This window comes from Rhipicephalus microplus, chromosome 2 (genome assembly GCF_043290135.1).
Source record: "Rhipicephalus microplus isolate Deutch F79 chromosome 2, USDA_Rmic, whole genome shotgun sequence".
Classification (NCBI taxonomy): domain Eukaryota; kingdom Metazoa; phylum Arthropoda; class Arachnida; order Ixodida; family Ixodidae; genus Rhipicephalus; species Rhipicephalus microplus.
In genome coordinates, this window is record NC_134701.1 from 91,194,800 (window position 1) to 91,483,157 (window position 288,358).

At 44.9% G+C, this 288,358-nt stretch overlaps 8 protein-coding genes and 2 long non-coding RNA genes across 18 annotated transcripts in view; 5 read left to right on the top strand and 5 right to left on the bottom strand.

Annotated features, from left to right (window-relative positions):
• Positions 1-18,136: 18,136 nt before the first annotated feature.
• LOC119170810 (transcription factor E2F2) lies at positions 18,137-59,365 on the bottom strand. 3 transcript variants are annotated; one of them, XM_037422068.2, is made up of 7 exons: positions 58,853-59,365; positions 57,256-57,361; positions 56,776-56,858; positions 38,226-38,503; positions 36,873-36,987; positions 25,355-25,538; positions 18,137-21,839 (listed from the first exon to the last, which is right to left on the bottom strand). In XM_037422068.2, exons 1-7 carry the CDS (start codon positions 59,069-59,071, stop codon positions 21,610-21,612), a joined length of 1,215 nt encoding a protein of 404 aa, XP_037277965.2. In that variant the 5' UTR covers positions 59,072-59,365; the 3' UTR covers positions 18,137-21,609. The 3 variants fall into 3 exon arrangements, with proteins under 3 accessions (XP_037277965.2, XP_075742749.1, XP_075742750.1); XM_075886634.1 differs by lacking the exon at positions 58,853-59,365 and adding an exon at positions 57,899-58,411; XM_075886635.1 differs by lacking the exon at positions 58,853-59,365 and adding an exon at positions 57,590-57,880.
• Positions 59,366-59,910: 545 nt separating this feature from the next.
• LOC119170806 (sialin) lies at positions 59,911-142,518 on the top strand. Of its 3 annotated transcripts, none has more exons than XM_037422065.2 (10): positions 59,911-60,174; positions 104,885-105,087; positions 105,716-105,952; positions 112,137-112,314; positions 115,646-115,779; positions 119,944-120,093; positions 123,262-123,394; positions 125,122-125,277; positions 127,044-127,129; positions 140,435-142,518. In XM_037422065.2, the coding sequence occupies exons 1-10, from the start codon at positions 60,057-60,059 to the stop codon at positions 140,651-140,653; spliced, it is 1,614 nt and encodes a 537-aa protein (XP_037277962.2). In that variant the 5' UTR covers positions 59,911-60,056; the 3' UTR covers positions 140,654-142,518. The 3 variants fall into 3 exon arrangements, with proteins under 3 accessions (XP_037277962.2, XP_075742748.1, XP_075742746.1); XM_075886633.1 differs by lacking the exon at positions 59,911-60,174 and adding an exon at positions 65,077-65,202; XM_075886631.1 differs by lacking the exon at positions 59,911-60,174 and adding an exon at positions 82,231-82,370.
• On the bottom strand, positions 62,641-82,110 carry LOC119170808 (uncharacterized). The gene is made up of 3 exons (XR_005109745.2): positions 82,040-82,110; positions 64,373-64,487; positions 62,641-62,788 (listed from the first exon to the last, which is right to left on the bottom strand). It is a non-coding gene; the product is annotated as an uncharacterized LOC119170808 (long non-coding RNA).
• An 8,063-nt stretch (positions 142,519-150,581) lies between the features above and the next one.
• On the bottom strand, positions 150,582-154,290 carry rb (adaptor related protein complex 3 subunit ruby). Its single transcript, XM_037422062.2, has one exon. The coding sequence runs from the start codon at positions 154,288-154,290 to the stop codon at positions 151,114-151,116; it is 3,177 nt and encodes a 1,058-aa protein (XP_037277959.2). The 3' UTR covers positions 150,582-151,113.
• Positions 154,291-154,428: 138 nt separating this feature from the next.
• On the top strand, positions 154,429-183,953 carry LOC119170805 (uncharacterized). 5 transcript variants are annotated; one of them, XM_075886636.1, is made up of 5 exons: positions 154,550-155,373; positions 156,690-156,800; positions 173,053-173,219; positions 175,659-176,018; positions 182,147-183,953. In XM_075886636.1, the coding sequence occupies exons 3-5, from the start codon at positions 173,053-173,055 to the stop codon at positions 182,433-182,435; spliced, it is 816 nt and encodes a 271-aa protein (XP_075742751.1). In that variant the 5' UTR covers positions 154,550-155,373; positions 156,690-156,800; the 3' UTR covers positions 182,436-183,953. The 5 variants fall into 5 exon arrangements, with proteins under 5 accessions (XP_075742754.1, XP_075742751.1, XP_075742752.1 ...); XM_075886637.1 differs by lacking the exon at positions 156,690-156,800 and adding an exon at positions 165,111-165,233; XM_075886639.1 differs by lacking the exons at positions 154,550-155,373; positions 156,690-156,800 and adding an exon at positions 154,429-154,539.
• A 43,143-nt stretch (positions 183,954-227,096) lies between these two features.
• LOC119170803 (uncharacterized) lies at positions 227,097-239,782 on the top strand. The gene is made up of 4 exons (XM_037422061.2): positions 227,097-227,679; positions 236,038-236,145; positions 237,008-237,315; positions 239,253-239,782. Exons 1-4 carry the CDS (start codon positions 227,628-227,630, stop codon positions 239,622-239,624), a joined length of 840 nt encoding a protein of 279 aa, XP_037277958.1. The 5' UTR covers positions 227,097-227,627; the 3' UTR covers positions 239,625-239,782.
• Positions 239,783-255,109: 15,327 nt separating this feature from the next.
• On the bottom strand, positions 255,110-255,709 carry LOC119169814 (sugar transporter SWEET1). Its single transcript, XM_037420829.2, has one exon. It carries the CDS (start codon positions 255,707-255,709, stop codon positions 255,110-255,112), a length of 600 nt encoding a protein of 199 aa, XP_037276726.2.
• Positions 255,710-269,425: 13,716 nt separating this feature from the next.
• On the top strand, positions 269,426-270,479 carry LOC142785209 (uncharacterized). The gene has a single exon (XM_075883660.1). It carries the CDS (start codon positions 269,478-269,480, stop codon positions 270,093-270,095), a length of 618 nt encoding a protein of 205 aa, XP_075739775.1. The 5' UTR covers positions 269,426-269,477; the 3' UTR covers positions 270,096-270,479.
• Positions 270,480-279,264: 8,785 nt separating this feature from the next.
• The window catches only part of LOC119170801 (transient receptor potential cation channel subfamily M member-like 2), a 257,355-nt gene continuing 248,261 nt past the window's right edge, over positions 279,265-288,358 (top strand). The window contains exon 1 of the mRNA XM_075886642.1: positions 279,265-279,684. Within this exon, the coding sequence (XP_075742757.1) occupies positions 279,595-279,684 (90 nt within the window). The 5' untranslated portion in view covers positions 279,265-279,594. The remainder of the gene's footprint in view (positions 279,685-288,358) is intronic.
• LOC142796317 (uncharacterized) overlaps positions 279,567-288,358 on the bottom strand; it is a 17,059-nt gene continuing 8,267 nt past the window's right edge. The window contains exon 2 of the long non-coding RNA XR_012893740.1: positions 279,567-280,036. This is a non-coding gene — a long non-coding RNA (uncharacterized LOC142796317). The remainder of the gene's footprint in view (positions 280,037-288,358) is intronic.

A 288,358-nucleotide genomic window follows, 5' to 3' on the forward strand; every position in this document is an offset into this window, starting at 1 on the left:
GAAGGTTGCCCAATGAAACGAACTGAAAGCCCTATCATACAGGAAGCTCGCATGACAGATTGCCTGTTACGTCCAGCGTATTAAAGACGCCGTTGCGATGGTAAAAAATAATATGGCTCTTGAAGAGGGAACGACACGAGCCAAACAAGCCAGCTCGCGATTGGATTGGATTCGATAAACTTTTATTTGGTCCTCCAAAACACAGATCACTGTGTTGCGGGCAGCTGCCTCGTGGGGACTGAGCTGCCGAACTCCTCAGCCGCCTCGCGGGCTTGGTGGACAGCCCAGAGCTGATCTGCCAAAGACGGAGCTGCGGATGGCTGCCTCCGATCTGGCAGAGGTGATGTTCGATAAATGAGCGGATTTGGTACACTGCCACAGCATATGTTCTAATGAAGCTATTTCCCCACAATTTGGGCAAAGATTACTTGGGTATAGGTCCGGGTGCATGATGTGTAACATTTTCAAAGTAGGTGCGATGATGTTTTAGGGCGATCACATTCAGCCATTGGCACCTGCCAATACCCACAACGCAGATCCAAAGATGTAAAGTACTCGGCGCCTTGTAAACAGTCAAGAGCATCGTCTATTCGTGGTAGCGGGTAGACATCTTTTTTCGTAATATTGTTTAAGCGGCGATAGTCCACGCAAAATCGTACGGTGCCATCTTTTTTCTTGACCAGAACCACAGGTGATGACCAAGCGCTTTGAGAAGGCTGTATGACTCCACGTTTAAGCATGTCATCTACTTGCTCCGTAATGACGCGGCGCTCTTCGGCGGAAACGCGGTAAGGACGCTGTCGCAGAGGCGAATGTGAGCCGGTGTCAATAGTATGAGCGATAGTCGTGGTGCGGCCCAAAGCAGGTTCTTGAAAGTCGAAAAAAGAACGAAACTTGTTAAGGAGAGCAACAAGTTGGCGGCGATGCGAGAGGGGAAGGTCTGCGTCAATAGCATTGTCGAAGGCTGACGAACTTGATGGCTCAGACGCATGAGTGATTGCAGCAATGTCACATGGCGTTTCGTCGGGAAGAATAATATCATTGATATGGTCGACAGGTTGCACATATCCTAACGTTTCACCACGAAGTAAGCCAATGGGGTAGTTGCAGTGGTTGGTGACCAGCATTACGGTTAAACCAGACGCAATTGTAAGAACAGCAAATGGGAGAACGATGCCTTTGCGTTCAGTAAAAACCGGAGATGGCGTAAACACCACCGTGCCGTCAAGTTGCGCCAGACATGAAAGGCTAATAGGGACCGAAGCTTCAGGAGGCAAGGTGATGTCGTCATCAGCGATGACTTTGCAGAGCAGAGGAGAGCGGTCGGGTGGTGGAAATTCACATGTTGGCACAAGGGACACTTCGGCACGGGAACAATCGATGATAGCTTCATGACGTGATAAGAAATCCCAACCCAGGATAAGGTCATGAGAGCAAGATGGTAGAACAAAAAACTGTACGACGTACAAAACGTCTCGGATGACGACGCGCGCCGTACACACAGCCGAGGGATGAATGCGTTGCGCGCTAGCCGTGGACAGCACCAAGCCACTGAGAGATGTTGTCACTTTCTTCAGTTTCCTACAAAAGTTTGCGTTCATCACAGAAACGGCGGCCCCGGTATCAATTAACGCTAATGTGGCGACTCCCTCAACATCGACATCAACAACATTTTGCGGCGAAAATGGAGGCCTTGGGAATTGCGCACAAGTTGCAGTTCTTGCCTCCGGAACTGCACTGATTAGTTTCCCTCCTCGAGAGGTGGTCGACGACGCATAGGCGATGGCGATCGGCGACGAGGTGATGGGAAACGAGCAGTCGATGGGTGGCGATCCGAGTCGGAGTGCCTCTGTTCATATGCAGACGTGGTGGTCTGCTGCGGTGCGTAGGTAGGAGCTCCGAAGTATGCGTGCGTAGGCGTGGGACGGCGGCGGCAGAAGCGTGCAATGTGGCCAGCGATGCCACACGCGAAGCAGATGGGACGATTGTCTCGGGTGCGCCACTCATTAGATGGACGGAAAAGGCGAGGTGGGGGCCTGTAGACTGGAGGCGAGGCCGGAGGAGGTGGAGCCGATAAGGCGACTGGATGAGGTGGGGGCCGCGCGACCACAGCTGCGTAGCTGAGAGGTGAAGGCGGCGCAGTTGGTGCGTAGCCAGCAGTTGAGAGATCAGATGGCACCGAAGTGCACGGGTAAGAGGCCGGAACTGTAGGGAGTGCATTGCAAATTTCAGTGCGTATGGCCTGCTGCATATTCGAAGGGAGGCTTGTCGTGGGCGCGTCACTATGCGGCAGCAGGGAAAGCTGTCGGGCGACTTCCTCCCTGATGAAGTCTTTAATCTGGTTCGACAGAGTTCCTTGGTGAACGTTGCCATTGGCGAGTGCGACGGCCGAGATCGAATCTGGTGATGGAACACTCTGTCGGGCGATGGAACGCTGACGACGCAATTCATCGAAGCTCTGGCACAGGCTTACGAGGTCTGCCACCGTGGTCGGGCTCTTCGCCAGCAACATCTGGAATGCGCCATCCTCGATGCCTTTGAGAATATGTCGAATTTTCTCTTCTTCAGGCATGGATGAGTTAACACGCCTGCAGAGGTCGAGCACATCCTCAATATAGCTAGTAAAGGTCTCACCAGGTTGCTGGGCTCGGTGGCGCAGACGCTGGTCAGCGCGGAGCTTGCGGACCTCTGGTCGGCCGAACGCTTCGGTCACGAGGGTCTTGAAGGTGGACCAGCTGGCGATGGCGGTTTCGCGGTTGGTGAACCATAGCTTGGCGACGTCAGCCAAGTAAAAGATGACATAGGCAAGCTTGGAGTCGTTGTCCCATTTGTTGCTGGCACTCACGCGTTCGTACAAGGAGAGCCAGTCTTCGACGTCTTGCTCACCACTGCCGCTGAAGATTGGTGGGTCCCGCTGACGGGTAGCACCGGGGCAGGTCGACGGGGCAGCCGATGGTGCTGGCTGTGCTGGGATGGGCTGGTTGGCGACTGCGTCAGTCATGTTGTACGGTAGTCTTTCGGCCAACTTGCGAGAGCGGAGCTCCAGGTCTGCTTGGGGATCTCAGCAGCCTCCACCAAATGCGATGATGTTTATTAGAACAGAGGAGTCGCAACGAGGTCGCGACGGAAAATGGGCGAACAGCAAGTCTGGCAAAGGCGGCACAGGTTCTCGCGCAATCAGAGCACGGGCTTCTCGTTGTCTTCCGAAGGCGCATACGCGTTGGTGCGTATGCTCCACAACATAGGGTACATCCTCGTTTACATGCAGACGGTTTCAATGTTATCCATCTTGAGTGCTAAGGCGATGGCCACCTGTTCCGCAATGACTGGGTCTTTCGTCCTGACCTTCGCTGAGTTGACGACACGGCAAGCCCCATCGACCACCACTGCCACAGAAGCTTTCCCATTGGCGTAGGAAGCCGCGTCAACAAATACGACCCCTCGTTCCTCACTTGAGACTTGACGAAGTATAGTCCTGGCCCTTGCTACTCTTCCCCGATGTCGTGTTCTCATTGCATGTTATGTGAGGACCATTGCACATCAGACAGCACGCTCGACACTCATGGTTAGCAAGGTCGACATCTGTCTTTCCACGTGTTGGGCAGCGGCTGGATCGATGGTGTCGTCGGATGGGGGCATACATCGGTACGGTGACCGACCTTGCCACAGTTGAAGCAGGTTGGGACTGTCTTGCGGTAGCGCTGTACGGGGTTGTTTTCACCAAATACGAGCACACTTCTTGGAATGTCAGCATGTTCGAACGTCAGCACGACTATACGTTGGTGGTTCCAAGACATCGAGTACGCCGAGTGCCTATCACTTTGTTCCTCGGCGAGACTGTGCGTTGGACTGTATATACAATTTCACTCAAGGCTCATTGGGCACCGTGACCTCCCCAAAAATGCACTGCCGAGGCTGTGAAGTCGGCTTTTGTACTCTCGTGCAACCACCCAGAAAAGAGGAAATTCCCCTCTACGTAAAAAAGGTCCATAGTTTCTATAAATGTGGTTGGCAAGTCAAATTACACCTCGGCCCATTTGGTCAGTTGTTTGAGGTAGCTATGCACTGGTAGAGTTCTTCCAGGGAATCGCAGCGCTGATATGTTGAGCAAGCGTTGGATCAATGCCTCGTTCGGAGTGTTGATCACGGTGATGCTTTGCTTCCAAACAAGATACAAGCCATATTGCCTAAAATCAATTAAGAAGTCTGGTGTGTTTCCTGCTGCCTGTAAGAGGGCTGTATGTATTGCTTCCACGATGACGCATTGTCCCTTATACGCAGCTAAGTTGCATGTAACTCTGGGTTTGACGACAGCAACATAGCCGCCTGGGTTGAGTCGAGGGGCGTAGCGAGGGTGCTACAAGTCCCCCGTCAGTTTCAGAGTGGTTCGATGCTTGGATATCGAAGTGACTGTGGTCCAATGTTAACAAGAGATGTCTTCTGTGTCAAACGGCAAGAGTGCAGTGGGCCCAGCGGTGGCCTGATGTTTGGTGATATCTCCGAGTACCCACTCTGTATATGGCATGAAAGTTCCCGGCGTGGGCGCGGGGTCGCTGGCTTGTTGAACTTACATGTAGTCAGGGTCGTGTCCTTTCCCGGGAGAGCTAGAAGCCGACGCCGCCATAACCGGCGGTGAGCTAGGTAACGCCTACCTACGTGGTACTCTGAGTTTTGTTCCACATACGACCTCATATTTCTTGCGAAGAAGATGGCGTCAGAGTGGCCTATTAGGTGAAGATGATGCAACCATGGATCGCACTCGTGGTGAGGAATTGTCTGATACCAGTTGCGTTGGTCTAGGAGCAGTGGCTTTAGCTAAAGAACTTCACGAACAGGGAACGAGCTTAACAGGAATCCTGTTGTTGTTGTTGTTGTTCTCCTATCGTTAGTGGCGCATACCCACTGTGGGGGATTGGCCAAGAATCGAGTGGCCTTAAAATTTACTGTTCAGATTTAGAATGATGGAGGTATAACAGAAAGATTACCGATAGCCTATAGGCAAGTGTGGTGCTTAATGTAATGCATAGAAATATTTACATAAACAAATTTATTCTTAGAATAGAGCAATAGTCTGATTTTATACGTATATAATTAGGTGAACATGTTAAGATAATGAAACTGGTTAATTAGTCAACCTATTAGTTTCATCAATATAGTCCCGGACGGCCGCGCATACTGTGCCATTACAGAAACCAGAAATGGAAGCTCCAAAAGACAAAATGACAGGCAGAGATAAGTCCATACCAATGCCACGCAAAGGTATTTCTAATAGGGTTTTTCGTAATGTGTTAAACCGCCTGCAGGTCAAAAAGAAATGGTCTATTGTTTCCAGTTCATCACAGAATGCACACAGTGGCGAAGGTGCCTGAGCAGACCTGTGTTTATAGAAATTTAGATTTGGTACCCGGCAGCGCAGCCTTGTGATAGCTACTTCTTGTTTTCGAGTGCGGCAAAAGTCTCTTCGCCAGGGATATAATAAATGGCGATATTCTGTAGAGTTTGTTAGTGCTGAACCTTTAAAGACTTGCATAAGCGTACGTCTGCGGAATCGAGCAGCAGTCACATAAGCGGATGATGGACAGAGCGGTAGAATTGGTTCGCTGATTGACGACTTAGCTAAGGAATCTGCTATTTCATTAAGAAACAAACCTTTATGTCCAGGCACCCAAACTAATCGCACTTTTCTTAAATGCGCAGGTACTAATGCACGGAACGCCTTTGTTACGTGATTATCAGCACCAACAGAAAGTGCCGCACAAAGAGAAAGGGAATCTGTTATTATGACAGCTGATGTAATTGCTGTATCTAACTTGCGTAAGGCGAGCACTACTGCCAGAAACTCAGCCACAAAAACGGGTATGAAATCGGGTAGTCGAAGGGAATAAATCCAATTTAAAATAGGGCTGAAAATACCAACCCCTGACTTTTCGTCGTATTGCGATGCGTCTGTAGCAATAATAACGTTCGTTGTAATACGGCGCAGGTGATCTTGGAGTAAACCATCCAAAATATTATGGGGAAGTAATTTGGCATTATTAGGAAAAATGTCGTCGAATTGAATTTCTACCGGGGCTGAATTATAACGACTCGGCATGATGTCGCATATACGTACGTTTAGAGGCTCCAGTAAATTTTGCACAAATATAATTTGTGGCGTGTGAAATCGCGGCCATCTGGCAGCAAAAAATGATTCCGGGGTGGAAATAAAGGCTGTTTCTGAATGTCGTAATGGTGATTCATAAATTCTTAAGAATGTCTGAACAGTCAGAAGGCGAATTCGACAAGAAAGCGGAGGGACCCTCGATTCGAGATATAACACATTGTTGGCGACTGTTTTGGGAAGGCCAAGGCATAAGCGTAAAGCTTCTCTTTCCAGAAGAATTAGAGGCCACAACTTGTAAGCTGGAACTCCAGAGAAAAGCACACAACCAAATTCCAAAATGGGACGAACATACATGCGATATATCATTAATAATGTGTCTCTTCTCATACCTATGCGGTAGTTACTTAGCCTACGTAATATGCCAATGGCCCGCACACCTTTTCCGGCGATATATTCGATATGAGATCGCCAGTTGAGCGATGTGTGATAAATTACTCCAAGGTATTTAACAGATTCCACCTGTGGTATATCCTCATGATGGTAAGACAGAGAGATGTTCACAGGGTATTGCAGCGGGAAAACAAGGAGGGCACATTTACTTGGATTAAGTAAAAAGCTGTTGCCATCGAGCCAGCTCTCCAATATATTAAGGTAAGTCAGCAGCCGTTCATATAAGGTCTGAATGTTATCTGCCATTGCAAAAAATGCGATATCGTCTGCATAAACATAAGTTGTTATATCCTGTTTACGTGGGATGGTGCTCATTAGTAAATTAAATAGCACCGGGGAAAGCACCGAGCCTTGCGGTACTCCCCTCGTTTGGGTATGAGTAGATGATGAAAACCCATCTTTAAAACAATAAAATTTCCTGTCTGCGAGAAAATTGTGAACCCACGCTACTATGTATGATGGAAAATCAAGGTATTCTAATCGATCTATCAAAATACAGTGCTCCACGGTATCATATGCTTTAGCGATGTCTAAGGTAACTAAAGCAGCATATTTTTTATGTAGCCGAGCTAATTGAAGCCTACTTTCTAAGTCAACGTGGGCATCCCAAATTGAACAACCAGCCCTGAACCCAATTTGACAAGGACTTAGAATAGACCTCGTGGTAATAAGTTCATTAATTCGTATATTGATGATTCTCTCAACCAATTTCACTAAGTTTGATGTCAGTGCGATCGGCCTTATGTTATCCAACGTGTATGCATCATTTTCATTTTTTAGCAACAATACAATTTTGGCAAGTTTCCATTCTGGAGGTATCCATGCATTCCCCAAAGAGTAATTCACTAGTTCTAGCAAAAGATTAGGCGATTCCTGGAGTAAACATTTCAACATAGAGTTCGTAATCCCATCTGGTCCGGGAGCCGTCCTCGGTAAGCATAATACTGTCTGATTCAATTCAGCTAAAGAAACTGTTCTTGTTGACTTTCACTTGTGGCTAAAACCCACTGTGGAGGATTGGCCAATAATTCAGTGGTCTTATAAAATATTATTCGATTTTAGAGTAAAGGAACTTAAAAAATAAAAAAAATCTGTTTCCTTCTGCATTTTCGTCGTGCTCTAGTAATAAAATACTAAACTTGCTGACAAAAAAAGATGATTTTGGCGCCATCTTTCAATTAACATCAAAGTATACTTGCCGGGCTTCGTCTTAGAGGCGATAGACGGCAAAACCATTCAATGTAGTTTTAATGTTGTTGCAGATTCTTGTTTATATTGTTGCATAATGTTGTTTCCTCCTCCTTTCCACAAGTGCTTGATGGCATAGAGTGTCTCAAAATTAACTAGAGGGCACTCTGGCACTGCAATCATTCAGCGACCATGGGAATGATGAGTAGTACACACATTTGCCTAGTCTTCGTACTTGCGGGTGGCGAATCGTACTTGCGGCTTCGGTATTGCTGTGTTTTGATTTTGTTTAAAATAAAAAGATTCAACCCTTTTGAACTTCGTGACCCAATTTGGAAAGGTAATTTTAAAAAATAGGGTGGTGAAGCGCAATCGCTGAACATTTGCTGATTTTTGTTTTGTGAGAAAACAGCTTCAAGCCACACGAACACACACGGAGAGGCCAGAAGTACGAAGTTTAGACAAATGTGTGTACTACCCATCATCCCTATGCTCACTGAAGCGCCGTGCGTTGAAGCTCCCATACATTAGCGCCAGAGCTCCCTCTAGTGTATATTAAGGAACTATATGCTTGATGGGAATTGTACCGCAGATGACGCCGAGAAGCACCCGCTTGAGAGCACTAGAGAGGCGCATGGAGTTGGGAGGCGTGAGAAATTGTTTTCCCGCGCCAAATTGGTCGCTGTCTTGAAGGAATTCCCAGCATTTATTTGGTGACTGCATTCAGTTTACGCTGCTGTCTCTTTTATTTTCGCGGTTTTCTGTTTATGTACTCACGCGCAGTATTACACATTTTCGTAAAAATCACACAGTAAATGCAAATAGCACATAGCGCAGCTGCCACATCACCGCCATGGCCTAGTGGTAGAGTGTCCGCTTCGACGGCGGGAGGTCACTGGCTCAAATCCCGCTACCACCGGTAAAATTGGGCACAAGCGATCTTCAGGCCTGGCACTCTGGTCTTCCTTTTCAGGGGCTAAATCGCTTGAAAAAAGAGCCTGCGCCAAAAAGCCCGTCAAAATACTCGTGAGCGTACACAACGTACGTGACTTCCCCTGGAGGGATCACGTGGTTCAATATTCGTCGTGGCGTCCTCATTCAGGCCATGCAGACGACGTAACTTGGCCGCTGTTGCAGACAGTAGTGCAACTTGGCAGGCGGGAGCAGCATGGCGCGGGACTTGCTCCCGATGCTGCGACGCCTGGCTCCTCTGGCTACAATATAAATATGCGTAGTGTGCCCAGTTGAGCACACCTTGGGGCTCCTTTTTTCGTTTTCTTGCACTTTGTCTTTGTTTTAATTGTTCTTTCGTTACCTGCGAGTCTCACGTTCATAGCAAAAGTTCCTTTAGTTAGGTGGGGAAAGGGCATATTTTTGCATGTTGCGTGCACATATGAAAACGCACGTATGGGTACAGTGTACTAGAAGGGGGCTGTGGAGTGAACGAGGCAGCCGCGCCACTTCTCGGCTGATTCTCCGGCGGGTGACAGTAGCGGCGGCGCTGTTGTCCTATGGTACTGAAGATCTCAGGAGCGTCTGCAATGGAAGCGTGCGCGCCGTGGCCTGCGAAAGCGTGCAATTGCACGTTTTTTAGCGCGTTTAATGCGTTTCTGAGCCTTAATAGGTGGACTAACCTGCTACGCGCCATGGTGCACGAGTGAATATGCAGGCACGCCGAAGTTTCGTCGATAAATTCACCTTTTTAAAGAGCCTGCCGACTCGCACACAAAAAAAGAAAATATAAATCGGAATTTGCACGCATCCTTCTAGCTTCCCACTCAAGCAGTGCTTTGAGCTGCGTTACATCATAAGTGGTACTGGCGAACTACAAGGAGAGGGGAAGTTCCAATACTGCTATTTAATGATACGCTCGTTTTGCCGGCAGTCTCTACAATATGCAGAGCACAGTATTCCTTATATGAGCCTACGTGCACTCGATCGTTTCTCAAGAAACCCGTGTAAAAGTAACGCTGTTACGATATTTATATCGGTGCGAATCAATTGTATCATGCCAGTTTTGCGGAAGATAATAAGTTTTGCTTTCTTAAAGGCTAATTCCATATTGAACATATTAAAAGTCACACCAACATATTAAAAAGTGCCAATTGTATTTATAGCCTGTCTGCAAATCTGCGTAAATTCATTGTAACCAGTTCTCATTTTGTATCGACAGCTTAAATTGTGCTGCTTTCCAAATATTCTATTGGCGTAACGCCATTGCAAGGCAGCAAATTTATGATGATGTTTTGTATTATAATTATAGTTTAATTATTAAGTGTCAAAAGTGTAGGCAGGTCGTCGTGCATCTTGTTTTCAGAAATTTAACTTGTATAGGTACACCGTAAACAAACAAACGCACACACACACACGTGTGTGTGTGTGTGTGTGTGTGTGTGTGTGTGTGTGTGTGTGTGTGTGTGTGTGTGTGTGTGTGTGTGTGTGTGTGTGTGTGTGTGTGTGTGTGTGTGTGTGTGTGTGTCCACAAATACACGCATTTAAGTCACATGTCACCACCCCATTAGCAATATCCACGCAATGCTCCTTAGCACAGCTGCTATTTGTAGGCGGTGCATTTCTCGTCCGCCTACGTTAGACTTCAACTAGTTTTAGAATGTCATACTGTCGAAAAGGTAAACTTTACAGTGCGCATTTGTACAGATACACGCTATATTCAGCTTCACCAACTGTAAACCTTCAGCGCAAAGCTAGCACCCAGAATTTTGTTGAAGGGGGGGGGGGGGTGCAGCAGAACCACTAACTTTGGCGATCGGTGGTCGCTGTGAATGCGTGTAAATATTTCAGTATACTATAAAACGTTAAATTACGAAACAGTTTTATGGTTTAGGGGGTGCAGGTTCCCTCCTTCTCCCCTCTCTACTTGCTGCATCCTGGTTCTGCGTGCGTTTGAAACAGTACTTCTTTTAAATCTCACAGCTTTCTGAGCGCAGCTAACTTCCAATGTATCGGCTCAGTTATTCTGTATATTGTAGACGCCTAACCAACGAAGAAATGGTTAAAACAGAAGAAATCGTTATAAGACAGCCTCTTTTTGAGTTATTTTCGATCTATACAAGGGCTCCTATGCAGCTCAAGCTCAGTAGAATGGCCTGTCATACTTCAAGGGCTATGGCATTATGTGCTAGATATGAATGATTGGCAGGTACGAAGAAATCTGAATCTAGAAAGCGCGAGGGAGGAGCCGAAACGAATAGCAGTTCCTGCACGCGGCGGGCGGCTCTTTCAGTACTATTCGACTGCAGCGCCGCTGCTACGGGCAACGCAGAAGGGACCAGGCGGGGAGGCACGGTCACGCCAATCAACACTTCTACTCCCTTAATCTTTTCTCTTCTTTCCACTTTTCTCTCTTTTCCCTTCCCCGCAGGCACTGCGCCGTGCTCCCGACCGGGTTGCAGAAATTAGGTACCTTTTCTCATCTTCTAACCACTACCACCACGACCACTTATAGTACACTCTAGTATGGGTTGCACGTATGCCACATCCGGGAACGAGAGGGTGGAGAACTGCCATTTTTGTCAACATAAACAGCTGCCTGGAAACATAGTCATTAGCCTTGAAGTGGCAAAATCTGGTCTTCGGTCGCGCTACGGGCTTCACTATGACTATTTGTGCTGTTTTTTGGATGCAGAATAGTACCCGCCACGGTGGTCTAGTGGCTGAGGCACTCGCTGACCGCAAGTCCCGGAATCGAATCTCGGCTGTGGCGGCTCCATTTTCGGGGGAGGTGAAAATGCTTGGACCCACGTGCTTAGATTTAGGTGCACGTTAAATAACCCTAGATGGTCGATATTTCCGGAACCCTTAACCAGGGTGTCCCCTATAATCATAGAGTGGTTTTGGGACTTTAAACCACAATCCGTGACAGCAGTCACCACTTCATCACAGGTAGGGGTATTTTCGAGTTATGTCCAACTATGCCACGCTTACTTACGTGATCGCGTCGCTTCCTCGGGAATGCCACCTAGATTCACAGCGATGTACATCCGACATTGTCCACTTGAATAGCCGCGTCTCGGGTTTTTAAGTGAGGTTAACAGAGCAGCATACGTGAACGTGTGTTCTTTTAACCCGCAAATTTAATGGACGACGTGAACCGCTGCTGAGCCCCGAACCTACTAGTTGCTGTGCTACGGCCGTTATGACCAGACTACTGCCACAGCATCAGCGTGATATCGCCGCTATAAAAAGCGACAGACGAACACGCTGGATGCACTCGCATCGGGCACGCTGCCACGGAGTCGAGAACATCGCTCGAACTGGCTGCCGAAGACGCAGAACCAGAGCGTGATGAACCATCAACAGTAGGTCCTGAGAGGAAAATAAACCAAGCATTGCAACATTACTGAAGCGAGCACAACTGTGGTGACGTACGTCTGAACATGGGCATAGGCAGGAGCGTGCAAAAGGGGCCTCCCAAATAGCATTAAAATTTTCCCCACTACGATGCACCACGGGTTAGCACTCCTCACTACCAAATCCCGTCCAAGTCCATGTTTTTGCTTCAACCGGAGAAAGAACTGTCCTCGATTACAACCGTCGGCACGCTGTGATGGAAGCTGCTTTGCTGTTCACCTATCCGCTGCATAATGGTCGTCCAGCGACTTGCAGGCCTTCATTTGCGTGGCGTGACTTGTCAAAAGTACTTCACGATTTCGCCGTGTGTCACGCAAGGCAGCAGATCGGTGAAGCACCCTTACCGATGCGCAGTTCGTGCGGGTTGATATGCCATCGCACATTTAAATTTTCGCTCGGTAACGTACACAAGTTGGTCCAACAAGCATGTCGAAGTATGACGGGCAGAGCGTGTGCACGTTTCCTTTCGCCATATCACACGAATGACGCCTAGAAGCTCCCGACCAGCGGTAAGCTGCACGCGCAGCTTGACTAGCCTGACTCAACTGTGTTGACAAACGTGGCAGTCGCTCACTTTGCCCGTCGGAAATGGCGCCACACGTTATGACACAGAAATTCGGTATACCCCACGGACCCTTAGGAATAGACGTGTCTTTCGTGTCCTTCTTGTCTCTGTGTCGTCGCTTTGTTCTCGCGCTATAAATATCGTCATGCCATACCAACTAGCCCAAGCTGCCACACTTCTTAGGAATAGATGTTATGTGAAGCATGCAGAGGGAAGGACGACGTGAACCACCGCCAATTTCAGCGCGTGGCACCTAACTGCAGTTCATTTTAACCCGACGTGACGGGTGTATAATAGTAGTACATATGTAATGTTTATAAAATTGAGTAGCCAGCACTGCAACCACAATTGACGATTCACGAACAATAAAAAGTAGTTCCGAAACTTGGCGTGGCTCATTGGTAGAATACTTGATTGCCAGCCAAATCGCGGAGATACGATTCCTGCTGGGATCCTCACATTTATTATTTGCATTCGTCGGGTCAACGCTGCCGATGTCAGCTTTTAACGCTCTCGCTTTAATATTATACAAATGTTTAGCCTTATAGTTTAGTGGTATAGCCCACGTATTTGAGGGTGAATAAGTTAAAAAACAGTGAAAAGGAAAAGAAAACGAGAATGTTTGCCTGTGTCGCCGCGCAAAGCAATGTTACAAGTTTTTTTTTTTTTTGTTAGGAATAACAAAAATTAATAAATATGAACCTTGCACCAAACGCGAAAACATTTATGTTGCCGATTTGTTTGCATTCGACTTCAAGTTCGCCTGGAGACGTTCGAAATGGGAAGCTATCTCGAAAACTACGCTAACTTATCCGTAATACACCGTCACCGAAGCTAACTGAAGGCAAGTGAAGCCATTCTCAACAGTCGCTTGCTGAAAACTACAATGCACTAGACTGTACTGCGAACGTTTCATGTCGCTTAGCGTACTGTCCCCGCCTCCCGAGCTAACACTGACCTTCCACTGCAATGCTCTAGGCGATGAGCACTTGATAAACGAAGACCAAAGGCAATTAGGTGCCGATTGCGTTGGTCCACCTACAAACAAAACAGTACCGAACAGTTTGTCTGCCTTAGACTGAATAACACGTATGGGCTGTGACATCACCGCCGCATTTGCCCATCAATGGATGAGAATGGCCGTGTTCACACTTATCAAAAAAAGCCTGCAACGCATGAGCATTGTCCTTCGGCGATCACGGGCTTCGTAAAAACACTTCGCAGCCGCACCGAGGTTTTATGAGCGTCCCAACATTCACACGTGATCTGTGCAAAAACAAGTATTTCATTGTCGACCTTGCCCTTGGCCACAAGCAAAATGAGGTACTCGGTAGCAAGGACACTTTCACCTTCGACAACGCCACGTTTCCACATTGCACTATAGAAAATGCAGTACATCCAACAGCAATAATTAACCCACACTTCATAATGAGAAACTTTATGGCGCACACACCCAGATGAAGCTGCGGCGCAGTGGACGGCCGCGCTTCATCTCCTGCGCAGCTCCAACCTCCTGGATCAAATCAGCGCCATCCAGCAAGCCCATTGGGCAGCGAGGAGACAGGGTCTCTGGTTTACCTCGGGGGCGGCCTAGGCCCAGGCCATGAATTTGCCTGAGTTTCCAATGAAATTGTGACCACCACCACACATCGCAGCTACCATCTTTGCCACTGTTAGCTTTCGCAGCCACAGTAGGGTTTCCCGATGCGTGCGCTTCCTTGCAGGGTGAAGTCACTCCTTGAAGGGGCGAGTGCCTCCTTCCAATCGGCGGCCGCCATTCGGCTCCCCCTGTCTCGTCGCGGCTGGTTGAGTGAAACAGGTGCGTGGCGTTTTCTCGGGCAAGATACCCGGTTGTTGCGTGCCACAGCGCACAAACCGCTTGCGAAATCGCTATAGGATGTTAAGATTTCCGAACGACCCTAAAAGGCGACTCTTGTGGCTGGTAAAGATCAAGCGCGACGAATGGCAACCCACGGACCGTGCGTGTTTGTGCAGCTTAAGTTATGCCATTTCACCATTTCGAGAGTTATAACTGAAATCGCTGTCACACGGGCACTTTTGATCGCGATCGAGCCTGCTGTGATTGACTCTCTTACTCTAGCTGCAGAGGGAAGCCAATCACTGTTTATAAACGTGATCCCCATCGGGCTCAACCGAAATCACCAGTGCATGGGTGTAATACACGTTTATTTGAATGCTGTATACATTTGTATTTAACACGTACTCGTTAATTTTGAAGAGCACAACATCCGTTGTTCCTAATCGCTTCTCGCACATAAGCTGCAGTTGCGCGAAGATGTGCGCCTACGTTGTGAAATTGTTGCTACCAGCGCCTTCAGATGTTTATTTGTTCAAGATGTAACATCACACTGAAAGCACGCATCCCGTGAGTTCATTTTCTCAATGTCTTTTTTTTTTTAAGAAACCGACTATTGATAGATTGATACGTGGAGTTTAACGTCCCAAAGCCACCATATGATTACGAGAGACGCCGTAGTGGAGGGCTCCGGAAATTTTGACCACCTGGGGTTATTAAACGAGCACCCGATTCTGAGCACACGGGCCAACATTTCCGCCTCCATCGGAAATGCAGCCGCGATTCGATCCCGCGACCTGCGGGTCAGCAGCCGAGTACCTTAGCTACTAGACTACCACGGCGGGGTTAAGAAACCAACGATATTTCACTTATTTCTTTTTAGCCCATCGGCTTCGCCTGCAGCAACCCACCAGTCTGGTTGGCGAGGCCAAACACACTGACTCGCGAATCGCCGGCTGCCTAGAGAAGATATGCGCTGCAGTTAACTTGCAGTGAGTTGTAGCGCTTGTTTATGAAGTATATTAAATCGTCCAAATAATGCTTTGACAACTGAACTTGCCGTATATTGAACGCAATTTGCTTACTCATTATCTTAAAGCCGAATTCATTTTAACGATATTGATGAACCTTTTATAACAATTACTAATTCACAATATATTCCTGAGGAAAACACGCTAAACCTGCCTTAATAGTCTGATAGATATGTGGGGTTTAACGTCCCAAAACCACTATACGATTATGAGAGACGCCGTAGTGGAGGGCTCCGGAAATTTAGACCACCTGGCGTTCTTTACCGTGCACCTAAATCTGAGCACACTGGCCTACAACATCTGCCTTAATAGTCACAATGTCTGCATGCGAGTCATGATTTAATGTAATAAAAGCCAAATAGTGTGATACGTATTCAACAATTTTTTTGCCAATCTGCTGTTCGGAGTAATGTAAAAGAGATGACAGTAAATTCAAAGAACTGTGCATTGCAAGGTACGGTCTGTGAATGAGGTAGCTGATGAATCATTTGAAAACAAGACATGAAAATATGGTACGCAATCAGTTTTTCTCTTTTCAACAACAGCACGTTGTTTCTATTCTTCTTTTTTTTTTAGCCGGCTGGCAAACTTTTTTTACACTTTCGTGGAAGGCATACAACTTACAGATAAAATGAAAGGTCATGGTACTTGGGTGCGTGTATTTCACATCTTTAACCTATACAAAGAGCTACCGACTAGCCCAAGAAGATGCCAGTTGAAGGTGCACGTTAACGCGGCTCGCGTCTACCCGATAGAGGGGGCTACTCTCGAGACATTCTCGGAACACGTTGTGACGTCATTTCGAGCTCCCGAATGGCTTTAAAGGGGACCAATCAGCAGGCTTCGACTTTTTTTTAGGCCCTCCAAACAAGCTCGCGCATCTTTCGTATGCCTGTCCAACCTCTTTCCTCGTGCAGTAACGACAACTCGGCGATCGGTGACGTTGACTTCATTACTCTTTGCTGAAACCTGCTTTATACCAATCGACTAGCTCCGTGCTGCGTCACGTCACCGAGTTGACGTCACTGCGCATGTAAGGAGATTGGTCACGCATAGAAAAGATACGCGAGTTTGTTTGGGGGTGTGTGAAAAAAGTAGGAGCCTGTTGTCTATGCCTTAAAAGGAGAGCCGATGAGGGGAGTGGTGGTCCGCTGCACGGGTTGAATGTGTCCTGGCTTGCTCCCTGGCCTTTCCTCTCGCGTCTACAGGCCGGTACGAGTCGGAAACAGTGTCTTAGACTGTTGGTGTTTTATTGATCCCCTGGCGAGCTTCACATTTCACAAAACCGGAATATACTGGCGACGCCATAACGTTACACAATCAACTTTCATGAGGTAAGGATCGAGGCAACCACTATGCAATTTTGCGCAAAAGCGTGGTACCCGTTACACATTTCAGGCATAAGTGCATTTTGTACTATGGCCATTAACAATGGAGAGCTATTTCTAAGCTCATTGTATTGGGTTGGAAGCATTCTACAACCCACTCAAGCAATTCACATTGTGTTATGCCTGGTTGTTAGTTTACCCTTTTTGGGATCACAATGCATACATTACCATGATTCCTTGACTGGCACGACAACTCTCTTTGCAAGGCAGTTCCATGAAACAGTGTGGCTCTGGAGTAGAATACCTAACTGTCACGCCGAGGGCCTGGGTTCAAATGTCATCCTTGAGATATTAAGGGCAACGCTCCTTAAGGCGTGGGTCGGTCATTACCTGTATGTATGCATGTATGGGGTAACCATCTCACAGCATATCTACGGAGTGAATGATGAGTGGGGCGAAGCTTCGGGGGGTTCTACCGGCAAACCGTAAATCATCCGCTAGCAGGGTCTATCCGTCGTCAATGTGTTTGATGCACGCACGGACGAACGAACGCAGGGACGGATGCACAAATAGAAGCACAGGCGGACGGACGGAAGTGCGAACAGACGCTTCTCCCCACTCATTATTCACTCCGTAGATATGCTGCGATTTTTTTTCTCAATTCCTTCTTACTGACTTCGTATGATATCAGTTACAGACACCAGCTGTAGCAACGGCATATCAATATGGTGGTGAAACCTGCTGTCGTGATCTTACTTAAAAAGAAACTGCCTGCAGAAGTCCTCTAATATCAATATTATTTGCTGGGGTTTAACGTCTCAAAACAACGATATGATCATGAGAGATTCCGTAGTGGAGTGCCCTGAAAATTTTGACCACCTGGGGTTTTCAACGTGCACCTGAACCTAAGCACACAAGTCTAAAGCAGTTTCTCCTCAATCGACAATGCAGCCTGGATTCGATCCCGCAACATGTGGGTCAACAGCAGAGTGCCTTAGCCACTATACTATCGTGGCAGGTCTGCAGAGCTTCTCCAGCGGTCCACTTCTATATAAAGCTGTGGTCCTAAGCTTAGCTTCATGTCTCGTGCCAAGAAGGAGTACAACCAACATGCTACAGCGATGAATGAAGGAAAGGAATTTTGAGGGTTTGTTTGAAACCAGTTAATTAAGAGCAGCACATAAAGCTGGTTTTCATTAAAGTATTACAATTACCTTATTGAGCAAACTTTCACATGCACACTGAAAGTGTAGATGAAGCTTATCAGACACGAAAGTACAATGATCCGTGGTATATAAAACGAAATTTTTATTTGGCAACAGCAACAAGCTAGCCCATATAGCTGCTTGTGTAGTGTCACACGACCCAAATTCAACCTTCTAAAAAAAAAAGAACCTGTCAACATTTCATTAGCAAACACATACACAAAATACCTACAAAAAGTGAAAAATATATGTTACACACTATGTACAATGAACACCAGTTCTTGTTGCAAAATATAATACCTTGCTTCATAATGGCAGTTCGTATCGCACACCAGAACAAGTGCGCTGGAGGTATCGTCCAAAGGACAACTGACCTCCCATAAAAATAGGCAAGCCTTTTTCCCATATCCGCAGTTTCTCATATACGACAGTGTTGACTGAAAGTTCGACACACACGTCACATGGGTAGGAAGGCAGGCACGAGGAATACTTTTTCAAACCACGCGGTCTAAAAGGAACGCTTCGTAAGGTGCCACCATTCCTGAATACAAACAGGAAACAAGTACCCCCTAGCACACCCGCAAACACCTTATGTTCCACACAGGCCCATTGCCACACTGTAGTTGCGGCAGAGGCACGCAGAGCAGCCGACAAGGCTTCCACGAGAATGTCATTTTCATGTAGCCATTTCAATTCATTCATAACCGAGGAATGTTGGACGCTGTCACAACCTCCAGCTATGCCACTGCCGATTCCTCCTGCACTCTGCATGCACAAAATGAAAGGGCTTTCATGTGACCAGCTGTCTCTTCAACCACTGAAGTGAAACCGTCAGTGCCGACAGCCCTCTAAATGCAAAAACAGGGAAGCAACTAAGGCAGATTTCAAGGGCATGATGGCACACTGAATGGACTCGGACAAAAGGACACTTGTTGAAGGACAGCGCACAAAAACACCGTCCCCATTCCTTCAGCATGTTGCAGGCACTGAGCACTTAGGTTTGCCCCGCGAAGCAAGCAAGGTTTTAGGTGCACTAGTGTATTCTCCCATAATGTTTCCTTTTGCTTTTCCCTGGATTCATGGTACAGTATTCCTCACACCCTACTATGTGACCAACAGTTATGGTATGTGCCCGGTGCATGTGCAGCAAAGTGATATAAAAAAAAACAAATGTAGAAATCTCTTTACTTAACCAATTAATGAAACTAGTATTAGTTTTGAAGCGCAGAAGCCCAGGTGTTGTTTAAGAGAGCCCTAAAATGAGTACTGACACTAAAGTTTTGTAGTTTGCTTTTAGATTAAATGCTAAATAATGGCAAAACTGTCATGGCTGGATAGCTACAGTGCACAATGGCCTCTTGTTTGGTGAAATATTTATATTGCCAACTCAGAATTTCAGCTTCAGGGAGCACTGCAAAAAGGTGGGTCAGGACGGCTGACATGCAGGTACAGCAAACCGTGTGACCAACACAGAACTATCACATGCATGTCATGTGCAGTAAAATGTGCACATAAGCACCACGTTGACAGCTTTGTTTGTGTACGCTTCTTAGAATGTCTCCACCATTGTTCTCATCCCGAAACTTTGAGCTTTGTGGTGTGGGTAGGTCCAGCCAAGCTGATGATGTCATGATGCACAGCATGCGCCTAGAATTTTATTTAAAATATGCTCTAGGCTATATTTGTTTATATTTATTAAAAGTGTGTGTTTCCACGAGACGATCTTGCAGGTAATCTTGCTTTAAATATTTTGAGTCAGAACGCTTTTAGGACGATCTTAAGCATAACTTCCACCTTGCACCTGCTTCTGTAGTTAATTAACTTTCGTTTCAGCGACCGTCACATGTGGTCACCATGGCACACAACGCCTGACTTAGAATTGGACTCTTTGCATGCAAACATAACGTAACTGAACTGAAAAATAAGGACCTCAAGTGAAGTTTTGAAGCTTATTAATTTCACAGCATAAATGTCAAGAATCTGCCTCAAGAACCAGCCACAGGGAGCCTTAAGGCCTACTTGACCTTTTTAGCAACAAACTGCAACCAGTACCATTTATGAAATGGTAACGAGCCTATCAGCAAGCAAAGGGCGGACAACTCCCCTAGACAGCGTTTTTCTTTTTCTCTACGAAGAAGCTACAAATGGTAATTTACGCTTCCGAGCACCATACAATCAATGCCTAGGAGCCCTTTTTATAGTCTGACTCGCTCTTTCACTGCTGTCATCTCAAACTGAGCCCTTCAAAAGGTACTGACAGTGCGAACTGTCAAAGATTACTGTGCCTTAGGGATCAAACATAGTAAACTCTGTTTCTTTTTCAACAGTGGGCTGATGGCACTGATAGAGCTATAAGAGATAAGTTATTGCTGCTTCTTAAAAAGGACACTGCTAACACAAAAAAGCTTCAGACCTTTCAACGTACAGGCAGCACTGTCATCTATCCACCCAAAAGTGATAAATAAGACTTTATACAATTGAAGCAGTGATAACCAGAAGTTTACGTTGCCTAAACAGATGCCCATGCCATAAAAAATGATCTGAAATCCCTGTCAGCAGTACACTGTCTTGCTCAGCTGACTACACTGTCAAATGAGCACCCTGAATGGAAAACAATACACCCAAACAGCACGACCTGCACATCTCAAAACTCCCCTGCTTCGATGCCATGCTAATGGCACAAAATATAAGACTAAAATGACTGAGTCAACCCGGCTCTGCAACCGTCACCAGAGAGCAGATGGCAACCTCCTTCATAATGCCCCTAATGTGGCCAGAGAAAGCTAAATAAAAGCACAAATAGCGCAAAATTGCACACACATGCCACTATAATAATGTTCATGCTTTCTGCTGCCGCTCGGCTAGTTTAAAACTAAGTGCATGGGCTGCGTGAGCTCGTGCGCTTTCAAAGGCAACAACGGTAAGACTTCAAAGCAAACACACACAGATGGAGGCTTCCACCAAACTGCAACAATTGGTGCTGCAGTGCTACATCAACAGCGAACAGATTCCTCAGATGCGACTAAAATGCACTTTGTAAAAACCTCGTTCCTGTGGCAGCACCAGCGAGCAGACAAATAATGTGGATCTTTGTCTCTGTGCGCACCACCGCAACAGCCCCTCGGAGTCTGTCCTCAAGCAAGAGAGGACACGGTCTAAAAAGCCATCCCGGTCAAAAGCATAAATACAAAACAGCAAACGAACAAAACAAACAGACAATGGAAGGGCTCAACACAGACAGACATGCACAACACATTCAAAGAAGGGACAAGGTCTTAGACGTGTGGTGCAGAATCACATAGATATGCTAACATAGGCTCAACATGTTTGATTTCCCACGGCCAGTACTGTACAGCTATGTTGTCCACCTGACATCGTGCACGAGCAGGAAACTGTGCACACACAAGCGTGCTGCGGCAGTGCTACGTGAAGGGGGAAGGGGAAGGGCGTCACCGGGGGAAGAGCCGGCAACGGCACGGCGCCTGTTTTTTTGTACTTGTCGGCACAGACAGACAGTGAGAGAGACTGAATTGGAAATCGAGCGAGCGGACATCACTTGGACGGGGGGCAGAGGTCGGAGAAGTCGTAGTCGTCGAACAGGTCGGCAATGCCCTCGGCCTGGTCAAGAGTGAAGGCATAGTCCTCTTCAGAGAGCGGGGGCTCCAGCTGCACAAAGCTGTCCACCAGCAGCTGGTCCTCCGTCTGTACCAGCAACTGCCGGCCGCCCATCGGTCCGAGGTCATCCTCTTCGGAGATGAGGGCTCGCTTTAGCACGACCTCCTCTGCATTGAGAAAAGAATCGGTTTGGTTACTCCATGTGGTAGAAGAACCAGAGTGAGCACCAACATTTTTATAAAAGGCTTTGCACAGTTTCGCTCATCTTGCTAACACAAAAACGTTGCCAAGATAAAATGAAACGCATAATAAAGTATCTCCAAAAGTATTTTGTTTTCCTTGTTTAGCTCTGTGCATCACAGTAGAATGATAGTTCGCAGCCCATAAAGAAAAAAAAAAGCACTACTCTGTACTCTGGAGCATCTAGTGTGAATCGGTACCGTATTTTTTTGCATATAACCCGCACCCCCAACTATGAACTCCCCGAAAAACAAAAACGAAAAATCCTCGCATATAACTCGCATGCCTAGCTTAAAGTCACAACTGCGCAGTACATCCCAATCTCGTTGACAAAAAAACTTAATTTCAAAGCGATCGCCGCAACGTTGACGGCGCCGATTCCCGTTCCTTCAACCATTGTTCGACTCGCTGCTTTCAACCGAGGCTTCATTGCCACTCTCGCCGCCACGTCGAAAATCCGTGCCAGGCCATAAATCGCTGGAGCCATCCACAGCTCGCACGAAACTCGTGCGAGATGTTCATCTTGCAGGCCAACCTGAGCGCTTCCATTCGCGCTAACTCCGTTGACACAGCGTGGCCGCGACTCCCCCACTTCTCAATAAATTTGACAAGCTGCATCTCAACAAAGTGGTACACACCAGTCTTTGGGCCATGAAATGCTCGCTTCTCCTTGTGTGCACTTTTGAGAGAGGCTTTTTTTTTTCCGCGAGTCGCGAATGCAAGACTCGTCGGCGTCTTGCCTCCTCGCAGCAGTTCTTGCAGATTTCTTCCGCAGCAGCTACAATCTTGAGTTCTTCTTTCGCGGTGAAAGATTGCCGCCAAGACCCACCCATCGTGCCTCACCAGACAAGGCTGACCAACGGTGCAAACTGGCCACAACTGACTCGGAGAAAGATGCTGTCAAATCGCAGTTGTGACGCTGTTGACCAAACCGAACAAAGCACGCAAAAAGTGAATAAACACGCTACGGAGGGGATCTGTCTATGGCATAAGTTGGCTTTTATTTGCTTTGCACCAGTCGATGCTGATGGGGATGCGGACTGCACGGGAGGCCATGCATTGCCGTGAAGCCGACCTCTGCTTCTGGATTATTTGCAGACAACCTGCAACCCCACTTTTCAGGCGATTTTTTCAATTTTCAGTGCAGGGTATACGAGAGAAAATACGGTAAATTTTTTGACACTGGACTGCACGGGAAGCACTGCTGCATGCTGAGATTCACTGGCACTTCAGTGTTGTGGATGGCAAGAGCTAAGACGCTGACGAAGACGCACGAAACACAGCAGTTTTCACCGCAGTTCACTGGCACATGCCAGAGGCTGTACTGCTCAGACTACTACCGCGATGCGTCCAGTTGATTAACAGTGGAAAGCATGTTGTGTTTGACTGAATGCAACCAATAGCTACTACTCGAAGACACCTCAAATATCTGCAAGTATTCCTCAATTAAGGAGGAAGGCTATCCAGGAAACCAAACTTATTTATTTTTAAGACATCTTGATGAAACTTTCAGGGCATGTTCACTACAATAAAACTAGAGAAACTGCAATGTTTCATGAAATTGTGTTACTGTTACTACAGTTACTGAGGTCTAACTGGGTGGTCCACTTTTATGCCTGAAGAAGAGCCGGAAGAAATCCCAGGGCATACGAGACGGCTGAAATGATTTGTGGTCATCCCTGGATATATATCCTAGGGCATTAACGAGCCATTTTTTCAATTTCCCCTCCAAAATTTTTTTTTTGCCAGGACACCTCCCACGGGCGTACCAGAAATGACAGGTGAGTGAAGCCGCCTGCTACAGCGAACGTCGCTTGATTGCACTGGGAGATGTTGTAGATGCTGCCATCTAGGACAAGCCAGGCGAACCCGGTGCGCGTGTGCTCGAGGTGCGCGTGGCACATGGCTGGGCTCCTAGGCTAGAACGCGGTTTTGGTGTGCCCACGTAACCCAGCCTCCTGCCTTCTCGCTCTTCCCCGACGACTTCAAAACTTATTGAAAATACAGTGCAAGGCAAAACGAGTCTCGTGAGCAGACCTATGTCGAGACAGATGAAGGAGAGAACAACAGCGAGACGAGCGCGCCAAACCTACCATTGCCGGGAGGGACCGCCCCCACTTCCAGCCAATGGCGGGCGCGCTTTCGCCCGCGAGATATGAATGAGCTACTCTAGCCGATCAGCACTCCGAATCGCATCCCAAGGAAATGCCGATAGCATCTCAACCGTGCCGTTGGCACTATTGTGAAAAGCAGCAAACGAGAGAGAAAGAACTGCCGGTCAAAACAAGACCAAGATGGCTCGGGATGGCCGCATGGTCTCAGAATGGCGCGCGCGCGAAATTTGCTTTGATTTTGTCTTTTGCACGTGTTTTGGCCGCTGCGACGGCTTCGACAATAGCATTCTTTTTGCACTTTGAGGTTGAATGAGGCGCTGCTATTTACAGAATACGCAGTTTATGTGACACAACCCAACAATATGGTTTTCCAAAAACCGACTCTTTCACAATTTTTTTTTGGTTTTCAAGGTCGGCATCCCCCCCCCCCCCCCCCTAAAAAGAAGATCTGAATCAGATGTCGCACTATTCCTTAAGACACGATACGTGGAATGTCACGTTTGCTTGTCTGTGGAGAAGAGTAAACAAAAAGGGTAAACTAGCCAATGCTGATGACAACTGTGAGGCAAATGTTTCTTTCTTTTTGTCTGAATTCATGGGGCATCGACAAGGACACCACTTAAATTCCAATGAATCCTAGCGGCACAGTGGAAAGGAATGCGGCTGGTAATCAGAAGGTGGCAAGCTCGAAACTTGAAAACAGAAGCATTTTTTGTTTTTTGTTTCCTTTCTTCTTAGACAGCTTTTCTTTTTTTTTATTTGCGCTAATGCCATCTACATGATTTTCTTCTTATATTCAAGAATATCAGGTAAGCAATGTGCAGTATTCTCTCTGAAACTCTTTTGCACTCCGCTACAGAGTCCCCCTCCAGCGTGCTATGTCATAAAAATTTCAGCTCTAAATACTCAAAATTGAAAAAAAAAAATTTAAGACCAGTGTCTTCCCTAAACTTGATGCCAGGTGTGCTTTGCTCTCACTCCGTTCAAATAGTCTGAATAGTCGCTCAGTTCATTGCGCTACAGTCTCGGAGCCTATACTTTTCATGCAGTGCAAAGTAACTGCAGACATAAGACAACAAAAATGTGCTGACAGGAGTGACACATCAGCTCATTACATTAAATCTGAGTTGGAACATTAACCGCACTGCTAATTAGAAATTTGAACGTTCAAGAGTGCAACATTAGTAGATGACGTAAGCCAGCAGGTGCTAGAAACCCATGAGTAATGAACTGTTGCAGGTACCATAGATCATTGGGAGCTGAACGTACGAACACCTGTGTTGAACAACATCACAGGGAATGTTTATAGAAAGGCCAGTGCTGCTCACCCGTGGAGGGTCCTGCCACAGCAGTAGATTGTGCTGCCTCTTCGTAGTCCCCTAAGGAAGACGACGAAGGCTGGCTGCTCACAGGGACCTCTGTATCGCAGTTGACATGTCCCACGGGGTCTTCGGGATTGGACAGGTACACTTCAATCTCCCCTTTATCACTCTTGAGCCAGATCTGCAGGCCCTGTTCAAGGAGGCACATGAAAGAGCTTTTAGCCTTACATACATAATGCACATCATGTTGTGACATGAATGAAAAAGAAAATACGAAAAGAACAAACAAGAAACCACATGACCAACACAAGCATGGGCTTGCAATTCAAGGTTTTGTAAATATAATGAAAAAAAAAAAAGGTTTAAAAATCACATTATACAGCAATCTACAAGTACAATAACCAGCATGAGATGTTATGAACACACAGGTAACTTAAACAGCCTGGAAAGTCATTGGCGAAGCTAGAATATTTTAAGAAATGATGCCACTTTCTCTGGATAAGGCAATACTAGACGTGCAGCTAACTCATTTATTCTACAGTGTGTTTGGAAATTTTTCTGTAGGCTCCCTTCAGAGTTTAGCTGCATATCCAGGTCTGAATCAAGTTCTCCTGAGCTGGCAGTAGAAATAGAAGAAAAAGAACTGCACTTTTTTGCTTGCGAAACAAAAGGCACTTCAGAAAAAAAAAAGAGAGACAAAAGCTGAACTGTTGATTCAAAGAAGTTTTAGCTTCATTTACGAAGCAGTTTGATAGCGATTTCTTTCAAACGAAATTCTATCCACCAAGATATGAGCATAACAAAACAGAAGTACATTGCTGTGACAGAACATACAAGCAACAATCGCAGTGGCCAATACACGCTTTTTGGTATACAGTATAAATCCGGCAATAAACAAAACTTAAGAACATCCTTACATAAATTGGAATCTAATTAAAACATTGCAAAACCAGAGAGACATTACATGGCACTGCCAACTTGGGTCAATTTCCAGGTAGCTGAAACATGCTTTGCTTGCAGTAATGCAGGAAGTAACAAATCACTTGGTCCCCAAGTGATGTACAAATGAATGGGATTTCCCATGGTTCACATGATCTACTAGCTTAATTGGTGCAAGTGATGGCAATGAAAAATCTCGAGTGACTAAGCATCGTGCTTGGGCCGAGTTATACGACTGTGATAACCTATTGAATGATGCCGCCGAAGCTCTCAAGTGCCCGCATGTGCAATCTTATCCCACTTCCCTCTCCCCTTTAGTTTCCTATATATTCACGAGTGTAAACAAAACCACTGGCTTTTTGTTGGCATGATCCGACTGCCTTGTTTACTGCAGGAGTGACGTTGCGGTCTCCCATGCAACAAAGACCCAGTCCTTTTCTTTAAAGTAATGTAAAGGGCTGGGTCATTGTTGCACAAAAAGCTCTTTCTTTACAGTAATGTAAAGGAAGGGCTTTATCTTGATATGTTCTACATCCCCACAATGTGTTGAAGGGTGCTTCAAGCAGACCTTCATAGCTTGCATATTATAGGCCACATACATACCTACCTGCAAACCTGGCAACAGAGAAATTCGTAAAACCCTCCTGCGGGGAAGGGGGGCGGTTACAGACTTTTTTTTTTATTTGTACCTATCATGAATTTGCCTTTAGCAAAAAGCATAATCATGATTTGTCGCCATAAGTCAAATAGGCACGCTGAATTATTTTTCCCTATTTTAAAAACAATCACTAAAAACAAGAGAGGAGGGAAAGGGTCCCAAACGCAAGTCAGTGCGAACATTGGCGTTGTGGTCTTGTGATGGCTTGGAGTGGCTAAACACACGAGGGTACGGCTTCCCAGTAAGGTGAGAGTCTCAAAGGGGGAGCACTAATTTCACATCATGAAAACAAGAAGAAAAAAAAATAAAACGATTTTTGTCAGAACTAGCGTATGTCTTCACAGGTGAACAGACGGAATTGCACAGCTGGCTGCCGCAAAAATGCGCAAAGCTTTGGCTTTGCTCGCTACTAGATTCTTTGGACAGGAACACCAAAACGCTTCTAGCCTTTTTTTTTTGTTACATAATAACCGCCTTTAAAGGGAGATGCGGGTCGAAAAATGCGAGTTTTTTCAAAATTACCGATTTTTCGTTTTTGCCTTTTTTGATAAGATTAGTACTTCTGCTGTTATCAAAAAATAATACAGGTCGAGACCTAACTGGAAATTCTTTTAAATTGCATCTAAAGAGCACAAGGTGTCTAATAAAGGTCGAAAGTGTGCAGTCTTCGAGCACCTTGCTGGCGATAATGCGCCGCCGCTCGCCATTGTTGATCGCATGAGTCGAAGATTCGAGCCTCACTCTTCAAATACCAACAGATTCTCTTGCTGATGCAGCGCAAGAAATAATAAAAAGAAGCACTCTTCTGCATGTTTTTTGAGCGCCGCGACTGACTTATCACAAGGTACGAATCGGGGACTGCCAATGGCCGCTGCGCGCCTGTATGTGCTGTGAAACCTATTTGCGGAATCCATGTCTTGTCGAGCAGTGCAGCTGAACAATGCTTTTCTCGTGTAATTATCTCCGTTATGAATGAAAAAAAAAAAAAAGCATCGCTTGCAAGTGAAAGCCGTTGTGCGGCGCGCCCTGTAGGTATAGGCTACGAGCAGCTGGTTTGATTTGCGGCAGTTGTTGGCTTGCAAAAACCAATGCATCAAAAGTCATTCACCAGAAGTTAGTCAGCCAGAAAGTTCTTGATGCGGCAATGGATGACGTCAGCGCCAATCTTGAGAGGTCGAAAGAGCTCGCAGTGAGAGAACTTAGCAGGTACGACATTTCCATTATGTACGACGGTATGTGGCACAAGCATGGCTGCAAAATGGCATGACACTCGACTTAGTATGTATTTCGCAGTCCTGTCGAACTTCTTCCTAGCTTGCAGTTGGCACAAGGCTGTGCCAGATGGAGCGGAAGTTTGGCAAGCGTTTCATGGCCCTGTCTGTGAGCGAAATGTCTGTTGAGTTGGCTGGAAAAAGCCGAGAGGGACAAACTCATAGTGCTGGCGTATTTTAGTCTCAGTGGCCACTACAAGAAGCATTGTTCTTTTTGGTGTGCAAATTTCATCTTATTTAATGATATATTTCATAAATAAAAACTCAATTTTAACTTTAAAACTCGTTTTTCTCAAAACACAAATTTTGCCATTTTTTCCAATGTGCCCTTTCTTTTTCGGGCACTTCTAGTGCTCGGATCTGCTTGAAATTTTGCACCAAGTTTTTTTCCAAAGCATGACAAATGCAATTATCTAGTTTAAATTTCAATATTTTATTGTATAATGAAAAAAGTTGTATGTATACCTTTACTAGGGTAGGTGAAATATGGACTTTTTACGTCTGTTATTTATCACGCATTTTACATATTTTGTATGTGCTTCCTAATTAGTTATTTGCATTCTACACTATATTTTAAACGTTATGAACTATGAATGGTAAAAAATTACGGAAGTTCAGAGACGAAAAGAGGGGGGGCAAAAGGATTAAGGTTTTCACTTTCATTAAGGTTTAGCTCATTTTGCAGAGCTAAAAGCAAGCAACTTGCAAGAAAATAATCATATATTTGAAATCAGCATAAAAAGTTCCATAAACAGCTCATGTTTCATTGCTCTAGGGTGAATATTAAAAAAAGTTTATTCGACTAGTATCTCCCTTAAGGGGGGGACATGGGTTCTAAATTTTTTTTAAATTTTTTGCTCAATCTTAACCAAACTACACTACCTAGGCTAGTTTTTCATGCTGATTTCAAATCTCCAATTTGTTTCTTAATATTTCAAGTGGTTTAGAAAATATGAAGGTCTGAATCTTTATTGATTGCATACTTCTTACGGGACTTCTTGGCAATTTATTCTTGCTAAATCCAAAAAGTGAATGCATAATCCCAATGCTGGAGACTTGCTGTAGGGGGTGATGCTATTTTTATCCATTCGAAGGCATTTTATAAGCAAGAAAACGGACGAACACTTATGGTCACTATATTAAAATAAATTTCTCTCACTAAAATCTTCAATGGTAATTTTTGAGGTGATGCTAGAAAAATAGAAATAGCATCACCCCCTAGATCATGTCAAGATGAATAAAATGATACCAACTTTGTCGCATTCACTCAAGTTTAACATAGGAAAAAACCCCCGTAAGGTCGAGTGCACTGTGCAAAAACATCGAACTGAGAAAAACGCGTTTGAAGTTTCTAGCAACTTTAACTTTTGCTAAAGTGAAGCTACAGCGATATTAATGACATCATTCTTTAGCTCTATGTTATAGGATAAATGGCCATGCTAAATTTCACTGTACCCACCCAGAATACTGCTCACAGCTTGTTCTAGAACTATAAAATAGTCATTGATTCAGCATTAGAATTATTATTTTTTTTACTTTGTGGTCGTTCCATGCCTTGCAAGTGAAAGGAACACACACAAAAAAAATCATGGAATAATGTTGTCCTTGGATAGACAATAGATTTACACAATGTTTAGGCCTAAAACTATGAATTTTATTTTTGCAAAAATTCTCACTATTTGCCATCATGACTGTTTACAGCAGACCAGGGCTGTAAGCAGAGTCCCCTGCTGGCTTGTGATGCTTTGAAAGTCTTTCCTTTATTGAACTGCTGTCGAGATTCTCTCTTCGCAATTTTTGCAGCCTGCCCTTGTCCTTCTCAAGGCTGCGACGCACCAAGTTATTGCCAGCGCTGTAGCCCAGCTTCTCGGCAATTTCCACGTTGCTCTTGATTGTGCCTTGGTTGAAACGGCTGACGGCTTTGGCAACTGCCCTTTCAATGCTCCGCAAGGATGCATGCTGAGTTTTGGAGGCCTGCTGCCAAATCATAGCGTGCAGGCTCTCACTTGGGTTCTGGGTGATCCCATCGCTGCACCTTTCCAAGAGGGCATTGTCGCTCAGCCGCCTAAACACAGGCTCCAATGCCTCAGTTAAGAAATCAGGCAGGCTGTCCTTGTGTGGTGGCGGCTTCTCATTTTTCGCAAGAGCTCTCTGAAATTTGCACCAGGATTCAGGGCCTTCAGGGCAAAGGTCATGCTTTGGTGCCTCGTCAGTTGAAGACATGTGGTTCAATGTTGCTAGAACAGCCTTTTGTATACCTGGAACATCGTTCCTGTCGCTTCTCAATGCGTAGCCATAGTATGAGGTGATCTTTATCTTTTGTTGCGTAAGTCTGCCCTTTCCACCAAGTGAGCCACCTTGAGCTTTTTTTTTCTCTACAAGGGTACGTAAGGCAGCTCCCATACGCTTGTGTACATGATTTATGCAGTCCTTTTTGGCCACCTTTATGAAGCCGTACACCTCTTTTTCTGTGAGTGCGTGGAATGTCCTGCTGTCGCCGTCCGACAGCATAGTGGTATAACGAAGCTTGTGCTTTTCAAGTGACCGCTCAAACAAGCGTAAAGCTGCCTCCACTTCCATCTGGCCAGCATTACAATCAACATTCTTCTGGCACAGAGGGGCATGCTGAATAAGCCAAGCAGAATGTCCTGCTTCTCCTTCCTTGGGTCCTGTGGTGCAAGCCAGGCAAAAGTTCGATAGCACGATATGGTCAACCACGAGGCCACTATACATCTCAACAATGCAGCCAACACATATATGCGAGCTATGTCCACGCGTAAGCCAGGTGCCGTCATAAATGACGTCGACATTTCCGGGCGCGTTGCCGAACTCCGCATAGAGCTCCTTGACGCGAGCAACGCTCGCCGCTTCGCATTCGGCAGCAGTCGCACAGCAGGCTTCTTTCATTACATTCATGTGGCTTTGGTAACTCTTGTGGTGAAGCCCTCGATGCGAAATATTCATCCCGGCAAAGAAGTCCGACAGAGCCGTTGCCCCCTTGCCGTTTCTGTTGATGGCCTTCATGGCACGCATGTTAACTTCAAACGGCCTTATTTTGGCGTCGGTCTCGTCGGCTATACGTGGGGGCGAAAAACGCTCTTCGCGAAAGTCACAACTGCCGCACGTGACTATGAGCTTCGAACACAGCCCGTACTCTTTCTTGGCCTTTCAAATAGTGACGCTTCTTTCACCGCATTCTGGGCACGCGACAAGTCCAAATAACGAGTGTATCGCCGCCAGATCAAGAATAACAGTCTGTCCCGTTTTCTTTGCCACCATCCTCCAGAGCTTGCATTCCGTCGCGCACTGCGATGCGAGTGATGCCTTAAGCCCACTGCATTTCTCGCGCACTAAGCAAACTCGTCCGTCGAATAAAACGCCGTGTCAATGCGGTCTAGGATGCTGCTGGAAGTGCAAGATGATGATCCGACGATGACACAATCCGATGAGGTGCTGCTGCAAGGCACAGGAGAGTGCACTGCTTCAGACACAAGCGGGCGTGGCTGCGCGCCGTCGTCGGAATGCGCCGCTTCGGCGGCATCGGGCGAAATTGGCTGCACGTTGTCGGCTGCTTTCTTCTGGAGGGCGTTTCACGGGCGACTCCGTTTCTTGCCGTACGCTTAGCGTGTATTCTTCTTTAGACGAGCGTCTCCAATCATGCCGGCAAAAGACGGAAAGTCGATGCGTCGGTAGCGTAGCACAAGCAGGCACGTGCGTGAAGCAGACGAACAACGTGCGCGAACGGGAACCGGCGGCCGACGAACAATATACAAAAAAAAGCGCGGGCAACTTTGGCCGCATCAGCCAATGGGAAGCCAGGAACAGGGGGCTCGCCTGGTGAGCGCGCTCTCCGGCCAATCAGCGGCCCGGAAGGGGGTTGCACCCGTTCTGTTTAAGCGATGCCATTTTGAAGGGTGCCAAAATGCGCACAAAGAAATCAGCTTCAAAACAAGCCAAAGATGGCTGTGACCAGCCGACTGCCTCGCCGGCGGCGCGCGCGGGAAGTTTGAACGAATTTGACCTGCCGTGGGTTGTTTTGCAGCAACAGTGGTGACTTCATAATCAATTTTAATCCATTTACTGATCGAATTCAGCGTTCACAATTTGAGGACACGTGCTTATAGATCTAAACATTTCAAATATCGCATTTTCTCAAAATCAACTTTTTGGCCATTTTCCACCATTCTAAGAACCGTGTCCCCCCCATTAATCTACAGCTGCATCAGCCACGTGCCCTCAGAGCTTGTAGATCGCTATTGTCGCGACCGCGGTTTTGTGCGTGGTGGTTACCGCAACCGGTAGTTTTGTTTCCAATCCATGTGCCTTCAAAACTAAGTCATTTTATGCTATCCAGGATCGCAACTGCCACAGTTTTTTCCACAGTTCGTGGAAGGCAGCGTTGCTTTGACTGGTTGAGCTTTGGCTGCACACATTCTTTTGGAGTTCTGTCAGTAACGTTGCCACCATACATGATCGCGTCGAACGACCATGGTTTCGTCCACAGCGGTTGTGGCAACGACACGCACTGTAAAAGACAGTATGTGCACTGGTCGCACATGTACTTCCAAAGCTTCAAGCACACTGCTCTCGATCGGTCTTCATTCGACGGTTTCAGTACTAAAGTTGAAATCACATATAGTGAATTAGGATATACTATATCACACGCCGTGATTAGGAAAAATGTTCAAAACATTCGAATTTTGGCCCAATGGACACATAAATTTGGCAGGGAAATTTTACAAATTCGTACCTGCCGCGGTTTTGCATCACTGGGGCTCTACAGCACGTTTAGATGAACACCTCTCAAATTCGCTTATAATAAAATGTGGTGGGCTCGCAAAAAGCCTGGAATGGACTGACCTGCATTTTTGTCAATGCAGCCAGATTTCCCACACAAATTTCGATTTCCGGGAGATTTTTCATGCCAACCGTACAAACGAAAGAAATGGTCGAAATCCAGGAGTCTCCTGGATAATGCAAGAGACTTGGCAGGTATGTGATTATGATAACACCAATACATCTTGTTCTATCCTGGTGGCGAAATAGAGCACAACGCTGTTTTTGTGGCCTTTGCAACTAGCTACAGCAATTCACCGTTGCCAATCGCCGAGGCCACGCTATTTTACTTAATTTATATTTTTTATCACAAATGAAATATTTTTCGTAAAACTTCAGGCAAGATTTGTAATATCGTAAGCCCGGTCGAAATTCGTACATTGTAAGAAAAAATTGGAACAGTTGAAAGGTATGCACATATATCTCATTGTAAAAAGTCTTTAGGTTTGTAGAACGGCTTTCTGTTTGTAATTGCCTCCAGGCAACACATTTGTCTCTGTCAAGCTATATGCGAGACAGTCATTATATTTGCCTATTTTGATAGAACTTGTACATATCTCTAATCCCGTCAAACCACCTTTGTTTCTTTAGATCTCCAACTGATGGAAGTCACTCCTTGCTCAGCTCGGCATGCAAGGCCGCAAGATTCATGGTACACATCTTTGTTGGAGTTGAGAGCAGGAATGCGTAGAGTTGTATGCACTGGGAACCACAGCAACTGCATGTTCTCTGAATTGGTTAATTTTCATTTGCTGACCACATGCCACGCCTTGTGAAGGATCCTGCCCTACCCTTTGCATACTTCTAATGACTGCCTAAGAACTGCTAATGATGCATTGAGCACTTGTGGAGACCAGTGCAAGTGCGATGGCTACGTCCTCTATTGTTTCGGAACGTTCGAAACTGACATTCTTGTAAGGAGTTTTAAGGTGTGACATCGAACTACTGTCATGCAGTTATTTCTATTTGGGTAATCGGCCGCATCTGCGAGAGTGGCTCATTTGCCTCATCCACAGCTGTGCGCAACTTTCTTAGCTCTATTCATGCATCTAACCTTGTCCTATCCTAAATGCACGTTCTTGGGTAGACTTGCTACTAAAACAGTCCCAAATTTTTCACATTATCAACTCTTTTCCATATTGACTGCGGTAAGTCATTCCTAGCTTGCCTTGTACGTGCTGTTTAGTTTTGATTTCGGTTCACTGTTCTACCAAAAATATTTGTTCTGCTTCTAAGACTTCATCCAGCGGGTTGTAGAGTCAATTTTTGACATATCTATGCTGATACCAATAGGAATCTCTGGTACTCCTTTGTATACTTTTTATCAGGTTCCTAAATTTAGTGCTTTCAGCCGCATACCAAATGTGGATGGCTGTCATGCATATAGCCCGACTTCTTGTGAACAACTGCATCAGTTGTATGGCACTTTCATTCTTTATACCCATTTCCAAATATACCCGTCGCATCTTTGAGCAAATAAGATTTCCAGCCGTGAAAATGGAGCTTTTAGCAAGTTATCATTACAGAAAAAACAAAATTAGGAATTACTGTGTTTACTTCTTAATGACACTGTCAACGACCCAAAAGAAATTTTTTGAGTCTTGTAAGAATGAGACCGTTCGTCACATTGGCGGCAATGAGCATGCTTTTGTCAAAAAAAAAAAAATATTTTTAACTTGGCTCTGAAAGCTGGGAAAGCACGACTGCTAGTGTCACCCAATAGTGATATGGTTGCTATTAGCAAAAGCAAAAACTCTTGCAGGTAAAGTTACCTTGCTTGAAAAAAAAAAAATGTATAACTTATAATTGTATTTTATGCACTTTTGCCAACTTTGCTTAGCATCAGAGTGTAAATTTTCCTTTTTTTCACACGCACCCAAAGAGGCACTCAGCAGCGCTGCTGGCGAAATATTTGCCTGCTGCATAACGAAGAAACGCGAACCACCCAAGTTTGGCGTCCGGCACTGCTGATAACTAATAAAGCTTTCGGCAAACTGCTGTGTGACTGACTTCAGAGAAGTCTCTATTCATGCTCACGAGTCCTCTTAAGCAAATGGACCTACTAGTATTCACTGATGCGGAATTCATGTCACGAACCATGCGACTTCTATATTGAACATTCTGCCTTCAGGTTCAGCTTTGCCACAAGGCGTCAGTGTTGACCGTCATGTCGCATATGCAACACATTATGGCCCTTCCTCATGTGCTACTAAAGAGAAATCCAAGTTGTGGCCGAAGCATCTTCACAAGGGCAGTGCAGGATATTAACAGCTATAATCAAATGATGACCCAAATTTCATATGCAAGAACCCCAATGATAATGAGGCGTGCCATAACGGGGACTTCTGATTAAAGGGACCCTCAACTGGCCTCAATGGGTAATCAGATTCAGGTGTAAAATAAAAGAGCATGAATTATAGCGACAGGTGACAGCATACTTTTTGCGATCTGAGTAGGATTTATATATTTATATCGCGTTCAAAAGTAACCAAGAACGGCATGTCGCGCCCCAAGCGTCAGAGCCATAAAACACAATTATGACGTCCTAATAACTTTGTTGTGATTATTTAGAGCGCACTGGAATAAGGGCTTACATTTCGAATATGTAGTTATTGTTCATTTTCGTTTGTTTCTATGTGGCTTACAAGGTAAAAGAAATACAGCATGAAAAGTGGCGCTGCTTTCATGGCCTCTGCAGGGAAACGGGTGCACCTAGAGTGCCTCAATGCTCGTTCACGCACATCGAGCCACCCTAGGTCCAGCTGTGCATGCGCGCGGCGTTTCCACAGTAGTTGAATTCCCGTCGCGTCGGGCGCGTTCAAGAAGCAAGCCAGCTTTTGTATGCAATCGTTGCGGCACGCGAAATGCCGTCAGCGTACTGCTCTGTGGGGAATCGCTTCATGCGTGCGGCTGGTGGTGGCGATGGTGGCGGCCCGTCAGATTCGTGGCTACCGCTATCGTCTATCGAAAAATGTCGCTCTGGCGCTACTTGATAGGGGTCCTAATTTCGTGCTAGCATGCAAACCAAAATTCGTTCCTCTAACTCCTTCGAGTTGTCAAGCGATGGCATCGAAGCCGACAAACTACGGCCGAACGTGAACTACTATGCGTGAATTGTCGATAGAGTGTAAACATGCAGTTTCGTTTTCGAAGACTTGTCTTGGCTCGACTTGGCTAAAGTAAAAAAAACTACTTGTGCACGGCCAGATGTACTTGCATAAGAAGCCCCGGGAAAGTGCCATAACTTTTGTAATGTAATTTAGCCGCTAGAAAACAGTGGTTGCGGGACTGCAGGCTTGACAAACACAACCTTACGTGTTTGTACTTGGAGCTTCACTTTTCCTCACAGCTGGCGTTATACACTGGCATATAATCGCTATCGCGATCACATCCACTGTTTGCAGCATGTCTTTTTAAGACTGCAGAATTGCTGCGAATTGAAAAAATCAGATTATGAATGTTCTATGGTGTTTTCCACGTTACCATTCCATGATTACAAGCTCTGACAGCTAAGCTTTCCGTTGCACTCAAGAAAACAGGTACCATAAATATCAGTTGTGGGTCCCTTTAACTTTGACCACCCGAGACTGACTGTTGTGCACCTATACCAAAATACAGAGACTTTTTTTATTTACTTCAATTTCATCAAAACTCGAAAGTCATGGCTGAAAATAGAACCTGATGCTTCAAGCTTAATGCAGCAAAACTTCACCAGCTGAGCCACCCCAGTTCCCTGATTTTTCTTCTAGTGGACGACAGAAAGAACACTCAGCTAAAGATTTGACACATGAACTTTTGAGCCGAGCTCCAGGAGGCTTACCTTGTGGGGATCAGGCACTTCTAGCCGTGTCTCAGGAGGCGCCTTGACTGCTATCACCGTCTGGTCAGCCAGGCTGCTGATGCTTCGCAGGTCACGATACGTAACATAAGCATACGTGCACTTACGTGTTAAGGCCTAATCAACGCACTGCTTTCACAAAGTGACATGTGATACAAGAACTCTCTCTACCATCAGTTTTTCTTGCTACTGCCCACTTCTTTAATATTCACACAGATCTAAAGGAATAACTCAAGCCTGAAGGTTGTCAAACAATTACTGCAGCAGCATTCTTTTCACTGGCTTTTCCACTTTATGCTAAAAGCTTTTATGAGGCCAAGCAATGGTAACCAGACATATCCCAGCAGTAGACATTAAGCTTGTGCGAATATTCCAAACGTATGTTACTGTATACAAATTTAAATTGAAAATTCTGTAGCCTATTCTGAAAATGCCCACATCACACTTCCACAAAATTCTTTACAGGTCATTGCAGTTAATAAACTAAATTGAGCAACACAGGATGCTACACGCCGTACAAGAGAAATTTATCTTGCAGCACAAGATAAGCAAAATGGTCAGAGAGAAGGAGAGACAACATGCACTCCCAATTAATGCGATAAATGTGGAACAGAGTTTGGGATGAGATAAGGAGAGGCCAAGGAGCATTTTTATTAAAGCATTTTATGCTCTCCCTGTGTGCAAACACCAAGCATTATATCGCTATCAGCCTGTATTATGCCCAGTGAAGAACAAAGGCCTTACATTAGCCTCACCCTGCATAGCCCGGCAGTTTACTATGCCAGATAGCACAAGCGTCCACAAAGTAGAGCCCCAGCCCACTAACCTGGTCTCCTAAACCATGCTTTGCTTCCAGCTGCACCTACTCAAACAGCGCACTTGTTTTTCAACAGCTTGTTTAATAAAACTGCAACTGATGGATTTGTGACCCATCTTCAGCATACTCAAACAGAGCACTTGTTTTTCAACAGCTTGTTTAATAAAACTGCAACTGATGGATTCGTGACCCATCTTCAGCAAATTTGTGGGGCAAACAGGCCAACTGACCTGTATGCTCTGACAGGCACACAAGAGGGCCGACATGTACAAACAAAGAACAGCTTTGTGGCAAGCCTCCACTTAGCTATTTAAACACAAATCAGTGTTCAGGTGGAGCATCATTGCGAATAGAAATGTGAGAAGCTGAAAATGTGACACAGTTTCAACATACAAACACAGCACTTACGTGCTGCCATAGCAGCTGCCACCAAAAAACTGTTTGCACAATTTTCATGTTTTGAACGGCCACCAAAGAACTGAGCAACAGCTGACATGATCAACAGCAGGAAAGGATATCTTCGATCAACATTTTCAGCGATGCCTCGCAAGTCAGACACTGCGCTATCTAGCAGCGCGTCCAGCTCGCGTTCCACTTTGATGTACTCATCGACTTCCTGCTGCAGCATGCGCTGCCGGCTTCCATTGAGGGTGGCCGCCCCTCGTCCCTCCCTCCACCGAATGTTGTTTTTGGACTTTTTCTCGATGAGGCCCACTCCCTCGAGAACGTTTGTGATGTCGTAGATGCGCCGCTTCTGTACACCTAGCTGCTCCGACGCTTTATTCAAGTCCACCACCTGCACAGAGGAAAAATAACAGTGCACTGCCACCATCAGCATTGCACTGCAATGTTATCAGAGGACTGCCACGCAAGTTACTATAAAAACATGCTTGAATGGCATTTCCTTGTTTTTTCAGCTCCTTCCCTTACAAGCAACTAGTGCAGCTACACTTATGAGAACACAATGTAGCAAGACAGCAAAATATGGACAATGCCCATGAAGACACTTTCTCACGTGCCCTCCTCTATTCACCTTAGCATCACTCATCTACCTTTAACAGTCGTATTTCCCGCATTACCAGTGCAAAATAAGAGATGCCAGTTGGCCACTGGCACACAACTACAAAGGAAAAAAAAGGGGGGGGGGGAGAGAGAGGCATAATCACTAAAATTATGGCACCTGAGTACGCAGGTGCCAAGCTCACATGACAGAAAGGTCTGTCTCTCTTTTCTGTTGTGATGTCATCGTATGTGTAGATTTAAAGTATTTCTTGGAAAGCATTGCAGACATCTTGTTAATGTTTGACCATTTTGATGTGCACGCAGAAGAGTGATAGTGCTTTTGCGTGACGTGCCAGTAGGGAAAAAGAGATGACTGCGGTGCACATACAAAAATGCATGAGCGCAGCAAGAGTTGGACAAGAGAGTAGCAAAAACGAACAGTCGCGCGTATGAGGGAGGAGAAGGAAAGAGATGAAGTTTGTGTCTGATGTAGTCAAGTGACCATCAAGTGTCAATCTGCGCAATGTGGTCCACAAGTTCAAGCTAAGAGCTTCATGTGGTCATTGGCACTCGGCACCACTAACACCTTGCAGCAAGGCTTCAGTCTCCTTAAAGCCTTCGAAAGCTAGTGTCAACTTAACTCTTTGGAAGCCACATCACATCACTTGTCACAATGCCTCATCACTCCAGCTAGCTGAAGTTTCTCAACTGTCCAGTAGGTGGTCTTGTTTTTGCCCGAAGTATGACACTTTTCTACTATGAGGTCAGCTCATTACATAGATGTTGCCTTTTCTGTCTTATTTTTTTACTCAATTGCTTATGTTAATGTGTATGTTTAATGAGTGCACAAAGCTACATTGGTTACTTACAAAACAACATTGTCAGTTTGGTAACACTGTATGCATTCCCAAGCAGAACATCTAGAGAAACACGTTTTATATCACACCAACGTGACTTAGTGTAGCTATATCAACACATTCCTCATTTTGCAAGAGCCGTACCAGACTTCTGTGTCTCAGAATGACTACACAGTCCAAAATCATGCATGTTTTATTCCTTATATATGCTTTGCTTTGCATACAAAAGACAAAACTACAAAAATGCCAGACTTTGACGCTAGCACATGCAGCAAAAGCCTAGTGCTGTCTATAGAAAAAAAAAAAAAGAAGAGCTATGGATACAAAAGATGTAATTTAATGCAACACTTAGGATTTCACCATCTATGCTGCAAATATTACAGTTGTTAGATGGGAGATGTTCCGTATCATAGTGTTTACCAGCTAACACGTGAAGTGACACTGCTGTGATCAGCAATACTTGCACACAAAACAAAAACGGCTCAGTGCATATTGGGACCTTTACTGAGCGCAAATAATATGCCATTTAACTCTTTGAGGTCCAAAACTTTTACCCACTTTCGTCTGTACCAGTCCGAAACTATTGACAGTTTTTGGTGCCGCACAGAAAACACAAACAATGGTAGAAAAACTAGCAGAATATTTATTTTCGCTCCTGCATTCAGCAGGCAATACCTTTAAAAATATTTGGGCAGCCTGTAATACCCTCAAAGCATTCTCCTGTGTGCAGGCCAGGGTTGTTACTGCAGGTCTTACAGAAAAACAAAGTTTTCCTGCTGCCTTCTTGTGTTTGCTTATAGCTACAAACATCACAGTCCTTGCTGCGTCGGCCTGGGAACCTTGTAGATGAAATGGCTCTTTCCATCGAGCCTTTTTTCGCACTGCTGTGCAGACACATCCCGGTTTCGGACTTGAGCCCTTACGTCACCCACAAGCTGTTGGATGGGGTTGCGGCGGTGCTGCAGGTGTCGTTCGTTCTGCCCATAATTCTGCAGCTGCGTGCACCTTAAAACGCAACTGTTGCAAATATAAACTTCCAGAAGCCACAGAAAAAGTTTGCAGTGCCATTTCATCATCTTACTACAAAATGCATACCTCGTGTCAACAGAAATGCCGTTTCTTGTTTTTGTCGAACCACTGTCATCACTATCTGACGGTGGCAAGTAATTCTCTTCTTTATTAGTCATCGCTTTCACTAAAAGCCCCACCACAAATCACACATGATATTAACAGAGACACGTTTATCAGCGAACCGCACACGAGTGGGTGCGCTCTAGGCTCCAGTAGCCCTGCTGAACATAGTGCCGCATCCTAGTGTAACACAAAAGTAAACCTCAACAAGCAAAGCTCACTTATTCCTCAAGAAATGGCACTTGATGTATACAAAAAATGTGTGCAACTCACAGTGAGAGAACCACGCAACTTAAACCACAAACCACGGCCCAACAATGGACCGCAAAGAGCCAGTAAACAACCCCGAGGTCCAAACATTCTTATGAAGTGAAACATGTGCACATTTTATATGCGAACATGCTGCTTTAAATATTTTGCGAATGCTTGGCTAAAATAAGGAAGTTCAGGGATTAGAACATCCGTTTCAGCTGGTTTCAAATCATTGCACGGCCTCGCCACCCTGCTCTGCCATAGGGAGGGGAAAGGTATAGCCCGTTGTCATGGCTACGCCCACTTTGGCAAAGTGACAAGACGTCAGCGATACGTCATCAGCATGCAGCCAACAATAGAGCAGGGCGTTTCGGACGTGTCGTAGCAGGAGCAGCCCTCCCCTAGTAGTCAAGCAGCGAGGTGCCTCTTCATCTCGAAAGCTTTCGTTCCCGTACCGCTTCTCCCGGTAGTCTGGGGTTCTACAATTTGGCAGAGGGCAGCACAGGAAAATGAAAATGTGGACTGCGCGGCCGAAACAGCATCACCACAGGGCGAAGGCCCTGTTTCGTAGGGAAAAGAACCAATTGACGGGCTCAGTAGTATGTAAAGTTGCCCGTGGTTAAGTTTCATAACTGTGGGTATGAGGAGGATTGCTCAGGCGAAGGAAACGGGTGTGGGATGGTTTTTCGAAATGGAAAGTTTGCGTGACACTGTAATATTAGGAAAATGTGATTAACATGATTTACCGTACAAGTTAGCAAGCTTGCTTGTGGCATGTGAAAAAAAAAAAGCCAAAGCCTGTTTACTGGCCCTTTGAAGGCATACTGAACACAAGTTGAATAATTGATTGATATGTAGGGTTTAACGTCCCAAAACCACCATGTAAGTGTGAGAGATGCCATTGTGGGTAGCTCTGAAAATTTCGAGCATGTAAGATTTTTTAATGTGCGCCCAAATCTGAGCACACGGGCCTACAGCATTTTCGCATCTATCAAAAATGTAGCCGCCTAAGCTGTGATTCGATCCCACGTACCTTAGCCCTTTAGACCACTGCGGCGGGACTACTGAACAGAAGTTGGAAAAACTCACAAAACCTTCATAATTCTACTCTAAAGATGTGACTGTTCCAATAAACAGCTAATTTCTCGTATTTTTGAACAGTTGGCTTTATTTCTGACAGATCGCTATCACCCGACAATTGCACACGAGCACGAGTCGTGACATCACAACTGCCGAAAGGCATGCAGGGGTGCACGTGTTCCTGTCCTCTTCCCTACCTCTCTTTCCATCCCACTCTCCCCCCATTCACAAAAGCGCTGCTGCTTCACCCCAGCCAGGAGCACTGTTCAATACCGGTATTGTTCAAAATGGTTCTGCGAACCGTAGGAAAACTGAGTAGGTCAAGAGACGAGTGTGACAGCTGGCATTCTTGGCTTGCTCATTACGTGCATAACATCAACAACAATAACTTTCTCCAGTTCACAGTGTGGCCGTTAGATGCGACAGTTTGTCAAAAACGCACTAACTTCACTATTTTCCTGTAGTTTCTGCGCGAAATAAAGGTTGTGGCTATCAATATCAGGACCAAATCTCTAGATTTAGCGGAAAATCTTAGCGGCACAAATTTTGCTCAGCATCCCTTTAAGGTGGCCTTACATGTACAAGTTACTGATGAAATAGTTATTGAGCATGAAATAGTAATTCATAGAAAGTGTTACAGATGAAGATCAACTGCACAAAGAATTGAGCAGAGTCAGACCTCCATGACTGTGCTACTGGCGTGGCTTGCGATGCTCCACCCACAGTACAATTAAATATAAACATTTAATTATTGGTGTGGCTTGCAATGCATCAACCACAGTACAATTAAATATAAACATTTAATTATTGCACACTGCCAACTTGCTTTACAGCCATAGGCAGGAGTGTATTGTACAAAAGAAAATGTTGAACAATCAACACAGGAAACAAAATCTAGAAAGACACAATACTGCAGGTGAAAATAGCGGCAAGAAAGTACGGAGATCACAAAAAGAGGTATCGACATTTTACGGATGTAATGTAGTCAGTAAACTTGCCAACTCCCTTTTTTATATTGAAACTTTCCTACACACAAAATTCTACATTTTATGCAAAGCAAATATAGTTTCAAACAGATCCTTGTTTACATGAAAAGCGCTGAATAAATTACAGGGCAGTATGCAAATAAACTAGCTTAAAAAACATTCAAAATTAATTTTGTTGAACCTAAGATCCTGCGATTGTAAAGTCATTTTCAATAGTGGCCATACATAATGCGTAAAGCCATAAAAAATGCAGGCCCGATGCACCACAATATCTGGAGAAGCTATCAGACCTATTCAGCCATCACGACTTTAACCAAAACCTGAGGTGTTGCCAAAAGTGGCCGCACACACATCCGAATCGAGGCATGTGTTCTTCCCCCAGCCTAACAAATGTGAGACATCAGAAACAATGGCATGCAACTAAAACAACACGAAAATCGTAAGAAAGCAAGATGGCAACCAGAATTACAACACCTTTGTTAATGACAGCCACACTTTCTGTACTATATCATAGCAATCATGCAACACGTCTGAAAAATCAAGCAGGACCATCTCTTAATCATGAGCCTATATTCATGTCCAATGCAGGACAAAGGCCTCTCTCAATGACTTCCAGTTCACCGTGTGCCGAGCAGGCAGGAATCGTTTTAAGCCACCAAATTTCTTAAATTTCACTGGCCCGTATAAGTTCCTTATATAGCCAATATTCTATCCTTTGGTATCCATTCTGTTACTACAACTGACCATCCGCTATTTGTGCTCTGCATTACATGCCCAGGACCGCTTTTTCTCTCTCTCAGTGCCAACTACAACGTCGGTTACCTGTTCGTTTTCTAATCCACTCTGCTCTTTTCTTATATTTTCATACTGCACGTATCAAATACCATTCCAATGCATGATGTAAGGTACTTGACCGCTTATTTAATCTGCTTAAGTTGTGGACAAGAAGGGTAGCTGTGAAATTTTTGTGGATGTTGTCTAGGATATTTATTCATGTTTCCTTGGCAATGTAATGCCTCTAAAACTGCTGCTATTTATACTGCTCATTTAAACTACTCTGTCAGAGTCCTGTACCGGGATTTGTTGTATTTTGCTAATTGCTTTCTCAGTTGATTACCTTATCAATCGTATGTTACGTAACATTTCAAACACTACTGGTAATATGTTGATTCATCTATAGTCTCCCCTTTGTTGTGTTTTAGTAAAATGTTACCATTTTTTCAACTTGTTGTGTTGATTCATCTATAGTCTCCCCTTTTTTGTGTTTTAGTAGAATGTTACCATTTTTTCAACTTGTTGTTGCAGGCGAAAACGCAAGGCACTGACCGTAGAGTCTTGTGAGCTTCTCTAAATCATCTAATTTGCATTTTTTAATCAAATAGACTGTTTTGCCATCATCATCAGTCACTTTCCCAGAAAAAATGCTCTCTAGGGCTTTCATAGCCTCGTTGGTATTTGCGCTTAAGTGTACCATTCAAATTAGCTTTCACAACAGGTAGGTCAGCTTGTCTGTACACTGTGCAGTACAGTTGCAAGCAGAAATCTGCCATGTTCACTATGCCATTGAAATCGCTAACGAGATTTTTATTCTTATCTTCTTCTATATCCATTTATGTTCACCCCACACAGTTCATTTTTAACTGCTCTAATAATGCTGCCTTTCTTTCTTTTTTTTTTTTACAGTACCTATATCTGTTTTGCAACATATGTTGATCTGTACTGAATGTTGCAGCATTTTTTCTCATTGATCATATTTGACAACTCAGCAAACTCTTTTTTGTCTCTTGCAGTAGTTACTAACACCTGTAGTTACTTTTTAAATTAAATGTAGTGGTTTAAAAAGCTTACTTACATCTTGCCCACATGCTTTGCCTCCAACTGTCTCCTTTAAAAATCAGTCTAGCTACGGTTTTGTATATTTCCTAGAGGTCGTCATTTTCTTTTCTTTTTCTAAAGCTCTCCATTTTTCTCAAGGAAAACCTTAAATATTCCAGTTGTCTCAGAAAAGAAAAAAAAATGCCCAGCACACACTGGAAAGAGACGACACTAGCACTATGTTCTTATCGGAACTGAACCTAAGCTGGCCTGTTCCTCAGTGATTTACCGCATGCTGTATCTCTTCAGTATAATGTGATTTTTTTTTTTAACTTCACTCACCTGTAATTGCTATATTTTAGATTACTATTTCTTTCTTTTACTACACCTGGGTGCTTGCACACAATTAAATTTATTTTATTTCACTCCTCCACCACCACTACTTTTCGTCTCAGTCCACTTTCGGAGGAAGATCTTCACAGGGTCAGTTTCCTTATGCCCCGAGCATTTCATCTCGGTTATTCCAACAGTCAATGCTTCAGTTGTCAAGTACTTCTTCCCCTTTCCACTTTTACGTTGAAATATTGCACGAATACGGTGCACTGGGTTTGTACATTTTGCACTCATAGATGTACAGCTTCACAGAAGTGCTCTACAAGCTGGATAGCAAAACAGCATGTCATCTGCTAAGGCAATTTCGGTTCGAGCCATTGCTCTCTGCCTACTTCAAAAAGCAATGTGTTCAGCATAATTGGGGAGGAAACACGCTCACTTCCGCAACACAAGATGTTAAAGGCTGTCTTGTATATTTTGCAAATGAATGAAAAATACTTCAAATTTCACAGAGCAAAACGTAGTTGGGTGATAATTGTAAATTGAACACAGGGAACAGTGAAAAATAGTTTTCGAGTGCAGCAGCCAGTGCACATAAAGGTTGCACTATGAGAGATGCATCAATTTTGCCACGTTAACTTCACTTGGTATTTTTGAGATCCAACGGTGGCTGCCTCAAAATCTTTTACACGTGTGAGCACCTGGTACCAATTGTCAATGTACAATCTTAAGGGCTTCTGACAACAGTACAGGTACTCAAATTCAGTGAACTTCGATTGAGCTTACTGCATTGCCTGCATAAAAAATGTTGGGTTGAGAGCAGGCAAACGGAACAAAATGGGCACTCACTCTGTGATATAGAATGATCAACTTGGTCTTAGAAATGACGGGTGACAATGTTGTAAGGTCTCTGCTATTTCACTTATTTTTTAAGAGTGCACTGCCGAAACGTCCGAGTTGAACTTGAAAAGAAAACGTCCATTTTGCATGCAATGGTTCAATCACTGGCTTGAATTTTGACAGTCCGAGTGCCACGAAGAAATCGTGCAACTCTAGCATAAAGCAAGATTTAGAGGTATCAAATAAAAATTGGGGAACTATGAGGCTTGTTCACTTTTCTAACAAGACACGACTCACACCCCTTACGCACGGGCAGAAGTACCTTCTTTGTTTCTTTGAATAACGTTCTGCAGAAGTCGTGCCGATGACACACGCCATCACTAAGCTCTTTAGGAGCTTTGTGGCCATTGCAATTACCTCCAATTCCTCTGATGAACACTAAAAAAACAAAAGTGGCTGTGAAATCAGCAGGAGAAGCAACATTTTTAAAAAAACTGTGCTTGCTGTCAAATCTTTTGTTGACAGTGCCTATTGTGCACACTCCAAAGCACCACACTAAAGACAAAGCAAATGACACTGCCGGAATTCAACATGGCGGAGCTAGCGAAGTGATCTGGCTATACACTAGAACACAGAAAGCTCACTGCTTGCTGCCATATTGAAAACCGCGTGGCGCCGTCTGTTGCAAGCGAGGCGACTCAACACTCTCAACTGCCAGGCGAGCAGACGCTCTAGAAATCAAACGCGAAACTTCACAAGTCGAGTCCGGCTATAAGCATGTTTCGCACTGTTCCTGTGCTAAAATTTTAGGCTGATTTCGTGTGAAATGTCGAGGAGACGGTCCTCGACAGTACGAAATGTCTGCAGCTCGTGCATTGCAGACTACAGAAGCAGCTTCATCAGGTACGTATTATTGCGATTGAAAGAAACGCAAACAGCGGAAAGCGTTGCTTTCAACTCAATCGAACTGCGGCGTGCCTTGGCTGTGACAAGGCAGATTTTGTGCTGTAAGCCGGCGTCAACGTAGCGCTAAAATCTGGTTCCAACTCACGCTCATGCACCGCATGTTTATCAATTGCCAGTCTTGCCAGGCACTAGGAACACACAGGTGCTGCAAAAGTCCCAGCCAGAACAAGATTTTAAAATGCTACAGTGACGCCAGCTGAAAGCACGTGTAGATTCGCCCAGTGTCAATCAAGGCATGTCGCAGTTCGACCGAGTCGAAAGTCATGCTTTCCGCGCCGTTTACGCATCGCGATAGTAGGCCGTTGCAGTTGTACTAAGCATGCGCGGTGCGTGCATCCACGCGTGAGTCGTAATACGTATATCCTATTATTGACATGCGGCCTGCGAAAGACTACGGCAATAGTTTTGTGCTGCATACTACCGACATACGGCACGCAAATCGCTGCTGTAAAGTGAAACAGCTGGAGTCGCGCTTGAATAAACGCAATAAGCATACTTACTTGTACACTTCACAGGGCTCTTAGTCTTTCCTGCTGATTGCAAATATATCCTAAGGCAGCGGAGCTCAGCGTTTTTCGTTGTGGACGGAAGCCTGTGCAATCGCAATACACCGCACCGGCACGATTCCCGCGATGCGCTGTGAACTTCACAGGCAGTGCTCAGCAATATTTTCTTCTTGCGCTGGTTGTTATGGCATCAGATGACAGCGCAGTGGTACCCAGCTGACATTTTATAAACGGACGCAGCGTGAACAGGCGCTTTTTTGCATTTTAAGTTTCCAGAGCTGCTGCATTCCATGCTAGCGAGGGGCGCCTTCGCAGTTGTAAACAAATTATTCTCACTGGGAGCGAGGATATACTGCCGAAGGCGTCTGGGTGCGAGATGGGCGTGCTCTCGTCTATAGAAAGGGTGACAAAGTGTTTCTGGGCAGCCATTCGTGCTTACAACAGCCCCACTAAGGATTATGACAGCATTCGAGGCACCTTCATTAGAAAGGTGCATTGAAGAGTTGTGCACAATGTTGGTAAGAAATGTAGGCTATTTCGCATCACTCTTATGTTTGAAAAGTAAATGCCTGATCAGCCGCCTCCAAGATACCACGCAATCATTTGCGAGAAAAGTGCTGCAAGTGCAAGGGAAAACACAGAGAAAGCAATGGCAAAGGCAATAGCACCCGAGCAAGGGCATATCATCTCGAAATGGAAGTCGACGCAGACGGCGGCACAGTAACACTCTAGCGGGGTACTCGGTGAGCGTGTGTCTTGTGGGTCATTTCATAGTAGATAGAAATTTTGCCAGAACACGCACCGAGCATCACACCTAACTCAAACTTAAGCAGGTACATCATTTTGTTCTTTACCGTGTGCGGGGCCCCGATCCAGAAAGTGCACCTTCAACTTCACCAAAGCTTGTGTGTGTGTGTGTGTGGTCTAATGGCCCTTCCCCTGAGGTGAGGGCGTTTTGAAGTGACCATGCTACTGCACTGTGGCTGCAGAAAGTGATTGGACTGGAGGCCTTGTTGGCTCGAGTATGCAGTTTACCATTGTACAAAAAAAAAAAAAAGGGTACAGCCAGAAGTGCAGGTCGAAGATTCAACATTGCCCCCCCCCCCCCCCCAAAAATTTTGACTGGTATAAGTGTATTCATGCAGATACACACTAAAATATACAAATGCATACAAAAGTGAATGCCTTTTTCTCTACACAAAATTAAATTCCGTCTTATGCCTCTGTTCAAAAGTAGGCTTTCATGAATATTACTTATTTAGTTCAAAGCAAATCGTGATTATTATCAAATAATCTTCAAGTGAAGTCAAGTATTAGTAGAATTTTAATGGTAGTTGACAGAAGTTTTAAGTCATAAAGCTTGCAATGTTTTAAGTTTTTTCCATACTCAGTCCACATAAGCCCTCATAACACTTTCAAAAGTCGCCAAGATGCATATAATATATACACTTATGATTGAAATGTAACTTCATGGCGATGCATATTTCCCCTGAAAAGCAGCTTTCACGGCACTACATCCCCAAACCACAGTGAAGCCACATTTTAAAGCAATTAACATGTAGCAAAACAAATTTATTTGTTCCCTTCAAATACTTTGAGATTTCAGAAGTTTTCCATTAATCTCGAAGCAAATTTGACTGCTGTATTATCCATTCACACTTTAAGCACTGCTATAACGAAGGCTTATAGAAAAGACAACCAGTAAAATCTGACCAAGTAAAAGCATAGCAACGACAATCAAGAAAATTTTGCCATCTTAAAAGCTCTACTGACAGTGAAGGAGTTCAGTGATAACTGTATGAGACCTTATGTACACGATTGTTTTGCTACTTGTGCCACCTTGGGGCTAAGAAAGAAGAAGATATATTGAGCCTTTGGTGAAATGAATTTTGTACATAATAAATTTATCTTCATGTAGCTCCATTTTGCAGTGTACTGTTACGTATTATCACTTTGCTGAAGGCACTACAGTAGAATCTCGATGATACAAATTCGAAGGGAGCATGCAGAATATTCGTATCATCTGGAATTCATAGGAACCGAAAACAAGTTAAAATGAACAAGAGCTGAAAAAAAAAAACTGCACGATGATCTTTTGAGCTTTTCTGTAACATAAGCACCTTTTGTAATGAGTGGCCAGATTTAAACACAAAGTCGTTACGATAATCACATGTACCGATGCCAGATGGCAACTAGGTTTGTACCACTCATTATTAGTGCGATATTACATGTTGTATTGTCATGCCCTCATACAGGACATGTGTGTCTGTAAAGCATGAACATTATCTTTACTGCATTTCCAGCAAAGAAAGTTATTTTCACTGTATTTCTGATCATACGTGTGGCGTTATGATAGAACAGCTGCTTGTCATACAAACAGCCCAAGTTCGATCCTCACTCAGACCTAGAAACATTTATTATCAACATTATTTGCATCTTTCTCGATTTTTCGGCCACCCACAACATGATTTTTCACTCACAACAAATGACACTGACGTCTGAATTACTGCAAAATGAGCTCTTTAACACTATCACATTAAAACTATTGTAAAGCATGCCATAGTGGGTCGCCTCTGAATTAATGCGGACCATGTGGGGTGCACTGTATAATATTTAAAGAACGTAACAAGCATCTATGTATCAGTGATGCACTTGCTGTTTAAAAAATGCCAATGGCCACATTTTTTAAATACCACTCCCATTATCCTTTAAGGAAATTCATTACTGAATACCTAAATATTTAAATGCTAGGTATCAATAACTAATTTTTCTATTTGTATTCCAGTGTCAGATGTACATCGATATACAGTCATTTTTTTGTTTCATTTTGTTTCAGAGTGACACGACACTACATCTATTCTACCATAGCACAACTGGCTGCCCGCAGATTACATTATCCTATACTTTACCAAACCTGCCAAGGTGGCTGCTTGTCATAAACACAATCTTAACATTAGCTGGCAATACCTTAAATTATAAAGCATATGCACACAGCTTGCACCCCTGTCATAATTTTTAATGATGGTACATTAACCCACCATTTTAACGAACCATTGAATGCTTTTAGAATGCCACTGAAGATACTACAACATCGCGCATAAATTTTACTAATCAAGATGGCTAATCACACTGTCAGGAGCTTTCAGGACTGACTGTAGCATGCCCCTTATTTAAAGACAGTAAAAAATAAAGAAGCAGTGAACCTATTTTTCTAGGCTGGCGAATGTTGAGATCTAATGCCAGCATGCAAAGCCCATACGCAAATGATGATTCGGTTTGTATAGGGCATGAATAAAAAGCATGAAATATGAAGTCCCAGTGATTGAACTCCTGATGCATACTTTTAAAACAAGCTTGGGAAAAGTCCCTGCATACTACAGGGTGTGTCAATCACTCGAGGGATAGTCTTCACTTTGATACCATGAGCGCTGTCACGGACGGCTATTTTTGGCGACACCACGTCACGGCAATTAACGGGCGCCGTACTCCCCGACTGACCGTGAGAAACGGCGGCACATGAAAGGGAACCGATAAGTGCAAAATGGGGTGCTCTCCTTAGAACGTCGCCGCCGACAGTTAATCCTTTTGTAACTGTGGCGACGTCTGCAAGGTCGTAGAAGGCCGCGGTATACCCCGAAAAAGGATTAGACTACGAGACGCCCGGCTGAGAGCTAAATGGTTGACCGTTCCCACGGAGAAAAGCGTGGGAAACGCTCTGGTGGCCAAGCCGTATGACAACAACCCGACAGGTTGTCACTCTCGCTAGTTGCGGGCCCTCTCTCAATTAAAAAGGGCTGGGGTCAAAATATTTTTGGGGCGGAGTTTCCGTCAACTAAACGCACATGATTGGACCCATGCAGAGGTCTCTTGTCCCCAAGGAAGAGAGCGAGGAGACACGAGGGGGATTTAAGCGCAGGATTTTGCCCTGCTAGGCAGACTAGTCGCTGACCAAGATGGTGTAGAAACAGATCAACAAGCATCTCTTCTAGAAGTTTTTAGTGTGGCTCTGTATCGGCTGGCCACCTAAACTTAGCCGTTCGTCTAGTTGTGACGCGATATTAACGTCTGCAACGTAGACATCGGGACTTCGCCTCGAGTTAGCTCAACCTGCTCGAAGTCACCTGCAAGCACTAGCCTCCCGGAACCACCAGCGTTGCAACACCGCCAACATCGCAGTCGTGCCAGAACTCTCTTCGACTTCTCGCATCCGATCGTCGGGGACACAACGCTGCCGGTCATCACACGTATGCCTTCACCTGTTTATATCTTCGAACTTTCTCCTCCGTCGTTCTATTCGTGTTAGTGTGTGTAGTTTGTAATAGTTCTCTCTCGTAAGCTGATTTATTGTCTCTGTTATATATTTCTTTAGTTGTATCAAGTGTCGATGTATTTTGTTAGTTGTATTGAAGTGTTGTATTAGATCCCGTGTGCTGCACTATCACTAGAGTAAAGTTTGTTTTGTTTTCTCACATCTCTGATCTCTTTACTGTCTCTGCTTGCGTACGGAACGAACCAACCTGCTGTCATTCCCGTCGCCGACTTCGCGCTGGCGACGCTAGAGTGGCAGCTTGTAACAAGCGCATCAACAGGAGGAACGTCAAAGCTTTCCAAGGATACTCTCACGAACTGAATGGCAATTCGTTTGACTGTGCTGCAGCTACAAACCAGTAAGTCTCATGCATGAAAACCAGTGGGAAAGCCGCATGCAGATATGCTAGCTACTGTGGCAGAGCTGTTTACAATACCAATCCTCTGCTCAGTCTTGAAGAAAAAGGCTAACAAACAGACATTGAATTGAACATGCCCGCAAGTATGCAACTAAGAATAAAACACCGCCATGCTTTTCCAAGTAGAAGCACTCAATATTCCTACAACTATTTCACGGACTGGCTTGTTTTGTTTTTGCTCATCCACTCACAAAAGAATGAAAGGATTACACTGCCTTGAAGGTTTTCATTTGTTTGAGGACTGACAGAGATTACAATATGCTCGAAGGTTTCATAGCACATTATGTCCCTGAAATAAATGACCATGACAGTGATAATCACTCCAGGTACTAATGTGGATGCACACAATTGACCATGGCACATTTTTACTCATAGTGTAAATGTGCACCATATGAGAAAACGAACATATAAAAATTATTAAATATGTGAGCACCTCCTCTAATTGTCATATTTGTGGTTTATGCTTTTTTCTCTATCCCCGATGTCAACATATGTACATATATTCAAGTACTGCTTCAATAAATCATGCCAAAGACCTTATGCACTTCTAGTTACAATTACCTAGCCATTGTTTATTAATACTTGAATAAGACACTTTTGGTGCACTGTTGGAGTAAACAACAGATGTCATCTAGCATCCAGAGGTTGTGCAAGGATTGCCAAAAATTCGACATTTTTTTTAGAAACAAACAAAAGCAATTACTCGCAGCAGCTCCTTCTGGAATGCACCATCCCAATTCACGTCACTATACATTGCTTAAAAAAAAACAATAAACATACAAGAATGTATTCAAACGTTGTAGAAGATTCTACGATTTGAAATGTGCAATTTCACATTTATAACAATACTGTTAGGGCCTATAAATCGTAGTATCCACATTACTCTGTGGGAAACAAAGCTGTGTATTTTTGCTAGTTTGAAATGAAATCTGCGAGTATGCACGTAACGAAGAAACTTCACAGTGAATGCTGCGTTGCCTTGACAGAACCGCCCAACGGCCTTGTATCCACCAAACGACAATTCTACCTTGAGCTTCTTCAGCCGAAATGAACCATGAATCAAAACAAAATGTTGGCAAATTGATACATGACCGATTACATCTATGGGGCTCCCGCACTAAATTTCTATGGTTTGCATATTTACACACAAGGTAAATATCAATCATTATCAACTATTTCTAGGTTTCAGCAAACATTCAAACACTTTTAAATTTCGATGAAATATTACAGCATTCAAATTCGGTTTGATAAGAATTTAAAATATAATAAATTTCGTAGTATTGAAGATGAACAAATGAAAATATTTAAACTGCATGCAACCCCCTGTAAAGGTGGTTTTACTGCAGTAGAGGAGTGCCATACCGTGAAGACACCTTATCAGGGAACATTAAAACTGCGGCAAAGCTTTACTTCAAGTTTAATGTGTCACACTGGCACTTTTAATCACGATCAGGGCGATACGGACGAGTTCTCTTGATCGCGATCAACTTCATGATCGCTGCTACACGGTCCAAGCTAATCCGGTTTGAGGTTGGGTCAGATGAAATGCCCCAGGTGGCATTTGCGTGCCGTAAAACATGCCACTGACAAGACTCGACGTATGGTATATGTATAGATTCCTTTATCAGCAATGTTATCCGTGCAAGAACCACTTGAACGTCAAAAACTTTGCAGGCTGCTGCAATAGTAATTTCATAAATCCATCACTCGATGAAATTTTCCTAGCACTTACCTATGTTGCTGCAAGAGATCCTTAACCTACGCTTTTTTTTTTCTGATGGCCCACGCTCGTAGCCGTGTAGTCGAAGTGAAATGTCAATCTCATTGTATGCGCCAGTGGTTGCACTTGTGGCACCTCAAGTCAGTTCCAGGCGCTCATGCCAGCGGTTAATTACTGTAAAGATATCTTAATTCGACCACAAAGTGCGCATACGTTGCGACGTGATTGAAAGGCTTGCGAAACTCATAATAAGCTTGCTTCTAGGTGTTCCGACAGCTCTAACGGAGCGAAAGTTGAACTAAGCGCTGAAGGCAACGGTCGACTGCTTGTCGTCTGCTCTCCTGTAACTACATGTGGTCGATGCGAATCCTGAAATATGCAATACCTTAGATATTGTTGCAATTTAAACAGTTTAGAATTTGCATTTTTATATACATCTAGCTGTTTTAAAGCGTTTTTATCTAACTATGCTTGATTTTCTTGTTTATTGTGCTTTCAACAAGCTCAGCTAGGTGGTGCAGACGGCAGCAAAATCGCGATCTCTCAGGCAGATCGCGATTACACCTGATCGTAATTAAAAGTAACCATGTAGCAGCACCTAATCTGTATCGTGGTTAATACGGATCGACACTGACTGCGATTAAAAGTGCCGTGTGACACAGAAATAAATGAGCGTTTTGCCTTCAAACCATTCATCGTTACATTTATTATCTTGCTAACCGGCTTATATAAGTTAAGTAGAGTAAATCTTGAGATGTAACATTCTTTATAGCATATCAGTGGCATACTACCAAAAGCCAAATCCTCCTACTATTCAAAGTTGCTTCCACTTCTCTTTTGAATAAAAGATAACCGACAGTTGCTCACAGCTTCTTTTCAATTGAAAAAATTGCACAGGACCACTGGGTCATGGCAAGTATGATCATTTTTTCATATACTATGGGATATATGCTATCGAATTTTATTCAAAATTATTCGACCAAATCACTATTCACTCCGAACCTAAAATTTGCTATTGGCAGAAGGTTCGTCATTTCCAATTATTCATATTATTTGAGCTTCTTTGTTACTTTCAATGAGGAGCAGAATAAGGATAAAAAAAAGGTAGGGAGCTTAACCAAGGCTGTTTGTTTTCTGTGTTATTTCCGGCTTGACAATATTTACCATACCTCCAACCTTATTGCCTTCAATTACCCCACCAAGATACACAAACACCTGTTCCAAAATTTTGACAACTCATTGCCAGGCAACTGATTGTTGCTCAAATCTTTTCCTTAAAAACACATAGCCAGCTAAAATCCATCGTCGCATTTTCCCATGAGCCACAGCTCATCTTCAGACTCCCTGAACAGGATATCTGCTAATCACAGTTGTGCTTCCCCGGACTCTCCAGTGTGCCTTGAATAGACTCGATGACCGGCCATTCAATGAAGCAAAGATCTTAGGAGCCTGGTCGCGCAGCACATCAGCACAGAAAGCCACACGAGCCCTCCTGAGAAACTCGTCTTTGTGTGTGCTATGTGACATGTGTCTCTCTCTTTTACTCCCCTCTCCCCCTCCCCAAGTGTAGGGTAGCAAACTGGACGCATAGTCTAGTTAACCTCCCTACCTTTCCTACATTCCTTCTCTCTCTCTCACAGTTGTGCTCCCTCATACTCCTTTCAAGTACAAACTTTACAGAAGCACGAACTAAATATAGCCATGATAATGTACAACTCGGTGAGATAACAAAATTGAAAAATAAAGAAAGGGCCACTATGAGGGCACCTAACAAGTTATGAATTTAATGTGTCATAACAGCACAAGTGGTATGGATGAGTAGACCTCCCTTAAGGGCAATGACAAGGACTTCGCATCAAATAAAAGAAAACCTCATCTTTCACGCAAATGTGGAAAAGTCGACAAACACTGATACAAGACAAACAGTTAAAAAAGGCCATTCATAAGTGCCTGTAGCAGGCAAAGTGGGCGCGGCCCACAATTGCAACTCTTTAGTTCCTTAGGACCGAAATAACATAAAATTTGTTGACTGACTGTAGCAATCATAAGTGCACCCAATCTAGTATCACTTAGTCACTCTACAAATCCAGGTTTCAGCAATCCAGTCTCATTCGTTCATTGTAGCATTTTTCAACTGTTTCACCGTGCCATCCTTGCAGAGTACTAACACTCTAAAGGTTTGTCCTCTCAATGACCTTGACCTTTCCAAAATGTGTCGTTTGTGTCTTAACTGGTTGGCCGCAGTTCATAAATGTCTCTGAGCTTATGCTGTACTAATCATTACAACAGAAAAGTATTTGCATTAAAGTAGACTTATTCTTTCACGATTTCATTTTCATCTTGACCTAGCCTTGCACTACGACCTTTGACTTATTGGTACCACCTTATTTTTTCACTCAAAAACATCCATGCATAAAAATGTCTTTTTTTGGGGCCCTATAATTTTTAACATACAAAAGTAGGTTTTTTTCTTTTATTTTTTACGAATTGCCAGCCTTCAAGAAAACAAGTATGCTTCACCACACAGCACCTGTGCCAGTGTGGAGGCTGAGCCTACAGGAGGAAGAACAAGTCTGATGGCTAGTACAAGCACAATCATGAGGAGAAGAAAACTGATGCAGACAATCACTAATGGACCTTGCCAGCCCCGTCACGAAATTGTACAAAATGCGACTTCCAGCCGTTTTGCTTCTTTCAAATGCAATGGTTAAGCAAAGCTAAACAGTCATGGGACACACTAATGCTTCAAGCGGAAACTCTGAAGCCAAAGATACAGTACAAGTAGCATGCATGAACCGTGACTGTCGAGCATCTGTAAAAGACAAATTAGAAAAATCAAGACAGCCGTCTTACCCCGTCTGATGCACCCTTCAGCAGCTGGATGAACTTCTTTGTGAGCAGACCGAGGGATGTGTCATACCGATTGCGTTCCCCATCTACACAGCAAATAAACAAAAACAAGATGCGTTGTAAGACTACACACAGTTCTGCCTGCCAATGCTGAGTACCCTGATAGATGCTGAAGAATTGAAAGATTGCAAGGTGGTGTCTACTTTGTACTAGAAACTAGGATAAGCTATCACAAGCTAGTTATACTAGTTAAGCTAATGAAAAACAAAATGTGTTACAAAAAAATTTGCAGAACCAAACACTGCTGCTATTTTGCTAGAACGTAACATGTGCTACAGCTAGCTTTATGTATCCATTGACATGAAAATGTTCCAACGCTTCTTGCCACAGATAACATCAGCAACGCAGAACTTTCACGCTGCTTTTATTGACATATAGGAGTGAAAGCAGTTTCGGCAACACAAACTGTCAGTCTCAACGTACTTTTGCGAACTTGACCTCCGGTAGAGCTGGCCAGACGCCCCTTCTTCGTCGCTGGTGCCTTGAAATCAAATGACTCGGGGGACTCCATGTCTAGCCGGCGCTTGACCTGAAATCACCATAGCAGGAACCAGTGCTAAGACCGTGTGACACACGACTAATTGAGTTCTGATATGCTCCACCTAATGACGAGTGCCAGAAAGATTTAGAAACAACACCTTAACAATAGCGACACACGGATTAAACGCGCGAATGAGTGACAACTCCCGTCACAATACACGATGACGAAAGTGACGCATTCATCCCGCGGAACCGGCCAAGTTGGGACACGTCTTACCGGCAAATGACACAATCGCCATGATTTTAAAAGCCGCTTGGAGCGACCACGGTTTCAAAGCGCATAGCTAACCGAGCTGGCTCTAGTGGCCACGCGGGTACACATGTGCGCGCCATCGAGGTTCCGAAAAAAAAAAAAAAAGAATCGCGCCGGAGGGCGTGGGAAAAAAACGCAAGCAGCCGTCGGCGCCCGACCGTGTCGACAGCGGCCAAAGTAAATACAAATAAAGAAGCCGTTATAAGGAAGGACAACGCCGTGGCCGGTGTAATCGGCGTGAATAATCGGTCGAGACTGTCGAAAATCGCTAACCACAGCAGCTGACGAAGCCACGCAACCGCCAGCCGCACGAATCTGCGCAGTGTGCTCCCGAGAGTCCCCCCCGCCACGCATACACGTTGTCCGCTTCGCCCATTTAACAATGAAGTCGTTTCGCGGGACCAGCTGCATCAGCCACTGCTGCCACAGGGGCCGTGGGCTCGGATTCTTGAACGGGCAGGTTTCTGCCGGCCGATCGTCCGCACGGGCACGATGCGCACGAAAACGCGTGTGGCCGGACGCACACCTGCCCCTTTTTAGGGGTGACAAGCCGCACGCCACCGCGGTGCTGACACGACAACGGTTTCGATCGCGAGCCCGGGGCGTGCGTTCCCGCCGCCGTGGCGGTAATTAAGAAAGCTGGTCAGGCCAGGCAACACCGAGTAATGAGTGGCGCAGATGACCAGCTCGAAACCGCGGGAGGCGAAGCGCCCTGTGGGGGAGATGGCGAGGGGGCGACACGTAGTACACGGCGTTCTCGGATTGTTTTTCCGGGCAGCGCATTCCTCTCGATTCTCGGAAACGAAATCACGAGAAGCCAAAATAAACGAAATATAGAAAGAGGGATATTCCTTTCGGTCTTTGAAGCACACAACCGACACCGGACTTAACGGTCGCCCGGTGGTTTGAGGTAGCCGCAGCCCCACTCATAATCAAGGCAGGGCGATCAAAAATAAGGATAATTTTTTGCGACGTGCGCTGTTCGCACGGGTCTCCTTGGCATTCTGAATACATTAGCGGACAAGGGGTCACCGTAAACTTTAGTCCGAACCCCCCTGGGGGGTAGCCGGTGCCCCAGGTCCCCGGGCCCAATCGCGGAAGTCGTTTGTAAACAAAGGAAGCCAAAGGGCAGAGCATACGCAAAATGTCTTTCCGCAATCGCATCCGGTCAGTATTTAAGGGGCCCCGGGTCAAGCCCGAGGCCTCAGGGCAGTCGTAACGACCCACCTGGTTTCTCTCGGCAGGCGGCTTGGCCGGATTGCGGGCCAGGTAGAAGTGGTCAGGAGTCTGTCCGTACTCGTCCATCACAATGGCAGCCGCCGGCAGCTGGCCCGGCTTGACGAGCGAGTGCCGCGATCCTCCCGCTTCCTTGGCCGTAGGTGTCTTGAAGCTTCCGCTGGCCATCTCCGTGTGAACCAAGTCCACCTGATGCGTGGAGATCATCATCCCTCGACGTGATGCGGCCCGCACCGCCAGCAGCCGGCGCCCAGCACTAAGTAGGCTTCCGCTACGCGGACATAGTAGACCTCGAAAAATCCCCCTCGAAACGTATATTACGCAAACCTTCAATCAAAACTGTACCATGATTGCACAACTAGATGAATTAAAGAGTCTATCCAACGTAATCCGGGACTAATAAGATCGATTAAATGGACCGGATGACTTCGATTTAAATGTCTACCACAGAGGGTATAACGCTCGACCGTTTCGCGCAAAAAAAGCGCCGCGTACAAAGACGCGCGCTCTCGTCGTATTTCGCGCGAAAATATTCCCGCCAGAGGGTTGAGGCTGGTTGCGATGCACGGTTCGCCGCATCTTTTCCTGAAAACGGTCCAGAATATCCTATTTGTGTAGAATTTTCGAGGCATTTTAAAGAGCATTGACTAATTTGCTTCTCTCGCTACTACAGTGAAACTTCGATGCGACATATTTTGACTATTCCATCGAATAATCCAGACTACGGTGGTAACCGCGGAGCAGACCGCCGTTGTTGACCTTGTGAAAGCTCTTTCATTCCTCCAAATGAAGCCTGCTTGTAAAATTACGGAGTCTTTCTAAAACTGTGAGCTACGACAGGCCGTAATTCAAATAAATTCGCATGTTTATTAACATGGTAGCAGTAACAGTTTTCATTTCAGGCTCGACGACTCTGAAAAGCGTCGTCTGCTTCTCGTCGGCCCCGCCCACCAATTGCGTTTTGTCGCACGCCATTGGGGGGCTTGCAGCCAATGACAAAGCCAGGTTTTCAAATATGGCGGTGCTTGGTCCGCACGCATGCAATAGCGCGGTTTATCCGGAGTTCATGTAGCTGGCAGAGCTAGGCCAAGGCTAGCGAAAGCAGTTGGATTGTCACGTGATTGTACTTCGGTGACAGCTGTGCGCGTATGACAGCAGCTTTCGGGTGTCGCGGGACGGGCTATGCGGCCGTGCGATGACCGCTGCCTTGGCCTGCGATGTGTCGGAGAAGAAGAAAGCCGACAGCAAGCGTGTCCACTACGCCCCCTTGGCCGGTGGCCAGAACCCCACGGGACGAAAGAGGAGCACATGCCGTAAGCGCGCGCCGAACTTTTCAGTCTGTCTTGCGTGCGCTTGTTCGCCCGCGACGACGAAATCCCTTTACTGCAGTCGTTCCGTGTAGGACGTAGTGCGGTAGCTCGGGCAATGACCGTAGCAGTACACTCCCAGCGCGCATCATCTCGAGCGCATACAGCAGCTAACGACGCTTGCGCTAACTGACGCACATGCCACGTTCTGTGCAGCAAATGTTCACTCGAAAGTACCGATAACACACAGCTTCATGCTCGAAACCAATACGCCGAGTGCGATTGGCACTTACGTTTTCGTCCTGGGTACTGTGCATTGCGCAATACCGACAGGCCGCAACGACTTGGCACAGCCACCATATGTTCCGGGAATTCCGGCGTTGTGTGCGCATCGTAGGCGCGGGTGCCCACCTGCGCTTTTCCGGTACCGTCGCTTCATCTGCCAACAACCTGTTCGTCTGCGAGCTTGTGTATGTGTCGCTGTATTACAGATGAAAAACAAAAATGTAATTAATCAGGTGCTCGGCGTATTCCGGGTGACCGCTGCAGGGGTTGTCATTTCACAGTCGCATTATGCGAGTGATTCCTTGAGCATTTCCTGTAATAAGCTAAACTTGCGCAGCGTCTCGACAGTGCGCGTTTACTCCGCATAAACTGAAGTGGTCTTACACCGCTCCCTACTGAAGCCGCAGTTTTAGCTCGCATTCTGTACATCTACACTAGTGTTTTATAGCATTCTGCCCACCTTTGAATGTAGCAATGGCACACTTCGCAGTGTCTACTCGTAGTGATAAGTCATCAAACCAATCACCAGGTCGATTACGCTCGTTGCATGCAAATATCACTGTTCTCCCGCCCAAAAATTTTCAGATGCATGCCTATTGATGCATGTCAGCTATTTCACCATCACCTGCGTTTTTCTGTAGCATACACAGCGGACATACTACTGTAAACTGTCAATGTCTAGATCGATTTTTCTCAAGCCCCCCTCCCCCCTTCTTTTAACTAGAAATACACTTAGCTAAATGAAATGAAAAAGATTGGCAGAGGACATAAGCCCATGTGTATAAGACCATGTTTTGTTCAGCATGTACGTCAGTATAGCTTCAGGCAAAGATCGTGGAACTTCTTCAATCAGCAATAATAGCGAAAGTTGGGCTAGTTGGTGGTTCATACTTGGGAAGTAAAAACAGTGCAAAAATATAGACAAGGACAGAGGAAGAGACGACACCGCACTGATTTATATCAAGCATTTGATCCGGTCATGTGGATCCAGTCAGCGATGTCAGCGAGTTTTGATTTTTGCGCTGTTTTTACTTCCCAAGTTCTTCAATCAGTTAGCTTTCCAGGATTTTGTTAGAAGACATTTCACAAGTCACATCATCATCCTTCTCTTCGATTAGTTCACGGCAGGACGAAAGGCCTTTCTCAATCTGCCCTGCCTTGGGTGATTGCATCGCATCTCCAAAGACTTCATCACTCCGCCTAAAACACTGCTCTCTTCGGCTTATTTTTGCATTTCTTGGTCTCCGTTGCTCTACCTTACCACCAGTTATCTCTCCTGCACTTTACGTGGCCAGCTAAGGTCCACTTGTTTTACTAGTATGATCTACTGTAAAATACTGAGCATGCATGCCTTTTCAGATGATTTGAAATATGTGCCAATAACTAAGCAAGTACCCTCACTCCTTCCTCCATTTCTTTTGAACCTTTTCTCAGCTACAGAATTTCGCAGAAGTGATTCCCAGGAACCCAACTTCAAAAAGGCTTTAGATTTGTGCACAATTGACCATTTGCAGAAGCCCCGCCGCGGTGGTCTAGTGGCTAAGGTACTCAGCTGCTGACCTGCAGGTCGCGGGATCGAATCCCGGCCGTGGCGTCTGCATTTCCGATGGAAGCGGAAATGCTGTAGGCCCGTGTGCTCAGATTTGGGTACACATTAAAGAACCCCAGGTGGTCGAAAATTCCGGAGCCCTTCACTACGGCGTCTCTCATAATCATATGGTGGTCTTGAGATGTTAAACCCTACATATCTATCAATGACCATCTGCAGAAATCTGTAAGGCGGCTTTCCTGCAAAGTTGTTTTCCAACCGAAAACTCTCGTGTACAGGCCCCATGTGTACATTTGTTCACTAACTTCGTTTTCGTTGATCAGCTTTCTTGGCTTGGCAAATCATATTTTCAATGTTTAATTATTTTTTTATTTGTTGTTTCTTCATTAAGTCTTTTACAGGTTTGAGAGAGAGCATTTATTTCATGCCTTATTGCTTTACAACTTCAATTGCTGCTTTATATTCCAGCCTGATTATGCTTTTGATCATTCCCATTGTGGCAGTACTTTCTCCTTGTTTTTAAAGCTATTTGTTTTTTAGAATGATTTCAAAGCTGTCTGTTTTCAATCTGACCACATCTAGGTTGACATGTTTATTAGTGTTTAATTTTGCTCTTTTTCTCGAGGCTATTTGTGCCCTTATCAGTTTGTCGTACCGACACTTTATTTAGCATATTACATCTGGTGTCCTGCACTAAGCTTGGATCTCTGCATAATATAAAATCAATTCTGTATTTTCGTATCTTCGTTCAGTCTTTTTCATGTCCAATTTCTGTTCTTGTGCATCCTGCGAAAGAAGTTCGGTGGTAGAAATTCCCAGAGCCCTCCACTACAACATCTACAAATTCTACAACACTACAAATTCGGCAACTCAGGAAATAATCACTCACAAAACAGCCCTGGCTTATTGTCCATGCATTACTGATTAAAAAGGACTCAAGACCAATTGTTTTACTTATTTGGAGTCGTAATAGCTTGATGTTCTTGCAGATGACATGTACCTTAAAGAAAAAAAGGTGGCCAGATGCAGCTGAACTGAAGGTGTTGCCAAACGGTAATAAAGAGAGGGAAATATGTTACATTTTTGTAGTTACTTGTATTTCTAACAGGACATGGAATAGTAGCTTTCAATGCAGGGAGCAAAGAGTATTCCTCAGTGAGACATTGTGGTAGTCTAGAAATCATCCACCAGCGAATGCTCTTTTTAAAGTAGCTATTTGCAAGATCACCACTGGAAACATACAGAGCTTTCAAGCAGGGAATCGACAAAAAACTTTTTTCGAAATCTGTGCTGGTTGAAGCCAAGACAGGAGTTTTTTTGGTATTGAAGAAATTCTCGAACGCGATATAAGTACTAGTTTAGCACTGGTTCTAGAATTCCTTGTGTAATCATCTTGTTAATAACTTCTTATTTACATGGAGGGCCACGAATGTAGGTTCATTTGACCAAAGCACCTTGCTTTTATCAATAAACTCTACTAGCTTTCTCTCCATAGTGATTGACGATAACCGGGAGGTCTTCCGATTGTGTCTGCATTATGTCAAAATTCAAATTAACTGAGGGTTACTCTACTGTAGCCGACTGCGCTAAACATTTTTTTTTTTATCAATTTCAGTTTGTATTGTCCAAGTTTGAGACACTCGCTAGTTATGTGGGTTTGCTCTACGCATAGAGCAGGTGCAGGTAATGATCAGATATGCGACAAAATCTTTTCACCTTGTGAAAAAAAAAGCTTAACTTGGGGGTGCTAACAGTGGCTTCATTAGATGAGAAAGCGTATGAACAGATAGGGAAGCACTGTACGTGCTGTATAGGTTTTTGAACAGCGACACATTAACGCATATCAGTGTTGAGCCCCCCCTTAAGCCCCACATTTTTTAATAGCACTACTGTGACAAAAAGTATGCATGATTAGATTATGATAGACGACAGTGGCACTAAGGGCACCAACTAGACTAGAGGATTTGTCTTTCATCAAGCCAACCAGAGTTTTCCCTTTAATCACTTACAATCCTTCAAGTTCTATTTACTGTGATGAGAAAGAGTCTGAGCAAGGGCGTTATGTGGTGTGAAGCATTTCTTTTGCCCTCATTATTGTGCTGCCCATTTCGGAATGCCCAATTTATTTGAACTAGCCCTAATGTCAATTCGTCTGCAGTATTAATGCAGTACTAAAATAATACAGGGTGAATGTGCAGCTATATTGAGACAAATACTCAAAGCATTGTGAGCACACAAAAGCATTAATCGTGCCCACTGTTCATTTGGATGTTGGTTATGCATGGTACCGCTGCAGCTCCCAGCTGGCAAGCCTCAAGTTGAGGGGTCTCGTATGACTCCATGACAGCACTCTGCTCAAGCAGTTCTCACCTGTCTTTCTCGAGAATGTCTTTGGCCTGTCGTTTGGTGTGGATGATCATCTGGACGCTGGAAAATGGTCGGAGGTTGCAGAAAGGCGTCTTGAAGAGCTGATTGGAGCATGTTACTGCATTAAGAACAGCGCGAATACGGGGCATTGACGAAGGAAGAAACAGCAACTGCGTTTGATTTGTGTAGTATTCATCGGTCCTCAAATGCAGAAAAACCAAGTCACGAACAAGAAAACACATTTATCGACTTGGCAACGGACAATTACATACACAGTGAATCCCTTAACAATACAAGTATCAATTAAGTCCTAACTCACACTCGAGAGGATGGGTGTGTCCTGACGTATAGGTCCGTCGAGTGTCACTTACAGTAACAGAGGTAGCAACGATTCCAGCACGAAGCGGAGTTGATGAAGTCGTGCGCAGATGCACAAGTAGACTAAGACCTGCTCGTCGTGGAACATACAGGCCCACGCTGGCGACGGCCCACTAGGACGTGACACCAGGGCCACGGTCTTAGCTCGCATTGTGCCGGGACCCTTGGGACGCGGCACCGAGGCCACGATCTCAACTCCAGAAGAGGGCCAGCTCGGCTTGTGTCGGAACCCTGGGACGCGGCACTGAGGCCTCGATCTCGACTCCGGACCGCACGCTCGAGCCCCACAGAAACACCTGCTGGACCGGCTCGTCACACTCGCTGGTTCCCCGAACACCAAGCTCATCTCGACTGGTCTAGTCGCACTAGCTTGATCCCTGTGGACTCTCGGACCGAACGTTCGGCGCTCTGGCTAGCTGGCCACGTTCTCCCAGCCCGGCGAAGTTCGCCTGCTCGTGAGTTTTGTGAAGTTTTCTCTCACGCACACCACCGTCTTTCTTTCCGATCGGCTCTCTTGGTTGTGGGAAATACTCTCTTACCGCACTCTCCCCCACTTCCAGTACGTTGTGCCGCGTATTGTGATAAACTAGGTGCTAAACATCGTAAAACAGTAATAAAAAAAGACAGGGCGCGAGCAAATGTCAAATAGTGGAAGCGTCCTGTCACTATATAACACTGTAGACCACATACGCTACGTACTTTGGTTCGAGACTTCAACACCAACACTCGTCACACGTTTTGGTCGGCGGTGCCACATATGGTCTCACACACTGGCATGCCGCCTATACGTCACAGTGAGGCGCGCACACACTGTCGGCTCTGGTAATTAAACATAAGCCCATACGCAACACACACGACGCACTGATAACACAGGTGCCTCGTCACTCAGTGTTTTGCGGAGTGACAACACCACACCATGTTCGAGGTAGTCGTCATCAGTTAGGGCTTCTTTAGGCACGTCAGTTGTACGTCCGTGTCCTGTGGCATAGAAAGTGACTCTGGAAATGTGGTGGTTGAAACGACGGCTGCGGCAACGATGGCACCTGATGCATCGGTACACCCACACTGTCCATGCCATAGCAGTGGAGCTTAAGAAGCCCCGCAGGAGATTAAATGAAACCGGCGGTATTGCGTCTCTCAAAGTAGTAGTTTTGCCTAGCTCGTCGACACGGTGGTACTCTGGTCGTCGCGTCCGAAAGCAATCATGTGTCATCTTGAGAGATATGCGTACTGCTGGAAAGCGGCATATCTGGTTGTGAATTTGGCCATGGCGCTGTCAATAGCCCTGCAGGTTCAGAAGAATGTTTCGTTGTTTTCGCCCTCATCACGCATGCCTTCTGGATATCGTTGCCAGTTGCAGATGAACTGCTGTCACGGGGTTTCGGTTTATATATACGTGGTCGATTGACGACTTGACTGGCGCCGACCCGGTGTCGCTTACCACAATTAATAGTAGACGTCGATGACATCAGCTCCTCGATGGCCATTGTGCCAATCGGGTTCATGGACCGGTTTCCCATCACTGCTGTGGCATCGAGTGACATGACTCCTTTGATATTTTCCAAAACCACATCATAAAGTGAGTCTCGTAGGCAGTGAGCACGCACTTCTTTAAAAATTGGCATGTCTACGAAGATCACCGCTTCTGGTAGTTATCGTACCGTACGGTCGAGGAAGAATACCTGCCAATACTCTCCAGGCAACATTTCTTTTCGAACTAACGCCTCTTGCACAACAACTGTATCGCAGCCAGTGTCGCGGAGTACCCTAAGAGGGAGTTTATTCATGAACCCTTTCACAATGGGCATGTTGTCAATGCTGCCCAATGAAGAACTTTGGTTGACAATAGATATCTTTTTTCCATCTTTCAGATTAATGTACACTGCTTTTTCTACTGACTTCGCATCATTTCTTTTTTCCTGCTACAAAGCAAGATGCTTCGCATTTGTCCCCTCTATCGGCAGAATACTTGCCATTGTTATGATCATGCGCGGGGAAAGATGCTTTCGTTCGTGACCAGCATTCTGCCTCCCTGTGCCCTTTTTATCGCACAGAAAGCAAACATCTTTCGCCAGACGCATTTTCATTGCAAGTTCAGGCTGCCCTGTTTCCGTCCGAGCTCGTTCCGCATTCAAGTTCCAGAGCGCCTGCGCTTCCATAAAGGTGTCGGCGGCCTCACATATTGCGCTCAATATCTCGCATTTTCTTTCTTTAAGAAAAATTCTTAGTGGTGGGGAACAGCCTTTCATGAATTGTTCACATATGATTACTTCTCTTAAGCCAGAATAATTTTTTTCTGCGTTGCCCATTTGGAGCCAATAATCAAAATAACCGGACATTCTTGCTGCATACTGCAGGCCGGACTCATTATCTTCGCGTTTCGCCTTGCGAAATATCTTCGATAGGCTTCTGCAGTGTATCGAAACCGCTGCAGTATGCCACTTTTAACTTGTCATCATCCATGACGACGCCCATTTCTCACAGGGCCACCCTTGACACGTCTCGACCCGCTTAAACAGCTGCAGGTAGGCGTCGAGGTCGTCATGCATTTCGTCAAAGGGTGGTATCAGTTTATGGGGGGCTACACACTCCTGGTGCACGTGTAGTGCTCAAGGTAGGTCTCCCTGTTGCACCAGCTCTAGTAAACTCTCCTCCCATGCTCTCCTGAAGTCGCAGCTTCAGCTCCAATATCTTCAGTTCTTGTTCCTGAAGTAGGCGTTGTCGCTCAGAGCTTTCTTTTGTGAACTCGCGTTCTTTAGCACGTTCATCGCGGGCTATTGCACATTCTCTGTTCACCCATTCTTTAAGCTCATTCTTCTCAAGTCCTAGTTCACGGCCAAGTGCGAAAAATCTCTCCCTGTCCATGGCCTAGCCCTGCATCAGGGTAATGACTGTAACGTTAATGTGCCATCCTAGCAGAGGCTCGCCAAATGTGGTATTCGTTGGTTCTCAGATTAAGGAAAACCAAGTCAGGAACAAGAAAACACATTTATCGACTTGATATCGGACAATTGCATACACAGTGAATCTCTTAACAATACAATTATTCGTTGAGTTCTAACTCACACGCGAGAGGATGGGTGCGTCCCGACTTATAGGTTGGTCGAGCGTCACTCACTGTACTGCAGAGGTAGCAACAATTCCAGCATGAAGCGGAGTTGATGAAATCATGCGCAGATGCACGAGTAGCCTAAGACCTGCTCGTTGTGGAATGTACAGGCCCACGCTGGTGACGACCTCGGACGTGACACCATGGCCACGGTCTTGGCTCGCTTTGTGTCAGGACCCTTGGGACGCGGCACCGAGGCCACGATCTCGACTTCGGACAGCTCACTCGAGCCCCACAGGAACAGCCGCTAGGCTGGCCCGTAACGCTCGCTCGTTCCCGGGACACCAAGCTCATCCCGACTGGTCTGGTCGCACCAGCTCAATCCTTGTACACTCGGACCGAACGTCCAGCGCTCTGGCTGGCTGGCCACGTTCTCCCAGCTTGGCGACATTCGCCTGCTCGCAAGTTTTGCGAGCGTCTCTATCGTGCACACCGTCGTCTTCTTTTCCGATCGGCTATTTTAGTCGTGTGAAATACTCTCTTAGCACACTTAGCATTCATCCCGTATACACACTGCTTGCAGCGCAGTGACACCTGAAATTGTCTCTTGTAGAGGCTGTGCTCAGCACTAAAGCCAGTTCAAAGGCAAGGACTCCTTGCAAGGACAATGGCAAAAGTTCAGGTGGCAATGTCGGAGGTCGTTGCTGACTGATGGCCATACCCCCCATTTCGTGCATGTAATAACTAGGGAACAAGCCTGACTAGAAAAGCCACTACTGTCAGGAGCTACATGTAGGTGGCCCAGTGCATTAACACAGCATGCTGCGCTGGTTGTGTTTTTACAATGAAAGATGCTATGAGATCAGAACACGGGTCACGCGCGACGCGGTAGTTATCCACTGCCGCCGCCACCTGTCTGTAACCAGCATCGAAAGAAAAAAATGCAATAAATAAGCAACACCAATGACACAATGAGATTCAAACCCGGGTCTGCTGCTTGCCAGCCCAGCATTCTACCACTGAGCCTAGCCAGGGCTTGGAACACGTTTCTAAAGTTGCCTTAGGCAGGCTTTATGTTGGGAAAAAAATTGTGTTAATGTGAGTAATAAAGCGCTTTAGAACATCAAAGGAACAGCTAGGCATCACACAATGCGAATTGCGTAACACATGGGCCCTCCAATGCTCCAACCTATTAGAAAAGTTGTTCTTGATCAGCTATTATTTGTGACGCATACCCACTTCAGGCATAATTCTTCATCATCATCAGCCACTGCATAAAAAATTGCACAAACTTCCTAAAGAGTTTGCAGCAGATGCCATGCTTCTTCAAAGAGTGATGAAGGATAGCATAGGGAATATTGGCCTACTATAAAAAAATGATTATTTATGGCATAGTGGGTACCCAGCAGTGTGCTTATAGCAGTTACTTAAATTGTGTTTAGAAAAGGCTCTGAAAGGCCGCTCCTCTAGCTTTTGCTGTGACTGTGCTGTGCGTTTTGTTTGTTTATTCAATACTGCCAGCCACCCTTTGGCAGCCAGGGCAGGAGTGGTTCAGTGCACAAAGTTTACACGCGACCAGTAACACGGTCCGCGGTACACAGGGAAGCAATAATGCAGTAAGTAAGTAAAAAAAAAAAAAGAAAAAAAGCAGTGTACGTTGTGGCATGGTAGCAAGATAACACGTGAAATACGTTAATTCAATAGGACAGGGGAACAAGACCAGCACTTCCAATCATACACAATTTTGAATAGCCGTTGAAAAAGCATTTTGATTATTTAAGTTAGTAACGTCGCGTGGCAAAGTGTTCCATTCTGCTATCGTTCTCGGGAAAAAGGATAGACGGTGAGCGTTTGTTCTCGTGAAAGGCATTAGGATTGTTTTGTTGTGCTTGTTCCGGGTGGGGCGTGACATGTTGAATTCGAGATAAGTATTGAAGTTAAGCTTTGAATAACCATAGACTATACTGTGTAATGTTTTAAGTCGATGTAATTTACGGCGGGACTCTAGTGTTGGTAGGTCAGAACGCTTGCGCCGTTCTGTTTTGGATACTCGCCTGCTGTATGCGTTGTGAATAAATCGCAGCGCTTTCTTTTGTACCCGTTCGAGAATCGCTGAATCCGTCTTTGTGTGTGGGTCCCAAACAACGTCTGCATATTCGAGCAAGGGGCGGACCAGCGTAGTGTACGCAACGGTCTTCGTTCTGCTTGTACAGTGCTGAAGTCGGTGTCTTAGAAGCCAAAGTCTGCGCAGTGCTGATGATGTAATATTTTGTATGTGTTTGTTCCAGGTGAGGTTTGATGTCATGGTTACACCCAAATATTTGTACTCGTTAACAACCTCTAATTCAATATTGTTAATTTGATAAGCATATTGAAATGGAAACTTTTTGTGCGTTATTGTCATTTGGCGGCACTTTGTTGTGTTGAGGCTCATGTTCCAATCGGCACACCAATTACTAACAGCTGTTAAGTATTTGTTGAGAACTTTCTGGTCATTTACCGATTCAATAGGGAGATAAACAACGCAGTCATCGGCAAAGAAACGGAAACGCACCAGACAGTCGAACTGTAAATCGTTTAAATAGATAATGAAAAGCAACGGACCTAAGACGGAGCCCTGTGGGACTCCAGAAACAACTGATGACAAGTGAGAGGCAGAGTCACCTATCTGAACGTACTGATACCGGCTTGATAAGTAGGAGTCCAACCACTGAGTTATTTTCTCATTTTTGACCAAGTTTCGAATTTTTAACATCAGGTTGCTAAGGGGTACTCGATCGAAAGCTTTTTCGAAATCCAAGAATATAGCGTCAATTTGCCCCCCCTTATCTAAAACTTTTGAGATGTCGTTAGTCGTGTGTATTAGTTGTGTAACCGTGGAAAATCCACGCCGAAAACCATGTTGATTGCTCGTAAAAAACATGTTGCTCTCAAGATACGTTACTAGGTGTTTAAATATAAAGTGCTCCAAAACTTTACCGGCTGTACACAAAAGGGATATGGGGCGGTAGTTTTTTACAGAAAGTTTATCGCCGGATTTATGCACAGGAGTAACTTTTGCAGCTTTCCAATCGTCTGGAACCACACCGCTTAGTAGACTTTCGCTAAATATAATGTAAAGGTATTTCGAGCACCACTCCGCATACCGGTAAAGGAATGCATTTGGTATTCTGTCGGGACCTGCGGACTTTTTAGGGTCAAGGTTGAGCAAAGCCGAAAATATTCCCGGCTCAGTAATAGTTATATCGGGAATGTCAAAGCCAGGAATATTGAAATTAGTGCAGCACTGGGTTGCACGTACAAATACAGACGAGAAAAAAGCATTAAAAGCCCTTGCTATCGAGCAGGCATCGGACACTTCCCTGTCGTTTATTGTAATTTTGCCGACTGGGTCTTTCTTTTGGGTGATGTGAGTCCAGAACTTCTTAGGGTTGGTGACAAGAAAGTCGTGCATCTTAACATTAAAAAAGTGATACTTTGATTCTTTGATTTTTTTCCGTAGGTCAGCCTTTAGGGAAGGTAACACGTTAGGCGTTTTGGGCGCTCGGGAGAGACGCTTAACACGACGTTTTAAGTGAATTATGTCACGCGTAATCCACGGGCTTTGGCGGTTAATCCTTCTTTGTTTTTGTGGGACATATTTGTTAATACAAGTATGCACGGCCGTCTTGAAGTGCAACCATAATCCGTTTACGTCGAGATACCCGTAATTGTATTTGCTCTTAAAGGTGTCGAAATCTAGTTCGAGGAAGTCCAAAATACTTTCATCATCAGCACCGTTAAAATCTCTAAATGGCTTAATGATTGCCCGCAAAGTTGAGGGCAACATATGACTTTTAAACTGTACTATTTCGTGATCTGAAATCCCGGGAAGAACATTGACATCAAAACCGAGCCGTTGAACGGATTCAGAAAGAAAGACAAGGTCAAGTTTGTCGAAACACCTTGAGTTTGTCGAAACACGAGTAGGTTCATGCACAATTTGGCCTAATTTACAAGAAAAAACAACATCAAGCAGCAGTTCGGAATGATCGCAGGTAGGAACGGCACGCATCGAATCCCAGTCAATTCGGGGCAGATTAAAATCACCGCAGAGTACCATATGCGTGTAACGCTTGGCATACACGCCTACATGATCTGCAAATGCTTCAAGTACTGTAATGTTGGAATTTGGTGGTCTGTAAAATACACCGATAAAGATGTTGAGTTGCGGATGGTGAAGAACAATGCAAGCCATTTCAATGTTTTTGTGTTGGGGAAGGGGGGTATAGTCCAGGCCTTTTTTTATTATTAGTGCCACACCCCCACCTTTTGAAGCCCGGTCACAGCGATAGATTTCGTGGGAGCTCGGTATCGCTACCGAATCTGGAATTTCGTCACTTAGCCACGTTTCTGTTACAGCCGTGACGTCGGGATCGTATACGGTGAGAACGCTTTCCAGATCATCAGACTTGTTTAAAATACTTCGTGCATTTATATTCAAAACAGAAAAAGGTTTGGAATTCGTGAGCGAAGGCACATCAGAGTCACTCTTTCCTTTGCTATCAGCTCGGTCGTGGTTTGGTGGCAATTGTCACTGCGGAGCGAAAGGGACTCTCGCTCCAAGAGTGTCGTCCCACACAAAAAGCTTATCATCGACTTTGATCTTGTCGAACGACTGCGTCACTTTTATCCCCTTCTTTCTTAGTTCAGCAGTGCTATCCCAAAGTTTTTTCCGGACAGCCCGGACGCGAGACGAAAAGTCTTCTGATATGCAACATTCCGTGTCTTTCAAGTTTTTACAGTTTTTTAGTATCCTCGCCTTGTCTCTACCGTCCACCAGCTTGAAAATTACTGGTCTACATTTGTTTTCCTTTTTTCTACCTATCCTGTGAGTACATTCTATTCCGACGTTCTTCACTTTTAGTATTTCACCAAGAATGTCGTTCGATACTATCTGCTCTAGCAACTCCACCTTTTCATCCTTCATCTCTTTGATACCGTACACTATCAAATTACCCCTCCAACTGCGGTTTTCCAAGTCGTCGATTTTATAAACGAGGCTGTCCACTTGTTGTTGTAGTTTGTCTACTTTAGTGGTGTAACTTGTTACGGTGCCAGATAGTTCATCTAGCTTTCTCTCAATTGCTGAGAGCTTATCACAAGTTTCACTCAAGCGTTGTGTGGCGGTACCTGAACTTTCTTTGAGTAGACGAATTTCATCTAAAATCTTCTGAAACATAGCTTCTGTGGGGCCAGGGTTCGACCCAACGTCCCCACAATGAGGTAGCAGGTCTACAAAACAGTCATACACTGCAGAAAGAGCAAGTAGTAGCGACCGTAGGCTTGGTGGTTTATTATTATTATTTTTTCATCTATGTACACACAGCCTGCATTTACACCTTGATTTAAAAATCTGGAAACTGGTGTTACCGCAGTACACAATTGCACATGCCAAAGTGGACATCTAAAGCAAAGACGACGATAACAACAAGGCTACATGAAATTCACTGTGTGTATGTTTAAACACTTATGATTAGAGCTGTTTGGCAAGTTATTCCAAATTAGACAGAAGTTCAGGTGATGATGGAATCTTGAAGAGATTAAAAATTCATGAACGGCTTGGTGTCGCTGGAGCGAATGTTTTGACAAGTGGACTTGTCTTCAGTGACTCCAGCGACACCTCAGGTTCACAACTTTTTTATCTATTTAACAAATTTAAAATGTTTTAGCCAAACGAATTCAAAGTGGACACACTACAGTTCAAGTACCTCACAAAACTCACTGGAAAACTTGGCAGTGATGATCCATTTTGGAGCTAAACAAGTGTCACGATTTTGATAGATAGGTGTGGAAAAACTAGGTTTCTTATTAAAAAACTAACACCTATGAAAGGTGTAGCCCACTTTATATATATGTATATATATATTGTAGCAAGCATGTTCTTTGGAGGAGTTTCATCAAGAAACTTGCCAGGGCAAGTAAGACAGCTACAGCACAGAAAACAGGAGGTCGAGAGCGCGACACACGAACGTTGTCGTCTTTTCTCTCATCGGCATCTGCAGAGCTAGCGCCGATGTGCACTGGTACGATTTCCTCCCTGCACAAACAGAAGCCATCCTGGTGACGGGGACATAAGGAAAAGACGCTATAGGTGGGTCGTAGCAGGGTTTAAGTCGCCTGACGTGATTTGTTTTGCGGCCTCAGCAGCGATGATAGGGTGATGGGTCGATCGGCTCCACAACGTAGTTCACGGGAGATGTCTGCTTCAGTATGCAGAAAGAGCCGTGGTACCGTGACAAAAGCTTGGTGGAAAGTCCGTGAGTTGTGGACGGGACCAAAAGCCGAACCAGCTTTCCAGGGGAGTAATGGGCATCAGACGCAGAGGTGTCATGACGGAATTTTTTGGCGCGACTAATCTTGCGTGATGTACGAGTGTGCCAGTTTACGACATTCTTCAGCGTAAGCAGCATCTTGAGAGATGGTTTTGCCTTCAGAAACGTCCGGTTGTTAAGGCAGAATAGTGTCCATAGAACATTAAGATTCACATTCATACAGGAGAAAGAAGGGAGAGAAGCCAGTAGTAATTTGAGAATCAGAGTTGTAAGCGTAGGTGACGAAATGGAGTACGCGGTCCCAGTTTATGTGGTCTTCCGACATGTACATCGCCAGCATGTCGGCAAGGGTACGATTGAAGCGGTGCTATGTACAATGTGGCATTCTTTGAGCAGAACCTCGATGGCATTTGAGAGGAAGACCCGGCCCTGGTCACTAATTAATTCATGTGGGGCCTCATGGCGCAGAATGAGGTGATGAAGAAGGAACCGCGCGACGTCTTTCGCGGTGACAGCTGGCAGCACAGATGTTTCTGCGTACCGCGTGAGGTGGTTGATGGCGACTATTATCCAATGGTTGCCGTCAATAGTGGTCGGGAGTGGACCGAAGCGATAGACTCCGACGCGGTCTAATGGTCGGGCAGGTCAGAGCAATGGCTGTAGAGGACAAGCGGTGCTATGAGTAGGAACCTTGCGACATTGGCACGCAGGGCATGACAACATACCCGCGAACGTATCAATGCATGCCTCGCTAGTAGTACCTCAAGCGGAGACGCGAGTACGTCTTGAATGAGCCAGCGTGACCACACTGAGGGTGTCATAGAAGGCACTGCAAATGACCGCATGCAAATGACGGGGGATCACAAGGAGCCATCTGCGGCCGTCAGTCAGGTAATTGCGACAATACAGCAAGCTTTCACAAAGTGTGAAGTGTTGGACTTGACGACGTAAGGTGCGTGAGGTGGAGTTTGGGGCCCGTTGAGACAAAATATCAAGCAGGGAAGCGATCCAGGGATCTTTGTGCTGTTCTTCCAGCATCTCGGTTATGGTCAGAGATGATGAATAACAAGTGGAAGCTGGCGAGCCGGCAGAATCAGAAGGCAGTGGTGATCGAGATAGGGCGTGAGCGTCAGTGTTTTCGTCCAGAGCGATAAATCATGCGTATATCGTACTCCTGTAATCGTAAAGCCCAGCGAACCAGGCGTCCAGTCGGGTCTTTCAAGGACGACAGCCTGCATAGTGCGTGGTGGTCGGTAACAACATCAAACTGGCACCCATAGAGGTAGGTGCGAAATTTACCGATTGCCCAAACAATTGCCAAACACTTCTTTTCTTGCGACGGAGTAATTTGACTCCATCTTTGTGAGGGTACGACTGGCATATGCTACAACAAACTCGCCAAAGTCTGGTTTCCGCTGACCGAGTACCGTGCCAAGGCCGACCCTGCAAGCGTCCGTGTGTATTTCTGTTGGCGCGTTTGGATCATAGTGGCGCAGAATTAGAGGAGACGCGAGGAGGAGGCGAAGCGTAGTAAATGACTCATCTCAATCTGCATTCCAAGCTGAGAGGTCGTTGCTGCCGGCGAGAACCTGTGTCAAGAGTGATATAATCGAAGTGAAATTGCGGATGAAGCGTCGAAAATATGCACCCAGCCCAATAAAGCTTCGGAATTCTTATAGAGTGCTGGGGTTGGGATATTCGGCAACCGCTCGAAGTTTGGCAGGATCAGGCGAAATTCCTTCTTTGGAGACGATGTGGCCTGGTATGGTAAGCTGACGGGCGTCAAAATGACATTTCTTTAGGTTTAACTGCAAGCCAGTGTTAGAGAGGCATTCGAGAACTTGTTCAAGGGGAGCGATTTAAGATGAGAAATATGCAGAAAAAAACACTGTCATCTAAGTAGCATAAACAGGTCTGCCATTTGAGGCCTCTGAGAATGGTGTCCATCATCCTTTCGAAGGTAGCAGGCGCGTTGCAAAGGCCAAAAGGCATTACGTTAAATTCGTATAAACCGTCAAGGGTGACAAACGCTGTTTTTGGATGGGCGGCTTCAGCAATGGGCACTTGCCAGTACCCTGAGCGCAGATCCAGTGATGAGAAATATTCGGCTCCTTGAAGGCAGTCCAGGGCGTCGTCGATGTGCGGTAGGGGATAAACATCCTTCCCCGTCATCTTGTTTAGGCAGCGGTAGTCAACGCAAAATCTCATTGAACCGTCTTTTTTCTGCACCAACGTGACAGGAGAGGCCCAGGGACTGTTCAATTTCTGAATCACGCCACGTTTCAGCATGTCATCGACATTGTCGCTAATAAGACGGCGTTCGGCTTGTGATACTCGGAGCCCCGCCGCGGTGGTGTAGTGGCTGAGGTACTCGGCTGCTGACCCGCAGGTCGCGGGTTCGAATCCTGGCTGCGGCGACCGCATTTCCATTGGAGGCGGAAATGTTGTAAGCCCGTGTGCAAAGATTTGGGTGCACGTTAAAGAACCCCAGGTGGTCGAGATTTCCGGAGCCCTCCACTACGGCGTTTCTCATAATCATATGGTGGTTTTGGGACGTTAAACCCCACATATCAATCATCAATTATTGTGATACTTGGAAGGGACGGTGTCGCAGGGGAGCATGATGACCGGTGTCAATACACTGAACCACTGCAGACGTGCACCCCAATAATGGCTGGCCAACGTCGAAAGAGGCACGAAAGCGTTCAAGCAGTTGAACAACCTTTGTGCGCTGGACTGGCGTAAGCGCGCTATTGATGCTACGCAGGAGGATGTCTTGGAGAGGGACGGTGGTAGCCACGGCGGAAGTGACGGCATTTATTGTCCATGGTGTCTCATCGCACATTGCATCCAAAGGGAAGATGGCGTCAAAACTGTCTAAATGCCCAACACATTCGCCACGTAACAGAGTTGCCGAGCAAGGAAAGGGATTGCATGCGTAGACCACACCGGCACCATTCACAAGGGCAACGATGGCAAATGGGAGTATGAGGTTTCATCGACGTGCACAGTCTTCAGACGGTGTAAACAGGACTGTCAAATCACAAACAGTCAGAGGAAACGGACACCAGGGTGGCAGGGAGCGGAGAAATGATAGCCTCAGCAGTGACAACCAATTTAGGCGCCGGGCTCGGGACGTCGACAACCGTGGTACTGAAAGAGGACAAAGCGAGTCGAGCGCCAGCGCAGTCAACGTCCACATCATGTGTAGAAAGGAAGTCCCAACCGAGGATCACGTCATGGGACGCATGTGGTAGGACAACAAATTCCACAATGTAGAATGCGTCATTGATAAAAAGATGTGCTGTGCACGCCACCTCAGGCTTAACGTGCTGCGAGCTCGCCGTCTGTAATAAAAGATCAAAAACGGACATTGTCACTTCCTGCAGTTTGTGGCATAAAAGTTCACTTAAAACAGAAACAGCAGCTTCTGTATCGACAAGAGCATTCGTCGCGACACCATCAATAATAACCGCGATCTCATTCGGAGGTGAAAGATGAGGCTTTGAAATTTTCGACGAGGGTGCAGTTCGTGCCTCAGGAACTGCGGCTCTTAGTTTTCCTCTTGCGTGGGGTTGGTACGGTGGAGCATAGGAGAAATGGAGCGGCGCAAGAGAGAAAGAGATCGACGTGAGGGGGGAACCGGCACGGCGTGAATAAGCGCCCGATGAGTCGGCGGAAACAGGGTATGCTGGCTGCTGTGGCATGTTATCGAAGTTGGGGATGTAATCATTTGCACAAAGATTGCGCTGATGACGACTGTAACGCGCAACATAGCCAGGAATGTCGCAGGCGTAGCGGATTGGCCTGTTGTCTGGAGTGCGTAAATGGTTGTGAGGTGGTCCGGGAAGCGAGAGGGGTTGTGCGAGAGCAGGGCGTATTGGGTGAATAGGGCGTGGTGGGGAGTAGAAGTTGGTGGCTGGGGCGGATGGTGTTGGCTTCGGTCGAGCATAGGAATGGGTAACGTTGCATAGGTTGCATAGGCCTCAGCATAGGTGAAAGGTGCTGCAGGCTGTGTTGGTGGCACAGGAAAGGGAACTGCCTCAGCAATTTGAGCCTGAATGACAAGACGGAGCGAGTGATCTAGTGCCGTGGGACTCTCAGTGACAGACGTGACAATAGAGCTGACGAGCTACTCCCTCATAGATATATTGCTTAATTTGCAGCAGTAAGGTGGAATATTCAGCGGCAGTGCTCTTAGCTTCCAAAGATGAGAGTTCGCCGTGGGAATTCCGGCGCGACGGGTAGAAAGGCGCTCTTTGCGCAGCTTGTCAAAGCTTTGGCACAGTTCAATTGCTTGCGCTACTATCTGAGGGCGTTTCAGACAGTAGCGTCATCTATGCCTTTCAGTATGTGCCTTATTTTGTCAGACTCCGCCATAGATGCATTCATGCGCTTACACAGGTCGATGACGTTTTTAATATAACTCGTAAACCTCGCACTGTTCCTTTGGGCTCTGGCACCGAGGCGATGTTCGGCGCGAAGCTTGCGCAATCCAGGCCGGCCGAAGAATGAAGCGATGATTTGCTTGAATGCCGACCAGGTGGTGAACTCGGCTTCATGGCTGTAGTACCATAGCTTCACCACATCGGTCAGATAGAAGCTGACGTGCATCAACTTAGCAAGGTCATCTTATTTGTTGGGACCGCTAACACGCTCAAACTCTACCAGCCAGTCTCCGACGTTAAGTTCGTCGGTGCCGCTGAACATCGGAGGGTCATGTTGACGAAGCTTCCCAGCACACATGACCATAGGTGGTGCTTGGGAAGGAGCGGCGTCCTCGGCCATTGCGGGGGCAGATGGTAAAGTCCGGTTGCGGAGCTCCAAGACGAAAATGAGAACGACCCAGCAGCTCTCCACCAAGTGTAACAAGCATGTTCTTCGGAGGACTTCCAGCAAGAAACTCGCCAGGAGAAGCATGACAGCTGCAGCACAGAAAACAGGAGGCCGAGAGCGCGACACACAAACGTCGTTGTCTTTTCTCTCACTGGTGCTCAACTAGCGCCGATGTGCACCGGTACAATATCTATATATATATTGCTATGGTATGAGCTGGGCTGTAGTATGTGCCGGGTAGGTAGAAGAGAAATACGACGTTGGCTGGTGCGGCCTGAGGACTCCATCCACTCCCGAACTTCATCCTCACCCTGTAAATAAATCCACCTATCCTTTAATTCAACCGTAATAGTTTTGTGGTGGAGGTGCTGGGTACATCTTCGTTCAGGTCGTAATAGGTGTTGGCTGGCTGATGGAGGTAACTGAAGCGGTCTTCGAACCTCGGCAGCGGGTAGTTATTGCGCTGTGACCTCGGTGGTGAGGGTGGCCTGTAGTGGTCGTCATCGTTGCCTGCTGCGGCAAATGACACGGAAGGGCGAGAGGGAGGCAGTGCGGGTGTAGCTTCGTACGGCGTCGGGTGAGCGTGTCGAGTGAGCTCTTCTCGAACGATCTGGCGTATTGTCGACGCGAGATCAAGCGGCGTGTATTTGTCAACACTTGCCACAGGGGTTAGATTCGGTAGGCAACCGAACTTGGGGGTGATACGTCGCATCTTTAGGGTCTCGAATGTGCGACAGTGGCTTATGACGTCGGTTACCGTAGCAAGGCTGTCTTTGCTGATGAGGAACTGATACACGTCCTCGGCAATGCCCTTCAACAGGTGGCCAACTTTGTCTTCCTCTGACATAGAAGAGTTGACAATCTTGCAGAGCTTCAAGATTGCCTCGACATAGGTCGTGCACGTCTCTCCTGCGATCTGAGCTTTCTGCAGTAACGTTTGTTCCACCTGCTTTCTCTTAGCTACGGAGTCTCCGAAGCACGCTCTTATTTCGGAAACGAAGCGATCCCATGACGTGAGGGCATCTTCGTGGTTCTCGTACCACACGAATGCTGTGTCCGTTAAGAAAAATACTACATTGGTCAGCTGGGTCGCCGCGTCCCACTGGTAGTATTTGCTCACCCGTTTGTAGTGTGTGAGCCAGGCATCCACGTCCTCGCCAGATTCGCCACCGAATGTGCGAGGCACTATCAGATCCTGACGCAACCAGGGACCAGCCGCACGCGAACCTGGTACTAGCGGTGCTGCTGGGACTGGTAGAAGGTCTGCAGCTGCGGGGATCCGGTTTCCTTCTTCGCCGTGAGACATCTCAGCTGCCAGTGGTAACGAGGGCAGTCAAGCAAGGCGGCGCCTTCGTCGTAGATCAGGCGCTTGAAGCGTCGTGTTGCTTGGTTGATTACCCAGCGCCTCCACCACAAAATTGTTACGGTTGAATATATATATATATATATATATATATATATATATATATATAGTGGGAGTAATAATTCAATGGGCCAGTTAGCCTTCGTGAAGGTGTGGGATATGGCACAACGGGAGCGTTGTCAACAAGGATAAATATATTTATTTCCCAACAGTTTCGGGAGGGGTCCTCTCTTCATCAGGGAATGAGATTATATATATATATATATATATATGTATATATATATATTAGGAAGTAGAGGACGGGCAAAACAAAACCTTTTTATTTTTCCTACGTTTCATCCGGCGACCGGCTGAAACGTAGAAAACATAAAAAGGTATCTGAAAAGGTATCTTCGTATCTGAATCCAAAGACACCTTCTTTTTCATATATATATATATAGAGAGAGAAAGAGACAGACAGATGACGTCAGGTACGAAGGAGGGACCGTTGTATTGTCATATTCAGCAGTCGTATACCTTCATCATCCATTCATGTCATGTACGTAACATCGACTTCAATATATGTGAAGCTAGCAAAACCTCCGCGAGTGCACTGTGAACGTAACATGTAGTCATGTTTTACACGACACGCGTCATGATTATCATGTTTGGACGTATCACTTTCCTTCGTCGTCCGTTCACGTCACGTAATACCAAATTCGATACATGTGAAGCTAATGAACGGCCGTGAGCGCATTATGAGAGTGGTATGTAGTCATGTTCTTACATGACATGCATGTCATGATTATCATGTTTGCACTAGTCATATACTTTCGTCAACCATTCATGTCACATAATACCAAATGTGGTGTACGTGAAGCTAGCAAAACGGCCGTGAGTGCCCTGTAGGCATAGCATGTAGTCATGTTTTACATGACATGCACATCATGATTATCATGTTTGGACGTGTCATTTACCTTCATCGTCGATTCACGTGACATAATACCAAATTTGATATATGTGAAGCTAGTGAAACAGCCGCGAACGCATAATGAGCGTGGCGTGTAGTCATGTTCTTGCATGACATGCATGTCATGATTTTTATGTTTGGGCCATTCACTTACGTTTTCCATGCAGTCGTCACATACCGTACCAGTTTTGCAATATGTCATGTCAACAAAACCACCGCAAGTGCAGCAAGACCATAAAATGTACCCATGCAATAATTTTCATGTTATTACTAGTGAGCTATGCTCATCATACAGTCATGTTATGCCATATCAATTTTGGTACAGATCCCATTATCGAAACGGCTAGGAGAGCTAAATGTCGTTGGTGGCTAGACAGACAGACGGACAGACAGATGCATGTGGTCAAAGTCGTCAAAGATCTCTAAGAAATGCTTCACATTTAATATCTGGGGTTTAATGTCTCAAAGACAACGTACTGGAGGGCTCCGGAAATTTTGACATCCTAGGGTTATTTAACGTGCACCTAAATATAAGTACATGGGCCTTGAACATTATCTCCTCCATCGAAAATGTAGCTACCTCAGCCAGGATTTCATCCCACAACCTTCAGGTTTAGCAGTCATGCACCATAACCACTACACGGCCGTAACAAGGTGCTTGAGGTTGAAAAAAACGGAACAAGATTTATCTGAAAGAAAGCAATTTCCTTGACAGTAAGTGATAATTGCTCTTCAAAAGAGATTCATTCTATAGCATGCATGCACATCAAAGCTTGCCTACTGTCGCCCTTCTCTTGCATGCAGAGTTTCTTCTTTGAAAATATGTGTGAGTGCTGCTTGTTCTGAGTTTTCTTCGGTGGTTCTAGAGAAGTCCTTGCGTGGGCAAAGGATTATCTCTTTTCTTTTTTTCGCGATTCTCCGTCTTAGGTGCGTTATCTTTGCCGATCCTTGCACTTGAAAAACGATGTTGACAGATGCACTCCAGGACTTGCTGGGCTTTCCCTACAGGGTTTGCGGAAAGATCATATTCATTGTGCCATAGTATTTCAGGCTATCTCTTTCTATGTCTGTCATGGGATACATACATAAGTTGTTTGTTTGGGCGTCACGTGGTGAGTGAAATTTTTTATTTTACTCAAAATTTTAAGACTTCCTTTTTTGTATGACAGGATTACTTTATGATAACTGCGGTTCCTACAGTTATCACTTTATATCATTTTTTTGCTGAGTAGGTTTGGTGTGCCTTTGGCATTTTGTAGGTTCTTTCTTTTTGTTTACAAACAGCATTGACAGGTGTTCTTCTGTTGAATGTTGCAGGGAATTTAGGGATTCTCATGACAAAAAAGGAACTTGTATCATCAGGTTGGGAGACTTGTGCGTGAATGCATAAGTACCCTCTGCCATTATGCTGAATGTGCTGTTTGGCCAGTGTAGCTTAGGCCATTCAAGTTTGATGGTGCTCTGTTTTTGCCTACAGTTGCACCTACACGAAAAAAATCTTTTTTTAACCTCGAATTTCTTGAAAATAACTGTATAATATTGACAGAAAAACCTGCCTTCTATTTTAGATCAATCTTCATCTTGAAACTTGAAACTGCTGCATGAATGATGCTAAAGATGTGTTTTGGTGTTCGGTGAGGGTTCCCCTGCTGTTTTTATGCCTTATTCTTTAGGCCTTGTCCCCTCATTCATTCAGTTTCTACACCTGTTGATATACCCTGTCCCACTTTCTGAACTGTCCTCCTGATGCCTCGACCGTGTCTCCAGTTCTTACTGTGCTTATTTCTCTCCTATCTGTTTCTCTGCCATGTGAGCAGATCACAAGGTAAAGCCACTGATGTGCACTTGGTGGCTAGGAATGTAATCAGCAGATCAGTGAGCATCTGCAGTTCTCCTGCAGAGTAAAAAAAAAAGATGAGAAAAGAAAATGCTGCGTGTAAGCCAGATAGTTAATAAGTTCTTATGAAAACTGCTGTGGCTCTATGACTGGTTCTCATGCCCTGTTTTTATTGCTCTTTCTCTTTGTTAAGGAAAGGTCTTGCCTGTGTATGTACAGTGGATGTGCTTGCTTAGTAGAGTTCTGTGTATATTTGACTTCATATACGATCCAATTCATATAAGATCTAAACAAAAAAAAAAACGAAAGCTTGGTGGTTATAGTTGCCCAACCAGGTCACGCTTCCCTTTTGGTGGGCGGGTCACTTTCGCAGTCTTGCTCCCACCATGCAGGCATCTTATTCACTTGCCCCGAAGCAAGAGGTGCTTGTCCAAGTAGGAAAGAAAGCTCTGCAGAATGAACTTACACTCTGAAAATCAAATTCTGCATGAAATAAACAGGAAACAACTTTGGAACAGTGACAAGTTTAGACTCTCATGCTCTGTAACTTGCCAGCTATGTGGCACAAATCATGTTTGAATCTGGTCTTGACCAGATAGGTAGCAAAAGTCATGGCCTATCACATCGATCACACAAAGTAGTTTGCATTACCATTACTCTAGAGCACCAAAGCAATACTCACAAGGCTGGGATATCATGCATCGTTTAGCTTTATTTCTTTACCCAGGTTTTTTTGCACATGCTATACTCTTGTTGCTTTTGTTTAATACCGCAGACCTGCTTGGATTCATTTTGTGTGGGACCAATAGAAAAAAAGTGATGCTCTAGCCAGGAAACATGCAACACGAACGATAAAAAAACTGACACTTTTTACTGAGAAGAATTCATTCATTAATTTATGGTTCAAAGAAGCCCTTCATGCATGTCTGGCATGCCTCGCATACATCTGTCATAACTCGATCTTTTTCCAAGCACTCGTGCAGCAGTCCACATCCTAAAGTTTATTGACATACTTCTTCAACGCATTTAGCTCTGATACTTTGAAATGGTGTGAGGCACGAATGTCGTGTCAAAGAAATGTGAAATGAGCATTCTAATACACAAGTACCTGTAGATTTTTTGCTAGGCCAGAAACACTGTACAGGTGAAATATGTAAGTAAGGAACACATAGACAAGGTTATACTGCATGTAACATAGTATGACATGATAGATTTTCGCATGCAGATACAAACAGAGGTAAGATGATAGGCACAAGTGGACTATCATCTTACCTCTTTTTCTTGTTAGCCAGTAATATAATCTTTAAAACTAAAAACATTCGTGCTATGCCCACTACTGCCAAATTTTTCTGTCGGTCGACTCTTGCATTGGTGCTGGCCTTCACAGGCTGCATTCACTTGTATTGTTCGTGCACTGCTACTGACTTTTTTGCAATTTCAAATAATGCATTCCATATTGTCAAGTATCGTGATCACTTTTGTCTTCACAGTTCACTACAAGGCTCGATAGATGAAACTTTTCCCACACTTGACAAAGGACACTTGTCAAAGTTGCACTCGGCAAAACCAAATTGATTTCCAAGATTCGACGCAGTCAAGGTCGCACACTCCGCTGCCACAATCTCCCAGTGTTTTTTAAGTGGCTTCTAGATTAACTGAACTGAACTTTTCCATGCAAGCAAGCAATTTTTGTAAAACCGTTCGCCAGCTTACAATAGCTGCTCCGGAGAATAGCCATGCGTGCAATGCAAGCAAAGAATAGAATGAGGCCAAACAAGCAAGATGGCAATACACTTCTCGCCAATATTCCTGGGCCTAGTCCCCACTGATTTCATTACTACTTAATGTCCTTTGGTTAAAATGTGGTAACCTTTACATCTCAAGCTTCAACGAGTAAAAAAAAAAGGGAGAGGGGGGGGAGGCAGAATAGCACTAGTTTCCAGTAGTCTGTACAAGTGCTAGATTTTCAGCTCTAAAACAAGCTATTCGTGCTCTCTTAAAACACCGTTCGTTCGTTGAAGCGGCACTTCTGTGCAAAGGCCAGGCCAGATAGAAATAGGAACACGAAAGAAAAAAATGTACATCAAACAGGAAAGGCATTTCTTTATAAGAAAACCCCCTTACACACACAGATACAGAGCTCACAACACTTCAGTTTCGGTCAAAGGACGCAGACAGAGGAACAGCTACTGTTTCAAGAGTTTTTCCCATCCTTCCAGTCTTTTCATCTTCATTTGCTGTGCTAGCAAGGGCAGCCATGGGGGGGGGGGGGGGGGGGTATTATCAACGGAGCACATCTGACCAGAACATGACAAAATATGGAAGAAAAAAAATGGTTCAAGAAAAAAGCTTCCAGGCACTTGGTCAAGGGTTCGAATGCCTGCATTTGGCGAGCACAAACTCACTTCGTGAACTCCTCAGTGCTCTACTAAAGGTACGTCGACAAACGGTAATGGCGAGTGGCAGGCAAAAAGTTGCAACACCGAGCACGGTTAGCAGCGGTGTGTAAAAGTGCGGCAATGAGACACCGTTTTATATACTGCGCATGGCAGGCAGCATAAAATCAACACTCCCTGATCCAGGCATGATGAACGCGACTTCCGCGCCAAAAAAATTGAAGCAACTTTAACTACGAACGTGAATTGTTCTATTCAACTATGTCTTTGAATCTGAAATAATCGCCATTCATCATAACTTTTGTGTATTTTAATGGGTAAACATGATGCAATCAATTATAAAATTTTTGTAAATGTGCAAATAATGTTATCGCCACTGGCAAAGTAAAGGCATAGCCTGCGAGAACTTGCATTATGAGAACTCATCATTTCTTCCTTTATGTGTGCTTTAAAGAATAAAGCACCTTATTGTACTGTGTAATGCCAAATGCTTTTCTACATCATTTTCATCAGCATCGCGTTATGTTAATCGAGCAGCTGCTGAGTGGTAGTCAGCAGGCGAAATCTCTGCAAAATGTCAATGATGTCATCATTGCTAGCTGAAGCAGCTCAAAGCTAGGCTACAGTGGTGTGAGTGTCGAAGTTGGGGTGCCCTAAATAATGTCAGTGTTGTGACATACAGCATATAATACTGTAAACTTCATGTAAACTTCAAAATTAAGGGAAATTACCTTCGAAGTTATATTTGTTGTTGAGATTTGGTACACAACATACGCATGTTCGTGGTAATCAATCCCACAGTTCGCTTAGAAATATTGTGTGAGCACCCCTTTATGTTATATTGTTTCATGCATGGACGCAGTATAGAGCCTTTGTAAAATAAAACTAGGGCAGCAACTGGGGTGGCTAGATGTTTCAACGCTATGGCATTACTGCACATGCTTGGTGAAAAACCAATTCATTTAGTCATTACATTCTGGGAAAGCTTAATTGATTTCCTTTGATAACATGATAGGTTTGTTAATTTATGTTTTGACAATGTGGAATCCTATGAATAGTTGCTACAAAATGGAAATTTTTTATTTAGATTAAGAAATTTCTTAGCTTGGGTTTTGTAAGATTGCGTTTTTTTTTTTTTTTACTGCACTTCATTGCACAGTCATTATGGTCATACGCCAAAGTCTTTCTTGAACCCCTGCCAGGGAAAAAGTTGTGTCACAATGATAACTGCAGCAGTCTGCAGTTGTTAAACAGGTTGCATACTACACAAGCACAAAGGAAAGAAGCAGGAAAAGACAAGTAGTGCAGTTCGCTACCCAGTCAACGACACTTTGGACCAAATAGCATGCAAGAAAATATTATTGCATTACTAGTTTGTAAAGATAATCTCATAGTGGCCAAATAAAAGGAGCAACAGCACAGGAAGAATTAGAGACAGTAACTCACAAATCTGGTTTATGCTATAAGAATAGTGGCAGCATACACAACTACAAGTTAAACTCTTTTTGAGAGACACATGGTAGAGCAGTTCCTGTTTCTTATATGCTAGGTTTCTTACAAGCATGGTAGCATGTCCTCATTTTCTGATGAACCCTTCATTTTGACGTAGGCACACTGCGACTGAAAACAGAGCGAAAGAAGGCTCTCTGAAATATGTTCAATCATATTCTATTTGTTCTAGTGCCATGCCACTTGCTTTGTTTATCGTTGGAATACAGTCCATGTTTTTTCAGCACAGCTCTCTCACACTAACTGGCTTCTCTCATACTTTGTTGGGAATTGGCTTGATGACCTGTTCAAACCAGCCAAGGTGCAGCAGAATGCTCTGATTTGCCAGGCAGGTATGTTCTTATACGAAGCATGGTGCAAAAGATGGCATCTGCAACGCACTCTAGCTATACACCCGGGGTGTGAACACTACACGTGCAGTGTTTCTTGACACGCGGGTAGCACTAACAGGAGAGTACACTGCGTGCTTCTGGTTATTCTTGGCTTGACAGATACGCACAAATTCTGTGACACTTGTACCCCTGTGCAGGTTAAAGGGCTTCCTTACAATGTGTTCACATTGCAGAAAATTCTCTCTGTTTCATAGGTGACTTACCCACTCTGCATTTGCTAAAGTTATTGAGAAAAGCAAGTGCTCACATCTGTCTTTCACCTTTTTCACAATCAATGCAACTGTAGTTAGCAGCCAAATAGTGTTGACCCAAAGTGAAGAGTAACGTGTCCCTTACAACTGCTTTTCGTCTACATTCAGTCTCTGCTACAAAAGAGGTACAATTAAAGGGAGAAATAGATTGACCCAACCAATGGGGCTGAATGAGGTCTGTGGCACCCATTATGCTATATTAGTGCCACTTATTAATGGGTAGAACTGTACTCTCGTGCATAATGCTAGGTCAAGTAAGAAAAAAATTTTGATTACCAACACATATTCTAAAAGATGACAAAAAAAAACAGTTCTGGAACAATTGATATTTGTTGCCACACAGGGCATCCAACCTATTGTGTACTGTATATATTTAATTGCTGATTACTACTAGATTATTTTGTTTTCATTTTCATGCAGATTCTGGTAATGAAGAATGCTCGTTTAAACAACCTTTTGCATACTGCTGATACCAACACACCATATACAATGCCGAGCATAATTTCGTCGCTAATGCTACCATACCAACATCTCTTTTCTAAATGAAGCCGTTATGTAGTTGACCATAAACTAAGATATTTTTTGTCGTTCTAAATAGTAAGAGTTAAGTACCTGTTTGGTAACAACGGTAGTTATGATGAACAAAGTGGCATTTGGGCAGTGTTTCCTTCGTGCAAACAACAGAGTCTTCTATTTTGCTATTCAACTCAAGGTGGCGCTACACAGGCAAATGTCACGAGTTCAGCAGATTGGTTGGGTAAGTGTGCAAAGTATAGAGACAAAAGAGGAAATTAATGGGGCCGGCTCTATTTGTGAGCACGGTGCAGTGTTGTGATTGCCAGACACGTGTCAATGGGTCTAAATTTAACAAACTGTAGTCCATTCATTCAAGCACCATGTGCAGGCTCATAAATGGTGCATCACAATAAATGCAACTGTAGTTAGCAGCCAAATATTGTTGATCCAAAGTTAAGAATAACTTGTTCCTTATCATTGCTATTAATTTGCACCATATGGCCAGAAGGGATTCATCATTGCACTCATATTTTTTTATTCTTTACTTATTTATTTGATACTGTCAATGCCATGCTCGGGGTCGTAACAGGGAGGGTGTCACATAATACGTAATATTCATGCAATGAAGCAGTATTCAATAGCACATAGGAACAACAGATGAATGATCAGTGTCATGAAAAGAAGGGACAAACAGCAGTGACTATACCGATTAATATTGACATACAAGTTCTGGCACTAGAAGTTAGTGCTTATCAATGCAAAGAAAGCTGTCTAACACGTCTTTGAAATTGACTGATGCTTGTTGAACAACCAGATCAGGGAAGCTATGCCACATTTGTATTGCATCTGGAAAAAGGTAGTGGCGGAAAGCATTCATACGTGTGAAATAGGATTGAATAGCTCTGCTATTATTAAGATCATCATATCGTCCTCCAGGTGTCTGGAGATATAATGTTGCTGTGAAATAGATATTGATCAAATTATTTCTTTGTGACCGGTATTTGTTCTAGCTAATGTTGAAGTTGAAAATCACCATCCCAGCACTTTCAGAGGTGTTTAACCATGGAACTTGAAACGTGCGGCCGCGGTGCTTAGCAGTGGGTTTATCGCAACAGCTCTTTAAAAATCTTCCCCAATTATCCTTTATGCCAGACGTGAAATTTTAATTGGTTGCTGCCATCCAGAGGCTTAGCCAGGGCTTGGAACACCGGGCACGTGCCCCCCCAAAATGTTTTTTTTTTTTTTTGCCACGGTATAGAGAGTAAAAAATGGTCATTTTAAGATGGTGCTCCTCCCGAAATCAAAGTGGTGCCCCCTCCAACAAAAATTTCTGGCTACTTGCCTGCTGCCACCTGTGTGCTCCCTTCATTTTTAATGGACCAGGGGTGGGCAGTGTGTTTATTATTTTATTTGTTCACTTATCTCAGTACACAGAACTCTTTTAAATGGAATCACTACTTAAATGGAAGAAGCTTTCCTGGTATGATTGGTTTAGTACTTGTATTCTGCACCCCTGTTAATATTTCAGTAAACAGAACTCCTGCCTAGCGGAACATATTTTCCTGGTCCCTTCAGATTCCATTTAACGAGAGCCTACTGTACATAGTTTCACATATGTTTTTATGAACTTGTTTCTCAATTTATTTATTTTACTTTTTCTGCTTATTTTTAGTGGGCTGGCGGTGAGGGACTCTGCTGCTGCGATCTTTCAGCGACCATGGGAATGATGACTAATACACGAATTTGCCTAGTCCTCCTGCTTGCGGGCCTCGAATCACATTTGTGGCCTTGTTTACTGGTGTGTTTTGGTTTTGTTTCGAAGGAAAGAACAAAGCGTTGTGAACTTCGTGACCCGATTTGAAATGGTAAGCTTAAAAGAATTAAAAGAATAAGGTGGTGAAGCGCAACTGCTGAACATTTGCTGATGTTTGTTTCATAACAAAAGAGCTTCAAGCTACGTGAACTTTAACGGAGCCAGACGTACAAAGATAATACAAATCCATGTACTAGCCATCGTTCTCATGTTCGCTGAAGCGCCGTGCGTTGTAGCTCTCGTAGACACTTGCGCCAGAGTTCCCTCAAGTGTATGTATAGGAAACACTATGAGTACCCGGGCTTGCCTAATTGCTATTACACACACTTGTTAATGACGAGTTTTCTTTTTTCTTTTTTGCATACCTTGCACCACTAGGTTGTCCTTTCACATATACACATAAGGTTTTGCCTTAATACTGCAATGTTTGTATTGTGCTTGCATCATGTTCATGATGAATTCTCGCACAAGAGCTAGAAATGTTTGCCTGTTTGCAGTCTCTAAAACAAGCAAATATTTTTCCAGTGAAAGCTGTTACGAGATCAGAACACAGGTCACGTGCAGTGCCATAGTTGACCGCCGCCACCGCCGGTGTTAGTAACGAGTATCGCAAGAAATAAGAAAAGAAACTCGGTAAATAAGAAACCCCAAAGATGCAATGGGATTCGAACCCGGGCCTTGATGTCGCGAAAGGAATTATTATGAGTAATAAAGCATTTTAGAACATAAAAGGAACAGCCAGGCATCACACAATGCGAATTGCATATCGAGTGGGCCGTCCAGTGCTCCACCCCATTAAAAAACTTGTTCTTCATCACCTATTAACCGTGGCGCATATCCACATCAGGCATAATTCTTCATCGTCTTCAGCAACTGCATAAAAAGTTTTTAAAATTCCTAACAAGTGTGTAGCCGATACCACGCTTTTCCAAAGAATGACAAAGGATGGCATAGTGAATCCTGGCCTACTGCACAAAAATAATAATATTTGTGGCATAGTGGGTACCCAGCAAGTGTGTTTATAGCAGTTACCCAAAATGTGTTTACAAAAGGCTCTAAAAGACTGCTCGTCTAGCTTTCGCTGTGACTGTGGTGCGTGCTCCACGCAGGCCTGACATCTTTTTTTTTAAGTTAACAAACAACCAGAGGGCAAAGAGGAGCAAATGCAGAACCATTTTGACGCCTTTACATTGAGAGAAATCGCAGATTTTTGTGCCAGTTGCTGATTGCTTAGTATGAAAAAATTGGCGCACTCTGCGTATCATCATATTGACTTGTACACTTTTCTTGTACCTCAAGGGTGATCACGCCATACATTAATCTGGTCACACATATATAATTTTCATTAACTTGAAAACATTTTATGATGGTGTTTATGAAGAATCAACGTGTAATTTTCACCACCAAACTAACATCAGTAAAAGGGCATGCGGGTGGCACAGAAAGAAATTAAAAAAAAAAAATACTTTTATGAAGTTTCAAATGAAACTTTTTGCTGCTCCGAAAATTGCTACAAATTGGAAGACCTCGGTGGTGTCACTGAATTTTGGTTCGGCCGGCTTCCTGATTCATGGAGAGGCCGGGCTGTCCCAGAGAGGTCCCTCGTCATCCATTAAGAAATTCGAAACCTCCGAATTACTCCTGAAGTGGCGTTCATCGGACTTTCAGTCCAATCGTCACCGTGAGCCTTGTAGCTGAGGAATCAAATCTCCGATTCAATTTTTCACACAGCATCTGGCTGAGTGGTCCACCGTGCCACAAACCAAACATATTTTTCATTGTGAATATGTCATGTATGCTCCCCGCTCCGTCAGGGTCGGAACCACCGATAACGAGTGTTGAAGTGATGTAACTATGCCAAAACGGTGGAGGAACATCTCGACGTGACACAGACATCACCACATTGCACTCGCAAGACATGCACGAGCAGGAAACATCCTTTTGCGCATTTCAGGCGCACAGTATAAACTGTGCCTCTTGCATTGGTGCACGTAAACATGGCTCCACTTATAAGACTACAAAACCCCCGCAGGGGCGCCTGCGCAAGCAGGCGTATGGTGTGTAGCGACACCACGGACCCGAGCTAACGGGGGGGTTTCGGTTCCCTCCTACGCCTAGCCATGCGTGGCTTTGCCGTGTCCGGGGAAAAGGGGATCCTGGGGCTTGAGCCGACGCCGGGTGATTGGACATTTAAGGCCCCCCTGCGGAGGCAACACACCCCTTTGGCCCCGGCTTCACGTAGACGGCACCCCTGGGCTGACCCACCCAGGGGAAATCAACGGTCGCCTTTTCCTATCTCTCTCTTCCTACATTTTCGTCTTTCTTACTTTTTTAGCTTTCCTGTCTACTTCTCTCTTCTGCTTACTTCCAATTTTCTCGGCGGCAAGGGTTAACCCTGTGCAAATAGCCTACCTTGGCCTAGGCGCTTTATGTTATAGTAGAGTTGTGCGGCTGACGTCTGCAAGCTTTCAGCATCCGCAAACTTGCAGCGTCCCCTCGTTGGGCTCCGTGGTGGGTGGCCGCAAACGCTGCTGAACTAAAAAAAAAAAAAGGCGTGCATGGAGCATTCCCCCTACTGTCTGATCGTACCAGCTTAAAGCGGGTACGCACCGATGATATAAATTTTTTCAACCAGCCAAAAGAAACATTTCCCAACTTCCATGTCATTCAGTGCGAGAAAACTGGAAAACAAGCCAGGACCGTATCTCCATTCATATTTGCCAAGTGTCTTGCTGAAACTCTCGGGGCTGCATACAAAGTAACCAAAATGGCTAGCGGAGATCTTCTCCTCGAAATTCGGGACAAAGAACAATTTTTAAAGTTAGACAGCCTCTCAACATTTGGGGATGTACCGATAACCGTAACACCCCACAGATCTATGAACATAACTCGCAGAGTGGTATCTGACGCAGACTTCCTTCACCTGACCGAAACAGAACTTTTGGAGGGGTGGAAGAGCCAAAATGTCACTAATGTACAGAGAATTATCATCAGAAGAGATAATAAGGAAACACCGACAAAACACTTAATACTCACGTTTGCATCCAGTAAACTACAAGAATCTATTCAGACAGGGTACACAAAGACATCTATCAGGCCGTACATACCAAACCCTCGTCATTGCTTCCAATGCCAGAGGTATGGCCATGGCTCTAAAACCTGTCGTGGTCGCCAGACTTGTGCACAATGTGGAGTCCTAGGCTAGGTGTCTGAGAACTGCAAACAACTGCCACACTGTGTAAACTGCGAAGGAAACCATGCCACATATTCACGCCTCCGCACATACTGGAAAAAAGAAAAAGAAATAATTACGTTGAAGGTGAAGGAGAACATTTCATTTAAGGAAGCACAGCGAAGAGTAGCACCATTCTATGGACCTACATACGCTGATGCGGCGCGTCAGGGGGCACCGCCGCACCAGCCCTCGCCACTCCTTCGGCCCGCGCATACCGAGCCGGCGGTTGTGGCACCTGCCCCCAAGGCGGCTGTAGCCCAGGCTACACCGCCTACTCCCAAACAGAGACCGGAGACTCCAGAATCCTCGGGTCTCAAGGCCTCACCTCACCAGGCGAGGCCCAAAATTTGAACTAACAGCCCGCACGTGCGGGCATCCTGTGCCTCCGAGGAGGCAATGGATACATCGGTACCCTTGGTGCCGAAAGAGTGGCGTGGCTCCTTGGAGAGCGCCAAGAAAACAAAAAAGCAGATAACAGGGCCTAATGACGGCCCTGTTACGTGAACTCAAACTCCCTGTCTAAACAGCCATTCGCTTTTCGTACACACAGCACGATTTTACATTCATCATGAACACTCAAATTATACAATTGAACGTCAGGGGCCTTCTCAGAAACCTTGACGACATCCAAGAACTTTTACACGAACACTCACCAAAAGTGCTGTGTGTACAAGAAACACACCTTAATTCAAAACACACAAATTTTCTTCATAAGTACGTTATTTTCCGAAAGGACCGGGATGATGCCATGACATCATCCGGGGGTGTTGCTATCATAGTGAATCAAGGAATTGCATGCACACACTTCCAACTCCAAACATCCCTCGAGGCAGTGGCTGTTCGAGCGGTTCTGTTTGATAAACTGATTCCAATCTGCACTATTTACATTCCTCCTAGCTATCAGCTGTAAAAATGGGACTTACACTCTTTAATTGATGAACTTCCAGAGCCTTATGTTCTCCTTGGAGACTTGAATGCGCATAGCAGGTTATGGGGGGGGGGTGACTCGGTGCGACACGCCCCGCCGTGGTGGTCTAGTGGCTAAGGTACTCGGCTGCTGACCCGCAGCTCGCGGGTTCAATTCACGGCTGCGGCGGCTGCATTTCCGATGGAGGCGGAAATGTTGTAGGCCCGTGTACTCAGATTTGGGTGCACGTTAAAGAACCCCAGGTGGTCAAAATTTCCGGAGCCCTTCACTACGGCGTCTCTCATAATCAAATGGTGGTTTTGGGACGTTAAACCCCACAAATCAATCAATCAATCATCTCGGTGCGGCACGTGAGGTCGACTGATTGAACAGTTCCTTCTCTCGTTGAGTGCGTGTCTCCTAAATCGAAAAGAACCGACCTATTATAATCTCTCTAATAACACCTATTCCTCCATAGACCTAAGCATAGTATCTCCATCTCTTGTGCCTCTACTCCAGTGGAAAGTCGTCAGTAATCTGTATGGAAGGGACCACTTCCCCGTAGTTTTGAGCACAACTACAGCAAGTGAGTGTCCACCACGTGTTCCCAAATGGCTCATAAACAGAGCCGACTGGAAACAGTTTTATACCATTGCTCGTCTAGGTTGGAGTGACATATGTACTTTGAACATTGATGTTGCTGTCAACTACTTCACAGCGTTTTTTATTGATGCTGCAACAAAATGCATCCCACAAACAAATGGACACCCTGGAAAACGGCGTGTGCCATGGTGGAACTCTGAATGCCGAAACGCGCGCAAACAGCAAAACAGAGCATGGAGGTTGCTTCGGAACTTGCCGACAGCCGAAAATCTTCACACCTTCAAGAAAATAAAGTCTCAAGGCAGGAGAACGCGTCGGCAGGCCAGAAGAGAAAGCTGGCAGAAGTTTTTGTCAGGGATCAATTCATACACACAGGAGGCTAAAGTCTGGAACATGGTCGGTAGGATATCAGGAAAACAAGTATACACACTTCCACTCGTAAACACTCGGGGTGATACCTTGGAAGATCAGGCAAACTTCCTCGGTGCACACTTCTAATGGGTATCCAGCTTGTCCCACTATACTGACACTTTCCAAAGATACAGAACAAGAATAGAAAAGCAGAAACTCGAACACAAATGCACTAGATACGCGGCATATAACCAAGCTTTCAGTCTAGCAGAGCTCCGAACATCTCTAAACTCCTGCAGTACTTTTGCCCCAGGTTCTGACCGTGTGGTGTATGAAATGTTAATAAACCTACCAATCGAAACACGAAAAACCTTACTTTGTTTGTACAATGCAATCTGGTGTTCTGGCACTATTTCTACCTCCTGGAAAGAGGCTATTATTATTCCCATTTTGAGAGAGGGCAAGGACCCTTCTTTAGCTTCGAGTTATAGGCCTATTGCACTGACAAGCTTTTTGTGCAAAGTCTTCGAAAAAGTGATAAACTGCCAACTTGTACATTTCCTTTAAAGAAACAATTTGCTCGACCCATTTCAGTGCGGGTTTCGAGAGAGTAGACCCACCAGATACCACCTTGTTCGTATCGAGGCACAGATGAGAGACGCCTTCGTCTATAAACAATATTTTCTCTCTGTGTTCGTCGATATCGAAAAGGCTTGTGATACAACATGGCGTTTTGGAATTCTAAGAGACCTGTCTCACCTTGGCGTGCGGGGAAGAATGTTTGACATAATCGAAAGTTACCTATCAAACCGCACATTCCGTGTCCGAGTGGGCACGGTTCTTTCCCAAACATTTGTCCAAGAAACAGGAGGACCGCAAGGTGGTGTACTTAGTTGTACACTTTTTTTTATCAAAATGAATTCCTTGCACCTGTCCATCCCCCGCAACATATTCTAGTGTACATATGTCGATGACGTCCAGCTTGGCTTTAAGTCATCCAACCTGGCAATGTGTGAGTGGCAGGTTCGGTTAGGTTTAAACAAGGTCTTCAAATGGGCAGCGAAAAACGGATTCTGACTGAACCCACAAAAAAGCATGTGTGTCCTGTTCTCCCGAAAGAGAGGCATGTACTCGGAACCCGACATGGAACTGAACAGTCAATGTCTGTCTGTTAATGTGGAGTATAAATTCTTAGGCTTAATCTTAGACAACAAGTTGACCTTCGTACCGCACATCAAGTATTTAAAAACAAAATGTTTAAAAGCCATGAATGTTTTAAAAGTGTTGTCATGTACTACGTGGGGTAGTGACAGGCAATGTCTCATGAATCTGTATAGAAGCCTCATTAGCACCCGCTTAGATTATGGGGCCGTTGTTTATCAGTCAGCGACTCAACGTGCTTTGAAGATGCTGGACCCCGTGCACCATTTGGGCATCCGCCTTTCTACGGGTGCTTTTCGCACCAGCCTCGTAGAAAGCCTTCACGCTCAGTCAAATGAATGGTCACTTCATCTGCAGAGAACTTACATGTCCTTTGTATATTTCCTTAAGGTGAAAGTAGACAAAAAGCACCCCTCATACTCTACTATTAATGATTTGTCGAGCTCCATTCCATTTCAAAACAGGCCTTCGATGAGGCAGCCCTTCTCAGTTCGCCTGAAGGGTCTAGCTAAGGAAACTGGAGTGTCACTTGAACACAGTTTAATGGCTCCTGTAGCATACCCGCCACTGTGGCAGTGGCAGACTATAGACTGCGATGTGTCTTTTCTAGAAGTTACAATACACGTGCCCATTGCCCATATTTGAACATACTTCCTGGAACTTCAACACAAATACACACGTCCTGAGTTCTTTACAGTTGCCTCCAAGTCTAACTCCTCTGTGTCCTATGCTGCTGTCGGCCCATCCTTTTCGAATGCTGGCCCTCTACATCCAGGCACGAGTATCTTCACAGCGGAAGCATACGCGATACTTGTGGCGGCTAAACACATCAAGCAATTACAAATACAAAAAGCAGTAATTTATACGGACTCTCTCAGTGTGGTAACGGCTCTGCACACTCTTAAAAACAAAAAAAAACTTGGTCCTTGTCTCACTTTACTCTATTTTATGCACAATCTACACATTAAAATAACATGTTGTAGTGTGCTGGGTGCCAGGGCACCGTGAGATCCAAGGCAACGTGAGGGCGGATCAGCTCGCTGCATCCGTCCACAAAAGCACTGCCCTTACACCCATGTCAATCCCGGCCCTTGATCATAAGCCGTCTCTCAAACGAAACCTCAGGGACTACTGGCACAGCAAGTGGGATAGACACACTCAAAACAAACTACACATTACTAAGCCACACTTCGGTCATTGGCTGCCAGTATCAAAATCGCGTCATACAGAGGTAATACTAACGAGGCTCAGGATAGGACACACATACACGACACACACATATCTTTTGTCCGGTGGCAATCCACCATTGTGTGACAGATGTGATGAAGCATTAACAGTCCTTCACATGTTAATCCAGTGCAAACAGCTAGAAACTCTAAGAAAACAACATTTTCCATTACCCTACCGACAACATATTGTCGCAGTGCAACGCGAACAAAAGATGACAGCAGCTTACGGCAGCGAAAAGAGCGTATTCAGGATCAGCTCTACAGCAAGATGCCTGCTTCGTTGGCGTCCCGAAAAACCACCTGACCTGACCCACTAGCTGGAATCTACAAAACATTCCTATCATCGTTCTTTTTCATATAAACACGTGTCACTTGCCCCTCCTAATAAGAGCATCGCCCCGATGCTGATGCAGACGCACAGTATTTTTTTTTTTAACGTGCAGTCAGTCACTCACGTACGGCTTCATACGCACTACATGAACAAGTTCAGGCTGGTGCTGGCGACGCCTCGGCCATTGAGGACTGTCGGAGACAACCTCGTAGGTGACGTCACTTAACTGGCGCGATACTCGGTATGGCCCGAAATATCGCCTTAGCAGCTTCTCAGACAGTCCACGTTTTCGTACGGGTGTCCAGACCCACACTCTGTCACCGATTTTGTACATTACAGTTCTATGGCGAGCATTGTAGCGGCCTGCATCGTAGTCTTGTCGCTGGTGGATCCGTAAGCGGGCGAGCTGTCTAGCTTCTTCCGCGCGTTCAGTGAACACGTCAGCGCCTGTGTCGGTAGCGTCCCATTCATGTGGCAACATCGCATTCAGCATAGTCCGTACCTCCCGTTCGTGAACCAAGCTGAAAGGAGTCATGCGAGTCGTCTCTTGTTTAGCCGTATTGTATGCGAACGTGATATAGGGTAAAATCTCGTCCCAATTCTTATGTTGGACGTCCACGTACATCGACAGCATGTCTTCAATCGTCTTATTGAGGCGCTCCGTTAGTCCATTTGTTTGCGGGTGGTACGCAGTGGTCTTACGGTGAGTCGTTCCACTAAGCATCAGGACGTGGTCTAAAATAGCTGCCGTAAATGCTGTTTCGCGGTCCGTGATCGCGATAGTCGGAGCACCGTGGCGTAGCACAATATTTTCTATGAAAAATCTCGCCACTTCCACTGCGGTGCTCTTTTGAATAGCTTTTGTTTCGGCATACCTGGTTAGGTAGTCTGTTGCGACTATAACCCAGCGATTCCCTGCAGTAGAAGTAGGAAAGGGTCCCAAAATATCCATTCCTATCTGTTCAAACGGTGTACGTGGAACCTGTACTGGTTGCAGCTGACCGGTGGGTCTCTTTGGAGGTGACTTGCGGCGCTGGCAATCGATGCAAGTGTGAACGTGGTGCTTGACGGCTGTTGTGAGTCGTGGCCAGTAGTATCCTTGCTGTACTCTTGCCAATGTGCGAGTGTAGCCTAAATGGCCAGACGTCGGCTCATTGTGACATGCTTGGAGCACTTCAGTAAGAAGAAGTGCAGGAATAACAAGCAAATAGGGAGCTCCGATGGACGAAAAGTTTCTCTTGTAGAGGACGCCATTGCGTAAGCAAAACGACGATAATGTCCTTGCAAAGACTCTAGGTGCCCTCGAAGAACGTCCGTCCACATAATTAATCAAATCAAGCAATTCAGGGTCACTTCGTTGTTGTTGGGCAATCGTGGACGCGTCGAGAACACCAAGGAAGGCCATATCGTCGTCGTCAGAAAGAGAAGCTGACTGTACTGGTGATCGAGACAGGCAGTCGGCGTCCGTATGGCGCTTCCCAGACTTGTGTATGACCGTCATATCAAACTCTTGTACCTTCAGACTCCAGCGTGCTAATGCGCCGGTTGGATCTCTTAAATTAGTCAACCAACAGAGGGAATGATGGTCACTTATAACTTTGAAAGGGCGGCCATACAAGTACGGGCGAAATTTCATAACTGCCCAGACCACGGCGAGGCATTCTTTCTCAGTTGTTGAATAATTGGCCTCAGCGCGTGTTAGCGTCCTGCTTGCGTAGGCGATCACTCGTTCCGTGTCTTCTTGCCACTGCACAAGCACAGCTTCGAGGCCTACAATGCTTGCGTCAGTGTGAAGCATTGTTGGCGCTTGTTCGTCGAAGTGAGCGAGCACTGGGGGTGTTTGAAGACGTTGGCGGAGGTCATTAAACGCTGCTTGCTGTTCGTGATTCCACTCAAAGGTGGCGTCGTCTCTAGTGAGGCGAGTTAACGGCGACGCAATCCGTGCAAAGTCGGCGATGAACCGGCGATAGTAGGCGCATAGGCCCAGAAAGCGCCTGACAGCTTTCTTATCGGACGGTACTGGGAACTGTGCCACAGCCGCAAGTTTTTCGGGATCAGGCCAAACGCCGGTACAGCTGACGACATGACCAAGAAACAGCAGTTCTTCAAAACAAAAGTGGCATTTCTCTGGTTTCAATGTGAGGCCTGCGGAGCGTATGGCTCGTAAAACAACTTCTAGCCTCTTGAGATGCTCTTCAAAAGTTGGGGAAAACACTATGACATCGTCTAGATAAACTAAACAGGTCTTCCATTTTAACACTGAAAGTACAGTGTCCATGAGCCTTTGAAAAGTAGCGGGCGCTGAGCACAGACCGAAGGGTAGAACTTTAAATTCATATAAACCATCCGGCGTCACAAAAGCGTTTTTTTCCCGATCTCTTGGGTCTACCTCGATCTGCCAATATCCACTTCTGAGGTCCATTGAAGAAAAGTAGCGAGCGTTCCGAAGCCTATCGAGGGAGTCATCAATACGTGGAAGCGGATACACATCTTTCTTAGTCACTTGATTCAGCTTCCTGTAATCCACGCAAAAACGCAGGGTACCGTCCTTTTTCTTAACTAATACTACAGGCGATGCCCACGGGCTCTGTGATGGCTGAATCACATCATCTTCAAGCACTTTAGCGACTTGTTGCTGTATCACTTCCCGTTCCTTTGGAGCCACACGATAAGGATTCTGGTGTATAGGCCTTGCTGCGTCGTGGGTAATTATTCGATGCTTTGTTAGCGGCGTTCGACCGACCCGTGATGTCGATGAAAAGCAGTCCTGGAATTCAGCTAGCAGCTCAAGAAGTCTAGTTCGTTCGTCCCTTGACAACGTAGTACCAACGTCAAGATTAGGTAGTGATTCTTCTTGAGGTGCTTCGTCTAGGGCCGATAAACTGTCTTGGATTTCTGCAGTAGTGTCAAAGTAAGCGACGGCTGTACCCTTCGGGAGATGTCGGCGCTCAGTGCTGAAGTTAGTGAGCAGCAAGTTTGTGCGTCCAGCAGTGACAGTGACAAGACCTCGAGCAACTGAAATACCGTGGCTAAATATCAGTGAGCTTATTTAGTCAGCAATGCCATCGCCGTCAAACGGCTCATCCCCTGCCACCGAAACAAGCGTACACGATCGTGGCAGTACGACCACATCCTCATCCGTCAGACGCAAAGGCCCTGAACAAGACGTATGTCTCAGCTCTGAACAATCGACTAAAGTAGGGCTGTTGTTGCGAAATGTAATGACACTGTCAGGGATGTTGATCACGGCGCCATGTTCTCTCAAGAAATCCATTCCGATAATCAGGTCTTTACAGCATGAAGCGAGAACGACGAACGTCGCCACGAAAGTAGAGCCACCGATGTCGAGTCTTGCTGTGCACATTCCGACAGGCATCAGTAATTGGCCACCTGCCGTCCTTAAGTGAGGTCCCGCCACGCTGTCTTTACTTTCTTGAGGCGTACGGCAAGGTCATCACTGATAATAGAGAAGTCAGCCCCGGTGTCGACTAAAGCTTTGACTTGCTGTCCATCCACAAGAACGGTAAGGCCCGGGGGTCATGGTTTTGTCGGTATTACGTCTTGTCGGCTTTACAGCGTCCTGAGGTGGGAGTAATGGGGGCTTTTTTTCTTCGTCTTGACAGCCTGCAACCTTACCCCCTGAGGTCGCCGCCTTCAGTTTCCCCGGTGTGGGCTGGGTGACCTCGCTCCTCTGGTGTCGGCAAAAGTGCGGCGCTGCAACGAAGGTGACTGGGCAGGAGAAGGAGAGCGTGGTCGATGTCGGAAGACCGGCTCGTAATCAGTTGTAGCCTCGTCATCATTGTTACGGCGGCCGTCGAATGGGTGTCGAGGTACCGGAGCTGGGCCGTGACGCTGCCCTATGCTTCACAGTCCTAGTGGGAGCCGTTCATCCAGCCCGGACGTGCCTACTGCAACCCCTGTCCATCGATTCGGTCGTCGGCTACGAGGTATTCCTCCAGACTGCAACCCCTCGCAGAAAACCTCTACCAGACATCTAGAAATGGCTAACACCAGCCCCCAGCCTGTACTTCTCGGCACCAGTGCTCCCGCTCCATCCCAGGTAACGTTTTTTCAATTGCTGGAGCCTAAACGCTTTGGTGGTGGCGCACACGAAGATGTAGAAGACTGGTTAGACCACTATGACCGTGTTGCGAAGATTAACCACTGGTCTGCTCAGGAGAAGCTCGGCCGGGCCTACTTCTATCTCGATGACAGCGCTCGTACTTGGTACGAGAACAGAGAAGGCAACCTGTCCACATGGACCGACTTTCACCAGAAGATGGTTGAAATTTTTGCCAATGTCGACAGACGTGACCGCGCCCACCAACTACTAGAGCTAAGGGTCCAAAAACCCAATGAAACGGTCGCCATGTTCGCCGAAGACATGACACGTTTATTTCGGAGGGCTGACCCGCAGATGACTGAAGATAGGAAGTTGCGCTACCTCATGCGCGGCGTGAAAGAGCAGCTGTTCGCCGGACTTCTGCGCAACCCGCCAAGCACTGTCGAGAACTTCATCAAAGAAGTGTCGGCTATCGAGCGGGCCCTTCACCAACGCTGCCGACAATATGACCGCTTGTGCAGCAGCCCCCAAACTCAGGCCACCGCTGTGACGTTTGACAGTCATGGCTCCTTACGTGACATAATTAGAGAGATTGTTCGTGAAGAATTGCAAAGGCTGCGGACTCCGGTAGTGGATACACCCATGGCATCCGTCGCTCAAGTCGTCCGTGACGAAATCCGCCAAGCATTCTCGACAGCTGATCCTGCCCCCGAACAACGTCCCATGACGTACGCCGCCGCCCTTCGAAGCTCCCCACCCGCTCCGCCTTCATACTACCCAGCACCTCCACTAGTGTCGCAGTGCAACGCGAACAAAAGATGACAGCAGCTTACGGCAGCGAAAAGAGCGTATTCAGGATCAGCTCTACAGCAAGATGCCTGCTTCGTTGTCGTCCCGAAAAACCACCTGACCCACTAGCTGGAATCTACAACACATTCCTATCATCGTTCTTTTTCATATAAACACGTGTCAATATACCTTTACACCCTGCAATGTTGGTCGGTAGGGAACCGCTTTTTAGTCATAAATCATTGTTGGCATTTTTAAAAGAAATTCATAGTTTTCATATCGTATACCTTGGGCATTCCGTAGCAGGACCTCTCTAGAGAGGTTTTTGCTGCGGTGGCTACACAAGAAAGCACTTGCCTCACGGCCCTTGGACGCAAGGGTATGAACAAGTGAGGCACTTGTGCTAATGCCATACATGTCCACCATCGTTTTTTTATTATCACCAACTTTTGTCATCTATTCACACCACACACATCTTGCACGGCATGGTCATGATTTTATTACTTGTATGTTTTTACCCGCCTTAGCGCGAGGAATTTTATGGCCCTTATACCGCCGCTTATCACAATCATTGTCCATAATTTTAGTAAAATGAACTGGCGCTCTTTGGCCGTGCAATGGCCCTTGCGCCACAAAACATCAAACATCTTCAAGACTACAAAACACACTACAAAGTTGCACAATAAGGCCAAGATTAGGCATTTAGCATCAGCCATGTATCGTAAAATCCCGAGCACCCCCTCCTTTTTTAGTAGCAAAGCTCTCTAATGTCGAGGTTTGTCTGTTGACATTGTGCACTGTAGCTGACTGTGTTGATAACGCTCATGAAGATGAAAGATGAGCACGTTCTAGGTTACACAATCACTTTCTGCCATAATGGCACAGCACATGTAAGGTACCCACTATAGGTCATGACGACTGCACTGATGATGATGATCACAGACACCAACTGGCTTGTGTAGTAGATCATGTCTCACTATGCTGCACGATGCATTTCGTATGACTGGAAACAACAAACAACCACCAGAGGAATGTGCACAGACCTTGTCTTTGCCATCTTCAGGCTACAGCTGATACCACAAAGCAGTGATAAGGAAGGCAAAGCAAAATTCATAACTCAACATGACATATCATTTATGCCCAGTAAATGTTGTATATAATTGCACACTGCTTTGTGACTCACTTACATGCATGAGTGGTCAATGCCATGGGTGACTTACGATAACGTCGAATGGTTCCACTGCTTCGCCCCCTCATTCACTTCATAGATAGGCCTTTTTAAGGGAGATTCGCAATATGCACCATTGGCAGAACAAACATCCCCCACCCTCCCCTTTCCTTATTTTCACTGTTTCATTCATTATTTTGAAAACTGAATACATGCATTCTCAATAAAGCATTTTGTTAGCACCATGAGTGTGAATTTTTATTCTTAGTGGCTCTTCCTCCACAATCTTGAATATTGCTCTATGACCGATCAAGGCCCCCCTTTTCGATTCTTGTCAAATTAGCTTTCACTGAAAGGGGAGGGTGGGTGCTTGCTGAGACATTTACAGCACATCGAAAGCCATCACGCAGGAGCAATGTACAGCCCTGTCGCGGTGGTCTAGTGGCTAAGTTACTCGGCTGCTGACCCGCAGGTCACAGATCAAATCCTGGTTGCGGCGGCTGCATTTCTGATGGGGCGGAAATTTTGTAGGCCCTTGTGCGCAGATTTGGGTGCACGTTAAAGAACCCGAGGTGGTCAAAATTTCTGGAGCCCTCCACTACAGCGTCTCTCATAATCATATGGTGGTTTTGGGATGTTAAAACCCACATATCTATCTAGGAGCTATCTACACTGTGCTAATTATATTTCTCAATGCCCAACACAGCAACATCTACATCAATGTAGACATGTATTGCTTTCGCGTTACAAAAAATTCCTATAAACTTGGATTAGCCAGGATATTTTTGTCGAGTTAAATTCGGTAGTCAGTATGTCTGCGTGTTGCCTGTTATCTCTTATTCTGAACAGGTGCTTTCCTTCAATGCTTAACTGTTTTCTCCTTTACATATCAAAGCTTTGCTGCTGCTGTGTAGCTGAACACACCTGAACTACATGCAGAAGCATTGCAACCAGACCAGTTGATGTCTGGGCACATGGCTGCTATATGCAATGCTAAACCAACGAGACGCATGTGTGTTTAGTAGCTCGTCGCTTCATTTATTCTGTACAAAGATGTGGTGGTTTATCTGTGCAGGTCGATTCCCATCTCGATATGTGCTCAGCCTGCTACTGTTCTGGGGCTTCTTCCTTCTTTACGCTCTGCGTGTCAACCTAAGCGTGGCCATTGTGGCCATGGTCAATGGCACGGCCGTGCTTGCCGCGGGGACTACCTCCCACGGCGCTGACTGTCCCGCCCCCGATGGCTCTCTGTACAATGCCACTGCTGACCCAGAAACGGTGAGACGTGTCAGATCGTGTAATTGCATTATTTTTTACCATGCTAAATTGTTCAAGCTGTCTAGCCTATGCTACTTAAAGGAGTTGGTACTGCAGAACATAGAGTTTGTTTGTAGAAGTTCATCAGGGAAAAACAGAGTGTGCAAACACAAACGTGAGAAAAAGCAAAAACATATGACATGGTTTGCTGTTTTCCTTCCTCATTGTCTGTGTCTGTGTGCCTTACTTTCTTCTATTGCCAAATTGAAATTGCAGCCAATTTACTTAATGCAAAATTTTTCTGAAAACTTAGTTCCCAGTTTGTTAGGAAATATAGTCTTTAATTAACTGTACCAGCCCAGCCTGTAGTAGCTTTTTTGTCCTATACAGTTACCTTCTAGACTGGAGGCATCATTCATTAACTTAGCAGAAATCCACATTTGCAGCAAAGCCCACTTTTGCTTTTTAGTGGCGACAGCTGGTTAAACAGACTTGGTATTTGTCGGTAAATGTGCTGCAAACTTAGAAAAGTTTTTGACCAGTAATGCACAATTCAGAAAGCTTAAAGTACTGTACAATTAAAAGATTATATTGTTGCATGTGAGCAGTAGGTGAGCCGAGCCACGCCACAACTCCTCGCTGTGCGCAGGCTGGAGGAGAGTTCAACTGGGATGAACGAACGCAAGGTGTCGTTCTGGGTTCCTTCTTCTATGGCTATGTGCTGACCCAAATTCCCGGTGGTCGGCTGGCTGACCGCTTTGGGGCCAAAAGGCTACTTGGCGCAGGCATCCTGGTGACCTCGCTGCTCACCCTTCTCACACCGTTCGCTGCACACATCAGTCCAGTGACTCTGATGGTGCTGCGCTTTGGTGAGGGCATCTCTGAGGTGTGTTCGTCTCGCTGAACTTTCTTTGTTAAGGCCTATGCTTTAGCTCATTTTATACACTAAGCAGCATTTCTTTCTTAATTGCTCACTCTGCCAATTTCGCTTGAGTGATTCTTGCCATGAGATAGCATCTTTGATGTACATAATTTGTTGAAGCCCTTATTATTTCTAATTGGCTGCTTTTGGGAAAATAAAAAGTGAAAAAATCTTATTGAGCCAAAGCAACGTCCAAATCGAAGACAGCAAAACCCAAATTTTCGGCATCCTTCAGAAGTAGTTGAAGGTAGGATTTGCCACTACCTAATGCTCTAATGCCTTTTGCAGTCATGGAAGTTTGGTGACCATGTTGATGCTTAATACTGGCAAGTTCACCAGAGTGGAAAGTGAGGGGTGAGAAGCTTCTTCAATGAATGTTTGACAATGACTGTTTGTTGCATTACTGCTAAATAAAAACGCAGCATGTGCTCATAGTTATCTTAGCCATAATTCAATCAGTGTACTTAATGAAAAGAGAAAAAAAAAAAAGCAGCAGGAAACTGCTCACTAAGACGGCCAATAAACATAGTGTGGAACTGCTCCAGTACGGACAATAATGAAGTGTCTAAGAACTTGCAAGAAAAATATTAATCTTTCTGACAGTGGATGCAAGCCGCTATAGGAACCAACGGCCTTAAAGTTTTTAATGTCCATGCGACAACAGTTGCATGTGTATACAGTTACATGCTGATATGCTGTGACTGTGCGATCACTGAGTAGAACCATTATTCTGGCATGCCTAATTTATTTCTGCAGATGGACCATTGTAAAAGTGAATGTCTTATATTTTGCCCTGAGTGCTAAGCCAGTTTTGGAATACTCAGTCAGAGCCACCTCACAGAATGTGTGCTCTCTGAATGTATCCTGTAAGCAGGTGGCATCTGTTAAAAATTCTGTGCTGTTTGTCAAAGATTGTTGTTGTGACTGTAAATAGTTATCTCAATTCTTAAGTGCAGTAGACTCATTAGACAAAACCTGAAGGTCATGGTAAAATATGTTCTGTTTCAGAAGCTCCAATTACTGAGAGATTGATTGGGGTTGCAGAATTCAAATATTTATTTATTTTATTTTCAATACTGAAATGATTATTTTCAAATATGAAATTAATCGTACTAGAGGCAGTTGATCTATTTTGAGCAGCTATCCCATTTAAGAGATTTTCGTTTAATGAGAGTCCTCCGTATTGCAGAGATGCCTAGTAGTGGGTTCCTGCAGCAAGTTTTCATTGAACGCTGACAGCCAAACCAAACTTATGGGGAGCAGGCTGCTGTTATCCTTCTCAGAACGCGTACAAAGTGTGTCGATTAGAGAGTGACTCCATAGTTTCTCACTTCCATATCTGTTATATGTTGTTCTGTGCACGATCTGCCGCACTGACTCCACTTGGTACGATGCAGCTGTGCTACCTTGATACCAAAGGATGTGCCAAGTGGTACTGCTTTCGTGGCAAAACTATTGTGAGACTTCCTTGGTGCATGTACAACCTTAGTGTCAAATTAAATGCCACTGGTTGGAGCACGACTCAGCATTGGCTAAATAAAGTGAGCTTTTTATAAATGGTCTGTTGTCTCTGTGAATCTGCTTCTCATGACAAGGTTACGTGACAGACTGTATCATATCTTGCGCAGCATGTGCCTCGTGTCAAACCCGCCCCCTTTGATATGATAGTGCGGTGAAGGTACGCACCCTTTCTTGTCTCGCTCGGTATATAAGTACTGCTACAATAAAGATAGGGGCTTCTTCCCATCGCACCCCTTCGTCATGCCTTGCTCAATCGCGCTAACGATACGTGGTGTCAGAAGTGGCTAGTCAAACTCACGACTTCACTGGGGGACAGCAACGACGGGAACAGCCATGGACTTCAAGCCACCGGACCCGCTGCGCATGTCAGGAGACGCAGGCAAGAACTGGAAGCTGTTCATCCAAAGGTTTGAACTTTTCGTCACCGCATCAGACCCACCGGAAAAACCTCGATCGGCGAAGACGAAGGCAGCTTTACTCCTGAGTATCGCCGGTGAAGCAGCGCTCGAAGTTTTCAACACCTTCACGTTCGCCGACAGCGAGAGCAGAGAAGACTACGCAACGGTTGTGGCGAAGTTTGAGCAATACTGCGCCACCCAGTACAGCGAAGTACACGAGCGCTAAGTCTTTCGGAACATGAGTCAAGCTCCAGGTGAGCACCTGGAACACTTCCTGCGAGACTTGAAAAAACAGGCTCGTGAGTGCAACTTTGGCGCACTAACAGATTCCACGATCCGGGATCAGCTCGTTTTTAGAATAGGCGATTATAAAACCCGGGAAAAGCTGCTCAGTGACAACAGTTTGACCTTAGATAAGGCAGAGCAAGTTTGCAAGGCAGCAGAGGCAACAGCGGCGCACCGAGGCGTGTGGGACAGCCAGCAAAAGCAAGTAAATGCTGTGCGCAATTCGAAGCAGAGCCAAGGTGAAAATCGACAAGGCAACCGCAAATGCCCGAAGTGCGCACGCACGCACGCTGTAGGAAACTGCCCTGCATACGGACGGACATGCCGAAGATGCCAACGAAAAAACCACTTCGCCGTATGTTGCAGAAACGCATCGCAAGTTGACGAAGTGGGAAGGCATGAAGACGACTTTGAAGTGCTCGAGGTGTCTGTAAGAAGAGTGACAAGTCAATGTGATTGGGTCGTTCAGGCGCAAGTTCAAAGCATCAAAGTCACGCTGAAGATTGACACAGGATCACAGGCGAATTTACTGCCCTTCAGAGTGTTCCGCAGGATGCATCCGAGGCCAGCACTGAAGCCCAACTGTGGCGTGCTTCGCTCATACGGCGGCGGTGTAATCAAACATGCAGGGATGACGCGACTGGAAGTGACGCTGGATGACCACACCGCTGCACTCGACTTCTTCGTGGTACACAAGGGTCAGGCCATCTTAGGCTTGAGGGCGAGCGAGCAACTTGGATTGATCCCGCACGTACACGCCGTGTCTCGTACAAGCTCTGAAGAAATCGTCGAATAATTTCGCCACTTGTTCACCGGTACGGGCGATGTCAAACGCGTCTACAAGATGGTCCTCAACAAGGGAACGGTGCCAGTGGTCCAACCAACTCGGCGCGTACCCCTGACTCTCCAGAAGCCCCTCAAAGAATAACTCGAGCGCATAGAACGGGGCTACATCGTCACAAAAGTCGACGAACCAACGGACTGGGTGAGTCTACTTGTAATTGCCTGAAAAAAAGACGGGAAGCTGCGCATTTGCATAGATCCTAGAAAAATAAATCAGTGCCTGAAACGAGAACACTACGAGATGCCTAGACGAGAGGATATAGAAGCCGAGTTGTCTGGCGCGGCGCTGTTCTCTCGACTCGATACAAATTCAGGGTTCCATCAAATACCGCTCGATGAAGAAACTTCTAAAATTTGCACGTTCTCCACGCCCTTCGGCCGGTACCGTTTTTTGCGATTACCGTTTGGTATATCATCGGCATCTGAGGTTTTTCAGAAAACCTTAACAGAAATTTTGGATGGCCTTCCCGGTGTCAGGGTGTATGTTGATGATGTCCTTATCTGGGGCACAACTCGGCAAGAGCATGACGCGCGCCTGAGATCGGCACTACAAGCAGCCCAACAAGCTGGCTTAACGTTTAACCCGGCCAAATGCACAATCGGCGTACAGGAGATAGAGTATCTCGGTGACGTCATCGGCAAGGATGGCATCAGGCCGAGCCCCTCCTTGATAAAATGTATGCTCCAGACGCCTGCGCCGGAGGACAAATCGGCCGTCCAAAAAATGCTAGGAGTCGCCAATTATTTCGGCAAATACCTCCCATCACTAGCCGAAAGGACTAGCCTCTTGCGAAGCCTACTGAAGCGAGATACAATGTTTGAATGGAGCGCCAACCACGCGCTCGAGTGGGAGCAACTTTGCGCTGACCTCAGCAGGCAGCCCGTGCTTTCAGTGTTCGACACCACGAAAGCCACGAAAGTATCATGCGATGCATCGCAGAACGGTATCAGAGCGGCGCTACTTCAGTGCAACAATGACGTATGGAAGCCGGTCGCCTATGCCTCCCGCGTGCTAACTCAAGCAGAGCAGCGTTATTCGCAAATTGAGAAGGAAGCGATGGCTTGTGTTTACGGCTGCGAACTCTTTCGCCACTTCGTGTATGGCCGAAACGTTATCTTAGAGACCGACCATCACCCTTTGCTCGCTATCGCCCAAAAACCTATTGGTGATATGCCGCCCCGCCTGCAACGATTCTTCCTGCGATTGATGCGCTATGACACAGAAATGCGATTCGTTCCAGGAAAGCAGCTTCTACTGGCCGACATGCTGTCGCGGGCGCCCACCTCAAGTTATGCCAGTGATGTCGGGAGCGATGATGTGGAAATGCACGCCGTAAGTTTCGTTTCATCTCTTGTCAGTGATGACACGTGGAAACAACTAGCAGCAGAAACGAGTCGGGACTCGTATCTTAAAGCTGTGCTGCACAGTTTAGAACTTGGGTTACGCATAGAGGGACAGCTGAAGCCATTCTCTACAGAGCTGACGCAGGTGAAAGGTGTCCTCTTGAAAGGATGTAAAGTGGTGATTCCGAACAGTTTGAGGAAAGACACTTTAGAAAGAATTCACCAAGGACACATGGGCATCAACAAATGCAAGGAAAGGGCAAGGCGACTTGTATTTTGGCCCGGCATTAACGCCGACATTGGTGCATTCGTGCTGAAATGTGCAGTGTGCAATAAGTACGCGTATACTCAGCCGCAAGAACCTTTAATGATGCGCCCGGTGCCCGAGATGCCGTGGCAGAAAGTTGGCATTGATATCTTTGAGTACGGCGGACGGTCGTACCTCAGCGCATACGACGCGCTGTCAAATTTTCCGGAAGTGGAGCAGTTGCGTGACACATCGGCGAGCTCTGTCATTCAGGCAACTAGCGCCATATTTTCTAGGTACCGCATTCCACTGGAAGTTCTGACAGATAATAGCCCGCAATTTTTGTGTCACGAGTTCAGGTCTTTTTCGAGGGCATACGACTTCAGACACATCACATCCAGTCCAGGATATCCACAATCGAATGGTTTGGCTGAGAAAGGCGTCCAGGTCATCAAGAGAATCCTGAAAAAAACGCATGAAGCAAAGCAAGATTTCTGGCTGGGTCTTCTTACTTACAGGACAACGCCACTGGAGTGCGGCATGGCCCCAGCGGAGATATTGCAAGGCAGAAGACTGCGCAACACCCTGCCTGACATGGAGACCGGACCTGAACACTTCATCGTGAAGCGCTCCCACACCAACCGCCCTGGAAGACTGCTGGCGCCGCTCGAAACAGGGGCCACGGTTCGTCTGCGTTCCAAAGGAGCATGGGCAAAGAGAGCTAAAGTCCTAAGGCCTTCCGGGCATCCAAGGTCCTACGACGTCACGACAGAAGAAGGGCGGCAGCTGCGACGGAATCGTCGACATTTGCTGTTAACCAGTGAGGACTTCAGCCCAGACCTTCCCGACAGCGGTGAGGACGTAGCGCCATCTGCTACGGCGCATGAGGTTCCAGTCGCGTTGCCGGGGTACATGCCCGCGGCCCCGATCCCGGGCACAACAGCTACACAAGCTCCAAGAAGATCACAGCGACAACGCAAAGCGCCCAGACGGCTGGCTTACAACGAGAACTTTGTTCAAGTGCCGTGAATGAGTGCTTAACATTTTGTGAGCGTTCCAGTTGTGTTCACCTGTCAATTGTTTTATACACCAAGGAGGATGTGTCATATCTTGCGCAGCATGTGCCTCGTGTCAAACCCGCCCCCTTTGATACGATAGTGCGGTGAGGGTACGCACCCTTTCTTGTCTCGCTCGGTATATAAGTACTGCTACAATAAAGATAGGGGCTTCTTCCCATCGCACCCCTTCATCGTGCCTTGCTCAATCGCGCTAACGATACACAAACCAAATGGCAAGTATTTTCGTGAACTGATAGAAACCGTCAAGTGCTGTCAATATGTGCACATTTTCCTGACTTCTTGCCTACTTTTCTGTTGCAAGTGTGAAATAAGCAACGGGAAGAGTTTAGCCTCTGATGCACAACAGAGTGTACATTCATAATGTAGCAATCTTATAGACGGCAGGGTGCCCAACTAGTTCTACCCACACACGTGACCTTTTGTACATGCAGGGTGTGGTGTTTCCCTCATCCCTGGCATTGCTGTCGCACTGGTCACCGGCGCACGAGCGGAGTCGGCTGGTGAGCCTGAACACGGTCGGCACCGCAGTGGGAACCGTGATCACGCTGCCGCTCACCGCCCAGCTCTGTGCGAGTACCTGGGGCTGGCCCGGCATTTTCTACCTCCTTGGTGCGTCTATGAGCCCCCCTTGGACCTGTTTAGTTAATTCTAATGAAAACTTTCTTTTTTCGTGACACGAGTAAAATATGAAATGGAAATCAGCACACAGTTTGCAAAGGCACACAAAACAAACACAAGGCACAGGCTTTGTGCTATGGAAGAGTGGGCACTCTTTTTGCCTTATGATCAACCAACTCGCTCAAGATGTGTTGTACAACTAAAAAACGACACTAGTGATAGACTGTCATTATTGGCTTTGGAGGTTTCAGTCGACATGTCGCTGCTTCTGTAAAAGGTGCAGCCGCTTCATGCCTGCTTTATGAGCTTTTTAGGTTGCAAGCTTGTATATTCTCAAGGATAGTTTCAGGCTGTCATGGTCTGCAATGCATCTAAAAATGCCGTACCTAAATGCTGCAGTGGCCATCAGAGAGGACACGTCCAGAGCAGTTTGGGGTGACAGCAGGCAGCATTGACCCATATGTCTTTGCAGGCCTTTGACAAGAAAAAAAAAAAAAAAAAAACAGAGCACCCCAGCTGTGTTCAATTTCTTTTCAACAATGCACCGAAACCAGCACTTGTGAGAAATAGAGCATCTGCACTTGAGTGATGTGACATCTGGGCTGTTGGTGCTACAAGCTTAAAAGAATATGGATTCTATAAACTGTGAAACTGAGTGATGTTCACTTTACCATAACCTTTTAAATGCTAAGCATTTCTTTGAAAACTGCAAGCACTTTTGGTGTCTATCTGCGCATCTGTCTGTCTTTCTGTCTGTCTGTCTGTCTGTCTATCTATCTAATCTATCTATCTATCTAATCTATCTATCTATCTAATCTATCTATCTAATCTATCTATCTATCTAATCTATCTATCTTATTTATATATCTTATCTATCTATCTTATCTATCTACCTTGTCTATTTATCTATCTATCTATCTATCTATCTATCTATCTATCTATCTATCTATCTCTATCTGCTTACCTCTGGGTGCCCTTGTGATCACCCTCTTGGTTTAAACCAACATTAATATGGGAGGATAAGATGGTTTGACGAATATGACGCACTGGTATGCTTTGCTGGTGTGCAGGTATGTGCTACAGGTGATGGACACTTAGTCTCTTCGCAGGAATGATGAGAACACACATGGGCAACTTCCATGCATGAGCGTTAGGAAAAATTTCACAGTGCACAGTGCGCTCGCGGAGGTTTTGCTAGCTTCACATATATCGAAGTCGATGTTACGTACATGACATAAATGGATGGTGAAGGTATACGACTGCTGAATATGACAATACAACGGTCCCTCCTTCGTACCTGACATCATCTCTCTCTCTCTCTCTCTCTCTCTCTCTCTCTCTCTCTCTCTCTCTCTCTATATATATATATATATATATATATATATATATATATATATATATATATATATATGTATATATATATGTATATATATATATATATATATATATATATATATATATATATATATGAAAAAGAAGGTGTCTTTGGATCCAGATACGAAGAACAAGAGGATGGGCAAAACAAAAACGTTTTATGTTTTCTACGTTTCAGCCGGGGACCGGCTGAAACGTAGGAAAAATAAAAAGTTTTTGTTTTGCCCGTCCTCTACTTCCTGGTGTGTGTGTGTGTGTGTGTGTGTGTGTGTGTGTGTATATATATATATATATATATATATATATATATATATATATATATATACACACACACATATACATATAATCTCATTCCCTGATGAAGAGAGGACCCCTCCCGAAACTGTTGGGAAATAAATATATTTATCCTTGTTGACAACGCTCCCGTTGTGCCATATTCCATACCTTCAAGAAGACTAACTGGCCCATTGAATTATTATTCCCACTATATATATATATATATATATATATATATAGTCAAGTAGATCCTCCGTGAGCTGTCACAACGTGGTTTATTTCGACATTTCGGCCTAGAGTCTGCCCTTCATCGGGATAGAACTACCATTGATGAAGGCCAGACTCCCGATGAAGGCCAGACTCTAGGCCGAAACGTCGAAATAAACCACGTTGTGACCGCTCACGGAGGATCTACTTGACTATATGCAACGCTACGGCCACTCAATCACCATGCCTGCCTAAATATATGTATATATATATATATATACATATATATATATATATATATATATATATATATATATATATATTGATAGTATACATATACGGTGAATGACGGAGGCAAAAAAAAAATTCAGCCTAGACTGTCCATATAGTTGCTATCGCAATAATATAAAAAAAGCTGTACATCGTCGGGGCCTCATCATGCGCGCACAGTGAAACTATGCACGCGCGTGCGGCATCAAAAATGAAGAGCGAATGACGGGGACACAGGCACGTATACCACAGAAAGCTATTAGGTAAAATGCCCTCCATAGGCAATGCGGCCCCACATATGTGATGCTAACTAAAAGCAAGGCACTGCCAACATGCAAAAGTAGTTTTCTTTTCTTTTTTTAATTTTGGTTTGTAGTTGGGGGGAGGCACAACCGCGCATGCGCCTGCGGTGGCGAGAACAGCGGCAACGCCGGCTTGTGGGGTGCAGGCCCACCTGCTCGTTTCGCGCTCACCCGGGCACAATAATGAGCGCTCACCGTGGCGTCGTTGACGGCCGGGCAGCCGCGGAAGATGCACACATGTACCAAAAGGCCAAAATGCGGAGCAAGATTCCTAGGTTGTCTCTTGCTGTTACTTTGTTACATAGAGAATGAAAAAAACTTGTGCTGCAATGGAGCAATGGCGGAAAATAGAAAAACTTCGTTATATCCAGGAATTCGTTATATGGAGGTTCATTATAAGCAGATTTAACTGTAGTGCCTAATTGAATAATTGAACGGGATGAATATCTGAAATCTGAAAGGGCAAATGGTGCAACTGGGTTGAGCTGGGGTGGCTAAAACCGGCTAAAACTAATGCTAACATCGTTACAGTAGGCCTTTCAATAAAATCTTTACTGATATCCTAATACAAAAACGAGCGCATGCGTATTTAGATGGAAGTGCTTATTTCTGCACGTAAACAAAACACGCGAGATAACCGCCAAGTCCTTGACAACCTCACTTCTGAAGTTGTCGAGGGCTTTGACCGTAAGTGGGTTGCAAATGCCACAAGTACCGTAAAGCGTCCCCGCCTTGGGCCACGAAAACCTCTGCGATTGGCACACTTGTAAAAACTCATTCACACTGTGGAGTCGCCACAGCTGCATCGTGCCATTAAGTTCAGAGACTCCCACGGTTCCGGCGTGCAGTTAAAATGCTGCCGCCAACATCAGCCGTGTGTTTCATCTCTGCAGGTGTGCTTGGCTGTGTGTGGTTCATGCTGTGGATGTGCCTGGTGTATGAGTGGCCCGAGATGCACCCAGGCATCTCCAATCGTGAGCTGCAACATATACAACGCTACCGGGGCAGCTCCTGCGCAGCTCAGCAGGTAGGTTGGAAGGTTTCTCTATAGCCGTGTTTACTTGTTCTCAATTTTGTGAAACAGTTCAGTGCAGAAGATGGATGTGCTTGAACTGAGTATTGTGTCATGAGCTGCTGACAAGGTGTTAAATGGTTTACCTAGCTGGTTTGCCACATATGCGGGGCATACTCAATTCGATTCCTCGTACTGCAAGTGCTTATCAGTTTGTCCAAAGGGCATAAATTTATTTTGACCTGGTGCTCAGCTGCTTACAGGTTTTCAATCTCGAAAGGGAGCTATATCAAGAATTCTTCTGTAGCCCCTCTTGTCCAGTCGCACTCAGCTGACAAGTACTATGGCTATGGAAGACCAACTAGGCATCTTCAAAGCCAGCTTATGACCGGCCATTTCACATCCTTCTATGAACAAACAAGTTGGCCATGAAGAGATATTGTCCAAAATGAACCTTCTTTAAAATGCCTCCTTCATCTTTACATGTACATTGATGGCATGATTGCCAGCTCTCTATTTAGCATTGTCTCATTGCTGTGTTCATTTTGACATCATCTCTAGGTGGTTTCTGTCACATGCCTCTCCTGGGAGTGCACAGATAGCTTGCATAAAAGGATGCAAAAGAGCTTGCATGTTCGGTTTTCGACATACACAAAAGCTTGACCAGGCTTTCATTGAGGTTCTGGTAAACGTTCAGTGTAAACGTTTTGTACTGATCACCTGCAATTATGGAAATAAAATTATACTTGAACAGATTAAAGGGCACAGTCAACATATTCTTCTTGGGCCCTAGGTACTTTGTTTGTTTTATAGCATAATGTTAATATATTTTTACTGCACTACAAAAGCATGCATGTGTACAAACAGAATGTTCAGACAAGCTCTGGCTTGCCTTCACCAGTTCAGTCTGGTGGTTCAGCTTGATTTCTTCGTTCGCATATTCTAAGAGATTGTTTCTTATTTATTTTTTATTATAGTAACCTGAATGAAGGGGTGACATGGCTTGTAGACACCTAAAAATCGCAAAAAAAAACACGTTTTTTTCATCTACAGCTACTAGTGCACTTATACTGTAAATTTTATACCTATAATATCATTATTTTGGCCGCTAAGACCCTTTATACAGCACCTATTAGGTAAATCTGAGCCTAAATCGACGTTGAAATCGCACATTTCTTGCGACACACCCCGGACCTTCCATGTGTGCTAGTGCGACTATCTTGATCTGATTTGACAGCCGACTTTTGCCTTCGAATTTCGCCACAACGGACCCAATTCAGCTATTGGCAGCTTAAAAATGCCCGACGAAAAGAAGCATCAGGGCGCCCTCCTATTCGCTACTTTGCGCATGTGCTTTGAGCTTGCCTCCCTATTGATGAAGTCTCCTGGCTATCGTCTGCTCCACATGAAGCAGAGGCTGCTGTGGCAGAAACAGTGCTCAAGCTCAACGTAGGCATTCAAAGGGGATTGGAAGACACCATGAAAGAGCTGAGCCTAAACCCCAGCTGGCATAACTGCAGCCGCATGGCTGAAAAGGATCGAGGGCGCACGGCAGCATCAGCAAAGAAGCGACAAGCAACTGGAAACATGCACCACACAGGGAAAAAGCACCACACAGGGGCTATAAAATCTCTCGGATCAAAAGGACTATATGCCGGGTGTATACTGAGCTTTTTCAAGTGCAGTTATGTAAATAAAGGAGTTTTGTTTGTTTTTCTCAGTTTTCTCAAAACATGCTTTTTGGTCACATTACTAGTTTGTCAGGCTGATATCTTATGATCTAGAACAGCTAGAGTAATATTTTCTTTAACATAAAGCCGAATCTGTGTATTGTAGAGCGGAATTTTCATTGGCTGCCCATATAAATCTGAAATTTATTAAATTTCCTTGTATGTGATAGCCAAGACATAACTCCTGAACTTTCATCATCTGCAGAATCACTAGTTCTGCTTTGATTTGAAATCTGCTTGTGGCATTGCACTTATTGCTAATTGCACTGTCTAGCAATGTAATAATATTCACTTTTCGATAAGCACTTTCTTTCTTATTGCCTCCCAAAACAATAGAGTGGCAGCATTGTGTATCTTCTAAATAATTGACCTACAATAAAAATTTTGCATATTTGAAATCGGCGAAAAAATCTACATAAGCATGTATATTTTCATTATGTTTGGGCTAAAAATGTGGAAAATATCTCCGCACACCATGTCCCCCCTTATGTTTGGTAGAGCTTTGGTTATTAAAAACTGAAAGCCTTGTGCTTAAGTTTTGTGTACATAATTAGCACATTGGTTAGTTGCAGTGCCATCCTCTAGTGTAATTAAGAAAGTTATCGCGGTTCTTCTATTGTTTCGCTTTATGGATGGTACAGTTCATTATTTCTGCATACCATGTGCAAGATTGAAGCTGCGCTTGACACAATAATTCCTTCACTAGATCATAAATTGCATTTCCTTCTAGAAAAGACTATACCTGCGACATAAGCCACAAAAGCACTACTCTACCCTTACCGTTCTCCTCCTTTTCACCCGGTACAGTCGCTAGAGCCTCTCGGGACAACTCCTTGCAAGCTTCAGTGGCACTGTTAGTAATTCTTGCAGACGACACGACGTCCATTGGTGGAAATAATGCCAGCATTGTTGAAACCAATGGAAGAGTTGATCAAACTAGAGTGCGACGAACCACATCTTGAACGTGCTAGCAATGCGACGTCGTAATTGAGCTGAAAACGATGCTAGGAAAATAAAGAGGCATTGAGAGAAATAAACGCATAAAGAAAAAGCCATGTGTTCATCTTGCCTGAATGTTTAGTTTTGCTGCAGGCTGAAACACTCATCAAGCATAGGGAAAGGGAGTTGCAGGTACCTTCGAAGAGGAGTTTACACGACCAGTGACTCAAAGCGATTTCAAGAGATGATCATTCTCCAACAAGTAACGCTGTACTGTGCAGTAAGGAGTAACCAACAAGAACGCTGACACAAAGGTGCTTGAAAGGAAACTCCTGTCACTAGAAGCTCTTAAGCTCTAGTCGAACTTTCTGCATAGAAATGCCTGGTGTTTGTCGAACTGGCACTTCTCCAACGCGCTTCATGAACGCGCAACCAACCGCCCACACGAAGCAGTGCTGCGCCTCTCATTGACACATTGTTGCCGACATTGTCGCTCTTGCTGGCTCCTGTGGTACAGTTGCTAGGTTCACCACACAGTGCCTGCTCGAAACATGTGGCAACGTTCCTCTAATGGCAAAGCTGGCAACGTCCCAGGCATAGTATTTTTCTAAGAGGCATTGACAAAGTCACTCTGAACATAGACCGCCGCGGTGGTCTAGTGGCTAAGGTACTCGGCTGCTGACCTGCAGGTCGCGGGTTCAAATCACGGCTGCGGCGGCTGCATTTCCGACGGAGGCGGAAATGTTGTAGGCCCGTGTGCTCAGATTTGGGTGCACGTTAAAGAACCCCAGGTGGTCAAAATTTTCGGAGCCCTCCACTACGGCGTCTCTCATAATCATATGGTGGTTTTGGGACGTTAAACCCCACATATCAATCATCATCAATCATCAACTCTGAACATAGACGCTGATATTGTGAAAAAGTTCAAATCGTAGAGCAACTGACCTGGAAAAACTGTCCTGGGTTTAAATCCTGGATGGTATGAATTTCTGGTCAAATAAGAAACTTTCTTTTCAAAAAATTTGTATGGATTTTTCTGTAGCTTTGTGTTTTAAAATGATGGATAACAGCTTTTCTCTTTCGAAGGGCATATGATGTCATACTACAGCCAAAGTCTGAATGAAAGGGAATGTTCCTGCCTGGCATTCTTATGTGAGTGTCTGGCCAGTGCCACCAAGGGGCCAGGTTAGTAACCTATACCGTGCCAGGTGCTGTACTCGCCATCTTTCCAGGATCACTGCTGCCACAGCCGACAGCGACGTGCTGCTCTACCAATGACATCACATGGCATTTCTGCCCAGGTCATGTGACTCTCCTTCATGCAACAGCGACTGAGAGTTTTGCTGCTGGGCTTTTTAGAAAATGGAAACATGCTGCAGGCTTCTGCAGAACCGATTTGCCGACAGTTTGTTGCATGGACGAGTTTGTTTTTTGAGACTCACTTGAGCCTTGTCACTTGCGAATTGCCCAGGTTTGTCTTGAAGTTGCTGGTGTGCTTTCATTGTTGCAGCCGCATGGAGTGCCATGGGGCCGCCTTCTGCGGTCGCGGAGTGTCTGGGCCCTGGGTGTGACCATGTTCTGTGGCAACTGGGGCTTCTACCTGCTGCTCATAGATCTGCCAAACTACCTTCGGGGAGTCCTGCACAGGCCCATCGGAAGCGTGAGTAGCCAGAGTGGCTTTATTTAAATTCAGATTGCTTTGCAAGCCCAGACAGTTGTATTCCTGCATCGCTTGCCATGAGACACAGGCAAGAGATATTTGAATAAAAAATAGGGAGGCTATTGCTGACAACTCTGGGTTCGGAAGGCTCACTGTAAGGTGGCTACGTTTTGTTACAAGTCTGCCTTTCGCTTTCCTGGATCAATAGCCGACGGTCAAAAAAGTTAAACATCACGTCATACCATTCATTGCCTTGTGTTTTTTTTTTTTTCGAGGGGGGCAGGGGGGGATGTTGCATTGCCTGAAGGGCGCAGGCGCTAACGCTTCTATCTAGAGGCATAATGCGACAAGCTTGTAAACTTTCTGGGCTAGTAATCACTGCTTCAGCAAATAAAGTGATCATTGCCTGTTAGCCTTTTGAGTTACGCTCTTTTGAGTTACACAATATTGTGTACAAAAAACACAATTGGTTAGTTTCAGTTAAGCTCTTAGCAATAAATGTGATGCCAATAGTCTGTTTGCGTTGAGAGTACTTGATAGAAGGGTGTAACTGCCGTTTTTAATGCCTGCCACTATACCACGCACTCCAGCGATCACAACCAAAGTTTATAACAGCGACCCCCCCCCCCCCCCCATTTTTTCCTGCTTTTTAAAATGGGAAGTGGATTACTCTCTGCTTTAATAACAATCAATGTCAGGCCTGGCACACGGGTTGATGTTATCACATTTGCACTCCATGCTAAGGAGATAGGTCGGCTCTTCTTATTTATGCTTTAGCCGCATTCGTTGTCCTCACTCACGCGCTTTTACCCGCTTGTAAAACACACGATATGCAGGGGATGTTATCGATTGGGACATAACACAAAACATCAAAACATGACAACGACGGCCAGTGGCATAGTCGGAGGGTGGGGCACATTGAGAATGTGTGTACGTGTACCCCCCCCACCCCCCCCACCCCATCAAATTTTTCAGCCCATAATTGCTTTTTGCTTCCCCCCCTCAAATCAAGGTGCACTCTCCCACCGCCACCTCCCTCAAAAAAAAAAAAAAAAATTCTATCTACGCTCTTGATGATGGCAAAGACTGGTCGAGAATGTCTGTATAATTGCTATCGCAATAAAAACAAAATAGCTCTAGCCTTCGAGTCATCTTAGGCGGATGCATAAGGTACCCTGCGAGGTTTTTTTTCTTTAAGTACTGCTTTCTAGAGGACATTATTGTTTGTTTGTTTTTTTCAGTATAGACAGAATGCCCTGGCCACATTAAACATTGCTGCAAAAGGAAAACGAAGTTTGTTAAATCTGTTGTTTCAGCACATAGGTGCGAGTGTCGGAGGAGGTTGGCTTTATGAGCCTAGCTAAGTGACGTCATGTTACGCCCAGCATTATGATCAGTTTTAAAAAAAAGAACCTTTGTTTATTTTCAGAGTCATCTTTAAAAAATGAGGTTAGGACTCTGTGAGTCCCTAGCATTGTAGGTCACAGCGTTTGTTTACCATATCTACTGATAACCAGGTATTTAGAATGTTATTTAATAAAGTACAATTTCATTCAACCAGTATTGTTTATTTGGTACGAAAATTATCACTCAACAAGTTTTTCCAGATTGCTCAACATAATAATGCCATTATTTTTGCATCATCAACTGAAATCGCGAGTGCTCCTGAGATGATTGGCTCCATGACATTTGCAATGAACCGAAATATTTCTAGCTCTTCACAGGAGGCAAAAGCCTCAAAGTATATATTGATGCCCTTGAATATAAATGCAACTCGCTTCTCCTCCAGGATGGGAAGTTAGCTGCTCCAGATTGCTCCAAAATGGAAAATTTCGTCTCTCCAAAGGGCTCTAAAATAAAAAATTTTGCTGCTCCGAAAATTGCTCGAAATCAAAAGACCTCAGTAGGATCACTGTATAAAGAAGAGTGAGCATATATGTCATGACCCAGCTAACCTGCACAATATTTAAATAAAAAATTTCAACAAGGCCTGTGCAAATGCCATTTTTGCATCAAAGAAAGCACTAACAACTTCGAATAGCAGCAGGATTTGACTTTTGGTTGAATGCAAGTGATAGCCTGTAGAATTTGTAACTTTCTAAAATGCACTACATAGCATATAAGTCAGTATAACAAGCTTTTAAACTTAGAGTATGAGTCGATGTGAGGGTAATACCCTCATTTAACTTTGAAGTGGGGCTTCGCGGCATTGCAATTTCTTTTGGATTTGTGTTTTCACGGCTTAGCACTACTTCACTGCAGTGCAGCCATCTTTACAGGGTGTCACAATGCATTCATTCGTTCGTTTCGAATAATTCGAAATTTTCAAAATAATAATCTAAATTTGATCCAAGGTGAATTCGAATACTTCATTATTTTTTTGAATATTTGAAGCACTCGAATATTTGCACAAGCCTGCTTTATACACATCACAGTGAACTAGTAGAGACGAGATGGACAGGGTTTAAGTTTATTAGCCGATTCTGCTGTACCCTTGTCACAGAGTTTCCTAAATTTACCTAGAGGAGACTCTGGCTCTTGGATTGTCTCAGCCGCCATGTGAATGATGCACAAATTTGCCTACTCTTTGTGCTTGCAGGCTTCGAAATAACTTGTGGCTTTGTTTATTGCTGCGTTTTGTTTTGGCCTTGTTTCAAATAAAAGAAGGGACGATTGCGAACTTCGTGACCTGATTTGAGATGGTGAGCCTAAAAGGTTCAGGTGTAACTGTTGAACACTTTCTGATTGCTTCTTTTCCTTGATAAAGCAGCTTCAAGCCACCCGAAGCCAAACAAAGCCAGAATTATGAAGTTTGGACAAATTTGTGTTTTACTCACCATTCTTGTGCTGACTGAAGCGCTGTGTGCTGCAGCTTCCTAAATACTAGTGTCTGATATCTCTCTATTGTACATATAGGAAACTATGTCTATTGTGTAAGAAAGAAAAAAGGTTCCCGCCAACATTAGCAGAAAGCAGTGAACAGCAGCAGGAAGACACGACAGAGCGATCCTGAGAGCAGCAGCTATGCATGCATATTACACGTGAAATGTTATGATGAAGATTTCGCTAATACTACTGCTCTATTCTTTCTCAAGCTGTGCAGAAAGCCCATGTTTTATTGCTCGGGAAAGCAAGCCTTGTGAAAGGGCATTTTCTTTTCCTTCGCAGAATGGCTATGAGAATGCAACTGTGCACATAGCTGGTGCTGTGAGCATGTTGCTGTGTGCGCCCATAGCCGACATGCTTCGCAAGCGCCAGATGCTCTCTGTCACCGTTATTCGCAAGCTGTTCCAGACCATTGGTAGGTGTGCGCACACTTTCTTGTTCTGCGTGGTTTCATAATTGTTAGCCTATTTTGAGACCACTGTTAAGACCACTGTTGCTTGAAGATACCTCCCAATGAACTCCAACCCACCATTGCTAGTAGTCGCTGAAAGTAGCATAGGAGAGACTCGCCATTGTTTAGAATATTTTGGCAGCTTAATGGCAGCACATTGTTAGGTCTGTAAGAGCGACACCACCTACAAACCTTTCAAAACTATTTGTCTCGTGTGGAATGAATTCACTGAAGGTTGCAGTCATTCTCTTGATTGTCTTTGTTTGTGCATATTAAGTTTGTGCCAAAAGAAGCTTCCTTCAATTATCCATCAGTCAGTGCTCGTTGCTGGAATCTTTCCCAGCTCAGTTTCGTGGACTTGTTCCTGCACCCAATTATTGTAGCTCAAGAGTGACAGGATCTTACTAGGAGAATGTTGACGGCGCAGTCCATTTCCATTTCAGAGGGTGGAAGGGTGGCAAGCACGTGCAGTTGGTGGTGTAGGAAAGGTAGAATCTGGCTCTATTCTGAGAATGTTTTGTGTGTGCAGTACACAGATAAGTGTGGTAGCTGCTAGTTTTTTTTTTTTTCCTTTCTGAAAATCCAAGCATTCCATTTCCCTTTTATCCATAGACACCCAGAAGTCAGAAGCAATTCTCATATCCTATAACACAGCGTGAGAAGGATATTAGTAATAAGTTTTTCACTTTGGAAGATACAAAAGTTTAAAATGTAGCAGCTGTTTACCATGGACTTTTGGAGTCACTATTGCCATATCTTAGCTTGATTGTAAGAGGAAGTGTCATCACATAGCCTATATAATGAAATCAATTTTTTGTCTGTTGTTTTCACAAGTTTGATGCTGCTGGCAGGATTGAATGGTCTCGTTCAGGGGGCTAAACATTAATAAAAAAACATTGCCCTAACAAGACCAGACCTCCCATTTTTGCCTTGGATTACCCCTTCCCTGCATAGCAGCGTTAAGAAGCATGGGTTGCAATTCACTAGCTGCAAAAGTTCATTGGGATTATAGTAAAGCATAAATTTTATTAATTAACTAGTCACCACATTTTGTCAGCCTGCATACAGTGGTGCCTGCTGCCTCCACTGATAACAACAACACTGATAAAAATTCAAGCCTCCACTGATAACAAACGCAGTACCATGTACACTTGTATAAGGGCCGCCCATTTTTTCTGCAGTTTGGATGGGGTGCAGCCCTTCCAAGGTAGTGGAAAGCTTTTGTTCATCCGTGTATGGAGAAACCTATTCAGTCGTGCCATGTATACCTTACGATGGGATATCTAGCGTCTAGCTGCTGGCATTCCGGCTGGATGTTGTTACCGGTGTCACTTTCTCGGTATCGCAGCACAAAGGATCATTGGCATCGACGAGAAAAGCGACAAGGCGTCCCAGATCACGCCGTGTGACAAATCCGCAGCACAGCTATTATATTCTGGTGGCTCCCACGAAATGTGCTGAACGTGAGACGTGACGACGCTGCCATTCGCTGTTAGGTTTTTTTTATCCTCTTCAAAATTTGAACTTTTGAGTTGGGGGAAGCAGCCCTTACACGAGCGTGGCTCTTAGTCGAGTGTATAGGGCATGTCCTATTGGCTGGTACGTTCAGAAAGAAAGTTTCTGAATTTTATTCTACAGAAAGGTGTGAAGCGGAAGGTGGCAACAGGTATTATGTTCTCACATCCACGCAGGCTTGCTGGGCCCAGCACTGTGCCTCTCGCTGGTTCCCCTGGTAGGCTGCGACGCTAGAGCGGCAATCGTGTGCCTGGTCTCCGGCATGGCCCTGTACGGGTTCACGGTCGGAGGACAGAGCCCACTAGCCCTAGACATTGCGCCAGACTTTGCAGGTTGGTTTCCATTTGATTAGTTTGACTGACATGATATGCTATCACATTACTTCTTTCTTTTAATTCAAATAATAGCATCCTGAGTTCATGGATTTTTTAAATATGCTAATTTTGCTGGAAGGAAGATAAATAAAAAGAAGCAGCTTATTGTTTGAGTGGTTCTTAAGTAACATGCTGATTCTAACTGAATTTGGGTTGCCAGAGTTAATCAATATTTCTTTATCGGTTCTCTAACACCAGCCAAGTGCAGCCTCAATACAAATAAGCAGAAGTGATGCCAGTGTATCGTATTTAGGCGCATAATTCGCGCACTTTTGTTCGTGATCCTGGGGCTCCGAGAAGGAGGTGCGCAACTTACGCAGGTATTTTGTGATGCATACAGAATAATGTGCAATAGTCCTAACCTGCATAGGAATTGTACTACGAACTAACACATACTTTAAGCAGTCAGATTCAGTCAGGCGTGGTCTAGTCAGAATCCCTGATCGAGAGGTCCGACTGAGAATCATTGTCGCGGCTGCTGCCATCACCATCCCCTTGGTACTGTCCAATGCATTCGAATGTCCTATTTTCTTAAAGCTCATCTTGACAATGCTAGGAGAAACTAGGTCCCATGACACGGCGATACCGGAGGACCTAAGCCTTTTAACATAATTGAAAAGTCCTTCTTCTACGGCAGGAAACTTGTATCAGCATGCGCACACTCTTTTTTGTCCGCACCAATTGCGTCAATCGTTACACATTGGAGAACTTCACGCTGAAGTGCTTGGCGGTGGCACGATTCCAGTTTTCTTCGGCAAACTTCGCAACAGTGAGCTTGAATTTTGCTGTACATAAATTACTGCAGCCCATCGCAAGAGAGCAATAAAAACGCGAAGGACGAAGGGCAAAAACTTCCGATGTCAACTAAGCATGTGTTGCAGCGCAGACGCAGAGAACGAGAGGAACAGTTGGCTCGACTGGCCCAACAGGTCCTCGCACATCTCCGGTACTGAAAGTTGTTCGTGTCGTGATCCCCGCGTGCATTCACATGGTGGTATAGATGGAGATATAGAGGGTCACAAAGCCTGAAGCAGTTTCGGAGACCCGTCAACACGTTTGAGTGTTCGTGCAGAGTATTCTAGGGATCCTAGTTTAGGGAAAGTCTTCTGAAGAAGTGACTTCGCACTCGCAGCTCATTTGACTGTGCTCACCTGATCGCAGAGCATGTGCCCAGCGCACCTGTCCCAAGAATTCACCCAAAGGTCCAGAGCCTTTCGTGCGCGTGCCAGCAAGCTGGCTTGGCTGGGTCGAAAAGCGCAAATTATGCGAATAATTTTTTTTCGTAATGCTGACAAAATACTAGGGGTGTGCAAATTATGTCATGGCACAAATTATGCAATTAAACACACTACTTTTCTCTACAAAACTGGCGTTGCGCTAGTACCGTTGTCAAGACCAATGTCTATTTTATCACTTTTAACCCACACTAATTATGCAGAAATTCTAGAGCCAATGGTGGGGTGTGGGTGATGCACGAATTTTGGTGTACGAATTGGCTTTGTGGCACTGCTACAAGATAATGCAAGAAAATGTGGTTTGATTTCAATATGTATCATTTTTTTTCCCCTGCAGGGTTTGTAGCTAAGTTAAGGGTACAGATTATAAACTAAGAAGGTTATATATGAGAAAAGGGGTTATGTAATGCTCTCAGTGAAAGGCTACAAAGCTGTGTTCAGTGTGTTTCCAGTTTGGGTGACCAAGAGAGGTGTTCCATTTTTGTGCAGGCACAGTGATGGGCATTGTGAATTGCATGGGCAACCTTTCGGGCATGCTGGCACCCCTGGTGACTGGCTACATCATCGAGCACGACGTGAGTCGCTTTTTTTTTACTGCTGCATCACCCGCTGAGGTGTGTGAACGGCCTTCGTAGCTGTTTTCCCACTGATCTGGAGGCAACTTGTGCTTTACATATACAAATCGTAAGAATACCATGAGACGCCCAGGTAAGGCAACCGTTTAATGTGCCAGACAGCAACGAGACAACATACAGTAATTTCGGCAGAAGCAGCACGAGCCTCGGCAACAACATCGTCTTCGTCGTTGCTCCAGCAGTGCCCATATTTGTCACTACAATGACTCCCCGGTTGAAAAAGTGCCATCCTGGCGACCTATGATACTGGCAGGACTGGTGGCTCGTAGTGAGGTTTCAAATGGTTGACGTGCACAGTTTCGTGCCCGCAGCGTCGTTGATCTGTAGGTGGCTGAATGGCTCAACAATGTAGTCGACTGGCAATGTCCGGCGCAGGAACCGGTACAGACCATCTTACATGGCCGTGAACTTTGAAAAAAGGCCGGGGGAAGATGATGGCACATAGAGCCATACAATTGTTCCAGAGGCGTATGATGAAGGGAATAGACTTATGAACTTCGGTCATAAGTGTGCTTCTGGTGAGCCTGATCGTGCGTGGTAAGCGAACGTGCGAGCTGCCGACATTCTTTGGCATAAGGGGCTGCTTCAGCCAAAGTCGTCGATTCTGAAGGGTCTTGGCGGTACAGAAGGATAGTGTCCAAGAACGAGGAAGGTTCCCAACCATAGAGAAGGAAGAACGGGGGAATCCAGTCGTAGATTGAATGGCGCTGTTATATACATAAGTAACAAATGACTGTTTGCGGTCCCAATTCGTGTGGTCATAGGAAACATGCATGGAGAGCATATCACCTAGCATGGTGTTAAATCGCTTGGTCATCCCGTTGGTTTGGGGGTGATAAGCGATGGTTTTTCGATGCACGATGTTTCATTCGCGCAGGAGGACTTCTACAGCTTCAGACAAGAAGGAACACCCATAGTCACTGACAAGTTCGTGCGGTGCACCATGCCGAAGGACGGGGTTGCGCAAAAAGAACTAGCCGACTTGTCGCACGGTGACCTCGGGAAACTCTGAAGTTTCAGCATAGTGTGTAAGGTGGTCCACGGCTACGATGACCCAGCGGTTTCCATTTGGTGTGTATAGAAGGGGACCGTACAGGTCGATTCCGATGTAGTCGAAAGGCCGAGAAGGACAAGGCAGTGGCTGGAGTGACCCTGTGGTTGTGCGAGGGGAGCTCTTTGGTCGTTGGCACAAGGAACATGAACGAACGTACTGCCGAACAAAACGGTACATTTCGCGCCAGTAGTACCGAATCTGTAGGCGAGCATATGTCTTCACCGTACCAGCATGGGCACAACGCGGATCCGCATGGAAGGAGGCACAGACGTCCGAACGTGGGTGGCGAGGGATTACCAGCAACCATTTGCGCCCATCAGATAAGTATTTTCGCCGGTGCAAAAGGCCGTCACGTATTGTAAAATGGCGGGCAAATCCTCGAAGTGAACGATTGTCAATATGTGGAGACGTCTGAGACAGGTACTCTAGGAGAGGCGCTATTCATGGATGCTGTTGTTGTTCAGAGGATATTTTTGATATGTTCAAGTGAAGAACATTCGCAACTGGAAACAGGTGCTGTAGTATAATCGTGGGTAAGTGGCAAGCGAAAAAGAGCGTCAGCGTCTGAATGCTTGCGGCCTAACCGATAGGCTACACGGATGTCTTAATCTTGAAAACATATCGCTCATCGAGCTAGGCGACCAGATAGGTCTTTAATGAAGACAATTAACACAATGCGTGGTGATTCGTCATGACATCGAATGGGCGGCTATATACGTAAGGTCAGAATTTTGTGATTGCCCAAATGATGGCAAATCAAATGGAAAATCAAATGCAGTGCCATGTCCTTCTTTGTAAAGATGGTATTAGGTTGTCATCACTTATAACTATGTTCTAAACGACACTATTCATTTCTGTCTTTATGTGAGCAAGCTGACTGAACTTTTATAAAAAATACACTAAGCTGTAACAGTGCATGTCCTCCCCGCAGGGGCGCCTGCGCAAGTAGGCGTTTGGTGTGTAGCGACACCACGGACCCGAGCTAACGAGGGGGGGGGGGGTGTTGGCTTCCTCCCACGCCTAGCCATGCGTGGCTTTGCCATGTCCGGGGAGGAGGGGATCCTGGGGGTTGAGCCGATGCTGGGTGATTGGACCTTTAAGGCTCCCCGGCAGAGGCAACACACCCCTTTGGCCCCGGCTTCACGTAGACAGCACCCCTGGGCTGACCCACCCAGGGGAAATCTGCAGTCGCCTTTTTCTATCTCTCTCTCTCTACATTTTCGTCTTTATCTCTCACTTTTTATCTGTCCTGTCCTCTAGTCTCTTCCATTTACTTCCAAACTTCCTGGCGGCTAGGGTTAACCCTGTGCAAATAGCCTACCTTGGCCTAGGCGCATTGGGTTATAGTGGCGTTGTACGGCTGGCGTCTGCAGGTTTCAGCATCCGCAAACTTGTAGCGTCCCCTCGTTGGGCTCCGTGGTGGGTGGCCGCCAACGCTGCTGAACAAAAATAAGACAGGCATGCATGGAGCGTTCCCCCTACTGTCTGATCGTACCGGTTTAAAGCGGGTACGCACCGATGACATAAACTTTTTCAACCAGCCAAAAGAAACATTTCCCCACTTCTACGTCATTCACTGTGAGAAAACTGGAAGGCAAGCCAGAACCGTATCACCATTCGTAGTTGCCAGGTGTCTTACTGAAACTCTCTGGGCTGGATACAAAGTAACCAAAATGGTTAGCGGAGACCTTGTCCTCGAAATTCGGGACAAATAACAATTTGTAAAGCTAGACAGCCTCTCAACGTTTGGTGACGTCCTGATCACCGTAACACCACACAGATCTATGAACATAACTCGCGGAGTGGTATCTGACGCAGACTTACTTGACCTGACCGAAACTGAACTTTTGGAGGGGTGGAAGAGCCAAAATGTCACTAATGTACAGAGAATTATCATCAGAAGAGATAATAACGAAACACTGACGAAACACTTAATACTCACGTTTTCATCCAGTAAACTACCAGAATCTATTCAAACAGGGTACACGAAGACATCTATCAGGCCGTACATTCCAAACCCTCGTCGTTGCTTACAATGCCAGAGGTATGGCCATGGCTCTAAAACCTGTCGTGGTCGCCAGACTTGTGCGCAATGTGGACTCCTAGGCCACGTGTCTGAGAACTGCAAACAACCGCCACACTGTGTAAACTGCGAAGGAAACCATGCCGCGTCTTCAAGCTCCTGCACATACTGGAAAAAAAAAAGAAATAATTACATTGAAGGTGAAAGAGAACATTTCATTTAAGGAAGCACGGCGAAGATTCGCACCATTCTATGGACCTACATACGCTGATGCGGCGCGTCAGGGGGCACCGCCGCACCAACCCTCGCCACTCCTTCGGCCCGCACATACCGAGCCAGCAGCTGTGGCATCTGCCCCCAAGGCGGCTGTAGTCCAGGCTACACTGCCTATTCCCAAACAGAGACCGGAGACTCCAGAGTCCTCAGGTCTCAAGGCCTTACTTCACCAGGCGAGGCCCAACATTCGAACTAGTAGCCCGCACGTGCGTGCATCCAATACCTCCGAGGAAGCAATGGATACGTCGGCACCCTTGGTGCCGAAAGAGCGGCGTTGCTCCTTGGAGCGCGCCAAGAAAACAAAAAAAGCAGATAACAGGGCCTAATGACGGCCCTGTTACGTGAACTCAAACTCCCTGTCTAAACAGCCATTCGCTTTTCGTACACACAGCACGATTTTACATTCACCATGAACACTCAAATTATACAATGGAACGTCAGGGGCCTTCTCAGAAACCTTGACGACATCCAAGAACTTTTACACGAACACCCTCCAAAAGTGCTATATGTACAAGAAACACACCTTAATTCAAACCACACAAATTTTCTTCGTAAATATGTTATTTTCCGAAAGGACCGTGATGATGCCATGACATCATCCGGAGGTGTTGCCATTGTAGTGAATCAAGGAATTGCATGCAGACACTTACAACTCCAAACATCCCTTGAGGCAGTTGCTGTTCGAGCGGTTCTTTTTGATAAACTGATCACAATCTGCACTATTTACATTTCTCCTAGCCATCAGCTGCAAAAATGTGATTTACACTCTTTAATTGATGAACTTCCGGAGCCTTATGTTCTCCTTGGAGACTTTAATGCGCATAGCAGGCTATGAGGTGACTGTCGGTGTGACGCGCGAGGTCGACTGATTGAACAGTTCCTTCTCTTGTCGAGCGCGCGTCTCCTAAATCGAAAAGAACCAACCTATTATAATCTCGCTAATAACACCTACTCCTCCATAAACCTAAGCATAGTATCCCCATCTCTTGTGCCTCTACTCCAGTGGAAACTCCTCAGTAATCTCTACGGAAGTGACCACTTCCCCGTAGTTTTGAGCACAACTACAGCAACCGAGTGTCCACCACGTGTTCCCAAATGGCTCATAAACAGAGCCGACTGGAAACAGTTTTTACCATCGCTCGTCTAGGTTGGAGGGACATATGTACTTTGAACATTGATGTTGCTGTCAACTACTTCACAGCGTTTTTAATTGATGCTGCAACAAAATGCATCCCACAAACAAATGGGCACCCTAAAAAACGGCGTGTGCCATGGTGGAACTCTGAATGCCGAAACGCGCGCAAACAGCAAAACAGAGCATGGAGGTTGCTTTGGAACTCACCGACTGCCGAAAATCTTGACACCTTCAAGAAAATAAAGTCTCAAGGCAGGAGAACGCGTCGGCAGGCCAGAAGAGAAAGCTGGCAGAAGTTTTTGTCGGGGATTAATTCATACACACAGGAGGCTAAAGTCTGGAACATGGTCGGTAGGATAGCAGGAAAACAAGTACACACACTTCCACTCGTAAACACTCAGGGTGATACCTTGGAAGATCAGGCAAACTTCTTCGGTGCACACTTCGAACAGGTGTGCAGCTCGTCCCACTATACTGACACTTTCCAAAAATACAGAATACGAATAGAAAAGCAGAAACTCGAACACAAATGCACTAGATACGAGGCATACGACCAAGCTTTCAGTCTAGCTGAGCTCCGAACATCTCTAAACTCCTGCAGTACTTCTGCCCCTGGTTCGGACGGTGTGGTGTATGAAATGTTAAAAAACCTACCAGCCGAAACACGACAAACCTTACTTTGTTTGTACAATGCTATCTGGTTTTCTGGCACTTTCCCTACCTCCTGGAAAGAGGCTATTATTATTCCCATTTTGAAAGAGAGCAAGGACCCTTCTTTAGCTCCAAGTTATAGGCCTATTGCACTTACAAGCTGCTTGTGCAAAGTCTTCGAAAAAATGATAAACTGCCGACTTGTACATATCCTTGAAACAAACAATTTGCTCGACCCATGCGGGTTTCGAGAAAGTAGATCCACCACAGACCACCTTGTTCGTATCGAGGCACAGATCAGAGACTCCTTCGTCCATAAACAATATTTTCTCTCTGTTTTCCTCGATATCAAAAAGGCTTAATACAACATGGCGCTTTGGAATTCTAAGAGACCTGTCCCACCTTGGCGTGCGCGGAAGAATGTTTCACATAATTGAAAGTTACCTGTCAAACCGGACATTCCGTGTCCGAGTGGGCACGGTTCTTTCCCAAACATTTGTCCAGGAAACAGGCGTGCCACAAGGTGGTGTACTTAGCTGCACACTTTTTCTCATCAAAATGAATTCCTTGCGCTTGTCCATCCCTCGCAATATGTTTTATTGTACATATGTTGATGACGTCCAGCTTGGCTTTAGATCTTGCAATGTGTGAGCGGCAGGTTCAGTTAGGTTTAAACAAGGTCTCCAAATGGGCAGAGTAAAATGGATTCTAACTAAACCCACAAAAAAGTACGTGTATCTTGTTCTCTTGAAAGAGAGGCATGCACTCAAAACCCAACATAGAATTGAACGGTCAACGTCTGTCTGTTAATGCGGAGCATGAATTCTTAGGCTTAATCTTGGACAACAAGTTGACCTTCGTACCGCACATCAAGTATTTAATAACAAAATGTTTAAAAGCCATGAATGTTTTAAAGGTGTTGTCACGTACTACGTGAGGTAGTGACAGGCAATGTCTCATGAATCTGTATAGAAGCCTCATTCGCACCCGCTTAGATTATGGGGCCGTTGTTTATTAGTCTGCGACTCAACGTGCTTTGAAGAGGCTGGACCCCGTGCACCTTTTGGGCATTCGCCTTTCTACGGGTGCTTTTCGCACCAGCCCCGTAGGAAGTCTTTACGTTGAGTCAAATGAGTGGTCGCTTCATTTGCAGAGAACTTACATGTCCTTTGTTTATTTCCTTAAGGTGAAAGCAGACAAGAAGCACCCCTCATACTCTACTATTGATGATTTGTCGAGCTCCATTCTGTTTCAAAACAGCCCTTCTCAGTTCGCCTGAAGGGTCTAGCTGAGGAAACTGGAGTGTCACTTGAACACAGTCTAATTGCTCCTGTAGCATACCCACCACTGTGGCAGTGGCAGACTATAGATTGCAATGTGTCTTTTCTAGAAGTTACAAAACATGCGCCTATTGCCCATATACGAACATACTTCCTGGAACTTCAACACAAATACACACGTCCTGAGTTCTTTACAGATGCCTCCAAGTCTAACTCCTTTGTGTCCTATGCTGCTGTCGGCCCGTCCTTTTCGGATGCTGGCCCTCTACATCCAGGCACGAGTATCTTCACAGCGGAAGCTTACGCGATACTTGTGGCGGCTAAACACATCAAGCAATTACAAATACAAAAAGCAGTAATTTATACGGACTCTCAGTGTGGTAACGGCTCTGCACACTCTTAAAAACAAAAAAACCCGGTCCTTGTCTCACTTTACTCTATTTTATGCACACTCTACACACTCAAACAACATGTTGTAGTGTGCTGGGTGCCAGGGCACCATGAGATCCAAGGCAACGTGAGGGCGGATCAGCTCGTTGCATCCGTTCACAAAAGCACTGCTCCTACACCCATATCAATCCCGGCCCTTGATCTTAAGCCGTCTCTCAAATGAAAGCTCAGGGACTACTGGCAGAGCAAGTGGGATAGACACACACAAAACAAACTACACATTATTAAGCCACACCTTGGTCATTGGCTGCCAATATCAAAATCGCGTCAAACAGAGGTAATACTAACGAGGCTCAGGATAGGACACACATACACGACGCACAGATATCTTTTGTCCGGTGGCGATCCACCATTGTGTGACAGATGTGGTGAAGCATTAACGATCCTTTACATGTTAATTCAGTGCAAACAGCTAGAAACTCTAAGAAAACATTTTCCATTACCCTACCGACAACATATACCTTTACACCCTGCAGTGTTCGTCGGTAGGGAACCGCTTTTTAGTCATAAATCATTGTTAGCGTTTTTAAAAGAAATTTATAGTTTTCATATCGTATACCTTGGGCATTCCGTAGCAGGACCTCTCTAGAGAGGTTTTTGCTGCGGTGGCTACACAAGAAAGCACTTGCCTCACGGCCCTTGGACGCAAGAGTATGAACGAGTGAGGCACTTGTGCTAATGCCATACATGTCCACCATCGTTTTTTATAATCACCAACTTTTGTCATCTATTCACACCACACACACCTTTCACGGCATAGTCATGATTTTATTACTTGTATGTTTTTTACCCGCTTTACCGCGAGGAATTTTATGGCCCTTATAAAGCCGCTTATCACAATCATTGTCCATATCTTTAGTAAGATGAACTGGCGCTTTTTGGCCGTGAAATAGCCCTTGCGCCACAAAACATCAAACATCATCATCATCGAAAGTGCATGTCCTGTTTTTTCAACGCTAATTAACTGTGTCTGCATTTCTTTCATGCTCTTCTATTTTGTTAGGAAGCTATTTACCTTCATTCTTCTGATCACAGGATATGCATCAGAGCTTAGTATTCTAACTAGCACAGCTGAATGTTTTAAGTTCAGTTCGTATTTGAGATTCTAGGTATCAGCCCTTCGCAAAAAAAAAAAAACACAGCTCAAACTTGCAATAAGTTGTTATACAAGCCTTTATTAAACAGCGAGTTCTCAGTGTACAGTGGAACTTCCATTAACGATACGTCCCCTAGTTTGGCGACTACCCTGCTTTTTATGATGGATCGGGTTGGTTCCGGCGAAATCCCCGTAAAGATGATGTCTTAAAACCTTAGTTATACAGCGCAGTTTTACGCCGACCCCACATCTTACGACAGCTTTCCAATTTCTTCCAAAATAAAAAAAAACCACCTTCACTCACATCAAACGTTGACCAAATACCTGTGTCTGCAAAATATTAACTTGTGTTCCCCTAGATTGATGATTATAAAAGTATAGATTGAGACAGGATGTCTTAGAATGGAAAATTTATTTTTCTGGCTTCTCATACAATTCTGCATATGCCTCGATCGTGTGCGTATGCATGGTCGTTACCTAGAGAATCTCTGTCCAGAGTAGCTTCAGCTGGCCAAAAATCTCATTTTTGAGATCCTGATATTTTCATGTTTTCGGTCTGTGGAAACTCTTCCTGCTTGTCGCACTACAGCTGATCTCCTGTTTTTGTTTGTGGCACTCACACTCACTAGCTTGAGCAAGCAAGTGGTTGCGATGCAGCTATTTTAACTGTGCAAAGTAACTTTCACTTGACATCAACGTTCGTCATAACAGCGGGACATCAATAGTTGCACTTTGCAAGGCAACAAATTGCAATGCGCACAGCTCAATCGAGCATGAATAAATTATACGCAACCTCGTAAACTCATGGTCCGTCGCCATTATGTGATGGCGACGACACTGTGCCTAACTCTTCTGACGGGAGGCTGTTGGCAACGCGGTTCCAGCTTCATTTTCATGTGCAGGCCATTTTTGGACTCGATTTATTGGGAGAAAGATGTGTGTTGGATTCGATTTTTAAAGTTGAGAATAAAAATTAGCTCACACCTGCTTCAACTGATAAATTATGCATTGGCAAGAGTAATTTAATCTACCTTCCTTGGAGAAGCACAAGGTCGTGTTGTGTGCTTATTCAGGCAGTCTGTAGCCATTTTTTGTGCAAGACTGAGTGTCACTGCCTGTATTTTAGGTATTTCAATTATACGACTGTTTTGTGTGGTCCCCTGAAAGTCGTATAATTGGAGTTCAGCTGTACTTTTACTGTAATTAGTGAGTGGTGTTCATGTTTTGAGTGTTTTAATCAGTTACAAAGGTCACACGGGAGCCTATCTGGCTAACTCTGCTATCTTCAAGTGTGGAGATATTTTTATTCATTTCGTACTTATACTTATATGAGAGCTACGTGCAAGTCACAAATATGCCTTAAAAATATCAGCACTTAGGAAGAGCAATGTGGAGGGATGAACTCCGTACGAGTTGTAAATGATGCACAAAGTGCTGTGTGTTTTTGGTGGTTTTTTTTGCAGGACGTAGATCTGTTGTAAGGTTGCATTTGCAGCAATTCCCTATACGAGTTGGCAGTAATTCATTAGTCACAAATTGAAAAATTCTGCCAGTCTGACACTTGTGGGGGGTGCTGACACCCCCTGTAAAGTTGTTTGTGCCGTGTGGCGCACGTGTCTCGCCCCAAGGCCGCATTTCGGGTGACGACCGTCGGGCAATAGGTGGTGTTGTGTTCGTGTTGAGTACCACTGTTGGTAGAGTGGTAGTGCCGGCGGTGACCCCTGGCAGAAGGCAGGCCTTGGTGGCGGGCGAGAGTTGAGCGAGCCTCTTCTGCGCGTGGCGGCTGCCGCGAACGGTTGTCTGCGCATCGCGGGCCTGCGCAACGGGGGCCCTCGTGGTCAGTCAAGCGTTGGCGACACCGCCTTGGGTATTGTATTGTGTTTATCATGTTATTGTGTGTTTTTAGTGTTATTGTATTGTGTTTATCATGTTATTGTGTGTTTTTAGTGTTATTGTGTTTTGTCGTGGAGTGTATGGAAATTGTGTGTAAGGATGTCTTCGCGGGTTGATTACGATTCATGGTAATAAGGGCTGCAGCGCGAGCACGAAGGTTCTAGAAGAAACGTGAAACGAAAGGCGAGGCAAAGAAAGCAAAGAGGACAACACGAGTGCTGACTACTAACTGAATTTTATTATTTGCAGCACACATGATAATATATACAACAGGCAACCTTTTAACAGCAAACGTGAGCAACGTGACATATTCTGGGGAAAGGTCTGATAAAAAGAAGGTACAATGATAAAATGGCTAACCCTTATCTAAAAGCGCAAACTCTTTGTCATGCAAGGCCACCGAAAGTTAGCTCACGCATCCATCACCATGTTTTCTAATAAAATACGCTTCAGCTATTTCACGAGTTAATTTGTCCATGTGGCATACCAGCACACTCACGCCCAAAAATCGAGGCTGGCACTCGCAGCTTTTGCAGTGGAAAACGAGGTTTGAACTAATTCCTTTGCATATATCATTCATACGTTCTCCTAACCTTTTATTAATGCACCGCCCAGCTTGGCCTATATAACAACAACCGCACGTTAAAGGAAGCATGTAAACAACACCAACTGCGCAATCTACAAATTTATTTATGTGTTTTACGGTGCATGTCTAACTTTTTTTGGTGATTCCACTAAGGCGCTCATCCGTCATTCTGCAAATCTGGCTTACTTTGCACGGGGCTCTTGGAGTATCAGATAACAGTTTTTGCGCTTCGGTGGAAGCGTTTGTTAGTCGTAGTAGAGTAGGCCTAGGGAAAACTTATTGCTAGCGTCGGCGGTGTGCTGTGTTGAGTGAAGAGATCGGTAATTGTGACGCGTCTGAATTTGTCGGCAGGTTGAGTTTTTATTTTTTTATTTTTTTGCTTGCAAGTGTTGTTTTTTTGTTGTTAGTTTCCAAAAACGTTGTTGAATTGGGACGAGAGCCATGCGGTCTGCATCGTGGGGTGAGCAAGGCCTAAAGCACGTGGTTTGTAGGCCAGGCCCGAAGCGAGTGAGTACGGAAGCCTCGTGGGTGGTCTGATTTTCTGTAAATAGCTTCTTCTATCTCTTTGGGCTGAGGGAGCGGGGCGTCATTGCTGTCTTGTATTGCGGCTCGATGCCGGGGTGTCGTGACACCGCCCGGGGTGGTGGACGCCGATCGCTCGGTAAGCTGCTGTGTGCAGCGAGCGATAGGGCCATCTCACAGAGTGGACGTCTCCTCGCGGCTGCCTCTTCTACGCCTAAGCTGGGCGCTGGGTGGATGCCGGTTGTTGCCGAGTGACTCATTAGGCCTAAGGCTCTGCTGCGCAGCCGCCTTTCGCACGTGGCACAACTAGGTGGATTGTGGCGATGAGGTGTTGCGTTCTGCTTCCCTCACTTTTTTTTTTTATCTTGCGATGCTCGATGTTAGCAAAAAGTGATTTTTGTTTTATTTCGATGGGCGTCTCGGCCGCCGCCGATGTATTAGCTAGCAGTACTGACCAACGTACCACGTGTCTGAAAAGCACGAAGCTTCCTTCTCTAGGCCCTGCTCCATTGTTTCTTTCGAGTTTTTTTTGGGTGGGGGGGGGGGTTGTATTCAGCGAGAGGAATCCCATCCACGACCGGCTGTCTTCTGCACATCGTCAGCGTCGCTGGCCAGAAATGCGGTCGTGAGGTTGGGCGGTGGAGATGCCTGGGACCTGCACAACTACCTGCTGTCCGGCGCTCTCGTGAGTGCTGGTCACAGCTGGAAGACGTGTCGGTGCTAGCGAGCGCCGTCGGCAACTTTGCTGTTGCGGGGCCGATAGTGAGGTGAAGTCGAGCCGATCGTGGTGCAAGGACATTATGGACATGCGATGTCTTTTTTTTTTTTGTTAGAGCTTGTGTAGCTGATCCTTGTTTTCGGGATATGGTTTGATTTAAGGTTAAAGAAATGTGGTGGTGCTGACACCCCCTGTAAAGTTGTTTGCGCCGTGTGGCGCACGTGTCTCGCCCCAAGGCCGCATTTCGGGTGACGACCGCCGGGCGATAAGTGGCGTTGTGTTCGCGTTGAGTACCACTGTTGGTAGAGTGGTAGTGCCGGCGGTGACCCCTGGCGGAAGGCAGGCCTTGCTGGTGGGCCAGAGTTGAGCGAGCCTCTTCTGCGCGTGGCGGCTGCCGCGAACGGTTGTTTCTAACGTCGGTCCTCGGCGCGGGGCATCGCGGGCCTGCGCAACGGGGGCCCTCGTGGTCAGTCAAGCGTTGGCGACACCGTTTTGGGTGTGGTATTGTGTTTATCATGTTATTGTGTGTTTGTAGTGTTGTGTTTTGCCGTGGAGTGTGTGGAAATTGTGTGTAAGGATGTGTGTAAGGAAATTAGTTAAATAAATGTATGTTGTTAGGTTTGTACCGACCGTGTCCACTGTGTCTGTTCACAAGAGCGTGGCGGGGCGCTCGCTCGCCATATAGAAACCCCACACACTGCAAGAACTGCAAAGTTGTTAGGGTACTGTGAGCAATTGCCTGGCAGGGTCCTGGGTTGTCGTAAATCTGCCACTAAACTTGAAATATGCAAGCCTACACTTGATTTACCAAAGCTACATTGCGTGACCTGCCGGCTCATGCAATGGCATTTCAGTGAACACCTTCCACCACATGATTTGCAGCCAGAATTTTGTTCAGTGTGCGCTCCCCCTTATCTAGAGAGAGCTCTCACAATGCCTAAGTGTCTTGCCTTGGTTTGTTGCAATAATGAAAGTCGCCGTTTAATGTAAATAATTAAAGGGCTAATTGATTTTGTTTGTTTTGGTTTATTTTAATTAATGTCTCTAACTAGTGTACAAATGAAAGTGCATATAACTTTCCAGGTATTGGGTATTGAAAGTTATCATTACATTTTATCTATTTCTTTATACACTTTCCCTCTGGTCACGTGCCCTACATGGTTCATGCTACTGCCCTTACTACTACTACTACTACTACTACTACTACTACTACTACTACTACTACTACTACTACTACTACTACTACTACTACTACTACTACTACTACGGCTATGACCATAACTACTATGAGTACACTCATAGTGACTACTACTACAATTACTGTGAAAATTCTAAAAGATAAAAGCTTTTCTGTAAACCAAACATCAAGAGTACTGAATGCTGGGTGGCCTCTATTTTATCAGAGCAATAAATCAGCTTCAGAGCACAGTTCATTGTTACCCAGTTCATAGTTTATTTTTGTGTGTTTGTTTAGACACAATGCATGACCTAATCAGATTTTATGTGAATCTGACCGTTATACTTGAGTAGAGCCTTACTTAAACCACATGTTCAAACGCAGGAAAGCCTGGCACAGTGGCGCAAGTTGTTCCTACTGGCGTCAGCCATCTACACTTTTGGTGCGGTGATCTTCGTACTTTTTGGCTCCGCCAAAGTGGAAGAGTGGGGGGTGGCACCCACCAAGAAGAACAGCCTGATGAGCTTCCCGCACCCGGAGTCTGACTCGGAAGAAGACCCCGAGGACTTTCACGCCGTGGCTGCCGAGATGCACCTAATGTGATCGCACCCTGTGATGCCCGTTGCCACGTGCAAGTCATCCTCGCATTTTTTGTTACGGACCTGTGAAGCCCTGCAACACACTTATAGTCGGCGTGTGAAGGCCTTCTGTAATGCGCCAATGCGATGACACACACCTGTCAATCCGAAATTCTCTCTGTGCCGCAAAAGTTCTCAAGAACACTGCAGAAACTGTGCTCGGTCTTGCTTGTTAACTGCAGTTGACCAGCTGGGTAGACATGTCGTATTGCAACATTAAGCTTTCAGTCAGGGTATGCGACAGGTCGAGTGGGGGGAACTAAAAATTTCCTCATGTGGCTCTCAGCATGCCGACATGTCCACTGTCTGGTTGGCTGGCAGTGCATCACCGGCAGATTTGGTTCCTCTACTGTCGTGCACACCAGCGTCACACCGCACATCTCGTCAGTCAAGGTGTTTCATTGTACATTCCACCTAATCTTTTTTTTTAATTTTTTTTTCTCACAGTGATCTAGTAGAAATTTTATGTTGGTTTAGAAGTGACATAGAAAGAAAACTGCCCGTTCTTAGCATTTTAACTAGGTAGCAGAGTACTCTCTGATGACTCCTTAGAAATGCTGTGATCCTGAATCATAGTTATTTGGTTACTTGGCAGTGTGAAACACGAACTTGCAATAATGTGCTTGCTTGTCAAGGCAAGTGTAACATGGGGAAGGTTCCTTAAACCACCGACTTATCTTGCTCCAAGAAAATCTCCAAGAAAGTCAAAGCATTTGCTGTGCTCTGTCCTCCTAGTAGTATCACATTCTGCGGTTTGGGACCACAAATTGTTGCAGAAAATGTGAGCCCTGAAACACAGAAGGTTGTTGAGCTTCCAGCATATGTGGCATTACGAGTTTTATCAGTTGAGCGCATTCTTGTCTGGGTTTGCACAAACACTGAACAGAGAGTTGGAAGAAGTGAATTCCTGGTCAGACTTGGATGTGTTTTTATCACTAAAGCCTTGCAATTATTATTATTTTTATTTATTATTTTATAGCGACAACAGTCAACTAAAATATGGTGCTTTCAAATGTCCAGTACTTCTATTGTTGTTGATTGTTGTTGCCCGGTGCTTAGCTCAAATTCACGGATTCTCATGTCACGTAGCATAGAAGATGTGCGCGGCATGAAAATGTAGCTCGAATGTAAGACAATGTTTGCGCCTCCTCTGAAAGAGTCTTTCATAAGGCTCAAGAACAGTCAAGCTTAGACTGTTCTTCAACTGTTGTGCATACCGGTGAACGTGCAGTTGACGTTTTATTCCCCAAGGTATTCAACGTATATAAGTCAGAGATTTATTTTCATTTTAGGCTGTTAAGGTGTTCAGAGCACTGCAAGCTCGTTAGGTTGTTTTTACACAGATGTACATTCCTCTCGTTGCAGATTTTTAAATTAAAACTTACCAATTGTCAACGACACCAAAAGCTGTCTGTTTCTTTTTTTATTGTGACATTTATCACTGTAGTTTTTTTTTTATTTATTGCGATACTGCTGACCTTAGGAAGAAGTGGATTGCAGGTCGGTACGAACAAGACAATGCAGCGATATGCGTATGTGGATCTCAACAAAAAATCATTTCGCAAATACATAAACAAAAATGCTGCAGCTGAGCATAGAGACAAACATTGAATCAAAATAATAAAAAGAAAAAAAACAATGTACAATAAATGTGCAAATCGATGCAGCAGTATGCTTATTTAATGCAATCACTTGTTATTCTTTGAATCTGTTTAAATCCTTGTTTAGTACATTGGGGCATGACTGCTGATTGCCAGAGATTATTTTCGACAAGTTCTCCAGTGACCTGCTCAAGCTAATGATAAAAATAAAAATTTTTCATGACCTGAGCATGAGTTTTCAAATGTCATGACTTCCCTCCTGCTCAAATGTTACGAGATGTGATTATTTGAGAAAGCCAGTATCTTCAACGCTTTTGGCTTGTTTTAAGCCTTGCTAAAGAAAAGTAAACATTTTGCATGCATATATATACCACTGATGATAACTGTCGAAGTAATTGGAGCTTTGCTTTTCCCTTATTGGCTAAAGCAGCTTCACATGCTGCATCAATCTTGAATGGCCTTCATATTCAGCCGTCTTTAAGTGAGTGGCAGCCACTGTTCTCACACCTTTGTTTTATGTGGCACTGCATACGCACGCTGAAACAGTTTTGTTGCCGTAAGTTGTGTTAAGCAGTAATAAGTGTGTGATTACTGCTGCTGGCCGGGTACCAGGCTTGTGTGGCGACATGCATTGTGCCTCTCGAACACCCTTTCTCACTTGCATGCCCCACCTTGTATTGCCATGTGTTGGTGACAAGGTTGACAGCGTAACGGGCTTGGTAAGCATTGTACTATGTCTAGCTCGCCCCCCCATCAGCATAATGTTTTTAGTGGATGTTTTCTCTCTACTAAAGATTGAACCTTTAGCATCTATTTTATCTGTTCTCATACAGGTATATCAAATGTCATTCTGTTTTATACAGAAGTTCTTTTCAATAACTTTTTAGATTTGGTGATACACAGTTAAAGTAGTTTGGTGCAGCCTAGAGAGTGTCAGTCGTGTCAGTCACACGAGTCCGGAAACTTGGAAAAAGGGAATTTGGTGTGGCAGCATGGCCCACAAATTCATTTGTGATCAGTCATGTAATGTCGAAAATGTTTTATTTATCCTTCATATAGCTTTAAGTGCACAAGGCAGCCAGTTGCAGTTTAGGAGTCTACAAAAATCTCCTTTCATATGCCTCCAAGGGATTTCAGAATATAGAATGTGATACAGAAATTATTGCCATAGTGTTCCAATAGGCCATGGTATAAAGTTAAATTGAACCTGAAATTTATCAGTGCAGCAATCCACATTTGGAAAAGAGGGCTAAAATTGGTAATCCCTAAGCAAGCTCTCTTGATAATTACTGCAGTTAATCATGAAATTGCCTTCAACAGTTCACGTTAGACTGTAGGTGGTATTAGGCTCTGGTGCTTTCATTTGTCATCAAACATTTCTGTATTATCTTGGGAGAAATATCTAACGAGCAGTAAAGGATAAAAAGTGCATATACACTCTCTAACTACTTTTGGCAACACCTAACTGATAATTTCAGCAGCCCATTGAATCTTCAAACAGGAAATAATCGAAAAGGGTATACGTATTGCTGACATTTGAGTTAATGTGCAAAATGTACTAGTCCCAATTGTGTAATTGCATTTCAAAAATGCCTGTAAAGTGGCATCAAGGACTGTGTTTGGGTGAAGCCAACATTGATTGTAGCAGCGATTTACTGTGTGCCAGTGCCAAATTATTTTTCTATCCACTACTATTCACTGTACTAGTGCAGTGCATTATTGCCCAGCGCCAGAACACTTATGGAAGACTTCTACAGTTTCAAATGTGTTTTGAGCATGCCAGCAGACCGACAGCCATCATATACCATATGGCAGTAAGTACAGACGTAGCCAAGACGGGGGTTGAAAGGATTTAACCCCCTCCTTTTGAAATTTTTCAGTTTTCTTGCGTATTGTACACACACATATAAGCATGCACAAACACAAAGTATGCCCCCCCTTCCTCCCCTTCAGAAATTGTGTTCACTACTGGCAGTGAGGTAAAAGGCAATCATAAAAAGTTTGAACAGTACCAAAGTTCTTCACATTCACTGCTACATTTGTCGTCGTACAACTATGTTCATGCATTAAAACACATTTATCAAGTGCACTGTGCAATAGATCCCGGATTGAATGGAAAGTTGTGTCCCCAAAGCAACTATTTTTCATTCTATATTTTTTGTTAAGCTTCTTTAAGCAGTCAACATAAGTTATAAAAGTATTTACACTATAATGTTGCATCAAAGTAGCTCAAAGCAGTTAGCTGATACCTTTCATTTTAGCAGTGCTTTTCCTCAGTTCATTTGACGAGCTAGATCAGGGGTTAATTCCACTAGAGATCAATAGTTAAGCTGTGCCTCCTGTAGCTGTTGGCCAGTACGTAGTAGAGCTCTGCTCTGCCAGGTGCCACGAGTAATTCGGATCGCTGGCTGCTAACACTTCTTTTCTCCACAAACTAATAACACAACCATACGAGGACACTGAAGAAGACGGGAGACACACAGGTGCTGATCCTTGGGCAGGATGATGTCTATATAAAACACCTTTATAGAGAAGTGGCCATCGCATGGAAAAAACCCTAGTTCCCTTGTGCAGGCGAAGCTATGGTGGTAATCCACATTTGATTACTGTTGACTTGCGTCCCTGGAATGACTCGTTCTGCCTGCAGTAGTGGATTCCTTTGTCGAGCTCAGCTCCCAACCACAGTGTTTACTGTTATATGGTGATGAAATCCAAAAGCAGTCGTACTAAATGCCTTTTTAGTTACACATAGGAGAACTCAAGGTGGTCAAAATTAAGCCACTTTTGCACTATAGCATGCCCTATAACTGGTGTCTTACAGTACTGGCACATCAACAAACATAAGAATTGTATTTTCCCAAGAAACCCGTTTGTTTTCTTTAAAAGTAGACATACCTATTTTTGCATCAAGAAAAAAGTGTAAATTTCATGGCCGACTTTCTTTGTTAGACACAATACTAAACTAACAGGCAATTATGGCAAGAAAACTAAAGGGCACGATGTTATTTGAAGTAGTTGTGATGTAGCTGTGATGTAGCTGCAGTAGTGTTACTGTCTAAGCTGACTAAGCCGAAACTTCTCAGCAATCTGTTTGAAAGATGTCAGGATAAAGTTTATTTGTCTGAAGGCAGGCACCACTGCTGGTGTCTCATTTCTGCGATTGTCTGGTGCGTTGAGCGTGTAATCCACCAACGCAAGCAGCTGCACATGCGTTTTGTAGGACACAGATATTTAAAAGCTTCCTACCAATCCTGATTCATGAAACATTAATGTGAATGATACAATGTGTTTAAGTGAGCAAAGCATTAAAAAAAAATTAGACATAATTATATTAATAATGATAATATAAGCATAGAAATATATATATGAAGTGGCATCATTGCAACAGTGATACTCAAATCAGCCTACTACCTTGATTGAATGGATTTGATGTTATTTGTTCAGGCATTTGTCAGTATTATATTTCTAGAAGCTGCTTTGCTCATTGTAAGTTGTTCTTACAAGAGATTAATGCATGATAAGATATAACAGCATGAGGGAGTTGTACTAACAAAAGAAGCATTGACAGTAATGCTGTCTAGTAACTATGCAACAAATGGCAAATAATTAAGCAAGACAGACATGAACGATGTGCTCACCTGACAAAAGTGTGTCAAGAAATTACATTTAAAGGAAGTTACAGCAAAACCAAAACTACTAGCTAATAGAAACAACACCGGACATGTTGGATTGGCAAGAAAGACTCAGTGTTTGAAAACATACAAAGACCAATAACAGCAGCGCCTAAATGTTTTTATGGGTGATTCTTGCATTCATTTATTTGAGGGCTAGGTTTGCGATGGGCTTTTGAATGGGTTTTCAATAACACATTGTTAGCAATTCGTATGTATGCCGCGTCAGGAAGCCCACTTTGTGTGATTGCATATGCCATCACTCATTGTTAACAGCTACAAAAATGAAGCTTTGAAATGAATATGTACATTGTTTTGCTTGCACACATGACCATTCTTGAAACTCGAGCACCCAAACAGTATTAGGTACTCAAAAAAAAAAAAAAAGCACATGGTGCAACCTGGCGTCATAAATTTCAGGCTAACACTAGTATTATACTAGCTATGCAATGTGTGCTTTTACTGGCTGCAATCACAAGCTGCCCGAAAACCCACACCGTTTTCTTGGATACAGTGGTGGATAGACCTAAAGGGACACTGAAAAGATAAATGGTTTTAGTTATACTAGTTAAAATTTCACCACATCAAAAGCACCACTCTTATCGTAAGACGGCAAAGTCCGCTAGATAAAGTCTGAAAGAAAATTATGGCGGCAAAACCACCTTCTTTTTGCATGCCAGTTCCTTACGATGTCATAGACACTGATGGCATCTCTGAGGGCCTACGTAATGGTTTGTTTTGAACAAATGCATTTCAAGGGACACAACTTCCAGACATAGCAAGCTTTAGAAAATTTAGTTGTAATACGAGGCTAAAATATGCAAAATGAGTAAAGTTCGTTCGCAATGTCTCGGGCTGAAGTTTCAGCACAATTCAAAAATTAATGCCTGCACTTTATTTCAAATTTCATTTGTTAATAATTAACCCACTACAGTAAAATTCATGGCAATTCTTGAAGAATGACTTACATGTCTAAACTGATCTAATGCTTCACTTTGACATTAATGTCCCTTTAACACCAAGAGCACAAGCACGTTACATCTTTTTATTAAAATGTTTGATATCTCTCCTTCGGTCCTTGTTGGTGTAAAGCAAGCCTACTTTAAAACCTTTCAGTTCCACAACTGATACACAGCACGTATCTAGAAATGGTATGGCGACAGGAAGGTGCATTCGTTATTTAAATTTTCAGTGCGTCCATTGTCCAGGTTCATCCATCTTACCTTGCTCGCTCATTATAAGAGCACACACTTAAAAAAAAAACTTTTCTGATAACAGCCAGTTATCTTTCCACAAATCACAAGAAGGCACTTGGTGAGCAAGCAAACACAGAATACTTGGAGGACGCCTGACTTCTGCATGCAAGATTAAAATGTGACAGCAATAGAATGCAATAGGTGTCATCAAATTTGAAATACAATACAACTAGCCCGTACTGAGACAGCACAATCAAATCATGCTATCACCTTCCCAATTACTAGCCTGGCTTTGCTTTTGGTAGGCACATTAATCATGCTGCAAGGAAAGCCAAGATACAGATGCCATCCGGTTCCTACGTCCATGCGTGTAGTGCTATGAAACACTATGCTGTCCACCTTTTGTGCCACCCTGCGGGTAATAGTCAAGTCCCCAATGAAGTACTTTCGACGTGTGTTTACCACCAACGGTAAATGGCGTATATAAACAGGTTCCCAACAGCACGCTAGAGGCTCTATGCATGCTAACCGAGCAGCTAAATGCATCCCGCCATGGAGTGAGGAGTCGAAGCTTCAAATCCCCGAAACCACTCAAACCGATAATTTTTTAATTATTTTTTTATTTGTATCTACGTCAAATTTTTGCTTGCAACAAGTTATGCTGATACCAATAACTAAGTTTCTGCTAAATGAGCTCGTTTAAAGGCACACAGGTGCCAGTCAACATTGACATTTCTGCCTCTACTTGCCAAAACATAAATTTTGATGCATTATTTAGAGACTGCAAACTCATTTCTTGGAGAAAAACCAATAAAACCGTGTCCGATGGAAGCTTCAACATGGCAAGTTTTCAGAATTTTTCTCTTTAGGCAATGTAGCTAAAATACACAGACACAGAAATATTCGTCATGCTTACATTCGGGCGCTCGAGTTTGGTCATGAAATTCAAAGTCGATCTTTGACCTACGTCATTTTCCGATAATGAGCATATGAAGGTGAAACTAGCAACTGTTCACTAGTAATTTATCAGTCTAAACAGATCTAGCGTATCACTTCAATGTACCTATAAAGTTATGCGAGCCCAGACTGCCACAGTGCAAGGGTTTTTTATAATTACCTGCTATGCCAATACTGTTCACAGGTAAGGAGCAAGTTTTTTAAAATTGTGGATGATTGCCAATCAGCACTAGCACTGCAGGAAGCTGCATTCAGATTATCATTGCCTTCTACTTCAGTTATTGTATTCCCCACACACATTTCTAATGTTTTTTTGGTACCCCCGGCTACTCAACAATGTCTTCAAGGCACAGCAGGTCACTTCCTAATTAAAAGATTGTTCTTTGCATGTCAAGTTGCAGTGCCAGAAAGAGAGCCCAGTTCTCTGTGCATGCAACAGAGGCAAATTAAGTTAAAGGCAAACAATTTTCTGCACACTAGCAGACTCCACCAAAACATTACCATTAATTGTGCCACAACACGACCGTGTTTAGTACATAAAAGATAATGTCAAAAAGGCTAAACAGAAACCTTGCTCACAGCATGCATGTGCCAGCTGAAGGTAATGAGCGACAAAAGTATGTGTTGTGTAGTTATATTACGTGCCACACTTTCATGCCACTAAATACAGTAACATTACATGGAAAGTGCGGTGCATCTGGACCCATTTACCACTTACAAAGGTGAGATACTCATCCCACCAGTTCATCCACATTAAAAATTGCCGTGGTGGTCTCACTCGTTATGCAATTCGCATTGTGTGCTGTATTATACGCTAATGCGACTCCTTCCCAAACATAAAGCCTGCACAGGGTCTGTTCGCATAGGAGGTTCACACACTGGCATAGCTCTGCGCTAGAATACTTGGCAGCCACTTGGAAGGGCCTTGATTCGAACCCTGTTCTATCCTGGATATTTTATTATTTTAGGCGACAGCATTTCCGGACACTGGCAGCGGACCACTACAGTGCCAACAACTGCTATTGTTGTGATCTCATCATGGCTCTCTCCGTACAATAATGGCAGGGCACACAGTGAAAACCTCATTAGGCACCCTACTTGGTTGGCCCCGCTAACATTGCCTGACAAGTATGAAATGAAGGAGGCACTGCTACTACTCATCAATTCATGACCTGACCACAGAGTGAATTCAGTCATTGAAAACTACATCGAATGTGGCACTCTAGACTGTCACAGCACACACTGACCAATGCTTAGAGGTGTCGTGAATCTTGCTGACCTATTCTAGAATGACCTAGTATTATATTGGTTTGTTCTCTCCAGCATATACTGCAAAAAAAAAAAAAAAAACTAATTGTATACTCAGTAAGTGGAGGCAAAATTTATCACACAAGCTATGTGTTTCCAATTTTCGTTCGTCGCTAAAACAGGCTTAGGCTACACAGAGCAGAAGCGCTGCACAGCCCGACAGCGACGTTGCCATGCATTTTGCGCATTTTTTTTTTTCTTTGACCATTACTTGTGCTTCGATACGCCCACTTCAGGCACTAGCATTTATTACGCGCTGCAGTACTCCTTTATCACCCTTTCACAAGAGTTCCCATGATATGTTAAGAAAGTTTCCCAACTCAGCTTCACATTCTTGCTTGCTTCTCCAACAAAAAAAAATTTAATCTGAAAGACAGAGTTTGAAAACCATATTTAACTTGCAGTAATTAGCATCACTACCATGGCAGTCTAAAGGAGAGACAGAAGTCCAACAGCAAAAGGCATCTCCTTGTGCACATGTTCTTGCATGTGCACTTACGAAATGGTAAACTACCAGCCGAAAGCTGCTTGAAGCGATGAAAGCCACCCTGGAAGGTAAATGTTTGATGTAAACTAGATGCTAGCTTTCACAAGTTCACTCCGAGTTGAATCGTTTGGGACATCTTTGTCATACAGCGACCATCTTCACCTGGCTTGCTTGAAATTCTTTTGCTAAAGACTTGGTAGTCACTGATTCCTTATTAACAATGTCTTGTCATGCCAATAATGTACATGATGTTCATGGCCAGGAAGTGCATGTTAAATAGTAGTTATTTCTAGGTTTTCAAGTGTAAAAACTACGACATGATCATGAAGCCTGTCATAGTGGAGGGCTCCAGCAATTTCAATGACTTGAGGTTTAACGAGTACCGACATCGCAGAGCACGCTGCCATCTAGAATTTGGCTGCACTGAAACACGACAACCACTTCCAGGACATAATTTGCAAACTGCTTGTAAATAGCAGAGCATGAGCAACAGAAGGCCCGCAACTGCGATAACAATGCATGACAAACTCCAAAATGTGCAAGTGCTTTGAGTGCAGTGTTTCATTCACGTGTGAGTGAAGTGGCGAGTTTGCCATTTTTTAACACAGAGCAAGACGATGTCTAAGCCAGTGACCATCACAATTAGGTTCACCACAATCTGACACCATTGCAATCTCTTGCAAAATATACACCTTTATATGCAATTATTACAGCTCATCAGAATGTTTACACTTCTATTCGGTCCCATGCAGTTGAGCTTATGACCCCAGCTGAGTTATTGGACAGATCAGTTGTGGCGTTGGAAAGCAAACACCAGCTGCCATCAGTCAGATTACATCCTCAGGAATGTGTAGCTAGCGATTTTCGCAGTGCTGGCGGAAAGTTAAACAGTACACCAGGAGATTCCGAATCCGAATTCAATGACAGAAAACTTCGCAAGCAGCCGCAGCTTCCAGACACGTGCACCACTGCGAAGCAATCTTCGTTTATCTAGACGTGGTTAGATAGCGAAACCCAAAGCCACTGGAAAGCACTCTTAGGCTACAAGACATCACAGAACCCCACAGTGAGCAGAATAAGCCAATTCCTGTTCGACCAGCTCACGCCTTGCTCGCTCAATAACCGAAAAATCCTACCATGTCAAAAATTTACGGTAAAAAAGTGCAGCTATTGCATCCGCCTGGCCTAGTGCAAGGTGAGTGCACTCACGACAGGGCTGTGCGCAGTTCTCGCATCAGCATAGAGCCGACTACCATCTTATCGCAGTTCACAGTAAGAGTGGCCTTTGCCGAACCTTGCACAAGACGTACAGTGACCAGCACCAAAGATCCCGAAGCCAAGGTCTGGCCCGCAAAGCGCACCCATCCGGGCTGTTCGTCTTCGATGACCAGCACGTTTGCCGCGCGATGAATGCGCTGCTGCACTTCCTTCGCGGCCTCTGGCACCTTTTCGAGACTGCAACTGTGTTCATTCATGCCTCGCAGTTTTCCCTGCTGAGCAAGAAACTCATCACGGTTGATACGCACCGGACGCAGCATTTCACCAACAGGCGGCTGGAATGTCAGTGTGTGCCGCGCACCATTTTCTATAACGACCTCCAAAGTCACCGGCTGCGTACTGTCGCCAAAATCAATGCCTAAGGTGGCCTGACGTGTGGCGCCAAGTGCCAAAGGTTCAGGCGTAATGCCTCGAACCTCAGATATACCGGGGCCGAGGCGGTCCGGAATGTGCACACCCGGCAAGTCTTCATCGCCGTGGTTAGCCAGCGTCACCTCAACAGAAGCCATCTTGGGTGAGAAGAGGTGTGGCGCCCGAGTGAACCTGTAGTTGATGGTCAGGCCGGCTCCAGATACTTTGTTGAGGAGCTCCCTCCACTCGGTTGGCATGTGTGCGGGTGTCGACACGGCAACAAAACGAGGTGCCTCTGTACGTCCCGCCACCGTTGCAGATGTAATTGTGAGGGCACTCATTGGCTGCAAGGTGGCAGCAACGGGCACGGTAGTCATGTCATCCAGGTCGAGGAGAAGGTCAAGGTTGCTCCTCGATGCAGGCGGCTTTTTCGGCTTTGCCATTGGAGCTTCACTGCTCGAAGTGGATGCATCCGATTCTTCACTTTCACTACTTGAACTAGTGCTCGAATTTTCGGCGCTTTTTGCATCTGGAGCCCCGTTGACGTGACTGCCGGCAGAAGCAGATTCATCTGAGCTCTCACCAACTCTGCTCCCCTCAGAATCATCAAATTCAGTTTCGCTTCCGGAAGCTGTCGCCTCGTCAGACGACCCATCGCTAGAGCCCGAGCTTGACTCGTCTGCCGAGTGACTCGAGTCTGTCTCCGAGTAAAAGGATTTCTTCTTGACGACCTGCTTCTTCTTCTTGGAAGATTTTGTCTCCTGCCAAACCGAGGGAACTTCCACATTACGCACCGATGTGTCAGGAGCCACCTCTGGAAAGTCTGGGAGCTCCTGATAGCCATTTGCCTTAGCATTAATGAAGTGAGAGAGTGAACCAATCTGATAATGGTCTCTGTCTTCAAACTTTGATTGCAGCACAGGTGCTGGCTTGGACGCCAGCAGAAACTTTTTGGCATGCTTATGCAGAACTCCACCAGTGTCACCTTGAGGCATGACTAACTGACGCAGAAAGCGCACTCTGTCTCTAATGTCGTAGTTTGGGTCATACTTTGCCAGGCTAAAGACATACTGCGTGATGAGCTTCGTCTGCTTGGAGTTGGTCAGGTACAGCTTAGAAGCGAGGTTGAGGGTCTGCAATTTCACAATGTCTTCTTCCTGAATAAACGTCTTGGCCACCTTCCGAAGCACGTCAGGTGCAATCTTGGGCACACGGTCGGCATACTCTCCCAGAAGCCACAGGATAGATGCTCGTGCCATAGGGACAGTGATGTTGTCCATGAGCTTGGCCATGTGGCCAATGATGTCACGGTGCTCGGAAGGCTTCATTTGAAGCAGCTTTTTAATAACGACCACACTTTCAGCAACGACAGCTTCATTCCTGTTAGAGAGCAGGGCCACTAATCCATTCAGGCAGGTGTCTGCAACCTCGGGAATGGTGCTGGCACAGCGTCCAATGGACTGGATAGTCGCTGCCACGAATTCAGTGTCGGAACTCGCCACATATGTCTGAAACTCGCGCAATATCACTGGCACGTTGGTCTCTCCAGCCAGATTGGTAAGAACTTCCAGCTTGAGCAACTTGATGTGCGTCGGATCACTGGAGCGCACAAAGAAGCTACGCAGGAAAGGCTCGAACAAGCCGCGACATCGAATGGACATCGTGGCCACATTGCTCAGAACAACCGTCTGAATCTCGCGGTGGCTCCTCAGGAGGCGAATAAGAGACTTCACCACCAGCGCGACTTCAGCGCGCGGCGCCAGGTGATAGTAGAGCTGCGCCACCGCCATCACGACGGCAGAGTTGCGGCTCTGAAGCAAGGGCTTGCAGTTGCGGAGCAGAAGGCGCAAGTCCGGGTCAATGGCGGTGCCGCGGTCGTCCTCGTCGTCTAACACCGACAACCGGCTGGCATCCGCGTCGTCCGGCCCTGCTGCGGCCGAGGAAGAAGCGTTGGGGTCGACGAACTGCGTCCTCGCGTAGCGCGTCAGCATCAGGATGATCTCGACCTGCCCCCACTCCTCGACGTCGACGAGCAGGTTGCACAGCTTACGGTAGTTCCGATGCACCAGGTCGATGCGCTCGGGACACACTTCGTCGAAGGCCATGACGGCACTGCCCACCACAAGCGTTGTCTTGTCGGCGAGTAGCTTCTCGATCACCTCGACCAGCTGCTCCTTCTGGTCGGGATCGAGCCGGTACAGCTTGGGGATGGCGTGCGCGGCTGTCTTGCGCACGTACGGCGACATGTCGCTCACGGCGTCCTTGATGGCCAGCATCATGATGGGAACGATAACGGGCACGCGGATGCTGGACAGCACGCGCAGGGCGCTCGCCCGGATCAGCTGGTTGGGGTCGCGCAACGCCCGCTGGAACGTCGAGATGGAGAGCAGCGCCAAGTCCTGCTGCTCCTCCGCGTAGCGCACCAAGTAAACGTAGACGAGCTTCTTCACTTCAAGGTTCTTCGAGACGACGTTCTTGACCACGGCCGGGAACAGCTCGGACGCGTCCTTACCCTTGGCGATCATGCCGATGATTCGCTTCATGGCCTCCAGCTTGAGGCCGTCTTTGCTGCTGTCCAGCATGTTCTTGAGGTCCTCGTGCCGGCGCAGGTCCGAGGAGAAGAAGCCTGGCACCGCCTCGGTCGCTGCGGCGTCGCCCGCCTCGTTGGGGTGTCTCGATGCCATGGCTGACACTTGCTGGCCGCCAGCAGATGGGGAGTTGAACTGATCCTTGTAAGCCCACGAAGCTATCATATCCACCGCCACGCAACTCTACCGCGAAGCCCTGCCGGCGGGCTTCCAGCCTACGAAGGCAGCAGGTCACGCCCCAGGTCAATAGAAGAGCACGATATGCTGCCGATGGGAAGAGCTCTTATCTGACGAGCCTGCAGCCATGATTATCACGGTAGGAGGAGTTTGAGGAATCACGGGAAAATGACGTGTACTAGCCGGAAGCGGAATTGAAACAGCTTCGTCGATGATCGTGACGCTCACGCTGCAATTGTGAGTTCCATTTTGTGATGTGTTGGTGGTTGCGGCCGCTATCACATTTGCACGTATTTTAAGAACGTGGTCGCTAGCTGTACGCACCCTGTGTGTAGGCTCATCATTGAAGTTCACGTTTATGGGCTTCTTGGTTGATGTGTACACAACCAGTGCAACCGGAGACATTCTTTCCTTTCGTTTAGCCTCCCTGCAGAGCCACATTTGCAGACACCTGCGGTTGCAGTTTCTTTTTTCTTCTTCGTTAGTATTGCGCACATTGCGCACTCCAGGTGCTTAAGGCTCCATGCCATGATATCATAAATCACTGTAACCATATAATTTATTACGACACTCTAATACTGTAACAAATGTGTTGTATGCTTCTGCCCATACTGCGCAGTAAACTTTGCTACAACTTGCACATTTCAGGAAATCATTTTTTGGATTATGATGTTAAAGCAAAGTAGAGCGATATATGGCGATTGGAATTGAATTGCACAAGCTGTGATGAACAAAAAAAAAACATCAAATTTAAGATGTAATAGCAGTTATTTAATATTTATTTACTAGTTTTTGATGACTACCTTATACTTTTTATTAGACATTGTGGCGTTTTGATGAAGTTAACGTTGAGTGAAATGAAAACAAAGTGCCAATTTTACTTCAAAAAAAAGCCACATAAGCACTTTTAAACTGGCAACAAACGTAGTTACCAGCGAAATAAGAAAGAGTCTTGTTTTGCCGGTTAATATCATAATGGTTGGCAGTTTGCAAATGACGCTCTAGAATGCCAGAAATAACGGTTAAATCTCCCTGACTGTCGTGCCTGGTTTACAACAACTTCTACCAGCCGTGAGTACTTCCTGCTGCCACTACACATGTTCTTCAAGCGTTGTCCCTCTGCTGCGTTACAGGCTCTGTTTTGAAAGTGACCCACGGTTTCTGGCAACGAAGCCAGCGTTCCTCTCAAATTGCGCGCGTCGAACCGATAGCGTCTCTTTGCCTGCGATTGTGGAGAAAAGAGACGGCGACGCTGTTCAGCGTTCACTGTAGCGATTTAATGCGCCGCCTTGATTGGGTTCTTGTTCGTGCTATTGTCGCGATTGTTTGTAGATTCTAAATAAAGCACTGCAGCCAACATCACCAACGATGTCATTGCGCACCGTTGGTGTTGACCGGTTAAGGTCTCCCAAACGGTTTGCTTTGATAGTACTCCTCCAGTCGTTACACGCACCCACCTTCACCAGTCTTTTCAGCGGCGTTAAATGCGCCGCCCTCCTAACGAAGCGTGTCGTTTCCGAAAGCCCAACAGATATATGCACCGCTGATCTGCCGATGTCGTTCGCAGCGATGAAGAGCAGACGATTTCACCGTTGCCATGTCAGCAGACGACGCTCCGCATGTTTCGCACCAGGAGACGGTCGCCTGCAAACATGAAGTGACTGCGGATGGCGCTAGCTGAGAACAGTGGGCCTTCATCCCACTAGACCACCGAACTAAGATTCGTGGCTAAATAGGCTCCACCATAGAGCTCTCCATCTGTATATTCTCTATACGCCGTAGGAAATACTTTCAAAATAAAAAAAAAAAAAAGACTGCGCCTCATGCTCGCGATGTAATTGCGCATTCGTACTCAGTCCTTAATATCAATCAGGTAGTTGGAAACTGCGCTTGAACTCGTAGTCGCTGTACTTTCTTTGCTAAGTGTCATGCATAGCTGGCGCATGACGCATGCGCAGTTGTATTCTTTGAAACTACGATAAATTAGATGGGAAACAAATAGCTGTAAATTGAGCTCTAAATGTTTCACATTGTCGCTATTTACATAGCGATACTTCATAGATATTGTTATTTATTTATAAATATTTGTGCGAAATTCTATTTTAACACTATTTCTGTTTTATGCCGGAATTGACCAAGACCTCAGTGACATATTTCTGTCACATAAATGACGTCGAAAAAGTATGCAGGATCAGAAATGAACGAAAAAAAAATTCGTCAATGGGAGTTGATTGATTTGTGGGGTTTAACGTCCCAAAACCACCATTTGATTATGAGAGACGCCGTAGTGGAGGACTCCGGAAATTTTGACCACCTGGGGTTCTTTAACGTGCACCCAAATCTGAGTACACGGGCCTACAACATTTCCGCCTCCATCGAAAATGCAGCCACCACAGCCGGGATTTGATCCCGCGACCTGCGGGTCAGCAGCCGAGTACCTTAGCCACTAGACCACCGTGGCGGGGCTCGTCAATGGGAGTCAAACCCAAGACCTTTAGGTAAGCGACACCAGAGGCAGGGCACGCTAACCACTGCACCACGGCCACATTTTCTGGGAGGTTTGCAAACGTGCCTTTTATATCTAACTCTGACCTTTCACAGTGCTGTTGGTAGAGTTAAGTAATGCATCACAACTGTGACATCCACGATTAGTACTTCAAAGCATTATTTCTACGTGTCAGTCCTAATTGGCATGTGCATTATTTCTACGTGTCAGTCCTATTCGGCGTGTATCCAACAGAAGCACAATTTTGTCAATTAACTAATGAAACTCCAGGTGGTGACATTACCCCTAATGTCGGTCTCGCTCATAGCATCCATGCATATCAAAAATAGCTCTGCGTCGCCTGGTTGTAACTCCGCATTCTCCATTTACGCTCGTCCCGCAAGATATCGCGGCTGGCCACCAGTGTAGATATGATGCGCATTGCATTTCACTCTAGTCGGGCAGTGGCGTTCAATACTCTAGCATGCCACAATTACGCAACCTTAGATCATGTTTGGTGCGTCCATTCATTGATGGCTCTCCTGACTGTCACACTGCTTTCTCTGATTCTGTTGTCACGGCTAACTACTATAGCTACCACAGGGGTTTGTTTAATCATTGATCAGGAACGTTAGTTGTTGGGATTGAAATGTATCACTAAGCATCATCAGCCGCTTGACTATGCCCACTGCAGGGCAAAGGCCTCTTCCATAATCCTCCAATCAACCTGGTCTTGTGATTTCCATTGCCACGTTATACCTGTGAACGTTTTATTCTCACTGGCCCTCCTAACTTTCTGTCTCTCCTTCGTGCTTTTGCCTTCTCTGGAAATCCAGTCAGTTACCCTTAATGACTAGCGGTTATCCTGCCTACGTGCTACGTGCACAGCCCATGTCCATTTCTTCTTCTTGATTGCAACTATGATATCTGTGACCCCGGTTTGTTTCCTGGCCCATTCTGCTTTCTTCTTGTCTCTTAAGGCTACACCTAACATTCTGCTTTCCATTCCTCGTTGCGTCGTCCTCAATTTAAGCTGGACCTTCTTTATAAGGGTCCAGGTTTCTACTCCGTAGATAAGTACTGGCAAGATGCAGCTGTTATATGCCTTCCTCTTGAGGATTAGTGGCAGATTATTTTTCATGATTTGAGAATACTTTGTGAATGTGGTCCACCCCGTCCTTATTCTTCTAGTTATTTCATTCTCATGGCTCGGCTCTGTGGCTACTCTCTGTCCTAAGTAGACATATTCCTTTGCAAGTTCCAGCGTCTCTCCATCTATCTCAAAGTGCTTTTTTGTGACAAAACTGTTGCACATCACTTTGGTTTTGTGCATATTAACTTTCAGACCTACTTTACTGCTTTTCGTGTCAAGTTCAGTAATCATGAGCTGTAATTTGTCCCCTGAGTTACTCATCAAAGCAATGTCATCAGCGAATTGCCGGTCACTGAGATACCCTCCATTAACTCTTATCCTAACTCTTTCCAATTTAGAACCCTAGAAACCTCCTGTAAACATGTGGTGAATAGCATTGGAGAGATCGTGTCTCCCTGCCTTTTTACACTCTTCTTTATTCGGATTCTGTCACTTTGTTTATGGAGAACTATGGGGGCTGTGGATCCTCTGTAGGTTTTTGCAGTATGTTTATGTAGCATATCAATAGGATGGAAAGGGGCGCTAATTGGTAATTCATGTTGGTTCAGCAAACGGGGAGTGCGGGGGTAAACACAGACACAAAGCAAAGAGGCGACACAGAGCACGAGCGCTTGTGCTGTGTGCCTTTTCTTTGCTTTGTGTCTGTGTTTACCCCCGCGCTCCCAGTTCGCTGAACCATTATGTAGCGTAGGCCAATGCCCTCATTACGTAGTGCCTGCATTACTGCTGATGTCCCGACTGAGTCAAAAGCCTTCTCGACATTTATGAAGGCTTTGTATTGGGGTTGGTTGTATTCCATGCATTTTTCTATAGCCTGATTCACAACATGACTATGGTCTATTGTGGAGGAGCCTGTATGAAATCCTGCTTGGTCCTTTGGTTGATTGAACTCTAGTGTTGCCTTGATTCTATTAGCTATTATTTTTGTAAATAGGTTGTAGAGAATGGACAGTAAGCTGATCGGGCTGTAATTTTTCAAGACCTTGACGTTTCCTTCTTTATGGATTAAGGTGATGTTGACATTCTTTCAAAATTCTGGTACTCTTTCCGTCAAGAGACATTGCGTATATAAGGTAGCCAGTTTTATAACGCAATATCTCCACCATCTTTCAGGAGGTCCATTGTTACCTTATACTCACCAGTGGCTTTGCCTCTTTGCATTCCTTCTAGGGCGTTCCTTACTTCCCCAGTCGTTACTGGTTGGATGTCGAATTCCTCTGAACTATCATTGTTTCTCACGATATCATCCTGGCTGTTTTGGCTTCTGTACAGTTTTCTGTAGAACTCCTCTGCCACTTTGACTATCCTATCCAGATTCGTTATGATATTGCCTTCCTTGTTCCTTAATGCATACATCCAATTTTTGCCTATGCTTAAGTTTGCCTTTGCAGCTTTTAGGCTTCGGCCACTTTTTACAGCCTGCTCAATTCTCTCCATGTTATCCCTCCTGATTTTGGATACTTTACGTCTATTGATTCACTTCAAAAGCTCCACTAGCTCTGTTTTGTTGATTGCATTTGGGGCTTTCATGGTTTGTCGTCTCTTAATAAGATTTCATCTCCTGAGATAGCTTGCAAGTGCTCTGTCTAGTGACTCTGCCTCTGAATTCCATTGCACACTCTTTGATGATAGTACATAGTCTAATGAAGAAGATCAACGCTGCTCTGAAAGGCAGTGAGTACCACTCTCAGACAGGAAGACGAACAATAATCTTACTACTGTAATGAAGAAGATACGCTGTTCTGAAAGGCAGAGGGTACTGTATCAGATTGATTGCACACGTGTGTTGGCGTCTCGGCAACCAGTGACGTTTATTATCAGCGGCATGCTTTTATACCGTCGTGGCATGTACAATGTTGCCCACTTGCTTTGGTACATATGTTACATGCTCTTTTTTTTTTACAAACAGAAGCATTGTTATTTACATATAAATGAAACACTAGCTTTAACAGGTTGATTGGTTTGTCGATATTGTTCATCGTAGTTCAGACGGCAAGGCTGTCGTCTCTTCCTTGTTGACCTGCAGACCATAGGGCTTGAAGGGCCACGGACAGCCTGCTCTTCCGGAGACTGAAGCTGTGCTGAAAGTGTTGCTGGAGTAATTTCCTCCCTTCTGCGCAATGAGCCGTTGTGTTCAAAGGGCGGACCTCCCCTAGGATCACATCCTTCCCCTGTCACGCGCACAGATGTCTCGCTGTTTTCTGCCAGAACGAGCAGAGGTGTTTTGCTCCTTCCCAATGGCGTCCTTGACAAGGTGGCACTGCTTTCTGGTGAGCACTCAGTTGTCGCACTGCTTTCAGATGAAAAATGCACCAGGGATGTCTTCTGCTCGTTGAAAGGTTCAGCTGTTCGCCTGAGGTCTCGGTGGTTTCTTCGCAGCAGTCTTCCCTCTTCTATGCGAACCAAGTATGAACATGGACACACTGTCTTAAGCACCTTCCCTTTCAAGCGCCAAGAGTTATGGTCCATAACCCTGACAATGTCTCCTTGTTGAAGTAGCGGTAGCCATGTGCCTTTTTGCATGTTTTGTCTATGCTTCATGGGCTGCGAATCTGTAGAATGTTGAAACTCGGGGAGTGGTGTACGAGGGTTTCGGTGCATCTACAGCTCTGCTGGTGACCTGCCGTCTTCAAGTAGTGATGTTCTGTAGTTTAATAGCCCCAGCCAGAAGTCTCTTGCTGCACTTGCTTTTTTCAACAACCTTTTGATGACCTGCACTCCTTTCTCTGTGAGGCCATTTGATCTAGGAAAATAGGGACTGGAAATAACATCTTCAAAGTCAAATAGCTCAGAAAAATCTTTGAACTCCTTTGCGGTGAATTGCGGCTCTCCGTCCGTGCAAAGCTGTTTGGGTATGCCGTATCAAGCAAAGATACACGATGACTTTTCGACTACTGCTCTTGCAGTAGTTTCTTGGAGCTCCTCAATGTCCGGGAAATTTGAGTAGGAGTCTTACAATAATGTAATGTCTTCCGGCATATTCAAACAAGTCTGCTCCCACTCACTCCCATGGATGATCAGGTGTATCCCGCAAAAGCAATGGTTCATCAGCTTGTCTGTATGCATTCAACTGACAGGAAGGGCACCGCTCTATCATATCAGTTATGTCATCGTTTATTCTAGGCCAGTACATGAGCTGCCGTGCTCGGGCTTTGCACTTGGCAATGCCAAGGTGACCACGGTGGAGGCACTTTAGCATTTGTTTGCGCATTGAAGTGTGAATCACAACTTTCGTTCCCTTAAGCAGTACGCCCCTGACAACTGATAGCTTATTTGCACACCTTTTTAGCTCACCTTCAATGGACTGCGAAGCTTCCAGCCTTTTTATCACAATCTGCAGTTCAGGGTCTGCTGCAATAGCCTCAGCTAGTTGTGCCATTGTTTTGGGGCTTACTCGATCAGACAAGATGCTTATAGCATTAATTTCAACGTCCTTAGAAAAATCACCCGGCAATTCTTGCCCCTGAATGTGCGAAAGCATGTCTGTTATTATCAGCTTTTTCCCAGGAACGTGCTGCAACTGATAGTCGTACTTTAACATGCGCAAAAAAGTCTTTGCAGTCTTGGCAGTATATCACCAAGCCCTTTTTTAGAAATGGCTAGCAAAGGGCTGTGATCAGTTTCTATGACTATCTGCCTGCCCACGACAAATTCGCTGAACTTTTTACACCCAAAAACGACGCTCAGGGCCTCCTTTTCTATCTGCGCGTACCTACGCTTCATGTCTGTTAAGATTTTGGAAGCATAGCCAATCGGGCGCCATTCTTCCCCGTGCGTTTGGAGCAATGCAGCTCCTACAGCGAAAGCCGATGCGTCGGCAGATAGCTTTGTGGGCAGTGAAGCATCATAAATTGCAAGAACAGGGGCTTTTGTAAGCATGTCGCGTACAACATTCCATTCTCTGTCATGCTCGTCTATCCATTCAAAAATGACATTATCTCGCAGCAAGGAATGCAGCGCTTTGGTGCGATTGGCCAAGTTCGGCAGGTACTTAGAAAAGTAGTTCGCAGCACCTAAAAATCTTTGCATATCTTTTTTCATTGACGGCGTCGGGCCCGCCACGATGCATTTCACTAGGCTGTCGTTTGGCTCGATTTCAACAGAGCTGATTTTTTCGCCCATGAAGTATATTTGTGACATCGCTATCGTGCACTTATCCCAGTTAAAAGTTGAGCCTGCAGCTCGTGCAGCGTTCAAAGGGCTTTACAGCCTCTCGGTATGCTCTTTTAGCGTGGCTCCCCAAATTATAATATCATCCACGTACACTCGCATGTCAGATAGACTGTAAAATATTTCTGTCATCGTCCTCTGAAAAACTTCCGGTGCCGAAACTATTTCAAATGGCAGCCGCAGAAAGCGGTAACACCCAAAAGGGCTGCTGAACGTGCGAATTCGGGAAGTTTTTTCATCAAGCGGGATTTGATGAAATCCGCTATTTGCATCCAGTTTGCTATAATATTTCGCGCCTGCAAGCTCGCTCTCAATCTCTTCTCTTCGTGGCAGTTGGAAGTGCTTCCTCTTTATCACCCGATTCAAGTTGCGGGGGTCCATACAAATACGCAATTTTCCGTTTTTTTTACGGACAACTACCAATGGGTTCACCCAGTCGGATGGTTCTCTAGGTTTCGTGATGATACCAGCTGCTTCCAGGCGGTCAGCCAGCTCTTTCTTGAGTTGGGGCCGTTATGAAAGAGGAACCCTCCTCGCAGGCTCCGCCACTGGCACGGCGTCGTCTTTCAAGGTCACTCTGTATTCTTTCTGCAGCTTGCCAATACCTGTGAACAAATCTTTAAACTGGGTTTGTATGCGTTTAGACAGGTTGCTCTCACTTTTGACGTCGTCAACGTGGTCAACATTCACCAAACCGAACTGCTCACTTGCTTCAAGCCCCAGTATAGCCTGCCTTCCCTTCTTTACGACAAAGAACTCGACCGGGTGATTATGGGATCCTAGTTGAACAACCAGCCAAACTTTTCTCAAGTGTTTAATTTTGCTCCCTTCATAGTTGTGTAGAATGGCTTTTGTTGGTAGTGGGGGCTGCCTATAATGCAATGTCTCGAATATACCAAGGGGAATTAAGTTGGCTTGAGCACCCGTGTCAACTTTCAGCTTTACATCATGGCAAAGTATGGTAGTGGCAACCAGCCATTCTCGCTTTGAATTTATCTCTCTGCTGCTGCCAGCCGCGAAAATTTTGAACACGTAGAAATCGCTATCGCTGTCCTGCTTTTCATCACTTCGCTGGTCCACGTTATTTACCTTTGGTGGTTTCGTTCTGCAGCACACAGCTAAGTGGTTTGGTTTGTTGCATTTCATCATGTTGCCTAGCCTTGTGCACTCTGTCACAAAAGCTGCTTCTGCTTTTACTTTGATACCTATACTGGTATTTGTCCTTGTGTTTTACGGCGGCAACACTTCTTTCCTCGTCTCATATTTTGCTGCGTGCAAGTGCAACTTCTTCTGCTTTTTCTCCCTCTACGGCCATCTCGAGGGTCAAGTCTTTCTTGGCTAACAGCTTTTCCCGCAGACACTTGCTTGTAGTACCAAAAACTATCTGGTCTCGTTGCATGGACGCACGCAGTATGCCAAAGTTACTGCTCCTAACTTTCAACTACAAGTCTCTAGAATTGCTCAATTGGCTCGCCATCTGCTTGCACTCTGCTGTGAAACACTTCAACCTTCCCTTCAACCTAGGCAATTATTGTTTTTGCCTGAATAAACACTGAATGAATGAATGAATGAATGAATGAATGAATTAATGAATGAATGAATGAATGAATGAATTAATGAATGAATGAATGAATGAATGAATGAAACACGTAGCTCTCATATGTCTCGTTGGTTTCTGGCAGACAGTAGGCTTCGAAGGCTTCCACCAGTTTGTTGTAGTCCACTTTGTCTTCTTCACTGATTCTCAAGGTATTGAACACATCGATGGCCTCTTGTCTGGCAAGATGAAGGAAGATAGCCACTTTCTGTGCCTTGGTGCGTGGTTTCTGTTGCTCGGTGGCAGCAAAGTAGAGCTGTATCCGCTGCTTGAACTTGTACCAGTTGTCAGCAACGTTTTCACCAAGCCGCAGTGGTTCCGGGGGTGGAAGCTCAGCCATTGCTTTCGAAAAAAGCGTCGACGCGGCCGGCCCACTTCTGACTCCATGTGTCAGATTGATTGCACACGTGCGTCAGCGTCTCGGCAACCAGTGACGTTCATTATCAGCGGCATGCTTTTATACCGTCGTGACATGTACAATGTTGCCCGCTTGCTTTGATACATATGTTACAGGCACCACATTCAGGCAGGGAGACATGTCGTCTTCCTGCCTGAGAGTGGTACTCTTCCTCGCTCTCTTCTAGGCATCCCTCCCCTGTGGGGTTACACACCCATTTTGCATGTGCACCCCCTCCTCTCCTACCCTCCCTTTATCTCTGGCCTTGCAACGCGGACTGCTTGCACTGCAGAATCATTCACTGGCCACCTCATATATAAAGGCACTTGATCTTGACCTCCAAGGTTGTGCCGGTGGGAGATTTCCCCTGTGTGTTGTTGAACAATAAAAATTCGTAGCGTGCGCCTTAACTAAAAGCAGACTGCAGGTCTTTGTGTGCAATTTGAGTCTTCTCTCCCTCATTGCCCATCATGTTCCAATTTGAAACTCCGGTTCATCACTGCGTGCTTTGCACCTACCCAGTTTTCTCTCCTGTGCAACGCCGCAGTGAGCGCTAGCATCGACGCTGTCGACAGTGTAAGCGTTAATGCCCGCTGCTTCGCATCTGCACATGGTTCCCTGTAGCGGGAGATTGTGTAATTTTTTTTGTATTTCCCTCTAAAGGTGTTCAAAACGTGGTGTTTTCGTAGAAGTTCTATTAAAAAAGAAAGAAAGTTATTCAGTACATGAATGAAAAGATACTATAAAGGATCCTTAAGGCAGATTATTTGCTAAATTTGATTTCTGCTTCTGTGTTATTAACAGCCACACAAGAAACTTGTTCAATTTATTAAAAAAGATGTGTGTCAGTAAAATGTAGCACTCCTTGTAAAATTTTTCTTAATAGCAGCTCCAATAAAGAATGAGATAGAATATTTGTGCTGCAATTCATATGACAGTAATGCCTGTATTCAAGAAGAAAAATTCATTTGAATGTTCTGACCTGCGCCATGAAATTTTATTGCAGATTGGGTTAGAGTGCATGATACTATGAATGAAAGTCCAAACCGAACTGATGCTTACAGTACATAAACATCAAGCCTGTGTTTGCTGTGTCTAGAACAAGGAAGGAACAGAGAATAAAAAAAAGGTAGGGATGCTAACCCTTTAATGCCTAGTGTTACAGTTCTGCAACATACCGAAAAACTTCAAGCAAGCAAGTCGCAGAATGTGTGCCGTTTTTAATAACACCTGTCAAGTACTCATAGCGAGTGTAGCTTTTAGCATGAAAGATATAGCGCTATCTAGTGTATTGTATTTTATGCTAGAACCAGTTGCTTTTGTAGCTGATAGCGGAGAGCACGAAGCGCGCAAGAGCGCTCACTTCCTTTTTCCTTTTTTCTCGCCTGGCTGATGCAAGTTTCATCTTCAATAATCTTCTTTATTTGATCTGTATGCACTCAAGACGTGGCACACAACGTGCTACGTAGTTCTCAAGTGCGTTTTTCATCGCAAAAATCTCATTTCTGTGGCATGTGGGAAGTTTGTGACATACATAAAATTATGCATTAAATGTGCACTTGCACCTGAGATAATTTAACTCTGGAATCATTTAAAGGTTCTTATTGAAAGCTGGATGATGACAACAATTCTTATTTTCTTTGGCATTTTCATAGCTCAGGCAATAAAGAGTTAAAGCATCCCTGACACTAAAATTGAATCCTCGAGATGTTCGTGCCATTATGTTGTCCTGTATACATAGCCATTCCTGATTGATTATTAGGTGTAAATATTGCGATTAAGGTGTTGTAATTTGGTTTTAAAGTAAATGCGTGTGCTCGTCTGAGTTTGCAGCACGTGGCGACATCTTGACTGGCATAATGTAGGGTGGGATCCCATGTGATGTTCCATGAGAAGAGCGAGTGTTGATGTCACACAAGATTTGCATAGTGCTTGCAATTCCATGACTAACATCTGATGGCAGCTGGATAATATGACTGGCATCAGATGAGGGCTATTGTTCCTCGCCCCTCTCGTTCTGTGGTCTGGCTGCTGTCAAGGAGGTTCTGGCTACTTACACCAGGAATTGTTTTCGTTTTCCTGAGAAAAACACTCCTAGAGAAACACAGTTGAAAAATGAATCTGTTTAGATTGATAAGTTGTTCTCTGAAAGCTCTGATAAGCCTCGCCACAGTAATCTAGTAGCTAAGGTACTCCGCTGCTGACCCGCAGGTCGGGGGAACGAATCCCAGCTGTGGCAGCTGCATCTTTGATGGCGGCAAAAATTCTGTTGGCCCATGTGCTCAAATTTTGGTGCATGTTAAAGAACACCTGGTGATCGAAATTTCTGGAGTCCTCCACTACAGTGTCACTCATAATCAGATGGTGGTCTTGGGATGTTAAACCCCACATATCAATCAATCAATGAAAGTTCTGATGACATTAATTTCACCATTGCATGTCTCTTAATAATATCAAAAATCAAAGTAAAAATTGCAGTTTTACATAACATGCCGAAATCTTCATGCACGGCACCATATAATTCAAAGCGGTTCTTTTTTTTTCCAGCATTGACACAACGAAATTCCCTGAAGCTCTGTGTGCTCTTTTCCTCCACCACAGAACAATTCACTTGCCTATTACGAATAGTGCAAAACATTCTTAATTAGTAAAAATGGTAAAAATCTATGACATCATGATGATTGATGCAGGAATTTCAGTGTAGTGTCGTTGCCCACATATCTTGGCTGTGCGTTTTCTCTCTTATCAAGCATACTCTCACAGCAAGTGTGAAGATTTTTGTATTCTGAAAGAGTAATTTACTAATACGAGGAAACATTGTTTTACTCTCAACGTGCACACCACCCTACTTTGAAAACTGAGCTGTCTACATCATCAAAGATTGAGCATACATGACCTTTGGCGTTCCCCCAGTGTGCAGCATTACATTTTTTGCAATTTTAGGCAAGCATTTCGAAGTGACAGAAAATTTGCCACAGTTAACTGTGCTAGCAATTATTACACAATGCACTAAGAAATTTATAAATCACTATTGAGATTACCATGTGCAAAGTGAAAAATTCTCAAATGAAAATTTCATGGTCAGGGTTCCTTTAAAGGGGCCCTGAAACACTTTTTGAAGTAACCATGGAATGAATTCACTGGAAAAGCTTATTGCCTAATGAATTCAACGCCGCAAAAATTTTAAGAATCCGTCCAGTGCGAGTGGAATTAAAAAGGTTTGTCGCATGCTGCGATTGCATTCTCTCTTCTCTCATCCCGACGAAAGGTGCTGGAAGCTAAGCATGGAGGGATGGCTGGGCCACAGAAAAACTTCATGCGTGCTTCGCGTCCTTGAGCACTTTTTTTTTCTTCGAATGCGTAACTTTTTCAGTGTGATCTCGCATGCTAGCGTGGACCAGTAGCAACCTACCATAGTGATCTTTGTAACGAGCGAGCGTGCCGTGTTCAAATCAGCGAATGCTGATAGATGGGTCGTTGACGTGTGATTTTTTGGCATATAACGTGATTTATTGAGAGAAGAAAAAAAAATTTTAGCTGACTTTGATAACTTTTTGTGAATTCCAGGCTGCTTCCTGCGCTGTATTATTTGGCTCGCGTGTTGTCGGGAGTCTCTACTACCGATCAACAGCGTTTTCTGACAACGCTCAAAAAGTGTTGCAGCGCCCCTTTAAGAGGAGATGCCAGTCGAAAAACACGTTTTTTTTTTCCTAAATTACACATTTTTCATTTTATTTGCTATCAATAGTTTCTCTACTTTCACAGCAAAAAAAGCCTGAAGATTGTAATTGAAGATGAAGTAGGTTAAAAATCACTTTTCAAGATCGCAGAGTGGCTGCTAAGAAAATAACTAGAGCTCAATGTCTAGAGTTCCCTGGAAATTGTCACCTGGCTACTTGCCAGTGCGTTTCGCATCACTAAAGCCATATGCTCAAAATAACTATGATTGCCAAGCTCTCGTGATGAAAGAAATCTTAAAAAACTCATCTTTTCCGGATAGATGAGCTTTAACTTACATTATTAAAATGCATTTTCTTTGAAGATTCACTTTTTGGGCAACTTTTTGAGATTATACATCATGTTTTTAGTACTTCTGATAGTCCGATCGGGATGAAATTTTCCCCACCTATTCCCTAACATGTAAAGGGTGCAAGTATCTCCATTAAAACTTGATATCGCTTGTATAGATATTACAAACTGAAAGTAAACAATTGGTATGGGCTGAGCATTCAAAGAATTATAATTTTTGTCTCTATTAAAATATCTTGTACACACTTTCTTGATAGTTATTTGCATTCTATGGTTCACGTGGAGTGATATGAACCATTAATGGCTCAGGACCATAAAAGCTTACTGGCATAAAAGGTTTGTCCAAAACGAACTGTACTTTTACACATTGTCGTGGCGTAAAACGAAAACTGTGCAACTTGATATGAAACTACCTAATTACATATTTGAAATTAGCCGCAAAGCCTATATGTAAAGCAGTAATTTCATTGCCCTAGGCTAAAGATTAATGCAGTGTTTTTTGTTTTTTTTTCGAATCGCATCTTCTTTTGACCAGTCTTCCAGTTTTACCCTGCTCTGGATAAAGGGTAGGTTGATAGAGAGAAGGAAAGGGGCAGTGCAGTGTCACACTCCTGTCTGGGGTTATTACCAATATCAATACTCCCTGGTTATTTATTATAAATGCTAAATGCTGTTTTATATGAGATTCTTTGGTGGCACTTGCCGAAGGTGAACAGTGGTTTTAGACAATGCTTTGTGACAGCAACGTAATGTTGTTTTAGATTACTAATGAGCTTGGTTCATCCACTTGTTCTTTGTACATATGTCATCTTTCATCCACTATACTTTAATTCGTGAGCCTGTGCACACCAAGTCTTCCTGCTTCTTTTTTTGTGCATGTTTGTTAGTGCAGTTGAAGGCCTTTACAGTGCAATGATTATATCATGGTCTATGAGCAAGAACACAGTATGAAATGGTTCATTGCTCAACAAATGCCTTGCACATTGTTAGTTCGCCAAAAGGATTATATAATCTTTTCTCTCCTATTACTGTATGCACACAACTACCTCGAAGAGTAAAGTGTTTTGTAAATAAGTCTCGTTTACAAGTGTCTTCTCTGTTTTTCTCTACTTACCTTGTAATGTTGCTCACAGGGTTCGTACCCTCTTCAGATACAAAATTTCTAGCTTATTCAGGGACTCTCCAGACCTCGTCAAGTTTCTTTCCAGGTTGCCAAGTAGCATCTTATGCAGGAATTCCTTACTACATAACAGCATTTTCAGAACTCTTCAGATAGCTTCATTGCATTGGAGACACAAATATAGTGTTGGAGAATGTTTTCTTGCACTTTAATGTATGAACTTTTATATAAGGGATATTTTTTAGCTCTCCCCTTCGTTTTCTTGTAGTACTTGACAAGGAAAGACCAGCATAACGTACAACTACATGCACATCTTGTTCACGAAAAAATTTAAAAATAGAAGAAAAGTGCCTGTTAACATATTGTCAAACATCTTTTCCCCCGATAACAATATCAGCACTGTGCCTTGGCAAGTGGACTCCTCCAAACATGAACACTGTCACCTGTTGTGTCATTGGGAGCGTTCATGATAAGGAAACTGCTGTGTTTGCATATGCTGCCAAACAGGTCATTGAATCAGAAGGGAATTATTTGTTTAAATACTCTCAATGAAGTTGTGGCTTTGCAGATAGGGAGTGGAACGACAAGTTCAAAATGGCAGGCCTTAATTATGGAAAATAAATGAGCAAGGTTTATGTACCACTGTGTAAAGCAAAAGCCTTGTTTACCCACCATAGTCAACAACTTGCTTCGGTAAACTTTGGTGCAGCACAGGCATGTAGTGCAGTGAAGCATACAATTAGTAGAATCAGTGACGAAGATAGGTTTATGTGTGTATGGCCGCTGCCTGAGAAGACCAATACAAACGGTCTCAGGGCTGGTACAGGTTGGAAGTTGACAAGGAAGCAAAGGGTTGAGAACACTACCTGGAGGCATCACGCAGCAGCATCGACAAGTACAGCAAGAATTGAAAAAAAGCAAAACAAACAGAATTATATGAGCAACTTACGTTACTTTTTAGGGCAACGCTGTGTTAGGAGTCTGTGCATCTTTTCAGTATGTGAGAAGGTGGCTAGTTTCCTCAGGCTCTTCGAAGTAGCCATCATTCACACTAGACGCACTCTGCCAGGCAAATGTCTTGGTGCAACAGCTAACAGTTTTCATACATTGGCTTATATTGCTCCGTCTCCCCCCTTGTTCTACAATGTGTCTTTTTGGCATTGTATTTTTGTTTATAAGTGAAGCTTACTTTAGGAGAATAAGTACAAGTTTTATTGCACGTGCCTGGGAGCATCATCAAATAGTTAATAAAATAATGCAAGGTTCTAGGGCCTTCATATTCTGACATAAAATGACTTAATTGCCCCCTGAAAAAATGTCTTCCCAGCAGCGCATTTGTGCTTTGAAGTGAAGCCTACATTTTGAAGTATCAGTACGAGTTTGGTCTTTGGTAGCTGGCCTTCTCACATTGTGTGTTGCACTGAAGCCTGCTTTTTACGAAAAAAAAATTCCACTCATGTTTTAACTAAAGTGGAGAGTGTGATGTGATATCGTAGACGAACTTGGCAAGCAGATATCGCTTAATGTGCACCTTGATGGTGGTGTCCTCATTAGCATTTTATAGCAGACCCTCACAGTGGCTGGAACGTCGATAAGCACATTTACAATCTGGGCTTCAGTACCAAACTGGCCTTAGTTGGGTCACCTCTATGACATGTGCTAAACAACTTCTCTGGTTATGCACCTTCACTGAGTGGATTTCTGTTTCTCGCATTTTCGCGACATTGGCTCGATGAAATTTTCCAAAACTTTGTATGCTACGTTTATGGCACCCATAGATGACAATGTACTTCATTTTCGATCAAGTAGAACCTATGTAGGACCCAGTAGATGCCTTCACAATTTACGTCATGGTGTTTGGTGTTGGAATCTCACATTGGCGTCTCCACCCGCATTTTCTTTGCGCACATTTTCCAGCTTACAAAGCACCACGGTAAGAGTGGTGTTTTCAGGACTGTGAAAGTGTACTTTACTAATATTTGAAAAATCGTTTTGCTCTTTAGTAACTTTGTAAGAGCAGCCTACCATAACAGTACAAACAGAAATCTACCTGTCTTTCTTTTGTCCCTATGAAAGCCCCCTAAAGGCATGTATGGGTTATTTAAAATGCATCCCTGTCATTGCGCAGCAGCCACTTTTCGGCTTGTTTTCTGTGCTTGTTTTTTTTTTTTTTATTGTAAAATCGGTTATGTATACTGTTCTACAAATGATCGCAGACAGCCCACCACCCTCATCGAAAGGGATGCATGCGATTTTCACATCCACAAATAGCATCCCACACCTCCATTGGGCAATACATAGTACTACAACATACTACAGCATTTTATAACTGGGAAACAGTGAAAGAGGTGCTATACGGTGAAAGGTAAGTATCAAGAAAAAAGCCACCCACATCATACCACAGGGGGGGGGGGGGGGGGGGACACAAGTAAATTTGTGCAGCAGAGTAGTGGGGGCATTACGTTAATGCTGCATAATTGGGTATTGTTTGAGAATGCTTTATTGTTATTTCATCTTTATTATTCTTATTTATTGAGCGAAGGAGAAGTGTTGCCTTGAACGAGTGGTGGGATGCTGATGTTGGGTTGTGCCTTGAAGGTACAGTTGCTTTCATCGCATCTACTCAAGCCAAGCAAAGTGTTAAGTCGAGAGAAATCCAAGTGAAGGCGCCCCAGACTGAATTCCAAGCGCGCACTTTGCTGCTTATATACACACCGCTTTAGTTCGACAGAGAGGAGTACGGGGGAGAGGGCCACACCCCCACTGTACATGCTCAACTTGCTGAATGCCCAGTAGTGTCTTATCCTTAATGGCTTCTGAAGCAACAGTTTTGTGGGTGTCTTCCTGGGCCCGCACGAGACGCGAGCATGTGCAGTGGTGGTGTGGACGGCACCGCTGACACCGAAGCGCAAAATCGTGCGAGTAAGAAATGCTCCACACTTCAAAGAGATAGGAAATGCAAGTGGGTTGTGTGTACGTAACCATGGACTTAGTAGGTCGGCAAAAAAGCACTTTCAACGCAAGCTTGTTTCACCGGAATTCTTGACATTGGCATTTTTGGTTGGGAGCAAGAAAAGCAGCATTGGCTGTTAGTGAAAATTTGAGACAGATGTGAATAGATAAATGAGAGCCGGAGCGTGTTTCACTTTGGTTTTCCTCGTGGCACAGTTTAGGTCTCTACTGAGAAGCGAAGGCAGGCTAGCGAGTGATTAAGAAGGAGATAGTGTGCTTGCATGCATATATCGCCATCACATTCATCTCTTAAGGGATAAGCTTTAGCGCTGCCCAAATTTTTACTCTACTTTTCCTTGGTGCAAACTAGGATTTGCCACAACAGGCAGCCTCGTGAAGAATGCTGACGGCAAAGATTAGTAGAGATGGGGTGTGGAGGGGCAACTTTGATTCCCCCCATAAGACCTGCCAATGACTGAATGTGCCACTTAATGTCTGAGGATCGTTACTCTTTAAGCAGCATTGGACTGTATAAGGACAACATATGACACACTGAGTCCTGGAGCAGTGTTCCCAGTCTATAACTTCTGCAAAACCTTGATGGACAAAGCATTAGAGGCATAAGCATACATGGCCCACACTTTTTTTGGCACTGAGACAGGGCTTTGTCAGAAACACTGTTGGCTGTATTCTTTGATTTGTCATGTGGTGCTTATTGATGCCAGGTCTGGCAAAGTGGTCATATTCCAGAAAACTGTCGGCCGAGCATGCTGTTCCTGGCTGCTTCTGTGAGGAAAGTGTAAGATTAAATTTCAGTCTATCTTATTTCTTTCAATGCCCACCCCAGATGGAAGCGACAACCTCCCCCAGCAGGCCGAGCAACAATGACGTCCTGGCCTTGCGGCTGCTGCAGACCAACCCGTGGAGCTGCTACTGCGGACTGCCCTTGTGGGGATTCACTCCTGCAAAACTGAAGGAGATAATGAGAAGCATGCTGTCCGACCTTCCAGACAGGTAGGGCACCAGCCGTACACTAGGCCGCACTGAGGTATTGCCACTTTTGCACATATTTTCACGGCGTATCAGCAATGACCTCTGCAGGACTCGGGGGAAATTTAGTAACTATTTTTGTGGCGTTTTTCCACTGGTTGATCTAGAGTAGGATTTCTCACTCAGCTGTGGTGAATGCATTTTTCACTGGTCAGTCTGAAGTGGATTTGTGCATTGCACATGTCATTTCAGAGCAGGTTGCTCCACGCTGTATCGCTCTCATTTGCTTCACCATCAAGTCGCTGATTTGGGCGGAAATAGGAGGAGCCGCGTACATAACATCTGTCATCATGCAAGGCTCCAAGCATTTTTTAACGACTACGTGTGTAGCATTGAGTGTGACTGTCAGATCGTATAGAAACACAATAAAGAGGCTTTACAATAGGCTGCATTTCCATATAAATGTACAGAGCAGAGCCAGGAATAGATTTTGAAACCACTTTACTTCTGGTATGATCTCACGCTACAGCAATACTCACTTGGAGCATCCCCATGTTTCGGTAGTAGATTTGGCTGAGCCAAATTCACGGGGTGATCTGTGTGTTTGCACCAACGTTATGTGTTGATTGGTCAAACGGATGTGTTTGTTTGTACCAGCGTGTAGAGGTGCAACTATTCGTTTGGCTTGAATACAGTAAATATAACACAATACTCATGTATAACAATGTTAAAACTTTGCTAAATACAATTATTTGTGTGTATGTAGTGAGTCACCTCACCCTGATACTAGCCACATGAAAGTGCTCCTGGACACTGTAGGTCTGATTGTACCACTAGACCTTTGAAGCTGGTTTTCATGTTTGGTTAATTACATTGTGTACATTTTGTGGCTTTTATAAGGTGTTGTATGGTCGCACTCTGTGCACCTAGCGACTCATTTGCAAGACATCAATTCTCTCGTGAATATGTGACAGCTGACAGTGTTGGTTACTGAATGAGCCGGTTGCTTTGGGCAGCTGTAATAAATACCCTAAGTCACTTGCTTTCCATTCGACATGAGTAAACAGTGCTTATCATAAGTTCAAGAGTGTGTTTGGATAGAAGTCACAGCTGCACCCCTGTATGATGTAATTTCCTTCAGGAGGCATGACTGGTACAGGCGACCTTTGGGAACAGGGACGTACTAATGTTGGCTTATCTATGCGAGGACGCTCCCATCCTATTTAACATGCTGAGTTAAAAAAAACAGTTACAAATAACTAAGGCTAGAGCTTGATTATGAAATTTCTTTATATCAGCTGCTTACTCCTCAGTTCAGATCCACACTGGCCTTGGCTTTTCTTGCACATTGTGAAGGAATGAAGCTCGTGCATTTGAAATCCGAAAGCGTATTTTGAGGCTGTTGCATTGTTGGTCTGGGTCTGCCTAGGAACCGATTATACTGGAACCAGCCAAGCGACAGTTCGCTTCCCAACTGCTAGACACTTCCGTCACCCTTGAGACTCGCAATTGTTTGTGGAATAACTGTTGGCTAAGGCTGAAAAAATGGCATCGCAGTGACACAGTCTGCTGGCTATGCTCGGATGTTTATTGCTATCAACTTGGAGTTGTTGCTGACCTTGATTCAAGCCCAGTTTATATACTGTACTTCAAACAGGGACTTTAAATTACGTATGTGCAGCCAGCATGAGAAAAAGCCACCTACAGAAAACTGTCAGCAGCAAAGCTTCAAAATGAGATTCAAAACACTAATCCAGACAGCATCCACTCTGGCCGTCTGTAGAAACATACTTGCTGTTGGACGCAAACACATACAGTGTTTTTAAAGAACGGAAATGGAATGGGGTGTCCTGCTGCATTGTAGTACTAGTAGGACACTGCCTGTACACATGCACACGCTGTGGGCACTTCAAATTGCAGTAGTACAAATGCAAGTTTCTTGAATCAATGGAACAAAAGGTTCAGAGGTGAAGCGATATGCGAAAACGACACCAAATCATTTTGCAAGTTTTTTATCAGAGAAGGTTGAATGTGTGTTGCATCATAAAAAAGGCAGATCATGCAAGCATAAAGGTTACCTTTTTTTGCAGCTGTCAGTAGGGTGTTTACATACTGTTTGCCTCAGTTTCAGTGCCAGAGGATGATGGAGAACTTTATTTCAAAATTGGAGATTTTTTTTCTTAATTTTATGATTGGCTCTATAGAATGTTATTTATTTGTGCTTTTATCCTTTGTTAAAGATCTGCATAGGTGATATGCTATTGCACAATTAATTGATCGTAATCTGTAAGCTTTTATGTACACCTACTTGCACTGCCGTCATAGTAGTTTCTTATTATTATATTACTACTTCTTTCTTCAACGATGCTCTTCCAAGGGTTCAGGCTCCTTACATTTTTAGACACTAAGTGGCACTAGGGTATTCTGTGCCTGGCGTGGAAGCATAAACGTTTCTCTTTTTAGCGAGGGGCGAAGACCACGCCTCTTGTGTCGGCCGTGCAGCGTTCTCAGCAGTGACGGAAGGCAAGGCGAGGAGGCGTTCTTCTGTGTGGCAGCCTCGGCATCGCAGAAGCCCCATGCTGCCGGACTGGTGCACTGCGGCGAGAAAGTCTCGCTGGTGTTGCTGTCGGGGTCGGCAGCCGCACGGTCCGTCATGGCCCGTCAGCTGGGCGAAGGCTTCGGAGTCACCCTGATGGCGTTGCAGCTGGCTCCCTGGCAGCTGTCCCTGGTCATGCTGTGGGGCTGCAGTGACCTCGGCACAGATGAATCGCCCGAGAAATGCTTTCTGAAACTGGGCATGGATGGCATCACATTGGGTTTCAGGTGTGCTGATTGTGGCTCGAAACACGCTTTTATTCATTCGAAAGCCTTATATGTCTCACGAGCCAAAAAATCTAACATCCAGCACTGAGGACACGAATAGTACCACAATTGACGTCAATGTGACGTCATGGCGTCAATGTGGGTGACGCCATCAGTGCCGGTTGGCAAACTCACTTATGAGTCGGCTCACTCAGGATCACTCAGACCCAGGTCAAGCCGTGAGTCTAACCCCCGTATTTAGAAACGCTCCTTGACTTGAACTTGACTTGACACCGCCTTCAATGCAGCACATTTGAAATGGGTCTGTGCTGCATTGAAGTTGGTGGCAAGTCAAATTCAAGACAAGCAGCGTTTCTGAATACAGGGGCAAGTCTTAGTGGGTCTAGCTTAGTAACCTTCTTAAAATGTTTGCGCAGGCACACGAGCACCAAAAAAGAACACAAACGGGTGCAATCTACGAACTGATTTATTTTTTGGAAACATTCACTTAATAACCCTCAGATCTGCGCCATCTAGTCACCAAAACCAAACATCATTTAAACTGTGCGCATATCACAACATACGATGACAAGCTCATTGAATAACAGGCAGGAGCGAAATTTCTTTCGCTAACTAGGCTGAAAGCAGTTTGACTTAGCGGTATATTGGTGAGCATTTGTTTGAGGAAGTCCGGTTGAGGAAAATTTCAGTGAGTCTGATTCCGGTTGGAAAAAATTTTGGTGAATCTGAGCTTGAGAGTAAGCTTTAAGCAAGATATACTTGTTTTGTGAGTCTCAGTGAGTTTCAAAATTTTTGCTGACCGGTGGTCAGACACATTGTGATTGCGTGACATTTTTGCTTGGCGTGAGCGATCCAGGAGATTGTGCAATAACATATGAACTGCAGAAAGCTTCGAGGGAGAAGGAGGAACAGTGCACGCAACTGACGTTGTCCATGTAACTAAATGAGCGATTTGTGAGAGCATAAAGTTTCAGCTCTGGCCTCCACAGCCATGCTTAATGGGATTGTAACATATTGTTCAGAGCAGTGACATTTCAGTGGCTTTGTTGTCTCTACAAGCAACAAAGCAAGGCAGCTGAGCAGAGTGGTATGTTCTATTTAGCACTTTGAGTTAGTTTTGACACTTTATAACTGTAGTTATCTTAAGACTATGACCTGTTTTAAGAGTAAGCATTTTTATTTTAACGCTATCATGTTAAGAGCTTCTTTTGCAGAAATTTCGGCGGTGTTTGTGTCATTGGTTGTGAGGAAAAAAATCGTCATCTTGGGTGTGACTGAAAAATTGAGAAAGATGCAAATAAAATAAATCACAAAATATTCTGGGTCTGAGTGGGTATCTAACCCGGGTCGTTTGCTTGGCAAGCGAATGTTCTACCGCAAATCTATGCGTCTGCTTGTGAATATAGTTAAAACAACTTCCTCTGCCTGGAAATGCCGTGAAAGTAACTTTCATGCTTTACAAACACATGTGTTTTGTGTACATTTTTCCCAATACAAGATCCAATATAGCAATAATAATGTGGGGTACAAGTGTACATTGCCATCGGGGATCAGAACATGTGATTATCATAATGACATCGTGGCTTAAAACCAGTCATCCGCTAACAAAGGCACATAGTGGCTGTATAGCAAGTTCGAAAACATTTCATGCATCATGTGTTTGAAGTACACACTAGGGTCAGGATATCGCTGTCGCGTTCAACTCTTACAGGTAATGCTTTAGGATCCCCATTTTTTGTAGTTCTATTGATTGTTTGCTCTTTTTTTATAACATATGATACTACTCAGTATGCTATTAGGTAGGGAAATATTTTTTTTTTTAATGAAATACGTACTTTCGTGTACCACACGATCCTCTGTGATGGCTTTTTTTGTTATGGGTCACACGCTAGCCTGGTTAGTTGTGAATCCAGATGTTTTCACTGACATATTTTGTGTAAAGCAAAGAATAAAATTAATAATATAATCAAAAATGTGCAAGCAAGACACATTTTGCTCTGCTTTGATGCCTACAGCAGGTGCAATGAATTGAGAGCACAAAAGCAAACAAATAACTTTTGAAAACAGAGGACAAGCACCCACTTTTCCTTGCCTACTGCTTAAGGCTCATATTCAGTGTCACTGGTAATCATTTGGAAGCGCAGGCTGTTATGCTTATATCAGATGCATCATGCTGTAATTCCTATCCCTGTTTTTTCGTTTGCTGTGGCTTTTGAAATTGGTACCAGCTGTGTGTTCATGAACTGCTTTGTAGTAAGGGTATGCAAATACTATTTAAAAATTTCATGGGACAAATCGAATACAGTGAAACTTCGATTATACGTCCCCCGGTTTCGCGACGACCTGCATTTTGCGACGAATCAGTTTGATTTGGTAAAATCCTCAAAGAAACAATGTATTAAAAGCTTGGTAATACGATGCAGTTTTACGCCAACCCCGCATCTTACGCTGACTTTCAGATAGGAAAGAAAAAAAAAACACATTTACTTGAAGTACATGTCGGCCAAATATTCACGGGCAAGGTTCCTTTTGGCGTTGCATAAGTCAGTTGCCAGACTTTGGGGTGGTTGTTGCCAGACTGCTGCTAAATTTGGCTGAAAAATTTTCTATTGTAGTTATGGCTCCTTCGTAAGAATTTGGTGCCATCCGCGGTGCATTTCGCGAGTGCATGAGTGATGCTGGTCTTTTTAATTAACGGAGTGAACCGAGCCTAGCAGAAGTCAAGCGTGGTGCTGCCGTCGACTTCTGCTAGGTGCGGTTCATTCCGTTAATTAAATTGGCCGCCTAATTGCACGGCAGCGTCACGCTCGACTTCTGCTAGGCTCGGTTCATTACGTTAAATAAAATGAATCCTGTAATGCGCGTTTCATTCCGTTAATTAAAACGGTCAGCGTCGCTCGTTCGCGAAATGCACCGCGGTTGGCACCAAATTCTCACGGAGAAGCCACAACTACAAGACAAAATACATTTGCAGTCAAATTTATGGGCAGTCTGGCAACACTGATCCTCCCAGTCTGCCAACCATTTATGCAACGCCAAAAGGAACCTTGCCGGTAGGAGATCGGCCGTATGTCGGCCAGAAAATGTTTCCACGGACCGAAAATCTGAATATATCAGCTTTTTGCTCAGCTGAACCTACACTATCTGGATAGAGCTTGACTAGGTAAAAACCCTGGATATGTATGCACGCGATTGAGGCGTATGTAGAAGTGCATGAACTTTTGGGAGAACAAATTTTCCATTTCATGAAGATGACTCTACTTTTCCTGTAGTCCTCCTTGGGGTACGCAAGTTCATATTTTGCACTCGTGAATAGGCTTATGCTACGCCAAAAGGAACCTTGCCCTCCTGCCTCTGTCACACTCTCAGTCACTGGTTTGCGCACGCATAAGGGCACGATGCAGCTGCCGTGCAAAATTACTTTCACTTGACGTCAACATTCATAACAGCAAGACACCACTAGTTGCACGTCACGAGGCAACAAATTACAACGCGCACTGCGCAGTCGTGCACAAACACATCGTACATAATCTCGTTCGTCGCCATTATGCGATAGCAATGGCACTGCGTCTGACTCTTCTTATGGGAGGCTCACGGCAACACGATTTCGGTTTCGTTTTCACGTGCAGGCAATGTTCGGACTTTATTCGGACTTTATTTATCAATAGAAATATGCGAGTTAGATTCTATTGTTTTTAAGGCTGAGAATGAAGATTCGCTCGGACCTCCTTCAACTAATTATTGCTGCCGTTAGCTACCGCTGGCAAGAATAATTTTATCTACCCTCATTGCAGAACCAGAAGGTCGTATTGTGGGCTTATTCAGGCAGTCTGTACCCGTTTTCTGGGCAACGCTGAGTGTCGCGGGCTTTAATGTTAGTTTTTGAATTATTCGACGCCCGGGTTATACGACGGTTTTGCGTGGTCCCCCAAAAGTTGTAAAATTGGGGCTCCACTGTGGCATTTTATACTCTAGCTGTTTGGTACTTATACTAGCATTCAGTGCTCAAATTAAATTGTGCATATTCAAAATACCAAATAGTTTTCTAATAATAAACAATTACAAAAAAAGCTCTAACGAGTAAGTTGTTTAGAACAGTGAGGGCCAACTTCTCTGGTTTTTATCATCGAAGAACCCAGATGCATACAGCCATGCACTTAGGGTTCTATCGACACTATATTAATCACAGTATGAAGGAGTTTTGCTTAAAATATACAGTGTCTCTGAAGCGACGATGTCATCAATCCACTATCTTCACCATGACATTTATGGTGAGATTAAGTCGTGAAAATTGCTTAATATTTACCAATCAAGTTTAGTTAAAAACGGTTGACAACATCCCACGTTGAATACTGTAATCACTGGTATATTGCCTGAAATTATGAATTATTCCTAAGTATCGAGTTGCTGCTGCATACAATACAAGCTTCTCTCAATTTAAAGAATTGGGGCATTTTTCGTCATTACTTCCTAAAATTTGTGAATATTTGTTTCTGATAAAATTCTGTGGAAGTATAGAGCTGATTTGAAGATTGTTACCTTATTTGTTGTAAGTGTTTACTTTACTATTCAAGTGGTATTAATCATCATTTATTATCTCTTAAGGGCCCTTGATGGAGCATTACATAAGGGGGGGAGGGCAGTAGAGAAACATACATACATGGTCACATTTACAAAGAAAAAGAGGCATGTTAGCTGTGTACACTGCTATGAAACCGGAAATTGAAACAAAAAAAGACACATGCTAAGTGTTCCTGCATGTGTTGACAAAGTATTTGCATTGTGGTTTCACAAGTACAAAACAAAGAAAAAATAATAAACATCATAGTAAGTGTTTACAATATGATTGGATAACTGGTTTTAGAAGAAAAGTGGTTTCGTTATGCGCTGTTACGGAGGTGCAGACATTGAATTTGTGCTCATGTTCGATTTAGTGCCATTGCTATTAAATTCGTATTTAATTAATTTCTAAAGTTTACCATTCACACAGCCCTACTATACGGTTAAAACTCGATCTGACAATACCCAGTTTTATGAAGTTTGTGATCTAACAAAGACATTTTTATTTCAGCCACTGCCCATAGGGTTCACTATTGTCATTCACTCTAATGAATAAAACTAAACTGGCTCCTAACCAATGTTCACAAAGTTTTTTATTAAATATAGTTAGCGAAAATGTGCTGATTTTTTTCTAATTTCAAGATCGACAGGTTCATTTTCGAATGTGCTCTGTCAAGTAGCCGCCCTTGTCACAGCCCTAGTTTTATTTTGAAGATACTGCATATCATTTCTACACATAAAACAGGCTCAACAGTCATTAGCACTCTTACGTATTAGATGGTGCTGGGGGGTTTTCGGCTTATAGTTAACAGGAACACCGCGGTGGTTGCTCTTGTTATTTCATGGTTTATACGAGAATGAAAACTGATCATCTCCATGCAATTTTAATATAGTGCCTGCTTGTAACCTCGATATAACGAACCGGGACATAAGGAAATGCCGATTACAACAAAGTAAATGAAAAATCATCTAGCAATAGATAAAGTGTTTCGAATAAACCTTTATAACAAATTTCTAGATGTAACAAACTTATTTTTGTGTAAGATTCAATAAATGAGGTCTGAGTGTAGTTCTTTCTGTCTTTGAATGTCGCCGGCCTATCATAGGTTTACGTAAACATCTACCCGGTCTGCTTCACACGAACACAAACATGGCTTTGTATGCCGGCCGCCATGAGGGGCTTTTCGCACATGCAGCCATTGGCTTGCAGCAAATACGATGCCACGCTAGCTTTCTGGGTGTCTCCACATCGCAATACTTTATTTCTGAAGACTTTAACAATTTCGTTCCTGATTTTTGTGAACTTCTCGATTGTATGTAATAATTCGAGCGGGGTTCTTACTATACTACGTTTGAGTTCTAACTGTATTACGTTTGCCTGTGAAAGTTCGCATAAACTTTTGGTTAGAAGGGGGGTCATGTGCAAAAAAAAACTAGAGTTCACAGTGCAGCCAATAACACTTTGTTCCCTTTTCACTGTACGCACTTGTTAAATGGTATGGCAGCTTGTCTACCGTGGATGCTTGTTTCACGAAAAAATGATGCGCTCATATTCTGTGGTGCTTCAGCCGTGCACAGGTGCTGCATCAACTGCCACGCTCGACTGGCCTCACCTACAATGACGGGAGGAAGCTGCTGCTTGCCTTTTGCGAGATTGCATCGAAAGAAGTGCTTTCCTTCAACTACCAGCAACTGCCGTTGCGGCTTGTGCACTTTGTGGACTTGTTCTCTGTGGATAGCGAGGGTACAATGAACGTGCATAAGAGTACGCTGGTGCCCGAGCTCTTCGAGATGCTCCTTTTCTTCGTAAAGAACTCGGTGTTGGGCCCTTCATCTTCGGACCACGAGGTAGACTAGCAGCTCATCAAGACTGGAGCGAGCATGGGCAGAGAAAGTTGATGGCGCGTCAGTTCTGGTGAACATGAGTGAATCGGCACACATCCTTTCAAACTACTTGTATGCCCGTTCCTTTGCTGGTTGCCTTTGTGTCTGTTGTCTTCAGTCGGGCCCCCCTAGCAGCCTGGCAAGATGCCTGCGGACTGAGTTGACCATTCCTTGCCCATATGAGACTGTGCCATCATGTGAACTCTGCAACATGCGAAGTGCGTTAAGCGTCTTCAGTTAGCATTTGCCCTATGCTTAGCTGGAATGAAATGCCTGAAAAGCATTTAAAGATGCTCAGACGTGCAAATGTACGCTCGTGAGCAAAAGTATGCGGGCTGTTGCCATCCATATACTTTTCTGGTCTGCGCCATCTTGTGGAGAGCCATGTGCTGCCGAGATCACTTCTCTGATGAATTCCATCGAAGCAATGTTTTCAACGGCAGTTATATCAAAGCAATGCTCTCAACAGCAGACGGCTTGCCTCTAGACAGTGCAGCAAATGCCAATTTCCGCATGCACTCCTTTGGTCTGTATACTTTTGCTTGTTAGCTGTACATTGTTGCTAAAGTCATAACCGACTAGAACAGCGGTCACAGAGTGACGTTTGTATAGGCTGCGTCAAAAAGTTAAGGTCGAAACACTCACTAGAAGAGAGCCCTGAATTGCAGGGACGAACTTGAAAGAAAAAGTGAAAGAGAGAAAAAAAATATGAGAGCGGTGAATTCTGTACAGTATCCAGAGAGATGTTTCCAAGAATATTTTACACCGACGAAGAGGTATAAAACACCATTTTCGCACAAGTGTCAAACACAGCCTTGCCACTTCTTAGCACGTAATACCACTATGATTTCATTTAACAAGGCAAAAAGCTGGCTCCCTCATCTGAAAACCATATCTATAGCAGAGTTTCCATCTCAGTAGATTTTGCAAATTCAAGATATTTGTAATTTTTTATGCCAATGACATTGAAAAATGGATTTCATCCAGGTGCTGACCCTTCGTCACATTAAAGTCACTGATCTGGCCAAAATCTTGCCATGTTTTTAGATGTTCTAGCTACTGTCATGGCAGTTGTGGTGCATTTGGCTTTTCTATTAAACTGTGGCATTTGCATTGATTATTTCGCCACCTTGATGCAATGCTGTATAAGAAAGACCTTTGTGGCTTTATTGTGAGAAGATTAGTGCTTTAGATGTTTTATGAATTTCTTGGGTGTAAGATGCTATTGCCTGATGTGCGTAATCAAGCCACATGGTGCTGAACTTGCTTCATACATGACTCATCCTTGATTTTTTTTATGTGATCATTATCAGCACAGTTATACATTGACATTCAGCATATGGTGGTTTTGGGACGTTAAGCTCCACATATCAGTCAATCAATTGATATTCATGTCTTCCCTTACCTTCTGTCATGAAAAAAAAAAACATTAAAAAGCCAGTAAAACGGCTCGAACTTTTTTTTTTACACCCCCCCATACAAGCTCGGCAATTCGTAGATTAGACCACAGCGATCACGTTTTCTCAATATTACTGGGCGCTCTATTTCGAAAAACAATTCTAGTGCAGCTTTCCTACGCCTGACCGACTTCCTTGCATGTGCACTGCCGTCAATTCAGCGATCGGCAATGTGACGTAGCACGCAGCTTGCCGATTGGTCTAAATTAGGTGTGAAAAAACAGTAGTGAAGTCAACGTCAGTTCCTGTTCCCACCCACAGCTACGAAACTGCCCCTTGTTTTTTGGCAATGCGGTGAAAGAACCAGCCTCGCAATTGTCGCAGGCATGTGTACACTCCTCGCTCAACTACAGCGCCTGTGCGCACATACAAACGTATTTTGTCCTTGACATGAGCAACACGGGTAAAAAGCGTTGCTCTGTTGTCGGCTGCAAAACGAGCGACTGGGCAGTGGAGAAGCATCTGCACCGGGTGCCTCACGATGGGGCCCTGCGCGCTGCATGGCTGAAGCGAATCGGCCATCCAGCGACGTACGTCAGGGGCCTGATCGTTTGTGGTCGACACTTGGCACCTGACACTTACACGATTGACCCGCGGCTGGCGCGGCAAAACGGTAAACAAACAACCACGCTTCGCAGCAAGCGGAAGTGCGTTACGACTGATCGAGTTTTCCGATGACGTCAATCGCTGACGTGGCGTCACGTTGCCATTTGTCACGTTGCCGAAGTGGGCGAAGTCATGACGACAGGCTATGCCTTCCCCTTCATTGAAGAGAGAAAGGGGGCGAGGCTGCACAAAAATTTGAAACTAGCTTAGACCGATGTTCTAGCCCCTGTAAGTTCCTTAATATAGCACGCATTTGCAAAATTGTTCCGGCAGCATGTCTGCAAAGAAAAACTGCACATGTACCTCTTTTTTTTAATTTTTTGACCTCAGGGTTGTTTACTGGCCTTTTAATAGGGCTTGTGTCGAGCCATAAAAAACATTTCAACAAGCTAACATGGTTCCTCAAGGCTAGAACAGAACTGATTTCTCTAGTACTAGCATGTCTACGCTTCGCACCCTCTCCTCCATACTGGCAAAAGAGGGGGAGCAGTGTGACAAAGTGGGGGGAAGGGGAGCGGGGGTGCTGCAACGAATTGTATGAGTGAAGAGGGAGCAGGTGTTCGGTGAATAAAAAGAAAATAAGTAAGGAGTGGGGAGGTGAGGATGTACATGTTTCGCTGAGTGACGGTTGTCAGAAGTTGATAATGGTAGGTTTGAAATTAATACTTGGAGGGCTTAACTCCCAGTGGGTTTATTTGTGTGTATATATCATACCAAATGGATTCAAGGGACCCTTTAGAAACGTTTATACGTACTGGCTGGAGTGTATTGTACCTGTGAATAGGGTATGACTGTACATTTTCTGTCTGTTGCAGGCCGGAAGTTTGACTGAACTATGTAGAGTGTGACATTGTTGAAGTTGTGTCCTGCGGCATTAAAATGCTGTGCCACTGCTTTCTATTTGCCGTGCCCGCGTGATAATCGTTTAACCTGACATTAACAGGCTGTCCTGTTTCACCAATGTACTCGACACATTACCTGCTTATGGATTTTTTTATGGCAATGTTCCATCTTCCCATTCTTGCCATTGGATTTCCCTTCTGCGGAATTCAGCAAGCGTCTTATTTTAAGCTTACCCCTGTGTCTTCTGTAAAATAAATTTTTTTTTGCTGGACCACATAAGTTTTTTTACTCTGCCATTTACTCACTTCGAAATAACTGTGAATAGTGATTCTCACTCATCCTATGGTAGTGAGTTAGTGCCCATGCATTGTGTCATCACTTGAGTCAACAGTTTATGAGGTGTGAGCTCTGCAATGATGATCAATTTTTTTTAAGCCAGTTGTTTTAGTCTTATATGCAAATGCAGATTGCTCATTCTAAATCTATAGCTATGCATGCAGTTGCATCACAGGTACAGTAAGTTCCTCCTGAACAAATGCTTGTTAAACGACCAATTCACTTGTACAAGCTTTTTTCAAATTCCTCGCCGAAGCGCCGTTAGACCCAATGCTGACGCATTTCAGGTCTACAATCATATCTTGTGACACCATGCGATGCCTCTCACGTCATAGAGACTAGAAATTGTCTGAAAGACTGGGTACAGACAGTGCTTCGCATTTTGAGGACTGTTTCACCTGTCACTCTCACACTGAGTCGTCTGCCGCTTTGTCTACGGAAAAGACCGTAGCAAGAATGCTACCTCAGGAAGAAGTAACCTTTGTAGTGGAAGCCCCAAACATGTCGGGTGAAGAAGCACAGGTGTACTGGGAAAAAGTGAAGTCCTTCACTTTCCGGCAGTGGGCGGTGTCTGATAAAGTTGGTGAGAGCTTGGACACAGTGGTTCGATTCATCACCATTGCAGTCCCAAATGCGCCAGTGTAGCAAAAAAAAAGCACATATTTCAAAACATGCTAAATAAGCAGAAATTTGCATTCAAATAAGCATCCTCACATACAAAAGGGTTCAAGTTTCATTACAGCAACTGATGCTTTTCTTAGCTTCAGATAAGTTACAGCAGAGCTATTTGAGTTCAGAAAACTTTTGCTTTAACAAACTTTTTCAGGTTATCTCTTGCAGTTCGTTCCAATGAAGTTTCACTGAATAGGAGTTTTTTGTTCTTGGAGTCTAGATTTTTTCCGAGCCCACTGCCCCATAAAAAAATTTGCATTTTTCATATCATGCATACTTTAGCACAAATTAACAGCCATGTTTAGATGTTTATCTATCCATTGATTCAGAAAGCTGTACAAGTCATGGCACAGATCCCTTAACTAAATCATATGATGCATCACTTGTTTCATTAGCATAAAATAACTATTAGGAAGTCATTATTTTAAAGAGAAGCATAAAGGGTGTAATATTAATGCTTTAACTAAATCATTATGCACTACTTAGCACAATCGAATTGCCTTGTTTATGTATTGAACTGTTGTTATGGAAAGAACAGTAAAATTCTTAACACCGGTGCCTTATTTTAGTAAAAACATCATGCATCTTTAGCCAGAAATGTATTGCCATTTTTATTTTTTCCCTCTACCTCTTTGCAGCATTGTGCAAGGAGGTAGAGTTGTTTTCTTACAACATATTTTCCTTTTCTTAATATAATACAGTGTTTGTTGCTGCGTGCATTGTAACGTACAGAGTTCAACCATTTTTTTCTTCCATTTTACATAACATCTTATCTAACATGCTGAATGGTAGCCAGAAAGTACTTAATTCGTTAAACTTGATTAACTATAGATTGTTGGTGTCATACTTGTTGTCAATGTTAACTGTACTAGAGGTTGGACAACTGTGCTCTCCAAAAACAAGTTTGCTTCTGTAAAATGTTTTTTGAGGGCAGCCTGCAAAAGATGTTTCATTCCCAAATTGCTGAACTGTGGCTCCAATCTTGTATTCTTAGTAGAACTTGTACATTGATTGATTGTACACTAAATTGACTGTTAAGTGTAATCGCAGGAGCTCTGCTTTTTGGAAAAGTTGGTTTTTTATAGCAAGACAGTTGATGGTATCACAAGCATTTTTTATGCCACCATCGCCCTTTGTCATTGCACGTGTGTACATAAGTGTTCTGCTAAGTGTAATTGATTTTTTTTTAATTTTGAACAATCAGCTGACGGCAAAAGAAAAGTTCAGCAAGCTTCAGCTCCAAACCTTGCTGCTAAGCTTGTTCAACAGCAATGATGTAAATTATATGGAGCATGTTTTTCTTTAGACAATACAAATTTTATCATTAAGATTTACTGATTAACTGATGGATTTGTAGGGTTTAACGTCCCAAAACCACGATATGAATATGAGAGACTCTGTAGTGGAGGGCTCCGGAAATTTTGACCGCCTGGGGTTCTTTAATGTGCACACAAATCTGAGCACACGAGCCTTCAACATTTCCGCCTCCATCGAAAATGCAGCCGCCGCAGCTGAGATTCGATCCGGCGACCTGCGAGTCAGCAGCCGAGTGCCTTAGCCACTAGACCATCGCAGCGGGGTTCTTTGAAACTGAAACCAAGACTTGGCACTCTAAGCACTTTTCTAAATAAATAAGTTATTGTACACTCTCCAAACAAGGTTTCCAGCCATGATAAGTGGTTCATACGTAGAAACCGGATTATGGGCAATTGCCTATTTTGTTTCTTGCATGCCTATTGTGCCACTTTAATATATGAGCATGAATAAGAAGGGCATTTATAGTTTTGTTATAGTGCCTATAAATGTCTATTTTCAATATCGGTGCCTATATGAATGCTAGTTAACCTCAAATATTGTTTTCATGTACAGTTAAAGACTGGTGTTCATGTTACCAGGCAAAACTGAATTTTCGGAACTATATGGGTTGCAACCTATACTATAACTCATCAGTTTCATTCAGCACTGTCATAGTTGATGAAGAATAAAACAATGAAGAATTAATGCAAGATTATAGAGTGCCATTAGGGAAAAAAAGTAGATTAAAAAATATATCCACGTAATTTTTGTTTTGTTTGTCATTTACGTGTCGTGCGCTCCACAAGGTCACATGAGAAATTTTACTTAGACACTGGAAGCTGTTGCGTGTCCAATAAAAAGCTTTGCACCACGGTTTATTACAAGCCGCGAAAGCATGATACCAGGAGGGGAGCTTGAAACTTTTGACACTCGCCCGGTGTAGATTTCGCATGCCAAATTCCTTCCCTGCCCTCTTCTGTATCGGAGCAACTCAAACCCGAGAGATCACAGAACGCAAACTTATTAACATGTCATGCGCACGCAAGGTTACATTCGTGTGACATTCCCATGCCAGGTCGTGCAGGCAAGCCGTGTTGTGTCGTTTGAATGTATGTACTGTTATGTACTGCCTGTTTCTGGGGCCCCCTATGCGCCCACGTTTGGAGAAGCTGGCACAGATCATCTATCCTTACCACAATACACAGGAACTGCTTTTGGAACTGCTCTAAAGGACGATGCACCAAAACAACCCAAGCATTATTTGTGAATGCTGGCACCAGCACGATATGAGAACGACGAGAACACAACCGCAAACGAAATGGAGGCAGCTTAGTCTCGCATCTCACTCGTTACAAAGTTAAAAAAATAATGCGCACAGATTCCGTTTGTATGTTTTAGTATTTCTATCAACCTTCATACTTATATTCAAGCAACAGCTTACAGAAATTTCACACGTCGCCTCGAATAATTCTTGTAGTGTCACGTAGTACCTTGACGTATGCAGGGCCATTCCTTATTGTATATGTCCCCTCCACCATGTTGGGGTGGGCACCCTCGAGATGAAGGTCAAGAGGCGTTAATTCTCACATTTCACTTCTTTCCAGGGTGCACAGCATTGCAAATACATGCATATGAGATTGTGAGTGCCCAGCGCATGCATTCTTTTTGTTTACTTGAAATTCTCAGACCTGGCGAAGGGCTCTTTAGGATGATCATAGACAGATAAGAAATTTACCCTGTGTGGTTAGACCAAATTATTATCAGGCAAAAAGGCTTTTCTGGCCTATTAGCACTCTGACTATTTGCTTCTGTTTGCTTTTCTGTCGTAGACACAGATCCCCCACGTACTTACTTGAAAATTTGAATTTTGTCAAAGTTCAGTTTGCCTATATTTACGATTTTCGGGACATAAAACACGTCTTTTGCCCGCCTATTTTCGGCACCTAAAGTCTGGCCCCTAGTCATAAGTTACCTATCGCAACAAAAAAAAGGCGCAAAATTTTTGCATCACTGCTCCTTTAAAAAACCCTACAAGCCATTCGGGAAGGTAAACAGTCCAGTTATGTATGTGAGACTACGTGCCATTTCTGCTGACAATACTTTGCTGCGATGCACCTTTTTTTAAGGTTGGTCACATGTCCTGCATGCCTGCTGCAATCGTTTTTGATATCACCAGGATCGGGCCCCTGAGTTTCGGCTGTCACCATTTCAAATTATGAGTGTCCTGGGGGACCTTTATGAAAGGGTATGCGCTGAATTATCATTTCTTGCAACTTTTTTTGTAACCCCTTAATGCCTGAATTATGAAAACGGGGAAAAAAGGAAGTTCGTTTTTTATTTTTCAGCTTTAGATATCAATTCATGACAACTAGCTCTTGGATCAGTATCTAGCTCAATACAGAGATTCTTTTTTCAAGCTTCTGCTTTGAGCCGAAGCTTGAAAAGAGAATCCTTGTGTGGGTCATCGGATGATGGCTTGTCGTCACTGTTGTTTAAATACACGTTTGGCTAGACTGCTTCCACAACAATCTCGGGACAGCATGTCGGCAACTGTGTGGGGGTAGTTAAGACTCTGCCACCTTATTGGGATTCGAAAGAGTGACATGCATGTGCCGAGAATTTGATCTAACTCATTAAGAAGCAGAGCCAGTTCTTTGTAAGGATTTTTCTGTGTCGCAAACAAGAACTACCGGGCCTGCGTGGAATGCGCAGCACAGTCATGGCTAAAGCTGAAAGAGTGACCTCCTTTCAGAGCCTTTTTTTATACCCTCTTTGTGTAACTGCGATAAACAGACTTGCAGAGTACCCACTAAGCCATAAATCATTATAATTTTTGTAGAGGCATTCACTCTGCCATCTTTCCGCATTCTTCGCAGGAAAGAACTACCCGCTACACAGTTGCAAGGAATTTCGTGCAATTTTTTTTATTCTATCACTGATGAAGAAGAAAAATGATGCCTAGTGCTATTGTAATGGTTTTACCTTTCGATAGCCTCACTCGTTTTGCAATTCGCATTGTGTGGTGCCTGGCTGTTCCTTTGCTGTTATAAAGCGCTTTATTACACACATCAATGCGATTCCTTTCCCAACATGAAGCCAGCTTAGCTTTAGTTTGCACCAAAGTTCCAAACACTGGTGTAGCTCAGTGGTAGAATACTGGGCTTGCACACAGGGGACCACGGTTCGAATCTCATTGTGTACTTGGTGTTATTTATTTGCCTAGTTTTTCCCTATTTTGCACGCTAGTGGTTACTTTCACTGGAAGAGATTTCTCTGCTCAACAGTGTGACTCATAAAGGCTTCACAAATATTTCTTGAGATATTCGATAGGGAATTTCTCGCTGTCTTTTGATTCTTTTTTTTTTCTTTTTTGTCATCGCATTACTAGTTTTAGACAGGCAGACTGTTTTAGAAAAGCACTTGGTTCATTTACTGCGTCTTGGTCTTCATCCTCACTGCTTAATGGAGGCACTTGTGCTCGTGCATGAAAATATCAAGATCGATATTGTTGCTTTGCTGCCACTGAGACAGCTGTCATTACTGTAACCTTCAGATGGCAAGCGTGTGCGAACCATATATTTATTCATAAAATGAGTGGACGTTCATCATCTATATATAAAGCAAATACGAACTTGTACCGGCGGTCATTACTTATTACCCTACGTGCGAGATGTCACATATTTGTGACATACCTCTAAAAGTGAGGATCGCGCAACAAGAAACGTACTTCAGAACATCATAACATGTCGTATGGAACCTCTTGTATGTGTACACACCAGAAAAATTTTACAGAAGATTGAACTTTGGTCACTTAGGTGAAAAAGAATGAACGCAAGAGAGCTGTTGCATGTGCTTCACACAGCCCACCATCAGCTACAAAACATTTGGTTTTAGCTTGGAATACTTTACAAGAGACGGCACTAGGTGTCTTATGCTGAAAGGTACAATTCTTGCGAATCTGTGACAGCTGGCATTGAGGGCAGCATGCGCTTTGTGACTTGCTTGGTGAGCGTTTTTCGATATGTCTCGAATTTGCAACACCTGGTAATACAACACTGAAGGACTGGCAAAATTAATTAATGAAAAGTTCGTGTATTTTTGTTAATTATTTAATTACACATTTTTATAAAACTTTAGATGAGGGAAAGTGTTTTGGTCTCGGTGCTGAGTGTATTGATCAAAACAACAGAGGCCTGACTGTCAGCATTTTTCAAAAAAAAATCAGGTGCCAAACAAACAAAAAAATGCCCTCTATTTTTTTATTTATGCTAAAAGCCCACAGTGCCTATAGACATAACAGTTAATATTTGGCAGGAGTATAACAAAGCACATGTTGTTGTACTGTTTCAGTTTAAACTGAAGTGTCACTGCTTGTGCAAAGAAATCCAAGGCAATAATTGAAAATTCTGCTGGTGCTTAAGGTCATGTGGTTGACTTGCATGCGATTTTAACAGAGGAGCTGTTTGAGCATGCAGTAATTCCGGTGGGGGATGCAAAAATTAGCTAAACAATTGTGCCACAGGGAGCAGGCGGCCACGCATCTCCTAGCATAGCATAGCCATGCATAATATAGCAAAGGGGTAGGAAGGGTGTAGTGGCTGAAGAGGGGGGATTAAAGCATAGCTTTCCATAGTAGATAGGAAAAGAAATAGTGAGGGTGACAAATACTGATGTTAAGATAAAGAAAAGAGAGAGGGCAACTAGAAAGTTATAAAGAAAGATGAAGGTTCTCCCCACAAATCGTGGGAAAGCTTTTACAGTATAACTGAATATGCCAAGAAGCTTCTAGCATGCCTAGAAAGTGGAAAAGAAGAGTTAGGTTGAGGGAGAAAGAACAGAGGGGTGAGGGTAAAGCATTGCGTAGTATGCTTCAACTAACAAAAGTGCAGGAAAGTGAAGGTGAGGGTAACCGATGTGTGAGGAGAAGAGAAGGAGGGGCTGAGGTTATACCGAAGCAAAACGTACCATGAACAGCATAGCATGGCAAGAGGTGAGAAAGAGATCTGAGGGTTATGAGGACAGACGGCAGTTGAAACTGAGAAAGAAGATCTGGGAAAAGTTAAATAAAGATGATGACGAAACTCATACTGCATTCTATAGGTCATGGTGCTAAACTGATTCTCAGCTCGGCTGTTTAATCAGATTGCCCGGAAATGGAACTGGCTCTTAATTATTAGTGAATTTTTCAAATTGCACTCTGCATGACAGTGAACATATAGCCACAATAAAGGATTAGTGTGTTTTCAACCAGCGCCAGCTGGGGACATTGTTGGGTGCACGTCAGTGCTCTCTTTGCCTTCACAGCAGCAAAGAGGGAGAGCATATGAGGCTGATGCATGGTATGCCCAAACCTTGGCGCATTGTATCAAGTGTTACTTTATACGCTTAGATATATGCAGCCTAGTTACGGATTTTGCACTGCGTGTGCCATGCTTGAGTGTCCAATTTCCTGCTTTATTTCAACTATATGGCAACTAAATGTGCATTTTTGTCGTTGCCGTGATGTTCCGCATAAAGTCTAAATAGATAACATTGGCCTGTGAGTCGCATGTTCTGTGTGTGAGTGAAAGCATGTGATGGTCGCGGCTCAATTGGAGAGTAAACGTGCTTCATGGCCGTCTCTCGTTGAGCCAAAGGCCGGTGGCCAAAGGCTCGGTAGTCAAATGGGTCCCAGAAGGGTGGCTGCGTCGCTTCAGCAGGAACTTTGACTGACCGGGCATGGTTGTGGACACCTTATAGTGACAATGATCAGCAGCTGGTTCATGCCTTTGTGCGTGCTGCATGGTTTGCGTTAGGATAGCACGAAGGCTCGCTCGCTGCAGCGACCGCATTTCCTTACGCTAAATTGGATGCAAAATCAGTTGATTGCATATTCTTTGTTGCTATATTAGCACCTATTCATTCGTCCCTTGTGGCTAAACTGTGACGTTTTGCTGTTGCCGCGTGTGAAAGTAATGAGTGTGAGTACAGCGCGTAGAGACAGGAGCAGTATAGACACAACAAGCTGTTACATAGTTATCGCAATCTTGAAAGCGATTGCGATCAATTTGCAGAGTTTATAATCAATATTTACGTGGCTTATTCAAATTTTGTTCGACGCTCGAGACTCAAACGAAGGATGATATTGGATGTCCAGCTCAACACAAAACATGCTCAGCTGCTGAGCATTTTCAACACCACTGAGTGACTGCCAGCAACCTAATCTCACTACTGATCGAGCGCAAAACTGGCAAAATAAGCATGTCGCGTACGAATTTCCCGGGAACAGTGTTAAACTGTGAATTATTCAATTTAGCACCGCCTTCAGAACGGCCTGCCCTTCAAAAGCTGCTTCAACACTTTTCTGTAAAACTTTGCGTCAAAAAGTAACAACATGATCATCATCGTTGATGTTGTTAAGACATTTATTGGCGGACACTCGTTGATGATCCACAACAGCGACAGTCAATGACTCTCTGCACGAGCTGCTCTTCTTCTTACGAAAAGGGCGACCCACTAGAAGGCACTGGAGAGGACGACCCACTGTTCGAAGGCTTTGCCACAACTACCCCGGGTACGAAAAGGGAGCCGCCTGGCGACCTAACAGGTGGTTACAATGAGCGGGTCATGGTAGGCCTTGAGGCGCTCCACGTTAACAATGTCGCGTCCTCGACGGCGCATGTCCGAAGATGGTTCGATTGGTTCAATCAAGTAGTTTACAGGGGAAGTGCATTTGACGACACGATAAGGGCCTTCGTATTTGGGCAATAGTTTTGAAGATAAGCCAGTTGCAGTGGTAGGGATCGAGAGCCAGACGAGCGCTTCAGGCAGGAACGTGGGCGCAGTAGTGCTGGCGTCAGCGCGAATGCTTTTTTTGCCGCTCTTGATCGTGCGCAGTAAAGGTCTTTGCAAGCTCTCGACACTCTTCAGCAAGCTCGGCTGTAGCAGAAATAGGCGCCCACTCAGACGGATCTGGCTTGTACAGAAGTATCGTGTCGATGGTGTGCGACGGGTGCCTTCCATATAATAAAAAGAAAGGTGAAAAGCCAGTGGTGCTCTGAGGGGTGGCATTATATGCGTAGGTGACGAAGGGCAGAATGGAATCCCAATTTATGTGATGGGCGGCGACGTACTTGGAGAGCATGTCGCCGAGCGTACGGTTGAAGCGTTCGGTGAGGCCATTCGTCTGCGGGTGGTAAGCAGCAGTTTTGCGGTGAACAACGTTGCACTCTTTAAGAGTGGCTTCAACGACTTCAGACAGGAAGACGCGGCCTCGGTCACTGAGTAGTTCCTGGGGTGGACCGTGTCGCAAAATGAATCGTTGGAGCAGAAAGGAGGCCACATCGCTTGCTGTAGCCGCGGCGAGAGCGGCTGTTCCGGCGTATCGCGTGAGGTGGTCCACAGCGACAATGGCCCAGCGGTTACCAGCCGACATCACTGGAAGTGGCCCATACAAATCGATGCTAACGCGCCCAAAGGGCCTGGCAGGGCGAGATAGAGGTTGCAGACCTACCGGTGACAGGTGCATTGAAGATTTTCGGCGTTGACAATCTATGCAGGAGCGAACGAATTTCTGCACGTAGCGGTACATGCCGCGCCAAAAGTACCGTTGGATACCCCGGAGTGTGCACATTGCGGATCGGAACGAAAGAACGCATATGTCAGAGCGCATACTGTGAGGTATGACTGGTAGCCACTGGCGGCCGTCACCGTTGTAATTGCGCCTGGGGAGCAGGTCGTCGCGAACGGCAAAATGGTGGGCTTGACGACGCAACGCGCGAGTAGATGGAGTGAATGGATCAGCCAGCAAGTCTATCAGTGAGGCGATCTATTGATCCTTGCGCTGTTCAGTAGCAATGGTATGAATGCTAATGGAAGAAATGGCAAGGTGAGACGCTGAGTTGTGGGCATTGTCGTCAGGCAAGGGAGAGCGTGACAGGGAGTCGGCATCAGCATGTTGCCTTCCATTGCGGTACAGCACGTGGATGTCGTAGTCTTGCAGGCGAAGTGCCCACCGGGCGAGACGGCCTGAGAGATCTTTCAATGACGACAACCAGCATAGTGCATGATGGTCGGTGACGACATCAAATGGGTGACCATACAAATAAGGTCGGAACTTTGTAAGGGCCCAGACGATTGCCAAACATTCCTTCTCGTTGATGGTGTAATTAGTCTCAGCCTTAGTAAACGTACGGCTTGCATATGCCACAACATATTCCGGGAACCCTCGTTTGCGCTGCGCAAGGACAGCGCCAAGGCCGACACCACTGGCATCCGTGTGTACCTCTGTAGGGGCCGTAGGGTCGTAGTGGCGGAGTATGGGAAGCGACGTCAACAAACGACGGAGCGTTGTGATAGCGTCGTCGCACTGTGATGACCACGAATGGAGAGGCCCGTTACTTCCGAGGAGCTTCGTCAGTGGCGATATGATAGTCGCGAAGTTTCGAATGAAGCGCCGAAAGTAGGAACACAGCCCTATGAAACTGCGCAGTTCTATGACGGATGTCGGCTTGGGGAACTCGGCGGCGGCCCGAAACTTAGCTGGATCAGGGAGAATTCCGTCCTTGGACACGACGTAGCCAAGTATTGTCAGCTGCCGAGCTGCAAATCGGCACTTCTTTAGCTTCAGTTGCAGACTGGCGTCACTCAGATGCGTTAAAACATGCCGTAGGCGTTGAAGATGCGTCGAGAAGTCCGGAGCGAAAACGACGACGTCATCAAGGTAGCACAGGCAAGTGTGCCATTTCAGGTCACGCAGAACAGTATCCATCATGCCCTCAAAGGTGGCGGGCGCATTGCACAGCCCAAACGGCATGACGATGAATTCGTACAAGCCGTCGGGGTTGACAAAAGCGGTCTTCGGTCGAGCGTCCTCAGCCATAGGCACTTGCCAGTACCCCGAGCGCAAATCGAGGGATGAAAAGAATTCTGCTTCTTGCAGGCTGTCAATCGCGTCATCTACCCGCGGTAGTGGATACACGTCCTTACGAGTGATCTCGTTGAGGCGTCGGTAGTCCACACAGAACCGCACAAAACCGTCCTTCTTTGTGACGAGAACGACAGCAGACGCCCAGGGGCTGCTAGAGGGTCGAATAACATCACGGCGAAGCATGTTGTCGACATGCTCGTTGATTACATGGCGTTCTGTGAGAGATACGCGATATGGACTTGCCACAGTGATGGCTGTGTGCCTGTGTCGATGCAATGCGTAACGGTAGATGTGCGGCCGAGAAAAGGTTGGGCGACATCAAAAGAAGACCGGAATTCTTCCAACAGGCCCAGAAGCTGGGAACGCTGGCCTGGCGTAAGGTTGTCGGGAATGGAGGGACCGAATACATCATCGGATGATGAAGCAGATGTCGAAACAGCACTGAGCGTACTGGAACTTGAGCAGCGCATGTCATCGGGTTGATCCATAATTTGTTCGTCTTCGATGGGTTCCACGCTGCCGAGACATTCCCCTCGCACCAACGTAACGCTGTATGGGGATGAGTTCCCTAAAAAAATAGTGGTGCTGCCGTGACTGAGTTGCACGGTCGCGAAAGGAACCAGCAAGCCTTTTTTGATGAAAATACGATGAGATGGCGAGAGGAGTGCAGCGGTGTCAGAAAGGCTTGCGCAGTAGACCGACACTGTCGCGGACGAGTTTGCAGGCACTTGCGTGTCATCTCTGACGAGTAACTTGCTTGCCGCAGATGGACTGTCGGCCGGCGTCAAAGAAGAGAATTGTGTGAGTTCTATTTCTGCTGGTGCGCAATGAATGGCGGCGTCATGGCGGGAGAGAAAATCCTATCCTAGGATGACGTCGTGAGAGCATGAAGGAATTATGATGAATTCGACCGCATACATCACGTCCTGAATCATAAGGCGGGCTGTGCACATCGCCATAGGGTGAATGCTTTGGGCGCTGGCTGTACGGAGGGCGAGCCCGGAGAGTGGCGTGGTCACTTTGTGCAGTAATCGGCTAAGTTTTGCGTCCATGACGGATACGGCGGCTCCAGTATCTACAAGGGCAGATGCACGAACGCCATCCACAAGTACGTCTATCACGTTCGATGGGCTTTCCTGAGGGCTTCCGCAGTTCAACAGCGTCGCAGCTCTTGCCTCGTGGACTGCGACGACTAGTTTTCCTGGTCGCCTTCGAGTGGACGTGGCCGCATCGGCGCAGTGAGCGACGTCGCAGAGATGGTGAACGGCGGGTAGACGGAGCGGGGCGGGACAACGGTGACGTAGGCGGCGGTTGGTCATAAGAGCGGCTTGATTGGCTGGGAAAGTTCAAGGAGGCAACTTGCGGTTGCTGCACACGATTGCAATAGCGTGCTACGTGACCAACGCAACCACAAGCAAAGCAGATGGGGCAATTATCAGAAGTGCGTCATCGGTTCGCTGGTCGCATCCATGTCGCAGAATGCGATGGGCGAGGCGGCTGCTGATATGACTGCATAGTTGGCGGCGCTCGGTGCACATGGATGACGTCGGCATATGTGGGCGGCACAGTATCTCCGAAGGACTGCGGCCTGGCGATAGTTTCGGCGTAACCAAGGGGGCCAGTCACAGAAATCGGTGGGGGCGGCCTGGCTACAACTTGGGCGTAGCTGAGTGGCGCAGATACAGGTATTCAGGAACGACCTCCGCGATTTCCTGCTGAATGGCTCGGCGGAGCGGAGGTAGAAGTGTACTTGATGGCTACTGAGCATGTTGCGGTGGAGCAAAAGCCAGTAAAGAGACCTGGCGGGCAACTTCCTCACGCACGAATGACTTGATTCCGGCGAGCAAGGTTGTGTGGTCAGGAACTGCTGACAAAGCCGAGAGACCAGCATCACGTCGTGGCGGTCGACGGGCCATCAAGCGCTGCCGCCGCAGCTCGTCGTAATTTTGGCATAATGTAATCACTTCTGCCACAGTGTGAGGGTTCTTGGCCAGGAGCATGGTGAAGGCATCGTCGGCGATGCCTTGTAGAACATGCGTGATTTTGTCAGCCTCTGACATGTTCAGGTCGACCTTCTTGCACAAGTCAAGGATGTCCTCGATGTAACTTGTGAAGGACTCGCCGGTCTGCTGTGCTCGTTCACGTAAACGCTGTTCGGCTTGCAGTTTATGCACGGCAGGACGGCCGAACACGTCGACGACAGTGGTCTTAAAAGCGGACCAAGTCGGGAAATCAGATGCGTGGTTGTTGTACCACATTCCGGCCACACCCGCGAGGTAGAAAAACAGGTTACCGAGTTTAGCTGCCTTGTCCCAATGATTGGGGACGCTCACGCGTTCGTACATGGCCAGCCAGTCCTCGACGTCGGTGCCATCCGCTCCGGTGAAGACAGGAGGGTCGCGGATGCGGGGGACACCGGGACATGGCGTCGGCGTAGGAGGAAGCGTTTGCTGGGCGGCGTCCTGGTGCATGGTAGAAGGCACGGTACGGGATCGAAGCTCCAAGGGCATCGAATGCGAACCAAAGATGTTTGAAGGACACAGCACTCTCAGCACTCTCCGCCAAATTGTTAAGACGTTTGTTGGCGGACACTCGTTGATGATCCACGACAGCGACAGTCAATGCGGAGACCGACTCTCTGCACGAGCTGCTGTTCTTCTTACGAAAAGGGCGACCCACTAGAAGGCACTGGAGAGGACGACCCACTGTTCGAAGGCTTTGCCACAATGTTATTATTTTTAAATAATTTGATACAGGCTTATTTCTTCCAGGTGAAGCAAGGAAATGGGCTATAAAGTGCTTGCTCCCTCCCTCCATCCGTATAATCTTATCTTAACTTCATCCCCTCACCGACGGAAGCTCCCCAACAGAAGCTCTGGATGAGCTACAGCATGATGTTGTAAACGTTCTAAGACGGCAATTATAAGTAATGCAACCGCCAAGCTCAACTGTGAGAACTAAACATGTGGCATGCGTTGAGTGCGTTCACGTTTGCTGCTGAAGGCATCACAGCGGTGTCCGGCCAACTATAACGGCCCGAGGGCCAGTCGTGATCCTGCTTCCACTTCCCCTGCCACCCCCCCCCCTCACATGATTCTACCGTGGATCAATAAAGTTGTTTACCTACCTACCTACTGCGGAAACTTCTCATTTGAAGTTCGCGCCTAGGCAGGTACGAATATGAATGACCCCACGTGACCATACGACATCAAGCGGAAGCACATGGAGCCGTTTGTGTAGGTTCGTGTTGCGGTGATCGGCTGAACTGTCAGCTTGGTGTTTTCTGGTGAGCCTGCTGGTACTTCACTCGAACCCACCTAAACTACACTCGTGGTCGCTAAGTTTGCGGAGTGAGAATGCCCCAGCGATGCTTCGTGCCCGGCTGCTCGGACACACCGACGAGCAGTAACGACGAGATGCGCCATTTCTTTCGGCCTCCGAGGGACGACTCTCTGCTCGAAGCGTGGCACGAGGCAATCGCCAGGCCCGACAAGAAAATGAACTCCAAGTCGCGGGTGTGCCACATTCACTTTCACGCCGAGGACATCATGAAGGAGTTCGTGCACAACGTAAACGGTGAGCTGGTCGTCATACCGCGCGAGAAATGGGCGCTCAAGGAAGGCGCCATCCCGCTCATATTTCCCTCCTACCCGAAGTTCCTCTCGAAGAAAGAGTTCCTGCAGCAGCGCCAGGGCCGCACACGCAAGCGTCCGCAGCCGTCGCTCTTCGAAGACCTCGAGCCAAGCCCGGACGAGAGGCTCGATGGCGTCATTGAACACGACGATGACCCGACGACGCAAGCCGTGCACCAGCGCGCGATCGACGAGGCCAAGGCGGCCGCGCGGCGTCGCCTCTTCGAGGAGATATCAGCGAAAGCAGAAAAAGGAGAGCGATTCCATGGCTGGTGCGTCGACAAGGCGGACGACGACGCGGTCGCCTTCTACAAGCTTCGAGTTCGCGACCGATTGGTCCAAATCGACCGGGCTGTCGTGGTTGCGAGCGACGCGAGGCTCACGCTGAGCGCCTCCGGCCGCCCCTTTCCCTCTAAAACCTACACGAACGCCGACGGCACGCTGTTCACGGGCCTGGACGGGCTCAAGTTTTTCCTCGACTTCGTGGCAGGCCTCAGGGTGTGTGCCGGGTGCTCTGCGGAGCTGTACCCACACGTCAAGTGGTCCTCGATTGCCTCCAGGCACGGTGGCTCGTGGTACCACAAGTCGTGCGCCGTTCTGGGAACGCGGCCCGTGTGCCCCCCTTGCCACAAGCTGCGCAAACTGTTCGCAAAGCGGGTGCAGACGCCCGTCCGCTGTCGAAGTGCAGGTGTGAACGATGACGCGGCTCTTGCGAAGCTTCTACGTCGCAAGGTGATTCGGGCGACCGTGCGCAGAGAACGGATGAAACAAGAGCTACGCGCCATCAAGAAGGAGGTGCAGAACGTCAGCAGGCACATGGTCGACAGGGTCCTCGAACTCTTGCCGAGTGATCAAAGGGCCTCAGTGACAGCCGCTCTTAGGCAGGGAGAGTGAACGTGCAGTCGGTGTTCCTATGCGTGCTCTTTTACACTATGTTGTGCGATGGAACACATTCTGTCCTGGCCAGAAAAAGTAAACTCCGGTGACGGCCTTGTGTCCGATGAATAGCGTGGCACAAGTCGATTCTTATAGTATTGTGTACGACGTTAACAAATGTCAAAGGAGAAACTTGTTTTATGCTTTCACATATTTGGTGCTTACAATGTTGTGTGCTAGTCTTAAATGTGATTGTCATTTGCGTGTAATTTAAACTATGACACTTTCTTCAGCTTCTTCGACCAATTCTGAACAATAAATCGTCTCGCACAATAAACTATGGTTATGGCCCAGTGTTTTGGGAGTCTAATTTTCTTGAAATTAGGAGGATGTTTTTTGCAGCTTACTTTTCGTAAATCTCGAATTTTCCAAAATTTGATGTTTAACTTTGCATTATTAGTCGTTGCAGTGTCCTTTATTAAGTATTCAATGAAAATGCATTGCATTGCAGCTGATAATCCTGTTTTTCCATCCGTTCATTTTTTCTCACCTTGCTTCTTGTTTATTTAAGGCTGTTGGTAACAGGGCTGTTGGTGTGCGCTGGTGTCATCTAGCCAAACTGGATTTTAGGGGAGCTGGTGAAGTTGCTTCTCAGATTTTTCTTCCAGCCACCCCCATCTTCTTGATGAAAAATAATGTACCTATTATTAATATTATTATGCTCAACACTCCTAAATCTTGGAGGAAATATCTGAGCATGAATATATCAGAACACACTAAGAGTATTTTAGATGTCCGGAAGGTCTGAATGTGCAAACACCTACATTTAAGCAAGAATACTTGAATACAAACCATCTATGTTTGCTCGTATTGCAAACTTAAAGCTTGTTGTAAAAGATGCAAGCATACTTTATGCTGCTGCTGACGAAAATGTGCTCGTTTCAATTGATTGTCGGCTTTCGAAATGCCCTTTAAACTTTGAAAATGCCCCTTTAAAATTGCAGCTTATCAGATAAATCTGAATTCGGAAAAATTTTATTGACATGTGTTTATCTGATCTTCTTTATTATTTCAAAAACACCAAGTCCTAACTACTGTACACATCCCAGTGGCTTATGGTGTTTACTAGATTGAGCAACAATGCACTCGCTGCTCTCTTGGCTAGGAGACTATGGTCAGTGGGCATGTGTAATCCTTTGCCGATGCTCCAGATGCCTGTCATCCTGACTCCTTCCGTGCCACGCTGTTGAATTCTGATGTTAGAAATGCCTGACTTTTTTCATATTGTAAAACCCTCTGACCAACTTCTTTCAATCCCTCTTAAAAATCAATTTGGTCCTGCTTATGCTACATTTCCATGCTTTCACAGTCTGAAAAGTTGTGTGGTGCCAGTATCATGGAAAAGTCTTGAGATGAAGCAAAGCATTGCAAATCAGTGCAAAGACATGTATTTGATGGTCTGAACTCATTCCAAACAATTTTCACCAGTCATGCATATACAGCACAGTCCTCCGTGAGCTGTGCTTGTATTTATGTGTTTAAGAAACTTGGAGGACGCTTGAGCTTCGCCTTTTAAGGTTGGACACAATAGCCTAATCAGGCCTCATGCATGTCGCCTTCTCAGTTCCTAGCCTGGCTTCGGTTCTCAGTGCGTCGTTCAACGGGGCGTAAAGAAACAAATGACTGTGCACGCAACAATGGCCGTTTCAAATGATCCTAGACTGCCTACTCCGAGCACAGTTGAATGACTAATACTATGGCATAATTATTCCTTTTGTGAATCGGCCAAAGACCCATAACATGACCGTAAGGCAGCACCCGAACCAATGCAGCTGCTCACTTTGTTGATGCTTTTGCTGATAATGATGATTATGTCTCAGCGCTTTGTTAAGGGTGGGCCTTCGAACATTTACTCATTGTGCAATTCACATGTTTTGACGCCTGGCACAGTTCTACGCTTTCGCCACGCAATATGACTTGTTAAAGGAGACTCCTTCCACTACATGACATTCATATAGTATTTTAGGGGTGAAGCCCCTTATAGTCTAACCTTGTCACTAGTCACGCGTAACCAATAGAAGAATAGAAAGAAATGGATGACCATTTCTCATCTCATTTCCTAAATGGAGTTACCCTGCCGCTACTCTCCGAAGTGCCACTACTTTCCAATTGGCTGCTCCGCGCGCTTTGCCTGAGCGTGCGAACGAGTGCCTCTCTCCGTCTCCTGTATAGTAGCCGTATAAGGCAAATCGTTCGTGGGGCATGAACAGAGAACTGCGGTGAGGGCGTTAAAGACACTTGCGCTCAGCTTCCTTAGCTCGCGTCTCGTCGGTGTTACCCGCACGCTGTCTGCATTCTCAAAAGTTATCGGATGCACGGACGAACACTTTGCCCCACTCATCATAATTCACTCCGTGGATACAGTGTGATTTTTTTTTTTTCCTAAGCAGTTACAAGCAATAGCATGGCTTTGTGGTAGAACACCTGCTAGCCATGCAAACGGGGTGGGTTGGATTCTCACTCAGGCCCACAGTTTTTTACTATTTGTTTTATTTGCATTTTGCAGTCACAGTCACATATTTCAGTCACAAAATCTATGAATATTTCTCACAACAAACGATGCCAACACGAATTTCAGGAAAACAAGCTTTTTAAAGCTCTTTTGTTAGTATGTTTCAGTGATGGCACCCGATCCAAAACACATCTTCATAACAAGTTAACTGCTTGATTGACCGTCATTATACAACAAAACAGTCGGGATTGTAGAACTACTGAGACAAGCTATGGAGCAGGGGTGTGTGATTATTCGAGTCTTGAATATCAATTGGGTAATAAATAATTGAATTATATGATTCGAATTTCAAATAGCTAGTTTTAAAGGCTTCGAATAATTCGACTGGACAAATATTTGAAGCTCAAAAAACTTGATTAGGGTGGGCTGGCTAAAACTAACGGTAACATCATTACGGAACCCCTTCCACTCAAACTTGCACCAATATACCGGGTAAAAAGTGAGCGCATGTTTTTTAAAGAAAATTATGTCGTTTTCATAAGTCATGGCTCCAGCAGAAAAGGCCAGAGAACAGTCCAGGAGGCTGTCGAACTGCTAGCGCAAAAAATTACCAGCACTGAGCTCAGACCCTACAGTCACGAGGTTCGAAGATGCTTGGATGAGCTCTTGACCTCAAGGAACCATGATCTTTAGAAATACTAGTGAAAAGCGCATAGAGCTGTACTGCGTTTAGGTGCTGCCAAAATTGCCTTGCGATACCTTTTCATTTCTGTTATTGAGGTGGCCAGTGAGTGCATGTTTTCTGCTGCAGTGGACACCTACCGTAACATCACAGAAGAAAGTTTGAAGAAAGGTCATGTTGAACAGCTTGTGTTTCTGCATGACAATTTGTAGTCTCTTTTTGGCAATCACTAACCACGTTATGTGCTCAAGGACTTGAGCAAAATGCATTTCTCTTTTTGTTCTTTCAATTATCAACAGATTGTATAAGAACAAAAGCTAGGCTAGTTGGTACACAACTTAAAACTTGAAAGAATTGTGCAAAGACAGGACGAAGAAAGGTGACATGAGGACGGGTGCTTTTTTGAAGGGTCGAAGAAATCTTTCGTATTTGAAATTTCACTCGGTATTCGACATTTTTTGACACTATTCTGCACTATTCGAATCTAATTCCATTTGAAATAAGATTTCACCATTCGTACAGCCTCACTATGGAGTTGTAGTTGTGCTTCATTGATCACTACAAGTGGTGTGATATGGCTCAACATTGTGGAAAAACGGACTTTCACGGTGCATAGGCGATGCAGCTAGGCATACAGGTGAAACTGCGACATCTCTGCTGACGTACCCACTAAGTTTCGAGATCAGCTGGTCATGGCACAAGGATATGCAGTACATCTCCAAAGCAAAATATTGTACTGGACTGAATTCTACTGGTCTACCTCTGGTGGCTTATATCACGATTATTCACCTCTGATTGCCTGCATCTGTTACATCAAACTTCTAATTGCAGATTATCACTGACAACAATGTCTGAAAAAAAATTTTATGATGATAAGCTTTAGGTATGGTCGAATAAATCATGTAACGACAATACTGCAAACATAGTGCTTAATAACCTGGCTGAGGAAAAGGAGTTCAAAATGAGCAATTAGACTTTAATATATGTGCGAAACTGTGTATATACCTAGCCCGATTACTAAATGGGAAGAATAATCGTGCAAAGGAAACTCGATGACGAATAAGGATAAGGGTGAAGAAAATACAGCAGTCGTTCCCTGACAGTGGCCGAAGCAGAAAGTGTGCTCTTTTGGTAGTACTAACATGTCTGACAGAAACTTTAAGGATAACTGAGGCTTGAGATATGCAGTCCTTGATTGAACAGAAAATGATGGGCGTCACATTAAAGGATTAGAACACAGTGGAAGGGACGATAAAACAAGCAGCAGAGGCTGACATTAAGAAATCTTGTGGAGGGGAACTGGGCAGATCACATAATGCCTGGGTGAGTGAAGAGGTCCCTAAGTGAATTGGAGGGGATTAAAAGTGGCCGTGATCATGTAGTAGTCAATAAATATACTAAAAAACTAATACTCACTCAGATCTAGGAAGCTGTTTCATTAACAATGATACACTGTAAACTGACGTATTCGATTCTCTACTATTCGAGTAGAGAGTTCACTATGAAAATTTTAAGGACTCTTTTGTTGTAAGACGTCCCTTTCACAACAAATGGTCCAGCCATTTTGTCAACTGTTTCAAAGGTATTCTCAACAAATTGTGCGGATTTATTGTATTGAAGACAGTGATTTGCTAGAGTATTTCAGGGGAAAAATTTTGGGGACACGTGGAACCCTTTAAACATTTATTTATTCATTTATTTATTTATTTGAAATTGCTTTGCATGGCTACATGGGCATTGAGTAAGGGGGGCGTGACTGGAATTGTGGACACTAAAGGTATAAACCAATTTTCATAAGGTAAGCAAAAGATACATGTAAGAACACAGCATGAGAAACAAATAAGTACTAGTATAATAAAAATGCTATAAAGGACGGATGATACAAGAAGCAGGTGCAAAAAGTAATATGAAAAAGTAAAATAAAACCTACATAGTATAATATAGTGCATAATAAAATACATAAATAAATACAAGTGATACAATGGATATGATGAGATAAGGAAAAAAAAAAATGGGTGGGGGAACGAAAGCCGTCGCACATGTAACTGCGCACACAACTGAATGACCTCTAAAAACACGAATCATTACATTTGATAAGTGAAGTAGAAGATAGTCTGATGGTGATACGCACGTTAGTGACTGCCGAAATTCCACTGATTTGGTTTCCGTGACTACTGCATCAGGCAAGCTGTTTCGTAGGCATATGGCACGTGGAAGCACCAAATAGTTGAAGGCGTCACTGTAACCGTAACGTTGCTTGAAACTTCGACTATTGTGTGTTCTTCGCGGTGTGTGTGTTGATGTATGCAGGCCTAATACATGATGGTCGAACTGGTACGCATATTTATGGAATAGTGACAACAGGTCAATATTATGATCACATAAAAGTTCGAAGGAAAGAGCTTTATTTGTGTCACACTTGATTGATAATTTTAATCTTGAGCAATAAAACGAGCAGCTCTGTTTTGGATTAATTCCAATAAATTAATCAAGTAATTTTAATGGGGAGACCAGATAGAAGAGGAAAACACAAATTGTGGGTGGACGAATGTTTGGAAAGCAAGGTTGTGAATGAGGGAGGGTGTTTCAAAGGTTACGACGTAAGTACTTATAGCATAGTTGGGTGTGCAGCAGTGATTCAACACTCGTAATCAGGAGACATGTTACGTAATGCTTCTTCTCTTTGTAATGTGCTAACGGGACAGCAATAAAGTTGTTCACCCAATTGCTGGCCTCACCACAGTACTCTATTGACCTGGCAGCACTGGCACATATGGTGAATGGAATTGAATTTTATTTAAGATACAAGTGATACATTGCATGTGTTGTATACAAATACAGAAGGAGGTCTCAAAGTCGCACGACTGTGAGTGAGACCTCATGAAAATCATTCATCAGAGATACAATGCAATACTAAACAGCGGTAGGGGTAAAAAAGTTAATATATATGAAATGTACAGATAAGTACGAAGTAGCGAATATAAGTTATACAAAATGTGTAGGTAAGTGCGTAAAAACTAACACAAAAATGCAATAAGATTCACTCAGTAAAATATCAAGCAGTGTGACAGTAAGGGAAGAAAAATTGAGATGTACAAAATATATATAAGCACCATACAGGGACTATAAGCTATAAAAAATATTCAAATAAGCAAAAAAGAACATAAAAATGCAATAATATACTCTGTATAATATCAAGCACTGTGAATTTAATAAGTGCAAATGCAAGCCTTTTTTAAACATTTCAAGGGATATACTTTTTATCTCCAAAGGTGAAAAATTTTATAAGGATACAGACAAAAATCTTATGGTAAATTTGTCATAATTAGTCCTGGGTTTAGGTAAAAGGAAGTTATAGCCTTTCAAAAACGGTAGATGACACCCGAGGAAACTGACTTGAGTTTAGTAAAAGAATATTATGGGAAGTTTTCCATTCACATATTTATAGAAAAATGCCAAGAAAATATTAGGTCAGCTTCTGAACTGATAAAATTCCATGTGAACAGAGTAAGGATGATGCATTGTACATGAAGTTATGAATGATATTATTCTCAATGCTTAGTTTTGAAGGCATTGGATGGCTGACAAATGAGTGGCATACGTAGTTCCCCATGATGAAATGCAATAGATTATGTTTATGCGAAAGTAAGCGTAGTAAAGTGACAGCATTATTTCAAAACAAAAGAAAGGGCAAACTTTTAGCCTGTTAGTGCTAATATGGGCAGCTCACTAAAAGTTTGGAGTAAGGGTGATGACTAGGTATTTAAAACAAGAGACCTCAGATAATGTGCTGCTATTGATACTGTACCAAAAGTTGGATTTGGAATGCTTCCTGCTGAAAGACAATACTTTGCATTTCGTTAATTTCAAGTGTATTAGCTATGTATCACACCAGTTGGTAATTCAGCTAAAGTCTTCTTGAAATGCCATGTGGTCGATGGAACTGCGAATTGGCCGATATATAATGCAGTCATCAGGGAATATGCGCATGCACGATAATATGTTATTGGGCAAGACAATTGGGGACCGAGTAAGCTTCCTTGAGGTAGGCCTGAGGAAACATAAGAAAAAGATGAGACATTTTTGGCCATGGTGAACTGCTGCCTGTTAGAAAAGAAACTTCACAGCCAGGATAGAGTTAATAAAAGATGATTCAGAAAGAGACATTGTTACATAGAAGCCAGGGTTATCATTATCACAGAACGCTTCAAAAGGTAACATGTTCCAATTTATTGATGGTCCGATGAAAGAAAGAGTTCATGAAAATGTTTGTATGTATTAAGTAAGCTTCAAGAGTGTATATGTGCGTATGACTAATGTCTTGAAATCTGATGCCTTTAGAAAGCAACTGGAGTTATGTTTAGTTTGTAAAATTGAAGCAATTGTAGAAATTTTAGCCTGGCAACTGCCGTTTGTTTTTGTACAGTAGGAACGTTATAAATGGTCATGATTGTTGTTGGTGAGTCATCTCCGCGGTAAGTATTAGTAGAGGTAAAGTGAACTGTTATGTGCAGCACCATTTGAAGTTTCTTCAAATCTTTCTCTAAATGTGGGTCTCAAATGACACAAGCATAACCTAACCTTGTCCTTGTAAAAACATTGTAGGCCATCAGTTAGACTTTTGAGAGAGCCATTTTTAATTTATGCCTTAAAAAAAGCAAGCTTTTTAGAAGTAGATGAGCATGTTTTATTAATATGACTTGACCATGTTTGGCAGTTCATAATTGTGACAGCTAAATATTTATATTCATCAGCCTCAGTGGTAGGGAAGTTGTTAAGAGAATACATATAATTAAAATAGTGTTTTAATAGGCTTGTGCAAATAATAAACTTTAGGGTCAAGGCAAATAGTTATTTCGTGAAATAATTTCGAATAAAATATGAATAGTATATAATTACATCTAAAAAAATCGGCACTTTAGTCATGACCCAACTAACCTGCACAATGTATAAAAAATTAAAACAGCACATGGGCAAATGCCGTTCTTTGTGATTCAAGGGAAGTGAAAACAACTGTATATAGTAGTAGGATTTGACTTTCAGTAGAAAGCAAGTGATAACCTGTACAATATGTTACATTTTAAAAATTATTACTATACTTAGATCATATAAACTGATATAACAATTTTAAACTTAAAAAATGATGAATCGATGTGAAGGTAATATAAAAAAAACTTTGCAGCAGTGTGATTTCTTGTGGATAAATGTTTATTGCAGTGAAACCACCTTTAGAGGGAGGTACATGCAGATTAGTACTAAATAGTACCTATTCGTTCATTGCAAATTTAATACTTCTAAATTTCTAACATTTGAATTCAGATGAAAGTAAATTATAGGATGTAGGCGCGTAGTACAGGCTTACGCGCCTACATCCAGCCATGATGACGCTTCAGTTGAAAGCTTCTGTGAAGACGTGGAATCGGCAATGAGTAAGGTAAAAACAGTATACAATACGGGTGGGAGACGTTAATGCAAAGGTAGGGAAGAAGCAGGCTGGAGACCAGGCAGTAGGAGGTTATGGCATCGGTACTAGAAAAGCCAGAGGAGAGCTACTAGTAGATTTTACAGAACGCAATAATTTACGGATTTTGAATATCTTCTACCGAAAATGAGAAAACCGCAAGTGGACATGGAGGAGCCCTAATGGCGAAAATAAGAACGAAATAGACTTTATAATGAGTGCACACCCTGGAATCGTGCAGGATGTGGAAGTGATTGGCAAGGTACGATGCAGTGACCATAGAATGGTACGGTCTCGAATTCGCCTAGACTTGAAGAAGGAACGACAGAAACTGATACGCAAGAAGCCAATCAATGAGCTAGCACTGAGAGGGAAAGTACAGGAATTCAGAGTGTCCCTGCAGAACAGGTACTCGGCTCTTAGTGAGGAAACCAACCTTAGCGTAAATACAATGAATGATAATCTGACGAGTATCATTACGGAGTGTGCAGTGGAAGTTGGAGGCAGGGTAGTAAGACAGGACACTGGCAAGCTTTCCCAGGAAACGAAGAACCTAATTAAGAAGCGTCAAATCATGAAAGTGTCAAGTACAACAGACAAAATAGAACTGGCAGAGCTTTCGAAGTTGATTAATAGACGTAAGGTATGCGATGTAAGAAGGTATAACATGGAGAGAATTGAACACGCTCTGAAAAACGAAGGAAGTGTCAAAGCATTGAAGAGGAAACTTGGGATAGGCAAAAGTCGGATGTATGCACTAAGGGACAAAGAAGGCAAAATAACTACCAATATGGATAGGATAGTTAAAATAGCGGAGGCGTTTTACAGAGATCTGTACAGTAGCCGAGACAACCACGACCTTAATACTATAAGAACTAGCAGTAACACAGGTTACATCCCACCAGTAATGATAGAAGAAGTCAGAAAAGCTTTGGAGAGCATGCAAAGAGGCAAAGCTGCTGGTGAGGATCAGGTAACATCAGATCTGCTGAAAGATGGAGGACAGATTGTGTTAGAAAAACTAGCCACCCTGTTTACGAGGTGTCTCCTGACGGGAAGAGTACCAGAGTCTTGGAAGAACGCTAACATCATCTCAATACATAAGAAAGGAGATGACAAGGACTTGAAGAATTACAGGCCGATCAGCTTGCTCTCTGTAGTATACAAGCTATTTACAAAGGTAATTGCTAACAGAGTAAAGAAAACATTAGAATTCAATCAACCAAAGGAACAAGCAGGATTTCAAACAGGCTACTCAACAATTGACCACATTCATACTATCAATCAGGTAATAGAGAAATGCTCAGAGTATAACCAACCACTATACATAGCCTTCATAGATTACGAGAAGGCGTTTGATTCAGTAGACATATCAGCCGTCATGCAAACACTGCAGAATCAGGGCGTAGATGAAGTATATATAAACATTCTGGAAGAAATATACAGGCGATCAACTGCTACCATAGTGCTTCATAAAGAAAGCAACAGAATACTAATCAAGAAGGGTGTAAGGCAGGGGGACACAATCTCACCAATGCTATTTACCGCGTGCTTACAGGAGGTTTTTAGAAGCCTAGAATGGGAACAGTTAGGGATAAGAGTTAATGGAGAATACCTTAGTAACCTGCGCTTCGCCGATGACATTGCATTGCTGAGTAACTCAGGGGACGAATTGCAACTCATGATTACGGAGTTAGACAAGGAGAGCAGAAAGGTGGGTCTTAAAATTAATCTGCAGAAAACGAAAGTAATGTACAACAACCTCGGCAAGGAGCAGCGCTTCGAGATAGGTAATAGTGCACTTGAAGTTGTAAAAGACTATGTCTACTTAGGGCAGGTAATAACCGCAGAGCCGAACCACGAGATTGAAGTAACTAGAAGAATAAGAATGGGGTGGAGCACATTCGGCAAGCACTCTCAAATTATGACAGGTAGATTGCCACTATCCCTCAAGAGGAAGGTATATAACAGCTGTATCTTGCCGGTACTTAGCTACGGAGCAGAAATCTGGAGACTTACAAAGAGGGTTCAGCTTAAATTGAGGACGACGCAGCGAGCAATGGAAAGAAAAATGGTAGGTGTAACCTTAAGAGACAAGAAGAGAGCAGAATGGATTAGGGAACAAACGGGGGTTAAGGATATCATAGCTGAAATCAAGAAGAAGAAATGGACATGGGCAGGGCATGTAGCGCGTAGACAGGATAACCGCTGGTCATTAAGGGTAACTGACTGGATTCCCAGAGAAGGGAAGCGGGTTAGGGGGAGACAGAAGATTAGGTGGGCAGATGAGATTAAGAAGTTTGCGGGTATAAATTGGCAGCAGCAAGCACAGGACCGGGTTAACTGGCGGAACATGGGAGAGGCCTTTGTCCTGCAGTGGACGTAGTCAGGCTGATGATGATGGTGATGATGATGAAAGTAAATTTGAATGATGTAATATTCGTTCGGATGTTCACAGAAGCCTAGTTTTTAGCATTTGTATACTTGGCTGGGTAAGTGGTGTTCTCTTACTTCAAAACTTGCATTATATCGAACACTTGTAAGACCTAAACTATGACGTGCTTGAACTTTGGATTCATTTACAGCACAACTACAATACTCTCTTAGAGCCATTCATGACCAGTCTATGCACTGCATTGTATCTAGTTAATCTTGCAATGCAAGTATATCCACCATCAAAGGTGGCCTTGGTCTGCCACAACTATCATCCCAAGATGCATGCCCAGTTATTCCTGTTTTCGAAAACTTCATTTACCATTACCAATCTAGAATTAAAAAATGATGTACTTATACACAGGAGTAGTTCATTATGCTCTTTATGTAATGCTGTGAATCGGCCACAACATCACAATACAAATATCAAGCAGGCTTGATATTTGTATTTTTCACTCAGTCTTGTACAATTGATACATCATTTCAATGGAGCCACCTTCAACATTAGGAGCCAGCAACCCAGATTGTTAATCTTTTCAAGCTGCTTAATGTGACAACTGCCCTTTCTCTCAATGTCATTATGAATTAAAAGATGTTAAGTAAATGCTGCCTTGCACAAGCTGATACCATTGTATGCCTGCAAGCTTCTTTATTTCATTATGCCAATGTCAGGCATTTTTCTTGTCTCTTGACATGCACTTCCATTGCTATGAATGTCACCTGTTCATAGGCGTGTGCATTGAAGCAGCAGTAGCGGTCACGTTCCTCCCCTCGGCTAGTCGTGTTGCCTCCGACTCTTAAAAGTCTCATTTTTTAAAATGACACGAGGAAGCATGCATCGGGAGTTCTTTGACTCTTTACTACAATGGGCAGAGGCCTCAGCTCACTGCAGATGGGGTAAAAATTTTATTTTGAAATTTTAAAAGCTGCGTGCACTCGAAAAATGAGGGAACGGTGAAACGAAGAAAGATTGAGACACGGCCATTCTCAAAAGTAAGCAATACTTCTGGGTAATGAGTGAGGCAGGTCTACAAAGAAAAATCTATGCTGAGCTGAAGCAGTGTATTGTCACCTCTAGATAAAGACTCGCACAGATCACGGGAACTCGAGAAGCTTGCTAGAAGGGGTTATTTGCAGTGGAAACGTTTTGTGGCATACACTAATCAGTGTACGCCACAAGATATAGACACTACACATGCTCAAGGATTGTTTTTTAATGAGCACTTACCAATAAATGTGGCAAATAGTGTATTGTGCTCTTTGTTTTGGTCTTTTTAAATAATTTCTTCATTGATTTTTCATAAATAAAAGGCAAAAAGACAGTACAGTGCCCATCGATGAATAAGTGACATGTCGCTAGAGCACAGCAGTACAGTAACAGTGTTGAATGTTTATACAATGGAATCTCCAATGCCTTTATTTTATGTTGGGTCCCGCAAAACATATAAGCAAGGTCTCACTGCACAGAAAGGCATTGTCAAACTCACAAGAGTGGTGAACCCATTGTGTGAAGTGCTTAGTCACTAGTGGCGGTTACTAGTTGTGCAAACAGGAAAAGAGCCAATCTGCCATACACCCCACGTTGACTGGTGGGGGTGAAATTGGCAAAACACAATTTATTATCTCAGTCTAGAAAGAAAAATGGTTGGGACATCATGAAATTATGCCTACCAAGATTCAAAGTGCAAAACCATTTTTAAGGTAGCATTCCTTGAACTTCTTGTTTTGCACCTCAGTTCTGTTGGTCATTGCGAATTCAAGATTAGTCGAGGAGCATGTCACTAACTCTGCCAAAGTGATGTCCACTGGCAAGAAAAGTAACACTGAAGCTGCTTGCCATCTGAGCAGGCAGATGAAGTTGAAAAGTACTACAATAAGGCACCTTCATAGTCAAATAGCATTGCAATGTAGCCTTATTGTAGGCACAGCAACTAGGATGTATTCTCCCTCCATCAGGCTCCAAGCAATCTAGTATAGAAACTTTAATACTTGCTGCTCATCAACGTTGTTTTGTGCACAGCATTTCCCAGGCCTGCTGTGGTAACAATCACAAAGGGCAATGCAGCGGCATTCATTTGTCTATGACTGCAACAGCGCCATCGGCAGAAATATTTTTCGGGGGTGGAGGGTCGAGGCACTGGCCCAGTGTGGCACCCCCTAGCTACACCACTGGGCTGCACTCAACTATCTAGTATTTTCTATTTATTTCTGGGCACCACTCCTGAGATATCTCACAAGCCTCTTCAATGTTTCAGGTTGTTCCAAATTGTATATGGTAAATGCACCCACAGTCACTTAGGCTACTGTAGAATGTGCAACAAGCAAAACAGGCAACAATATATATTGCAATGTTTTACTGATAGCGTAGTAAATTATATTTCAAATGCGAATCATTAATTTTAAGCACTTTCGCTGTCTATCTGCATATCTGTCTGTCTGTCTATGTCTGGGTGCTCTCATGATAACCCATAAAGAGAGGACGAGGGTCTTAAAATAGCACAAAATTGTAAAAGATGCGGACTTTGCGAAATTGCAATTTGAGGTATTTTTATAATCAAAAATTTGAGTTGGAAAAATTTTATATTATGGCAAAATACCATTTATTTTTGTTAAAAGCTTAATATATGAAATTACAAATGTTTTTACAACTGGAAATGTAATTTTTTTGGCATTGTTATTTTTGTGAAGTGAATTTGCCTTACGGAACTTTTGAGCAAGTTTGTATGAAGATATCTAACAAACTTTGTACCATTCTTTTCTGAAGCACTTGAACTATACAGGCTAATTCAAGCTTTTCTTTTGCTTTCAACCTTGATAGAATTGTAATTACATAATAAATACCAGCTAACTACTGGAAGCAAATTTTTACCTTTCAAGTTTAAATATTATTTCTGATCAAAGAAAAAGTCGTTTTGACATTTAGTTTCCATTAGCCTGTGAGATGAACATTTTAGAGAAAACATGTAGTTATGAAAACTAACTTTTGATTATGAGTTGCCACAATGACCCATAAGAAATTGCCTAATTATAATGTGGAAGCTTGTCACAACTTTTTTTTTCTTAATAAGATATTTGAAATCGGTTTGCGGATTTGAAATCTCCATGCAATGGTATGCATGCATAGTAATTTTCATGACAATAGGATAATATATAAATAAACTTTTTTCAAAACACTCTTCAGGGTCGGTACTGATATATCTGGGCCTCCTACTGCTCTTCGGTTAGTCTAGTGGCTCCAGGGCTTTGTCTGTATCCCCATACCATATGGAATAGAAAATATGGAATAAGGCCCGCGGCTACCTGGAATAAGGAGGCCGCCCGTCTTGGGTGCACAATGCGTTTGCTCAAATAAAAGTTTATTTTCTCTCTCTCTTTAAGACACTCGTCCCCCCTTAACTTGGGGTAAACCAAAATTAGTACAGGAGGTTAAGATTGTTTAACGAATACGACTCGCTGGTCATGACATCAATAGTGCCGCAATTTTCATCACGTATGTCGTCAAACACTTTGCCAAAAAAGAGTGGCACATACCAGGGGGTGGGTATGTGCCGCTGGTATGCGGTTATGTGCCAGACATTTTGTGTCAGACAGGTGACATGTACCAGACATTTTGTGTTTATGTGCCAGACAGGTAACAGACATTTTGTATATACCCAGGAACGACGAGAACACACATGGGTAATGCTTGAGTGTTAAGAAAAAGCTGCCATAGGCAGCATTGACCAGACGAATCCAAGCAATAAATGTCAGTGTCCCAGCAGGAACCAAACCCTAGCATTCTGCATGGCAATCAAGTATTCTACCCCAGAGCCATGCCAGGCCCCGGACATATTTTGCAAATATACCCTAATGTTTGTGTAACGTCAGTTGTGGTTGCACTACTGTATATGCAATTTTATGAACATTACAAATGTACTCTTATGAAAGAGTCATCATGTCGTGTTAATGTAAATTGTAGTTAGGCGCCACCTACTGAAGTTGATTTGTGTAGCAGTGCTTTATATCAACTTCCCACTTCTGGTGTTGCTAATATTTATGTTGCTGTTGGCATTTTTACACAACTGTAAACAATTGCCAATATAAAACATATGCGGCTGTTTAACATATGTGTGTGTGTGGTTTACGCATACATATACCTATTTATCATCACTTCATAACGTCTCACTAAATAAAAAATAAAACACATTCACCTTCCATTCACATGCTTCGCATAACATAAATTCCCAAGGTACGTGGGATCTGCAGAATTTTTTTCTGTACTTTGTAAGCATATATATGAATGAAGTACAGTAATAAATGATAATTCAAACTCTGATAATTCATACTTCTGGTCAATTCAAATAAAATTCAATTTTTTGGTTGGCCCTCTGTTCTTTCAATGTATTTAAAAGCCTCTGAATTCAAACTCCATCATTTGGTTAATTGATACTTTTTGTAGGTACATACCGAAAACATACCTGCCAAGTTCGAGGATTCTGAATTCGAGAGATTTCCGCAGCAGGGGGGGGGGGGCTGAATTATTTGCTTCTATGACAGGGTGGGGAGTCTCAATTCCAAACGCGAACATCGGCGTTGCGGTCAGCTTAGAGTGGCCGAACGCACCAAGGTAGGGTTTCCCACCAAGGTGAGAGGATCATAGGGTCAACACAACTTGCAAAATTTATTTCCTTCTAAACAGCTCGTGTATGTCTTACTGGGGCACACGTGAACGGACGAGACGGCGCAGCTGGCTTCCCCAAAAAGCTTTGCTCCCTACTAGCTTCAAAGCTTTGCTAGCTTCAAAGCTTCAAAGCTTTGCTCCCTACTACATTTTTTTGACAGAAACGGCAAAACGCGTCTGGCCCCTTTGTTATAGACAGTCTAGGCTGGTCTTCTGCCGTCGCCGCCACCGCCGTCATTCACCGTATATGTATAGTTATCTATATATATTTGTGACGTAGGAAGGCAGTGACTTGTAGTAGAAGCCGAGAAGAAAAAAGTCAGAATAGAATAAACATAGCGTATGAGCCAGGCCACGTCTCCCAGTCATCATAGCGTCACACGAGTTGACAGGATGGAGACCTGCCAGCTCTTTCATTAGTCGCACATTATCAACAAGGTTCTCCGCAAAACACCCTGACCATGAATGAACTACCGATCTAGCACCTAGCAGTACATATCGACGAGCATCATGACGTAATCATCGGCTGACCTTCCCATCCCCAAGTACCCCGGAGCAGCGGACGATGGACCTGTACAGGACTAGTTCGACCTGTTCGAGCTTCACACTACCGCTGCATCATGGTCTGAACGGGAGATGGTCGCCAACTTTACCGACTACGTCTCCGGTGAGGCCTTCAAATTCTACCTCACCCACATATTCCAAAACGACGAGTCATGGGAAAAGATCGAACAAGAAATGATCGTTTGGTTTAAAGAATACAATGATGACTACGACAAAGACTTGCTTATAGCCCACCATCCACAGACAACCGCATTCGGTCGTCACAGTCAAAAGCAGCCTTCACGCATTGACAAACCTCCTGCTTTTCCATCGCGTGGATCTTCGGTCGCTCACAGCGCCCACCTTGCGTCTCATACGACGTTCACTGTGATCGGAATAAAGCAGAGAAGCTCGGGGCATACTCAGTCAAGCCAGGGGCCTACAGTTCAGTTCCATGCGCCAGAAGAGTTCGTATCGTTCGTTCCACAGAAAGAAAGTCATTCCCAACTAGAATCTGACCAAACCACGCCTATTGCGGTGTCGCCATCGAGAGCACAGCCAACTGAGAGCTCAAACAACACAGGAGGCTCAGAAGCATCACCTCTCAGGCGTTGCCGTGAATTGAAAGTGTCCGTTAAGAATGGCGTTGCAAAAGCCTCCGAATATCTTTCTGTTAATTCTAGCCCGCAACCTTCTTAGCCTGACAAGAATCATGAGGCCTCAATGAGTACCCACTATTTACTGTTCACATCAAGATGGAAAGAAAAGCAGGCTCATGTTACTAAAGGAAAACTACCTCGTCAGATTCCGCAACTACAGCAGTTACATGAACTAGCACGAGCACGAACTAAAATGACATCACAAGCAAATTTACGGCTTAAGAAAGTTCGTCAGAAACGACACCAACTAAAGGAAAGACGAAGTCAACATCCGAACTATCTTCGCAAAAATAAACGTCAAGGAAGTCTTCTACACCAGATATCCAAACATCGCTCACGATCTGATCAATGGGGCCAACGGCACGGAAAACTACGAAAGAGACTGAACGTTATAATTTGTACAATGCACGAACATAGACATAGACCTAGCACGAACATAGACATAGGCGCCAACGAGATTCGACCTTCAAATGCTACAAGTACTTCCAACCTTGGTTGTTCCTCGCACCTGCTCAAGTCGTGTCATGGTCAGTGCAGTTTTGCAAGATGCGGTTATCTTCTCCAGAACGCCACAGCCAGCCTCGCCCACCAGAACTCCCCCATTTACCGGACTGCTGCACTCTTTTCTGAAGTTTCGCAAGTTTACAGAACACCGCTGGAAAGCAATTGTGCATTTTGACATTTGAGACTTCTCAACCTGTCCTTGTTTACTTTTTCTTGTTCGTAATCCATGCCTTCTTTCGTGGGGGAGGGGGAATCGTGTGACGTATGAAGCGATGGTTGGTAGAGGCAAAGAAGGAAGAAGTGCTTTGGAATAAACATGGCGTATGAGCCAGGCCACGTCTCCCAGTCATCATAGCGTCACATACTAACACTCGTTATATATATTAAGCTCGTCGCAATGCGCCGACGCGCGCTTATCTCTGACGCGTACTTTGCCTCGCGGTTGGGGGGGGGGGGGGGGTGACGCTTGTGCGCGCGCGCTTATCTTTCAGTGGGGAGAATCGTGTGCCTTCGGCTTTCACTGGAACGATTGGGTTAGTTGCCAGGCCCACAAAGGTATCTTCGGTCTATGCACAGGCCCCGTTGCGAAAAGAGCGCGCTTTTCATGCACAGCGAGGTACTACTGGGACACTTGTTAGTTAATTTATACTCATCCGTATCTTTGATTATGTATCGAGCATCGCTTTTTTTTTTTTTTCAACAGCGCGTTACGTGTCGAGCTGTAAACGTTGTTAGTTCGCTCTCGTTTTGTGTGTATCGTTTTCATGCGTCATTTGTGCGTGAGCAGCACGCTGCGCGTTTCGATCTGCTTGCCGGTCTCAGTGCGGCATTCCAAGTTGTTGCTGTCGCATTCATTGCTCTGACCTTGCGGCGAAACTGTGACTTTTTTTTACGCATTTATTGCCTTTAGTCCACCGCTGCGTGCCCTCGGAGCTCCTAGATCGCTATCGCGTCGCCGCGACCGCGATGTTGTGCGCGGCGGTCGCGGCAAATGGTAGTTCCTTTTTCAATCCCCGTGCGCTTGACTGCGCACGCGCCTTCAAAACAAAGTCGTTTCATGCCGTATACGATCGCATCTGCTGCGGTTTTGTCCGCAGGGTTTGCAGAAAGCAGCATTGCTTTGCCTGGTTGAGTGTTGGACGGACGCACACTTTCGGGACTCTGTCAGTTATACATGATCGCGTGAAAAGCGACCACGGTTTCGTCGAGAGCGGTTGTAGCAACGACAATCACGCACACTATAGAAGGCAGTGCGTGCGCCGGTCGCACGCGTACTTCTGAAGTTTCGAGTGCGCTCCTCTCGGCCTTCGTTCGACTATTTCCGTACTAAAGTTCGTATCACCCGCCGCGATTGGGAAATATGTTCGGAAAATTCGAATTTAAGCCCTATAGACATAGTGAAATTTCACTGAGGAATTTTATGAATTTGTCTCTGCCGTGGTTTTGCATAGATTTTACTAAGTACGTTTAGATGAACGCCTGTAAAGCTCATTCATAATAAAATGGGGTAGGTTCGAAAATCCCGGAGCAGATTGAGCTGCTTTTGTGGTCAAGGCGGCCGGATCACGCTCAAAAATTTGGTTTCCAGAAGATTTTCATGACAACCGTACAAACGGAAGAAACGGTCCAAATCCGGGAGTCTCCTGGCCAATCCGGAAGACTTGGCAGGTATGCGAAAATATCTGCTGCTTTCCCACTACTATTTGAAATTTGTGAGCTTATATGATCCTAACAGCTCTAAATATGAAACATAAGCCCCAGAGGCCTTCAAGGAAAAAGGCTGTGCAAGTAGACAAATGTTTGAAACAAAATACACGCATGGTAAACCATGATACTTCTCAAATGGCATAGAGAGCTTTGTGGTGAAGGCACATACCTATAGCAATGAAGCAGTTGGCAGTTCACTATTTCTTTAAAAGGTCTGATCAACAGTAAATGGCAAATAAACTTGTAGACTTTACACTTCTGATTTTTGTTAACTGCGTGAAGTTTGCACTTAAAAACATCTAAAAAATTTTTGAATGTGATAAAAATGCCTAATCGTAACGTGTGGTGTAACCTCACCCAGAGTAATCTATGTGAGAACTTATGATAATTCAAACTTCTTGATAAATTGAAACAAAATTCTGAGCTTCCTTCGAGTTTGAATTAACGATAGTCGACTGTACGTCTGTCTGGTAGTAGCACATTAATGCGTTTCTGGCCAATGCAAAAGCTTGGTCGCCTTCCAGAGCTATCTTTTTATTTAGGATGCCCTTTCGTACATTCTTGTGGATTCGGACGGGACGGAAAAAAAATGTTTGGTGTCAGCTCTTTCTTTTTTTTTTTTAATTCTTGAGGAGAGTCATGGTGTGATGGTCTTGATTGTCTTTCTCTACTGCTGTTCGCTTTTCGAAGCATCTTTAGCTGGAAAAAATGTCCCCGAGAATTCAGGAAGCGGTGTTTCATCAACGAAGAGTGTAACAAAGAACTCGAGGCACTTGTCTGACAGATGACATTCCACCTTTGACCAGTGCCTAGATAGGTTTAAACAACTGTGAGTTCACTGGCTGGGCATGGCTCACTGCGGTGTCGGTGCTGTGGTTTGTGTGTCCCTCTTTTCTCATGAGGCAAATGTGGCAGCGCTTTTCAATCAACAGTTCAGATGCACCAGGCTTGTTTCAGTTTTTCCCATTAGATGGCAAGCTCAACTGACAAGACAGGCGAATGTATGGCTTAAGTTTATCACGTAATTGAGCACACAAATTAAGCTACAGATAATGCTACCAATCAACAAGACTTCAATATTTACTCTCGCCTGGTTCAGTTGGTTTGTCGGTATAACTGCACTGCAGGATTACACTGGTCATTTCCTTCATTTACAAAGCAAACTTACACTTCTGAGCATGGCAAAACTGCCTTTGTAATTCAGAGCTAGATTCATGTGTCTTCATGTGTGACACCAAGCTTAGGTTACCTGTTATTCATGTACAATGTTGTTTTGGGACATAAGTAAATCCAAACTTAACTTGGATGCTTAATTCAGCTTTGGTGGCTAAAGCCTTGCTCAGAGTTTTCACTAGTTAATTCACCGAGTATGTTGTTGCTGTTTGGTACAGAATGTGCCGCTAAGTTTCAGCGCTCTCTAGTGCTTCGAGTGCATCATAGCCTAGCTGCGATCTCAGCTACATGAACTGAATATTGGAGCCCTGTTGCTGTCTTCTGAAAGTGGGCCAATTACTGAGAGATGTACAGTTAACAAAAAAAGAAACAGTAAAAGCCGCTAGTCCAAAGTTCAGAATGTGCAGGGATAACGTGTCAATTCATGGTGTTCAAATTTAATTTCATCGTCACATGCAGGGTTATTGTTTTTACTGTAGCACAATAAAGCAATAATGTATGCAGGAGTCACAGAAAGAAGCTCAGCAAGGAGTCAGCATTTAGTTGAGCCTAATGTGCATTTTGATACAACAATTGAAGCAACTTTCAAGGGGACGGCTGCCAAGTTAGAAGGCTTAGAATAATCACCACCGTGTGTTGTGCAAACTCGCACGTGCCATATACACAGCTTTTTTTTTTGCTGCTGTCACAAATGTGCTGAGAAATCTCAATGGAATCGTTTTAGTTTGAGGAAAGTGAGGTTACATATTACACCAAGTGTTAAGTTGACACAACACCTGCAAAGGCAGCAGAAAAGCACGCCTCACAAGATTAGCATATTCTGCATTACAGCCTCTCTACACTCAGGCCACTCACGACTGGCATGCATAAGACAGGCCTGGCCCAAATAGCTGTGCATGTTGGAGCTGCACGGTTGCACACCTGTAATGGACAAGGTGACATCGTTGAGTGCTGACAACAGTTTGGCAAAGCAAAGGAATTCAAGGTCACTCAACAGTTGCCAACAGGAGATGACACTAGTATATTCTCGCCGGCGTGTTTGAATTTCTAGGCTTGTGATGGACTGCAAGCTTACATGTCCACATGCGCACGCATGTATACGCTTCCTCGAACCAGAGAACAAGGCGCTTGTTGCTTCAACAGCGTTTTTAACTAGTGCAGTGCTGCACCGTTATGTATAACAGTCTGACTTGGAAATGCTTTGATTATTGAGTTACTGCTGTACATTGACAAGTTATTTCAAACACAGCATGCTTAACACTTTCATGTTCACATTTTTAAAAGCAAAAAGTGCTGAATTGCACAGAATGTTGTTTTTTTTCCTCCACATATAAAGCTGTCATAAAAGTCGAATTATAAAACATTAACTTCGGTTTGTCTGGAACTAACAGGGTCCTCCTCCTCTCCTTCTTCATGGCACTTGTAAACATTTGCAAAAAAATGCTACTTCCTATTGCTGATGAGGAACGAAACCACAAAATATCAACATTTTAGTTATCTCACCTACAATTTTAGGCAGAAAAGTGCTTCACTTTAAGGAAGCACCATGACCATGCTATACCCATAAAGGTGCCACACTGGTGGTGATCATAACAGCCAATGAGAAACAAATGCATGAGCAGTCACCACTCATTACCTGAGCGCCGTGTTCTGTGATGTCAGGAGAGGAAAAACACTAATGGTGGAACATGGGCAGTGGAACTCTCTGTGGAGCAGCAGCGCAGCTTGGGAATGTACAGGGTGTTACTGGCAGATTTGATTCCTCATACCTACATGCTTTCTCAAATGTCGATCCTGAAATTCAAACAAACTCAGCTAAGCTCAACACTGTTATCCTTAAGTATAAGTATTACTTAGCCTCATTTTAATGTGTAAAACCTTAGCAGTAAATTACGAAACAGAATTGACGATTTGCAAAAATCTGAAAGACAGCTTTCCTACAAGGTCTTCCACGCAAGGTTAAAAAAACATGGCACCCTCTTTCACTACTATTCTAAATCAACGCGTTTTTACCAATCCTCGTTCTAGTGAGGGCATGAGAATACATACCACTACCAATGCTTCTAACGTTGCTATGGTCTCAATATTGCTGCTCAGCCTATGCATGAAGAATGAAGAACCCGTCACTCAGGGAACGCACTTTCACTCGAACTGGGAGCAGCAAAAGTGTGAGCAAGAAAAGCGGTCTGAAGGTGAATGAGAGCACTGGCTTAGCTAGCCCCCCCTGCCCCCTGTAGTTTATCAATTTTGTACGTGTGTACGTATATATGCAGACATAGAAATACTTAAAGTATGCTTGAATTCCCCCTCTCTCCCCAAAAAAGCTTTGGCGACGCCGCTGAACGAGAAAGTCTGGTTGAAAAGAACTGTAGGAAAGCCGTATGGCAGATTTTTGCAAATCGTTCCTGAAAGGAGCTGCAAAATATACTGGAACTGCCCATTTTGGCTCAAAGAACTTACATGTACTGTAAAGAGAGATGCGAGAGATATCAAAACTTTCGGCAACCTGTTTTTCTTTATTCTTGAAGAAAATTTTCTAAAACCTGCTTCGCTGTCTTTCTGACTTGTGATGCAGGAGGTAGGTGCCTTTGTGCAGCCACAGAAAGATGAAGAACAAATGCCAACCCATCGAGTGTCGTCATGGGAAGGTAGAAAATGGGAGTGTAAGTAAGAAAAGTAATAAAATGAGATGTGCAAATGACTTTTGTTTTGTTTGTAATTTTCTTCTTCAAGGCTGCTTCACCAGGCCACATGAGAAATTTTAGTTGGATACTAGAATTTGTTGCAGGCCCAAGGAAGAGCTTTGTACCACAAGCATTTTTAATTGATTCATTATGAGCCACTAAAGCATGCATGATGCGAGTAGGTGAGCTTGAAACATTTGCCACTCGCCCTTGTTTAGACCTGGCAAGCCAAATTATTTCTTTGCCCTCTTCGGTATTGGAGCAACTAGAAGCCGGAAGATAACACAACGAAAATACATCAACACGTCATGCAGATGCAAGGGTAGATGTGCATGACACGCCCAAGCCAGGTAATTCACGAAACGGTGTTGTGTTGTTTCGGCATTGTCTGTAGTGTACAGCTTGTTTCTGCAAAACGAATCAGCATGTTTGAAGAGGCTGGCATGAATCATCTATCATTACCACGATACATAGCGTCGCACCAGTGGAAAGGTTGTAAGGGACGATGCACCAGAAATACCCCAAGTGTCTTCATGGTTGGCGCTGCCACAACGCGAGAACGGCGAGGACACGAATGCAAACGAAATGGAGGTCGCTCAGTCTGGCTTGATTTGAACTAAAAACAAAGACTATTAAAAAGGTGCACATATTTTGTTTATATGTTTGAATATTTTATCAACTTTCATTAATCGATTCAAGCAACATTTTACAGAAATTACAGATGTAGTCTCAAATAATTACTGCAATGTCACATACTACTGGCATTCTGAGGGGGGGGAGGGGGGGCATGTTGCACAAATTACACATGTAGTCTCGAATAAATATTGTAGTGTCACATACTACTGGCATTCTGGGGGGAAGGGGGACCTACAGAAGGCCTTGAAGAACAGCAATTTTTTATTAATGTCCTTTGTAAAACACACGCCTGTATCCAAATTTGCAAAGAAAAAACCCAAGCCCCTAGCCCCCCCATGGCTATAGGCCTGCATTACCTCCTCCCTGTTAGGGTGAGTGCCCGTGAGATGAAGAGCAAGCGGCGTTCAGTCTTACATTTCACCTTTTTCCGGGGCATGTAATGGTGAAAATTTTGGCAGACGTGATCGTGAGCGCCCAGTGCATGCCCTTGTTAGCTCGAAATACTCAAACCTGGTGGGAGCCCTCAATGTGCTCACAAATAGAGAATTGACCCTATGTAATTAGACCCTGTTATTACGAGGCTAAATGCTTTTCTGGCTTTCTTGCGGTCTGGCTACTTGTTCTTGTGCTGTCTTTCTCAGCCATGGGAACAAGACAGAGACTCAGGAGCGTGTTTATGCAATGGTGGAAACTTAATTAGCTCATCATGCTTGACCGTAAAATGAGACACCATGTTCTGCAAACCATGCGGGAAAAAGGACAATTTCGCATGGCGAAGTTCAATTATTGGTGCCTTTGTGCCATCACAAACTATCATTTTTTTTCCTTTCCTGTCATAGACACAGGTCAAGCACGTCTCTCTTTGAAAATTCTAATTTTTGTAAAAGTTGATTGCACCTATATTTATGATTTTGGGGGCCTAACACTGTGTTTTGGCTGCCTATTTCTGGTGCCTAAAACACAATTTTTAGTGCCTAAACATCCAGCCTCTGGTTATGGCACTTGCCTTGGGGTTATGGGCTTTGTACCCAGGACAAGCGTGTGCAAGGTTTTTCTTCTGAGTAAGAGGGGGAGGGCAAAGAATCGCCTCTGTGCCCATCCCTAATAAGCTAATGTATGCAGCACACTTTGCCCCCCTCCTAATGAATTGGGGGCACTTCACCCGCTACCTATATGCACGCTTATGGTACTTAGGTTCAAATGCCGTTTTGAAATTATATTGAGTTTTATTTATTTCTTCTCCTCTCCCTTCTCTTCTTCTCTCCACTTCACAAAATAAAAATTTTGTTCAACGAGTGCCTCTATGGGCGTAGCAAAAGGGGGTCAAGCCCCCCCAACTCCAATGAATTTCTTTTTTTGCTTGCATATGTAGACACACACGCATACAAATGCACAGACAATCATACATAGGTAAGGTTGAATCCCCCACCCCTAAAAAAAAAAAAATTCTGGCTAGCCCTTTCTTCTTGAGCTGCTCGCTTTATTGTCTCTCTCACTCCAGGATCTGACCTCGTTTCCACCGCTCCCCGTTATTTCGCTCTCTCCATCTAATACCCTCACTTTTTTAGCAGGTACTGTGCTTAGTAGTGGGACTGGTCCAATTGCATGGCGTATACATCCACACTTTTTTCGTACACTATGCGGGCTAACTCCAAGTCTACAGCAACCCCGCTGTTAAAAATGAATTTTCTGCATGTCTTTTTTTTTTTTCGTCATTCCGCAGCCCCTATTCATTCTGCTTTAAAGTCTGCCGAATATGCCCACTTTAAATTTGGCGCGAATTGTGGCCTCCCCTAGGAGGCGCTAAAAAAAGACGCGCTCGCTGACAGTAGTCCCAGCAGGTGTTCTGTGGTAGTCTGTTTTTTTGTTTTTATTTGATGGGTGACGACGTTTTTCGGCTTGTATAACTGTAAACGCCTGACGTGCGACAGTTAGCACATCTGTAACACTCCAATGGTGCATTGCTGCGTCCCCTTTTGTAAATCGGTCAGCGGTAGATCGAGAAACGTTTCTTTTCACGAGCTTCCAGCCGACGAGGACTTGCGCTCACGATGGAGAACAAACATCGGCTTGAAGGACCTCGTCAGTAATGACAAGTCGGCGTCGACTCTCGTTTGTAGAAAGCACTTTCTTTAGACAGATTATGCGTCCGATAGCCGCTCGAAGCGATTACTGCCAGGAGCTGTGCCGACCGTGTTCGAAGATTAAGCACCACGGATCGACTCAATGCCTCACCAAGATCGAAAGCCGAGAAAACGAAAAGCTGCGAAGGCAGAACGCAGCTTTGACGAAACCAGTAAGGCGCACAACGACGAACACGACCAGACACAACTTCACCACATCGCGAGCGATGACCGACCGAGTCGACCGTCGTCGCTTGTGGTGAAGCTCCGAAGGCAAGCCGCTTACGAGCGCTGGAAGTGTGCGACGCTCGAGGAACAACTTTCCGAGCAGAGAAAGGTGAACAGTTGTTATCACGACGACAGGCACCATGCTTCAGTCAGCAAAATTATCGCGGACGCGCAAGCGGGAAACAAGAGAGCGCTGTCGCTGCTCGATCAACTAGAAAACTACGCAGAGGATCGACTGCGTCGGACGCGCGCACAATCCAGCCCGCCGGTGCTGTGTCGCTCCATGGTCAGCAACGCTTCCTGGGTTCGAAAACCGTCTCGAAACGACTCCTGCACAGAGCAGCCGTCAGGTGCCACCAGTGGTCGCTAGTGACCACTGCACGCGAGGCAGCATGCGTTCTAGGTTCACCTACTGGCAAGCGCCCATTTACACTCGCTCGGAGTAAGCGTTCGCTAGGCCTTTTCTCCTGCATAGAAGCGTGCGTAGAGTACTGTGCCTTCCCACTCTGGGCCTCGAGCTTGCTCATCCCGATCATGGAGGAGAGCGACCAACAACAGCCGCAACTGCTGAGCGTCTGCATGGAAGGTGAGGCCCGCGCCAGTGTATCGGGTCGGTTCGGGTGGCACTCGGAGCGCCATGATGATCGCGTGTTGATGGTTGCGCGACGGGTGTGACCGTGGTACAGCTCGCGTGTGCACTGTGCGTGTTTCTGACATCAAAGGCGTTTACGTTACCACGCGTACCACGAGTGATGTGTTCTGGTGCTCGACATGTGTTGCCGCTTAGCGCAGGCTTGCTCTTGATACATTCTTTGTAAACGCGCGAATCAACTTTGAATCTCGTTTGGTATGGGTCTTGTCGGAAGTTGGTTAGTCCAGGCGCAAAGCGAATGCTCTCTCGAAAAGTTGAACAAAAAAAAAAAAATGTTCCCTCTTCACCCACTGTGCTGAAATATGGCAGAGACTGCTGCGCGGCGCACATGCCACCCCCACACAAAAACGGCTGCTGCGCTGCACGGAAGTGACGTCATGCATTTTTTGGTTAGGCGCTTTATTTGAATATTCGGAGTGCTTAGCGGTACGTCTAGACGTAACGATAGAAGCAGTAAAAGTTACGCCCAAACATAAAAAAAACATGTTAATTAGGTTCAGCGTGACAATAATGCAAAGCCGTCTTGTTAATCGTTCCCAACCGGTTGGCAGCTGTGTCGTAGTAGGTTGAAGCGGCGAATAATAACTGGTGAGGTCGGTGGTTTGAGCCTTATTGCAGTCTGTGTTACTTTTTCTTTTTTTGTTCGCGCATGTATTGTTTTAACATTTGCGCATCCTCATCGGCCTCCCGTCAGCCTGACTTGCTGCTGGTAGTAGTCCTATGCACAGGCCCTTTAATATTGGATGTTTTACGACTCTCGCAGAATTGGCTATATTTACTATGATAAAGTGTTATGCAAATTATTGCTTTTAATCGGTGAGACGTAAAAGGGCACAAACAACTCAAATGCAGCTGGCTGCATTGGTTTCTCCGGCACACGTGTCAGGAATGTTGATTTCCACAGTTTATCAAAGTTTTGATGACAGAAAGGCGCACTGCAACATAGTCTCAGGAAATTTTTTTCTTTTTTATGTCGCTCAGTGTACCATCATCTACCGAGATAACCGGCAGGCCGCTTCAAAATACTGACGTGCCACCGCAATGGTCTAGACGATCAGCACTTAATAAACGATGGATGGATGAATTAATGGATTGATGTGACTGTACCCTTTAGATCAGGCGGCAGCAAACGCCACCTAACCATACTACCTAGTGAACCACCAATTAGATTTCTCTTTTTTTTCTTTTTAAATAGTGAAGTATAGGATTGGTACTTTGCAGTGAATGGTTTAATTTTCACTCATGCCTTGACTTTAGCCACCAATCAGATAACCTCCTTCTAGTTAATTCTACCCGCTTCAAGTCTATTTTGCCCTCCCTGTCTCTAAACACCAGTGCTTTGAAAAACTCTGCGCCATCATCCTGAACTATAGGGTGAAGCTTTTTACAGAACATTATCAAGTGTTCGGCACTTTCCTGTTCCTCTCCACACGCACTGCATACTTTGTCTACCCCTTCGTATTTGGCCCGATATGTTTTGCTTCGCTATACTCCTGTCCTCGCCTCAAACAGTAGAGAACTACCCCGAGTATTATCATAGATCCTTTCCTTGGCAATTTCCTGCTTAAAAGTTCGATAGATCTCTAGTGCGGGTTTCTTAATAATGCCAATTCTCCGCATATCGGTCTTGGCTTCCTTCACTCTTGGCTTCCTTCAAACTCTATGGGGCTGGCTGCTGCACTGCACGGCGCAGCAGCCAGCCCCATAGAGTTTCCTAATATACACTAGAGGGAACTCTGGCGCTAGTGTCAATGAGAGCTGCAACGCACGGCGCTTCGGCGAGCATGGGATTGATGGGTAGTACACACATTTGTCTCATCTTCGTACTTTTGGCCTGCTTGTGGCTCCGTGTGTGTTTGTTTGGCTTGGAGCTGTTTTCTCACGAAACAAAAAAAAAAAACAGCAAATGCTCAGCGGTTGCACTTCCCCACCTTATTATTTTAAAATTACCTTTCTAAATCGGGTCATAAAGTTCAAAGGGTTCATTGTTTCCTTTGAAACAAAACCGAAACACGGCAATAAACGAAGCCGCAAGTACGATTCGCCACCCGCAAGTACAAAGACTAGGCAAATGTGTGTACTACCAATCATTCCCATTGTCGCTGAACGATCGCAGTGACAGAGTCCCCTCTAGTTAATTTTAGGAAACTCTATGGCCAGCCCCACACAGAAGTTACAGTGTACTAAAAGGGGGCAGTGGAGAGCCACCTCGTTCACTCCAATGTCTCCTTCTAGTAGCGGGTGACAGTAGCGGCGGCGCTTTAGCCCCATGGTACTGTAGCTGTGGTCGCTGTAGTCCCATGGTACTGTAGTCCCATGGTACTGGCATGGTAGTCCCATGATAGGATCAGGGGAATGCACATAGATGAATGTGGCTCCAGAAGTTTGGGTAGTGATCACAAATGTATGAAGCTAAGTTTTGGAAGAGCTGTGAAAGTGGGAAGGAGACAAGATGAGCAACTACAGGAAAAATTTAATTCAGAAAATCTAATAGAAATAGCTACTAAACAAATTGAGAAAGTAATCACTGAGGATAATAAAACAGTGTGCACATACACTAATCTAATTAGACTGTTTCAGCTAGAGCTTGCTAAGGCACGTGACAAGTTACCCCGGAAAAGCAGACACAAACCCAAGAGTTGGTGGGATCAGGAAGTTAAGAGAGCCATAGCAAAATGTCAGGAAGCCTCTAGGGAACACAGACATGCTAAGCATCGGGGTGAACCGAGAGATGATGTTGAAAGAAAATGGGACATCTTTATAAACTGTAAAAGAGAACCATCCCTTCTGATCAATGAAAAGATTAGAATGAAGGGAGCTCAATGGCTGGCAGAAGTACATAAAAAGAATAGAAAGGCAGCTGCGAAATTTTGGAACCATCTAAACTCCCTAAGAAATGAGACAAGCCTAGAACAGAGGTTTATAACTACAGCTCAAGGTGCTAGGCTAGAAAGGGGCGAAGCTATTGAATATATAAGAACAAGGGTGACAGAAAAAATTCTACAAAGAAGCGCTTTATGCACCACAATAGACAAGGATGAATAAAGTGTTGAAATGGCTCCATTTTCACAAGGAGAGTGGGAAAGGGCCGAGAAGATGGTTCCTAGTAGTACATCAACAGGCCCAGATGGCATTCCAGTTATGCTGATAAAGACATTAGCTCCGAAGTCTAAACAGACTTAGAGAGAGGCAGAGAGCGAAACAATAATCGATGGTGAAGTCCCCGATGTATGGAAACTTAGCAGGATGAGCATGATCTATAAAGGAAAGGGGGACAAAGCTGACATAAACAACTACCGTCCTATAACAGTGACATTAGTGGTCTACAGGCTGGCGATGCAGATTATAAAGGAAAGACTGCAAGCACAGATAGAGGATGAGAGGTGCTGGGAGAACTGCAGAATGGGTTTCGGAAACACAGGACGTTGGAAGACAATCTGTTCTCACTGACGAAGTGCATCGAAATAGCAGAAAAAGAACACAGGCCCCTGTGGCTAGCATTTTTTGATATCAAGGGAGTATATGGTAGCGTGGTTCAAGAGGACTTGTGGGGAATACGGGACACACTAGGCGTGGAAGATGGCAGTCACTAATCTTTTAAAGGATATGTATAAAAGTAACAAGGTAGTTATAAAGTGGGAAAAACAGGTATCCAAGCCCACAGAGGTAAAACGGGGGCTTAGGCAGGGGTGTCTCCTGTCACCCTTATTATTCATGATGTACCTACAAGGATTAGAGGCCAAATTAGAGAGAAGTGGACTAGGCTTCAACCACTCTTTTGTCAAACTAGAAAAACTCATTGAACAGGCACTACCAGCATTGATGTACGCAAATGATATAGTGCTAATGGCCGACAACAAGGAAGATTTGCAGAGATTGGTGGACATCTGCGGTAATGAGGGAGATAGGTTAGATTTCAGATTCAGTAAGGAAAAATCAGAAGTCATGATTTTTAATGACAACGAAGGTATTGAGCTTAGAATACAGGAGGTCACGCTAGAGATAACAGATAAATACAAATATCTGGGCGTATGGATAAGCAATGGGACCGAGTACCTGGGGGAACACGAAATATACGAGACGACTAAAGGCAACAGGAATGCAGCGGTAATGAAAAACAGGGCACTGTGCAATTACAATAGGTATGATGTTGTGAGAGAAGTATGGAAAGGGGTCATGGTTCCGGGTCTGACGTTCGGCAATGCGGTCTTGTGCATGAGATCAGGAGCTCAAGCAAGATAAGAAATTAAGCAACGTGGAATAAGTAGGCTTGCTTTAGGAGCTCACGGGAATACACCAAATCAGGGAGTACAAGTTGATATGGGATGGACATCATTTTAGGGCAGGGAAGCTAGCAGCAAGATAAAATTTGAGAAGCGATTGAGAGAAATGAGGGAAGAGCATTGGGCTAGGAATGTTTTCAGCTACTTGTACATGAATGCCGATAAAAAATGGAGGAAGCGAACCAGAAAATTGACGGGTAAATACTTAGAATATGGCAGAGGGCCAAACCAAAAACAATTATCGGTTAAGAAGGTGAAGGAAGCCAAGACCGATATGCGGAGAATTGGCATTATTAAGAATACTGCTTTTCTCGTTCTAAGCACATTCACCCCCTTCACATTCCAATGAAGCGTATGAGCACCACAAAGCCCTTTCGAAAATTGCTGCATGAATGTCATGCCTTATTGCAAACTTCCTTGTGTGCAGAGAGAATTGGAGAAATGAATAAAGGTAGGGGAGTGTTGTATGGAAAAAATAGTCAACTCTGCCATTCCATGGTCATGGCTGTTCATTTCAAACACATGATTGCTAATAAAAGTGTCACTTGTAATTTGTTGCAAAAGATAGCACCATTTTCCTCACCTGACTCAATAGTCACTTTCTTTCTCGGACGAGCCCTCTTACTATGTGACATGCAGCAAAATAATGTTGCATAATTTTATTACAGAATCTCACCTATGGTAAACCCACAAGCTGTTATGATGCACTAGTTTATAGAATTGTCCACAACATTCAAAATGAACCATGCGACATAAACCATAGAATGTTCCTCAGGATAACAGCCCTCAATGCATAACAGTGCAAATTTGTGTAGATGTGCTGCATTCAACTTCCGGATTTTCTTCTGCAAAAGTGAACCATTCATAGTAGCAACCCACTATCATACGTAGCGACTGATGCTAACCTACCATCTTTTCTAACCTTCTTGCTAGACACTAGTTTGACCTACATATTCGATGTTACTACCTCTTGTGATATGTTCATATTAACCCTTCGTGGTCTTAAGCCCTTACCCGGTATTTGGTCATTGCACTCAGATGGTTCAAATTTTGGGTGTCATGCAACAGAAATCCTGTAGTACAAAAAAATATGTTAGGGGGCTTATTCGATAATTGTTCCTCTGCACTCTTTGCTACGAGGGGTACTTAAGCTTAGTATGGTACTGCTTAAAGCATTTGCCAGGGCAAAGGCCTGGATTTTTTCTACATGTCTTTCAGCAGAAGACTGTTTCCTAACTGCTGCCTTTCTATCACAGTACCCAGTGTGGTCCTTCCCATTGCCATTTTTTGGTCATGCCCTGACCGCACCAAGTCCCAAGGAATTCTGGCTGACAGGTAGAGGGATGAATGGAGGCAGAGGGGTCACAGCCTCTTCCCCAGTGATTCTTGACGGGTGCTTATAAATGTAATTTTTTTCTCTCGCTCTGCCATTGCTATTTGTATTCTTGTATATAAGCAGGAGTCCTCTTTGGTGCTACAATCATCATTGGACCTGCTTAATTATGTTAGTCTCACCCATAGGATGCATGGTCGTTGCCAAGAGGGGGGGGGGGGGGATTGGAAATGTTTAAACTCCTTGAAATTTTAAACGCAAAGCATTTCTTAGTGAACTCTCTATCTATCTAGCCGCTTACGTTTGGGTGCTCTTATGGTCACCCCTTTAACTTCGTGTGAACCAAAATTAGCATGGGAGGTCAAGATGGTTTGATGAATATGACGTGCTGGTCAGGACATCAATAATGTCACAATTCCGTCGCGTACATAGTCCAACACTTCCCGCCTGATGGTGGCACATACCCACAGGCAGGTATGTGCCACTGATATGCGTGTATGTACCACAGGTGATTGACACTTTGTATGTACTGAGGAACAACGAGAACACATGGGCAATTTTAACGCGTGAGCGTTAAAAATTGCTTGACATCGGTAGCGTCGACCCGACGAATGCAAAGAATTAATGTCAGGGTCCAAGCTGGAATCGAACCCAAGCATTCTGCGCGGCAATGAAGCATTGTACCACAGAGCTGCGCCAGGTCTCGGAAATACTTTTCAAATAGACTCTAATCTTCGTGAAACGACAATAGTGGTTGCAGTGCTACCTTCCCAATTTTATAAACATTACATATGTACTCCTTTGATACAGCCCTCACGTTGGGTTAACGTCAATTGTGGTTAGTTTCCAAGCACTGAAATTGATTTATGTAGCAGTGTCCAGGGCCAGCATCCTCGCGAGCATCAGCACTTTATATCAGCTTCTGGTGTTGCTAATATGTATGTTCCTGTCGGCACCGTTGTGCTAGTGCAAACAACTGGTTATATAAACATCTGCAACACTTCAACATATGTCTGTGCGTACAATATTTGTACATATATTTAGCGTCATTTTACGGCACAAAATTGCAACACGGTCACCTTCCCTCCGCATGCTTCGCATAATGTCAATGCCTAGGTACGTGGCATCTTCCGGATTTTTTTTTCAATTTTGCTTGCATATATTGCCGCGACATCTTGCCTGCATTCAAACAACGCGCCCATCACCGCGCGCACAGGGACATACATGCGCGCTGTCTAGTGTTGTGAAGAGACGATGATGATGGCACGAGCACCCAGCTGGACCCAGCTAATGTGCGCCACGCACTCGGGACTTCTCTTGAAGAGGAAAAAGAAGGCAGACATCTTTGGTGTTTGGCTGTAACGTTCTACGACCATAGAGCCTTTGAATTGTGGGCACAGGTTCGCCCTTTAATAAATAGGTTTTATTACACCCCCCGAGTCCTTCAACATTGTTTCAATATATGCACGTACACATACAAATGCACGCATGAACATACATAAAGTATGATTAAACTCACCCTCTCTCCTAGAAAAAATTTCTGGCTACGCCCTTGATGTGATGCCCACATAGAAAGCGTAGGCATTGAGTTAGCAGCACGCATTGAGTGGGAAAATCTTAAGTCCCCTTGAAGAAGTGCTGTACTTAACTGGAGATAATGAGAACTGCGATTCGCATTTGCACAACAATGTCGAGAGTTAGCGCTGCCCACATTAATAAACAGAAAATGTGAGAAAGCATGTGTATGGAGAGGTTTCCGATGTACATGCTTCATAATATGATATGAATACCCTTGCAATACTCTTTGTAATAAAAATAAATATGGGTACAGAACCGATCAATATATTCAATGTGGCCCTCAATGACATTTTATATATGTGACTAGCCCCTATTGTAGAACTTCCTCAGATATAACTCTACACCTATGAGCGGCAAGGTTTCTGTTGGTTTTACAACCGGTTCATGAATATAAGTTGGCTGAGCTGAGCACTGCTACCAATTATCTCATCCAAAACCTAGAAGCCATCCAAAACCGCGCTGCCGGATTCGCCTTTTCCGATTACTCATCGTTCACCAGTGTAACAGACTTAAAGAAACGTGCCGCATTCATTCCCCTTAGTCAACGCCGAAAAACTGCGCGGCTCGCATTATTCCACAAATTCTATCCCGCATCCCCACCCAGCATTTACGTCACCCAACGCCCCCATTTCTCTGATCGTTGTTGCAACACTATGCAAGTACATTACCCTCATCCCAAAACTACCACATTTGCAGAATCTTTCTTCATTCGGACAGCTAAGGAATGGAACGCCCTACCGGGTACCATTGTTAGCATTCAGGATGCAAAAGCCTTTAAAAATTCCCTGACAATCATTACTGAACTGTAATAGCTAACTGAACTGTGACCTGCCATGCTATTTCTTGTATAATGGTTTCTAGTGTCATCTTCCTAGTATGGCATGTATGTATATTTTGTGTACTTAGCAATGTTTCGAAACCTTTTAAGTGGTACCTTTTGTCACTGAAAAATGTTTTCATCCAGAGTCCTCAAACAAATGTACCTGTTACCGCCCCCCCCCCCCCCCCCTCTTCTTGTATGCCCACCCCTCATGTAATGTCCCTTCTGTTAGGGACCCTTGAGGAAAATAAAATAAATAAATAAATAAATTACTGCAGGCGAGCAGGAGATGGTGATCCATGTGGAGAATGCCAGAAGCTTACAGGGAACCACATTAGTGCCTGTGCAGGTGATCCCAGACGTGTCAGCGATTCCCCGCAGTGGTGGTGAGTGATGTCTGTCAATGTTTCTCTTCGTTGTTGTAAACCCGTGGACAAAGCTATACGGGCCACGGGAGTGAGTGCCAAAATCACTGTCTACACTGTATCGTGCGGAGTCGTATCCTGCCTAGGAAATTGCTTTGGCACAATTGCTGCCAAAAGCATTACACTGACAGAATTCGCCAGAGAAACACTTTCGACAGCAGACTGCTCGCCACTAGATGGCAGAGGTGTACGTACTTTTGCTCACAGTTGTACATCATGGGGGAGAGGGGGGGGTGCTGCTCGCCTGCCCTGAGGAGTTGTTTTCACCTTGAGGCGTGTCCTTTGGGCGTGTCCTTCACCATGAGCACCAGCCGAACTATAGTCATTGCTGTGTTCCCGCGATAGTGCCACCTGGTAACGAGGATGTGCTGGGCACTCTCACTCTTGGTTCTTGGTACTGTTCGTGGACGGTCGACGCAGGTGAAAGAGCAGTGGGGTGATTTTACAGGTTGTCCCCCTGGCTCTCTAGTGCACAAACATCGAATTGCATTCCTGTTATTTTTGTGTGTCACATCGTCTTTTGTGTGGATTAGATTACTTTTATAATTTGGCTAAGGGTCTCACTATATAAATAAATTGATGTTAGGATCGGTAAAATTCACAGTTGTGGGATTCCTGTTACTTACAGTTGCTATCTTAGCTCGCTCTTTGCCATAGTTCTCAATTTATGGCTCATGTGGACTCACATTGCTTAGAATTTTTGTATATGTACAGGCACTATAGATCCTATACTTTTATTTTTCACTGGGAACCACAAATTGTTGTGTGAATGTGTCATAGCCCCTTTAAGGCTTGTGTGTCACATCATGCGCACACTTCACAGGTATTGAGTGGAACAGCCGGGAGAGCAAGGTCCTTCTGGAGCACTACGTGCGCTATGTCCCTCAAGTTGGCCCGGACAAGAAGTTCCGCAGCAAGAAGGACATGTTCAAGCGCATTGCCGAGCACATTTTTGAAGAGACAGGCAAGCCACGCACGGGAGAGCAGTGCGAGAACCGGTACAAAACTATCATGCGCCGCAAGAGGCGCAATGGAGAAGGGAGCACCACTGGACTCACCAGGGCCCGCATTCTCCTGCAGAAGGCAGCTGCAGGAGAGGACAAGGAGGAGGAGGAGGAAGAGCACATAATGGTTAGTGCCCTGTAGTCATCTGTATGCTTCAGTGTTGTGGATGCAGCAGATTGACCTCACCATGTGATGTGCAGATACGCGATTTTCCTGCCGTGGCACTGCCATCATCGCAGTAGTAGCACTGAGTGCAGCTGATGCATTTGCTTTCTGCATGTTTAAGGTGTGGGAGTGTTTTCCACCAATCCTCGGCGCATAAGACTACTTAGGTATTTTCGTGGAGCACTGTGTCCATATTTCTAATATAGTAGTTTTATTTTGGGTTGACTCGCATTCTAGCACTGCACTGAGAAGAAGAGTGCTTACATGTGACCAGGTTGTTGGTTGATATTCCTACGTTGCTTGGTAGCTACCACTCAAATGTGGTAACCATTCAGTCTTGGCAGGATAACGATAGAGTATGCGAGAGAAAGTCCCCGAGATAATACTACGAGATAAGCATGTGGCTGGGCCGAGTAAAATTGGCAGCTATTGCTACAGTAAGTGTATGGCCTTCAATTGAACCACCACTTAAGTTTGTGATGCCACCTGACTGCCACCTTTGCTTTCCGTGCCGTACTCTATTTTTACCCTTCAGGGCAACCTAGTAAGATAAGATTGCTCAACTCAAGGATGCAGGTCTAATTGTTAAAGTAATACACACGTGCACACATACAAACAGAGAGAGAGAGTAATTGCTTGTTGGACCAACGAATAATTTTTACTGTTATAGACTCTGAAAGAAATACTTTCAGGGTTAGCATTCACTTTCAAGTTGCATGTTGCTGTTGCGAAACTAAAGCTGAATATATATTGACCAGTCATGTCAATCGAACGTAAGCTTTAGGACTGTCATTGGGTATCTTATCATTGTGCATGAATGTTGCTATGATTAATGTACATTGGTATTTCCACTAACAGTTTCCCAAGAGGGTCCCTATTGTAATTTTATAATGTGTTTTTCTGTTGTAATTGTCATAAGTCTAAACACTACATGGTCAGCTCTTTTGGTTACTGGTGTTTTCTGGGCAAGTGGGGGGAAAATCTTTTGTTTGATGGCACATTAGACTAGCATTTATAGAGCAAAGCTTTACTGAAGAATTTCCTAAATACGTCATTGAAGTGTTATTTATTATAAAAATACCATTTGTCCAAAGGCATATCTGTACAGGGATGTCACATAGGGGAAAAAATGCAAATAATAGTTGTAAGGTGCACGCTCCAAGAGTAAACACCAACACTAATCACACGAAGCACATAGCTTTTGCTAGTAGGAATAAATGCCATGCATCATCTCAGGTATGTCTTAAGGTATTCACAGGGTCTTCCAAGAAAAAAAGGCAGATCTCGGGAAGATAAAACCTTGAAGAGATGAAACATTTTTGAATATGGAGTTAGGTAAGATTGCTGAACTCAAGGATGTAGGTTTAATTGCCAAAGTGAATACACATGCATGCGCAAACACAGAGAGAACACGCGGTATCAATGGAGCCAGTGTCAGCGACAGGTACCTGCGATGTCCTGAGTTCACGAATTTTTCCTCTTGCAAAGTCTTGGTCATTTGTGGACTTCACATTCTGGGACAATTTTTTTTTTTCGTTTTTTAGAGCTGCCTTTCGTGTGACAAGGAAGTTTTCGATTATGGTCATGTCTTTGTGGCATGACCATAACAGTTACCTCCAAGCTAGCGGTGTGCAAGTTAAGTATCCCTCTAAATTACACAATCATCTGCATGTAATCTGATCAAAATTGCACGGCAACATGGCTTCATTACTGTTTTTATAGCTTGCTTACAATTAGTAGGCAGTTAATCTCCTGTCCTTTATGATATTTACAATCGTGAATAACCATTTGTTGAAACCTGCCAGTATATGATGAGAGTACTGGTGGAGTGGCTGCTGGTCTTCCTTTTATTTATGTGTTTGTGACATGCCCTGACGTCTGGTCTTAAATGCACCCAGGAGGAAGAAGAACCAGAGATTGAAGACGAGGAAGGTCAGTGCAAGAAGGAAGAGTCACAGCAGGAGGAGGCCGAGGACGACGAGCCAGAGCTGCTGGCAGAACTGGCTGCCATGGGCGATGACGAGCAGCGGATGATCCGACGAAGTTCGAGGAGGCGCAAGAATGCTTCGACGATCGACCAGCAGCTGCTGCTCGACCGGCTGCACGAACTGCACGAGCAGCGCGAACGAAGGCGGGACGAGCGGGAACGCCGCAGGGACCTCAGGCACGCCGAGCAGATGAGCCTGCTCCGAAGGATCCTCAGTGTGCTGGAGCGGCAACCGCTTACGGTGTCATCGACAGCAAGACGAGTGTCTGCGACTCACCGGTGACATCTGCTGTCTACCACCGTGTGCGTTGAAAAATGTGTGAGTGCTGTATTTACGTCTTGCTGATGTTGTAGCTATGAACTACATCGATGACAAATGAACCTTATCTCATAGCGACTTGAGTCTTTTCGTTGGTTGCTAATAAGAACCATGGCAAGTTTTCTGTGTGATTGTTTTTTGTGTTGCTAAAATGTCTTGCTTCATGGTTTAGCTTGACCTCTCACGTAGAAGTGTACAGCTGGCCTAGTATGTGTTCCACAGTCTGATGAAACACTGAGCTTATATTCACATGCACCGAAAGGTCTGAATTCTTACTGCGTTTTGCTGGCCTCATGTGCTAGATTAGCTGAAGCCACGTGCATCATACTTCTGAGTGGTCAGTGTTATAACCAGCATGGTTTAATATTCAAAACTGAAGTTATTGTTTATGACAAACTGAGTTTTGACGGCAGGTTTTAATTAATGTGAGGGCAGGCAGCTTTCTGTGGACACTAGTCGATGTTCTCGTTTAAACAAGTTTCTCTTTTGAAGTTATTTCTAGTCTATTTGTTTGGCGCTTTGGACTTTGCAGAAAAGGAGGCATACCTGTTTTGAGGCACATTAAAGTCACCGGGAAATATTGCTGTCATTTTGTGTATGAGTACTTTGAAGTGCTGCATTGGTGCTCACTCCATTTGTTTCAAACCTTATAAGGGCAAAAAGATTACTGTTGATGTGTATCAAGCAGCATAGAATGGTCAGCCTTTTGTTTTGCCTTCCTGCAACAGGCTGTGTTTGTGGCATTGTAAATAAAGTTCTGTACATAACTACGGATTGTTTCTTCCACTTATACCCCCTTCAGACACGAATTATGATCCACTGTCTGTAAACTCGTCAAATTCACATGGCATGATTCCAGGGCACTCGACATTAATTCCAAGAAATAAGATCAAGGGATGCAGTGTTCTGAGCGAGTGTCAGTAATTAAAGTTAATTAACATGTAATTACATATCTAATTATTCTGCACTTAACATAAAAAATTCTATATTAGACCTAGAATGTCTGTTCTGCTTGTGTTTTGGTTGTACTTGCTTTGAGCAAAAAAAAATGTTTGACATTGGTCCTGGAACCTGGCACATCAAACGATCATTTAACATAATAGCGTCACCAGATGACTGATCCTCCTCTGAAACAGTACACAGTTTAATAAGTTCAAATGACCACTAGTTGAATTATATGTTGGTTTAACGTTTCAAAAAGGCCATATGATTATGAGAGACGCCGTTGTGGAGAACTCCGGAAATTTCGACTATCTGGGGTTTTTTACGTGCACCAAAATCTGAGCACACGGACCTACAGCATTCTCGCCTCCATCAAAAATGCAGCCGCCGCAGCCAGGATTCGATCCCGCAACCTGCGGTTCAGCGTCATTGTACCTTAGCCACTAGACCACCGCGGCAAAGCGCTGATTGTCCACTCAGGAAGCCTACACAAATGTGCACCCTGCATTCCAAGTCCTTTGAATAAATGCACGGTGCTTGACGTGCCTTCGAAGTTGATATGTACATTGTACACATCACCACTGAAACGCATGTGCATGCTTAGTTCGGCCTCATTTTCCAATGAACGCATTTTGACTTCTTGGATGTATGCAGTGACATTCCTATGGGATTGCGTACTACCTTGCATCTTTACTCATAGAGCAGCATATTGTGTGCCCATAAAGGCAAGAGGAATGGCTGAATCAGGCAGACATGGATTAGCTGACAACTGTGTTGTTTACGGTACCATAAATAATGCTGATCACAAAATCCGGCTATAACCGACTTAATCAGCATTCATAGTGTGCTTGCTTCCAGGGCTAGTTGGTTCGTTGCAAGATATGAAACAATGAGCAACATTGGAAAAAATGACGGCAGAAAGTGTAGAGAGTGCAGACTTGCACCTGTTTATGCTGCTGATGAGACTAGGTATATATACATATTAAGGCCCAGCTTGTAAGAAAAAAAAAACAATGCCCAAGGATAAAATACTTTGCCTAAAATGCACTGGGTAATAACAAAATTCTAATTGGCAAGTTTCTAAGCCTGAGCTCATCCTTGGTCAGTGCAAGCATTGAAATGCTAACACATTCCTTCACCACCTTAACTGTTTTGCTAGCCAGCTTAGTGGTCTGGTGGCAAGGGCGCTCGGCTGCTGGCCCGTAGGCCGCGGGATCGAATCTCGGCCACGTTTTCAATGAAGGCGAGAATGCTTGAGGCCTGTGTGCTTAGATTTGGGTGCACAATAAAGAACTCCAGGTGGTCAAAATTTGCAGAGTCCTCCATTATGGCATCTCTCTTAATCATGGCGGTTTTGGGACGTTAAACCCCAACAATTATTCATATTATTTACTATTTCTGTGATGCAATGGACCTTTGTGGCGGTAAATGATGTCACTTTCTTGAGCTTGTGTTTGCGAGGCTCAGTATGCCGACATGCAGACTTATCACCACAGTTACAGCACTGTAAGCTAAGACGGCCCTGGTTACTGTCCCTTATATTTTTGCACTCTATGTTATTGCATGGGTTCGTTCTCTGACAAAGAAATGTTGTGGAACTGAAAGCAAAACGTCAAAACCTACACGTGTTCCAGTCTTCTTCAGCTTATGGGACATCTGGTGAATCTATGGGGTTGCAGCTACGTATTAACTTGCAAGCGTAGAAGCCTGCCAAATCATTCTTGTCACCCTGCAGGGCTGTTTTCTTTTCTTTCACAAGCCTTCAGCCACAGAGACCACAAGGGTTTCCAGGTATTCCACCTCAGACAGTCTTCTATCTTGCAGTGTTAGGCTTTCCTGGAACATATGCGTGGAAGACTTTGACAGCTCATTAGGGAAGCGAACTTTACAGCACCCATGCTTGTGTGTTTGCCTGTCCGTGTCTAAAGTGTCGCATTGGTTTAGATGGCACTTTACTCTGTCTGTGTCATCAGCCTTTTCAGTTTTGCACGCTGTTACATATGTCGGTATGCTGACTGGCTGTGCTACTTAACTTCTTAGTTACGTCCATAACATGCTGTTGCAATCTCCTTCTGTCCTCTTATATGTAATGAGCATACCGAATCAGTTGACTTCCTCAAATGGTTATGCATCACTGTTTCTTACGACTTTGACTGGCATTCACGTACAGTAACGTCTGCCAATAAACTCCGCCTTTGTTTTTTTACATGTCACTTGCTTTTCGCTATGGAGAACTGGTAACATTCAAATCTTTCATGAGGGAAGTGAAAGGGAGGAAAGGAGGAAAAGAGAGTGTAATGCATGGCTTAGCCTTGTACAGTATAAATCGAAGGACTATGTTATAACTTAGCAAAGTGATGGGAAAGAAAATTCGAGTAAGGTTGAGCAGGAGAGAAAGGAGGAATAATGGTAAGGTTAGAAGCAGTGAAAGGAGGATATAGAGCAATAAAGAAAGATAATGATTGATGGAAGAAAGAAGAATATTGTCACGAGGTTGTGATACACGCAGCACTTGAGAGGAAGCACGCAGGAGTCAGGGCGGTGTCAGGCGAACTGTTTATTGGGCGAACTTGTGCCCAGCAAAACGGGGCCAAACACGACTCATAGCAACAGCGGCGTGAACAGTCGTCGGCCGACGGAAAAAAAAAAGAAAAGACCCCCAGTGGCGCACTGCGCCGGCTTTTTATACACGCGTCGTAACGCGTTCCAAAGTGGCATACAAGATAAACGCGGCCTGCGTTGCGCTTAACAGAAAGTGATAGCGTCTTCCTTCGCAAACGAAAAGAATCGCACGTGTCAGTTTTTTATACACGCGTCGTAACGCGTTCCAAAGTGGCATACAAGATAAACGCGGCCTGCGTTGCGCTTAACAGAAAGTGATAGTGTCTTCCTTCGTAAACCAAAAAAACCTTACGTGTCACTACCCCCCTCTGAAAAAGCATCGTCCCGATGCTAAAGACCGAACATAAGAGAGAGTACATGCAATAAATTACATTAACAATGCGTCACAGCTAATCAGCGCGCGTAATAAGGTTTAAGTCGCACCACGTGTACGACTTCGGGTCGTGCACGGCGTCGTTGGGATGACGTTAAGCCATCGGGCACGACCTCATAGTCCAGTTCACCACGACGTCGGACTACCTTGTAGGGTCCAAAGTAGCGTCGCAGGAGCTTCTCAGACAATCCCCGTCGTCGTATCGGCGTCCAGACCCAGACAAGGTCACCTGGTTGGAATTCGGTGTGGTGTCGTCGAAGGTTGTAGTGGCGCCTGTCGACCGTCTGTTGGCTCTTGATACGCAGGCGGGCTAGCTGTCGAGCTTCTTCAGCGCGATCCAGGTAGCTGGCGACGTCGAGGTCTTCTTCGTCGGTGCCGACCGGTAGCATGGCGTCAAGCGTCGTTGTTGGGCTCCGTCCGTAGACGAGCTTGTATGGAGCAAACTGCGTCGTTTCCTGCACGGCCGTGTTGTACGCGAAGGTTACATACGGGAGTATGGCGTCCCACGTCTTGTGCTCGACGTCCACGTACATGGCCAGCATGTCGGCGATGGTCTTATTTAGACGCTCGGCAGTGGCGGGATGGTTACCTGCTCTTCTGTCACATTCAAGGCATTGTGAGCGACGTTGCAGTCTGACGCCGTTGCATTATCCGTGGACAGCGTGATTGACCTGGATCTTAGGTCGATTACTGCGCCTTGCTGGTCCAGGAAATCCATGCCTAAAATGACGTCTCGCGAGCATTGCTGCAGGACCACAAAATTCACAGAATACGTCTGGCTGTGAATCGTGACTCTTGCCGTGCAGGTTCCAGTCGGTGTTATAAGGTGGCCCCCTGCTGTTCGGATATCCGGTCCTTCCCATGCAGTCTTTACCTTCTTGAGCTTAGCGGCGAAGAGACCACTGATGATAGAGTAGTCGGCACCGGTATCAACTAGGGCGGTGACGCTGTGGCCGTCGATGATCACGTCGAGGTCGGTGGTTCGTCGTCTGGCGTTCCGGTTAGGTCGGGGCGTCGGATCACGGCTGCGTCGGCTTGGTCCGGTGCTGCTATGTCGCGTAGGCGGCGAGGCTTTGTCGTAAAGACTCTGCTCAGGCGGCGTACTGCGACTACGTCGGGAAAGTTCGTGCGTCGTGGTCGTCGTCATCGGCAGCGGCGGCGGCGGCGGAGGAGGATCTTCGGCATTGCGTCGTGCAGCAACCGCACCTCCATCGGTTGCTGCCTTTAGTTTCCCGGGTAGGGGCTTGGGGATCGGCCCCGGTTAGGGCCGGTGTACTGGCGGCGATCCGGGGAGACGTAGCGGCCAGGCGAAGGTGAACGGGATGGTCGTCGTTGTTGCCACTGCGATCCGGCGATGTAGTCGGCGATTTCGCGAGGTCGCTCACCTGGGCGCGGACGCGGCGCGTTCACGTCGAAGCCACGCAGTCCCATCTCACGGTACTGGCAGTAGCGGTAGGTGTGCCCGGCTTCGCCGCAGTGGTAGCATAGTGGGCGGTGGTTCGGGGTGCGCCAAACGTCAGTTTTCCTCGGCGAGCGCTGGATTACTGGCGAGCGGGAAGGCGTCGGGGGTGGCGGCGGTGGCTGGCGACGAAACTGCGGAGACGTTGGGTCCTGGTGTTGGCGAGGAGCGGCGACAGGTCGTCGTGCAGTAGCGGCGTAGGTCATCGCCTCCGGTTGGGGCTGTGGCCGTTCAGGAGCGCTCAGTGAGCGCTGTAGTTCCTCGCGGACTACGTCTTCGAGAGAGGCGACTTGGGGCTGAGACGATGGCAACATGCGGCGCAGTTCTTCACGAACAATAGCACGTATGGTCTCGCGCAGGTCGTCGGGGCAGAGTCCTCGGACTTCTGCGACGTCTGGCGACATGCGCCGATCGTATTGGCTGGTCCGCATTTTGTCGGGGAGCGGCAGGTATTCGGGCGGTAGTCCTTGTTGTCTTCGGCTCACTCGAACGACCGGGTCGGCGTCGTCCTCTTGCCGGCTTGGGCTTGGCTCACTGCTGGACGGGGGCGTACGGTACATGGACCGAGAAGCACCTCCACCAGATGTCACGAGGTTGTGATACACGCAGCACTTGAGAGGAAGCACGCAGGAGTCAGGGCGGTGTCAGGCGAACTGTTTATTGGGCGAACTTGTGCCCAGCAAAACGGGGCCAAACACGACTCATAGCAACAGCGGCGTGAACAGTCGTCGGCCGACGGAAAAAAAAAGAAAAGACCCCCAGTGGCGCACTGCGCCGGCTTTTTATACACGCGTCGTAACGCGTTCCAAAGTGGCATACAAGATAAACGTGGCCTGCGTTGCGCTTAACAGAAAGTGATAGCGTCTTCCTTCGCAAACGAAAAGAACCGCACGTGTCAGTTTTTTATACACGCGTCGTAACGCGTTCCAAAGTGGCATACAAGATAAACGCGGCCTGCGTTGCGCTTAACAGAAAGTGATAGTGTCTTCCTTCGTAAACCAAAAGAACCTTACGTGTCAATATGAAGAAAGGATCTATCAGCATTTCCTAGGTAACGGCATTCGCTCGCCAAGGCATTTTAAGAGCTAAGAAGGTTACGTCTACAAAGGCACATAAAAGCCAGAAAAGTGTCTGGATAAGCATAGAAAAGTCAGAAATGCGAAGCCGAGTTATGCCTACATTTACTATTTAAGCAATACCGCCTAGCTACCGATTGCTATATTGAACGCTGTTGAATTCAGCCATTTTGGTAAATTTCATAATTGTGCCATTTTAAGACAATTACAGAGGTCGTAGCAGCCCTCTGGGCCAGTCAAAGTTGACCAATGTCATAATTTCTTGAGGCTTAGATACAAAGCTGCCCCACATTTTTTTTTGTACTTTATCAAGAAAAAAGGAACTATAGACACATTTCGATGATTTTCCGCAGCTGGTTTGTTCACTCCAAACCACAATTGACCGCAGTGGCCTTCCCCGTGCCACGGTTTTTAGCAGCGCTAGAGCTTCATCCACACCGCTAAGTCTGCTCGGCGTCGCCTGCACACACGCATTTGGCCAGCAAAAATGAGCAGACGGCAGTTCCGGAAAATAGTCAACATGGTGGCACCTATGTCGCGGTACTTCCGCCTTCAATTTATCACGTTGTCTTCGTGTGCCGTGCGACCCGCAAGCTCAAAGCCTACGCTTTTGTTTACCCTATATTTGCATTCTGAAGCTTCTAGGGCAACGTGATTTGTCGGTATTTCGCAGTGTTTCCAAGATTGGATTATAATATTCTAAAAGACAAGGCTTAGCATGCATGGCTATATAAGCACAGCTGAACTCAATAATGCGACAAAATATACCGAATGCTCGGTCCCCAGTATGAAATGACACAAATTGATAGCCAATTTCGCCCTATATTCGTTGCTGTATCGGGACAGTGGGCAAATAGCAGTGCTAGCGGTAACATGTTACAAGTAACACCGTTACCGGTAATGTGTTATTTCTTTCGGTAACTTAGTAACATACTCTATGATTTCGTATCTTTGACGAGTAACGTACTTTACCATTTTTCGGTAACGTGCAGTGTCACGTACGTTACTCGTTAGAATGCCGTGGAATCCTCTGAAAGAAACTGTTTACAACATGCTTTTCATGGATGTGGGCTGTAGCAGGTGTATTGCTGGCACCTGGCCTTTCTGTGGCCAGAAGACAGTCTGCCCGAATGGAAGGAGCATGGGCCGGGCTACTCTATACAATGTGTTAATTTGGCCGCTCTGTTCGTGAGGAGGGGCAAAGAACTTTCCTGAGAGATTGTGGCCACATAACTAACTACATGCACAAGTCCCGCTTCGTCAACTTATAGGCCAATAAGTCTCAAAATCGATGAAAATCAATTAAGCGGCTCTCTGTGGAATCCTGACTTATCCAGGAGACAGCTGCTAACTTCAACCGGCCTACGGGTGGACAGTCGATCTAGAGTCTGTGTCAATAGAATTTCGCACATCATGGAGAATAGGCGTGACCAAAGGGCAAGAAGAGAAGCCTTTAACAAAAAAAAAAGAATGTGGGTGGGATGTGAAAGGTCGACTTCTTTTTCTGGCATAGGAAAAAATTTTGTTTAACTCACTGCTTTTATTGGCATTCCTCTGTTTTCAACTAAAGGCCATATCGCTGTCTCACGAATACTATGCCTAACGATGGTTGCAGTTAGCTACACGGCATACATAACAGCTGTTTGCAATAACCGAGGTTATTGCAAATGGATAATTACGTGAATCGACACGGATCCGTACATGGGTCTATACACGGATTGGCACGAATCCGTACATGGATATTTTAGTTTGGATTGAGTAATAAAACTTTTGCACATACCACCCGGTAGCTTGGAAAGAAACTTGGGTCTAATTTACGAGGCAAATATATCAAACATATTCAACACGGAGGGAACAGTTTAATTGTTCGTTGTTCACCAATGTTCACGATGATGTAAGGAATAAACTATTACCATTACAAAGAAGACATTTCGTGTATGAAATGTTTGCTCAACAAAAAGGAAATTGCATTGTCTAAAAGTTGTGGAGGGAAGAAAAGTACTTCGGAAAAATGTATAAATGTGCCAGATTTTATGATAGTTACCGCCCAACAGTTGCCACATAGTTGAAAAGTGTTATCAACTTTGTTTTAATCACATATTTTGCTTCTTTCTCCCTGCAATGGCAGCTACGTTTTCAGTTATTTAACTCTTGAGTGATCGAGGCTGATTTACTTTCACAAATTTTTCAGGCTCACAAATTTTTGCTAAAGTGGACAAAAAATGTCTATGGTGAGATATTTTTCTGTGACTAGTCCGTTATTATTACATATTTGCACGTCTATTTTGCTAGTGCAAGCCCATCGTAAAAAATTAGCATTTTTCGCGTAGGTACTCTGCACATGCGCATGATTTTTGGTGGACATAATTCGACAACAGGTTCGAACCAAGGGCAATCTGGTGTCACTAACGTGCAAATTTTCTCCCCTAAGAAATACGCCAATGCAGGCCTTCACAAATGCTGCTGGAGCGCGGGGGGCAGTTTCGGAGGCAAATGACCATCAGTTTTGATTTTGACGATATCCACTGGAGGTGATGTTCAGACTCGGAAAAGGCTGATCACTGTATATTTCTTGAGAGTTCCATCATGCCATCTTTCCGGATAGCGTTGATGGTTTAATCTCATACTGTGTATAATGTGACTGAGAAAAATGGCTTCACCACGTGCCACAGAGTTACAAGCCTTAGCATGTAATTCTACAGACATCTTGAATCTTCTATAACATTGATAGGGTCTGGCACATTAAAATTTGCATAAATAATTCTCGTCAAGTTGAATTTCTTTGTTTGGGTTAGCCATTTTAATTGAAGCAAATATATGAGATATAAAAAATCTTATTGTGGGTTCCTGCAACAAAAACACATTGACTAAAACTTATCAATGCGGAGTAACGGCAGAGGTAACTGGAAGTAACATCGGCTACTTTTTCAGGTAATAATAACGTGTTACCTTTTTTTTTGAGGTAATGTAGGGTGGTAATGTGTTCCTTTTTCGTTTGCATAACGAGTAACGTAATTAGTTTTTTTTTTTCGGTAACGCATACAACACTGGCAAAGAGCAAGTGCGAGCTCGGGTTGAAGCAGGTGGTCGTGTCTGTCCGATTGCTGCCATGTCAGCTTGTAACAACAGTTGTTAAGCGCATTCGCCAGGAAAGAATTGTTAATCTAAAGGGGTGGTGGCATCAAATTTTCAGGCCAGAACAAGCCTGTTATGTGTTTCCTCTTGTGGGGGTGCTAACACCCCTTGTAAAGTTGTTTGCGCATCACGGCGTACGTGTCTCGCGCATAAGCCGCATTCAGGGGTAACAACTACCGAGTGGTAGGTGGCGTGGTGCTCGCGAGTGTTTGTTACCACCACCACCATCATCATCATGGTTAGAATGCTAGCGTTGGCGGTGACGTCTGGCGGTAAGTCTAGGTGGCGGCACATGCGAAATAAGCGGTGCTCTTTTGCGCGTGGCAGTTGGCGCGAACGGTTGTCTCTCACGTGGCTCCCCGGTGCGCGGCACCGCGGGCCACCTGCCGGGGCCCTCGCGGTGAGTCAAGCGTTGGCGAAGCCGCCTTGGGTGTTATTGTGTTTGTTATGTTTTTTTGTGTTGTGTAAGGCTGTTTTAGCGTGTTGAGCAAAATTGTTGTTAAATAATTTTGCTGACGATATCGTCGATCTAAATGTAGTGAAATAAATGTGTTGTTTAGGTTTGGTCCGACCGTACCTACTGTCTCCGTTCACTCCAAAAGCGTGGAACTCTCCACATCGAGGCCCTACACTCTTTATGCAAGGACACTCCACATGAGGGGTCGGACACAGCAAACGTTTCGAATATGTTAATTCACTTTCAAAGTGTACCCAAATGCCCATTTTCTCGATTGAGACCCATCGCTAGCTCGTCAAGCACTGATGCAATGAAGGTTGCAGTGACGTCACACCAGATCTGTAGTGACGTGAGTGACCTCCAGACCACCGCAACGTACGTACCGGCAAAGCATCAGTTGCTACATGGCAACTGTCGCTGCATTTATTTTGCTGGTGATTCTGTGGCACACGTGTGCCAGATAAGGCGATACACGTGCCTCACTACATTGTGTGGTCTCGTGACCAAGACACCTACACTGCTACGTCACTCACTGCCTAACTCGGCGCTCAGGAAACCGAAATCTGTGCACATGAATAAGGGAATAATTAATTATTTAGCGGGAATACATGAATTTCGATGCGTGCGTCCTGCAGCTTAAAAAAAAAACGCTTGCTGAAAATAGCGCACAAGCCACAAATTTCCTGGCACGTACAACCCCTTTAAGGGCTCGTTTTCTTTGTTAGACACAATATAGGGAGCTTGCATTGACGATGGTGTTGCTATGCACTCTGGTCAGGCAGCCATTTTTTTTTGTCATATGTAGCCAGGGAGTGCAGTCGTGTTGACGCGCGTTGACGTAGCTTGCAGGCATGATCTAGTGCGAACGCAAATTCAACTCCAAGGACTATCGTGCGCGATGTCAGCGTCACCGGAAGACTACGTCGCAAAAATGTGCCAAAAAGACCGCGAGCGGCACGAAGGAACGATGAGACTAATTCCCGCTCCCATTCCCGCTTCGTGCGGAATTCCATTCCCGTTTCGTGCGGAAATTTCCCATTAACTAATCCCCATTCCCATTAACTAATTCCCCTTAACTAATTAACTAATTCCCATTCCCGCTTCGTGCGGAAGACTGAGTAAGCGACGTGGACGTGTGGCCGCGCGTCGACAGCTCCGATACTCACGAATTTCGTTCCGAGGACGACTTTTTTTTTTATTACGCGGGAGCAGTTATGAAGTCGTGAAAGGCCCTCGAGGGCCACATATGCTTCTGACGAGTGGCATGGGTGCGGGAGCCGTGGCTGAGGAAAGTCGCCGCCGGACCGTGGTCGTCCTTCTGGCCTATTTAAGCGAAAGCCTTAGATGCAATAGGATAGAAAGGTGGGCTAGTTGGTAATTCATAATTGTTCAGCAAACTGGGAGTGCGGGAGGAACGCTCGTGCTGTGTTCCTCCTCTTTGCTTCGTGTCTGTGTTTCTCCCGCGCTCCCAGTTCGCTGAACAATTGTGCCTTAGATGCCTCATCAAACGATAAAATTGACCGTCGGCGACATCGGTGTCTGCTTCAGCAGCGTCAACACAAGTCATAAAAATCATCACTCGATGATGTCACCTTATGATGTGTGATCTTGTGTAATCGTTGGGCTGATCACGAGGGTAGTACAAAACCACGTGGCGTACATTAAGCTTTCAGAGGGTGGCGGGGAGGATCAATACGTCAACTGAAGAAAAATAGGAAGATGGCCTTTCTCTTCAGGTATATATAGCCTCAGGTGAATGCGTAAAGAACCCTGTGAATTTTCCTTAGGCGTCTTATGTCCAGGTCTAGTTGATCTTGCGCGAGCAATCAAGGTCTTTCTTGAGCTGCTATTCGCCAATAAAAAACAAACAGGAAAGCTATACGGCATATGGCAGTTCACCGGATGAAACGACAAACACAAGTCCGTGTTCGTCGTATTATTTGGTGCACGCTACCATGCGCCGTAGCTATAATGATCAACCAACTAGGTCACATGTACACTTCAGAACAAAAACTATCCTACTAACACCTAAATTCACGAATGAAGGGCCAACACATGCAAAACTATGCTTGCACGCAAACTATGCTTGCACGCATGCCCGCATTTTTTTCTTCCGATATGAAGGTGTGTGCTGTTTGTTGCACTGTAAGTCATTGTGAATGCTCTCTGCACATATTATATATTCCTGAGGGCCCGACGAAGAACTGTCATGGATCAGCATTACACTTGTTTAGGTAATTTTAGCATAAGCTAGTCGCCAGGTGCGAATGCCTTCAATGAAGCGCGCGCTATATTCGCGAAAGGGCGTCTGCTACGCAGGAGTAAGGTAGGTAGCGCCACGATTGAAAAGAGTGCGAAGGAAAGGAGACTGATGAAGAACGATGAGCGACAGAAGAGATGGTAATTGTTCGGGTTTAACGTTCCGAACCCGCCATATAATTATGAGAGGCGCTGTAATATAAGCACACGGGCCTCGAGCATTTTCGCTTTCATCGAAAATGCGGCCACCGTGGCCGGGATAATGGGCCACCGTGACCGTGGCCGCACGTCGCGGCCACCGTGCGGGTCAGCAGCCTAGTGCCTTGGCCACTGGATCACCGACGGACACGGAGGAAGGAAAAAGGTTCCTCCGTGCCGACGGAAGAAGGGGCCGCTTGCATGAATCAGCCATTTTTTTGTCAGAGGCAGCCGGGGAGTGCAGCAGCGGCGTCGTGTTTGCGAGCGTCGGCGTAGCTTGCAGGCGTGATCGAGTGCGATCGCGACGCAAATTTAACTCCAAGAAGTTTCGTGCACGACATTAGCCTCACCGCAAGACCATGCCGCAACGCTGTGCCAGAAAGACCTCGAGCGGCACGAAGAAGAGACGAGAATTTGCTCCGAGTGATCCATTCAATCACGCTTCGTGCGGGCGACTGTGTAAGCGACGTGTGCTTGTGGCGGCGCGTCGACAGCTTCGATATTCATTAATTTTTCGTTCTGAAGACGAATTTGAAAACCCGGGAGCAGATGAAGCCCAGAAAGGCCCCCAAGAGTCACAAGTTTGTCTAGAGTGTCCGGGTACGGGAGCCGTGGGTGAAGAAAGTCGCCGCCGACACCATGTTCGTCGTCACTCAAGTATAAGACGTGTTAAATTGAGGAGCGCTCTTCTCGTGCACGTGCGTCGTACTCCTTGTAGATTAACAGCGCAGTGGGATGCGAGCAGGCTTCGCTGTTCCCGGCCATGCATGTGCTATGCACGGCAAGACGTACCTCGCCATCACTCTTGCCCAAGAACAAGACGTCGACCGGAGCTTGTTAACACACTGGAAGTTTAACCTGAACAGAAACGAACATTAGCATCTACGGCAAAATAAAGTAATTTTACACCCCTTACTTGAGTGACGACAATCACGGTATCAGCGGCGAATTTCTTCATTCAGGACTCCCACAACCAGCCACTCGTCAGTAAAGTTGTGGCCCGATTGCCTTTCTTGACTTCAACAGCTCTTGGGTAATCAAACTCGTCCTCGGAACGAGAAATTCATGAATATCGGAGCTGTCGACGCGCGGCCACAGGTGCACGTCGCTTGCACAGTCAGCCGCATGAAGCGTGAATGGGTTCACTCGGAGCGAATTCTCGTCTCTTCTTCGTACCGCTCGAGGTCTTCCTGGCACAGCGTTGCGGTGTAGTCTTCCGGTTAGGCTGGCATCGTGCATGATTCTTCTTGGAGTTGAATTCGCGTCGCGCTCACACTGGATCACGCCTGCAAGCTACGCCAACGCTCGCCGCAAACACGACTGCGCTGCTGCACTTTCCAACCACCTCTGACAAAGAAATATATCTGCCTACTCAGAGTGCAAAGCGTCGCCGCCGTTCATGCAAGCTCCCTATACCTCACGAAGTTTAGGCTTTAGCCGTGCGCCCGTTTGATCCTCCCACCAGGCCTAAAGGGGCAAACAACCTCATGTAGCTCCCTGCAGACTACACGTTCGTCGACTGTCGTAACAATTAAGCAGCAACGCGATAAAAACGCACGAAAAAGTTGCGCGCACGTCGCACAGTTAGCGAATGCAAGCCGTATTTGTTTACATCAAATATATTGACGTCATGTATCGGCAGTTCGGTAAACAAAGCAGTAGGAACTTCCTCTGGTTTTAGAGTACAGTGCTGGATTATAAATCCATCTAACGGTGGATTTATAACTACAGTAATAAGGAGGTTTTTGAATGTCCTTTCACGTGCCACGCTGTTCCAGAGTCGGCGATACTTGTCCGAAGCCTGCAACAGAGCGAAGACCGAGAACTTTGTAGCACTATAGCTGCCGTACCATGTCACTGTGCATCTCAAGCGATTATCCCCAATCGTGACACGTGAAGACAAGTTATTTTTGTCACCTGCGAATCTGTCGCGAGATCTGCCTGTTTATGGACTTGTGTAGTCACGAAATAAGCTTGTTCGTCGCCCGTTTCCGGTATCATTTGAGGAAGTAATTCAGCCGAAATTGACAGCTCTGACGCACGTTGGGTGCAGTCTGTGGCAGTACCCGGAACGTGATTATTGCTAACGGAACAATGCAAACGAGGAGGCGTAAAATAAAATGACGCGTGTTCAAGTCATATGAACAAGCAGCGACCGGCACGTACACTCTATGTGCCTACTTAATGATTTCCACTTATGATTAGTATACTGTATGGGGGTTCTGTGTCCCAAAACTTGTTTATGAGGTACGTCTAGAATGCCTAGAATATTCTAGTACGTCGTTGTGAAGGGCTCCGGAAATATCGACCATCTGGTGTTCTTTAGCGTGGACACACATCGCGTGCTGTTGAATTGCGCAAACAAGGCAGGGTATGAAAGAAGAGACGATGGCACAGAGGACGCAGACTGCCAAAGTTGGTAGTTTGCTCTCTGTGTCTCTTCCTTTATTTCCTGTCTTATTCGCGCAATTCAACACTTATGATCATGAACCAACAACTGCAGCTGTTAGCCATCCCGAACTCTACAATTTAACCTCCACCGTAAGTGCGACCTTTGGGCCAGTAGCCATGCACTGTAGCCAGTGATCAATAGTGGTGGACTTCACTTATAATTGGCATTACGGACAGAAGAGCGGCTTTGAATTCACACTATTACGTAGTCTGTCATGCAAGAATTATTCTGGATGCACAACTGTGCAAGTGTAATTAACATTCGAGATAGAATGAGGCGTTGAATGCGTTTATTTGTACGACAAGTGTTCCCAGCAATACAAGTGGTCGTCATCAAGCGTTAAAAGCGACGTATATGACGCTCTGAACTGTGTAAATTGAAGATTATGACATGTCAGAGACAAGCAGAGCGGGCGGCGATAACAGCGTACAGTGATTTGAACCAAGAAGCAACTGCCATACGTGTCAAGGGATGTTTTACTGCAGTTCCTGCCGAAGAGAATCAGGTGGCGGCCTCGTGGAACGAAGAGCGAATTCGATAACGCCGGCGCTGAAGCCGATCAAGCTGCTCGTGAACAGTGGCGGATCATCGACAAGCCCTCCGTACACCGTCCAAAGTCCGAAAATGACGATTTTCCAGAGGCTGATCTGCAGCCGCGTGAACATAGTGACGGAAGGAATAACTGGCACCAGGTGGTACGCCACCGAAAAAATGAACGCCACCTTACCCAGCTGCTCTGTTTCCATCATGGATGGCACATGGTACATCAGCAGAAGCACCGCCGCCAGTGGCGAACCCGGGTAGGCGCCTTCAGCGAAGACGCGGTGCATCGTCGCGTTGACGGTCGTCACGATGAGTCCGAAGGCGCCCACGAGCTTCACTCTGGCGTCGCCAATGTCGTGGCCGTAAAGCAGCCAGAAGAGTGTGCAGAGGATGCCAACAACTAGAGGCGAGAATGCGACGTCGGTGGAGCTTGTGGCACGACAGATTCGCCTCGAAATGGACAGGCTGCACACGAAGCTGGCGATAGTCAGGAAGCTGGCGATGTCACCGATCCACTCGCCAGCTGCTTGCATGGCTGCAGTTCGGGGGGTTCTGAGAAGGTGCAGAGCGTGGCTGCTTCGTTTTAGCTCGACATTTATGCAGTTCATTTGTCGAAAAAATAAAGAGAATGCAATGATATTTTCGCTCGTTTTAGCCGGCAAGTCATGACAAATCACTGAGCGGGAAGATGTGTTACGTGTATGTTACTGTATCCTTCCTTATCACGTATACGTGATAAGCAAGGAGACGGTAACATAGCAATAACAATCATCTTCGTTTGTCCGGCATACACTATCACTTGCACGTTATGAAAAGGAAATATGCTGCTCAAGCCTTACAGCCTGTACACTCTTAATTATGCCCAGGTTAAAGGCTGGATTTATTCAGGAAACCATGTGAAAAATGTCAGACTTCCGGGCTATATCGAGTACTTTAAGTGGGACCTGATAAGAGTGTAGGTTTCAAAGACAAATCTGCCGGGCACGAGGCCCACCATTGAAGACACAGACGTTGCAATCTGTGTGGCGTCGTAAGTTCGATCACGTGATTCCACCTTGCTTTGGCGGGCTCAGGGGGCTGTTTGACTGGCTGACTGGAGGGGGCTGTTTGACGCGCACTATCTTGACATGCAACAGCAGACGACTCACGTCATTGTACGTGTTCAGTTCAGCCCCCACGAAACACTAAACCTCTGAAAAACGTCTCAAGACAGCTATAGACGTATATTGGTCTAAGGAAAACCTAAAATATACAGTTTTTTGTCAAAATAAACGTTTCGAGCTGTTTATTAGCATTTTAACAGGTATGGCATAGCAGGGCCTAGATACCACCTTTTCCAAATAACGTGCATCCCGACCGCAACAAAGATCCAAGAATCAGTGGAGCCAGAGCTATGCTTTCAAGTTTTGGACACAAGCAAGAGGTGATCTTTGTCAATTGCGCGCGCTATCGAGACCGTCACCGTTTTGTGTAGGGGTTGTAGACCATGCGCACAAATGTATAACCGCTGCTTCGATCAACTAGAGGCACGCGAAAGCAGCAGCTGAGGTAGCTACCGTTCTGGCCATCACTCTCGGCTGGAGTTCACCGTAGATGTCGGCGTCCCTCACCGTATATGTATATATTTATTTATTTAATACATACTGCCAATCCCATTAGGGAATATTGCAGGAAGGGCACAGCTTATAAGTATAACGAAATTTAAAAAATATCAAAGAAGAATTCATGAAAAATAACAACATTTTGTTTGCTAACGGCAATGTAATAAGCAATGTAACAATCACCTATGCAAATACAGAACTGTAAAGCCGAACTTTAGAACACTGACACATAATAGCACATCAATATAGTTACTATTAGGTTATGCAATCAGTCACATATAAGCTGAACCATAAGCTTCAAGCTGAACCAAAAATAAGCTGTACCAAAAAGAAGTACAAAAAAGGCATACTCTGCGATGGTAGTTAGTGGAATGCGGGTAGAAGTACTAAGGGTAATATCAAACGTTAAAGAATAGTGCAAAATGTTTGTAGTTCTATGTGTGTGTGTCATGTAAGTATTTTTCAAGTAGTGATTGAAAAGTGGTTACTGATTAGGTATTGGCAATAGTGTAAGGTAAGTTGCTCCACTGCCTTATGGCTAGCGGGAAGAAGGAGTATTTAAAACAATTAGTAATAAAGCGGTATTCATTTTTCGTGTATGAATGATTTAGCATAGTTATTCTTTTGTCTACAATAGAGATGTAGTCAGAACTGTCAATATTTAGCTTGTTATGAATTACTAGATGAAGTAATTTCAATCATGCCAGCGTAGCGCGGTTTTAAATTGTAAGTTATCCAGCCGATTTTATTAAGGCACTGAGAGAATCTGTGAGCCGATATTTATTGAAAATGAATCTAATTGCTTTTCTTTGTACTCCCTCCACCATGGATAATAATTTACTGGTTGATGGAAAGCACGCTGGAGCAGCATATTCTAACACTGATCTAATGAGTGAATTATAAGCTAGTAATTTAGTCTCACAGGGTGCTTGATGAAGGCATCGTTTGAAAAAGATTGATTGATAGATTGATATGTGGGGTTTAACGTCCCACCATATGATTATGAGAGACGCCGTAGTGGAGGGCTCCGGAAATTTCGATTACCTGGGGTTCTTTAACGTGCACCCAAATCTGAGCACACGGGCCTACACCATTTCCGCCTCCATCGGAAATGCAGCCGCCGCAGCCGGGATTCGAACCCGCGACCTGCGCGTCAGCAGCCGAGTACCTTAACCACTAGACCACCGCGGCGGGGCGTTTGAAAAAGAAGAGCCATTAAGTGCCGTTAATATTGACATGGCAATGGTATCTAAGGTCATTGTTATTCCAAGGTATTTGTGCTGCGAAACCACTGTTACTGGGCCATCATTTATGGTTTAAGGAAACTCATCTACGTGATGCTTTCGTGTTATTCGCAAAATAACTGTTTTTTTTTACATTAAGGCTCATTTGCCAATCGGCACACCACGCGGAAACTATTTTTAGAGCATTATTTAAAGGGATATGGTCAGCTGGAGAAGTAATTTCTTGATAGAGTATACAGTCGTTAGCAAAAAGTCTTAGGTTTACAGTGATGTCAGTGGGTAAATCATTGATAAAGACGAGAAAAAGTGCGGGAGCCAAAATGCTACCCTGGGGGACTCCAGCAGTGACATGAGTGAGTCATGTCACTCTGGTGTGGTTAATTTGTACAAATTTCGTTCGGTTCGAAACGTAGTCTTTTATCCACCCACTTAAGGGCCCCTCACCTAATGTGCACATGTGTTCAAATTTTAGTATTAATTTTTGATGTAAAACGCAATCAAAGGCATTTGAAAAATCAAGAAAAATAAGGTCTGTCTGGTTTTGGTGATCAATACTACTCGAGATGTCGTGTATAAGTTCAACAAGTTGAGTGACCATGGATGATTCCTGTCGGAACACGTGCTGCGCTGGTGATAGAATGCTATTTTCCTCGACGTAGGTGTTTTTATATTTAAGGATGACGTGCTCAAGCAGTTTGCACGAAGTTCTGGTAAGGGAGATGGGCCTAAAGTTTGAAGGTTCGGTTTTATTTCCTGACTTGGGGACTGGGATATTTTTTACGATCTTCCAATCATTTGGTAGTGCATGAGTTCCTAAACATATTTGAAAAATGATTGTTAAATAATATGATATGTGCTCGGCATATTTCTTAAAAAACGCGTTCGGTATTTTATCTGCAGGGTCCAGGGCCTTTCTTTACTGTCTATTTTCAAAAGTAGGTTAAACACACCACTTCTGGTAATGTTTAGAGGTGCTAGAGGTATGTCGGAAGAAGGTTGAAGGTGTGGTAGGTGACCATCATCCGCTGTAAAAACAAGATGAAAGTATTCATTCAGTATGTTTGCTCTGTTTTCGTCTTCCCGTGCCGATTCGGCACGGAAGTTGGCTTTTGGCAAAAGGTAATTACAGAATTTCTGTGGAGACGACTTCAGAAAGTTACCGAGGTTGTTACGGAAGTAATTGTCTTTAACTGCTTTTGCCTTCGCTTTCATGGTTTTTATGGCTAGTGGGAGCCTATTTTTCAAGCCTAGCTGGCAATTCGTTTTCAAGTATTTTCTTGGCCGTCTAACCTTTCTTTTTTTCTGGATGATGTCACGTGTAATCCAAGGATTACGTCCATTTTTCTTTGTCCGAACAGTGACATATGTATGAATGCAGTGGACTACAATTGATTTGAATTTTGGGCAGATAATCTCTATGTTATCGTCGGGAGCGTCGGCGAGCTGTTTGAAGGAACTCAGTTCGTAAAGAAGATGGTTGAGAATGCTGTTATCATCTGCCTTGCTGAAATCGAAGAAAGTGGTTATTTGTTTTTGCGGTAAACTGGCATCGAGTAAGAGATCATAAGCTGATTTCATGGTCCGACATGCCTTCAATTAGTGCAATTTTCGCACCACCTGCTTGAAAGTGCTCACTCAAAAATACCAAGTCAAGAATGTTGGAACTTGTTGCCTGCGTGCGTGTAGAGTTACAGTTGGACAAAGTATATATAAATGCCAGCATCATGTCTATAAGCATATCGGAGCATGCGCTTCTGCTTTCCGTGGTGTACCAGTTTATATCTTGCAGGTTAAAATCCCCAAGTATACGATTAACCTATATCCAAACACGTGTTTCTGCATGTACGCATACAATGAACGCATCACCTCGATATCAGCAGAAGGGCTTCGATATACGTGATCTAAAGCGATTGGGTGAGGACTTCATGAAAAGTATATAATCTACATAAAACCGCTCTACTGCAACCGGTACAACAGTGAAAGAAATTTTCTTCTCTATGAAAATGGCTACGCCCCCGCCCCGAGTTGGTCTGTCTTTACGTACTATACCGCAGGATTCGGTGGCGCTATTTTGAAATCCTGAACATCTCTAGTCAGCCACGTCTCCGTCACCGCTACGAAGTCAGGCTCAATGTTGAGAAGCAGGGTTCCAATCGATTTTAGTTTCGGAAGTATGCTACGAGCATTCAGATTGAGAAAGCTTATTTTTGGGTGGGATTTGGGTGATGCGACCGCAATGTGCGTCTCTCTAGTTCCTCGTTTTTTTTGTTTTTTTTTAAGCAAGACCTGTCAGTCGTGTTTTCAACGAGAGGACTCTGAGCGTCCCATCAGGAAGTGGAACCATTGATACGAAGTCTATAAAATGCAAGAGAGGCTTTAGCTCCTGATTGTTTCCTAGTTTTTGCGTATAGTCCCACAGCTTTTTTTCGAATGTCACGCACACGAGGTGAAAAATTCTCCTCTATGAAAAAACTAGAACCTTTGAGCTTGTTACTGCTTCTTAGACCATTTGTTTTGTCATGGAAGTCAAATATTTTCATAATGATGGGCTTTACAAAGCCAGATTTTGCAGTCTACACTAATCTTTCGTTGAATGCCCTCCATATACATAGAGTAAAAAAAAATCGCAGCCCCTTTTGCATTGCTGCCCATGAAAGAAAAAAATCTATCTATCTATCTATCTATCTATCTATCTATCTATCTATCTATCTATCTATCTATCTATCTATCTATCTATCTATCTATCTATCTATCTATCTATCTATCTATCTATCTATCTATCTATCTATCTATCTATCTATCTATCTATCTATCTATCTATCTATCTATCTATCTATCTATCTATCTATCTATCTATCTATCTATCTATCTATCTATCTATCTATCTATCTATCTATCTATCTATCTATCTATCTATCTATCTATCTATCTATCTATCTATCTATCTATCTATCTATCTATCTATCTATCTATCTATCTATCATCCTATCTACATATAATAGTTAGATCTCTCTTATTTTTCATCAAGACAATTAGGGAGGCTCGGAGCAAAAGCTGACAAACAGCTTTATTAGCTCCGCCCCCCCCCCACCCCTCGAATGCACACTTTGGCGCACTTTCAACAAGCTGTGCTGCACATGATACCTGTCTCCTTTTTCTGTCTCTCTCCTTTCTTTTTCTCGCTTAGGTATAGGGTGTGAGAAAATGCAGCAAAAATTACAAAATAGTAAATATAAATTTTTGTTAGGCTCGTTACCATTAAACGTCAATGCGGCAACTTTGAGTATAAGGTATGTGTTACTACAAATATGATCATGTTGCTACAGTTCGAAAGTTTATTTTTAAAATGCACCAGGTATCCATTTTGCCCCAACCTGTGGGGCCAAGCGAGACAGCGCAAAAAAAAAAACTAAACAAAAAAACAATCCCTCTCCAGTTGTTCTAGCATAAGGACTTCCATTCACTTTGTTGGCCATCACGCAGTCCTCATAAGCCCAGTTTTTCCTCTCCACGCATTGAATCCAGACAAACACCGGTTCTCTGTTGCTCCAAAACTCCTTGGAAATCAAACACCGTCAGTGTATCGTTGTGCTAATGCTCTCTTTTGTTGAGCGCTTGCACCTCATAAGATTATTTACGTACTAGAAGGTAGCTATGTTCTGACATGTCTTCTCCGCCTTTTTTTTTTCGTTTTGATTTAGAATTGCAAGGACATTTCGTGGCTTTCAACCAGTGTTGTACTCGTTCCTCTACAAGTGATACGAAAGCGCGTTCCTCGTTCCTTCCCTATTTTGGAACGAATTCCCGTTACAAGTTCCTGCAATGCGAAAAGAACCCGTTACAGTTAGATTTCGAAGATCGGAACGTGTCGTTACATTACCGTTCTGTTTGCCTTTTTTGACATAAAAATAAACTGCTGGTTAATGCTGGAGCTAAATAAAGCAAGCAACTTAAAGCTCACGTTAAGTTACATATATTAAACCAATTTGACATCGTCGACAGCAGGCCATACGTACGTAGGTAAAAGGAATCCAAACAAACACTCTGAGTCGAATTCTTTAGAGACCCTAACGGCATGTGTAACTGCAGCTTGCGCGCGCTCATCGATTTCAAGTCCCACACATGTGGCGCTTCCTAAAACGGTCTTAAACAGTGTAGTCAAGATACTGCTCTTCAGTATTCAAGTAGAAATCTCCACTCATTCAGTTATATAATTAAAAATTTTCTCCAGGAAACTGCATCGAAAGGGACGATACAAAGTATTCAATGAGCGCTAATTCAATATTTAAGTGCGAGCACACACACACACAAAAAAAAAAATGTTGTCCAGGCAGCACATTTGCAACCGAGTGAAGCCTCCTGTACGCAGTCGGAAAACATATGTTTCAGTATTTCTCTGCGTTTTTTTTTGTCTACCCTTCTCTTTTTTTCGCTGTATATTTTCCTGTCCATTTTTCTTTCTTATATTTCTTTTTTCCCCTCTCCATTCTTTTCTATTTTTCTTTCTCTCTTCCCTTTTCCAATCATTGCTATACAAAGCGCTGCTAAGCTGTGCTAGCGTGCGTAGATGTTGCAGCGAAATGCATTGTCAATAATTACCTCAACATCCAATTCAATTAGGATGGTCACTCAGCTAAGACATGAAAAGTCGGCCAGAATGGTATTTGCATTGACAAGGTGCTTAGAAATCTTCTCCGCCGTGTGTATGTGGTGTCATACCAGTCCTCCTAAATTGGTAAACATCCCCACCTTTCTTCGTGTTCCTTCCTTCCTTTCCGGCATTGTAGGGTATTAATAAAAAGTGCTCTAACTTGATGTATTCACTCTAGAGGTGAATGCCGATTTTTTAGTGCGATGTGCCAATTTTTTAGTACGGGCAGATGAACGCATAAGTTCTCTTTCGGCATTAATATTAAAAAAGATGTCATGCCTACAACAAATAAATACCATGAAAGAAAAAAAAAAGCTGGATATCCACTAAGTTATACGACTCTCGCTTTCGAATTACAGACAGGTGGTTTCGAATCGCGCTCACCGAGAATTTTCGTCTCCAAGTTCTAAATGTTGTAGGCCCGCGTGCTCAGATTTGGGTGCACGTTAAAGAACCCCAGGTGGTCAAAATCTCCGGAGCCCTCCACTACGGCGTCTCTCATAATCATATGGTGGTTTTGGGACGTTAAACCCCACAAATCAAATCAAATCCAAGTTCTTTCTTTTTCTTTCACTACATCGCGCTCTTTTGCTGCCCCTTTACAACGTTCTCGGCCATCGAAGTTATTGCGCCTCACACCGAACAAATCAGTGCACCTGTTCTGAGAGAGACGAAGAGGAAAAGGAAGGAGAGAGCGGTTTCATGATAACGATAAATTTTTGTGCATACGACAGACGTCGAGCAAAGCAGCTCTGCTGTACAAAATCAAATTTCCCACCCGCGCGCGGTCAGTCATGCCGTCACGCGCTTCCCTCTCGCGGGCGTCCTAAAGTGATGAGCAGGTTCAGCGTAGTCACATGCCTGACGCGGTCAGCCATCCTCCCCGTTCTACTGTTGAATGCTATGGAATGTTTACAAAAGGAACGTCGTTCTCTCGGCCGTTCCATCGTAAATTTAACGCGTTACCGTTACAGTTCCACCGATCCCGAAAGGAACAAAGATGTTCCTTCGTTACTCCCAAAAGGAACTATAATTCCCGGGTCGTCGTTCCTTGGAACGGCGTTCTGTACAACACTACTTTAAACTTGGTCAGCCGGGCCTTGTAAGGTGAGAAATTTCAGATTTTCTATCGCTTGTGATTTTAAAATTTAGGTAAAAAAATCCCATTAACACTCAACATCAAGGCGTGTTTGTGAACGACAGGAGTTAGAAATTCTTCCAGTTTTTCATTCGCCTCTTGAGAGCGTTCTTGGGAACGCGGAACAGCCTCGATGTAGCGCGAATTGAGCGAGTCCTGTCCTCAACAGCAATCAGTGCTTTCTCATGACGTTTTCCTGCCAGGAAACTCTATTCCATATTCTCCTGTATGTTCGAACCCTCCTGAACGAAGAAAGAAGATAAATAATCACTCTGAGTAAATAGTTCACTTAATTGGTCAGCACGGTGGAGCGGCAACGACGCGGTCGCTCAGAAAATCGATTTTGCTTTTTGTGCAGGTTAGTAAACCCCATTATCTCTACTGTAAGCGAACCAGTAACGTATGTCTGCTGCTCCTACCATGCCCAAGTGCCCTATTTGAATGTGTTTGCAAATGCGTGTACAAAGATTTTACTGTATTGCGGAGACGTCGAAGTAAACCCTGGACCTGCAAATACTTACAATGAAATACTAGACGCGATCGCTAAGCTGTCTGAAAAAGGAGACCGTCATGGTGAGCTAATGGAAGCTCTTGCTGACCTAAAGACAAAACAGGAGGCATTAGCGTTAACTGTTGCTGATTTAACAGAAAGGTCGTCAACGATAGAGGCTTTCGTTGAGTCGTGTGACGGTTCTGCAGTAGTCGGCGACGTGCCACGTCTAATAGCTGAAACTGTCAAGGTGCAAGGCCGGGAACTCGGTGCCCGACTGGACGATCTTGAAGACAGGTCCAGACGAGAGAACCTACTGTTCTTTGGTATATTGGACAGCCCTATATGAGACGTGGGCTCAAACTGAAGGCCATGTTCGGGACCTACTGTCCAGACACCTTGACCTGCAAATTTTTTGACTCCGAAGTTTCTCGAGCACATAGATTAAAAAGTTGTGCCGCTAAAAAGGCTTGGTCAATTATCGTCAAATTTTCATCATCTATTATAAGCTCAGAGATGCTATCCTAGCACAGCGACAAAAGTTCAAAGGAATTGGTGTATCAGCTAGCGAAGATATTTGCAAAGGCACGTGAAACTCAAGGAAAAAATTAACAAATTTCGCTAAGGCAGCCGGGCAACCGTATTTGCTACGCACTAACAAACTGATCCTGAACAAAAGAACTTGCGTTCACTGCGCTGAAAGCGATAGCGTTTTCGAAATCAATTTACCTCAAGCTCGGGGCAAGGAACCCTCTGTGTCTGTACGTGCTGACACTTCTAGCACTTCATAGCTACGCCTGTCTCGTTGCTGCTCAGGAAATGCCTCTTTTCTCTTTTCTGATGTGCGCAGCGTCCTGAATAAACGCGTTGAACTGTCTTCTTCTATTGATTCCTGTTCCGCTGACATTATTGGTGTGACAGAGACACGACTTTCTGCAAAAGTAAAAAAAAAGAAATCTTGGATTGTGAGAAGCGTTACAAATTTTACCGATGCGACCGTGATTGTCGGTCTGGTGGGGGCGTTCTGCTGGCGGTTGCTCATAATCTTGTTTCTCACATTATTCCTGTCATGTCTTCACTTGAATTTGTCTGTGTCCGCGTGCCTATTGATTCTCGCGAAATAATACTTTGTATTTGCTATCGGTCACCAACAGCATCATCATCCTTTTGTAATGACTTGCACGATGTTGTTAATCAGCTGTTTATCAGGTACCCAAGATCGCCTTTGTTCGTTCTTGGCGATTTTAACTTTTTTCGAAATCAAGTGGCAAAGAGACCCAGTTACATTAAAGTACAACTCAATTGAAAGTACAGAATTTTTGAATTTTTGTCACGACTTTAACTTTGCCTAGCTTGTTGACTTTCCGACTCGCGTTGCTCTCACTTCCGCTAGCGTATTAGACCTACAGTACTCACCACTACGCCAGATATAGCTTCACCGCTCACTCATCTACCGGAAATTAGTGACCGTTGTATAATTAACTTCACAAGAAAAGCATGGGTTTCTATCAAGAAAACAAAGAGAATTATATAGGACTGAATGAATGCAGACTATTCAAAGCAGACTTTGACGGAATGAATACAGAGTTCCAATCTTTTGTTGACCTATTCTTTGCTGCTTTTGAATAGCAATCAGTTGAAGAGAACTGGTTAGAATATAAAAACAAAGTGCTAGCTCTAATTGACAGATTAGTATCCAAGAGGACAGTTTCGTCTAACCATCGTTCTCCGTGGTTCGATAGCACGTTGAAACGCATGCGCAATAAAAAGAAGCGCATATTCAGACGCGTGAAATCAACAACCAGAATTTGGTACTTACTGCATATTCTTAAATTTCGCGAAATCATTTGACTCAATTTCACACGAACTACTCATTTTCAAACTTACTCAGCTGAACATCAACACCGATGTACTTACAAGGATTAAGGAATTCCTCTCTAACCGCAGCCAGTACGAGACAGCTAATCATTTTTGTTCACCTAATTCCGCAGTAACATCTGGTGTACCGCAAGGGTACATTTTAGGCCCATTGCTTTTCTTAATTTACATAAATGATCTTCCTTCTTGTGTTTCTTCCTCCACTGTCCTACTCTTCGCAGACGACTGTGTCATCTACCAGAAAATAACCAGTCATGTGGATCATCTTCACCTTCAACGTGACCTAGATAGCATATTCACATGGTGTAACACATGGTTCATGACACTTAATATATCGAAATGCAAGAGCATGCAATTTTCACGTCGCACTACCACCCACTGTCTGCGTACCTATTCCCTCAATAACATTCTGTTACTATCTGTGGACACTTATAAATACCTTGGTTTCACGTATCTTTTGATCTTTCCTGAAATAAACACACGGAATATGGGATTAACAACGCTAACCGCATGCTTGGTTATCTGCGCCGTAACTTTCCCTCTGCTCTATCGTCACTCAAGTTAACATTGTTTAAAATATTGGTCAGATCCAAATTAGGGTATGCATGCGCCATATGGGAACCAACTCATGCCATTATAATTCAATCTCTTGAAGCCACTCAGAATCGTTTCATCTTATCGAATTATTCACGTCATTCCAGTGTCACATCCATGAAGAGCACCCTAAACTTTGCCGATCTTTCATTGCACCGCAAATTTTCCTGTCTTAACCTTTTTCACAAAATCTATCATTATAACAGCCATTTGAAGGGCGCCCTCTTTCATCCACCTCGATTCATATCACCAAGGACCGACCATCGCTTTAAGGTGGGCTTACCCTCGCGTCGTACGAGACTGTACGACGCTTCGTTTGTGCCAAGGACAAGCGCCGCCTGGAACCACCTTCCCGCCTCCATCGCCTGTATAACGGACCTAAAGGACTTGAAGCTCGCCGTACATAATGCCCTGTATAACTTTTTTTCTGTTTCTTTGTTTATTTCTCTTTTTTATTTCGTTTGAATTGCACTTATCATTGTTTACACCACTTCTTTGTGTAGTGCCTTCGGGCCTTGAAAGTACCTTTAATAAATAAATAAATAAATAAATAAATAAATAAATAAATAAATAAATAAATAAATAAATAAATAAATAAATAAATAAATAAGACGCTCAGACAACTTGATGACTTTTTTTTTTCACTTCTTTTTCTCCCGCATGCCTGAATTCTAAAAACAAAAAAAGTTCTGCTTTGGCCCTCGGCACTAAATGGTCTAAAATTTTCGTGGTAAGTACCTAAATATACAATAACAAAATAATTACTTACCACACTGTACTGACGTTTGAGTAGCTTGATGCATGAATCCGACAGTTTGGTTGAGCAAAATTTCGCCCCTTTTTGACGGGTCACTAACACACCGGCAGTAACCGCGTGATTTTTCCCGCGCGAACGCTACGAGAAATCTGCGACATTTAGACATGAAAAGGTGGACCAGCCTGTAAAAACTCCACCAGCAATTATCGTTGGAAAAAATAAAAGAAACAAAGAAAAGTGCTTTTTGTAGTAGCTACAGAAACCCGCAAAGCCAAAATGTCGCGCTTTGTCCCACGTCTTCTTTTACCCCACCGTACCTACATTTTTTCTCTGTCTGTTTCTGCATATTTCTGTGTCTGTTTTCTTGCGATGGCAATTATATGGACACTCTCGGCTAGATTTGGTCGCCGGCGTCGATGTCATGCACCGTATATGTATACGTATCAATATATATGAAAACGCAGGAAAGTAAAAAATAAATTAAAAAAAAAAGCCTCCGGTGCGAAGAATCGTACGTGGGACCTCCGTGTCGTGAAAGCGAGGCGTGAGCCACTGAGCCACCTCAGTGCACATCCTTCATTGATCAAACGGCAAGCTACTTATATCTACCACTTATCGCTGCTCACGGGCAACACGGGGGGGGGGGAAGGGGTGTTGTGTGTTTAGCATTACCAGCAAGATGGCGCAATGAGCGCGCGTCGCCACATCGCGCAGCGGCGCCCGCTCTAATCTGCGAATGATGATGATTGAGTATATGTACTGAGGATTCACGTTTTACCAGGTTTAATCTCTGGAGCAAGATCCTTCATCATCATTGACTTCGTCGATAAGCGGCAATTCGCTTGCCCTTTTCTCCTCATTAGGCCGTATGGTTGAGCAGCTAACTTTACAGGGACAAGAAAGACATGACACGCGCTACACTCGCAACGAAGTTTATTTCAGAAAAAAATGCTTCATATAAAGCACAAGTGACACAAAAATAAAATAACGGTCGATGTAAACTTGTCCAATAGCAAATTTTACACATGTAATGATAAAATAATCGCTGCACGTGAAGAAATGAGCTTGACAGTCTGTGCATTCTTGTCCAAGAAAGAAAATTTTCCGCAGGCTGAAGCAATAAAAATGGAGCTTGGGCAGCCTATGCACTTGAAAGAAATAATAACGTAAAGCTAAACCAAAAAATCAAGCCTGTTTGTCTTCTCGCCTTCCGTTTTCCCGTCGACTGTGTACGCGGGAATGGTTCCAAGAGCATATATCTGAAGTATTTTCACAGCGAAAGCTGTTATGAGATCAGAACACGGGTCACGCGTGCCGCGGTAGTTGTCCACCACCGTTGGTGTCCGTCGAAATTTCCGGAGCCCTCCACTGCGGCGTCTCTCATAATCATATGGTCGTTTTGGGATGTTAAACTCCACATATCATCAATCAATTGTACAAAGGTTTGAACTGTCTTTCAAGATCGTGCACGAGTAACCGCATCTAGCCTGTCAAACTTCATGGTGCCAGAGCAACAGCCCTTCAAAGCAACGTGGGATCACGTGACTCGCGTTAGTGCGTAACATAGATTGCAGAGCCTGAGCCTGTGCCTACAATGATGGACACCCCGCCCAAAAGCCTTGCGTTTGGCGCATATATATATATATATATATATATATATATATATATATATATATATATATATATATATATATATATATATATATATATATATATATATATATATATATATATATATATAACGTGCGAATATTCCCGTCTCCTGCCATATCACGTATACAATGCGCAACACATTCTGCCTTTGAGTGATTTGTCATGACTTGCCGGCTAGACGAGCAAGCACGTGTGTGCTATCTCTTCATTTTTGCGATAAATCTTCGACATAAAGGTCGAGGTAAAACGAAACAGCCGTGCCCTGCTCCTTCTCAGAACACCCCGAACTGCAGCCATGGAAGCAGCACGCGACTGGATCGGTGAAATCGCCAGCTTCCTGACTGCAGCGGGCTTCTGCGGCAGCCTGTTCATCTCCTGGCATATCTGTCGCGCCAGAAGCTCGGCCAGCGTCGCGTTGTCGCCCCTCGTTATGGGTCTCCTCTGGACATTCATCTGGCTGCTCTACAGCCGCGAAACTGGCGACGCCCTAGTGACGCGCGTGGCCGCCCATGGCTACTTCCTGACGGCCATCAATGTGATTGTTCACCGCGTCTTCGCCGAAGTGGCCTACTCAGGGTGGCAAATGGCGGTGATGCTTCCACTTGTGTACAATGCGCGGTTGGCGATGGGTGCAAAGCAGCTAGGTCAGGTGGCGTTCATTTTCTCGGTGGTGTGCAACATGGTTCCAATTACCCTTTCCGTCCCGTTGTTCCCGCGGCTACACATTGACCTGTGGAAAATCGCCATTTTCGGACTTTGGGCGGTGTACGGAAGTCTTGCCGAAGATGACCCACTGTTCGCGAGCAGCCTGATCGGATTCTTTGCCGGTATTTGCCAAGTCGCTGCTCGTTCCGGGCTTCTGATGCCCGAACATTTTCACCTCCGGCAACAGCAATTGCAATTGTACATATAGGCAATGCTCGTATATATATATATATATATATATATATATATATATATATATATATATATATATATATGATTGTTGCTTCTTGGCTCCACTTTCTGCACCAAGTTTTCGCCGCCAGCTCTGCTTGTGTCGGGTATGTCGTAATCACCTGTGTATAGTTCAGAACACATACGTCAAACTTGGCGTTTTTTGACGACCAGTGTATTTGTGGACACACTTTTAGTACAAGTCAATTCCATATCGTATGCTCCATTCTGTTTTGTTATATCTTACACACACTTCTCGTCATGCATTCAGTATACTGTAACGACCCTCCCTGTACAGTTCCCTGTAACGACCCTCAAGTGAGGGCTAACAGTATGACAAATAAACAAAATACTGCTTGGACTACAGTAACAGTGTGAATTCAAAGCCGCTCTTCTGTCCGTCATACGTGGAGTGGAGTCCGCCACAGTAGATTAGTGCATAGGCGTCCCCACCCCCCTTTAGGGGGAGGCAGCGAAGGTTCGTCGTAGCAGCCCCCCTCCCTAATATGTCAATGTATGGGACTGATTTGCGCCCCTCCCCTGTTGTCACAGAACGAGCGCTAAAAATAGGCGCGCCGCAAATTCTTGCGGTAACGCGCGGAAGAAACGCCGCGAAGTCAAAAGAAAAAAAAAGGGAAAGAAAAAGAAAACAAACGGCCAAGGCTCCCCGGGCGCGCGCTCTCCCCGCAGAAGCGTGGCTTCATCGACGAACCTCCTCACCCCACAACGGCGGCCGAGCAAGCCCGCGATTTTTCTAGAACGAAGGAGGCGTGGCCACGCCGAGATGAGTCATCCGACGCGGAGGGCAGTCGAACCGTCTCGCGCCTCTCCCCAGCCTTCGTTGCGCATCGCGCCGACGAAATGAGAACTTTCTGGAAGGTGGCGCGGAAGGTATTTAACCGAGCCGCCGAGACGAGAAATCAGGAGGAGACGGAAGTTAACGCCAGAGCGCGTAGGGATTCCGCCGTGTAGTCGGCGAAGGTTTGGTTCGTAGGGACGAAGCCGGAGATGAAGAGGATTTCCACCTGAGGGGTGAAGGCTCGTGCTACAGGCAAGAGCGTGTGTTTATCGCTATCGAGCGAAGACCCGTGGCAACAGCTGCGGGTGTGAAGCCGACGTGTTCCGGCGAAGAAGCTGAAGTTTGAAGAGTGGCCAATTGAAGACGGGAGGTTTCCTGGAAGAGAAACTTCGAGGGCTGCGGAACGACAACAACGCTGGACTTTGAGTGAGTGATTCTCGGAAGAGTATCATCTCGACTTTGGTTCCAAGAACTTTGGACTGAATAGGTTTTCAGTCTCTTTAGTCTTAGGTGTCTTGGTTGTTCAATGCATGCGACTGCATTGTAGTGCGTATTGTTGTCCGTGTCCGTTGTTTCAAGTGTGGCTGATTGTATTGTGTAGTACGTTGATTGATTGGTTTGATATGTGACATATTGTATGCAACTATTGTGGAGTGTGCATTTTTGTGTATTGCTTTCGATCTGCCATTATTGAGAATATAATTTGTTTGTTTATCAACTCTCGGCTCCGACTTGTTCTTTGGGCCACAGCCGGCGTCCGCTGGCGCGCCAAAAAGGACCACTTCTAAATTGTCCACGCTTTCGTGGTGCGGTTCGGGGGGGCCGATACTTTGGCCCTTGGAATTAGCCCGGCGATTGCCTCCCTAATAAACGGGACCGGTGTGACACCTGTAGATAAGTAGGGGGGGTGCCCCCCCCCCCCCGTGCGCACGGCAATGTATCAGTGGCTACGATGCGCGGCTCCTGACCCGACGGTCGTGGCTCCGATTCCGGCCGCATTTCAGTGGAGGCAAACTGGAGAACCATGTACTCTGCTATGTCGGTGCATGTTAAAGAACACCAGGTGGTCGAAATTGCCGGAGCGGCGATATTTCACTGCGGCGTTCCTGAAAATCGTATCAATACTCTGGGACGCAAAACCCCAGATATTATAAGCCCCAAACGAAAATAATTACACAGGAACAGTATGCCTGTCAGTGTACTGGTGACAGTGGATGTAATACGTGCTATCGCCGCTACCACGATTCTGCTTGAGATAAGCTTGTTGGTGCTTCCATGCAAAGGCTGCACCGTACGTCGGACCGTCCATTTCAGTTGAATTAGTTTCTCAGTTGTTACCTCGAGTTCTAATGAACAAGCACTTTTCATTGCAAAACAAGTCCAAAATCAGAGAGACCTTGTGCCAGATATCGTCTTTTCACGTATCACAAATCGAAATAACCACTCGAGATTCACAGTGTTGTTGTGCGGCAGTTGCCGCGGTGAACTCCTCGATCTTCGCTCTGTTCCAGGCTTCGGCAAGTGTCACCGAAAACTTCGGAAAAGCGTGCTACATGAAAAAACAAAATACAATCGGAAATTCGGCACATTCCATGTACCGTGGTACTCGTTATGCGAAGCAACTGCAGGGAAGTTCGATGTTGTGTATATTTTATTTAGTGGAACTTTACATAATGACGCTACAGTTATGTAGAAATGTTATACGCACAGACGTATGTTGAAGAGTCCCATATGTTTTATATAATCGTTTGTTCACAGTTTCTTAACGATGCCCACAGGAAGATGGGCATCACACTAGAAGTGGTAAGCTCATATGTAGTTCTGGTGCTTACTAGAATAGGAGCACTGGACAGTGCTATGTATAGACCAACTAAGTGGTCTGCGCTTAACTACAACTGAACTTAACCCAGCACGAGGCCTGTATCATACAAGTAATATGTAACTTTTACAAAATTAGACAGTGAGCTTCACAGCCACGATTGACGTTTCACCAACGTTATGCCTTCATAAGGTTTTAAAGACGATAGTCTTTCTTGGAGACCTTCGACGCAAAAATTTTGATCTGTACGTCTGTATACTTGTCTGTTTGTCCACCCTTAACGGCACCAAAGAGACCAAACGATACTCCAAACGGCCGACCCCATCCGCAGCACCCACCAATAATAGCTCAAGGTTCAGCGTTCATACTTGTGCGATTGCCAATTAAAAATCAATTATTGCGCATATCTGAGGCACCATAACAACACGTCAATATTATGCATGTGTATTTTTTACTCGAATAGGAATACATAAGTATATTTTAAGGATCGTATATATTTGACAAGTCTCTGGCGATAGGTCTCTTCTACAGCGATAAGTCTCTTCTACTTCGATAAGTCTCTGTCTACAGCCAGCAACATCAAAGCTATCGAAGTGCAACGCGAGGAAGTGGTTTGACACCTTAAATAACGCCTCACTTGAGCTAGTACACATTGTATTAAACCATTATCGATCTTCCCTGAAATCTCTGATAAACAGGGAGCGCCAACTACTCGATCAGTTTAGCCTTTTTCCCGAAGAATAATCGTCCCTAAGAGCATATGAGCAAAAGAAACGTTCCGAGCTTAACGCACAGAAACGCGAAAAGTTGCTCAGTGATGGTGTGAAACTTTGAAACTCAACTCCTCCATCTTCGGCCAAGGAAAGAACATGTAAACCTGCACCCGACAACATTATTAATATTTCAACTGCTATCCTATCTAAAGAAGAACTCAGTCTTTTATCCCGTGGTTTAAGCTTCTGTCCAGCAAGTGCTAACTATAATGAATTTCAGTTATACAAGGATTTAGACAACTTCGCAGGAAATATGAGACTACGCGAATATTTCTTCGATCAGCCGACTCCCGCCGACGATCCAACCGCTTTACCCTCGGCTAAACGTTGGACACCGGGTTCACAACGTGACAAACACTTGGACATGTTTATTAAAGCAGTGCAGCGAGATATCATTCAAGCTTTTAATGAACCCCAGTCTTTTCGTCAAAACCTATTGACCCTAGAAATAAAAGCTATAGCAAACCTTGGCGAACGCACCGACATCACAATAAAACTTGCGGACAAAGGAGGTGCCATCGTTGTCATGGACACGACGAAATATATCGCTGAAGCGAACAGTCAGCTTGATGATAGGTCGTTTTATAAGCGACTCGAGGCCGATACGACTGATGAGTATAAAGTGATATTAAAGGCACAATAAGAAAACTAATAAATTAGAAAAAAACTAAATGATAGGGCAGCTTCTCTGATCCCTCTTAGTCCGGCAGCTGGTAGGTTCTATTTGTTGCCGAAAATCCATAAACACAACAATCCTGGTCGCCCAATTGTTTCCGGCATAGGTACCGTGACAGAAAACTTGTCACGTTACGTAGATAGCCTGATAAATCAGATACCCCCTACGTTCCAGTCATTTCTGCGAGATACTAACGACTTCCTATCCGATATTACCAACCTTATTATACCTAACAACGCTCTCCCTGTCACTCTCGATGTTGCATCTCTCTACACAAGCATACCGCACTTGGATGGTATAAGATCCGTGGTTGAGGCTTACGATCACTCCGCTCTCGACAAGTCCATTGATAGCTCGACTATAGCTATACTGCTTGAAATGATTCTTCAGTACAACGACTTTGAATTCAATGGAGTGCATTATGTTCAAGTAAGTGGTACGTCTATGGGTACTAAGATCGGGCCATGCTATGCGAATATATTTATGGGATCCCTTGAGAACAAATTCTTGTCGGGTCGTTCGCTAAAACCTTTTTATTACAAAAGATTTATTGACGACATATTCATGATTTGGACACATGAAGAGGAGGAACTTTTGTCTTTTATTTCGGACTTTAATAATGCTCACCCTTCCATATCCTTTTCGCACACATATTCACCAGAGACCATTAACTTTCTCGATGTCACAGTAAGTCTCGCTAATGCAAAATTAAGCACTAAACTGTACCGCAAGCCGACTGACAGACACAGGTATTTACACTTTCAAAGCAGCCACAAAAGGCACTGCAAATCCAGCATACCTTACAGCCAGGCCTTACGCTTTAAGCGAATTTGCTCTGAGCAATCTGACTTTGATAATAACTGTAACCAGCTACGCACTGCACTTCTTAAACAGAAATATCCACCCAAGTTAGTCGATGACGCAGTAAGGCGTGCCGACGCACGAGACCGTACAGCACTCTGCATCCCCAAGAAAAATCCTAAAAGTCATTCACTGGTTAACCTGGTTTTAACCCATAACGCATCGGCACCTAACGTCGCGTCTATTTTCCGTAAACACCACAACATACTTATGCAGAGCAAACGCCTTGCAAAAGCGTTTCCAGAACCACTACGTGTTGTGTACAGACGAGGCAGAAATTAGCGAGATTTATTAACTTCCTCTAAAACCAGACAACGCAGTAACGACCAGGCGCTTGGTTGCCGTCCTTGTAAAAAGCCCCGCTGTAAAGTGTGTGCCCACATGACCACAACAACACTGGCAGCCAGTACTGTGACGAACTTCAAGTTCAAAATTAAGGGCAGTTTTACTTGTGATACTGCAAATGTCGTATATATGCTAGAATGCTCAATCTGTCATTTACAATACATAGGTCATACTGAAGCTGCTTTTCGATACCGTTTCAATAATCATAAAGCTCATGTGCATGACCTTCCTAACTTGCCGATTTCAAGGCACGTCACCGAGGCAGGTCATTCATTCAGTAACATGATAGCTACAATTTAGGCTTAATTTTCTTTCCCAACTTCTTCAAAGACAAACAGCACTTGACCCTACACAGTACCTGACACCCATATCATATCGACAAGGCATACGAGACACCATCACCCCGGAACCCTAACACCTTATTTTGCACGGACAGATGCATTTAGAGAGAGAGAGGAAACTTTATTAGAACTTGGCCGGCAGCTTGGTCTTGGTGGCCTCAGATGGCGGCGCTGAGTCCCTGAACTCGGGCAGCATCTTCAGCCTGCCGGACAGCCCAGAGCTGGTCGTTGAGCTCCGAGCTTCTGAGCGCCGCCTCCCAGCGGCGGCGTCGCCGACGGAGAAGGTCCCCCGCGGCTCCCGCAGACGGGACGGCGGCGGGAACGAGTGAGCTCGAGGCTTCCTGTTCCCTGGTATTGGCAGCCGCCATAGGCGCATCGCGAACGGCGGCCGTTTCTCGACCATTGTTATCGGCGCATTCCCAGAGCATGTGGCGCAGCGTTGCTCTGTGCCCGCATGCTTTACATAGATCGGTAATGTGTAAGTGCGGGTAGCATTTAAATTTTCTTTTTTTCCACGAACAGTGGAAGAATGGAACCTTCTAAAAGACTCTGTTTAATGATTCACTTTGGTTGATTTACTGTGTGTAATCAGTGTGCTGGGTGTCTAAACCTGTACTTGTATGTTGAATTCTTCCCTTTTTTCTTTTCTACGTGACTTGAGTGCCTAACATGTACTTGCTACTTGTATACCGTGCCCACCTGCTTGGACCTGTGAAGGTCTGCAGTATGCATTAAATAAATAAATAAACAATACTGGAATCGGGTTTTAAATCACACCATGAACGCGAAGTAAAAGAGTCATTTTTAATTCGTAAATTCAAAACACTATCTGCCGGCATGAACGAGAGCCCGGGTACGCTTACTTGCATATTGCCTTAGTAAATCGCTTTTTTGTTTTACTGACAAGTGTATATTCTTTGCACGATGTTGGCCTATTGTCAAATATTACCTACATAATGTAGGTGGCCTTTGTCGCTTCACCATTTTACTCCCATTCATTTTGCTCTGCCTGCTTTGTGATTTCGTTTACCTTTTTTAAAGGCTTATTTAATGTTTTTAGGCTGTGATTATCCCGCAGAACGCATGACCAAGTGAGCTACTGCGTGCGCAGTCTGTTATTTTGCAGACCTGCTGCATTCCACACAAGTTGTAGGGTATCTAATACGTGCCAATTCACTATTGTATAATGATACGCGTTTTCAGCTGTATACGCACTATAGCCACGTACCTTTGGTGATATATAATCTTGTTTCTTAAACTACTGATAATGACTTGGCCGTGTGATACGCAAAAAAGCGGCTTATATATGTGCCCTGTGTGCTATATGTGTAATGTGTAACCATTCACTCCGACGAAGGCAGGCCCACCTGCAGAAACGTTAGTAAAACTAGTGTTGTTTCGCACGTTTGTCGACCTCTGTTTTTCTACCATGTATATGTATATATATATATATATATATATACGGCTGGATATTTTTTCATCCACTTTTCTTTCTTCTTATTTACATTCCATTGGTTTTAATAACTTCCCCTGTACATTCCTTGGCATTACTGTCTGTTAGATCTTATATATATATATATATATGCAATAATACAGATAAATGGGAGCGAGTGCTCTAAACCGACAAATATAAAAAGAGCCCGGCGGCCAAGAAGATCGAGAGTGCATGTGTGGGCGCAGAGAGCAAGTTCCTTGTCGGTTAAAGCTACTCAAGGCCCCATTCACACAGCCCGAGGGAGGGCGTGCAGACGCAGTCAGGCCATAATTTACAAATAATCTCAGCCTCTATCACGTACTGCCCCTTATTTCTAAATTGCTTGTTCTTCACAATAAAACTTGTAAGTGAGCGCTCATCTCCTTGTCCCTACCTCCCGTGTCTTCCTTTGCTGTGTAATCACATTCAAAGTGGAGTATACTAACCAGCTCGTGCTCGAAGAATGCGACATTTGCCTAACCATGCGCGTAGCTCAAAAACTTGTCAAAACAGAAGAGGCCAAAACAGGCTCCAACTTTCAAAAAAATTTTGTTTCGGAGTGCGAACACATTATACGCTCAAAATGCGAGAAAACAAAGAAAAACCACTAGAGATCACACAACTGCCATGCGCGAACATCTAGTTACAACGCAGGGAAAGTTCATCCCCATTTACACAGCCCGACGGAGGGCGGGCAGACGCAGTCAGGTCCTAATTTACAAGTCCTCTCAGCCTCTACTTCTATTGTTATTTAATTTTTGTCCTATAATGATGGTCTCAAGCAAAAGCGCAGCTTTCAGCCACACGTGCTGCAGTGCGAAACCGAGAAAGCATCGCGATATCTCGATCATGACGTTACAAGCATGTTCACAGAGCACGTGATTAGGAGCGGCCAGTTTGTCTCATGTAATGCTTGCTACATGAAACAGGTATCTGATGTTTGTTGCACGCGTGACGAATAGATTTTCGCCCGTCATCGAACAACGTTGTTTTGCGTTTGAAATGAAGATTCATGTTGCACAAGTATAGGACAGTTCTGTCGGGGCAGAAAAAGCAATCTTTTCTCTGACCCGCTGCGACATTGTTCAGGTGGTGGGATACTCCGTGAATACACAGTACTGCGACAAGCTTGTGGGCCTACTGAATATGGGGAAGGGCTTGTCCTGAGAATTGAAGCTTCATCGTCACAGTTTCCGCTTCTGAAACATGTAAATCAGATGACGGGTATTGATTGATTGATTTGTGGGGTTTAACGTCCCAAAACCACTATTTGATTATGAGAGACGCCTTAGTGGAGGGCTCCGGAAATTTTGACCACCTGGGGTTCTTTAACGTGCACCCAAATCTGAGTACACGGGCCAGATGACGGGTAGCCAGCAATAGAAAGTCGCACAGCTTGCTTAATAAAAACGCTTTTCGTTTGCTCTTTTATTGCGGCGTGGTGCCGCAGATGGCTACGTTCTACGTCGGCTTGTTCAGATGAACTTCTAAGTGGTTCTAAGTGGGAAAGGAAAGAAAAGTGAGCCCCATAACTGTCTGCTAGGTATAGAAAAAGAGGCGTGAGGTGGTAAGCATGAGAGCGACGACATATCGAGGGGATAAGAGAGATAGGAAAGATGGAAACACGGTCACAGGAGTCCGAGGACGGGGCACCACTTGCGAGAGCTCTTGTCGGCGTCAGTAGATGGCGTAGAGCAAGTCCAGTCGGTCAGAGCTACACTGTCGTCGAAGGTCGTCGGGGTCAGATGACGTAGGGCGAGCCCAGCCGGCCAGAGCTACGCTGACGCCGGAGATCGCGAGGGCACAACCAGTAGGCACGGAATCCAGCAAGCGAGTCCCCATGAACTTCGGATAAAAATGAAAGAGATATTCATGGTACTGTACTCACGCGTTCGCAGCCAATTTTAATCTAACCGCGCTACCACTCAGTTTTGACGTGTGCTGCCATCTCCCGCCTATACACAGTAAATAACGTCACCTTCGAGATCACCACCGCGTAGCACGTTTTTGTTGTTGTTGGCACGGTTCGGTAGGCTGTCGACAGCCGGCTGTGCCTGCCCGCATGAAATCGTCTAAACCCCACGAACGTGATCGCGTGAGGGCGGCGTCCTTGGGGCAGGCCCCTCTGTCACCACTGGCAGAATGGGTGTGTACGCAAAAAGCGGCGCCGCGGCAAGCTTCACCAGTTTCTAGCGCACGCGGAGCAGCTGGGTACAGCGGCGGCCTCTGCCGATCCGCGCTGCACCCGTTGACAACCGTGCGCGCCCACGGGTTCGCGCGCGCGCGCGCTGACGGTCACCGGCGTGCGTTGTTTTGTCGCAAGTGTTTGTTGTTGTGTCTTGGTGTGTGGTTGTGCCAAATTCGTGGTGATACAATGAAGCTTCCACGATGAAGAGGAACGAGAGTGGAGTATCCCGCTTCGGATCTTTCTTCCGTCGGCGGACGCTGCGGCGGATACGAGACAGCACCGACAACGACGTGAGTTCGCTGCGTGTCTCTGCTCGATCGCGATGCGCGCGCGCATGTGGTTTGTATCAAAACGGCGGCTGGCTTTGGTTCAATGCATCCGCGTATAGCGGCGGCTCATTTTATTTGAGGCAACCCCCCGCTGCAGCTGTCTGTGTGGGCCCGAGCCGGCTCTCTGTTTTAATAGCTGGCACCGTGCCCGGCGCTTTCGGTCGTCCCAGTCGATGCGAGATGTGTGTTGTGACGGCGCCGCAGCCGTGCCGGCTAGATCCGTGCGGCCGTGCATCCCAGCCGTGTTTCGTAACAGATCGCCGTCGATGTGGTAGTGTGCCGTGAACAGGCCTTCAAGAACACGAGAGTCAAACTGCGTAGACAGGAAATAGCTTGCATAATGGATGATGGATAACGAATCAACGAATCGCGACTTCATCTAATACACGCGCGCAATTGACTTGTCACCGCTGTTCTTAATTCGAGTACTACAAGCGTGGTGACCGCAGCTTGTTCTTCTCGTACCACTTGATTTCGAGCGTGCGCAAACTAGTCTGATATGCGTGCGTCACGTTTGAATCAGCCTTCCCCGCCCACCTTTCTGAAAGCGATCTTTCGGTCGCGTATTCCGGTATTTCGGGTTGTTCGTCTTACAAGGGCGTTCAGCTTAAATCAACGCATCCCGCGACACTGTGATGCTCGAAGACAATGGTGACGGAAACGTACGCGATTCGCAGAAGGCTGAACAAATCACCCACCGGAGCAGTGGCGAGTACCTTGTTCATATTTCACTTTCTTTGCTTGTCTCGTTTGGGGAATTTCTCGCTGGAATGATGGGCATTTTCCGCTGCAAGCCATTGGAAAGTTCTCGTCGCACGAAAGCCGTACGGTTAGTTCACGCGCGGTTTAAATAAAATGCGAAAAATAAATTGTAAATAATTTTTCAGTTTCGTGTTCGTTGATTTGTTAGATGCTTGTATGTTAATTCCAAGAGTGGCGGTGCACAGATAATACAGCATAAACTGTGCCGAATGCTTTACGCTTGCGAACGTTTGCAACTGTGCAATGACAATGATCCTTCACTCCAGGAAACGAGCTCAGTTGCTTACACTATTGTATGCAACCTACATGAAAAAAAAAAAAAAGAAAAGCTTGACACGGGTATCGTGTACATCTGGTTCACAGCATTGTTTTTATTATTTCCGAACTACTGTAAAACATCGTCATCGGGAGCTCGACTAACATTTCTTTTTGCTTACGAACGAATATTGTTTAACAGTTTCACTTCTATTGCTGTAGTGTACATGCAATACAAATATTTGGATATCCCAGATTTGTCGTCCGATAAAGTGTAGCATTTGAGCTTTGTTAGACAATACGAGACAGTCAATAAAGATATCACGTTAAAGTCAATAATGACATCGTGCTAATTTTTCCTGTAAAAATAAATATTTTCGTGCTTAACTTTGTGTGATGTAATGAAATTCGTAATGCAAGTGATCGCAAGCTCACGTAATGCAAGCGCACGCGTGCTGTTACGCTATATATGAATGCCGTGAAAGCAGTATAAGCAAATGGCGTCAGTGGTTTCATGGTATAATACTCGCCTGCCACGCTGGTGACCCGGCCCCGCCGCGGTGGTCTAGTGGCTAAGGTACTCGGCTGCTGACCCGAAGGTCGCGGGTTCGAATCCCGGCTGCGGCGGCTGCATTTCCGATGGAGGCGGAAATGTCATAGGCCCGTGTGCTCAGATTTGGGTGCACGTTAAAGAACCCCAGGTGGCCGAAATTTCCGGAGCCCTCCACTATGGCGTCTCTCATAATCATATGGTGGTTTTGGGACGTTAAACCCCACAAATCAATCAATGCAAGTGATCAATAATTTTAAAAGCTGCTTTGGCCACATTGCAAACTTGGTGTGCAATGTGGCAGGTGACAATTACTGTTGAGGGTTGCATAAAAAGATAGCCGTGTCTGTTTACTTACCGCAACACTGGTGCTCGCGCTTTGTCAGTGTTGTCTATAAACATGAACAGAAATTCCAGAGTGAAAGTTACGCCATATCAAAGTTGAATTACCGCGTCTATTGCATTGGCAAAATGGGCAATGAAAAGACTGCTGCCTGAAAACGATGCTTGGAAACAGCACTCCGGCCGTGTAACCACTGGCATATGAGACTTCGATCGAAAAATATTTAGAATACCCAGCTGTAGTATGGGATCCCTATACCGTGCCTAGCATTAAAAAAAAATTGAGGGGTTTAAATAAAATCTATGTTTTTTTATATAATTGTTACAGCTGGCAGACGTCACCTTCACGAGGCGTTTCAACTATTACCGCAGAAGGCCTAACTTGAAAAAAAAATGAAAATGCGGTATGGAAAGGCTCTAAACATATGTCTTCCCAATCGATGCGCAATTACAAGGCATTGTAAGCCAAACCACCACCTGAATGGGCAGTACACTCGTGGCATTAAAAAGAAATGAGATTTGATAAATCTCGCACACACACGCACACTTTCCCCCCCCCCCCAGAACAGCAGCAGGTCAGTCGAACTGTCTGTTGACTAGCCGGTATAACAGAATGTACTACAAATTCATTTTTAAATACACTCTGTAAGCTGCTCTAAACTCATACTTTTTCCTACAGTTATTTCTTTTAGAGTTTTGTTTATTTTGACCTATTAAAAAGAGCGTAGAAGGATGAATTCGGCTGTAACAATGTTGTTCTTTGTGTTCAATGGTTTCTCTGATAACTATGCCTTCGTTCCACTGTTAGTTGTTTTTGTACCATTGTTTTGCTTTTACAGTTAAGCATTTCATTGTAAGGAATAGGTGTTTCTCTGTTTGCAGCAGTAATTAATTTGGTCACTATGTCTTTGTAACTCTGTAGTTATTGTTTAGTCAGATAAAATTATGTATATCCCCTCCTGCTTGTGGCTTGGAACGCAAGCTGGCAGCGTGTAATAAAAAAATAAATATCTGTGAAGTATAGCTGTAAGCGAATAATAACAAAATTAAACGCACACTGTTAAATTAATGAACTATTTTGTAGATATTGCATTATCAGTCATCGTCACCAGCGTTTGTTGGGTTCACGGCGGCGAAAAGGTGCAAATGCACATTCACTAAGTAAAAAGAAAAGCGTGGCTCTCAATTTTCTTTTTTACAACAAGTGGAGCTTTCGGCTAGGCTAGCTGTTTCCCCTATTCTTGGTTTTGTTTACCTGCGCTTGGTCTTCATTCAGGGCGGGGATGGCGTCAGTTGGCGAGGACATACCGTGTCGCCATCGCGCGGAATTATCGCTGCGGCGTGCAAAGTTGTATTGCGCGGCCAGCCATCAACCGCTTAGCTGCCACTTTCGTGGCTCCTTCTGGTTGTTCTTTTTTTTTCATTCGATGCAATTTCTAAATAAATCACAGTGTCATCAATCTTAGACAGCGTTATAAGACACGGTAAAGAACTGTTCAGACGAGTTCACTGCCGTTGTCGTCTGCTGCGGTCACCGATGGATTTTTGAAAAGCTGTTTAGGCGCAATAGCATGCTTGTAGTAAAGAAATACAATTAGAGGACGCTCGAGCTTCGCCTTCATGAGTAGATGGCGATAACGTAATCGGGCCTCGTTCGCATCTCCTTCTGAAATGCTATAGCCCGATTCGGTTTTCGAACGTGCTGTAAGAAACGAACGACTGTGCGCGTAATGGTGGCTGTTTCAAAGTCTTCAAGAATGCCTATCGCAAGCACAACTGTCAATTGCCCTCCGCGCCATAATTGTTCATTTTGCGAACAAGCGAAGGACTGACTGGACGCGTCCGTCGACCAACACGTGAACCTACACGGCTATTCACTTATTTCATGGTTCTGCTGCGGATGCTGATTGAGATGTCCGAGCACCTTGTAATTACTCGGCCTTTAAAACAGCCTCTCGTTGCTCAATTCACGCATTTGGACGCTTGGCGCGATTACACGATTCTGCGACGTAATTTGTGATGCGTCAAGGACACTCCTTCCGCTACGTGACATTCATATAGTATTTTTTTAAAGGTACTTTTAAGAAATATTTTGGCACTAGGGTAGAACGCCTGCCTGCACACGCAGACGGCCTGCCATGGGTTCGAGCCTCATTTAGACCCGGAAATTTCTATTCTTTATTTCATTTGCATCTTTCCCGATTTCGTGGTCACGGACAAGTTAATCATTCTGCGCTCACAACCAACGACGCCGACAACCGCGTCAATGCTGAAATTTGTGCGAAACGAGTTTTATCGCGTGATCATATATACTCCTGCTGTGAGAATGACGTCCAACATGTGTAACACGAGTTGTGTCTATAGGTTTGCATGTGCAAATAAGTCATTTGACACGCAAATGACGTGGCATTCGTGAATGTGTATTCCTATTTAGAATGCATGTTTCCCATCAGAGCACGGCACGTGAGTGGGCAGGCTGTTGCGCACATCATTTACAGCTATCCGCCCAATTTAAGCGAACATACGTGAGCTATATGCGCGTCCGCACGTCCGTGAGTTTCTAATGGCGTAGCTGGGCAACATTTTATGTTTTCCACGCCGTCGATAACTTCGCGCCCAATTTGTAAGCTTATGTAGTTTCTATAACAATGAACGGGAAGTGGGCGCGAAAACGAGTAAGATTAAAGAGGAAAAAACAAATTCGCGTGTTTGGGCCGTCCGCTTCCCTTATTAAGAGCAAGGTAAGATCACGTGACCAACGTAGCATGTCACAACAATAGCAACCCCAGGGCCTCCATGAGCCTATAGCGCCCATATGCGTGCTTGCTCCATGAAATTTGGTTCTCTTTCGCCATACGCACCCCAGCAATTTCGCAAACGGGATGTTTCGGTGTGCAAATTAAACGGGCCAAAGTCATTCGCGGTAATGGTAAAAAAAAACGCATGCATGGTTAATGGGTCAAGTTAAAATTGATGTACATGTTTATAATAAAAGCAAGGTAATTCTTTAGGTCGCTGTATACCATTTACGGGTGTGGTTGGCGCTCTCGAAATTCTGACATACTTCACTACGAAGACATGTAACTTAGAGTTGAAGCCATTAACAAACTTTCTGGATAACATGTTAACCGCGGACGTTGGATGACTTTTGGTGGCAACCCCTGGCGACCAGGACATCGCGCTCGGGGTTTTCACGTGGGGAGCTTGCATGTCTGGTGATATTGAGATGCAAGCATATCAGGTTTGGTGGCACTGCAGAAGTATATTCCTGTATACGTTGACGGGGAAGGTTCAAGGGTTCGTTCTCTAGAAGCAGCCGAGCCTGTGAGGCCCTTCGGGGCTCTTGCTTCGCTATCGCTGTAGTCTAGACAGTTTCTATAGTCTAGGCAGTTTCGCTGCTAAAACCAAACACATCTCACCAAGAAGTTATACTGCGGGCTTAATATTTGTCACGAACATTAGAGAACGTAACTAAACGTGAATGTGATTTAACGTGGGGTTCTTTAATTTCTTAACTCACTGCTCCGAGCATATTGCCCTTCCATTACTTAGTGTGGTGTCGAAGTTCAAGCGTGACTTGAAGATTCGGACGTCGTAGTCACCGTGCACATCCATGCTTCTGGTCATCGACTTGTCCTGTCCAGCTTTCGTGTTCGAGCTAGCGCTCTGTTTTGATCGGGTTAGCACCACTAAGTGGTAGCTCTCAGTACTGTGGCTATATGATAAGGAGGCCATAGAAGCGCTCTCCAGGCCGGCTTCGCCTCTTCTCTCTTCATTAAACAGTATCGCTTTGTCGTAACTTCTCGAAAGCACCCTATTAACGATAAAGAGGAAGGCAGCGTCCTTCCCCGAGGGCTATAAAGGAGGCTACCGAAATTTAATTTATGAAGTCGAGACCGTTTATGTGGCTCGTCGCTCGAAAAAGTCTGCAGCGTGAACACGAGTGGTACTAAATATCCTGCTACAATGATGTCAAGTCACTAGGATTTGTAAATTGTCAACGAAAAAAAAAACTGCGGTAGAAAAAAAATAGATATAAAGAATGTGGCGAAGAATTTCCGTTCTAAAATTGCTCATGAGATTTTTGTCTGCTTTAGAGTACAGCTGTAGCTTTTAGGGGCTCGGTCCTGCATTCAGTGGTGTCGCCATCGGCGGAACTGATAGAGCGAGCGAGGACTAAAAAAATTGCCCGCAGCTTCCCTCGGGGGAACACTGAGGAGGATGCGGACCATGTAATTGGTTAACGGGGTGTTAAAGTGCGACTTACTTGGGTCGATGGCTAAATTGGTTAACGTGGTTGTGAAATGGGGTGTTAAATTGCGACTTACTTGGGTCGATGGCTAAATTGGTTAACGTGGTTGTAGGAGGGGGTGTTAAATGAGTGAACACGTACACACGTATGCGAAAGGGCGGCACTGGTCGAAGGGACGTCGATCATTGTGTTTGTGGATTCGTTGGAATTCATTTCACCGCGACCTTGGACGTCGACGCGCCGTACAAACCAACCGACGAGCGGCAACTGAGCGAGCGAGCGCCGACCTTGAGTATATACACAGCACGACGGCGCATGCACTGTCAGCTGTTGAATGTTCTCGAAGCGCGACGCCACATGCGCGTCCACTGGAGAATCAGGAGAATTGTAGATGTCGAACGCGGTGCGTAGAGGAGGAAGGGTGCACAGATGGTGGAGGAGTGAAGCGCGCGCGGTGTGTAGAGGAGGAAGGGATGCACAGATGGTAGAAGAGTGGGCGACGGCGCGACGGCGCATGCGCGCGCGTCAGCTGTCGAATGTTCGAGAAGCGGTGCGGACGTCGCACTACAAGGCGCGAGTATAAGATGCTCCGCATCTAAAAGAGCGAACAGGTAGTGTCTCGACCCAGTGGCCTCTAAACTCGCTTCCTTTCTCCGTCACGCGCTCTGGCTCCTTGGTCGGAGCTCGGGCGCATGCGGGGCTGGCACGAGCACTTCAGCTGATTTCGCTCGTTGTAACGGGGCCGTTTACATGGTGTGGGCATGTGCGAAAAATCCGCACCTGCCCCCTTATTCTACCCCTACCCGAGAGGCATGAGAGACTGCCCTCAACTGCTCCTCGCTCGAGTCTCAACGGGCAAGACGGGCGTGAGTCGGGACCTCGTCATGCGCTGTCCCAGACTAGGGATGCCGATCATGTAGCGGAATTATACCTTGGCGCACAGACTCTCTTTGGTTTCTTTTTACAATAAATATTTTAATCGTTCTCTCTCCCGGCGTTTCGCTCAGTTCGCGAGGCTGGCATGCAGTGAGTGGTGTGGCAATGAGCAGTTTGTGTGGCTGCATGTAAAGAATGTTACATTGCTACGACTGCGCATAAACAGATCTTCATTGGCGTTGCGCCCCACGAAGCATGCTCTCTCTATATATGAATATTGCTGTCGCTTATATGTTCTGCAATTTCCAAAAAAATAAACCGTTGAGAGGTAAGCACTCGTTTGCTCGCCTCGCTGTGTCCTTGCCTTTTTAGCGCACTGTAACGTTGCAATTACTGTGCAACTTGCCCAAGTATCTGTTTTACTTTGACTAAAGGGAATTAAAGGTACTTATCCTGTAGGCTTTCACCTGCGACCTGCATTACGTTAGCTTGATGAACGTGGTGACATTTTCCCCCTGTGAGAGCGCTGATAGCTCATGGGAATGCCCCTGTAATGGCATGGGGTCGCGATAAGGCCTAGCATCAGAAGCGCCAGATGGGTCATAGACTGCAGGTGTTCTTTACTGCACGCTCGGCCGTGCGGTGGTTACGCTATGCGAGGAATTTTCGAGCCGTTGGCGGATGTCTCCGCGCAGCTCGCTCATCATTTGACATACTGTGTGCTTGTCGCATTGCTGTTATTTTTCGTTGCCGTTGGTTGGCTCACAGATGCCGTGATACTGAATGGCTACGTTACTGACCGCTGCATTCTAATCGCAAATAGCGAAATGCGAGCCGTAAACGTTCGTTAGAGTGCGTAACTATGTGCAGACCGGATTTTTTCGTTCACCACAGGCAGTAAGCGAACGGGCGCCCGTTCTGGCTTCAGCGTTGAATGGGACAATAAGGCTGCTATTCAAGGTATAAGGGCTACGTTGCGACAACAGTGGTTGGTCCTTGGTCGGAGCCGTCACCTGCCCAAGGTGGTCTAGCTTTGTCTGATTTTTTTTTTTCAAGAACGTTCCGATCGAATGAAAAACTATAGAGTACGCGGTCATACTACCGCTGATCTTTTCCCCTCGATGTCATACCGCGTCCTACCAGGATGATGTCAGGATTCTTTTGCTGGAAGTGAGTGTTTGGAGGAATGGGGTGGGGGTGGAATGTGCAGTTACGACAAGTGAGTTCTTTCAGCGGAGCAAGGAGGCGCAGAACTTATGCGTTGTGTTTCGAACATTTCTTCATTTGGGGCAGAGGGCACGCGGAAACTTCGAGGAGGGCAGCACCCCTCCCCCCTTTTCGCGCCTTCTACTGGCGTCACCACTGGCATCCTACAGGGCAGAGCATTATTGTATACGAGACAACAAACTTGATAAACCTTCTGGCCTTATCTGTCGCCAATTTTTAAGTTCAGCGGATGAGTTGTTCCCATTTGGTGGCGACGACTACGCGTTCTCACAGGTGCATTAGCCAAGGAAGTCTTTCGTTTGCCGAGTTCCAAAATTCTAATCGAAGTTTCGTTGTGGCGGTGCCCTATAATGTCAGTCACACTAAAACAC

What these genes read in the sequence shown, in the direction of transcription:
- LOC119170803 (XM_037422061.2), top strand. Translation starts at nt 227,628, where the DNA reads ATGGAGGAGAGCGACCAACAACAGCCGCAACTGCTGAGCGTCTGCATG. An exon ending in AGCGATTCCCCGCAGTGGTG is followed by an intron (nt 236,146 to 237,007) that starts GTGAGTGATGTC and finishes CACACTTCACAG; the next exon opens with GTATTGAGTGGAACAGCCGG. An exon ending in AGGAGGAAGAGCACATAATG is followed by an intron (nt 237,316 to 239,252) that starts GTTAGTGCCCTG and finishes AAATGCACCCAG; the next exon opens with GAGGAAGAAGAACCAGAGAT.
- rb (XM_037422062.2), bottom strand. Translation starts at nt 154,290, where the DNA reads ATGATAGCTTCGTGGGCTTACAAGGATCAGTTCAACTCCCCATCTGCT.
- LOC119170805 (XM_075886639.1), top strand. Translation starts at nt 173,053, where the DNA reads ATGGAAGCGACAACCTCCCCCAGCAGGCCGAGCAACAATGACGTCCTG. An exon ending in CTGTCCGACCTTCCAGACAG is followed by an intron (nt 173,220 to 175,658) that starts GTAGGGCACCAG and finishes TTCTCTTTTTAG; the next exon opens with CGAGGGGCGAAGACCACGCC. An exon ending in GGCATCACATTGGGTTTCAG is followed by an intron (nt 176,019 to 182,146) that starts GTGTGCTGATTG and finishes GTGGTGCTTCAG; the next exon opens with CCGTGCACAGGTGCTGCATC.
- LOC119169814 (XM_037420829.2), bottom strand. Translation starts at nt 255,709, where the DNA reads ATGCAAGCAGCTGGCGAGTGGATCGGTGACATCGCCAGCTTCCTGACT.
- LOC119170810 (XM_037422068.2), bottom strand. Translation starts at nt 59,071, where the DNA reads ATGATGATCTCCACGCATCAGGTGGACTTGGTTCACACGGAGATGGCC. An exon ending in CGGAGGTCAAGTTCGCAAAA is followed by an intron (nt 56,859 to 57,255) that starts GTACGTTGAGAC and finishes TTTGCTGTGTAG; the next exon opens with ATGGGGAACGCAATCGGTAT. An exon ending in GCTGAAAATGTTGATCGAAG is followed by an intron (nt 36,988 to 38,225) that starts ATATCCTTTCCT and finishes ACGTAAGTGCAC; the next exon opens with GTATGCTTATGTTACGTATC.
- LOC142785209 (XM_075883660.1), top strand. Translation starts at nt 269,478, where the DNA reads ATGGAAGCAGCACGCGACTGGATCGGTGAAATCGCCAGCTTCCTGACT.
- LOC119170806 (XM_037422065.2), top strand. Translation starts at nt 60,057, where the DNA reads ATGACCGCTGCCTTGGCCTGCGATGTGTCGGAGAAGAAGAAAGCCGAC. An exon ending in ACGAAAGAGGAGCACATGCC is followed by an intron (nt 60,175 to 104,884) that starts GTAAGCGCGCGC and finishes TTATCTGTGCAG; the next exon opens with GTCGATTCCCATCTCGATAT. An exon ending in CCACTGCTGACCCAGAAACG is followed by an intron (nt 105,088 to 105,715) that starts GTGAGACGTGTC and finishes CGCTGTGCGCAG; the next exon opens with GCTGGAGGAGAGTTCAACTG.